At 37.6% G+C, this 219,453-nt stretch overlaps 10 protein-coding genes and 2 long non-coding RNA genes across 26 annotated transcripts; 5 read left to right on the top strand and 7 right to left on the bottom strand.

Moving 5' to 3' along the window:
* Nucleotides 1–5,269: 5,269 nt before the first annotated feature.
* Nucleotides 5,270–14,640, bottom strand: LOC127946417 (uncharacterized). Its single transcript, XR_008151089.1, has 3 exons — nucleotides 12,715–14,640; nucleotides 8,214–8,409; nucleotides 5,270–6,859 (listed from the first exon to the last, which is right to left on the bottom strand). It is a non-coding gene; the product is annotated as an uncharacterized LOC127946417 (long non-coding RNA).
* A 16,190-nt stretch (nucleotides 14,641–30,830) lies between these two features.
* Nucleotides 30,831–34,844, bottom strand: LOC128018550 (leukemia-associated protein 7-like). 2 transcript variants are annotated; one of them, XM_052604132.1, is made up of 3 exons: nucleotides 34,462–34,844; nucleotides 33,517–33,621; nucleotides 30,831–31,315 (listed from the first exon to the last, which is right to left on the bottom strand). In XM_052604132.1, exons 1-3 carry the CDS (start codon nucleotides 34,735–34,737, stop codon nucleotides 31,130–31,132), a joined length of 567 nt encoding a protein of 188 aa, XP_052460092.1. In that variant the 5' UTR covers nucleotides 34,738–34,844; the 3' UTR covers nucleotides 30,831–31,129. The 2 variants fall into 2 exon arrangements, with proteins under 2 accessions (XP_052460092.1, XP_052460099.1); XM_052604139.1 differs by lacking the exon at nucleotides 30,831–31,315 and having other exon boundaries at nucleotides 32,886–33,621; nucleotides 34,462–34,835.
* An 888-nt stretch (nucleotides 34,845–35,732) lies between these two features.
* Nucleotides 35,733–57,158, bottom strand: LOC128018530 (1-acyl-sn-glycerol-3-phosphate acyltransferase gamma). 2 transcript variants are annotated; one of them, XM_052604105.1, is made up of 10 exons: nucleotides 57,071–57,158; nucleotides 48,200–48,258; nucleotides 47,507–47,737; nucleotides 46,506–46,675; nucleotides 45,267–45,428; nucleotides 44,199–44,352; nucleotides 42,251–42,353; nucleotides 41,908–41,983; nucleotides 41,587–41,785; nucleotides 35,733–37,839 (listed from the first exon to the last, which is right to left on the bottom strand). In XM_052604105.1, exons 3-10 carry the CDS (start codon nucleotides 47,682–47,684, stop codon nucleotides 37,748–37,750), a joined length of 1,134 nt encoding a protein of 377 aa, XP_052460065.1. In that variant the 5' UTR covers nucleotides 47,685–47,737; nucleotides 48,200–48,258; nucleotides 57,071–57,158; the 3' UTR covers nucleotides 35,733–37,747. The 2 variants fall into 2 exon arrangements, with proteins under 2 accessions (XP_052460065.1, XP_052460057.1); XM_052604097.1 differs by having other exon boundaries at nucleotides 47,507–47,740; nucleotides 57,071–57,157.
* A 97-nt stretch (nucleotides 57,159–57,255) lies between these two features.
* On the bottom strand, nucleotides 57,256–72,522 carry LOC128018542 (pyridoxal kinase-like). 2 transcript variants are annotated; one of them, XR_008184905.1, is made up of 12 exons: nucleotides 71,953–72,522; nucleotides 70,555–70,609; nucleotides 68,081–68,185; nucleotides 65,586–65,669; nucleotides 65,112–65,146; nucleotides 64,911–64,996; nucleotides 64,643–64,688; nucleotides 63,762–63,873; nucleotides 63,436–63,572; nucleotides 63,281–63,347; nucleotides 61,846–62,305; nucleotides 57,256–57,329 (listed from the first exon to the last, which is right to left on the bottom strand). XR_008184905.1 is itself a non-coding variant. In XM_052604121.1 (11 exons), exons 1-11 carry the CDS (start codon nucleotides 72,031–72,033, stop codon nucleotides 62,193–62,195), a joined length of 921 nt encoding a protein of 306 aa, XP_052460081.1. In that variant the 5' UTR covers nucleotides 72,034–72,522; the 3' UTR covers nucleotides 61,462–62,192. The 2 variants fall into 2 exon arrangements, 1 of the variants encoding a protein (XP_052460081.1); XM_052604121.1 differs by lacking the exon at nucleotides 57,256–57,329 and having other exon boundaries at nucleotides 61,462–62,305.
* On the top strand, nucleotides 71,380–72,446 carry LOC128018565 (uncharacterized). Its single transcript, XR_008184912.1, has 2 exons — nucleotides 71,380–71,670; nucleotides 71,882–72,446. It is a non-coding gene; the product is annotated as an uncharacterized LOC128018565 (long non-coding RNA).
* Nucleotides 72,523–79,467: 6,945 nt separating the features above from the next.
* Nucleotides 79,468–82,019, top strand: LOC128018522 (transmembrane protease serine 3-like). The gene is made up of 5 exons (XM_052604085.1): nucleotides 79,468–79,769; nucleotides 79,879–79,974; nucleotides 80,157–80,278; nucleotides 80,372–80,521; nucleotides 81,254–82,019. The coding sequence occupies exons 1-5, from the start codon at nucleotides 79,718–79,720 to the stop codon at nucleotides 81,275–81,277; spliced, it is 444 nt and encodes a 147-aa protein (XP_052460045.1). The 5' UTR covers nucleotides 79,468–79,717; the 3' UTR covers nucleotides 81,278–82,019.
* A 358-nt stretch (nucleotides 82,020–82,377) lies between these two features.
* pknox1.2 (pbx/knotted 1 homeobox 1.2) lies at nucleotides 82,378–92,237 on the bottom strand. 3 transcript variants are annotated; one of them, XM_052604024.1, is made up of 11 exons: nucleotides 92,087–92,236; nucleotides 90,310–90,422; nucleotides 89,439–89,572; nucleotides 89,161–89,332; nucleotides 87,922–88,092; nucleotides 87,729–87,843; nucleotides 87,540–87,637; nucleotides 87,286–87,414; nucleotides 85,719–85,795; nucleotides 85,491–85,654; nucleotides 82,378–84,382 (listed from the first exon to the last, which is right to left on the bottom strand). In XM_052604024.1, exons 2-11 carry the CDS (start codon nucleotides 90,358–90,360, stop codon nucleotides 84,177–84,179), a joined length of 1,317 nt encoding a protein of 438 aa, XP_052459984.1. In that variant the 5' UTR covers nucleotides 90,361–90,422; nucleotides 92,087–92,236; the 3' UTR covers nucleotides 82,378–84,176. The 3 variants fall into 3 exon arrangements, with proteins under 3 accessions (XP_052459984.1, XP_052459967.1, XP_052459974.1); XM_052604007.1 differs by having other exon boundaries at nucleotides 87,729–88,092; nucleotides 92,087–92,237; XM_052604014.1 differs by lacking the exon at nucleotides 92,087–92,236 and adding an exon at nucleotides 91,272–92,052 and having other exon boundaries at nucleotides 87,729–88,092.
* A 123-nt stretch (nucleotides 92,238–92,360) lies between these two features.
* On the bottom strand, nucleotides 92,361–96,601 carry si:dkey-22n8.3 (uncharacterized). Of its 2 annotated transcripts, none has more exons than XM_052603984.1 (7): nucleotides 96,322–96,601; nucleotides 96,105–96,175; nucleotides 95,567–95,669; nucleotides 93,977–95,131; nucleotides 92,954–93,020; nucleotides 92,723–92,847; nucleotides 92,361–92,549 (listed from the first exon to the last, which is right to left on the bottom strand). In XM_052603984.1, exons 2-7 carry the CDS (start codon nucleotides 96,156–96,158, stop codon nucleotides 92,518–92,520), a joined length of 1,536 nt encoding a protein of 511 aa, XP_052459944.1. In that variant the 5' UTR covers nucleotides 96,159–96,175; nucleotides 96,322–96,601; the 3' UTR covers nucleotides 92,361–92,517. The 2 variants fall into 2 exon arrangements, with proteins under 2 accessions (XP_052459944.1, XP_052459953.1); XM_052603993.1 differs by having other exon boundaries at nucleotides 92,954–93,017.
* A 112-nt stretch (nucleotides 96,602–96,713) lies between these two features.
* LOC128018435 (intersectin-1) lies at nucleotides 96,714–140,639 on the bottom strand. Of its 5 annotated transcripts, none has more exons than XM_052603934.1 (39): nucleotides 139,387–139,954; nucleotides 131,277–131,340; nucleotides 128,850–128,945; nucleotides 126,089–126,152; nucleotides 124,225–124,385; nucleotides 123,940–124,128; nucleotides 123,788–123,845; nucleotides 122,980–123,089; nucleotides 122,547–122,610; nucleotides 121,991–122,128; nucleotides 121,721–121,830; nucleotides 120,630–120,892; nucleotides 120,401–120,550; nucleotides 119,418–119,558; nucleotides 119,118–119,205; nucleotides 115,333–115,472; nucleotides 111,510–111,619; nucleotides 111,204–111,415; nucleotides 110,938–111,059; nucleotides 109,356–109,675; nucleotides 109,058–109,229; nucleotides 108,097–108,302; nucleotides 107,713–107,795; nucleotides 107,447–107,613; nucleotides 107,247–107,292; nucleotides 106,906–107,027; nucleotides 106,549–106,672; nucleotides 105,902–106,093; nucleotides 102,419–102,540; nucleotides 102,156–102,262; nucleotides 101,705–101,888; nucleotides 101,418–101,516; nucleotides 101,057–101,224; nucleotides 100,540–100,752; nucleotides 100,343–100,464; nucleotides 100,161–100,243; nucleotides 99,988–100,071; nucleotides 99,712–99,885; nucleotides 96,714–99,063 (listed from the first exon to the last, which is right to left on the bottom strand). In XM_052603934.1, exons 2-39 carry the CDS (start codon nucleotides 131,302–131,304, stop codon nucleotides 98,891–98,893), a joined length of 5,205 nt encoding a protein of 1,734 aa, XP_052459894.1. In that variant the 5' UTR covers nucleotides 131,305–131,340; nucleotides 139,387–139,954; the 3' UTR covers nucleotides 96,714–98,890. The 5 variants fall into 5 exon arrangements, with proteins under 5 accessions (XP_052459894.1, XP_052459887.1, XP_052459906.1 ...); XM_052603927.1 differs by having other exon boundaries at nucleotides 139,762–139,954; XM_052603946.1 differs by lacking the exons at nucleotides 96,714–99,063; nucleotides 99,712–99,885; nucleotides 99,988–100,071; ... (6 more) ...; nucleotides 102,156–102,262; nucleotides 102,419–102,540 and adding an exon at nucleotides 102,792–105,384 and having other exon boundaries at nucleotides 139,762–140,639.
* Nucleotides 140,640–140,649: 10 nt separating this feature from the next.
* On the top strand, nucleotides 140,650–146,010 carry cryzl1 (crystallin, zeta (quinone reductase)-like 1). Of its 3 annotated transcripts, none has more exons than XM_052604036.1 (13): nucleotides 140,650–140,729; nucleotides 141,074–141,152; nucleotides 141,275–141,352; nucleotides 141,522–141,594; nucleotides 141,688–141,732; nucleotides 141,820–141,888; nucleotides 141,996–142,129; nucleotides 142,443–142,554; nucleotides 143,302–143,400; nucleotides 144,063–144,175; nucleotides 144,254–144,359; nucleotides 144,900–144,945; nucleotides 145,108–146,010. In XM_052604036.1, the coding sequence occupies exons 2-13, from the start codon at nucleotides 141,090–141,092 to the stop codon at nucleotides 145,205–145,207; spliced, it is 1,038 nt and encodes a 345-aa protein (XP_052459996.1). In that variant the 5' UTR covers nucleotides 140,650–140,729; nucleotides 141,074–141,089; the 3' UTR covers nucleotides 145,208–146,010. The 3 variants fall into 3 exon arrangements, with proteins under 3 accessions (XP_052459996.1, XP_052460013.1, XP_052460006.1); XM_052604053.1 differs by having other exon boundaries at nucleotides 140,715–140,847; XM_052604046.1 differs by lacking the exon at nucleotides 140,650–140,729 and adding an exon at nucleotides 140,736–140,852.
* Nucleotides 146,011–148,355: 2,345 nt separating this feature from the next.
* On the top strand, nucleotides 148,356–151,689 carry LOC128018510 (carbonyl reductase [NADPH] 1-like). 2 transcript variants are annotated; one of them, XM_052604065.1, is made up of 4 exons: nucleotides 148,356–148,598; nucleotides 148,710–149,008; nucleotides 150,047–150,154; nucleotides 150,233–151,689. In XM_052604065.1, exons 2-4 carry the CDS (start codon nucleotides 148,723–148,725, stop codon nucleotides 150,667–150,669), a joined length of 831 nt encoding a protein of 276 aa, XP_052460025.1. In that variant the 5' UTR covers nucleotides 148,356–148,598; nucleotides 148,710–148,722; the 3' UTR covers nucleotides 150,670–151,689. The 2 variants fall into 2 exon arrangements, with proteins under 2 accessions (XP_052460025.1, XP_052460033.1); XM_052604073.1 differs by having other exon boundaries at nucleotides 148,520–148,594.
* Nucleotides 151,690–151,841: 152 nt separating this feature from the next.
* morc3b (MORC family CW-type zinc finger 3b) lies at nucleotides 151,842–165,458 on the top strand. Of its 2 annotated transcripts, XM_052603972.1 has the most exons (18): nucleotides 151,842–152,117; nucleotides 154,327–154,399; nucleotides 154,479–154,611; nucleotides 155,104–155,328; nucleotides 156,539–156,676; nucleotides 157,406–157,520; nucleotides 157,708–157,836; nucleotides 157,925–158,044; nucleotides 158,128–158,225; nucleotides 158,319–158,426; nucleotides 160,917–161,039; nucleotides 161,335–161,409; nucleotides 161,500–161,542; nucleotides 161,674–161,749; nucleotides 162,704–162,773; nucleotides 162,858–163,383; nucleotides 164,812–165,045; nucleotides 165,370–165,458. In XM_052603972.1, exons 1-18 carry the CDS (start codon nucleotides 152,082–152,084, stop codon nucleotides 165,376–165,378), a joined length of 2,331 nt encoding a protein of 776 aa, XP_052459932.1. In that variant the 5' UTR covers nucleotides 151,842–152,081; the 3' UTR covers nucleotides 165,379–165,458. The 2 variants fall into 2 exon arrangements, with proteins under 2 accessions (XP_052459932.1, XP_052459923.1); XM_052603963.1 differs by having other exon boundaries at nucleotides 164,812–165,458.
* The last annotated feature ends 53,995 nt before the right edge of the window (nucleotides 165,459–219,453 follow it).

The raw sequence follows: 219,453 nt of genomic DNA, 5'->3' as shown, positions 1-219,453 counted from the left end.
GTTCTGTTTAAATCATACAGACACATGCTGTCTGTAACCTCCGTGCCCAGCTGCTGTCTGACTGCATGACAGAGCTTCCTAGCGAAAGAGAGTGAATACCAGAGACTTACACTCCTCACATACTGCCTGACTCTCCTTCTCTGATGCGCTCGCCCGTCAGACCCACAGACTCTCACACACCTGCTGTGTGGGCGTATGTGTGTGCATGCGTCTGTTAGTTTTTGTGCAGGTGATTGTTTGTGTGTGCATGTCTGGTGCAGATCAGGGCATGCTTTCATGGCATCCCAGTAATTTGCACTTGCTGGTGAGGCTTGCCAGCCACACCACGCGTCACCCTGCGAACATGTTTTCAGCTCAGACATGATGACACTTATCCACTGGCAGAGCTACTGAACTGGACAGAAGTGCATAGGTGGCTGTAAAAATGAAATATGAATAATGAATGAATTCAGGGACTCTTTATACATGCCAGCTCTAACTAAGCTTGTGCTGAGAATAGCACATGTGTAATAGCCTATGATTATATGTAATAGGCCGGTTAGCAGCAGGGTAATAATCGTTAACTAAAACTAAATCCATTAAAAAAAAATACATTACTTGAAATAAACATTAACTGAAAGGAAATGGAATATACAAAACTTAATCATACTTTATTTCAGCTTGTTGCCAAGGCAACATTTATAATTTCTCCTTTAGTTTAAGTTAGGTTTAAGTTTTATAACTAAAACTATATAGAGAACGAATTAGAAAAACTACAAAAACACTGAACAATTACAAAATAAATTAATTAATTCAATTAAATACAGAAAACACAAAATAAATATAATTCAAATTATATTAATTATATAAAATATTATATATTAAATATCTTTTCTATATGAAACCTTTTCTAAAGAACTTCCTTCAGATTTCATACAAAAACAGCATGGGTTTGGAACGTGATGGTAGGTAAATAATTAACAGAACTTCATTTTTGGGTGAATATCAGAATACCATTGCAATTGCAATTTAATTGCAACATCTGCCAATGTCTCAGTTTTAATTGTGAATAGGCATTTTTTGTACTCGTATCTTGAATTTGGGGAGCTTTTATGTAAATTTTGGCAACATTTTCCCCCAAACCACAATTAATTTCCAACATGAAGTAATATGAAAGCTTTAAATAACAGACTGAAATTGATGTTTATCTTACTCACATATTAAATATGGTGCCAGTAAAACCATTAAAATGTTCTCAATTCTGAACAGCATACAGGTGAATGAAGATGTGTAAATAATCACAAATATTTAATTTCTCTTCCTTTAATATTTCACCTTTGCTCCCCCTCAGTACCCAGCGTTTAGTTACATACTTGTATAGAAGTGTGTATTTGTATGATTTTATGCTATAGTTTATAAGCATATGTCTTTAGTCTTGCACATTCATCCAAATAGATGCCTCCAAGGGGGAGAAAGAATATTAGTGTGCAAGCATGTGTTTTAGTTCTTGCTCATTTATATGAGCTCATACATTTATGACTGTGTGTCTGTGTGTTTGTGTAAGACTGTGTGAGCATGCATGCTTTCAAAAGAGAGGTGCATGTGTGTGTGTGTGTGTGTGTGAGAGAGAGAGAGAGAGAGAGGATCACACTACCAGATGGCCACAGGGTGAGATGATGATGCTTCCATAAGGTCACTGGTGCCGTTCTGTTAGAGCAGTCATTCAGTTCAGACTGAATCACCCTCCATCAGCCTGCAACCCACTCTAGCACACAACAAAAGAGAGAGAGATAATTATAGTGGTGGACTTTTCTTTCTTTCTTTTTTTTTGTTACAGCAAAACAACCACTGTATAAGAATAAGGTCAAAGGTCATATTTTATATAATCTGTCTCTTTATTATAAACCTCTGTGTGTTAGTTATGACTACACTACAACTGTACAGAGTGGTTACACTGTATATACATGAAAAACAATCATCACAGCATGATACACACAAGTGTAATAGTGCGACCCAACCATGCAGATGTTTCATAAAGTGTGCAATTTAAAACAAAATATCATGCATATACAGATAATATATAAAATTTGACCGCAAGTGTCTAAATGTACTTTTCCATCAGAACTGGTCTGTAATTCCTGTTGATGCATGCAACAGCTATAGAGAACAGCATCACTTATAAGGTTCGCAGTGAGCAACAGTGAGAACAGCAGCACAAATAAGGTTAGCAGGGAGTGTCATCTTAACTGAGCAGTTTTCTCTCAATGGTAGAACTGTGCTTTTCATACCCACCACACCGTGAGACCAGGTTTGATTAGTATCTCCTGAACAGGAAGGACAGTCACATGCAGGTCCAGGCTAATCAAGGGTCAGCACTTGTGGATCCAGAACCACAGTACTGATGCTTACAGCAGCCCACAGCACAGCCATGTGGAGGACAGTGGGTAAAATCACTGAGACCACCTCTGACAAATGCAAAGCTGTATCTGTCTGTCTGTCTGTCTGTCTGTCAATCAGTCATTCTGTTTATTGTTCTATCATTCTAAAACATATGTAGGTATAATGTACCTGTATTGCCTTTTTTTACCACAATAATAATAATTGTATAATTTTTACTCGTCCCTTGTTTTCTTTAAAAAATATTTGCAATGAGGCACTTACAATAAAAGTGAATGGAGTCATTTATTTGAACAATTTGAAAGCAGAAATGTGAAGCTTATAATTTCATAAAAAACACTTGCATTTATTCATTTGTTAACATCAAAAATCGCACAGTTACATTTTTTATTTCTTGTGTCTGAACTATTGAAACAGTAAATATTTCAGTGTTTACAAATTGATGTCATTCACTTTCACTGGACATGCCTAACCTTTTTTTTTCTTTTGTTTTGTTTGAACAAAAGGTTGGATAAGTGAAAATGGATTTTTGTGGTACGTATGCCATTAATGCTTTCAGTCATACTGAACCCAGAATATTTCTTTAATTAAACTATTTTAAACTCTTTAGCAAGGCTTTGTCAAACCAGTGTCATCCTGAGAAACTTTTCTAGTTTTGCTTTATTGTCTCATTGTGTGACCGCCGCTCAATGTGTATAATGTCCACAACCGTTTTGTGTTGTCAGTCAAGAGGCATAGGGGAGTGAGGGTGAGCATGTGTGCATGTGTGGAGAACGAGACTCGAGCAATGGGAGGTGGCCAAGAACGGATCCATGATGGACCAGAACCAACATTAGGGATTACAGTGGAAGAAGAGAGAGAGAGAAAGAGGTGTGGATGATGCGCTGAGTCTAAGAGCAGGAGGGGGCTCTCTCCAGCCTGCAGCCTGAAGGCTCTGCTTTGTGTTTGTTGGACACAGGCGTAAATGTCTCTTTGTACTCACCCAGCACTTCAGATACACACTCTTTTGCTGGTCACACGCACACCCTGTTGCCTTTCCTCCCACATGCATCCAACACCTGAAAACATGAGGAGAGCCCAGACAGCGTGAACTGGCAGTTATGCTAATTCACGGCACCGGCGCTGGTTGAAATGCTGATAGAAAGCAAACAGAGAGATACAGTAAGCTGTGATTTGTGTCGCAGAAATAAATCAGTCAGTAGCAAGTTTATTAGTGGAAAAACTACAGATGCTAAAGAACTGACAGTCGAACTACAGCCAGACTGCAAAGTTTAGATGAATGACAACCCAACTGTTAATTGCATTTGAGTGATAAAAGCAAGAAAGGTTTTGAGATGCGGTTGCAGTGACATGGACTGTGCACTGCGTACGTGTATTTTTGAAAGCTCTTCATCCAAAAGTACTGCACACATGAGTCACAATCAATAATGACTCACACACACACACACACACACAAGATTTTTCCTGTTGTTTTCTATTTCTAAGAATGTTCAAATGTAAGATTTCCCACAAACTTCCATTTGCCAAAACATCAGTGGAAGTGCATAAGGTGATATTATTCTACATTTCAGATTCATCCAAATCTAAGGGAAATACTACATTTTGTTGCAGGTTTATTTATTTTATTTTTTGCGCTTCTGTGTACCACATGTATAATCTTTTCTGACTCACCATCAGGAATGATTCACACCAAGTTCAAATGTAAACTAATAATACACTAAAGGGCTAAAGCATATTCATAACAATAATAATAGTGGTAGTAGTAGTAGTAACCATTTTAATTTTTAATTATTTTTGTGTTACAGAATTATATGTTAGCTAATTTATAATATACAATATTAAATTATCATGATTATATACTGAACACAAATTCTAAATTCATTTTTATATTGATAATATTTGAAGGTTTTATATGTAATATTGATCATGTATTTTTTCAAAATACAAGTATTTTTTACATGCATTGTGTTGTATTTGAAACTTCTATAGTCATGTCTGACTTTATTGTAATTGCTTCTATTTTGCATATCTGGGTTTTGGTCTTACACAATCCTGTCTCATTACTGCATTTCTGTGTGCAGACTTATAAGATGTTTCAGAGCAGTTAACAAGAGCTTTATTGATTAGCCCTGTTTTCGTGTCTGTTGCCTCTCATGTGATCTTATTCAGATCTTGACTCTACTTTTTAAACACAACACACTGAGCACATTCTCTCTATCATTATATGTGCAGAAAGCAGCCGGACATTTCGAAACAAAATTACAGGTTTGTGAGAGTTTGTACCGTAGCACAGGCGAGCCAGGTCCCCTTTCTTTTACGAGGAACATTACGAGAAGCGTTTCAAGCAGCATTAAGCTCCATAATGGCATGCAAGACTTCTCCACATCCAATCAAAATGTCAGTTTTTACATTAGTGATATGTATACAAAGTATAAAAGGAGTGCAAAGAAATGTGTTCACTCAAACATAAATAACCATTCATACTACAGTGTATACATCCTTATAAACACTTTAAAAAAATTAGTTTTGGTTGATGCTTTCATGCTTTTCAAGCCTAAACAGGGCAGGCTGGCCTGGAGTTAGTTGACGCAGTCACATAAAAGCAGCTCAAACAGTGCTTGGTGACTCTATTGCTATAGAGACCATCGTCATGGCAGGTCTCTGTGGAAATGCCCTTGGTGTTCTGGTTCTGCAAATGCATTCTGAGGAACAGGTTTGACAGCATGGTCCCTGTGCTGATATTGTGATATGCCACTCATTATGTCAAAGTTATGAAAGGCGGATCATAGAAAAGAAAACAAGCATTTATTTTAAATGAACCGTTAGCTTATTTATTGAATTATTTATCTTGTCATATCAGGTAAACAATATCCATAAGAAATCACATATGCATGCTGGTACACAGAAAACTAGCCAATCAGAAATGCTCTGTAAGAGGTTTGTTGACATGTCTTTGAAGGATAGGTTTTTGTAAAGAGGACGGCTGTTGATAGCTGAAATCACTTACAGCATCTTTAAATTGAACAATATATCACCAGCATATGGTTCATCAAAGCCAGTATCCTATAAACCAAAGCTGGTTCTAAACCCCAAAAGTAACTAATTATTCTATGCCATAATCTGAATATTCCATTTCTAAACTTGGAAGAAAGTTGCATTTAATTAAAATCAGAATGTATCTCTTATTTGAGTGCTTACCTTTAATTAATGTGCACAATCAACAGAAAACAAAAAAAATCTATAATGCCAAACAGACAGGTTTTCAGTTGTATTTCTTAGTAAATAAATAAAATGAGTTATTCACTTATTTGCTCAAATACCTCGACCATTATAGTGTAAATTTAACAAGTAACGTTACCTTTACCTTAGGTGTGTATAACTTGCCCTGAACCATATGTGCTATATACATGAATCAAGCAGCTTGTTAGATGCATTTCTAAGTGACCATTCATTCCATTTTTGTCTGAAACAATCCTAGAGACTCTGGCTCATATGTCTGGACCATATGTGACCACCCGGAAAACACTTGCAAGCAAGTGCCCAAGTAGCCACTCAGAACGCTTTAGCAACGCCCTTGCATTGTGGTGGTGGCTTTTGCACTGGCAAGCTCTACTCACATTACCAGAAAAGTGAGGCATGAAACATACATGTCATTAACAAAGAGCGTCCATGTCCATTTCAAAAACCGCCGAGCACTGAACCACATGTTGAATAAAAGTGAGTAGTAAATGAACAGTGTCTGTGTGTGTAGACGGAGGGGAACCAGGGACACACAACTTGCCGGGTTTGTATCGATCGTGCTGCAGCCAGAACTCATCTACAAGCACAAGCCCTGAGGCTCTACAAGAGATGGACAGACAGACAGAGAGAGAGAGAGAGAGAGACTGGGAGACAGAGACAGAGTGCTGGAGGGAAGGGGCTGCTGTTTGTGGTGGGGGATTGTGGGAACAAAGGGCTCCTAGAGTTTTACTCCTGCTCCTTCTGAAAGAGTGTGTTAAGAGGGAGAAAGAGATTGAGGACGAGAGAGAGAGAGAGAGCTGGCTCTGCTCCAGAGGATGATGTCATGGAGTATGACTTCACCATGCAGTGTCATCACTGCCCCCCCCCACCTCCTACTCTCTCCTTCCTTGCATCTCTTTCTCTCTCTCTCTCTCTCTTCCTCTCTCCACACTCCCTAACAGAGAAGGTGCTGCTTCACTCATCCGAGCCAGAATGATATAAGAGAGAGCGAGGAAGAGAGAAAGAGAGATGGAAGAAATGGACAAAGACGACAACAATGGAGGCAAACTAACGCTTGCATTTGCAAAAGTCGCTGCCACGGTGCTAAAGCGTTGTGGATGGTTGCCAGGGCGTTTGCTATGAGGTCACAAAGGTGTTTTGAGTGTTTTCTAGTATGTTGGTATGCAGCTGCTAAGATGTCCTGAGTGGACCGCCAGGTTTCTAGACACGACGAGCGAGTCCCTCAGTCTGTCCTCTCTTTCTTCTGTATAAGACAAAAGAAGATATATTGAAGAGGGCTTCACCTGCTTTCATCTTTTTAATGTAAGTCAATGGAGTTCAAAACAACAACGAACTCTACTGACTTACATTGTACTGACATAAAGAAGAGAACAACATGAGATTGAGTAAAACACACACACACGCGCACACACACACACACACACACACACACACACACACACACACTGACACACACACACACAAACGTTCTTCACATTATCTTGGCTGGTTTTGTCTATATAAAAAAAGTCCAAAACAGCATTAGACTCCATTGACATTTATTCCAAAACATAATCTTATATATATATTTCTGGAACAACATGAGGGTGAGTAACACGCATTTCAAATTAAGTCTGTTTTTGTTTATATAAGGGAATTCAGTGGGGTCAAAAATAACATTGGACTTTCATTTTATGGACATACAAAAAGGACAAATATTTTGTTAACTTTATGGATAAAAAAACCTAACCCTAGGTTTGATCAACCACTATTAATGATTAGATAATACAGCTAGTATGCCAGGTAAATAAAAGAGGACAGGAAAGTGGGAAGAGACTGAAAGACACTGGACATTAGGAGAAAGAGAGAGCAAAAAGGAAACATAGATGTAGAGATAGCGATGGGGATGGGGTGGGTTAGTTTAATTACATTTCTCAGTGCCACTCTTCTGCCATACGGACCAACAGCTAACACACACACACACACTCATGCAAGACACAGAGAGGGGTGGTCTCTCGCTAACCATTTCCTCAGTTCTGTATGAACACACACATCAAACATGACACAATGTAGAAACTGTGGACAGTCAAGTATCTACGTCAGTCATGTTTTCCTATTAAGTTAACAATGAAAAATCCTGAAAAATGCAATGATACAGACTAATTTAATTTCAAATTGAATGAAGATGATAATCCTCCTCATTACTTTAATTGTTGCCATTGTCATCACCATGAGATTTGATTAATATCCTAGAGGCGTTATGAAAATTAAAAACAAATACAATATATAAAAAAGCCCTCACCCTCAGGTCATTCCAAACCTGTATGACACTTTTTTTTCTTTTATAAGAAAATATATTAAAGACTTTTAACATATATTAAAGACTTTTAGACTTTTTGGTTGGTAACCAAACCATTTCTCTCTCTCTCTCTCTCTCTCTCTCTCTATATATATATATATATATATAACATTCCCCAGAAAAAAAAGTGTCATACAATTTTGGTGAGTAAATAATTTTTGAACTATTAAACATTTCTCTCTTTTCTGATAAACCAAATGTGGCTGGTGTAAACTCAAGCAATAAGTAAATAAATAAATACAATAAAAGCAGTTCCTACATTAAGCTGTACAACAAGGGTTTGCCTGAAACAGTTTTGTGATCAGTCTTGTGGCTCCTCTTCAAGTGTATTAGGTGAAGATTCAAATAAACCCAGCAGATCCTGGATCAGCACCAAAGGGCTGCTTGTCCTGATCCATTGGGATGGCACTAACTCTCTCCAGACTGGGCCAGGCAGGGGAACAGGAGGTTTTGGACTGACGGGGGGAAAAGGGAAAAAGAGAGGGAGGCAGAGAGAAAGAGAGAGAGATACAGTGAGCGGAAGAAAGCGAGATGCATTGCTGCCAGGACTCCTGATTCTACAGCATCTGTCACCCTGAGTCAAAAGAACCAATATAAAACCTGTTATCAAAAATGAATATAAATGAAAGCAAAGCTGCTCTGAAAATGCTAATAATAATAATAATAATAAATTCTATCAACAGTAGTAGTAAAGTAGTAGTATTAACAGTGGACACACACACACACACACATATATCAAATTATTCATTTAATATTTATTTAATGATTATGTTAATCAATACTGTGTTGTTCCAAAGGATGGAAACCAACTTGTAACCTGTAACTTTTCACACCAAATATTCACATCTTAATATCAGGCTGGTATTTTGAAATTACACTATCCACTGTAATTCTTGAAAAGCATGTAATCTGAAAACCATGCCACACTTTACTTAACAGTATCTGACCTTCTCTCTCAGTCTCCACAACTCCTGCACATGGTTCAAATGAACACACGCCTGTTGGTGATTAGACTGGGCCAATGTGTAAAACCTCACTATCTAAAAGGCTCTAATCGCACGGACCATTAACAGCATGCTAATTACACAGAATTCCTGCAGGGAGGAGAAGAGGGGAAGAGACAGGGATGTGGAGGGGAGGGGAGGAAATCGGAGCAAGGGGGAGATTGTAAGCCAAAATGCTTTGAAGTTCAGTAACTAAAGCAGCTAGTAAACTAAAGCATTTATCATTAATATGTGGTGCTCCGAAAACATTTGAGCTCTTCAAGGTATAAATGACTCTGACCACAGAGTTACGGTCAAGGCTTTGAAAAGTTCAGTGAACTTCTGCTGGAATGCTTTGGTCTCGCATGTGGCTGGAAATGCACAAATGAGACGTCTGTGGAAATATAATAAAGGATGGACTATAGATATTTTTTTATTATTATTTCTTTGGAAAATCCCCCTTTTCGTTCTCAGTTGTGTCATTGTAGCCCACATAGTTAATTTATACAAACACAAATACAAACACGTGTTTAGCTAGCTAACAAAACAGGCATATACTGTACCACAGACTTACTGTTCAAAAGTTATAGGTTAATAAGCTTTTATAATTTTTTTTTTTATGAATTAAATACTATTCAGCAAGAATGCCTTAAATTGATCAAAAGTGAGAGTGAAGACATTTATAAGGTTAAAAAAAATGCTGTTCTTTTGAGCATTCCATTCATCAAAGAATTCTGAAAGAATTAAAAAAACAACAACAATTAGCAGTGACACTAAAGACTGAAATTTCAGTTTTGCCATTATAGGAATAAATTACTTATAAAACATATAATATATTTAAATATAAAAATATATTTAAAAAACAGTATTTAAAAAGAACTATTATTTAAAATTGTCTTAATATTTCATAATATTACTATTTTTACTTATTATTTTGATCAAATAAAGCAGCCACAGTGAGCATAGGAGAATCCTTTCAATAACAATTAAACTTCTTACCAAATCCAAACTATTAAACAGTAGTGTATATTGTTTTTAATTGAAACTAAGGATTATTAAATAATAATATTGAATTATTTACAATTTTAAATTAAACACAAACAGATTTAATAATTTCCCGGTCAAAAAACCTTTAACCTTTATATAGACACATATGAAACAAAACATCTGTTTATGAACTACAGTACTAATGCTAGACCAAACAGAAGCTCTAATAATGAAAAAGGGTACCACATTAGAATAGGGAACACATATTCGTGATATTCGGAGTTTTCCTAATTTGCTGCTTATTAATAGTTAGTAAGATAGTTGTTAAGTTTAGGTATTTGGCAGAAGTAAGAGATCTGAAATATGGTCATGCAGAATAAGAGTTAATATGTGTTTTATAGTACTAATAAACAGCCTAATATGCTAGTATGTAATAATAAGCAACTAGTTAATAGTGAGAACTGGCACTTCATAATAAAGTGTTAATTGAAAATGTTTGCACTTCTCAAATGAATCGATCAAAAAAAAAAAAAAAAATTTGTGATAAAGATGGCAGTAGGGATAGCGCTCGGACAGGCCAGTTATGCCCTAAAAAGATACAGCATTTTCTCTCTGTGCCAAAAAACAAAGACAGTCATTCTTCGCTGTGCTAAAATCTTGGTGACAGTGTTCCCCAACAGAGCTCATCTCGCTAACAAGTCGCTATAGTCGGACGCCTGAGTTTGACCTTTGACCTCTCCATTCATTGTGATGCCATGAACCTCGGTCAATCAAACACAAAGCATTTTCTTGTCACTGTCTCACAATAGTTCTTATAGGGAGGCCTGTGTCTGCTAGATGAACTGGATTGATTCATTTGTCTGCTGAACAGAGCTTGATTTCAACAGCTTTTAGCCTCATTGATGCAGTTAATGGATATCGTGTAGGTTTGACGAAAGCTTGACACTGGCCGGCTTGATCATGAGCTTGACATGGGCCAGGGGAGTTGCTGAAAAGCACAGCAGGAATGACATTACTCTGAAGAGTGTGCATGTGTGAAAGGAAAAGACTTGATTCCTACTGGATCCCAGAGAGCTGTGAAAAACAGACTAAATATGATTCAGCTTCACTCACGGCCTTAAGCTAATTAACTTAAAGAGACAGTCCATACTAAAGAAGTCAACAGCTTGGAGTGACATGAGGGTGAATGATGACAGAATTTGATTTTTGGGTGAACGGTCCCTTTAATATCTGCTAACACTTTTTTTGATGGTCCCCCAAAAGACATCCTACTGACTAAGTATCTTTGCAAGTACATGATAACTTATTCTACTAACCTAACTATCTACTATTACTATAATCAGAGTCAGTTTAACTTTGGAGTTGCAAATTTACTGTATATATACTGTAGTTGCAAACTTACCTAAAGCCAACAGAATTTCTAAAATAGACCATCAACATAAAGTGTATCCTGAAAAATATCATGGCTCACATATGAATCTTTGAGGAGTCTGATTCATTTAAGTGAATCTTTTCTGTTTCAATGAACTAAATGAACAAAGCAATTCACGGATTCATTTGATTCCCCACATTTTTGCAGAAATACAATATAAATCTACACAAGATGATTTTTAAATCACATACAAACACACCTGCTCGACAACTGGAGAAGCTTCCTTTGTATTCATATCTGTCCAAAGCTGACAGTTGAGCACATAAAGTGTCCAACATTTCCACACTCCATTTTTTCAGTTATTTAAAAATGCATCATCCGAGTATTTAAAGTGCACTTTTTCTTTTTCATTGTGAACACACTGCTCACACTATTTATACTACAAAAAAAGCACATAATAATGCATAACCTGGGATGCACATGTACAGACTTTACAGAGTGTATGACTAGCTTATTATCTTGACATGCTACGTACACAGTTTTAAACTAGCTTCCTGAACAATGTCCTGTTGCTTCCATCAAGTATAAACACACTTCCTTTATCCTGACTTTATGGGGCTAATAAAAATGTACTAATAAAAAAAACGTATGACAAAGTGCTTCTTTGCGCCCTTATTTTTCTTGTTCCAGGCCACTGTTTCAGCTCTCTGGGACCGGAAATGCTAGATCATGCTGTGATCTTTGTTTGTTTTGATTTCAAGCACTGCTGCGAGAATCGAATCAGAATTGGATAACGAATCAAGAGCCGCTAAAAACAATCTGAACCCGCTGACTGACCATGAACCTTGCTGAATCAAATCAGCTGCAGCCAAACAGAGTGTTTCTCTTTTCTCCTGCATTTAGTCAGCTCTGGCAGAGCAGTGCTTCATCTCTCTCTCTAAGCAGGGGTTAATTAGAGAACAGTTGTGAGTTGCGTTCACACAGCCCAGCCCAACGGGCGTCTGGTAAATGACAGGGCTCCGTTTGCACACTCTTTCAAAACCCAGCGGCGTGGCTGCAACCCCCCCAAACTTACACCAATTACGACAACTTCAGCCACTCCCTCCATTGCCCTCCTCTGTTTATGCTTTCGGCTGGGGCAATTTTTTCACTGGTCTCGTGCCAGGAGTTGTGCTTTCAGTGGTTGCAGTATGACACAATGCAAATGCAAAGATCTAGCTAAGCAGTAAAAGACTTGTTTTGTGAGACATGCTTTGTTGTGGTTGACTACTGATCCAGTCCTAAGGCTGATCTTAAACGCGATCTCTAATTTAAAACCAGCCTTTGTTATAAAACCGTTCTTGTTTTAAAGATGAGTGCTGTATAATGAACATTCACTTCAAAAGAAAAAGATCTGCACTCTCTCCGAAAACACCTACCAGCTCCTCTGTCCTTTTCTCCCCTTCACGACATCCAGTACACCCATCTGGAGCCCCAAGGGTTTCTGGGATGGAGCGCGTCCAGGAGACGAGAGTGGGGGTGGAGAGCTGGGCCTCCAAATTAGTGGTGATTGCAATCGTCAGCGTTGCTTGTTTGTTTGTGTTTGAATCCACTATGGTTAACAGTGGAAGAAGTGAAGTGTGGGAAATGAGAGAGAGAGAAATAGAGAGGAGAAAAAAAGAGCATTCAGGATTGTTCTTACCTAGTGTCGCAGTCATAAAGTTTGTTTGTAAGGACTGGAAGGGAAAGAATATGTTATTCATATGTCCGCAAACAAAAGCACATTTAGAGATATTTGCACCTGAAGTGAACACTGTGCACTAACACAGAAAACTGTAAATTAAGTCAAACTGGCAAAGTTTGCTCCAAAGTTATAATTTCTTTCTACATTTCTGAAAAACTAAAATCGTTAACAATTCATTAACAATGTACAATGTACAGACAGTTATATTCATAATACAATCACAGTGCTATAAAAACAAAGTATTAATTTACATATAGGATCCCTACTAGACATTCTTGAGAACAAAGCAGAAACACGTTTCACCACAGCAAGCAGCAGTCAGCGTTAAAAACTTCTCCTGCTTTATGACTTAGCAGGGAGTTTGCACTGCACATCCCTTAATCCACAAATGCACAAGTCATGTTCGTTCCATCCCGTGAACTCCCCTTACAGTCGGAGAAACTCGATGAGTCATGGCGAGGGATTCCCTACCCCTCTCTCCCAAATATGGGCAGGAAGAATGGAGTGTTTTTAGCAAGGAATGCTGATTGGGGCCCTTGGCGAGGGGGTGTGCTAATGCATTTGTAACACTGCGGCCTCGTGTTTGTGGCGCACTTCACACTGTGCAGCCAGGAAATCATCAGGACAATTTGACAAAGAATGTCTAGTATTTTAGACTAATCATCTGTGAGGTATTTCAGCCAATCTGAACCACAAGGGTGACCTCTATTACAGCTGCTCTTAAAATAGTCACGTCGCATTTCCAGTAAGGCTTAGTCGCTTTTCAGGTGTCACAGCAATAAATTCATGGTCATTTGAAGCGGATACTTACAGTGTAAAGCCTTTGCTTAAATACAAAGTGTATATATAAGGACATAAACAGTGCAGTGGTCTAGTCAGTAGTCATTTTGCATACACTTTACACACAGTACACTTATTAAAGGAGCAACCTGGGGTTTACTGCCCCGCTCATAGGCACAATGATAACAGCCCCTTGCAGAGTTCAAACCTACAACAGACCAGATCTAAAACCACTACTCCACAATATCTTCACAACAGCACCAGCATTACCTAAAACATTTCAGCTCTGCCTTTTTAAAATCTTCCATCGAGGAAGTGGACTTACAACATGCCAAAGAGTTGTTGTGTGGTTGGGTGCACCATGGCTACCTGCAATCATCATACATATCTTGCTGTTATGGAAATATCATGAATTACGTATGATGCTAAGCGAAAGCTAAGCCAGGCTAATTGTATGGCTGGACAGAAAAGTTCACTCAGTACTTTAAATATAAAGACATAATATATACATTTAAAGAGGTTTACTTTCAAATACGAAGTAAAATCATTCACTGGCTAACCTGGTGACTTGATGAGGTATGAGTAAATGTAAGGGTAAGACTGGCCACTGCGTTACACCAGTTTGACACTGGGAGAATTAAGGGACGTATTTTCAAATTAACCAAATTAAGTTTGGGGACGTTTCTTTCATGTGGCAGGCAGGTTGGACATATAATAACTTGACATGTTTAGTCTTAAGGATTTTTAAAGTTATTCACGGCTCCCGGCTGTGTATGGACATTGCTTTTGCCGCTAATTTATATGGAAGTCTACGGGAAATCTAGTTTATTTTCCCCTAAAAAATAAGGAATTATCTTAAAGTAAAAACAGACTTGTGACAATTTAAAATGAATACATTTATATATATTATAAATGTAATTTATTCAGATGATGCAAAGTTGAATTTTCTGCATCATTAAATCATTCTAAAATTATGATTTCTTGCTCATGAAACACTTCTTATTGTTAGCAATGTTGAAAACACTTGTGCTGTTTTTTGTGGAAAGCATGATATATTTATATTATCTGATCAGTGGTAAAGTAAAAAAACGCATTTATTTATTTCAAACCTTACAGAGACTGACTTTGCATGTACACATGCCTGTATGTCTTCTATATAACATAAAGATGTAGTCAATGACTTTCTTTCTTAACTGGCTCTCTGCCATCTTAATTACTGTTTTTCTACATCTCTCTTGTCTATGTTACTGCCTTTTTTCTCTCTTTCTCTCTCTTTCACCACTGCAATTATGAGTGCTAGCAAACAGACCCAAATGCCCCGTGGGAGATGCAGAAAGGACCACGCATGGCAAAAATTAGAGAGCAGAGAGACACTGATGCTGTCATTAAACAGAGCTATCAATGCAAATCATTTCAAGAGAGTTGTTTGTTTCTTTGATCTAACTCTGAAAATGGTGTGTTAACAGTCTTTTACATCTTCAAGTCCAGCCGGATGTGCATGAATTATTGTTTTTGATCGTAACAATGAGTTTGTGTAAATAATGGAAGAATTAACCCGCATAAGCATATACAATTTCTTGGCCTTTTCTTGGCTTATATGACAAACATAAAGAGACAATGAGTACTGAACATTAATGATCATGCACGTTAACGATCAGGATGTGTGTATTAATGATCTGTTATACACTGTCATTGCATTTTTACATTTTCTGAATAAAACTGTGAGTGGTGCTTTCCCATGCAATGATCCTGTGGGTGGTTGTTAGGGCATTGCAATGTGGTTGCTAAGGTGATCTGAGTGATTTTTTTGCCCGTGGCTATGTGGTTACTCAAGTTTAAAAAAAAAATCCACCCCCAAGTTTCTATGATATTTTGGTCCCTAGACAAATTCATTCAGTGTCTTTGAGATTTTTATTTAATTTTATATATATTAAATAAAATAAAATAAAAATCATAAGCAGACTTATGTTAACTCTTAAAAAGATTAAGATTTAGAATTGAATTCTGTCATCAAACCTGTGTGATTTTCTTTGAAACACACACACGAGAGAGAGAGAGAGAGAGAGAGAGAGAGAGAGAGAAGGAAATGTTGTTGTGTTTTTTTGTCTATAAAATGTAAGTCAACAATCACCAAAACTGTTTGGTTACCAACATTTGTGAAAATATCTTTCCATATGAGCAATGGTAGGGATTCTTAAAAGATTTTGGACACAAGACTGCCTTTATTATATTTTGAAAAACAGTAATATTGTTAAAATATTGTTACAAAACTGTTCATATATATATATATATATATATATATATATATATATATATATATATATATATATATATATATATGAAGAGTTCAGATGCAAAAGCCTCTAAGTGCCAACTGAAATTTTCATCTGAAATTAGGATTTTTATCAAGCTCCTATGCTTAGGTTGAGTCATTTTACTTTAATGGCAATGTGCAGGTCCTTTTCCAGGCTATTAAAGTGAAATAATTGAACATAAATATAGAAGCCTGATAAAAAATTTTAGATGAAAATTTCAGATGGCATTTAGAGGCTTTTGCATCTGAACTCTTCATATATATATATATATATATTATTATTATTATTATTTTTTTTTTTTTTTACTATTGCATACCCGATCAAAATCATTTCTGGAAGATCATGTGACACTGAAGACTGGAGTAAAGATTCAGAAAATTCAGGAAAAAAAATACATTTTTAAATATCTTAAAATATGAACTATTCTTCACATTTTAAAAACATTTCACAATATTAAAATGTCCACCGCATTTGTCAAACTTTTGACTGATAGTATTTTATTATAAAATGTTAGACATTGCAAATTACAGTCACTTAATACAGTTTACCGCTAAAGAGAAAGCGAACTCTGTCCCACAACAGAACCGAACACATCTGTGTTAACACAATCTGAGCTCTCCACCGTATGATAAGAAGAGCCACATCTGGACCTTACGCTGACCTGCTGCCTGGCAGGATCCTGCTGTCTTAGAGTCCAGAAACCAGCAGTCAGGGATAATGGAATTGCAGTCGTGGTTTCCCAAAAGTGGGGAGTTCCCCTTGCTTTTCCAGGCCTGAGTAAGAGCTTTCTCCGTGGGCTGAGGAACAGGACTCTGCCCTTGTCTGCCAGAATGCTGGATGTCTAGCAGGGTCCTGTTACCTTACAGACTCCAGTCTCTGATTCATAGCTGCTCTGAATGGAAACGTGATGAAAGTAGTTTATCACTCAAATACGCAGACATGAAACGACTCAATATGCTACTGTTATGTCTCTCTCTGTGAGGTCTTAGTCTGCGTTTATGACTAATCGTCTAAATACTCCACACACACACCTTACAAACTTCAGAATCCCCCATAATTTGCTTAATAACATTCCACTGAGGTCATCTCAAACAATGCAACCGACCAGGCATCATCCTCTTGTGAAACAGTGCCAGCGAAACTATCCCAAGTATGTCCAGACTAACACTCGAGACATTTTTCCCGTTAGTCCTACACAGAGGTTCCCACCTCACCTTTGCAGGGGTGGAGTGATGTCATTACACACTCAGAGAACTTGTGCGAGGGATGTTTTACTGACATTATGGTTTCCAGACCAGTGTTAAATAAAGCAGGATGATTGAGACAATGACTAGACTCACCATTAAGGGTGTCACTATATGACTTTTCCTATTTCCTGCTCTCTCTCTCTCTCTCTCTCTCACACACACACACTATATATATATATATATATATATATATATATACACTGTAAAAAAATTCTTGTTGTTTTTACAAAAACTTTTTGGCAGCTGTGGTTGCCAGAATATTTTTGTAAAAATACAGAAAACTGTAAACACATTTACGTCAAAAACTGTTAATTTTACAATATAAAGCTGTAATTTACAAACAAGAAAATGTGAATATAAACCAGTAAATTCAACAACACACAAAATTAAATCTGTTTTGTACCTTGAAAATACTGACAACCACCATAATAATAAAGATGGTACTGTATAAGAGAAAGCCACATGAAGTATCAAAGCTCATCACAAGTAGCTTCACCACAAGCAGAAGTATATATTAACATATAGAAGGTGCACATTTATGGAAACACAAAACACCATCATGGTAACACACGTGATACTTAAATAATGCAAAAAACTTTCATTAAGCAACAGAAGATGTAACATAAAGCTCAAATGTACATAACTGATAACAAGAACTATTTAAAAACATGATTATTTAAACAAAATACTTTCAAACGTGGAGTGTCACGCAGGGAATTCTGGGAATATCAGTTTACAGTTTTAGACTGTAAATTATACATTGATTTGTTCTGTTTTTACTTCTAAAAGCTGTATAATTAACAGAATTTTACTGTAAATTTACATTAAATGCTTTGTTAGATCTTTTACAGTTTTTCCCTGTATATAGTACGGGAACTTACTGTTAACCTATTATCAGTTTTTTTCCGTAGCGTTTTTACAAAATTTTACAGTTAAAATTACACTTATTTTTTACAGTGTATATATTATAATTTGTATGCAAAACAATAACAGTACACCTCTCTATAACAGACCGAATAACTGAGGGTATCATTTTCTTTTTGTTCCTTTCTTCCGCCTCATTCCCGTGAGCGGGCCATGATGTCACCCTGGAATGGGCCCCGTTGTGCTAAAATTGATTGTCTAAATGCCTTGCTCTTAATTCACCGAATGAGCCACTCAGGGGGATTGAAAAGACACATGTAAATCACTATGATTCATATGTTGGACTGACACATCTGTGGCCACCCCACAGCAGACAAGTGTAAGACAGGGAACCACTGCCCACCCCTGCCAAACGTGATCTTACAAAGGAGGACAGGACCCCGACTGGCTGGCTGGTACAACTAAAACTTCACGATTTCATCAGACTCACAACAGCATGAGTCTATTATAGGCCACTGTTTTAGACATGTAAAATAGTAATAATTTGTAAACAACGTTCATGCCCATAATTGACATGCCCTAATCTGTGGGCAGATGCGGGACAAAACAATAGCATAGGAGACTATCAAAATAACCCCCTCCCCACAGTGCCAGTCAGGGGAGGATGATGTCATCATCATTACACACCTCTGAATACAAAGACGTGCAGCACAGCCAGACGCACGTGCACAAAACACTACCCTGCACACTGTCAATGGACTGTAAAACAGAAACGTACTACTCCACTTTCTATTTGTGCATTTCACGTGTATGTGAGTGTTTGCATGCTTGTTGTCTCCTTGTCTTTTTGGTCATACTGTAGACTAAACATACAGCATGTCCAACTCCCACAGGAGTAGTTGTGGGGACTCGGAATCTGCTTAGAGCCCAGAGACTCTCAAGTGTTGCTGGGAACAACAAGAAAATGAGAGAGACAAAGAGAATTTGAAATATTAGCATATCCAAATGATATTATAGACAAACTACATTTCAAATGAAGCATATTTACAAGCCTTAGTTTGAAATATAATATATAAAAACGGAAATGTTGGGGAAAGCAGGATAATATTAATGCTTAATAAATGTTGCGTAATCATTTAAGGCACAAAGCTCTCATCGCAACCATATGCATGCATAATTCCTCTTTTCAGGATCACAGAAAGCTGCGGTAACATGGATTTTTTTTTTCAAATGTTGAAAACAAAAAAGAATGAGAGCGACAGGAAATACTTTACAACATTTCAATTGAAGCACATTTACCAGCTTTACTTATGGATGTAATATAATAAAGAACAATATATTAAATATATTTCCACTTTTATGCAATTTTGCAAAAAAAATGTAATGGGTCAAATTCAAGTAATTATTTTTGCACTGTGTGAAAAAGTGCAGCTTTTACATTCTGATAAACATCTACTTTTGTGTTCCACACAAGAAAGTAAAATACATTTAAAACAACATAAGGGTGAGTAAATGATAACAGAATTTTTTTTTTTCTTGGATGAACTATCTGATTAAAATGAAACAGTGTGTGTTTTGTCTAAGTAAAGAAACGGTAAACAGAGAAACCCTCTGAGAAATCATTTTCGACTTTGGTCATTACGTGATTGTCTGTTCTAAAATTCTCCACCACAAATGTGCTTTAAACACTTCGGTTAGTCTAAACCAGGAATTAACTTCAGTGTCTGGGAAACAAGCACAATGCATGCACCTATGAAACAAATGCCACTTGGTTTGGTAAGACAGCATACATTTGCATTAAATATGCAAGACTCTAGAAAGTAATACAACAGTCAGAATTGTAAAGCAGGATAATTGTTGAGAATGTTGAGTAATAATTTAAAGCACAGCAAGCTCATTGAAAACATATTGGTATATCCATGCATAAATCTTCTTTTTTTCAGTTAGTCGTCATTTGATTTTTACAATTTGTGGGGTCTGAGTGGGTAGCAATATAAAAAATATATAAATAAAGAAAACATTTGTGAAGGCCCTGTATAAATGTAAGTCTCCTCTAAGTGGAAATTAAACATAAATTTGCATTACAGGGCTATTTCTGTTATTTTTAAAATATGGTGTGGTGTAATGAAATCAGCATCTGCCTTTGTCTACCTCTAGTGTAATTATATCTGACATGTTAATATATTAACTAATACATTTATTTGTATTACTTTACATATATTTACAGGCAATGACAGCCAAAATGTTTGAGGAGAGGCCTAAATGTGTTACAATTATCATTACTGTCCCAGTCTACCTTACATAAAAGCAAGATGCAATCTACAATGACATACAGCTTGAAAATACTAATATTGTAACAATGCTCCCTTTTCACTAAACTGCAGCACGTAAAACTATGATCTATAAGATACAGTATGTATTTAGGGTTATAGCTTTGTGTTGTGTGTATGTGGTTGTGTGTGTGAGTGTGTTCTTGGCTGCTTAAGTCAGCATACATTAGAGCAAAAGACTCAGAATAAGCACACTGACATCACTGTATGTGGCTTGAGCCCAAGAAACACCTCAATGGTTTTGTGTCTGGCTTTCATGTTTTTGCGTGTGCAAGTAACTTTGTGTGCGTGTGTGCAAAAAAAGAGCACGAGACAAAAAGAAAGATAACTAGCGACACAATAAATCAAATCAGTAAGCCAAAGCATGTACTGATGGAAAGAAAATACTTTTTTAATTTATTACCTTCACTGCTTCGTTTGATTTATGCCACTTAAACTGGGAGAGTTTGTTGTTGTCTTTTCACTACTGTTGATTTAAGCTTGATGGCTACAAGTCCAAATATCCTTATGATAACTATTATGATAAAAATATTAAAATAATAGCTCACCCGAAAATGAAAAGTATTTCATTATTTAATCATCATCATGTTTTTCCCAACCTTTATGACTTTCTTAAAAAAATGTACACAAAAAAAAAGTCACATAAAAAAAATAAATTGCATTTAATTCAATTTGTTACTTACCGTTTCTTGTAACTAATTGTGAAATTTACTAGCAACAGTCAATTCTGAACATATTCCTCATCCGAAGTTTCTCTCAAATGAGGCAGCTTCACTGGAGAAATCAATATTATGGATAGAGAACTGGATATTGGAGGGTTTTGTGGCAAAACAACAGATCTGTCATTCATTTCCATCTAAACTTACACTGGATTTACGACCTGCAAAATGAAAAAATAATCTTCGTTTTAATAGCTACTAAACACTCCCCAGTGCAAACAACGCCAAGCTCCATGGCCTGTAGTACATAAAACAGCTCCCATCAAGTACCTGTACCTCATCCACTGTAATGTAAGACATGAAGTTTGATTGAACACGGGCCCAAACCAATCTCTCGCACACTTCATCTATCACTGGGCCTCGCTGAGAACGCATGTCTCAGGGGAGAGAGCCAGTTCATCTCGTGGAGCCATCTCTATTGACCTCTGCTGTCGATGTAAAACAAACAGCCATCTGTAAAAAGCATCCTGACAAAATATTTACTGTGAATGATAAATGTGAGGGGGGGGGGGGGGGGTATGTGGGTGGGGTTTGGCTGGCCAAAGGAAAGCCTGTGAACAGTTAACTACCATTAAGTGGCATTGACAAAACTGAAATAGAAACTTTCTGGATGTCTTTAGATTGAAACTGATGTATAACTGGGAGATAAGAGGTTTGGTGACAAAAAATGTGCTCTGATGACCAAAGGTTCTCAACCTTGAGGTCACAACCCCATTATGTCACCATTCTTTTTCATGGCATTTTTTTATTTATTACTTTTAGCTCTATATATAGAGAACTCCATGAAATGTTGTCTTTTAGTACATGTTTTAGTTTTTAGGATATTCAATGTGATCTCATGAGAATACGTGTGTATTTTTACGTTAAATGTGGTTCTACCATACGTACATTTACTTATGTTTTCATGCACATAGAAACGTACAATTTAGACGTATTTATAGCAGTAAAACCGTAAAGTGTGAATGTAAATGAATTCCCATGTATTAATATTAAAATCGTGGCTTTAATGATTTAAATCTGTTGTATTTAATTGTCATATCAATACATGTTTTTATTCAATTTATTGAAAGCAGTTTACTCGTCTACTTAATAGGAAATAACATTTCTGTGCATGCTGCAAATTATAGATACACAAAAGCACAGCATACAATTACATATCACATCCATTTTATTTGTTATATCATATCTTTAGAATCCAGATGTTTGCAAGGAACAAATCCAAATTCAGCCCTTTATCAATCGATCTTCATCTTCATTCTCAGCAACAGCGTCCGTCACAGTCAAAGCCCGCGCTCATTATGATTCGAATGTGAAAATAGCGCCATGTTACGACATGGTTTACGGCATTGATATCGAACGCTCATTGGTCCTCATCCAATTCGTCACAGATTGCGACATGTCATGTTTCAGTTTATGACATTTGAGTACTGCGCCAGTGCGCCTTCACGGAGAGAAGACAGATACATAATTTCACGGATTAATAAATTAAATTCTGCTCTGTACCCTATAAAAAGTTTTACCTCCATATAGAGGACTGCGACTGGAACTCATTATCATTTGAACTACTTTTGGTACCACTTTTGATATTTTCGCAAAAAATAAATGATTAACGTTACGTTTGTTTGTCTGTTATTTGTTTATTGATAACAGTAACGTTATGTAGTTTAAAGAAATGGTTATGGGTAGGTTTAGGGGTGTATGATTAACGTTAGTGGCTCAAAATATCGTTTTAATGTTATATTTTTACTAAAATTGTGTTTTATTATGTTTTATTCTTTTAACATTCTGTATTAAATGGGTAGGTTTAGGTTCGGGTGGGGTATAGGGATCTTACATTTATCAAAAAAAATACATATAAAAAGGGAAAATATACATAAATATTAAACAAATTAATCAGATATGCATTGAAAAGCAGCTTTTATGGATAACTGACTGTTCAGAGAACACGTTCTATCTGTACGTATTTGAGGTTGTTTTTACGTAAATTTCGATACGTATCGAACCTGTAATTACGTCCAGATAATACGTAAATGACACTGTAAATACGTAAAGGCACATACGTATTGGACAGTTTTAATTTACGTCTAAATATGTACGTTTTGATTGTGAGATCAGGCTGGGATATTACATTTGATAGTGTATAAGCTATACTCCTTTAGATGTAACAAAATTCACTTGTAGATATATGCATTTAAGATAGGGAAAGCTGACCGAAACTATTGATGATTCATCCTGCACCTTTGCCAATCAAAATGCTCTAGAATGTGAAAGCCCCTACCCTTCATTAAAAGGAAACATTTTACATCGAAACAATTTCATATGATGTGATTTGTGCGGAAACATGATTTTTATAAAAAATAAAGTAAGCATTGAGGTTCCTGTCTAACCCCACCACACCAAATCAAAACCATCAGTGGGACGTAAGCATCTTGCAAGTAAATGTACAAATGAGATGGGACAAATTCTTATGAACTAGTCACCATTTCACCAAAAATTTAAAATACTTACAAACTGACCTGGAAGAGCTGAATAAGTGGCTCAAAAAAAAAAAAGTACAAATATTTTTAAAGTAATTTTTTAAATACATGTCTTCGAAGCTGAACTCTCATAACACAAGATGATTTAAATATCATTATCATTTTAATAATAATGTTGATAAAAAACTGCTAACTGGTAAAATATAAAATGTGTTGTTATTCTGCCATGCTAAATGTTCTTAAAATTCTCTTAACATGGATGAGCTAAATTAGGTCACAATAATTTTGGAACCGATTAATATAATGCAAGCATATATAAATACAAAAGGTTGCATAAGACAAGCAAAGACTTGAACAGGCCTATATATTTATATACATTGTGTAAATGACTCACCCAACCTCAAAACCTGTTGAAAACTGCTTTATGTTTGAAGGTTGACAACAGGCCATTTTCTTTTTAATGTTTGTCAGAGTATAGTTTGACAAGCAGCCGGTAAAACTGACTGGCAAAAAAAGACAAAAAAAAGGAAAAAGAAAAGCGATTGAACATTAAAACCATAGGCAGCGTGCAGCCTCGGCGCTGACTGGAGGAGGACTGACTGGGTGTGATGTGATCTGTATGAGGTAATGGCGGGAAAAGGTAGTGAGGTAGTTTTTACGACCCTGGCTCGTGCCTCCCCTGCCTCCAGCTGACACTATCGCAGTCTAATGAGAATAAATGTGATTCCAGCCCCGAGATGTCCGGCAGCCTGCGCCTTCTTGCGCGCGTCTACTTTCTCGAGGAGGAGTGTGTGTTTAGGGAGCGGAGCGCACGATGTTGATCAAATGACCGCCAGTAAATCAAATCATTATGATGTACCCCAAGAGAAAAAAAAGGCTTCCATTCTCTTTTTTCCTCTTCATTTTCTTTTTTTAAACGAAGACGTCACCCTCTCTCGACTGTCCCCTTGAAGAGACAAATAATAAAAGGAAAGGAGGGAGGATGGAGGGATAAAAGTTGTCTGTACGTAGGCTATACAGTGACCCCGAGGTTCTGTTTTAAATTATTTGCACTGGGCAGCGACGGCAAATATTCTGCCTGACTTCACCCGTTCGGTTCGGTAACGTGCCAAAGTCACCCAGTGATGATGATATCATAACGGATGATGTAATCCAGGCATTCCAGACTAGCCCTCGTGCCTATTTTCAGAATCAGAAAACTTTTCCAAACGAGTCGGGTGGGGAAATCCTAATCCCTCAATTAGAACGGAAAAATTAATTTAGATGACAAAAGCGAGTGATTTGCCAAATGAGTGAAAGCAATGGAAATCTTAAACGGAAACCACAGAATAGGTTTGTGCTATTATACACGGGGCTACAACCTTGAATAATACAGCATTGCGCACTGGGAATTATTTTTATATATATTTTCTATTATGTCTTATGTCTATTATGAACTTTGGAAGCATGGTGAATATATTAGCCTATAATATATATATATACAGTACAGACCAAAAGTTTGGACACACCTTCTCATTCAAAGAGTTTTCTTTATTTTCATGACTATGAAAATTGTAGATTCACACTGAAGGCATCAAAACTATGAATGAACACATGTGGAATTATATATGGAATTATATACATAACAAAAATGTGTGAAACAACTGAAAATATGTCATATTCTAGGTTCTTCAAAGTAGCCACCTTTTAACACTCTTGGAATTCTCTTGATGAGCTTCAAGAGGTAGTCACCTGAAATGGTCTTCCAACAGTCTTGAAGGAGTTCCCCGAGAGATGCTTAGCACTTGTTGGCCCTTTTGCCTTCTGTCTGTGGTCCAGCTCACCCCTAAACCATCTGGATTGGGTTCAGGTCCGGTGACTGTGGAGGACAGGTCATCTGGCGCAGCACCCCATCACTCTCCTTCTTGGTCAAATAGCCCTTGATGCCTTCAGTGTGACTCTACAACTTTCATAGTCATGAAAATAAAGAAAACTCTTTGAATGAGAAGGTGTGTCCAAACTTTTGGTCTGTACTGTATGTATATATATATATATATATATATATATATATATATATATATATATATATATATATATATATATATATATATATATATATATATTATTGTTATTATTATTTTTTTTGTAACGTACAAGGGCAATGATGTTAAATTTTGATTCTGAAAGTTTTCAAATACCTATGCATCCATTTTTGTAATCGTTGCTAAATATATAGCCTATAAAATGTATTGCAGTGCAAACATTCGAAATATAAAATAGTACACAAATATGTTTTACACACCATTTTAAGGGATTGTTCAGGCCAAAATGGAAATTCGGTCATCATTTATTCACCCTCGTGTCATTCTAAACTTCAGTGGGGTCAGTTTTTGCATTGACCTTTGTGGAGACAAACATTCTTTAAAGTAACTTCCTTTGTGTTCTAAAGAGGGAAAAAAAATCATAAAGGTTTGGAATGACATGAGAGTAAATAAAATGATGGCAGATTTTTCTACTTGAATGTGTTAGTTGCACAATTAAATTACTGTAAAAAAAATTAATAGGATAACTCAACAAACAAATAACCATAACTTTTTTCTATTTCACAGTCCCCAAGACCTGAAACAAAGCTGACTGTTAAAGTGTAAATGAGGGTGTGTGTTTTGTGGGTGTAAACCTCTGTCCTGAGGCTAACCCTCCCACTCACCCACCTCAATAAGCATGACCCTAATTCGAACCATGTGCCTCCAAATTGAAAACATGGATTCAAAATTGAGTATTTGCTTTTTCACTGACTAATGTCTCCCAGGAGACACCTTCAGCCGGTCCAATTGTGTCAGAAAGAGGGGCAAGGGGCAATGTTGAGTGTTCATAAGCCTTCAGTTAAATGCTCTTGCATGAGCTTAAGTGAACACAGCACTGCACGTACATGGAGTGTGTTAGAATCTGATCCGGGACGACTCCTGACATGAAGGCGAAATTTCAGAGCAGTCACCTGATCGCTGGTGTACGCAATATAAACTGTGAGATAAATTATCTTCCAACATTTGTTGAGCCTGTGTGTGTGTGTGTGTGTGTGTGTGTGTGTGTGTGTGTGTGAGAGAGAGACAGACAGGGAGTGATTTGAGTTATAAAGGCCAAACCCTAAGAAAATAATCCAAAAAGAGGATTGCTGTAACCTGATTTGCTTTCTTAACACTGCAATGGTCGAGAGAGGTGAAAAAATAAGTCATGGTTGTAAAAGCAGAACTTTGAAAGGGCATATGATGAACTTTACATTTATAAGATTGGTGTTCCAACACTCCTTGAATCACTTGTATCTGCCAGCAAAGATCACACTTCAAAATAAAGGTGCATTTCTCTCAAAAAAATTAAATAAAATAAAAAAGTACAAAGGTTTTCACTTTAGGTGGTAATATGTACTTTAAAGGTTCTAATGTGATCTCTTTAGTGGTAAATAAGGTACAAAGGAGCCGCCCAAATGACTTTTTTACCTTTTTTTTCTGAGTGTATTGGCATCTGTGATTGCTTGAAAACTTTTAACATTCATGGAACCTTGTCATTCCACAAAAGGTTCTTTATAACCTAGTGGAAAAAGGTTCTTTTAATTTTTTAAAATGTCTTCACACTACAGAAAGTGGTTCTTTAAAGCCTGATCACTGAAAGGTTTTTTTGAGGTTCTTCTCTGGCATCACTGCTAAAAACTCCCCTTTCAGAATCTTCAGAGTGATAGGTATGCAAAAGTTTCTCATCTTTTTTCTTTCTTTTTGAACCCTGGACACTTTTCAAATCCTTCACAGGTGCTGAGCTCAAATTTGTGTGTGGTTCAAAACAAGAGTTCACAGTCATAGCCTCTGGATTGTGGTCAGATTAGTCAGAGAGAGTGATAAATGTAACCAGAATGAGGTTTATTGATGATGAAACCAGTTTTAAAGGCTCAATTTAATGCAAGACACATGAACAATAAGAAACAGAGAGATTCTGTGAAGGTTAATTGATTTATGAGATACTGATTGAAAGCTTGGTTTGATACCTCAGATTCACATTCCCAAGGTGATGCCATGGCAACCACAGAATGACCTCAGCACTGCATTACATCATATTCTCAAGCAGAGAAAAGGGTTCTTCCCTACGCTTGACTCACGCTGGTAATGAATCTCAATTGTGCGACTATGACTGTGTGTCACTTGTTTTGCATTTTTAGTGCACTGCTTTTATAATGCAAATATGAAACCAATCACACACACACAGAGAGCGAGAGAGACAAGAAAACCTGTTGTTAATGTGTGACCCTGCACAGATGGAGTCAAGTCGGGCAAATAACTCTGAAAGCAGTTTACGGCTGCAGTTTAGACCCGATTCCATCCTCTTCCCAATTGGAAAAAACAGAATTCAGAGTTCAGAGTTCAAAATATCCATTCAAAAAGCTATTAACCTCAAAATATAATTCAGTTTAAATGTCAAAAATATTCTCATATTTAAAACCAGGAGCTTCAAATCTTTACCTCCCACTCAAGACTCACAGCCAGTTCAGGGACACAGAGTATAAAAAAGGTACACTTTATCCGGAGCATTTTATAATAACATTCACTAAGAACATTAACTAACATTATAGAATCATTACTTAGAAAGTTATAGAATAGTTAGAATATATGTCATGAGAATTTAAGCTCTCTCTCTCTCTTATATAATATATATATATATATATATATATATATATATATATATATATATAAAACTCAGGATTTAGACTTTAGTGATTTTTTAACTGTTCCTTAAAACAACAACAACAAAAGTACTGTAGCCACAAATCCCTCATTAAAACATTTAAAGAAGTGTTGTGATGACCCTTCGTGAGTCCAAGCACAATAGTGGCCATCAGTTTCCTGTTTTCTCAGAATGACTGACTTACTCACAAAAGAGTCAGAGGCCATTCTGATGGGAAGTGAGCCCACAGTAATGGGAACATTACTATCACACAGATTTCAGAGAGAAAAACAAATGTGCTTTGGATTGAAGGGAAGACTTAAACGCAAGCGTTATATTCTTTCCTTGAAAAAAAAAAAGTCTGACGTCAAAAGAGAACCTTTGTAACTTATACACAAAGATCTTTTTATTATTTAGTTCTAACCATCTATACGCTGGTGCTTTAAAGAATGGAGAAACAGAAATATATTTACGAGCCATACAGACAACTCAAACCAGAATAGTTTTCAAATTTGGTCTAAATTACTCAGTAAGGACATCATTTTGATAGAATATATTTGTTAGTCAGTTAGTTTTTGCGTGCATAACAGAGTTAAATAGACACAATTTGAGTATTAACTGTGAAAAGGGACAAGATAAATTATTTGTCTCTCTGCCTTGATGTAGAAAGTGTCCAAATGACATTAATTCTTGTGAGTTAATGGAATGTTTTATTATTTGTTTTTTTATGTAACAGGGTTACACTCAACATTCAATCTTTACAGAATACATATAAATTTGTTAATTTTAAATAATATAATGACATATCATCTATTAGAATTTACATAACATCTTATAGATTAGGAATTATGGATTGGATGCCCAATTGGAGTTCAATGCATATATTATACAAAAATGGTTATTGATAGCAAGAGGGTTCTTTGTAGCTGACACAACTGAAAAAAAGCACTATAGAACCTTTAGGAACGTGTAACCCTCAAACCCGGCTCCTAATCTCTCCTTTCAAGCAGAGTCTGCTTTAGGTAAAAGACATTGTACAATTACTGACTGATAATGCAGTATTAATATAGTACAATAAATATCCCAGATTAAAATCAAAGATTCAAAGTTATGTAAGTCTTAAATACAAGACACATCACTTTCTTAAAGAAACAAAAAACCCTCACTCCAAAAAACTTCACAAATCTCAAAACCACGAAACATACAAGTCACGAAGATTCTCGTGACTTCACTCAAGCCCGTTTCATTTCAGCTGCAGGCCGTGATCGTGAGGTCCCACCACACCCTTCAGAGCCTATTTTAAGATTCTCAGAACTAAAAATAACTCTATTAATTCTGTTTCTTTAGTAGAGGGAGCATCAGGAAGGCTGAACGTGGGCTCCGGGTTCGATAAGATCACTCACGGATGCGTCAGCCTCCCTCTGATTGGATAATGAATCATACATTGAGAGTGAAGCGTGCGGGAAAGCCCCGCAGTGAAACACAGTGGAGGTTCTATTCAGTCAGATTGAGCCCCGGAGATAGACGTCTAGGGGCCGAGGACACCACACACACACACACACACACACACACACAGAGTGCTGGAGAGGAAGGGGTCATCATCCACCACCCACTCACAGGGTGAGGTTTCTCACACACACACACACACACACACACACACTTCCAGGCAGTCCCCCCGCTCTCTCAACCACCCCAGAGTCCTCATCTGGCTCTGCATCAGAGGAAAAATAAAGAGGGGGAGATGAACAGAAAGAAAAAAAAATTGAGGGAACAGCATGACCCCCCAGGAATATACACATCATGTCTGCTGTATGACAGGCCATGAGAAGACAGAGGGTGAATTAGTGTAAGTCGAAAGAAAAAAATGTAGATAAAGAATTTAAGTTGATGAAGACCAGGGCAAGTTTCACAGATTGAATTGTCACAGTGGCTGTATCTTACTAAATATAAGGCCGCTAAATCACGGATTTAAACCATAATGTCCAATGTTTGTGTAAGCTGGTTTCAAACACCTTTTTCCTAAAATTGGATTGTTTATAAATAATGAAAGATTTGTGAACTAAAATTCCAATACCATATATTTGTTATACACTGAAAGAAAGAGTAAAAAATAATAATAAAAAAATGCCATGGCCAGTAAAATTTTTTGACAATTTAGGTAATAATAGACACCTTAGGGACAAATAAGGTAGAGAAGTGTCAGCTTATTTTAGCTGCAGTGTAGCTGCTAGTGAATATAAACATACAACGTAGATTTTAAATAAATAAGATTAAATAGGTTATTTAAAAAAAAATGAATTTAGTCTATTAATTTAAGTAATAACTGATTTATGATACAGATTTTTGCATGACACTTTTTCATTGTATATATATATATATATATATATATATATATATATGTGTGTGTGTGTGTGTGTGTGTGTGATCAAAAATTCAGTAATACCGTTATATTCTGAAATATTAAAATGTAACTGTTTTCCATTTGAATATATTTCAAGCTGAATTTTCATTTTTTCAATGTTGTAGGAAAATCAAAACAAGACAAATCAAGCACAAGTCAGTAGAAACTCATTTAAGACACAAGAATTAAATGTCAACAATGCCTCTCTATCGCCCATTGTTTTTTGTTGTTTTTTTTAAGACAAAGATATGGACCCCCAACAATGCCTGGCCTTCTCCTCTGGTCTTCTTCTCATACAACACTCATCATTTTACTCATCTGTCTGGGTCTGCTCTCGTCATGTCCCAGGAAGTGACATAAGACCCCGGCCATCCGTCCTGCTAGACACTGTCTGCAGCCGCAACACTGGCTTCTCATTGAACTGTCAGGAGCCCACAGTGGTTCAACCCAGATCTCCACAAGCCTGGGGTCAAGGTCCTGTGGAAGTAGATGCTAAATTACAGCAAACAACAACATCATAAGGGACCAGCCTTAGGACACAAAATATCAAATGCACTGCTCAGAAAGTTTGTTATGGGCCTCAAAAAAGAATGAAGGTGTACTTACAAGATATGCATCTTACAAACTATGTTTTGGAGGGAAAATCCTGTTAAAAGAAATCAAATACTATTGACAAGTAACTAACAGTAGTATCTTTATATAGTAAAAGCAGTTTATTTATTCTGATGGTTAACCACTTGGAACCCACATCCAGAGTTTTCTAACATTTAAGGATATTACAAGGTAAAATGAGAAGTTTTAACTTTTAACTGACTCTGAAAAACGTTTACTTGTGTTAATACTCACAAGTAAAGGAATCATAGCAGCTTTCACACATAATAAGCCAATTTAAAATGTGATTCAGATGACAGGTGATGCCATCTAAAGGATTCTCCAAACTGAATGATTTAGTGTCTGTCTGAGCGGTTTCGTGAAGTCACAGACTGAGCACATAAAATGTGTGTATGGCGTCCTCTACCGATCAGACTTGATATCGACAGTCTCGAAAATCTGTTTATTTCAAAATGACAAAATTATAAACGCAACACTTTTATTTTTGCCCCCATTTTTCATGAGCTGATTTCAAAATTCATCTAAGAATTTTTTTATGTACACAAAAGGCCTATTTCAGTCAAATATGGTTCACAAATCTGTCTAAATCTGTGTAAGTAAGCACTTCTCCTTTGCTAAAATAATCCATCCAACTCAGGTGTGGTATATCAAGATGCTGATTAGACAGCATGATTATTGCATAGGTGTGCCTTAGGCTGGCCACAATAAAAGGTCACTTAAATTGCTGATTTTAAAAATAAATTGTTTATGCCAATGCATGTTCATTTTTGTCTTTTAATTTTTTTTAAAGAAACTGAATAAAAAAATACAGAGGACATATCATAACTTATTAATGAAGTATCTTTTTAAATTATAAATAAGGTGTTTACAATTATTTTTATGCTCTAAACAATGGAAAAACAACTTTTTCCTAAAAAATAATTCTCTGGCCTTGAGAGGTTAAAACATACATTACATAACATAACGGTTCTTCAGTTACAAATAATTCAAGATTGCTTGTCTTTTAAATTCTTCTGAACAGTTACTGTTCTAGACCACAGAGCATCCAAATAGGTTACTTTTAGTCTAAACTGTATATTCCACAATTTAAAACAACTTTCTTTGTTACAGGACATTTAGAATTGTTCATGTTTCTTTAAAATAAAGAACACTTAAATTTATATTTTATTCTACTTTGCTTTTTTGTTTGATTTGAAATTATCTAATACTTTTTTGCCCAGAGCATCCCTGAAAAATACTTGAATTATCTTCAGGAAGTGGAGCACGAGATGTTTATATTTGGTAAAAAGCTGGTTTTGTGCACCATCTAGTGACAAGAGATGATTCTACACATTCTACTGCAGTTCACATCATCTGCACACACAGCAAAAACATATATTGATTTTCGTGAATGCTCAATCCTTGATTCATAATCAGATATTCAGGACTAAGTATGTTTGTTGTAACACTGAAAATGATTTTATTTGGAACATCGTTACACTGTGATGTCATAACACTGCAATGCACACATACAGATGCATATCTTCACACACCCTCCCCACCCAGTTCACTCCTTAACACTTTCTTTTTAGCAGGTGACAAAGGGCGGCCACACCAGCCCACCCTGAAGTGTGACAGCCATCCCACCCGCTGAGCTGAGAGTGGATTCACCACCATCATCATCTACTGGACTTGTTTTACTTGTAGTCAGCTGAGCACAGACACATGATACTGATATGTGCGAGAGAATGTTGTTCTTAGGCTTGAGTACTGACAATTCTACAGACAGCGTTCATGACAAAACACTCCTCGTGAAGATCAACACCTTCAACTAGAATGTGAAGCATGACACTTATCAAATATGACAGATGATTACAGATAGTTCATGGCTTTTTATATTTCCTTAGAAAAAAAGAAGTGTCTGTTTATTTAGATTTCCTCTGAGGATGTTCCTTAGAAATTCACAAAGTGAAATCTACTAATTTTCAGATATCAGGGAAGGAGTTTGAAAGCTCCCTCAGTTTGAGAGTTGTTTCAGTGGACGAGAGATTGTTTTCCTCTCGCACAAATGTGAGTAGGTTACCCACAATAAGTCGAAGACAGTCCCGAAGTTCCCTCAAGTCTCTGTCCGAGTGAGAACCCCCTTCTGCAACAGCCATTCTCAAGCATATGTTCTTCAGGTCAACACTGTCCTGAAAAAGATAATACAGATATGGCTAATTAAAAAAAAAAAGAGTTTCAAGTGCACACATCCAACAGGCTACAAGCTCAGTACGGGTGTTCAACCACAAAGAGTTGCATGATAGGTAACAGTTGATAGACGCTTTGGATAAAAGCGTCTGCTAAATGCATACATTTAAATTTAAATTTAATTTAAAGGAAGAACAAAGTTGGCACACTACAGCAACAAAAGTATACACATATTTATTCATGTTTTCACAATAGGTGACTTTTCGAGCCTAAAAGCTCTTTATAAGACTGATGAGGCTCAAAACGTCAGCTGGGGTGAGAACATAAATATTTGTTTTATAATTTTGGAGTTGTTCTGTGCCAAATATGAACTTATTTTAATTAAAACAGAGCTTATAAATAAAATCACATGCAAACACGGGCAAATGAGTTTAGCTTCCATATACAGAACCGGGCAAATATCTGGAGACATTTCACTAATTATTTATTTTAATAAATTATTATTTTGTATGTGTATATACAATGATATATGGCTATAGATATTAATGGTTGAAAACAAACTGGTTAGGAAAAAGCAGACAACACAAAATAGTTATGCTCTTATTGTTAACAAAGCATCTCATGGACGCACCTGCTGAGCTGGTGTGTGTGTGTGTGTGTGTGAATATATACATTTTACATTTTATAATCCCATACGTACATTTGCGTTATTCGATAGTTTAAACTGCCATTGCTATTAGACTAAAATGCTAATACATACAGGGCCATAAACGTGAAAATTTGACAACCGAGACGTTACCGCACAAAAGTTAAGAGTCTAGCCTCTATCAAAAACATCTTACCTTACGCTTAAGCAATCTCCTTCCGTAAGACGCGTCTTTAATGAAGTCTTCCTCTATAGAAATGAGGCGCGTGAGAATCTCGAGCAGTCGCGTGATGCAGCTCTCTCGCGCTCTCTCCGCGATCGTCTTCAGCCTGCGGGGCTCCTTCATCACGTCGCCCGGTACAGCACCTGAACACGGACCCTCGCCATCTCTATTTATGGCCGTCGCGTGAGCTTGCAGTTCATTGAGGATGTTTAAAGCGTCGATCTGATGTGTTAAAGAGCAGAGCCCCATCTCTGCAACCTGCTCAAGGAGAGATCAGCAATCCTTGAGAGGGAGAGAGAGAGAGAGAGAGAGAGAGAGAGAGAGAGAGAGGGAGGGGGTGGGGGGTAGGATGCTCTGATCGAAATAATGCGACAAACTACCGGTTTTAAGGTTTTTGCTTCGCTGGGACAAACTGTTTCTTTAACGACTTCTCCATTGTTTGTGTTTGGGGATGGATGGGCACTTGCTTGCACATGCAAATGAGACCTGCCTCCTCTATCGAGGTGCTCAGAAAAAGCTATTAAATGCTAAACACACACACACAGTTAGCATTTTAAAGACTTAATTTATTGTTTACCCTGTTGGGAAAAAAGCTTAAGCCTAAACTATTTTGCTGCCAGTCAGATCAAGCAGGTTTACGTGTTATTTCCCCGGCAGCACATTTGGTGACTGTATTAATAATGTTCTGGCTCTTGATATCGTTGTTATTTTATTTATTTATTTATTGCTACTCTGTTAAAGAAAAATAACAAAGAAAAAAAAGTAAGCTCAAAAACATGACCTCATGCAACCCAAGCCATTCTCGAGAAGAGATCACATTTGACACCGTGAACAGCCAGTTCTTGCATTTCGCAACACAAATACTCAAAATATGAGATTTCATCGGAAATTGAAGTATCCAATACTATGTCTTCGATGGAAAGTTTCGAAAATGTAAACACACTTACTCATACCTGCATCTACCTTATTTCATAAGTCATCAAAAAAAAAAAAAAGGAATTTACATGTATGCCCTCAGATCATAAGGTTTCATTAGACGTAAATTCAAAACGTTTTAGTTGGATTATATATACTTGTCTAGCAACCTATCCTAGTTATGAATAAGTGGACCACTTTTCTTCTACTTTCAGATCTAGTCATTACATGGTGTTATCAGTCAATGCATCTTTCATTATAGTCATATATAAACAGCCCATTCCTATAGTCTATCTGGTTAATCATTGAAGGAAATGAGACAACTCCTGTTGCAATCATACACGGAGTGCTTTAATTGATCTGAAAGAAAACACACAAAAAGTTGAGATTTTAAAAGACTAAATTTTTTGTTCTACTCCGTTTTCATTAACATACTGATTTTTTGTACTTGAAAGCAAGTCAGACACACTCTCAATAACATTTAGCATCTGTTCCAAAGCCCACCACTGGGTCTGTGCTCTAATAACTCAATCGTGTCAGTCCTACACTTCGGTATACAGCAGCAACATTTATTCAAAGTAGTGGGAATTCCGGCTCTAAATGAGGTGTGATGTTTATAACAGCATTAGAGTACAAGAACTGATCTTGACTCAGAGATCAGCCATGCCAGATCAGACTCTGAAATGTCACCAATACATAACATGGATTTTTTTCTTTCAACAGTATTCTCTCCTAAAAATATCAATATTAATGTGGGAACCACTGCTTTTTTTTTGTGCAACTGATTAATTAATATTCCTTCAACCAGGTAATGGTAAAAAGTAAACCTTGTACGATGATATTTTAGTTTAATGAACTCTGGTCTTTGACCCAAGTAATAAATCTCACAGCTGCAACACTTGTGTCATGCAGATCTTCCAAACCCATGTCACTGCATCTGAAGCTCTGTTTCTGTGATCTACACATGATTTGAGGGTCAGCAAACCTGCACAAGGTTCAGAAATCAAAACCACACGGGACTGCAAGTGCACACCAAACGAAGCCGCACTGTTCTGCCAAGGCTTGCGTGGGTCGTTTCCTGTTTCACCAATGAAAGAGTACCAAGTTGCACATTAAAAACAGTGGGTGACATATACTGAGAGATAAATTTCAATGAAGTGCAAAGGTGTTGTGAATACAGATGGATTTGGGTCAAGAAAAATCTAGAGTTTATTTACAAACCATTAGTGTCTTTAGTTCACACTAAACAGGTTTCACAATCTTTCTTTATTTACAGAACTGATAGTTTAGTTCTTGGTCATTCAGCTACTATCAGAATCTCACACTTCAACGCCTTTATTTCATTAGTTACACGTGGATAGAGAGGTTGGCCAACTGAATCATGGTCCATGGGCTTTCAATTTGTTTGACAAAACTGCAGACTGACTAAAGAGATGCTCTAGGTGAATTGGTAGAAAACACGTATTGCTTATTCAGCACAGCCAATAACACAATGGCGACATAGTGGGTAATTGTGAAAAAGGTCTCAAAAATGGGAGTAAAGTTACAGAAGACATGCTTTTCCTTAGAAATCCTGCTCAATCCATTTCAATTACCATCAAATTGGCCACACTGAACAGTTTTCACCACGTCACTCCAGCTGCAACAGACCAAAGATCTACAACAGTTCATTTGTTGGGTGGGGACCGTGTTGTGACCCTCATCACTGATCGCATGGGCTGTTTGTCTTCCTCAACTGCAGCATGCTCTGCCGGCCCGTGACGTGAAATACTGATCGTAGAAAACCAGTTTAAGTGACTCTTGTGTGGCTCTGGGTGAAGATCCAAAGAGGAATGTTACTTATTTTGTAGATGCAGAGAATGGAGTGTTACAAAGCACTTCCAGAGTTGATAAATAACAATGAAGAACTATGACAACAAGTGGGTTTGTTGGGAAATGGGTGGGTCTTATGATGTTAAAGGGCGGGGCTAAACAGGAGGAACAATCCTCTGATAGGTTGATTGGTACCATTGGTTAGTCTCTCTAGTTCGTCTCATCTTTCTCCGCTGGAGAAGAGGAGCGTTTCGTCATCGATCCACAGCTGACGAATGTTTCTTCTCCTCTATTTCCCATTTAGTTGGTTCATAAAAATTATCATAATGTTTTATAGACTAGCGTATTAAGTTAAATCTATAGTTTTATCCCTATACACCTCCCAATGCTGAGATTTTTTTTATTTAATTTGTTTTTTTAATTGCTTTTTTTTTGTAAGAAGGCTAACTGCACACAGGGCAGCTCTGTGCCCGAGGCTGGACTGCAGGGTGAGCGATACAGTGGCCACACGGTGTCGACATGGTGAAAATGTTTAGTTCTCCTTCTTGGCCTCTATGTTGCCGTAGCTGGATCCTGTCTTCTTCACTTCGGTTACACCGATGAGCCGACGAACTGCTACAGAAGCTGCGGAGAGAGAAACGGTGACAGAGAAGAATAAGCTAGTGAAATCAACTCAGTATCCTTATCTCATATCTCTCTATTTATGTTTGAATCTTTTGTTCTTTTACAGTATGTAATTTTACCTCATAGACTTGCAGATTACTTTCATGTTTTGGTGCACACTGAAGTTTATTACTTTTAGTAGTAAATAGCTTTTAGTTTGTGCCATAGTCAAACATGGCAAAACCACCCAACTAAGGAATGGCTTTGAGAAGAAGAAGAAGAAAAACAATAATAGGACAATCATCAAGACAGCTAAGTACACACAGATGAATCTTGATTATTGCTAAGGCAAACAACATTTATAATTTAAAGGAAAGGGACATTCTAGATAGCATTGTATTGGGATTTTTACACCACTTCAAACTAGTAAAGGCCCCGGTATCTGAAATCCAAGAACGAACAAATGTGACGTCATATAGAACAAAACAGGCCGAAAAGAAGTGCGTTTTGAGGTCATTTTGGTAGTTCCAAACAGCTCACCATTGCAAACTTTCTGGGGGACTTTGCTTTGGCTCCTAAACATCTTTGAGCTTTCATTGGTCCATGCCGATTATGCAATCGGTTTTCTGAAATATCACGTTCTCTGATGAGCATTTTTTTCTCGGTGTGTTCCTCATTCTGCAGAGGTCCAACAGTAGAGCAACATCTCCTGAATACACTGGAGTGTCAAATAGCTGAGCTGCACAAATATAGTACGATCGCTCGTGGATAGTCTTTAAAGATTCAGAGAAAGTATTTAATTCCTAGAGAAATTACAATGAACCTTGGTGTCGACGACCCGAGATTAGTTTTCCAAAGCCATGAAAAGAATGAAAGGAAAGAGTAAAGATAAGGTAGCAAGTAGCTTACCGTATACATGTGTTTCAAATAAATGTTACACCATACTGCTGCTGCTGTTGTTCTTTCAATAAGCAAATTTAAAGGGTATACAATAAATGAAATGCCAAACGAATATACAAAAATAAACCTTTGTTTTTATCAAAAAGTAAATCTTGGCACCACATAAAATATAAAAAGGTGTAACAATTTATTTAGTTGAATAAAATAAATGACCACTAATAAAATAAAGTAACAAACTTACTCCAATATTTTTTTCCCACATCATGCTTAAGTTTTCAGACTATAAAGCCCCTTTCACACTGCACGTCGGACCCGGCATATTGCCGGAACATTGCTGGGTCGCCTTCTGTGTGAAAGCAACCACGTCCTGGGATTGATTCCCGCATTGAACCCGGGTCGGGGACCTAGTAACATTGCCGGGTTCAACCTGGGACGAGCGCTGTGTGAACAAAAGCCAGATCTAATGGTGTGTCGAAGTGATGACGCACGTTATCGCGCAACTCTTTTACCGGCTGTTTTGAACGAAGATCAGCGTTCGTGACGGAAAAATATGTGCAAACTAATGAAGCAGAGATCAGTTAGTTACTCACTTTCCGCACTGACGCAGAGATCGTTCGCTTGCTTCAGTGAAAGTATAATGTGCCTAATGTTTTCGATGTCACGTGTCGTTACAGGATCTTTACAGGTTGTGTGCGAAAGCATGCACATATACCGGGTCATCACTGGCAGAGTGAAAGTGCAAAATCTAGTGACCCAGGAACAATTGCCGGAACACTTTACCCCTGTATTTGCTGGAACGGCAGTGTGAAAAGGGGCTTAAGACAGTCACACTTCCCATGAAGGACTGGAATGGTTCTTGTGCATTGCAAACATGATACTTGACTCCGAACTGGTGCTAATCACTATTCTTTTGTCTATAATATTCTGACCATCGGTGCCCGTCTCACTCCTAGATTGCCTACACCTTTTCATTTAATTGTTCTTTTGTTTAAGGGATAGTCTCGAGCATCGTGACACATTTACATTAATCTACACCCAGCCTCCAGCAGTAGTGATGGGAAGTTCGGATTTTTTTACTGACTCTGTCTTTTGAGTCTCGTTCAGCAAAATGAACAAATCTTTTTTCGAGTCATTTAGTTAATTTTAGCAAAATGTAATTAAAATGTTACGTGTTACTTCCCTAACACATCTAGTACTTACACAAACACCGATCAATCTACGAACAATACAAAACTATTACGCTATAAGAAACAGAAAAGATCAATTCATTATTTACCTGGGTCTTTAGCCTATGATTATCTCGCCTAACCTTAGCGCTCTGCGCTGCGCCGATACATTGCTTGCTTCCAAACCAAAGCATAAATACACGCCATCTGCGTACAGGTCAGATTTGCCAAAATGGCACTACGCTGATTTGAAGAAACATAGATTAGAAGAATTGTTGAATAAACTCGTCATTTTTGTTTTCTTCGTGTACAAAAAGTATTCTTGTAGCTTCATAACGTTACGGTTGAATCACTGATGGCAGATATATTATTCTCATACTTTCCTGGAACTTGACAGTGTTATTTATTTGGCAAACAAAGTCTCAAGCCTCCCGGTTTTTATCCAAAATATCTTAAATTATTTTCCCGAAGACGAACAAAGCTTTTTTGGTTTTGGAACGACATGGGGTTAAGTGAATAATGACAAAATGTCCATTTTGTGATGGAGTATCCGTTTAACATAACATAACATAACATAACATTGTTTAAAGGGGGGGTGAAATGCTCGTTTTCACTCAATATCCTGTTAATCTTGAGTACCTATAGAGTAGTACTGCATCCTTCATAACTCCAAAAAGTCTTTAGTTTTATTATATTCATAAGAGAAAGATAGTCTGTACCGATTTTTCCTGGAATTTACACGACCGGCTGGAGGCGTGACGTGTGGGCGGAGCTAAAGAATCACAAGCGCCAGTAGGCTTTTTGCATTGAAAGCATTTGGAAGCTGTGACATTACCGTGGGAAAAAAAAACATCCAAAACAAACCATGGCTAACAGTCAGATTCAGCCGTTTATTTATGATCCAGAATCAGATCCTGAGGCTGAAACTGAACGAGAGCAGCAGCAGCAGCAACGACTCGCTCCGAGCGGGGCTCGGACCCGGGTCTCGGCATGGGAGGCGGACGCACTAACAAGGAGGCAGAGATATTTGAAGCAGTTTTACTCACCGCCTGCGGTTCCAACACACGATCGTGACCCTTTTTCGTTGGGATTGCATCATCCTTAAGAAATAAACGATACGCAAATCCGGCGTCAAACTGGGCTTTGTTTGTAAAACAAGCATCTTCGAAATGCAGGGAACAAACAAAAACACTTGCACAACTCCGTTGATGCTCTGTAAAAATAAACTCCATCCACTGGTCCATTAATGCTGTTTTTTTTTTTGGTAATCTGTGCAGGGTTGTCTTGCCCTGGCAACAAAAATACACTTCTTTTGTGACTTTTCGCAACGCTCTCGCTCTGATCAGTGAATGCCTCTGCTCTCAGTGCTCTGCTATACGGGAGGGCAGATGTGCCCTAGGACCCAAATAAGGAAATTCCGCTCCATCTAACGTCACACAGAGCCATACTCGAAAAAAACTTTCCGAAACTTGTGACAAACCGGAAGGAGTATTTTTGGAACAGAAATACTCCTTCAAACGTACAACTTAATTTTTGAAACTTTGTCCATGTTTAGCATGGGAATCCAACTCTTTAACAGTGTAAAAAACTCAGTATGCATGAAATAGCATTTCACCCCCCCTTTAAATCTAAAATTCATGGGGTTTTTATGAATAAGCTACAAAAACTTCAAACCACTATGGCTAAGAAAACATCCACTAACCGACAATTAGGAAGATCATAAAGCCAATGATGAGGAGGGGAGAGCCACTGACAAAGACGTCCCAGGCAAAGTTAATAAGCGGAGAAAGCAGGAGAGTAGCCCAAAACAGGAAGTTCAGCAGTGTCCAAACTCGACGTTTGGTTTTGATGGTGGGGCCAGGGTAACAGCCCTCCTTTTCATAGTGTTCTTGTAACGCATCCTTGAAAGACAGAAATGTGGGATAAATTGCAGTACACATAAATCCAATTAATCAGATATAAAAGTTCAATTAAAGCCATTAAACTTAAAAAGGCCAGTTCATCTAAAGCCTGAGCTTTATACCTTTTCTTGGTAGAGTTTATGTAACCAGTTAGCGCACTCTTTTTCATCATCAGGAATCTCCTCCACAGGGAAGCGCCTGCAACAGAACAGTGAGGGGTCAGAGCAGCACAAGATAGACTCCAATAGAGGGTGCTGCTTAGCGATGTACGGAGCTTCTTAGTTACAACCTTAATACAAATATTTAAGGAGATCTCAGGTCAGCAGTAAAACACAAAACCTGGACACTCATAGTCATTTATCATAATACATCCACCTTCAATTTAAAGCTCATGTCAGATTTTGGAAGTAAAGCAGCTACTCTATTAAACGAATTGAAATCTAGTGAACTTCAGCTGTGACTCACCTGATGCTCATGTCGGCTTTGTATTTCTTGCCGTTAACGATGCCCAGCAGGGTTGGGTTCTGCTTGTCTTTGAAGTTCAGCGTGACATCGTACACAGCTTCCACTATTGAAACAGAACCAATACATTTTGAGGTCACGGAATGGAATGTTTGAATGTTCCAAAGATACAGTGTATATGATGAAAGAACTTCCATATTTGGGTCTCTCTTTTTTTAATATTCAGTCTTTTCCCCACACAAAGCCATAATCATATAAATTCTAAATATTGTAAATCAAGTGAATGAGTAGCACGGACCACTTTTTCATAGCTTTGGCACCCTTTTTTAGCTTGAGAACTTCAGTCATTGAATGGACAAGAGAGACCGATACATTCTTGAAAATATCTTCTTTTGTGTTCCAAGGAAAAAAGTCAGTCAGTCAAACCGGGTTCAAATGACATTATAGCAAGCAAATAATGACAATTTTTTAGGAGAACTCCTAAATTAAATAATGTTTCTAATGTAATTAGAGATCAGAGCAGCAGATATCATTCTTGGCAGCATAAGAGAGGAAAAATCTCAATAGAGTATGAATTGAGCATAACTGGCATGAACATCAGGATGATGGAAAGCAGTGCAGCATGACTACACACATTCATGAAGGCATGATCTGCAGTCAAATCAAGTTCTCGAGTTCATTTCTGTCACCTCGTTAGGGGAAAGAAGAATTGTGAAACAAGCAATCAGTAAGTGATGTCCTATAAAAGTAATTACTGGTGAATTATAAAGAATCAAAGTCAAACTACTAGATATGCATCACACACTTAAATAATTCTAGTAAGCATCATATTTTGACATGTATTTAAATTAAATCATATCATTTCATACCTAAAAAAATGGTTACACACTCCAAAATAATGTCAAAATAATACTGGACCACAATGGCCTGTTTTATTTACACAATAATCAAATGTTTGGGTTAAGATATTTCATAATTTTACATACTTTTTCAGTATTGAACTGATCAAAAGTGATAGCAAAGATCTAGACTGGTACAAAGAATCTAAAATTCAGTTCATTTAAACGTTGAAAATAAACCAAATCCCCAAAACATTGAGCAGTTTTAATATTAAGAAATTCTTCTTGAGCAGCAAATCAGTGTATTAGAATGATTTCTGAAGGATCATGTGACATTGAGGACTGGAGTAATGATGCTTTGGATGCACAGTAATGGGACTCTAAAATATATATTTAATATAAAAATTATTTACATTTGAATTGTAACAAGATTTCACAATATTATTGTATTTGCTTTATTTTTGATCAAACAAACGCTGCCTTGGTGAGCAAAAGAGACTTGTTTAAAAATATATATATTTAAAATTTACATTTATTCATTTAGCCGACACTTTTATCCAAAGCGACTTACAACTGCTATATATGTCAGAGGTCGCATGCCTCTGGACTAACCAAAGGTTTAGTGTCTTGCTCAGGGACACATTTATATATGGAAAGATATATACATTTTACCAACCCCAAATTTTCGAACGGTAGTGCATGCCTAAAAATAGTGTAAACTCTCAGGCTATATTCAGATGCAGATAGCAGGTGACATACAGAAGAGCCTCTCAATCACAGAGGTGTCAAGAGTATTCTGGGGTCATGCAAATCCTAGGAAGAACATTAGTTATCACCATAACAGCCAGCAGCATCATGTTACGGATAACTGCACTCTGTCTAGGGTCACTCACTCATACTTAGACATTATTATTAGACACCGGTCAGGAGGAAATCCAAAAAAAGCACCAAGGGGTCAGTTTATGGGTTTGGACATGTTCCGTTGAGACACTTTAAGAACATTTGTATTTTTCTTCAGGACCACCCACCCAGGAAGAAATGTTTGACTCTTAACAGGGTAACACACAGCAGCTCTATGACAGTGATGGAGTGTGTGGAAACGTTCATCTGACCTGTTCCCTTGAGGCATTGCAGTGTAGTGGTGAATCCTTTGGTGCGGGGCAGCAGGTGGTACTTCAGTTTTGGAAGGCCCTTACTCTCAGCCACCTGCATGCTTATCTCATGTTTCTTTTCCGTAAATCTTGTTCCTTCACAGTAAAGCAGGAACTGCCAAACACACACACCAGACGATGTTAACTCCCGGGTCGGTGATAAACCCATTAATCCTATCACTTCATAATCCCTGCCAACGGAAACTTCCCATCGGAGCACGTCATAAGTGATCTCACCACATCCAATTAATATGATGACAGAATAAATAAATAACCATACTAAACCACAACATCTCAACAAGAAAGACACCGAATGTTTGAGGTACAGCTTGGCTTCAATAAGTTAAAATGGTTAGCAAGAGAAGCTTCAGGGAAAAATATGAATTTAGACATGACTCCGCCTCTGTAATTGTGCTTTACTACAGGTTATAGTGCAAGGTCAGAAATTATTACAATATAGTGTTTTTGCTATCTTAAAAGAAAGGAGAAAACTGTTTTCTTGTAAACTGAGTATGGGGAAATGTTTGCTTTGCATTCAGACTTTTTTGTGACTTCCATTCCATTATTATTATTTTTTTTTTTGCAGTCTCTGTGCCTTGGTTTGCAGTTTGTGTGCATATAATGCCCAAGCACAGGACAAAAGTAACACCAAGCTCCAAATGCGAATTGAGTTCAAGTAATTTTATTAGGAACTGCAACATCGTATGCTTTCAAAATGTAAAAACATAATTCACCAAAAACTACAATTGAAAACATTTAATACAAGCACACAAGAAGGAAAAAGACTGAAGTACTGGTTAACCAAACACTGCCCATCACAAATTAAACTGCTCTGAAACCTTAAAGAACATTTGCATGGGTTTAGAGATTTGGTCAATTTGAGGTTGTGGTTGGCCCTACATTTGATAGCAACAATACATTGCATACTCCGTACACATCACCGTGGTAAAGAGAAAAGGCTTAAATCAATCGTAAAGCTCTGCTTAATTATCAGGTCATTAGAGCATCCTAATCGCTCCGTGTACTCACCCACATGTATTCTGGGTAATCTCGGAGACGGTTCAGCCCACTGAAGACAGTTTCTCTGTCCTCCTCCCACTTCCGCTTACAGAAAACGATTTCCAAGAAGTACCACGTCCAGCCGATCAGAGGAACTTTCAGCAGTTCGTGTTTAGCCAGAACCTTAGAACTCTGGATAAATAAATAAAGGGTGGATAGAAAATGCCAGAAAGGAATCAGAGATGAAGGGAGAGAGGATAGAGAAGAATTCAAATCAGCCACTCAATCAAAACAAATCCAAAATTAGAACGCATCCAAGAGAGAAAGGTCTAACTGATCTCTTGGGATTGATCCTCATGATGACTACGATTTCTAAACACAGAACAAAAATGGATGATGACTGCAGTTTTTGCTAATGTTAACTTAAACTACTAAAAAGCTTTGTAGTTCAGTTAAATACAATACAATTATAAACAAAAACAAAGTTTAAATAAAAATGTTAAATGCTACCTTGGCAACTAACTGAAATAAATATTTATTTGAATACTAGCATTTTATTCGAAAGTAAATAAAAATAAATCTTGAATTCAAAAAAAGAGATTTAGAATATTTAGAATTTAGAATATAAATATTTACAATTATAAAGAATTTAGGACATTTATTATGTGCCAAGGTACTTTGATTAAAAATAAAATAGGGATTTCAAAATATTAATAAATACAGAATACACACACACACACACACACATATAATAAAATGGCACTGCACAAAGTATAACCTGGCCATCACAGGCCCCTGCACAAGTGATGTCTTATATTGTAAATAGCAGAATTATGTTCTTTCATGAATATATTTTCAGCCAAATGACATTCTAAAAGATACTGTGATGAACTTCAATCTCAATAGTAGTTTCACTGCATGCAAGTACTGATGGGAAACAACTCCACATAATAAAAAATATTTCACCTAATATCCATGTGTGACTTGATTTTTGTTTCTTCACAATAGTATCATAGCCACATTCTAATATCCAAATGAAATTGTGTGCAGAATGCAAAACGCTTTTTGCATCATTTGTACACTTTTCTGTTGAAGGAACCACATCAAAGAAGCTAGTCACACATTCATCGGCATCCACTTTAGTTTGAATGATTCAGCTCACATAGTTGAGACACAGGCCTACACGAATACGGTCACCCCTCTAAGCTAACACCATCCTTCACAACTTCCCACTTCGCTACGTCGTCTTCACTGCTCGTCAGGACTCACCCCCAGTACGCCGTATCTCTCACACATGGTCCAGCCGCACAGAAAGTCGATCTCATAGTTGTGATTGAGGATGATGATGACGTGCTCTTTACCAAACTTATCCACCGTGGCCTGATCGGTGTAGAGTGTGCACTCGGTGCCAGACCACCACTCTAACAGCATCACCAACTCTGTTAAGAAAGCATTAGAAAAGTGTGTCAGACAGGTGTTATGATGCCAGCTGCGATAGAATGATCTATATTGTGACAACCGGCATGCAAATCATTGCCAATTCTCATCTATAAATTGCTCGAGATAAAAGCTTCTGCTAAATGAACAAATGTAAATGCAAATACATTTCTCCCAATCCCGAAATACATGCAAGGTATATACATACATGAATACATACCGGCCAGTGAAATGAACCTACCCCTTCATCTAACCCTACCCCATGTAGCTACCTTGTATTACCAGAACTTTCTTAGATAAATACACTGTAAGTACACTATAAGTACATGTTAGTACACGTACTGTAAAATAAAGTGCAACCACACGTGGACAAAATATATTTGAATGGATTTTTATTGCTGCCTCCATATATATCAGTGTGTATTTTGCAAAGTCTAAATGTATTGTTTTACTAGTACTTATTTTTATTTAAATGTCTGAACAACTGCATAGCTGTGATTACATGACAAATGCTTAGTTCGTCCATCTCGGGGCTCAATGCCAGCCAAAGCGTGAAAGCACAGCTTGAATCTGACCGTGGGATCGAACTCCCAGGGGCACAGAAATACAAATCCCAAATGCGGGACCTTGCCCACTTTAAGGGTTAAAGACTTAATTAAAAAACATTAAGTGATATCATTCACAAATGCTTTATATATTACAGTAATAGGTGCCCGGCTCTGGAATGAATGCACTTAAGAGCACCTAAAATGTTCTCATTAACAAGGTCAACACAACTATCCTTGCTTTACAGGTCTGTAAAAACACTGAGCTGAGACAAAACAGTGACTCACGGCTCCATAGCGAGTAGGCGAGTCTGGTGTTGATCTTGCGGTACAGCTGTTTGTTGAAGGGCCACAGCACACAGGTACACAGCTGGGTGAAGTTGATAATGAGGCCGCTCACCACAAACACGAAGCCAATCAAGAGCTGCAGTATGAACAGGCTCTTCAGCCACGCCACCACACCCATGACTGAGAGCCCCCTCCACACACACACACACACACACTCACCCCCCACACACACTGCTGGAAGACAAGAGAGACAGAGACGACACCAAACATGGTTTGTTGTACATTTTTGAAAAACATATATTGTTGTATTGTTTTTCCCCCACAAAATGAATATGGATTGATCAGACTATTCTTAAAAAGTAATATTTATAAATATGTATATATATTCATATAGTCATAACTAAACTACTTAGTTGACCATGCAAAATTAAACAACATAGCAACTCACTGTGTCAGTTTCTTAAAATGAATTAACATGTAAACGCAACATCAAATTTTCAATCATTCTCTTATGAATACAAACACACAAATATAAGTGCTGATCTATATATTATTGGTAGCATTTGATCGCGAATCATGGAATTTGTATCAGTCAATCCACTGTTGTCCTCTCAAACTCGTGTTTAATTTGTTATAAAGCATAATCATCTGTTATCCTGAGATCAATACGGACATGAATGGATGTTTACTCACCACAGCGGGTTAGTCTCTACAATCCTCTTTTACACGGCCCTTCACTTAGCACCACCGACCTGAGAGAAAATGAGACCGAGCACATTTAGAGAATCCATGGCAGACCAGCCGTGAATGCAAGTCCTGATTATTTTTACATCCACATCCTGTTCCAAGATATGAAAATCCACTGTAAAGTAGGCGAGAGTTCATGACCAAAAGCCCTTGGGCACCAAAAACTCCATATGCACCAGCAAGAACTGCACAAACACACACCCTCTCACCCACTTGGAGGAACTCCAAACACCTCCTCCGATTTCACTCTCTAGCATGCACTGACTGCCTCATTTATGCAACCCCTTTTGCCCAACTGTATCTCTCACTCCTTATTATATGACAGGCAGCATCTCAACATGACTCGTCATGTACAAAAATCCCACTCTGAGGAAAAAAAACAATATTACACAAACGCTCTCACTGGATCTGAAGGTCTCTGGTTTCAAAACGATTTTGAAAGCTTATCAAGCTTTAATCTCCCAGCACCGCTTAATCCGATAACAACACAACAACTGCAAGCAAGACTGGATTAATACTCGAACAAAATGAGTGCTTCAGCAAATTTATTTGCCAAATAATCTTTTAAAGCACAGCTTAACCAAATGAAAAGAGAGGACTGAACCCCATGCTTCCTTGTAGGTTTATCTGATACTCAGGATGAAGTTGCCAAACACAACTACTTCACCTGGCCGTCTCCTAACCTGCAGGAGCCCCGTCTGTCTCTGACCCCATCAATACTATCATTTTCTCTGTTAGTATGTGTCAACAGAGTTCAGTTAAGTCAACCATCCTAAAACAATAACTCACATTATCTCAAAGTGTAAAACACCAATTCAGCCCAACGGCCCATACATTCAGGCCAGCATAATCAGACACCTGCTGTTATATGTAAAAATCCCTGCTGAGCGAGCAGCTAGCGAAATGTTGATGGAGGATTAGGAGAGTTTTGAGATCTAATCAGAACGATGCCTCACAATAATAAACAGTGATTCTGAACTCAATCTCCCAAATCTACATGCCTTTTCAAACAAACACAAAACAATCATGTCAAAAATTGTGGGCAGCAAGTAAAAATGTATACCTACAAAGCTTCGGTTCCTGCACCAATACATCAGCCCGAGACAAACCAAACACAAACACCTCACACGAAGACAGACTGAGGGCAGAAAAAGACAGAAGGTGCGAATGGAAAGAGTTGAACTCTGTCCTGCTATTTATTACTGCACAAACTTATGTAAACGTTGTAACCCTACCAAAGTGTGTGTTTGTGTGTGTTTGAGATCAAGAGAATGGAAATTACAGCTAGTGTGTTGCACTAGGTGTGTGAGGGCTGAGGGTGGAGTGTGTATATGATTTCTGAAGGATCACCTGATCAACTTGTTAGAGCAGAGCACTTTCTCAGCCAACAAGACATTGTTTCTCAACAACTATATGAGCAACAGTAGACTAATACACTAAAGCCTCTTTCACACCACGTGTTGATCCAGGAAAATTGCCAGAGTGCCTTCTGTGTGAACACAAACTTCACACTTCAAACTTCAAGGATCGATCCCTGGATGGGGACCTGGTAACATTGCCGGGATCAGTCCTGAAACGAGCTCTGTGTGAACAAAAGGCAGGGCCAATGGTGTGTTGTATGGATGATGCATGTTATTGTGCGATTCTGTTTTGAAGCCAGATATAATACAGACACCTAGAATTTCAGTAACATTTCGACAAGGTCAATATTTCGATATGTTCATTTGTAGCCTGTTCAATGGTGTGCACAACTGACAAACTTTAAATCCTTGATTTCAAAGTTTGAAATCAAGGATTTAAAGTTTGTCAGTTGTGCATTTCAAACTATGATGCACTATATCCAGTTGGCTGCTATGTCGTATTCCTGTCATATTCACTGTGTGCTCTATGTGAAATTAGCTTTAACTTAAAAAAAAAAGATCTTTTACATCTTTTTTTATTCATTCATATTTTTAAAAGTCTAGAGAATTATGTATGAAAAGATGCTAATGTTCCAGTTTCTCATTCAAAGGCATCAAAGGCTCTGAAAAGGTGTATTAAAGATACTTAAAGGGGATCTATAATGCATCTTATAATATAAGCCTCAGGTCCTTGAATGTGTCTGTGAAGTTTCATCTTAAAATAACCCACAAATTAGTCAATGCTGCAAATATTTTTTTTAACAGAAGCAAAAACATGCTGTTTTCATGCATGTATCTTTAAATGCAAATTAGCTGCTGTTTCCCGCCCACTTTTCCATAAGAGGTCTGTCCCTTTACAACTTGTCCCTTATATACTCTACCAAAACAAAATCACGTTGTGTCTGAAATCGCTCACTCGTTCACTCATTCATAATCCCTGTATAGTGTATGGCAGTTGAGTTCACTATCAGAAAGGAGTAAACAAATAAGTGAACGGATTCGGACGGTGACATATACACTGCGCATGAGACTTGGAGCCGTTGCAAAAACATTGTCATATGTACTTTTATATTTTTTACTTTTTTTATTACATGTACCTAATTTTAGAAAATAATATTAATAGCAATAATACTCCATTATATACATATAATGTTCCTGTACTTCAAGTGGTAGAGCATTGTGTTAGCAAGCGCAAGATTAAGGGTTCGAATCCCAGGGAACACATGTTAGGAGAAAATTTGTAAAATATCCACCAAATATCCTAATTTTAACAACTTTATGCCACCTCAGTTAATTAGTAAAATATTAAACTGAGTCATTGCCTACATAATATATTTTAATATAATAATGAATGAAAAAACGTTAAAACAGAAATAATAAACATGTAAAGGTCATCTCCCATTCAAACTCGCTCGCGCTCTCGCTTCAGGCTCGCTGGATCTCCGCATTGGATTGTGGGAAATAGTGCTTCAGCAAGTGTACATCGGTTGTACACTCGAAATCAGAATGAATTGTGGGTAAAAAAGTACTACATTCAAAAGCAGAATGTAGGGAATGAAGTCGTTCACTCAGAATTCGGACAGCACTATAAAATGGCTAATACCCGATATAGTGCACTATATAGTGGATAGGGAGCAGTTTCGGACACAGCAACACGCTTACAAGACATTGCACAGAATCATTACCAGTAGTGGGCGGGGCCTATTCAAATTGATGTCACCTTGGTTACAATCCTGAACAGATTATTATGAGATGCCATTTCTGATTTATGGGGAAAATAAATGGCGTGGATTCAATTTTCCCACAAAAGGGTGGTTTTTACACAAAAGGCACATTTGCTATCAGCCTGTATGACACTCTGAAAAGCTTTGAAGAATATACAGATAAACAAATGTGACACCATGTGGCCTTTCAGTCGTTCTAGAGACAACAGATCAACAGGACGTGACCATAGTGCCCAAATGCCCTCAAACATGAAAGGTGTGCAAATAACTACAAACTAACAAATTAAAGCCTTAGCCAAGGAGTCTCTCTTTTGACCTCTGCCTGTGTCCCAGGCAATAACCCATTAGGTAAGCTGCAGGTGGCCTAACCAATCCTCTGTTGCTTTGGATAACCATTAGCTGGACTCACCAGTAGGCGTAGTAGGCCACTGCCATGACCACTAACGCCCCACAGATCCCTGTGAAGATCATCACAGCCCCCTGGTTCAGCATCTCCGCTTCTGGTGATGGGCCTTCAAAGCAGAATAATGATGAAATTAGCCGCTTCTGGCTTCGTTCAAAAATGGGCAGGTGGTTCTGGTCTTGACAAGCTTGGAGACAGGTGAATACAAGTACAGAAAGTGCTCCTGAAAGTATGTCAAAGAAATCCTTTTAAAGAGCTGAGCGAGGCGCCAGGTCTCGCTTTGCCTACAACCACATGCTAAAGCAAATCCCACAGAATGAGAGCACTTTTATGATGACGCAAGCAGGATCCAAACTAGAGCCCATAAAGGTGGCTGCACCACTCAAAACCACACACCAGCGGATGTAAAAAGTGAGTCTTCTGATGCTGTACTCCAACGTGAATTGCTGGCCCAAATTCAAAACAGTTCTGGTTAGCGAATCCTTAGCAAGACCCAACAATCCTACAGCATAACGTGGGTATAGCAGCCACCTTCTGTTAAGCCAGAGAGAGCCGTCCTCAGCATCTTGTGTTCCCTCCTCTTCTCTAATCTCTTCTGGATCAGATTACCAATGATTAGCACTATGGAGCAGCACCCTGGATGTGTCACATCGCATTTAAATCAACTTCAGGATTGAGCTAAGTCGAACAGGACAGTGGTGACTTCCTTTTGCCACCAGGAGGAGCCTCTAGGGACAAGGCCCCTCTCTGGCATTTAAAAGATCTTGTACAAGGAGGCATGATATGTTTCGGTAGTGGTTCTGGCGACTGGTGGCTGCTGTAGCGAGCTGGACTTGTTCTTGGCATCCAAGGTCGAAAAGGCCCTAAATCCAGTTTAGATGAGGTGGTGACAGAGAAGATCAGGCAGGTTGTAGCCCAAAGTCATGAATGCACAACTGCATTACTGGCACAGACGGAGAGCAGAATGTGCTACAGGCTTACACATCACAAAACAGAGTCCTTAGCGCGCTTCCTTTTTTATTTTATACATGTTCTGCTTCTGTTGCTCTCTTTCATCTCATTATTTCTTCTGTCTTCTTTCATCGGAGTTCGTCTGTCTTTGATTTCACTATGCAGGTGATCCCTGCATTATAACTCAGATTCCCCAATTCTTCCAATTTCAGAGAGGTCAGCATAACTGCATCCAATTTATGTGCAATGATGGTGGTTTCTTAAATGAAAGACTCATGGAAAATACCTTGGTGGTCCTAAATCTATACTTGGAGAAAAGACGACTAAGAATAATCACCTTTCTGATGTGATGACCACCTGGGAAATATGAGGACAGAAAGGAGCAAAAGAGCCGTACTTGCAAGTTATATTAAATGTTGCAGCAATTAATCAAAATGTGAAACTAGGGGCAATTATAGTTTGTGTGATGTGAGTTGATATTTTGTTGCTGTGCTGTAATCAATGGGAAAACCCTTTCATAGAGTCCACATATTCTTGAATGTGCAATGTCCTGTGCACAGCTGTCCTAAAGTGCCTTCTTCAATATCTTTTAAAGACTTCGCCTGATAAGACATACAGGTTGGAAATAACAGGAGGGTGAGTAAATAAGGGCTACTTTAACTGTTGTAGTTTTGGGTAAACTATTCCTTTTTCCCTAAGTTGTCCTCTAGTTAAAAAGAAATGCAATGGTGGAAAAAAAATAATACACCTCATTATATTACAGCATGTCTCCTATCGCTTTCCATTTTTAGAATACTGGGAACTTGATACATTCTTGACAGAACAAAAAACAGTTCACAAAACGTTTTATGGGTTGAAAGAACAAAGACATTATCATTCCAAATTTCAACCACCAGAAACATTTGCTTTTCCCCAAACTTTATTATAAATATTTGGTAACACTTTAGAATAGGTAACACCTATTAGTTTCTTATTAGCATGCATATTACTAGATTATTAGTCATGTATCAGTGCTAATTCAGAACATATCAATGCCTTCTTCTACTTGACCTTATTCTACATCCCTAATCTTAACCAATACCTAAACCTAACAACTACCTTACTAACTATTAATAAGCAGCAAATTAAGAATTTATTGAGAGAAATGTCGTAGTTAATAGTTAACAAGTGTTACCTATTCTAAAGTGTTACCAAATATTCTTCTGTACATACATTTATATCCTTTCAACTGCAATTTATACAAGAGCTCCTCTTAGATACTGACTGCATATTTAATAGAAAATGACAGTTAACTTTGCTGCTGTGTCTCAGCAAATTCTACAGACTCATCAAAAATGCATAGAAATGATTAACATTAACAACAGGCAGGAATTGTGCTTTAGGTCTCTAGCTTTGCCAGACTGAACATTACCATCACTATAAGGAACTCAGTGGTCAGTAATTCTCAGTGGGCCAGTGCAGTGTGCTTTCAGTCCTCGTACAGCAGGAGTCTCGCACATAGGCCTAAACCTTGTACGAGCACAACATATGCCGATTAGCACCCACACACTGGCATTTACAAACAAACAAACCCGTTACCTGACCATGCATATGCTCACTCTGGCAACCAACTTGCCAGCTACTTAACACTGAACTGAAATGAATGCTGCAAAAAGGGCTTTCAAGGAATTCCACAACCATGCAAGAAAAGGTAACATTTCTAAATAGGTGTCCTTACCACAACTGGGCTACAGTGTCTGCACTGTTTGGAAAGTCAACCATCGATTGGCTTAAAAAAATAATTATATATATATATATATATATATATATATATATATACACAAACCCATGCATTTAACATCTGAATAATGAACTACGTAAATGTAAAAAAGGCATTTAGCAGCACATGATTCTCACCACTGATCCACTTACAGTGTTTGATGACATCAATTGATATGGTTTCTATCGCCCGCACTAAAACATTACTTCCTTAATATCTCAAACCTCCCTGACACGACTAGCCTGAAACAGACCAACGGCCATATAAGAAACAAAACAACCCCCTACACAGCAAACACAAAAAACCTCCTGTGGTGGCTGAAATATACAAAACCAAAGCCATTATGGTGCATGTCAGTCAAGCCCTTTTTACAAAACAGAAGATAAATGCTCTGTTTGCTGTCCAAAGGAAGCAGGGAGCTGTTCAGAGGATAATGTTGAGGTGTCACTGTTACAAACCTCTGCTGTGTCCCACATTCTAATCACAAAAAATTGATGACAAAAATAATATGTATACATGCCACCAATCAAGATGGTGGATTGGGCTGCTGTTATCTACCTCAGGCGCAAAGTAATAGCGTTAGGTTTAATCAACAACCTGTATCAGATTAAAGGTAGGGTTAAAAAGGATTGAAACAGAGCAGTGTCATGGTTATACTGTGACAAAAGAATAAAAAAAAAATGTATATCGTATTTCAAAATACTCCCAATGATATGCAATTACACACTGTTCTGGCACAAACATGTAAAAAGAACTATACATTTATTCTAAACTTTATTTACATGTGCTTTCGGATCCAATAACATCTTTATTGTGAGCAAATTCATTTTGTTCAACTGTTCTATCCGATTTTTAGACAGACTTCTAGCCGTATTAGAAAGAACTGTTAATGACGACGACGAACACGAAATGCGAGCGCACCTTCACCTGTTTGGAATAAGATTACACTGCTTGTGCTGTTTGTTTCTGATTGACTTAAGAAATGATGCAGAAGAGTGCTTGGTTCTTGAATCGGGCAACTCTGGTTTTGCTGTACATTCAAGTAGTGTAGGAAACACTGGCTGAATAGCATACTACTATTTCGATTCCTGCAATATGGCAGAATTAATAAAGGTAGTATGCCACAACAGTGGCTGGATTTGGAAGATTGTTTAAGTAAGATGTTCAGTACAAAAACATGACTAATATTAATCAATGTTCATGAGTTAAAACCACTCATCAACTAAACTGCAGGCAACCGCCCAGCACTGCATCTGAACTCTAGTAGCCCCCTTGATCACACCACAATGACGCGCACGCAGGTCGGGAATGACACACGGCAAACGAGTCATAAACACCATTTATCTTCAACAATTCTAAAGCCATTCAAATGCATATGACTGCTGATTGAACAAAATAAACATCAGCTCATGCAAATGAAGGAAAATTTAAATTAATAGTATTTATTTTATATAGTTAATTAATCCTTAGGTGGATAAACATTGTTATGGTAAATGTATTGAGAATATACAAAAAATAAAACGAATAACGAATAAAATAAAAATGTCAAAATCAATCTTTTTCACCTGAGTTGGTGCTTTGGTGACCGACCATAAGAGACTTTGAAGCTTAAGTCACAATTTTTCATCAAACACTCTGTATCTGTCTTTATATCTGCTCTGCAAACACTTTCCATTGTATCATAGCCAGAAATCACCAGCGTGATGTGCTTGTGAACCTATACGGTGGATCTGGGGGGTGCATACATTTCAGCAGGTGTATTGTTGGATAATGGATTTACATTTGCTATGCTATGGCAGGGGTTAATATGCAGCACAAACTAGAATTATATATGTACAGAAATAAGCAGAATTGATTGCACATGGGATTATATTGCACTAACAGAAATTACACATGGGAATAAATGTTCCATCGTATTTGGTTAGAAAAATCATCAAATCCTTCAACATTGGAATCCAGGTGGGAAAAAAGATGTCTTATGAAGCTTCCAATTAGTTTTCTTAAATGTTCTATGGTGCAACTTGGGTGTTAAATATATATATATATATATATATATATATATATATATATATATATATATTATTATTATTATTATTATTTTTTTTTCAGAGCAAACAGAGCATGAGTTTATTATTTTATTCATTTATTTCAATTTTATTAGCCGTTAAATTTGATATCATAAATATTAAACAAATCACTGTTTTTAACAAATTCTACAAATAATGTTTGTCCACATAAGGATGTAGTAACTACATAATAAATAAAATGAAATTAATATTAAATTCAAATTATTTGGAAGCACCAACAAATGACGCCACGCGCGTGCACGCGGAGGGCAGTCGAATACTAGCAGGGAGTCGAAATTCGGCAGAACACCTGCCACTGCAGCACAGGGGAAACCTCGAGCCCGTGCACAACACCAAAACATACACTCAACACAGGTGCAAAACAATCAAATAAAAGGAGAAAACACATGATTGTGCAATGGACGCATATAACCGCCTGTCAGCGTTAACAACAGCAGTCAGAACACTTATTAATCGGGTTAAGAGTAGAGTCATCATCTAGCGCGTGCATTACCTGCTTAAATGTCATCAGTGGATCTGCGTGGAGGATTCGTGCTCGTCGGCTTAATGCGATGTAATATGACAATGCTGTTGTAAACTGCTATCTAAAAGTCTCTGGACTGCTGCACAGACGTGTCGTTATCTATCCACGCACGATACACACACATTGCATCTAGTCATGGGACTTCCTGTCCGATTACCTCTCCTCTTCGACTGGAAACAATGGCGTTTAGTAGTTCCACCGCTCCTCTCAGCCTCTGTAAGACGCTGACCTAATCGATAAAATTACAAAACACATTTGTAAGTGTCTTAGACATTCAATTTGTCTTCTTTAAAATGCACTTTGCCTCAAAGGCGGTGCAGCAGTTGCATTTAGTCCATGCATTTACTGCACAGAGGCAGCATATGCATTTGCACAGTGGCTTAGAGCAGGCATAATTTAGTCTGGCTTTTGTGTGGCATCATGTCTTTACATTGATTTTAATAATGAGAATTTGTGAGTATAGGCTATATACACATGAAAAAGAATGGCATACTGTATATACACCATTATGACAACAAAGATTGAAACACGCATTCAAAATCTAATATAATACTTTGTTTTCCTTTATTGCATTATATAACATACATACAATATAAATGTGGATTTGTACACTACAATCTTTATTGTTATATATAATATAAAATATTCAGAATATGAAAACAAAGCACTAAAAACTTTACCAAACATTTATTGTTTATTGTTTTTTTCTGACCCCGTTCAGAATGGAAAATCAAAGAGAGAACATAAAAAACAGACAAGTATGATTTCTGATATTATACCAACCATTTCAACAGAGAGGGAATCAAAATGAATCATGAAGCACTGACACTATTAGAACTGTTAAGAGAGACACACATATTTACAGAGAAGTTGTTGCAAATGTTGCCCCGGCAGCACGTTAAAATGTCTATTATGATATCACTGAAATTCATATTTGGCGTTCTGTCACACATTTCAAGTGTGTTCTCATGTAATCTTGCTGTACAATCTTCTATTAAACAGTATGTTGTGGACAGCAAGCATTCTACATATGAAATAAAGATCCACACTGACACAATGACTCATTTCTGTCAAATTCCATCATTTTCTAAATATGTTTCATCCTACATTACGAAAACATCCTCGGAAACTATTCTGTCTACGTGAAAATGAAATGAAACATTAAATAATAAAACCTGCACTCACTGAAACAGTCAGAGCAATGGAAGTCACATCTAACGTGAAGAATAGCTGGGTTTTTTCAGCACTAGTAGGCCTGAAATGCTTTTTTGTTCATGCTGTAAGGCATTGAAAGCCTTGTAATGGAAGGCAGCTGATTATACAAAATACAGATGAAGACATATACTTATAGGTCAAAGCGATTTAACCGTATCATGGAGTCAGGACATCAGTTCAAAAACAGAACGGCATTAGGGGACCTATATTTGTTTATGGCCTAAATAATGGAAGTGGACTAGTTTTTCTCAGACGATAGAAGCTCCATCCAACAGAAGGAGCTCAGCGTCATTTGGTCATCTTTGAGCCACAGTCTTACAACAGACAGCACACAATTTATATCATTTACAAACATTATGATTACAGAACAAAAAAAAAAAAAATGCAGTTCCTGACAACACTTCCCTCAGGGATGACTAGACATCACTGTGATAACGAATATTTGGCTGCCCACTAATAGAGTGGGTTTTTCTTTTTAGTCAGTATGATGTTCTGACTGGGTTTTTTTTCTATCAGGACACACTCGTTTATCAATTAACAATAAACACAAGTGTGCTTTCATTGCAAGCATGTTGCTGGTATATCTAAAGCAACTGTATGTAGTTTTCTGTATTTGTTGGCGCTGTATAGCATTTTTCGCGGGAATCCGTACCCGCTCATCAAATGTACACAGAACCGATGTTTGGGAGGAAGCGTGGAAAAGAAACAACAGCCATTCGCCTTATTAAGAGTCCGCTTACCATCAGAAAGATTTTGAAACCGATATTTCAAGGTATAAACGTACATACTTTCGCTTTAAATAAAGTTAACATTAACATTTAACTGCAGACGATGAGGTCAACCAAAGTATCATGCACAAGTGGACCTCTTGCGCTAAACCAAAGCTGTTTAGTTGCCCTTGAACAAGAGGCATTAGTGAATGGTACCAGTATCATTTATTCAGTGATGTCATGATCATCTGTGTAACACCTCACTGTCTTTACTGACAAAGACTAGACTTCGCTTTTCTTATTTTCCTTCCCTCCTCCGTTTATTCAGAGAACACAAATACTCACACACTCACGGCAGAGCCACTCTTTTGTCATTCACACGTACATATACACAATGTACAAATACACATAAGAAGTTCGATTACAGTTCAGTAACTAATGAAAAGCTGAAGCACATGCCCCTCAGACCACTGCTGCTGTCCCCTGATTAGTCCTGCACATGGCCATCTTTTGTTTTTGTTTTTTTTGCTAGGGAAGGTGAATAGCTAGAAGCCGAGTAGATGAAGAGATGAATCTCAGTAAAGAACATATCTTGGGTCATATTTCACTCCAAAAAATAAATAAATAAAATAAACAAGAGACATGAATTTTCTAAAAAAATAAAATAAAATAAAAAAAAACCATGAATTTTATATTTAAAAAAAAAAAAACATGGATTTTCTGAGCACTTTCTAGTCCTGAGATGCTGTCTAAATTTAGTTATTTTTTTAATTCTAAAACTATTTCCATCACAATTACATTTATAATTTCGGTAATGCAAAAAAAATAAAATAATAATAATAATAAAAAAAAATTATTATACATTTTTTATTTATTTATGCTGATTTAAATGTAATAAATTATTGTATTACAATAAAATGTGCAAAACTGACACCAAAAACAATGTTACAAATCCCCCCCCCAAATATAATAGTCCTAAAATAGGCTTTGTTTCTTCAAATGAAAGATTCTTTTTTGTTCCCTCTTCTTTTTTTCTTTTGACTTTGGAGTTAAATGTGACATGGGTATGTTTTCGTGAGATTCCGTCAGAAGGAGTTTTGAGTGTTTCAAATACGAATGCAACTCAGAAATGATCAGAGGATGAAAAGATGGATGAAAGAAATGTGACTAGTTTTGGAAGAGCATTAGTCAAAGTCAAAACTAAAATAATACTTGAGAAATCCACATATAACTGCTGAGTGTCATGGAGAATGGATCAAACAGATAGAAACAGACATAGGACACACACAGCTGACAGAATCAATCTCCTTATGAACTGAACAAAGGAGAACAAGTCTGATTAAATATATAACTCATCTGCCTTTTATTATCTTTCACAGCATTGTAACCGAGAGACACCATGTTCTCTGACACAGAGAGAGAGAAGCAGGCGCAGGTCACCAGACTAACACACACACACACACACAGCTACTGTTAATCAAGGCATTTTAAGAAGTTCCCACCAACTTCATACAAGTCTTTTCCTTTTAAGATATGAAAATACTATCAAATAAAAATGTAAAACTACTTTAAAGTCTCTTCTGCTTGTAAAAACAAGTAGATTATCAATGCAAATACAATCAGTACAAAGCAAATGACATGATAATGTTAGTTTCACTGACAAACAAACATGAAGTGAAATGCTCAGACTTCCGCATTTATAAATGCTCGATGTAAAATGAAGTCAATGGAACGAGAATTAAATCATACATTGAGCAAGGCCAAAAATCATTACAGTATCTCCCACCAAAAACATCAAAAAGTCACAAAATACAGCAGTGCATCTCTTCAATAAAATCTCCCTTTTCGGAAGAATATAGTCACAAAAAAATCAAACACATTTTAGACACAAGTAGGACTTTCCACACAAATGAGTGCTTTGGGTCTGTAATACACATTTAACAATGTACTTGTTCATTTTCAAGGTTGGCAACAACACATCTTTTCCAGATTTCTTTTCCTGATCTTATCAAGAACCGCAGTGAGCAAAGCTTTCTGGGTAAATCTCACAAAGAAAAGTCAAAGCCACACTAAACACCCAATTCAAAAGAGAAAAGCACAGGGTTATATTTTTGCATAAAGATAATCTATGTTTAGTACCAACATTGTTTGTAATGTGAAAAATAATCACATTTCATCAATGAAAAAAAAAATCTTCATCCTGTCTGGCAAAATAATAATAATAAAAAAAAAAATATATATATATATATATATATAATGTATGCATATGTATGTATGTTTTTCTTTTCTTTTTTACATCTCTTCATATATATATATATATGAATAGATGTAAAAAAGAAAAGAAAAACATACATACATTATATATATATATATATATACACACATACATAATATATATTCTTTTATTTATAAATAAGAATATAAATAGTATATAATTAAAATGATATATGATTAAAATGTATAAGATATAAGGATATTTTTCACATTACAGTGAGCAACAGAGAAGTGGGAAAAATTATGGGGAAAATAATATAATAATAATAAAATTTTATATATATGCACATAATCTTAATGGTTTTGATAATATCCTTCAGTTTTCTTTATGCAATAAATATCTTAATTTGATCTTTTAATTCTGGGCTCAAATATGACCCAGACAGTTTTTGTGAGAGTCGGCCATCTAGGTTTTAATTTCTGTGTTTGTTACTGAACTGCTCTGACTTAAAAATGATAGAGTGTCCAAAGCGACACACCTATATTAATGTTAATTATTAATTTTGGTCCTCACTAGATCAATGGCAGTTTAGTTATATAACTGACCTGGTCTGGAAATGTCAGTGACTGGGCTTTATGTGCAGGACGTACCGGAGTTCTTGAGGAGCTTTGAGAGAAAGAGAGAGACAGAGATGGTGAAGATGCACAAAGAAAGTGTGAATGAGAGAGGGCTGATCATCTCTCCCACTCTCTTCTTCCCTTCATTACACGATGGCTCTCTCCCTCTCGCTTGTTTGGCTGTACCCTGCCGGATCTCTTCAAATGGAACTGTTGTGCTCTAGCTGAGATTCTAAGGCAATGTCACATTACATATCAAAATGTACAACATCTATACATTGTGCAGTTGTGAGCGGAGGGTGAGATGTGTGGATGAGATGTGGCGTGTGGCGGCTCTATATAACAGTGGCCTCAATGACTATGGCTGGATCCTCGATGTCAGCTTTACTCTGGACCATCCGTAACTCCAGCTGGGAAGGGCTCGGTCTTCTACCAGGACCTGCCAACTCTGAAAATACAAGAGAGAGAGAGAGAGAGAGAGAAGAAGGCATTTCAATGAAACGAGCTTACTGTGGTCGGTAAGATCTTGTCATGTTTTTGAAAGAAGCCTTTCATGCTCACCAAGGATACATTCATTTGGTTAAAATCCCACAGTAAAAACTAGACAATATTGTGAAAAAATTCCTTCATTCCTGTGATGTAAACCTGTATTTTCAGCATCATTACTCCAGTCTTCAGTGTCACATGATCCTTCAGGAATCATTCTAATATTGCTGGTCTGCTGCTCAACAAAAATGTCTTATTATCATCAATGTTGAAAACAGATGTGCTGCTGTGATGTATTGTTTTCAAGATTCCTTGATGACTATAAAGTTCATTAGTTGAAATATTTTGTAACATTATAAATGCCTTTACAGTCACTTTTGATCAATTTAATGGGTTATTGCTAAATATAAATATTATTTTCTTTACAAAAAAAAATCCTGCTGACCCCAAACGGTAGTTAGTGTATATAAATAAAAATGGTAGTGATGTATGAAATACATGCTGAGACTTTTCAATGGCCATAACTGTTAACCAAACAAATATTCTATGTTTTGATCAAGATTTTATCACTTTAATAGTTAAAAAAATATGAAAATATTGAATACAATTAAAAATATAATTCCCCCCCAATTATTTAATGGATTTCATTACTTCATATTGTTGCAAGATACCTGAAAAACATTGAGCACTGCTTATTTATTTGTATTTTTGTTTTATTATTGACTTAATTACTTGAAAATGTACTTTACTTAAATTAAAAGTACTTGAAGGCTTAAATTGGTAATGCTAAATTGTTTAACCCTTTAACATACAAGAGTGTGTTCAGTAATATATTAGTTTTTGTTGTTGGTATCACCCCGATGCTGAAAATGTTATATTGACAACCCTACCCCATGCATATACATCTCAAATAAACAACTTTTAGCTGTTGTTTTACCATGGGCATAAGATATAGTCCTCTGAATGACATGGTGCATGACGGAGAACGTCTTCTCACATGCTGTCTGCGAAGAACAGAATAACAGTGAGAAAGAGACTATGCTGCATGATCACTGTGATGCATTTATTGCATATTGATTTAATATGCTGTACTTTCAGGTCTGTTGGGTAATGGTGAGTCCAGGCCAACAGCATAGCAGCAAACAGATCACCGGTCCCCACGAACACGGCGTCCACCTTCGGCACCTCTATTCGGATCCGCTGGGTCTTCCTTGAACCGTCCGGCATCACTGCAGAAACATGCTTATTTCTCCACAAGAACTTATCATTCATGAACCAGCCCTGATCTTTAACCACAAGGCTACACAATGATCACATGTAGGCGGTTCAAATAAATATACAAATATCTTAATTCATATGCATTCCAATAAATTGATGACAAAGCAATTTTGAGTTGCACAGGAAGCACACACACTTACAAATGCGCTGACTGCCGAAAGACACCAGGAATCTGTCTCCGAGACGAGGGGGCAGATCAGAGCTGGTGATGACCACTGTGTCTGGACCCATCTTATGCAGCAGGTCCATCACCTGAATATAATTAGTTATTATGATAACAGCCACTTTAAAATATTTGTATTATTGTTGTTATTTATATTATTATCAATAACAACAACAATTATAATCATTATTAATATTATTTACAGTACATAACATTAATAATAATAATAACAATAAGAAGAAGAATATATTAGATAAGGTAGTAATAAAACAATAATTTTAAAACATTATTATTGACAACAATAATAATAATCATTTTAATTAACAGTATTTTAAAATCATCAATTACTAAATATTCAGTGATTAAAATACAGTAATAAAAGATAAAATATTATATATATATATATATATATATATATATATATATATATATATATATATATATATATATATATAAGATAATAGTAATAAAAACATTAATTGTATTACTTCTACTACTTATAATAATAATAAAAACAATAAAACAATAATTTTAAAACATTACTGACAATATTAATAATTTTTATTTTTAATTAACAATATTTTAAAATGACCTGTATTATTACTAAATATTCAATGATAATACAACATAATATAACATATAAATAAAATATAAATATAATATATAATAAGATGATAATAAAAACATTAACTGAATTACTACTACTATTAATAATAATAATAATAATAAATAAAATTAATTTAGGAAATTTGGGGTGTGTGTATCATTTGCTGCTAGTGCATACCATTTATAACTAGACATTTATTTCTGCCTCACATTTTTAAGGCTCTTTTGAGGGCATGATGTATTGAACCTCACCTCAACAGCATCTTTCTCTGTGCTGATATTCTTCCCCGTCAACAACCTGGAATAAAGAAGATGGAGTTAGAGGAGTTGATTGCATATCAGCGTGATGTGAACAGCTGTGAGGCACTGAAGCTTTATGGCTAAATCCACAGCTGACCACTAGAGGGAACAACAATATCACTCTTCTGTCATAGTGAAGCAGGTGAGGGGCTAGAGGTTTGACATCAGCCCATCACAAAATAACACACACAAAGCTGTTGAGAGGAGGGACTCTACTCACTCAGCCTCAAACTGGTTGGGTGTGATGATATCGGCCACAGGCACCACTTTATTCTTATACACAGGATGGAGATTCTGAGGAACATACTGCAAAAGACAAAGAGTAATATTAAAAATACATGTCACCATTTATCCAAATTCTATTTCATATATAATGAAGAGGATGGGTCAGAAGACAAAACAACTGAACGGGTTAACTTACCATTGAACCATGGTCACCTAAGACAGGATCACAAACTGAGAAAAACAGAGTAACACAAGTTGTACATTAATGTGCCAAAGCTGCATTTATTTGATCAAAAAACAAGGAATATTAAAATGTAATTTTTTCTTCTGATGCAAAGCTGAATTCTGAGCATCATTACTTCAGTCTTCAGAGTCACATGATCCATCAGAGAAACATTTATTATCATCATCAACAAAGAAAACAGCAGTGCTGCTAAATATTTTTGTGGAAATTGATACATTTTGATTCTTTGATCAACAATAAAGTCCAAAAGAACAGCATTTATTTGAAATGGATATCTTTTGTGACATTTTAAATGTCTTGCAACGCATTGTGGCTGAATAAAAGTATAAATTTCTTTTAAAAAATCTTACTGATCCCAACATTTTTGATGGTATTATATAAACACACTCTCATCTGTAGCTTTTGTTAACCTAGCATGACACTCACCATATACAAGGTTAGGATTGGCCCTCTTCAGCTCCTGAACAATGTCCACCACCATCTCAAGAAACGATGTATCTCTATTGTAACCTGCAGTAATGGAGAGAGAAAAGCTTTGATCAGTACTCTGCTTTTCTTACCAGCATCTTACTCTTGATCTCCGACTCCATTCATCCCAGATCAAAATGTTCCTTCAAAAAAAAAAAAAAAAAAAAAAAAAAAAAACTGACCGCTCAGCACAAGCTCGAGGATCAGTCTTGGGTCCTTCTCATTCTTTGAGCCTGAGCATTTTAAAACCAGTGAGGTGGATACAATCTTTTAATGATACAGGCCACCTGTGGTTATTACTACAATACAGAGAATTTGTGAGTGAAATAGTGTCAGAATTATGCTGCTTTTGCCATTTTTGAAGAAATTACTTTATTTCATACCTCCAAAATCAATTCATTTTTTTATTATTAAACCATCAATACAAGAGAAGCACGTTTTCTTGAGATTTAGAAATGGTCTGGTTTTGATGTTAAAAGTCACTGCAGTTTGGGGTCAGTACATGAAGTCTCTTATGTGCACAAAGGCTGATTTATTCAAATAAAAAAAACAGTAATACTGTGAAATGTTAATACACTTATTGAAATGATTGTTTTCCATTTTAATAGATTTAAAAATGTAAATTTTTCCTGTGATGGCAAAGCTGAGTTTTCATCATCATTACTCCAGTCTTCAGTGTCAGAAGATCCTTCAGAAATCATTCTGATATGTTGATTTGCGGCTCAAGAAACATTTCATATCATAAATGTTGAAAACAGGTGAGCTGCTTCATGTTTTTGTTGATGAATATAAAGTTCAATAGAACAGCATTTATTAAGAATAGAAATCTTCTGCAACAAAAACTATCAATTTAATGCATCCTTGCTAAAAAAAAAAAAAAAAAGCATTAATTTCTTTCAATTAAAATTAAATCTGACCCAAATATTTTGAACGGAAGCGCACACGAAACCCCACAAAACAACTAAATCTATTTACATCTAATCCCAATACATATGCATATTATATATCTTATTTATGTTCAGATGAAGCTCAATTTATTTTTACTGTTTAAAAATGTGCTCTCTATTCCTATGTTTTCATTATCCCCTTTTCCCCTTTAGCCATTGTGTGCTTTCCTCTCTTCCTTCTCTTCTCAAGGTGATGGTAAAGGAGAGCCCGTGCACCAGAGACGTCTCGCTCGCTAACACACTCAACAGAGCACAGGATTTCTCTCAGTCTCAGCTCTATGACCCTGTGTCCTCTACAGTCCCCCGGCGTTGTTAGAGGAGGAGAGAGAGATGTGTTCACTTCCTCTCTGACTCCAGACAACATGACACTAACCTACTGAATGCACAATACAAACAAATCAACTAGATTATTCAAATTTCTAAACAAAGAGGGGCTTGCCAATGAGATACTCAATGCCACAATGTTGAATTTGGCTCCTATGGGAGCTTCTTCAGTGCCTAGCATGTTTTACATACCAGCTTGATTTTTAATAAATCTAATTTGAACATTTTAAAACTGTAAACTTTTTGACATGTCTTTATATATTTTATTATTTTACCCTTGTTCCAGACTTTAAAGTCTAAGCTAGGAAAATCTATCATAAAATATGTTAAGTTTCCACAAAAATATTAAGCAGCACAACTGTTTTAGCACTGATAATAATAAGAAATGTTTCTTGAGAAGCAAATCAGCACATTAGAGGATTTCTGAAAGAACAGTATTTTTGATTAGATAAATGTAGTTTTGATGAGTAAAAAAAAAAAACAAAAAAAAAAAACGTTTGAATGAAGGTAGTGTATTTAATATATATATTTTTAAAGTTTGTATAGCTGTGGTGTCATCCAAAACCAAACAATTTTGATATCAAAATATATATAGATATAGACAAAGATATCAAGATATATAAAAATGTTGTGTACATGGTTACAATGCTTGAGATTAAATATGAAACATGATAATGATAAATATTCTATATAAATATAAATTATTATATAAAAAATATCTTAAAATCAAGTTGTAATTGTCAAATTATGCAAAACGTGTGAAATACTGGACAAAAACTATACACTTTTTTTTAATGAACACTTAAAAAAAATATTGTAAAAATACATTTGAATGAAAATATTTTACAAAAATGTAAAATTTGTATATTTGCAAAATATCAGCAATGAAATTAAATCAACAGAAATGTAAACTGTTCATGCACTTTCTCCCACTCTTACTAGTTTATAATATATGCACCTCTCGATGGTCTCTATGATATTATGACATTTAGATATGGTGCCGGCTGTCCCAGGGCCTCTAGGGTCCCACTACGGCCCGTGTGCAGTGCTTTATGCCATCACAGAATTACATCATTCCATATTTTTCATCCCTCCGCTCAATAAATTACTAAGCATGCAAATAATCCACAGTAGCGTGTCAAACAGAGATGCATTGGCCTGAATGGCAGTCAAAGAACTGACCTGTAAGTACATAGTCGTAGTGGTTGACGTTGTTGAGTTTGATCCCTTCATACAGGACTTGAAGCTCATCTGCAGCCAAGACATGTCCCTTCCAGTAAGAATACCCTGAATCAAGACAGATCATGGATCAAATACACAGAAATCAGATTCAAAATCCAGCAGTGATGCAGAGCGGCCGCTGACGTTTGAGATGCTACGAGCATGAAGATCTCGTTTGGTCACATGTCACTTCCTCGTCTGATCATCTGTCTGCTCTCACATATCTACGGGCTACGGACAGAAGCGCCACCGCTTCATCAGACACCATTGCTGTTGCCGCGGGAGCTGTGATGTCACAATTCAGGTGAGTCACCGAGCTGGTCACATGGTATGTTTCTAGTTGCTAAGAAACAGGACAGAGGAAAGCCTGAGGGGCTTGATGAAAAAGACGCATCATTGTGTGTGTGTGTGTGTTATGGGGAGAGGATGACTGCAAAGGGAAATCTTTGATAAGATGGGTGTCTGTCGTCATCATTTTCTGCTGTCGCAACTCTGCAAAGCCTCTCGGCTGGAACCACAAAACCTCTAATCCCAGTCACGTCACCCACACGTATCATGCAGATACTCGATTACACACCGAATCACGATCAGGGAAAGCATTGAGAAGATGCCGCATGAGGTGAACGCATGCTGTTTCTACCCATAAGGCTTTGCAGTGCCCATTGATGTTCTTGAACAGAGATCATCATAACCTGTAAAAAAATGTATCCAAGGTCAAACTATGAAGTGTTAGAGGGATGGTCCGGTTTGGAGATCTCCTTGCTGTCACATCAACAGACAAAAAATACTTAACTTTTCATTTTTTATTATTATAGTCTTCTCTTCAAAAACATTTAGCATAATAAGAAAGGTTTCTTGAGCCCTAAATCAGCATATTAGAATGATTTAGTAGATTAATGGATGCTGAAAATAAAGTAAATTAATACATTTTAAATAAATACTTTAAATTTGAAAAACTTAAATAATTATAATAATTAAAATTATTTTAAATTGTAATATTTCACAATATTACGTTTTTTTTTATTGAATAAACACATCCTTGGCAAGCATAAGAGACATCTTTCAAAAACAAAGCAAACATCTTACAGATTGCAAACTTTTGAACTGTGTCTTTGTTATGGTTAATAACCAATAAATGGCTTATGTAGTGAATCTATAATATCTCCTTTTTTAATATAAATATATTTAAAAAATCTTCCACTGCTCACTGTGATTACACCACTAAAAAACTATTTTACTATTTAGTGGTGTAATCAAAGTGAGCAGTGGAAGATGGAGAAATATTCCTTTCAAATTGTGCTATAGAAAAAAAAAAAAAACATTTGAATTAAACAAAAAATGCTCATAATAGTAGAGTGGGGAAATATCTAACATTGGTCATCAAATGACCCACATGGTGGCAATATATTGCATTCCTGCACTAAATTATCAATCAAATTTTATAAAAGAATAAATTAAACATTTTTGAATAATAAAAAAAAATGAAATGCTGAAGTAGCTTTGTTTTCTTTAGCTTGATGTAACATCAGGGGACCCCCCCCCCATCAAAAAAAAAGTTATCAAGGACATTTTTCAGATGTCCAACCCCTTCAAACTGCCCATCCACTCACTCTAAACCAGTTACCCATGACTTCAATGAGCCATGTGTGCTGAAACCACAGTACTGCTGAAGACTCGTTCTACATACTACAACTTCACTAATCCAGATAAGAAGCTCTCCACAGACTCCTGATACTCGGTTAGCTGCTGGTTAGGAAATACTTCATACGCCAGCAGCGCATGAGTCTGTGTCCCTCTGTCTATAGGCTTAAATGCTTTTGAAAAACCCAACTCAAGTGTCTAAAGACAACGCTAGAGCCCTGAGGAGAAGAAAGCAGTCAAGCAGAGAGGGAGGCCGGTCACAGGGCAACAGTCTACAGCAGGTTGTGCCACGTGTTGTTTAGACCAATGATCTGAGGCCAGTAGGGGTTATTCTACCTATGTGCTTTGAAATGGGATGCGCTTATAAGGAGCTGATCCAGAAATCATGTTGGGACGTTTAGCAGTGACAAATAAACCTGTGACACCTGTGCATACATACCAGTTCTATGTCACCAGAGGGAACTTTTCTAGTACTATATAAATTTTTCTCTCTCATACAGACTTCTTTAAAGGGACAGCTCAGAAAAAAAAGAAAAAAAGGAACAAAGAAATGAGCAGTATTCTGCCCTTAAGTAAAAAGGTCTCAATCAAAACATAACAGGAAATGATTTAAAGGATCTGTGACATCATACAGTAACACATTCTATTCATCAGTGCATGTGTGACATCATGATAACAAATATACTGAGACTCTTTAACCACACAATTCTTTGATCTAAAATGCTTTCTAATGACACTGTATCACTGTGACAAGCTGTTCTCCAAAAATCAGCAGAATGTTTGTGTCAGCTTACCTGTGTGATTGGAGAACTGAACAGAGTTGATCGAGTCCACCTCAAACCCCAAGACCTGACACACACACACACACACACACACACACACACATTCCAGACATGAAAAGAAGTTCATTCAGACAGTGACACAGATTGATAAAGTACTCAATCCAATAACACAAGAGTCTGTGATAGTCAGAATAAGAATATATACTATTCTTACACAATATGACTTCATCAGATGGTTAAACATAAAAATCAACTGTCAGTCCTTTGTTGAGCACCTGGTAACTTTAACACAGTTACGATTCTGCTAGGCTCCATTCGTTGTGTACATAATCTAGCTATATATTGTTTAAGTGTCTGAGCTTGACCACCAGTCTAACATATGCTTTTAACTTCCTACATAACACATGCATATTAGTTGCTTTTATGAGTCATAGCATTACACAAATGAGTCATAGCATTACATTTGGGGTCATTCATATTCAACATTCATATGGTTATTATGGGCAACCTTAACAGCTTTTCTATCCTGCTAGGTTCAATCCATTGTAAAAAAAAAAAAAAACTATGATTAATAAAGTTTAGGTGTCTAATATATGCTTTTAAAATCAATAGCTTCCTAAATGATCACACTAATAACACAGGCATAGTTGGTTTCAAGTTCAAGAGCTCAAAAGATGATGCATTATGCAAATGAGCCAGAAAAGTTCAAGCTTTAGTCTGATCTGTCTACTATAATATGGTCATGTCAGATAATCACAGGAACATATTCTGAGGGGAAATAAAAAGGTTAACTTCACTTAGAATTAGTATTAGTTCTATTAATAGCATTCACGTGTACAGATTTGGGGTGTTTGCATAGGAACTCAAATATAAAGACGATTCCAAAACACGAGGGTTATCTTATCTAAAACAGCACTCTCTGTCACTGAAACAATCAGAGGTTTAAAGATGAAACATTCAAATGCAGGAAGCACGAGCGTGGGGTTTAGACGCGGCTGGAAAAGCCTTTGAAGAAAAAGAAAAAAAAAAAGTCACGATTTTGCTGGAATTGAGCCACCCGGCTGTGACGTCAGTCTCGGAGACGTAAGTCATCACGAGCGTGCAGAAGAACGGCTCGAGCAAATGAAGGTATGACAGCTGGAGCCGTTCAAAACCTAATGAGCCTGCTTTAATAGTTTCTGTGGCAATCAATTAGACAAGTTACAATCAGAAACATATTTTAATCAAGGGGTCAAGTTCTGAGAATTAACCGTCTAGTCTCGGGATGAGGGAAATTCACTACATAATTATAGAATAGTATGCAAGGAAAAACTGACCATGTGACCTTCCCTTTCACCAGCAGCAAGCATGGCATGCACTATAATAATCACGAGTGTACTGTGCCGCGAGCCTCCGATGAACGCTGCTCACCTGTAACGGGAAGGACGCGGATTTATTTCCCACGTATCCTCTCACGACGTGACTCTGGATCGACAGAACTCGGCACTCCATGTCGCGCGCAGTTAAAGCGCTTTCAGACGCTCCAGAATGTCACGCGATTGTGGGGCAGCGGCGAACCGGAGAGGCGCTTCTCTTCCCCTTTTCACATCCAAATTGGGATCCGTGATGGCAAGTTCTCTAGGCAGCCAGAGAAATGAAGGACATTCACACCGGAGACGCTCATTGGCGGCGAGCGCATCTACTCAGGCATCCTGAGGGGGCACCTAAAGTCCGCTGAGTGACATCACGACGGCGCTCGAAACCGTGGCTATATTTATCATACTTTCAGGTAGAGAAGAATGGGCTGATCAAATCATCATGGATCAATCACGTAAACCCAGAAGAAAGCCTCAATAAATCCAGACTGCATCGGAAATTATGGGTATCAACAGATGTTGCAATTATATTAAAGATAAATGTATGTATTTGTTGCCTTTAACTTATTTTTGTAGATTGTGCGCACCTTAAGAAATGCATTAGCGCAATAATCCGAGATCTGTCGTGTTGCGGAAGTGGGGTCCTTCTACACAAAGAAGCGCTCTAGAATCCTCCAATCATTAGCGTATATTAGCGATGACGTCAAGCCGCGAGTGAGTGATGTTTGACGTCACCGCTGTCGGCGACCTGTGATGTCTATCCTTTTTCTGAATTTGAATTGTCTATCCAAGGGGAATTAATTCCGTTGCTTTCTTTTATTTAATCAATAGTTTTAATTAAAATGTTGTTGTCGTTTAGTTTCCCTCGAGTCCCCTAAACCACCAAATAAATTATAATTGCGCTTTTTTTTTAGAAAGTAAAAGGCCTTTTAGTATGTCTACCTTCAGGTAATGGTGCATTTGTCATTTTGTTGTCAAATCTTTAATGATTAAGTTAATTTTGTAACTGTAAACATTATCTTTTTTTAGAGAGAAACACTATTTTCATATTACCTGAGGTGCTTCAAATATTATCTCTTTATATATATATATATATATATATATATATATATATATATATATATATATATATATATATATATATATGCCACTTTTGAGTTGCCTTTAAGGTAGTTTTTTTCCAGATTTTGTGACTATGGAAATGTGTGTAAAAGTGTAAGTAGGAAACACACTCTCACATATAGACTCCAATATTTATTTTTAAATAATATTTTAATAAGTGATCAGTTATTGAAAAAAAAATTTCAAGGCTGTGTGTACTGTTTCTCATATAAAATAATGCATTTGTCAGGGTTACAGATATTATTTTTGAACATAAAGAATCCTAATATACTTGTCATGTTACTTTTTTCATGAGAGATGAATAATTTACATATTTTACCAGGACAACAACAAACCATGTTCAGACCACTGGTCAGTGTGTTGTTCACGGCTGAATGTGAATGATCTGGATTTAGTTTAAACACATCAGTGCTTCCACTGGAGGCAACAGTTAGTGAAGTTTTGAAACTATAAATGCCACTTTATATTTGGCCTGTGCAGTTTTTTCATCGGTCACGGTGTTGTTTCTCTCAGTCTATGGCTGCTGAGTCAAACGCATCTCATATTATCCAGTAGTCGTGACTGCGCGCGAGACCGGATTACAACTGCGTAAAAATCGGTTACTTTATCACACAATCATCACTGCAACAGAGCCCACTTCACCCTAACAATCGAGGAGGCGCTGACTCATGAACCGCTGCCTAAAGCCCGACCAATGAAGCGTGACGCACTCAAGCACTTTAGTGGCACCTGCTGGTGAGAAAGAGAACAGTGCATGTTTACGAATCAGAAACACATGTACTGTATTAGACTGAATTAATCCAACGATTTCTTGTTTTTATGACCATGAAGTTTAAAGTACTAGAACACATTTCCCTACACATTGAATACACTTGAGTGTACAATTTAATCATTAAGCTTTCAGACATGTATTTATTGATTTAAAATAGCTTCCTGCATTGCACTAAACGCTGGCTTTGATTTGGTGGAGATTTATTACTAATAGAGCCTCACACTGCTTATTTTTTTTATTATGTTAAGCAGTAGTAGATTATACTAAGTGTCTTTCTTTCTAAATTCTAGTCTTTTAACAAAACATTTTTTTCATTTATCACAGTCTCCCAACATCTAGAATTTTTGTACTTTAAACCTGAATATCATGATGAATTTTCAGAAATTTAAATTGTTCAGTCATAAATGTTTTTGAATTGCATTTTATTATCTATAATATTTGTATTATTTTTACTATTATGTATAAATATTTTTATGTATAAATATTTATGAATAAATATTTTTATATATATAACTTTATCCTTTATGAACAAAATAGTCTCAAAATAATTATCTGAAAACCTAGATATATTTTACTTTAAGCCCATACAAATATTTTTTTACTATTATTATTTAAGATAAAATTATTATTTAAAAATTTTTAAATAAGATTATTATTTAAAAAAAATGAATATAACTGTGGATATTTTCACCATTTTAGAAAAAAAAGAATATGTTTTTCAGTCTTGGCTATACGTTAGAGTAGTGGAAAATCTCCTATTATATACATATAGGTTCAGATATCATATATCTAGGAACTACATGGTCCTTGATGAATATAATCATGGCCCTGAAGGTTCAGTAAGGGAACCGTCTAAAGACTGATGACCTTTTCACGTTTGGCGCCCCTGCCTGACCTTTCAGTGTAACCGGAGCTCAGAAGCTGAGACTGTCCAGCATTATCTGATCCACAGCTGTAGTGACATGACAAAACACTGCTGCACACCTGCTCAGGTGAGCATCAGGTGAGCAGGTGTGACAGAGAGAGAGAGAGAGAGAGAGAGAGAGAGAGAGAGAGAGGAACAAGTATAAGATATGAAGTCACTCAGAAGGACAGATCTGTAGCGCTCTAGTAAGTCACCTTCAGATTAGCCCCTTCATTTTTCAATTTCACAAAAGCTAATTTCACAGACGGTTGCTTGGATTTGGACTCGCTGGATGTAATTCATTCTTCATTCTTTCTGACAAAGATTAAACAGACCGTGGACCTTGGATTCCCATTGACAACGTCACTTTTTCACTTCCTAAGTGGATCAGTGTCACTGTCATCCCAGATGGAGTGAAGATGAGAGGAGAGTCATGCTTCGTCCCAGACAGCAGGAGAGACGGAGCAGCCTGTTTCAGGAGGAAGCGGTCAGGAGAGGGTAAGGAACACGACCAGCAGTATGTCATGTCACAGTGTTTGTGGGTGTCCTTGTGTTTAAGGTTGACAAGGTGGCTCTATTGCAGCAGCTCTCACAATTTCCTCCGGTCTCATGCTATCCATCATGTGCTCACTTTTTTTGTCATTAAGCAATGAATTCACTTGCATGTACAACTTGGTCGTTATGCTTTCAAATATTTTTTTCCCCTGTATTTTTTTTGTGATCATTTCTTTCTTTTTCATCTTTTAATGAAGCATGCCTTTTCATGTAAATTTCAAAGTTTTAAGTAGTTATTGGTTTGTTTAACTAACTAAAGGTGGGTTTCTAGTCACAGCAAAATGGGTTTGGTGGACATTTATTACTAATATTTCAAAACAAAATAGCCTCACTGCTTATTTTTTTTTATATGCTAAACAATAATATATTATGCCAGACAACTTACAGCAGCATTTCTTTTTTCTTTTTTCAAGAATTTAAGTCTTTTAACAAGACTTTTTTTTTATTTATTTTTTTATTGCTGAACACCTCAACATTTTTCCTTTAACCATCACCAAAAACATCATCATCATTAATTATTGTTTTTCTAAATATACACTACTTGTCAAATATTTGGAATAACTATAATTTTTTTTCTTATGTTTTGAAAGGAGTCTCTTATGCTCACCAAGATTGCATTTACTTGATCAAAAATACAGCACAATAAACAAATAAATTATTTTGTGAAATTACAATTTAAAATAATATATTTATTCTAACAACTCCTGTGATGGCAAAGATAAATTTTTCACACGATCCCATGACTGACAACAGTTCAGAAAGGGTGCACTGAAGTGAAGAAATGTATAATGTTACAAAAGATTTTTATTTCAAATAAACACTGTTGTTTTGAAAGTTGTATTCATCAAACAATAAACAGAACAGTTTTCAGCATGAAAGATAATAAGAAATATTTCCTGAGCAGCAAAGCAGCATATCAGAATGATTTCTGAAGGATCATGTGACACGGAAGACTGGAGTAATGATGCTGAAAATTCAACTTTGCATTTCACAGGAATAAATTACATTTTCTATTCAAAAGAAAACCGTTAATTTGAATTCTAGCATTCAGGGACGTGGGAACTATATGGTGATTAAATATTTTGTTGCATTGTTAAAAGTCTGGGTGTATAGGACAGACCTATCCGCGATCGCTCTCAATGGTTCTGACCAAATAAGAGCACTTTGGAATCTCCATTACGAATGAAACCGAGATTCGAACCCACAACCCTAGGGTTAGGAGAGTTTGCCTCTTAACCCTAGGGTTGTGGGTTCGAATCTCGGGCTGGTAAATACCACGACTGAGGTGCCCTTTCTCATAGTTCTGCTATTTACAGAATCAGCCGTCAGTGTCCTGCTCAGTGGGACAGCTGTGAAAGATCAGGACTGTAATCCAGAAACTTCAGATCCTGGGTCTGCAATTATTCTCTTCATGTCTGTTGACTAACAACGAAGCCAAAATGATCATCTGTCATGCCTTCTATTCTAGGATAAATGTATTTCCCAGAGCAAAGCAGGGATTTCCCTTTTTTAAACAGAAATATGATGATACTTTTCTAGTGTGTGTTTGTGTGAGTGTGTTTTCTTGCACTGTGTGGGTGTCTACGAATAATAATGAGATTCTGTTCCTGGTGGCCTCATCATCTGCATAGTTAATCCAATCAAAATCAGTCTGCCATTAAATGAAAGAAAGAAATATCATCGCAGCAAATGCTTTTTCACCTCAACTAGGTCAAGTTCCATTCAATATCTGCAGTCTTCTGGCTGTCTTTTAATTTCAGAGGTCTGTCTGTTCTTAATGTTAGGCATCTTGGGACTTGAATTTAGTAGTTGTTTTGGTCAAAAACAATGACTGATTGCCCTCCAGCCACACCTCCTTAATAAGAGCGCCAATCAGCATGTCTACAGTCAAGTGCTTTCACCTTTACAGAAGTAACAGCTTATGACTCAAAGTAAATAAGGATGAAATTTAGAGGGAAAGAGAAATTGCACTTGTGTCAGGTATATAGTTTTTTTTAAATATATTTAATAACTTCAAAATGAATTGATATCAGTGTGAAAGAAACCAGTTTTTTGTTCTCCTCTTACTGATTGTAGTTATGTGAACTCTACTGAACTTCCCATCTCCTCCATTGAAGCAGTCTTTCAGAATAATCTGGCTCTTAATATCAACCAAACAGGACTTAAAGACAACTTCAAGATCCAAAACTCTTCATACCTCAGGTAAACCTCCTTTTATACTCCTTCGTGCAAAGCAACCGAATATACCCTGCCAAAAAAAAAATAAAAAAATAAAATAAATAGTTGACAATGTGGTTCTTTTTAATGTCAGTCAAAAAGATTCCCGACACCGTTTCGTATTCGCTCCAGTTTAAATATATAGTCCACATTACATCACTTGATCGCCCATGGTTGCTCTGCAGTGAATGGGTGCCGTCAGAATGAGAGTTCAAACAGTTGATTAAAAACATCACAATAATCCACAAGTAATCAACACGACTCCAGTCCTGTTTTATAAAGTGAAAAGCTGTGTTTGTGATACACAAATCTGTAATTAAGAAGTCTTTCACTTTGCTTCCAGCTAAAATACGAGTCCTCTCTAATACTGTCTTCTCCAGAGAAAAAGTAATCTTGTCTGAATCAGGAGAGAAATATGCAAACATCATGCACCGTTTACATGTGATAACAGTTGTAAACAAACATGATGTTTTAATGTGAGAGGACAACATAACTTTTTCAGTGGAGGAGGAGTTATTATGGATTATGTAGAAGCAATGGATTCAAGTTAAAAAAGTTAAATTGACGGTTGCACCTTAACGATGGATTTGTTTCTTACATATATGCAGCTTTTCATTTCACAATATATTCATTGATGGACTGGAGTGGTGTGGATTACTTCATGATTATTGTTATGTTTTTATCAGCCGTTTGGTCTCTCATTTTAACGGCACCCATTCACTGCATTGGTGAGCAAGTGATGTAATGCTGCATTTCTCTAAATCTTTAACTATGAAGAAGCAAACTCATCTACATCTTGGATGGCCTTAGTTTGAGAATATTTTCAGCAAATTTTCATTTTAGGGGAACTACTCCTTTAAGTGGTTAGGGTCAGACTCATCAAGTCAGTGAACTGGAATGGAAGCATAGAAATGAAACCTGAATACAGTTAACTGTGTGTGTAGTTCAGACAGACAGAAAGATATTGATGGAACTGAAAATGTATTTATTATTATTCCAGAAAGACTCGATGCAGTTCAGGTATAGTGACTATAGTTTTTTTTTTTTTATTATTATTAAAGATAAACGTCACAACAGTTACCAATTGCTTCAGTGACTTATACTTATGTAAGACTGTAATCTGTATCGTGTATGACGTTTAGTCAGTAAACACTCAGAAACCACCCAGAACCAAACAGCTATATGGTATAAAACACTTGTGGCTTTTGTATTGTGTCAGTGAGGTTTCCACTCAGATCCAGTGTTGTGTGTTGTGGTGTAGAGTGTGGCTCCAGGCCAGCCGTCCGCAGTCGTGTTGCGGGAGGGAACGTGTCGAGGTCTGAGCTGGTCCCGTGGCAGGTCAGCCTTCACTACCAGAACCAGCATCTGTGTGGAGGAACGATCATCAGTGAGCGCTGGATTCTCACTGCTCTGACACACACACACACACAAATGAACATATATCATGTTGACTTGGTACAAAAAAAAAACTTGGTTTTGTGTTGGTCCAGAATGTTTTATGCCAGTTGCATGCTAGTTTAGACTGGATTTTACTGGTTCTGTGCTGGACTAGACTGGTTTATAATAGTCTGGTTCTGGTCCAGACTGTTTTATGCTAGTTGGATACTGGTTCAGACTGGTTTTTACTGGTTCTGTGCTGGTGCAGACTGGCTTATGATGAACCGATGCTGGCCCAGACTGGTTTTTACTGGTTCTGTGCTGGTCCAAATTGGTTTAAGATATTTCTTTGATGGTCCAGGCTGTTTTATGGTGGTTAGGTTCTGGTCCAGAATGGTTTATACTGGTTCTGTGCTAGTCCACACTGATTTATGCGAGACTGATGGTGATAAGGGCTGGTTTATGCTTTTTTTGTGCCCGTTCAGTCTGGTGTATATTGATCTGGTACACGTCCAGAGTCCAGACTCAATAAAGCTGGTTCTGTGCTTATCCAGACTGGATTGTGATGGTATGATACTGGTCCAAGCTTTTTTTTTTTTTTTTATCCTGATCTGGTACCAGACTGGTTTAAATTGTTTCTGTGCTGGTTGAGACTAGTTTATGTTGATCTGATACTGATCCAGCCTAGTTTACACTGGCACTGGACTCATTTGGCTTAGTCCAGTACTTAAATATGTGATTGCTTTTGTTCAAAGCTTTGATCAGCCACTGTTATGGGCCGTGCATGCTGGGATAACAGACCAGCCATTGAGTGGATCTGGGGCTCTCTCTGTGGAGAAAATCATCTACCAAGCCAACTACAGGCCAAGAGAAATGCACTACAACATAGAGCTTGTAAAGATTAAACTACCTCTGTCTTTCAATGGTAAGAATTAGCTTCTAGTCACTGGATGAAATATTTGTATAAACAGACTTTTAAATTGAAATCTAATCATGGTTTTAGTACGATATATCCCCTTTTTCTCCCTTCCCAGATCAAGTAGCACCCATCTGTTTGCCCAGTTATGGCGAGAGCTTTGAGGATGGCCAGATGTGTTTGATCTCAGGCTGGGGAGCCACAGTGGATGGTGGTGAGTGTGGATCCTACAGGTGTTAGTACAGTTCAAATGGCACTGAATTGAAAAACAGCTGGTATTTCTTGGGCAAATGCGTGTAGTAAACAAGTTTGACAGCTTTTGAAGACTGAACCATATTGCTTTCTGAGTGTGTATTCAGTTGGTGTCTTCAGAATACACACGTGTGTGTTGCGCAGGAGAGGCCAGTGTGTCCATTCATACCGCTCGGGTCCCGTTACTGTCCAGCAGACAGGGACTGGGTCTGACCCCCTGGAACATCTGTGCAGGATTCTCGGAGGGTGGTGCTGGGACATGTCAGGTACAGCATCTGTGTATTATCATCACAAAGAGCTACAACAGCCATTATTCAAACAGCCAATCTTTAGTTGAACCCCTAGTTTTCTGTCTGCAGGGGGACAGCGGAGGGCCGCTGGCCTGTCAGGGGTCCGGGTGGACATTGGTGGGGGCAGCCAGCTGGGCAGAGAGCTGTGGACAAAAAAACAAACCAGGGATTTACACCAGCACAAGTAAAGCTCTCGCATGGATTCAGCAACAAATGGAGGTGTATATATATATATATATATATATATATATATACACCTCCATTTGTTGCTGAATCCATGCGAGAGCTTTACTTGTGCTGGTGTAAATCCCTGGTTTGTTTATATATATATATATATAAAAAATAATAATAATAATCACTTCCTTATTTAGTGTTATAACAGATAGAAGAGACGAGATTGTTCAGGAACAACATTTTTATTTATTTATATTTCCTGGCAAAACCAACCATATTTTGATAATGACGAGGCCAACTAGTGACAGTTAACTGGGGCTGAACTTTATTCTCATTTGCTAGTTAACACTCTGATTTATATCTCATTAACTGTGTTGGTGCTGATGAATACTTGACACACTTCCTGTTCCTCAGGGGCTCTTTGACCTTTGAAAAGGTTTTTGGGACACTAGAGTCATCCAGCGGTGATTGTGTTGTAAAACACTGAAGTTAATTGAACTGCAGACCAGACTCAGACTTTGACACAGTATCAGCTGTTAATTAGCCATATAATTGGTTTTAATTTCATCAAAACATTCAATACTACATTTTCACCAGCTTACATTTACTAACAATAGGACTTTCACTATTTAAAATGTAACCAAATGGTAAATCTTTTTTTTTATTTTTATACTTGCTCCTGTGCTTCAGCTGCTAATAATGTTTGTGGCATTGTAAGTGCTGATATTTCCTTCTGGAAAAACAAATAATAGTTTAAAATGTGTGTGTGTTTATCAGAAAGAAGAGCAACAGCAACACTGAGCATCTCGTGGTGGATGAGCTTCTGCTGGACTGCATGCACATACTTCCAGACCTAAAAACGAAAATACCTTATCCAACATGACTTATGAAGGGGAAATCATGTTATCAGTCCTTATATAATTTTGGGTACAATTCATATCAGGAAAAACAAAGCTCTTTCTCAAAGAAATATTGGTTTCAGTTTAAATATTTTTCAACAGTGTAACTTGTCTGCTAGTTGCCAAGTTTGATCATTAAACACCAATTTGATAGTACAGATAAAAAGATGTTTTCATCTTTTATCATGTCACTGGAGATCAAATATAGAAAAAAGAAAAAAACCCACTCAATTCAAAAAGTGGACATTGTAAAAACTATAATTCAAAGGACATAAAGGCAAAATTAAGGTTTATGAAATGTGGTGAGATCAAATAGAAAATATGAGATTATACTATGCATTCTAAGAAAATAGATAAAAAAGAGAGATCATCAATGGACATGAAATGTAGACTAAATTATAGAATGACCCAAATGTATAAATAGAATTCCTGTTGATTCTATTGACCAAGACAAAAGAACAGATCTTTAAGAAATTTACATTTATTTGTAAAATAGATCTATTTACTGTACATTATTTACTTGTGCTCAATTATTTATCATTTATGTATTTATGTCCAAACTTTTAAGTGCATATATTTTTGTAAGTCCAAATGTATACACACTTAACTTGTGATGCATTCGTTATCATTCATTAAATTAATGTCATTAAGAGATTTACCATATTAAAGTCTATTTTGCTCCTCCGAATCTCTGTATTCTTGCCTTCACTTCCTTTGTTTTTGCTATTAACCATACACAAAGTGTTCGAGAAATTAATAAATGCTAAACCAAACAAATCCAAAGAAAACAGACTAAAAGTAATCCTTAACAAACCCCAATATTTTCCACTATCCATGAACTACATTACAATTTTAGTCAAATGGTGTATTTGTTTACTCACCAGACTTGAGTGAAGGTTAGACTAAAAATAGTCTCTGTGCCCTGACATGAATGCAGCTCGTGACCTCTGATGTCTTACTACAGGATTCACAGACAAATACAATCACACACAACAAGCTTCCTTCAGGTACAGTGTTCTTTATTACAAAATGAAGAGTCTGAAAGGCATATCTGTGTGTTTGTGTGAGAGACAGAAGCGATTATAGAAGCAAAGAGAAAAAGGCAGTGTTTAAACCTCCCCGTGCTAAGCTAACGGAGTTTCTCCTCTCGGGTTATTCATCACAAGACTACTGCCGCAAATGATGAGCCGCTCAGTACAGACAGCCTACAGCACATACTGAACACGCTAAAGAACTAGAAAACAGGACCGAGTGACGGCTGGAAATGGAAGAAATCGCAATATATATTATATTGGCTTTTTTGTTAAATATACCATCAAGAGGTTACTAACAGCTCGACTGTACCAGTCTCACTGGGTTTACACGGATAGATATGTGTTTCTATTGTGAGCATATGTTATGTTTCAAAAATCATGTTGTATGTCTCTTTACAATAAATGAAAACGCATGCAATCAACTGTTAAATATTGAAAACATTAGTTTTATCCACAAAAAGAAAAAAACTCTATATGAACTGTCCATAACAACACAGAATAAAAAAAAAAGAAATCTGTCATAAATCAACGATGAGTCCCTTTGCCAAAAAAAACAAAAAAAAACAAATACAAAGTCTTGTTGACGTCCTTCTTGGTTTCACTTCAGTTGGAGTTTTGGCAATATAATCATTAAAAAGCACATTTTCTTCTCATATAACAATAACAGGCATTGCATGACATAAACATTATCACAACCTTGCAAACATATCATGTTTGGACACGGTATCCATGCCGACCGCACAGGAAGTGACATCATATGTGTAGAAGATTCTTTTTTTTTTTTTATTCCACCATGGAATTAAGAAAGCAAACTGACTTTTTAGCCTTATAATTCTAACTTTAACTTACTTACTCTTTTCTTTTGAGTTGATATCTCACAATTAAGACTTCAATTCAGACCTCTTTTTCCTCGGGAAAAGATATAAACTCAGAACTGCAAGAAAATAAAACAGAATTGCGAGATATAAACTCCGATTTGTGACATATAACCTCACAATTCTACGTAAAATAGTCCGAAATGTGAGATAAAAAGTCCCGATTACCTTTTAAATGTTGTTTTAATTCTGTGGTGGAAGTAAACTTCCATAAATATGAGCGTGTCTAACATTGTGGCGTTAGAAATGTAAAAAGGTAAGGCTTCATAGTCTATGCCTTCAGCGGATATTCATTCTTTGTACTAAGTAGTTACCACAATCCCCTCCAAAACAGGGTGAGCGCGTAAAAAGTGTTTTTTTGTCTTTTTCATACATAAATTCTCCTTACAAAACAGAGCAAAACAAACTAAAGGAGAAAACAGACATATTGGCACCGATCACGTGTGACAGTGTGCTATAAAAATAGTTCCTTTTTTTTCTCGGTGCAAACACAGGCATGCAAAGAGCTGAAATCTCATTGTTGTAGTATAACTACAATCAAATCAAATCCAGCATCAACATTTTATTTTTCTTCCTTCCTTTTAGCTCTTTCAGAATGTGCTTTGAACACTTTCTTTAAGTTTACAGTATCATACAAAAAGTGCACTCGGCTAACTGCGTCGGAAATGATGTGTGTGAGACTTGTGCTTGAGTGTGTATGGGTTGTGGCGGTGTGTGTGTGTGGCTTTAAGCCCTTTCTCTGTACTTCAGACCAGCTGTTTGACAGCTTGAGGACGTTCTGTGACCTTCAACACGTCAGCCGAGGTGTCTGTGTGAACGTCTCTTTCTTCTTAGTGCTCTGATGTGCCTTACTAAAGTCACTGTGTGTGTGTGTGTGAGTGCTTCAGTCCTACTACAGAGAGTCGCTGGTCTCCAGGCCCAGCCTGGTCATGTCAGAGTGGGAAGGATCATTGTCCTCGTCCTCTTCATCCTCCTCATCCTCCTCATCCTCCTCCTCACTGTGACCTCCCATCATGACCTGCTGCATGGCCAGCGTCGCTCCGTCTGAGGAGAGCGTCTGGAGGCCGTCCTCACCCACACCGACTGTTACTGTGGTACCTGAGTGTGACAAACACAACATTTCCAATCTTGATAAAACCAGTAAATACTGACAATTACATTATAGTCCTTAATCATTATTTTTGTAGAAAGATTAGATTAATTGGGTCGAACAGACAAAAACAGCTTAAATTCAAGCCGTCTGAACATTATTTCTTAGCTTGAGTAGCTCTGTGGTCTGATAACGTGAGGTTTTTATTATATTTCAGTCATTACAGATCTGGATGTCGTCAATTAAATTAACCTGTTAGCAGAATTACTATTAATTGTTAAAAAAAATACAAAATAAAAATTAACAGAAAATAATTTTCAAACGCGTGAATTATTAATCCATACACACTGCATCATTAAATATTCATGTATGTTTATTATATTGAATTAAAATATTTTGAATTAAATCAGCATTGTCAATTAAATTATTTTTCAGTAAAATTAAGTAATCAAATTAAATAATTATTTAATTAGAATATTATAAATATAATGATATATTATTCCATAAATTATGGATTCAATTCAAGTGTTCTCAGTTAAATTAACCAGATAACAGAATTAGAACTGAAATTATTTTTAGTTAATATAAATGACATAAAATGAATATTAAATTCAAATGATTACAAAAATAATGAATTATTAATCTATAAATACCATTACATATTAGATTTTTTCAGCATGTTTCTACTTTCAACTTTTGGCACATTTTTTAAGTGAAGCAGTTTTGTTAAAAAAAACTTATTTTAATGCAAATACCAACACTAATACTCATATTTTTATTGTTATTTTTGTTAATATTAATAATAACAAAATAAATTAATCCAAAATTTTGTTTATTTTTTCTTCATTATGATATCAAAACAGTTGCATCAACCTGGCATGTTTTATTTCATACCCTCCAACAATATCAAAATTTATTTTAATGTATTTTTGAATAATAAAAGCATTAGATTACCAGAGCAATCATACAGTAATGTGCTAAACACCATAGAAACCACACAGCAACGCCCTGGCATCCATCCTATCCACTGTGGAAACACCCTTTTTCCATCTTAAAATGTACCACTGCACCTCAAAGTAAACTCATATTCAGTATTGCATGATCTATGGGCTGTACCGTCTTCCATGGTGACCTGTTGCTGGGACACAGAGGCGGCGAGGGAGTTGGGCCAGAAGCGTTGTAGGGGCCGCGTTTGGGGCGTCTTCTTTTTGTTCTTGGGTGTGTCCGAGGAGCTGGCGTCCAGCATGGGCTGAAGGATCCGTCGCCGTGCATTAATAAACCTGAAGACATTGAGCCAGTCAGAGGCGATCCTGCAGACTGTATGATCAACGACTGATAACTCACCAGTTGTTAACCTGCAGCAGGGTGAGGTTGGTCTGCAGGGCGATCTGTTTCTTCTCATCTTCTGTAGGATAGGGGTGCTGGGAGGGACAGACATAAGAAAGGGCTCACATCGGTCCACTCACATCCACGGCTCTTTCTTCGCTTCATTAGAACAGTGTCTCTCTGTGGGCCGCCTGACAGAAAACTGCCCCGCCAGGCTCTTCTGTGGTCAGCACTCTCCTCAGAGTCACATGAGCAGCTGACGTTTGTGAGAGTGCTTCGTGAGCCAGTCATCAACACCTAGCAGCTCACTTAACTCATCAGTACATTTAAAAACAATCCAAGCTGTCATAACATTTTTCTCAGACTAGTTTGGTGGTCTAATAAGAACTTTTATTATATTTCAGCAGATTCAAATAACACTACAGCTAAAATAGCTTTACAATTAAATTGGTCCTGCGACTTAAAGTCAGGTGCGACTTATTTATCAAATTTAATTTGACAGGAACCGAGAGAAATGAACCAAGAGAAAACATTACCGTCTCCAGCCGCCAGAGGGCGCTATATGCTGCTCAGTGCTCCTGTAGTCTACACTGAACACATAGAGCGCCCTCTAGCGGCTGTAGACGGTATTGTTTTCTCTTGGTTCTAAATAAATGCGACTTATAGTCCAGTGTGACTTATATATGTTTTTTTCCTCATCATGACGTATTTTTGGACTGATGCGACTTATACTCAGGTGCGACTTATAGTCCGAAAAATATGGTACGTTAAAATAATTAAATTTACAAAGAACATCTGCATCATAGGAAACTTTTGTGTTACATATAGACTACTGGTTAAAAGCTTGGGGTCACTAATTAATACTTGATGAAAAGTGAAAATGAAGCCTTTTACATTGCTATTTTTTATTTTAAATAAATGATTTGATGTTAATCCCCTCCCTCCTTTATTCCTCAAAGAATCCTGAAAATCCACTAAAAGACTGCACAACTGTTTTCAGCATTAACGAAATGTTTCTTGAGCAGCAAATCAGCATAATAGGAGGATTTCTAATAATGATGTAAAAAGGAATAATGCTGAAAATTCAGATTTGCCATAACAGGACTAAATTACATTTTTAAAACATAACATTTTGTTATAAAATTTCACAACTGTACAGTTTTCACTGTATTTCCTATTAAATAAATGCTGCCTTAGTGCACATAAGAGCCTTCTTTCAAAAGCACTCAAAAAATCTTACCAACCCAAAACTTCTAATTGGTAATGTACAGTACATCCATTATACCTACTTAAGACCATTTTTTATTATTTACTATCAGAATTATTAGTAATAAAATATAATAATTATTACAGTAGACCAATAATAACAAAATACTCCTATTACACATGACTTTTACTATCCCTTATTCATAACATTTGAGATATTGGTTATACTGTGTGAGTGACCATGAAATGCTGTTTGTAACCCGTTTTTTTATGTGACGGGATATTCAAGGAGAAAAATGTCAGATGACAAAGCAAGCACCGTTTGTGATGCTTCACTCTTTCTGACACTATAAAACAGGGAAAGGACAGAAACACTTACACCGATGTGCTGGAAGAGCCAAGAACGCATGACACTGGTGGCGTGTTTGGGCAAGATGCCTCTCTTAGCTTTAGACGAGTTGTCCTCCTGACTGAAGAAGTTTAGATCCTGGTTCAACTGCAGCTGAAGCTGTGGGGCAAAGAGCAATCAGGAGTGTGTGCACGTGTGCATTCATACTGTGACGGATTATGGAGATGTGCTCTGAACACTGGAATAACTGCATGAAGGGAGCACGCTTGTCGACAGGGTCTCACCTGTGAGTTCTGGATGCGTATTGTTCCAGGTGACAGAGTCTGTGTGACCACCTGCCCCTGTGGAGTGACAACTGTAACAGGCTGATACACCGTCCCACCTGGGCCAAACAAACACACTCACACAGTCAATATACAGTGCAATGAAATCTGCGAACCGAATCAGTATGCAGTAGCAAAGCAATCACACACCTGTGACCACCTGTGTGGGGTTTACAGCGGTGACCGTAACGTTGGCTTGTTGTAAAGCCGACGCTGGTACTACAATACCTTGAGGGCTCATGGCTCCAGAGAACGAGCTCAGCGGCTGTGAGGAGAACATGTGCACACCGGTTATCTCCTGAGCAGAGATGGAGGCAGAGCTCTGCAGTGTTTTCGGGCGTACCTGTGTGTGTGTTGGGGAGTAGGGGCTTCCTGGCTCTCCGCTGAGCAGCGTCTCGCTGTTCATCTTGGTCTTGAGGCAGGCGATGTAGCGGCTGCAGAAATCTTTACACAGGTCATTTACCTTCTCCAGCTCCAGCAGGTGAATCCGTAACACCTGGATGGCCTTCACCATCTGAGGCCGATGAGAGAGCACAGGACAGCCAACATCAGAAAGATCAACTGAACTGCTAGAGGAGCCCTGGATCCAACACACAAGACCCTAAAACCGGACCTCAAACCGCTCACTCGATTTTCAGTTCCTCACCAGTCACGTACACTGAGATGGACACTCACATTTAATTTTTATTATTATAATGTTTAAGAGCCTCATGTTAGCTAGCAGATTAGAATTAGATTAGAGGCTGCTTCACCAGTCACTATCAATATGTAAAAGCCAATCAAATAAGCCAGTAATGAGCACTAAAAACTGTTTTTATTTTGGATGCTAAAAGGTGAATCAATTTAAATGTACAGCACAAAAATTGTAAGTTCATTTTTAAGATGCATTTTTTAAGATTCATTTAAAGTGAGTGTTAGATGATGGCAAAGTTAGTCAAAATTAAAAAATTAGCTTGCACAATTAAATATCAATATCAACTGATGCCGATTAAATATTAAATATTGACCGATAAGTGATATTTCATGCATTCCTAAATGTATACGCTGCTGATCAAAAGTTTGTTGTTTATTTATTTTCATTTATTTTTAAGTTCTATTCAGCAAGGATGCATTCAATTAATCAAAGGTGACAGTAAAGACATTTATAATGTTATTTCAGTATTCAAAGAATACTGAAAAAATGGATCATGGTTTCCACCAAAAATACTAAGCAGCAACAGTTTTGAACATTGATAATAATCAGAAATGTTTCTTGAGTAACATATCAGAACGATTTCTGAATGATCATGTGACACTGAAGACTGAAGACTGGAGTCTCTCTCTCTCTCTCTCTCTCTCTCTCTCTCTCTCTCTCTCTCTCTCTCTCTCTCTCTCTCTCTCTCTCTCTCTCTCTCTCTATATATATATATATATATATATATATATGTATATATATATATATATATATATAAAAGAGAAAAAGACGTTTAAATTGTGTTATTTTTTATTAAAAAATGCACCCTTGGTAAGCATAAAAAACTTTTTTCTTTTATTCTGAACATTAGTGTAAAGACCAAAAACCTCAGTTTAACGGAATTCTTACCAGATTGTCCAAATCGGGGTCCTCGCTGAAGAAAGCCTTGCCTTCTTTCTCCTGGTTTCGCACAAAGTTCTCGATATCCACATCGAAGCTGGCCGAGGTCACGCACTCCGAGCTCTGAGTCGATTGCTCACATTTCTCAAAGAGCAGCGCCAGCAGGGGGAACAAGGGGTGTCTGACAGTCAACAGACACATCATTTATACACCAAAACACAAATGCATATTCAACTACACTCTCTCAAAAACATGCCACGAGGAAAAAAGAAAAGAAAGCAAGTTACCTGTAAATAGCCGTCTTGTAGACCTCCATAGGAGTCTGTGGTTCAGACGGCGCTGAGCTGCCCTCCTCTTCCTCTCTCTCCTCCTCTTCCTCCAACCTCTCCTCCACTTGTCCCGCCGTCTGTTCTTCTTGCATCTGCAGAGAATGAAGATGTATGAGTTATGTGACGATGTCAGCTGGCATGAAACACAGCCTCGCTGAGACCCCAAGGGCTGACATGGGCTGACATTAAAGCATGTAACAAGGGTTCTCTCTCAATCCTCAGACTATGTAGTTTTAGAAAGCTTTCACAGATTTAACAGAGTGGTTTTTCACATTCGTTTCAGACTATTTAACAGAAAAGTAAATACTGAAATACCAGTACACTGAGTGACTCAACATACAAGGTATGCAGATATCTTGGATAATTTATAATGCAATCTATTTGTATATTAAACTAGAATATATACAGTAAGCTAAGTACCCACAGTTTGTTGGTTTCTTTTCTCTTTCATCGTTTTTTTTTTCTTTTCTTTGTACTTTATGGTTGGGACGGGCCCACATGATTGAGTGCATGTGATGGAGCACAACAATAGTGTTGATTGAAAAGGAGAAATGTTAAAAATATTTCACGACTGCTGGAAAACCTCGGGTTAGTCTCGAGTCTCTGTATCGCTCCATCCGATGCCGCAGAGATCAGACTTCCCAGAATTCACGAGACATCAATCTCAGATTGTGAGATGTCATACTTGCATGTTTACAAGATGCATTTTTTTTTTTTTTTTAACAGCAGTATAACGATGCTTATTCCTTCATCTAAAAGGGCATTTAAACACACTTAAAACATAACAGTCCTCCATTGGCTGTATGAAGAGCTCTTTGGCAACACAAACCTGCTCAGCCTCTTGGTAATCCTCCATGGACACCGAAGGGGATGTCATCATAGTTACTGTTGCCGTGGACAGCTCTTGGGCATTCTATAAAGCTGCTCTTCAGCTCCACTGAACTGACACAGTCACAACAGAGACAAAGATCAATGAGGAAAAACAGCTGCTACTCTACAAAAAGAAATAATCAATACTATTTAACAATGGTAATCAACACTTTAATGAACACTTATTAAATAATTCTTACAAAAATTTTGCAATGGCGCACTTTTGCACATTCTGCACAAATGCAGTTATCTCTTTTTTTATTGTCCTCATTTTTTTTTCTTATGTGTGTGTTTCTCTGCTTATTCCAAAACTTCATAAGTAACTAGTTTTTTTTCTAAGTATGATTATTTATTGTATTTTTACAGTACATAGAGACAAATCCCTTGTATGTGTATACCCACAGTACTTGTCAATAAAGGAGATTTACTGATTAATTATATTCATTGTATAAAGGGTCATACAGTGCTTCACTGACACGCAAATACAGGTCAGGCAAATGAATGAATATATCAATTTGTCAATATTATTTTTTGTATTTGGACGTTATAACCAGAATATAACTGTACACACTTATGCAAATAACGGTAGTTCACCTAACTGAATAACTAACATTTTGTTTTCAGTATTTATTAAATTATTAATATATTAGCGTGTAAAATATCGGTTTAATTCCACTTTTCATATATTATATATATATATATATATATATATATATATATATATATATATATATATAAATCTGCATTATACAGGTAATGAATAATCTTATATATTTAGTATAAATAATAAATGCATAGTATAAATAATAAATGCATATCAGTTTTTATTGTATTTTCTGCACGCGCTGTGAATCAAAACTTCGTATTTTACACATAAGTGAGAAAACCATGTATAAAGTCCTGTTTGATTTGATGCATTACATTGATGTGCTTCCAAATGAACTTGCTGAATTGGAGAAACATCTGCAGTGTTCTGCAAGCAGGCGAATACAAACTGGCGATATAAATAGTAACATCTCTAAATATCGCCTTGCTGTATCTCTGCACTGCAACACGACTTCAGTGAGAGATTCGCTTTGAATGGGATTAGAAAAACTGTCAATATCTACATCTAAAAACAAAATCGATTTTATACGAATCATTGTTTTCTTGTAATGTGGTTTTATATCTCCGTCATGGTCTCTTTCTTCAGCCGCAGATGACTGTATCTCATCCTCTCGATTACTGTAGGCGCCATGTTTGCACCGAGTCTCCGTTCAAACTCAATGTTTGTGTGTTCATCTCTATATTGGGCTTTTATCCGAAGCGCCAGACACCCGTGAGAACCGCTGGTGTAATTAATATACAATTACAGTACGTAACCTGCGTCATCGTGTAAAAACACAAGCCGCCTTGACTTTTCGCTTACTTATTAAAAACACCGTCTCTGTCTCTTTAAATATAATAAAAAGCCTGCCCATAATCGCCTATCAATCAATCTAAGGGACATCGGGCTATCCCTCCCCACCAGTGCCGCCGCCATTCGCACTTCTACAAAAGATCATAAAAAAAGAGCTGGGCCTTGACTGTGTGTCGAGCCAGAGAAAACCCCGAAACCGCCGTACAAACATCCGATTTCAACCTAAAACCGTCCAGACCGGAAGCTCGATCTTAACGTGCTGAGTGCATTTTAGCGCGCGGCCCAGATCGCTTGATTGATAGGGAGTCGGAAAAGAAGATTTTGAGTGACAGCTTACCTTAGTGCCAATCTTCGTCACAATGACAAGCGGCTGCAGCAATCGGGACCCGCAGTTCTTCCATGTCGTCATAGCGTAACGGCACGCAGGCAACTTTGCTCATGAATATTTATGAGATGGGAGGAGACATAACGGTATAGGGAAAAGTGCTCGCCCCTTGAGACTTCAGTGGAGCAGTGTAACGTGAATGTTATAAAATTGTAAATTAAAAAAAATATAAAATTATAAAAGGTCATTCGGAGCGTGAAAAAATTAATAAGGCACAGTGTGAATGTTAAAGTTCAAATTACTTTATTATTTTTTGTTTCCTTTCTTGTTTTTTTAACAGAGTGCAGGTCTGTAACTGCAAATAGTTTAGGTATTTATAATCAAATATTAGTGCCTCCTAAAACACATCATAAATGACATACTTCTATGGCAATGTGTGATTTTCATTTTGAGCTGCTTTCATCCAGTACAGGCTCTGAAAAGGAAGACAAAAAAAAGTATATATATATATATATATATATATATATATATATATATATATATATATATATATATATATATATATATTCTGAGCTTATTTTATAATCATTTTAAATGCGCAGCAAAAATGCATTAAATTAAACGGTGTAAAGGTAATAATATACACACCAGAAAACTTAAATTCTGGGAACTTGGTTAAGTCTCCACTCCCATAGAGTCTCTGGAGTTTGCTTAGTTCTTCATTTAAAGCTTTCTCATAAACTGGTCCAGCATCTACAGGGCCACCAGAGGATCTATGGACAACATCAACAAGGTTAAACATGGAAAATGTGCTATAAAAATATATATGAGAAGTCTGGTATATATTGGAATGCTTTAATGTTATGTAGTAGTATATACTGGCTCTTTGTAGAGTATTCCCTTATCTTTTCGAGAAAGAGTCTCTTTATTGGATCCAGTTGTGCTGCTGATGTGAGAGAAATTCCTGTTAGTTGTTTCACATAAATATGCAATATTTCTAATATGTCAATATTAGCCTGAATGCTTTCATTATGTACTTTGATGATACAATTCAGATTATAATTCTACTGCGTTGCATGTTTAAATGAAATAAAACAACTATTTATACCTAGCAATTAATTATAACTTATCACAAAGTTGTTTGCATTATTAAAAACAACAACAACAAAAACATATTATAGGATGTCGAGATGCACCAGTGTACCCTCTTGCGGTAAAGATCAAAATAGCTCGAAAGAACTTGACTTAACCAGAGAAACCCATGCTGGTTCAATACAGGAATCAGTTTGAGCAAATATGTGTTATGGGAAAATGTTTACAGAAGCTATACACATAAACATACACTTCATTGTTAGAGCAGGTCAGTTCTTAAATGACATCAGACATCTGTCAGACTAGAGACCGAACTCTCCTGCTTATATTTGTGTGGCATCATGGCAGGTCTTTTTGTTTATTTCAGGGGTGAAAAAAATATTTAAATACTGCTAAAGCTAAAATCCCAGATGTAGATAATAGTATAAAAACAGACTGCTAAAAAAAAAAAAAAAAAATATCTGCAAAAATGCAGATATTTTAATAACAAATGTATGATATGCAGCAAACATGACAAAAAATGGACAGAAATTCAAGATTTAAAGATAATGACCGTGTTGCACTATAACAACTTAAATGCAATGATGCAAGTAAATGTATTTCAACAATGAAGTGCATTTAAGCATATATGAAAACTGCATCTAAGTTATAGAGCTTGTGATAATATAACATTTGCAATATCTTAGAGTAATTTCCCGCAAATAACTGTCCACAAAAAATAGGGAGGGTACATAAACAACAACGAAATATTCCTATTTTTGGAAAATATGGATTTATATAGGTATTGAACGCAGGAAGGGTGACACGTACCCTCAGTCAACTCTTCAGCTGTCTCTGTCTGATCCTCTTCCTCTAAAACATCAGTTTGCACTAGAATTGGGTCCTTCAGACTGATGGATCTCTGAGTATCACTTGAAAGAGCATGTACCTTCACGACTTTACTTAGAGAGGCAGATTTGGTCTCAACGGCAGGAAGATCCTCAGTGGATTGAGGCGAAGAGACTTCAGGCATGGCGTCAAAGACCTGAATGGCTCCTTCATTGTGAACTTCTCCAGAAGTAACTTCAACAGCTTCAGTGCTGGCAATATCTAGTATGGAGTCAGCCGTGCCACCTGGGAAAGACCCAGCTGCCAGATCGATAATCTCTTGTCCAGAAGATGGTTTGTCTGCTTTGAAATTTGAAGACCAAGTGGGAGCTAGAAAGTTTTGATACTGAGTGGACTGAGACTTTGAAGAGTACTGTGACTGTGCAATGTTTTCAAAAGCCGATGCACTGGTCACTGCAACCACTTCTGAAACAACAAAAGGCTCCTGTAGATGACTTTTCTCATGTGCAGATGAAACTTCAGGAGTTGGCATAGCTTTGGAAGTCACCGTAACATCAGGCATGTAAACTCTTCCATCACTAGTTTCTCCTGCATGTTTTTCAGAGGCAGAAGCAACATCTTCATAAAATAGAATGACTTCTGAGTGTTTTGCTGAAGACGGTTTAGAAACTTGATTGCTATTTGTAGTAATCTCCCCTTGAGCTGAAGCCTCTTGTGGAGCAGTAATTGTGGGTGATTCTGCAGCTGACTCAGCAGCTCTGGGTGCTGCATCTTTTGCATTCATAATATCAGTGCATGTTTTATTATGCAAACCTTCTGTGGGTATTTGGTCTGCATCTTTTGAATATGCAAAATCCATAGAAGAATCGACCATGACAGTGTCAGGTGTTGAATAACTACCCACAGCATATTTTGCTGGAAGGGTGCTGGTAGAAGTTTGAACTTTTGCATTGGAAATAATAACTTCTTTGGCATCACTCAAGTCATTCAGTTTATTTGGTGTAGTCGGTTTGGTTGGACTGATAGCAGCTTTCAGTGCAGAAGCAATGATCACTGATTGCTTCTTCTCTTTGGTCTCCTTGGCCTTTTGTTGCAGTAATTTGGCAATATCGCTAATAGTTTTTGGTTTTGCTTTCTCTAGAGTAAAGGCAACATTATATTAATATAATAAATATAAGCAATGCAGAATAAGCCCCTGTAAATTCAGAATATTAACCAAGCCAACATGTAAAAATAAAGTTTTCAAAAGGAGAATTTTGCCATGCTGAAATAGAAGAACATTTGTTTGGGGTTCCCCAAAGGACCTTTTTTTTTTTTTTTTTTTTTTTACTACAAAGGACATTTTAATTTTTTTTTTTTTCTTTTTACTACAAAGGACATTTTAATTATCTGGAGAACATTTTGTGGAATGGAAAAGTTCTGTGTTAAAGAACCTTAAAGGTTCATCTTAAAGGAATCATAGATGCGAATAAAGAACCTTCAGTTTACAGGTTGAGGTGCCTCAATATTGCTAAAATAAGACCCCACACAACAAAAAGTCAAATAAGTGCAATAAAAATCCCGAAAGCTTACTTATACTTGTATATCTGACGGGCTTCTTGAGATTATTTGCTTTGGTGCAGAAGGGAGTCAATGGAGGGACGTTCATATGTATCCAACTATCCAACCATAGGAGCTGAATTAAAGATACACAAGTCATTTCTACACAATATATCTCTGCAATACTACCCTGCCATATTTACATTAGCTGACATCTGAGACATTTGTGCAGATTTGAGCAAAGCTGTACATATTGTAATAAGAGTGTTTTTTACTTACAAAAACATGTCACAAAAATAACTTGCTTGTTATTAATTTACTCGTGCTTTCAATTAAAATCATGGGTGTCACTATTTTTTTTAACAAGCTACACATAAAATATACACACATTCTTGTTTTTGAAATATTTTTTTTCCCTCACAAACTATTCCAGTACACACCAGAAAGCTAAAATGGGAAGCTCCTTAAAACAAGCACTGGGCAAAAAAATTCTGGAAAGCGCGTTCACAACAATTGACTTTTTATCGAACTACAGTAGCTTTCAACTTGAGTGACAGTTGTGAACATGTACCTTCAAAACCTTTAATTGCCGAACTCTCTGGAAGGAGGACATTGTCACGAACATCCCAAAGAAGTCGATGGCTTTATGTGGGAAGAGCAAACAGTTACCCCCAAGAGGAGGAGGACAGTGGACGTGCAGAACAAAATACTCGTCGAGAAGCAACATTCGTACACAATATTAATGACAATATACTGTACATGGCCTTGTGGTAATTCAGAGTGTTTACCCTCAGTGTTGCTCTCTTTCTACTCGTCGACGTGTTTCTCACAGACACCGCCTGTTTACTTGTCCATCGCAAATCAGGACATGTCGTTCAATGGTCGTTAAAATTGGATTCAGAGGCTCTCATTTAACAACACCTCTTTAGACGATAAAAGCAGTACTGTTGTACAATAAAGACAAACACATGCACAAAGATATTTTAGTTGTTGTCTAAATTGTTCCGTGAAGCCTGAAGACGTTGCGTAATGGTCCTGACACGCCTCCCGAGAAACGTGCTGCTAGTCATTACAAGAAAGTCCAAAACTTTGATAAATACGAGCTGACGTGAAAACCGTGGCAATCTTTTACCTCATCACTGGTTTTGACAGCATAATAAAATGCATGCAACGAAAAAAAATAGGTACAACTGAATTTTATTTGCAACATTAAGACAACACACTTCTTCTACATGGATAACAATATGCTGTCATCAACATATTTACTTCTCAGTTTGCAATATATTATACTCTATTCAAAGTTTCTAACATAGACATATATTACTACTGTTTATAGTAGTAAATACAAATAATAATGGAAGTGAGGTCAAAATGTACAGTGTGTGTGATAAGACATGAGAGAAGGGGGAAAAAAAAAGAGCAGGAAAAAAAAAAAGAAAAGATGTGTGACCACAACCCCTTGCATTGTCTGGAAAATTCTCTGAGATGAGGTTTGGGGAAAGTGACCCAGAAGAAAGCATTCGAAGCACTAAGAATCACTCTTTCTCATATATACACACATAGAAAACCCCAGTGGAATAACTTGCTGGCCCCACGGTAGCTGTTGTCCTTGATCACTCTGGCATCTCACTAGCACAGCAGTGGAATATTAATATTTATATTGCATCTAGACAAAAAAAAATGTACACACAAATTTAACAAAACTGATCCCCATCGCTTCAGTACAAAAGGAAACAGCACCTTTCTCAAGCTCAGTAGTGTGATAACAGAGGACAAATAAATAAGACCCCCACAAATTCAACTTATTTCATCCTCCATCTAAAAACAGTGGGCTCTTTCTAAGACAGATCTGAAGAACTGAAGACATTTGCAGCAGATATTGCTGAAGATTGATCCCTTCTGCTCACTGGTTCATTGTTTCTACATGCTAAAAACTTGCCAAACCTTTAACATTATAAACCATCTGGCTAGTTGTATGCAAATAAACAACAAAAAAGCAAATACAGTTACAAAATATGAACATCTCCGAATATCTCTTATTTTTACAAATATGACGTAACGTTACAGTGTTGATCACTAATGTTAAACAACAGCACAATAAAAAAAAAAAAATTAACATTCATAAATAAAAAACAAACTATGAACTCATTAGTAATGCAGTGTCAAACCGAAATATAGTACTATATATTAAATAGCTTACTTTGTGATGGATCACAATAAAACTAAGAACATTGGGGAACTGAACAACATCAATTGTTTTGGCCTTTTAGGAACATTTGACAAATACATGTGTTGTATTTTATTTTCTTCTGATCGCCCTTGCCGCTATAATATTTCAATTGGCCCGTGTGTCCCATTCTCAACAACATAAAAATAAATAAAAGCTACAAAACAAAAGATGCTGAAAAACAAATAGAACCATTTCCCTCCCATAATTCATTTAGTGTATATCATGAAGAATTTGTGGCCACATCTTTTCAAGACTTGCTGAAAATTTCCCTGAACATGCCTACATTTAACAGACCCTCAAAAAGAAAAACGAAAACACCTGGGAGTACAATCAGCTGTTCAATGGACACCAAATATCTCTCAGTAAAATCAGAAAACAAATGAGTTGATTGACACTAGACTGGTTTTAGTTTTTAGTGTTGATGACTAAAAGGATGGAATAAAATTTTGAACAGCCAGTAAGACTATAAGGGTGAATCTCACAAAAAAATGTCCAGGTCACACCAAAATCCCCAGAATATTTTACAGTAAAATGTGACCTATATCAGGACCATTATATTTTATGATTCCCAATAGATTCTCATTTTTTAAAATACTTTTTTTTTTTTTTTTAAATATACACCTGCAATAATTAAAAGTAGTGCAACCAATTTTACCATGATGAATAAATACATAACTATATATATAAATAAAAAAATCACATTACAGTTATGAGAATTATACATTATGCAAATAAGTTTTCATGAGATTTACCCATAATGACAGACTCCAAGAATTCTAGAATGATTCTGTGTATTCTAGAATGAAAACCTGTAAGAATATCGTTTCAGTGTGCACTACTGTTCTCGGGACATTAGCGCATCCGGAGACGTCCTTCACATCATTAGGGAACTGAGAAGTTCCCTCTACAGTACATCATTCATTTTCATTCACACACTTGTCTTGAAAAGATATCAAGGACAGTAAAAAAATCAATCGGGATCACTGATGAAGAATGTTATACACTTTCACACTCTGGGATTCGTGATGCTGGGTGGAGTGGGACTGTCATATCAGGATGGTGGGCTTTCACTACGGAGGAGTGGTGGATATGGAATCTGGGGGGGGGGGGGGGGGGTGGTCAAAAGGTCAGGTCAAGCAACGTGGGTCAGGGAGCTGGTCGTCAAAGAGCTGGAGGTCCAGTCGCACCTCAATCTCTCCCGTAGGGACTTCGTGTAAAAGCAGACGCTTGGTAATGGGCCCCTTAGAGCCCTGGTCCTTCTTGATGTCGGCCAGCCGAATCTCCGTCCTGCCCAAGAAATCTACAGAGACAGAGAGAGAGAGAGAGAAAATATTACTCATAAATTTAGGACTATAAACTGCCACTTAACAGCTTTGGGAAATTTTTGAAATGTTTCTGAAAGGAGTCTCTTACGCTCACCAAGTCTGCATTTTAATGTAATTAAAAATACAGTAAAAACAGTAATAGTCAGAAATATTACTACAAGTTAATGTAACAGTTTTCTGTTTTAATCAGTTATTAAAAGTAATCTATTCCTGTGATACAAAACTGAATTCTCAGCATCGTTACTCCAGTCTTCAATGTCACATGATCTTCAGAAATCATTCTGATATGCTGATTTGATGCTCAAGAAACATTTCTTATTATTATCAATGTTCAATGCAGATGTGCGGCTTAATATATATTTTTGGAAACAGTGATATATACCTTTTAGGACTGTTTGATGAACAGAATTTATTTAAAATAAAAAAAAATTGTAACAATGTAAATGCACTTTAAATACTTTTAATGGGATCTTGCTGAATAAAAGTATTCATTTCTTTCAAAAAAAGGTTCTATTGACTTTAATAACATTTGAACACTGGTGCGTATATACACACAGACACATTATAAGTGAGACTATACATACTGCAAACGAAAAGAAAAGTATGTGTATAAGTATACTGACCATCTGGGGAGAACTGATCCCTCTCAAACACAGTGACACACAGCACATCCTGCTCCAGGTCTTTGATGAAGAACAGGCAGTTTGAGTTCCACTTCGGGTTCAGAGTGTCCTGCAGCGTCTTAGTGAGGTGACACTGAGAGCCCATCGTCACCTCACAGTACGGATTACTCTTCCCTGTACACACACACAGGCCATTTGTGATATGATCAATAGAACTAAAATGCTTACAGCCTAGTAAAGCACCTTAAATCTTATTATGCAGTATTAATTCTTTACCATTTGAGCGGCAGGGCTTTAACTCAATGCCTTCAACAATGTTCACCATTAGCCGCCCAATGCCAGTGGCCCTCTGAGACCTCACTGCAAACATAACAGAAACACAAAACCAGTGCTTAGCAAACACTCAGAGCATTCATAGCTTCACTCGAGACGCGAGACGTGAGACAGACCCAAGTAGGCTTTCTCTCTCTTCTTCTTCTCTGTTTCGATGAAGAGCTCAGAAGCAGCTTTGATCTTCTGCACCCAAGCCGTCCTGCAGGATCACACGATGAAAGAGAAGAGCGTGGTCTGATCATATGCATCTTGATTAACAGGTACAGTTGTAAATAATACATAAGTAATGGTCAAATACCGCTCGTTGATGCTCTCAGCTCGTATAGTGTAGACTCTGTCGATGTGAGATATGTGGAATATGGGTTCATCTCCTGAGGGATCCGTAGGCAGCTTCACCAGCACCTCATTGAGGAAGATGGGCTGCAGGTCAGTAAACAGGTTAAAGGTCAAAGGTCAAAGCACAAGAAGAAAAGGTCAAAGGGTCAAAGGTCTCACCGTTTTGTACATGCGATACTGCAGGTGGGATTTTGAACTGAAGACTTTGTCCGTTCCAGACGAGCCCAGAGGTTTGATGATCTGCGTGAGGAGCAGGAAATCATTAAACAGGAAGCCGTAAAGCTCCTTGTTGCTTTTGGCTTTGTAGAGTTTTCCACTGTGCAGGAACTTCCGGGGGCCCAGACAGTTTGTAACCGAGTTGAACACAAGTTGCTGTAAAGAGAGAGAAACCTTTATAACAGAGATTTAATCTGGATTGACATGAGAAAACAACTGGAGAAATACACATCACTGCTAAAAGCTCAGGTCACTAAGATTTTAAATTTTTGAAAGAAATGTTTGCGTGTGACCCTGCGTGTGAGATCATGTGACCCTGAAGACTGGAGTAATGATGCTGAAAACTCTGATTATTATTGTTATTTTTTTAAAGCTACTTAAATACACTCCAGTGAAATCCAGTTTATTTCACTGAGTGAGCGTGTCTATGGACGGTGTTTGTGCTCCAGGTTTGTGTTACCTCTGACAGCCCCTCACACTGCACATGTGCCTGGATCCACTCCAGCCGGTCCGAGTTTTCTTTCTCTCGCACGCCTTCGTTGATTTGCGAGAACAGCTCTTCAGCCTTCTCCAGAGCCAGCCGCAGGTGACTGTGGTCCGGGTGGCTTTCTGGAGTGTTCTCTAAAATCTGAGCGTGAGGGGAGAAGAAACATGAGACGATGGGTCTAGATACATGAAACCAAAGTGATGTCAAAGCAGAAGAGTGCAGATGGTGAATTATATAATGCTTCTTTATGTGCTCTTGTAGCACCTTTTTGTTTTCAATGTACCGGTTCTTCACACGGTAGATTGGAAATAGCTGATTATTAAGATGTACATACGTTTTTGATGATGAGAGGGTATCGGGTGACTCTCTGCATGGGTTTGAGGAGGAAACTGGACAGGGGCATTCCCTTACAGCGAGGGTCCATCGCCAACCTCTGTAAAACATACAAACATGCATAAAACACCAACTACGCAAGCCTTTCGATGACACAGATTGTGTCAAACCAGCTGCACAGAGATAAACGGGAAATAAACAAAAGAAAAATATGGACATTTTTTTAAAATAAAAAACTGAATTTAAGCATCACATTTGATTAACGTATAGACTGTTTGCTAGTCTCACCTTAACAAAGTCTTTGAATTCGGGCACCTCGTCTGTTTTCTGCTGAATGAGGGTGGCGCCGTTGAGCTGGCAGCTGCAGAAGCGGATGTACGGCTGCATGTGAGGAAGCTGAGCCGTCAGGATGTCACCAATCATCTTCACCGGCATTCGCTCGCCTGACATCTTCCTCCTCACCCGCAATGCCCTGGACACAGTTAGGGGGCATTCTGGGTAAGCCATGTAATGCTCATTAAATGGAATTACATCTGATCTATTCATATAGCTGTCTCGACATCTGTTTAATAAAGCTGTGAAATGTGAATATTTAATTAAATGACCTGACATGTTGCATTATTTTAATACATACTGATGCAGTGTATTCTCATTTAGATGTATATATCTTTAGAATAAACACAAATGCAGCTTAAATTGCATGGCAACTAATGATGGTGTTAATCAGTAGGTGGCATACTTGAGCAGTTTAATGTTGCACATGATCAGCTCTTTCCAGTTGACAAAGATCATGGCCACCTCCTTCTCCGTCAACAATTCTGACTCCAGCAGAGGCTTCTGGAACGTCTGAAAGCGAACCATAAATATTGGTTATATCTTTTTAAAATACAATTGCATACTTATTAACAGCAGTTTTTTAAACCCTCAAACGACAGTCCTGATTTCTATTGATCTTGGCCACTCTGTAGGCCTGATCAAACCATCGTTTCTTATGAGTTTTACCTCAGTGACTAGCTGCAGGTCATTGACATAGTTCTCCTCTGTAACAATAAGCTCATGTATGTAACCCTGCCTCTTCCGTTCCACTGGGGTCAGCATGTCAAGCAGGTGGAGGTCGGCACACCCTGTGAAACGCACAGAGGTCATGCACAGTCACGTCTCATGCTTAGATTAATACATAAAAAATTAAAGAGATTAATAATTAATTAGTACATTAATTCAGTTGCATTTTAAGCAGAAAAAAACTATTACTTTGGTAAGAATAATACTGGAAATAAAAAATGCTCAATGTAGGAATAATGTATGATTATTACAAAATATAGGGCCTGTCATGAAGCTTATTACACTTATTAAATAACTGGACATGAAACATTGATTTGAGTTAAACTTACTTTATTATGTGAGAAGAAAGAGATGACGGAGTGATACGAGGCAATACTAGCAGTTATTGTAGGAACACGCTCAACTATACAAAAATATTTGACTGCAGAATGCTGCGATTGCCCAGTCGGATTCAATTATTCCAGACAGCGCTTTCAAAAACAAAAACTAAATGTGCATTCACTTCTATAGGATATGCATGCAGGCATATTCCTCATGCAATACTGATTTTATGCCATACGTGTGAGTCATGAATGAAACATTACTGTGCATTCAAAAACATTATGCGTGTGATAGTGACACAATCACTGGTAGCAGATTCAAAATAAATAAAGCCAGTCTGCAGTTGCAATGAAGTTCTTTAATGGTTACACATTTATTATTTTTTTATAAAGGTGGTATGACACTTTGTTTAAAGCTAGGAATTGTTGTATATAGTTGAGTTTTTAACTGTACATTCATTTTATTTTGATAAAATGATTTAATGGTCAAGTACAACGGTTAATGTTTTGGACATTTTGGTGAGATATTCAGAACAAATGCATTGTATTACAGAGTAATGCAAATACTGAATGGGAAGGAAGCAGTTGTGCTTCTGTGGTCTGAGGAGGATTTTTAAAACGAAACAAAAAACCTTTTAAGAGACTGGTCAGGGACATGATGGACAGCCCATCCAGCCAATAATAAAGCAGCAACCTCAAATACTGTGGAACCAATAAAGAATCACACAGACATGATTTCATGTCTTGTTTCTCAGCATTAAAATAACAACACTGTTATGACGCAGAGTAATAAAAAATAATAATAATTAGTTCATGAGTTGCCAGTACAATATTGTAGGAGTACAAATTAATGCCATGCTTTGATTGTTTTCTAACAAGCAGAAAAAACACACTGGATGATCTAATGGCCCTAAAACTCAGTCTCTTGTTCATATATTTAAAAGAACATTCCAGTCTTTCATTATTTCACATGTGAACCTCTATTTAGTCATGAGCATTTGTGATCATTAGAGTTCAGTACATTAATGCTGTTTAGGGTTTCATTCAAAGCATGACATCTCAATTTCATCAAATTTATTGGACTCTCTACTCACTACTTGAACTTTCATATTTTAGTTTTCCGGTACAGGACGGTGTACATACTGCGGTTAATTGCTTTCAAACACTATGCATAACAATTTTTGATCATTATAAAAATAGTGAGCTGTTATATCAAGAACAACTTTGAAATCAACAATCAAAAACAATTGAAAATTCAATCAACGTGACAGAATGATGACAGCAAACGATTGAGAATACAAAACCAAAGCATTCATTCATTTATATGGGAAACACAATTATAGTATATAAGAAATGAACCCTCTGAAAGTCTGATCATGTAAGGAAACTCTTAACGAGTACGTCACTTCCAGCAACATTTTATACATGAACGCATCACTGTACCATTATCTTTAAGTGGCAGTTGTGCATTTTTTTTTTGGTTTGCAACACCAAATCTCAACCCCATCACGCAAACACAATAGAACAAACAATCAAAAAAACGAAACCAAAAAACAAACAAGAGACTAGCAAACACACAAATCAATTCATCCACTGTTTTGGTATGAACATGTAAGAAACAATGAGACAGAGAGGCATGTGACCGCACTGGATGAACTGAGTTGTCCATCCTGTCCGTCAAATTGACTGGCAGCACCTGTGTGTACTGGAAGGGGTGAAGGGGGGGGGGGGGGGGGTTCTGAATGACACACAATAGTAATCTATATGAAGTCCACATAACCGACCATTTGAGGACACTTGACATGGTATATACTCGTTTTCGAGATCACTTGACTTGGTTTAGACATACTTTGGCTCCCAAAAACCATGGCATGTTGATATTTCAACTGGTCGGATATGTTGTACACATCGCTATGTCACAATTTCACATCTTAGAGCCTTGGTGAGTTTGCAATGACACTAGTAAGCAAGTCAGTTATGACATGTTCGATACTGCACCCCATTACGTCATGACTCATGAATAGTGGGTCATTCTGTGGTGCTATGATCCAATGAGAAACCCGGGGGCGGGGCTTCGAGGAGCGAAAAACAGCGTGCGTTGGTTGGATGAAGCGGTGGAAGTTAACACTGAATGGAACCATTTTGATTGGCTGCTTCATAACCAATTTTCGTTTTTACCAACAGGCTTTGGGGCGAGATCACAGAAAGCCACAAAAGGACCCACTATCCAGCACATTTTGATTAGTGTTTCAATTCATTGTACAAATTCAGTGTAAATGATTAATTTCATGAATTTGTAAAAGAAAAAAGGGAAGAGATCCTTCAAATATTAGGCATTCTTGGTTAATTGCGTTAATGCGGAGGATGCTGGCTGGCAATTTTGCCCCGAGAGTCTACGGTTCTGAATATTGAGGTTAACGACTGCTCTCTGTAGTATTCGTCTCTTCTGGCCACAAAGCCAGCTGTGAGGGGGGGCAGTCACATGATCAATGTTCCATCTCCCATCATCCCGCTGGGCAGTTTAAGGGATAGTGGGTCGCTTTGAGGACTTTCAAGGCTGAGTGGGATATGGGCAACATAAGAGTCCTAGAAAGAGGAAAACACAGCACATAAGCCAAAAAAAAGGGGGGAAAAATCTAAATAAAGGAAAGAAAAGAAAACCCACAATGTGCAAAATCTTTACGAGCTAGGAGAGCTAAATGAACTCTGCAAGACACTTTTCACAGGACGCCACAATGACAAGGACACCGGCATGCAGGCAGAGAGAGAAAGAGAGACGAGAGTCTACTTAATGCTCTACAACAGGTGAGAGGTTGACTGGAAACAGGAAGAGGAGGGGCTTCAGTGTGGACATTGGAGGCTCTATAACTCACCACATCATGAGAACATAATTAAAACTAAATTTGAGAGAAGGTCCTCAAGGGTTTGAAAGAAACGACTGTATTGGCACAGTCCATTTAACTGGATGTTACCGGTGACGCTTCAAGCCAATTGTCTCTCAAAGGGATTTCAGAATTGATCTGTTATCTCTAATTTCTCTGAGCAGGATAGAGAGAGGTTCAGTGTGAGTGTGTGTATAAAAAACAGAATGTTCTGGACTCACATTGTTGGCTGGGGTCTGAGTCAGTGGTCAGCTTGACGTAGTTTGATGGGAAAAGGCCAACGGAACCATTCAGCTCTCCCTTCCACCAATCGGGATCCTCTCTGCTCAAGACATTGATGATTTGGCCCTTCCCAAAAGGCAGCTCATCATCGTTCTGAGCCGTGTAATCATACATGCCAATCACCTGGCACACTAGGGAGGCGAAACACAAACGCACATGTAAAATATACGATGGCTTGTGTTTTTATGCAACGATCTTGTAGGACTGTAGTACATTTTCACATTTTGATAATATTTTCAACATTTAAAATCAACAGAATTCCGATTTCTTTTCAACTACTAACTATCTCTATTTCATATTTATAATATAATACAGTATATTTATTCCTGACTACTGGAGTATTTGCTTAGCTATTTTGTAGACTGCCTTTATTTATCAACCATGAGGACATGCAAATAACTAGGAAAAATGCAAAAACTATGAGTTGATGATGGCGTGTTGGCAGCAATGTACATGTAACCTAACCTGTTCTAAAAGACAAGAGGCAACATGCTCAATTGACATAATTATATATCGCCTTTAACATTTGTATTATAAAAAGAACAAACATACGAAACCAGTTCCCTGCAAAATAAGTTACCTGTACCTGCATTGGGTGTTGGCAGCTTTGGTGGGTTGGGCTCTGTGGGTGTGGTCTTACTGGTGCAGGGGCTCAATAATTTTACATAATTAGCTGGAAACCAGCCAATCTGACGCTTCTTTCCTCTTGCCTGAAGAGAGCAACAGCAGTGGGCCATTAAAATGAATCTAAAGTAAAAACTTAGCATACAGCCTCATTTAGAAGGAACAGCGATATCTCTCTGGTATCACCATATCATATCATTCCTCAAGCACTGATGTTATTATAGCAGTATTTATAACAGTTATTCTATTAACCGTTTAAGGCTTGTGTTATTGTAGTAGAAAGTGTGGGTGTATTTAATAGCATGTGTGTTATTCAGACCTGAAGTTCTCCTTCCCACCACCCTCCTGGGTTTTTCTTGCGAATGAGAATGAGCTGGCCAGGTGCTAAGGTGAGCTGCTCTGTCCCAGTGGCTGTGTAAGGAGCAATCACCTGGGCAATCTCTGAACACAGAAGAAAAATACAGGTCAGAAAAAAAAAGCAGGAATACAGGGGCAGCTCGCTTAAAAAATGCTGTTGTGGTAAAAATCTGGTCTCTGAGTTTAGTTATAAAAGGCCATTAATTGTGTTTTTTTTTTTTTTAGCCAAAATCCTCTCAAACTCAGACAATCTATGGTACAAGTTTGATGAGAGAGGTATATCATGAGGACATCACCACCCACCTGGTTTCCTCCCTAAACTTCCTGTTTTTCCAGCAGATCCCAAACCCTAGATAAGAGTGGAAAGAATGCTATTGTTAAAATGATTTTACTGGTTGAAAATATTCCTCATTTGACTACAATAATAACTTTTGCATACAACTGTATTGCATTATAAAAAAGCTCAAACAATTCAAGGTCTGTTTAACATTTTAAGTCATTACCTCAGATTCTTTAGGTTTGATGTAATTAGAGGGGAAGACTCCCGTCTTCCCGGCCACGGTGCCGGTCCACCAATCTCCCTCTTTCTTTGTGACCGTGATGACATCACCTTGCTGGAAGGTCAAGTCGCCCTGCTCACTGCTTTCATAAGTATACATGGCCACATACTCTGTGATCAGACAGAATCACACAGACTTTCAGATACAAAAGGATTAGGAAGAGAGAGGGAAAAATTAATTATCCATCGAGCTGTCGCTGGTATTCTGACCTTCTCCGAGATCTGTGGGCTTGTTTGGAGATGGGCTGGGTCTCTTAACACTGGGGGGGCTGTCCGAAGAGCCAGACTCAATACTGAAACAGAACAACAGCATTCAAAACTCAAAATGAGTCAGGATGAAATACCTAACTGTGTGTTCAACATCACTTACTGTAATAAAACTGGTGCTTCACAATGGGGCCATAATTGTTATGTTATGCTTGAAAAGTGAAAACCTATTTATTACAATATATTACAAATATAGTATTATTACAAACCAGTGCTATTTTGCACAGATGCACAGACAGAAAACTAAAATAAAAAAATTGAATATGCTAACATCCTATAAAAATCACTAATATTAGCCAAATAATGGTATATCACCAAGATACAAACCTCATAGATTTCCGGATGGGCCCAGAGATGAGTTTGACGTAAGATTTGGGGAACCATCCTCTCTGCCCTTGCACCTCCCCAAACCACCACATATCCTGCTGCTCCAGGACGGTGATCACGTCATTCTTGTTAAAGTTTAGGTGATTGTCTTTCTTAGCTCTCCATGGATACAAAGCCTGCGCCTGCAGACCCTCCACCTTTTCACCCTGGAAACAAGAGTTTTTAAAATGAAATGCACTGACAAGATCCCAGTACCTAACCATAACTTCCATCTAATTAAATGATGAACAATGGTATGATTCTTTTCATACAGATTTGTAAAAGCCTGAAAGAAAGAGGCCTTATAGTCTTTAAAGCAATAGTTTGATTACTAGTAAAGCTGAAAAAAGATTTTCCCTCAGGCCATCCAAGTTTTATATGAGTTTGTTTCTTCATCGGAACATATTTGGAGAAATTCAGCATTATATCATTTGCTCACCAATGGATAATCTGCAGTGAATGGGTGCACTGTGCAGTAAAAATTAGAGTCCAAACAGCTGATTAAAACATCACAATAATCCAAAAGTAATCCACATACTCCAGTCCATCAATGAATGTCTTGTGAAACACCTTACTGATGGATTTGTTTATAACAAACACGCAGCAGTTCACTTCACAAGACTTGAATTGATGGATTGGAGTCGTGTGGATTACATTTGGATTGTTTTGATGTTTTTTCAGCTGTCCGGACTCTCATTCTGACGGCACCCATTCACTGCAGTGGATCCACTGGTGAGCAAGTGATGTAATGAAAAAGTTTGATATAGAAACAAACTCATCTACATCTTGAATGTTCTCAAGAGTCATCTTGGGGTTATGGCTAGGTTTTGGAATTATTCCTTTAAAATGCATAGGGTAGATAAGAAATTTAACACAATTTTTTTTATTAATTAATATGGACAGGGGCAGAGAATATATGTACCTGGCCGAGCACAGGTGATGGTGAAGAGCCGGAGAGTGTTGCTGGGGTGAAAGCAGAGCGTTGTCTGATCTGCCCTCCACTGGGCACTGACAGGGACGGCTGAGTGGGCTGGGTCGGCCATGCATCCCATCCATCACTGTCCTGCTTCTCCACTGCAGAATTAGTTGGCCATCTGAATTAAAGTCACAGGGGCACAGAATCAAAATGGATGCAGATAAACCAGAGCTGAAAAAAAAGTCATCTGTAAATAAATGTCTTTGCTAGAATTACTTTTTTTTTTGTTGGAAAAATTACTTACGTAGTGCTGAAATCTGCCCAGTTACTGGATGTTGAGGAAGAGGAGGAGGCGGGGCCTGGAGGGGCCGGGGCTGAGGAGGGCGGGGCTATCGACGCAGACTCTGTGGAGACTGACTGCAAGGGTGTGGCTGTGGTCGATGAAGAAGCGGATGACACATGGGAACCCAATTTAGGGCTGGGACTAGAAGCAGCGCTAGCTCTCAAACTTAGAGGAACTTCAGATTCTGGAATCTTCTCTGCATAATTAGCAGGGAACCAGCCAGTCTTCCCTTTAATCTCTCCTCCTAACCATCCAGGTTCACCTGTCTGAGACTCATCCACCTGAAAAGAGAAACACAAGAGAAAACAAATGAGAGACATACCTGGGTGATAAAGAATCACAAGGAACCTCAGCATCTTCATATACACCAGAGAAACCCATGAACTGGAATACACAGAGCACAGTGACTGTATGTGATGACACAAAGGACTCATTTTGTTGATTTAATACAAGAAATGGAATAAATGGTCATTGCAATCCCAGAGGCATCATTGACATCTCTATGAGTGATTTAATGACAAACACAGCAAAGCCTCTGAAATCTTGCAAAAGACTCAACAACAGACACAGACATGTGGCCACGTATTATGATCTCTGTAAAGGGCCTGATTTAGCTCAGTGGTGAATGAACAAAACTGACAACATCAAAGACAAACAAGAAATAAACCAAAGTGCACGAGGAGCAGAAGCCTCGACTTACCCACTCTCCCTTCACCTTCAGGCAGAGTGAGCAAAGGGAGGACAGAGGCAGGGTCAGAGGTCAGTACATGTACACACTAACAGCACAAATATATTCTCTCTCACACAAGGCCGAGACAAGTACACACTCTCCGGCAAGAACACATCAGACCTACAGCTGTTGATTTAACACATTAACTTGGTGCAACTAATTTTCAAACAAATAATGTTAAAAATATTAAAGCATTTAATGTCCCCACCCTGGTCTTGACTTAGTTGTCATCTTACATTACATGCAATATATTTTTTTCCTTTAAAGCTACTTTTTGTAATGTCCTTTAAATGCGTTTCTCATTTAACAGAATATCGATTTTATCTTTCAGCCAAAAATTATTTGCGTTTAATTTGTGATTAATTATATTAATCGGCAAATCATGTAATTACCCTAGTTTAAACCTTTAATGGCAGGCCTAATCAGAAAATTTAAGCACACATTATAGGGCTAAAACTATTTCTCAAACAGTAAACAACAGTAATTACATGCAAAGTAAAATAAAATAATTGTGGATTACTATTGCTTTAAATCGTCTATACACACTACCATTCAAAAGTTTGGGATTGTACGATTTTTTAATTGTTTTTGAAAGAAGTAATTTACACACAGCAAGACTGCATTTATTTGCATGCAATATGGTCAAATATTATTACAAATTAAATGAACTTTTATATTGTTTTATTCTAAGCTCAATTTCAGCAGCTATCATTCCAGTCTTCAGTGCCACATGATCCTTCAGATATCATTTTAATATCCCGATTTGCTGTTTAAGACACATTTCTTATTATTAAGATGTTAAAAATGGCTTACCATCACTATATCTCCAGGATGGATGGTGATCTCATCATGACTGCGGGCGTCAAAGGGATACAGTGCTCTATAGTAGACCACCTTTACCTTACCCTGATTAAAGCCAGACACTGGAATCTTATCTATAACATAAACACAAAAGTTATATTGGGTTACCCCATTTAGGGTGAGCTTAACACATCTCAGTATTGATAAACAAATAAAAAACAGCTAAGAAACCAATCCAATTCATGTCTGTCTGGTTCAACAATCTTCTTTTGTCTCACCTGCCATAGACCAGGGCGACTGAGCCGGGAGTTTCCCCGATTGCGGATGCTGTGGGAGGAGTTTGGAGAGGTTATCCTGTACTTCGGCTCTGCTGTGGTTCTCCGCTTCACTCACTTGGCTTCTCCAAGCCTGAGACACCGGAGGAGTGGGCGCTTTACCCAGCCCATCATCTCTCCATGCAGGAGACATGCCATCTTCTGTCCCTGACAACCTGAAGGAAGTAAGAGACAAAATGAATGCCAGTTAGAAAAGTCAAATTATTATTTTCCCCTCACAAAGAATGGCCATGCAAAGGCATAAAATACCTAGACTCTTGCAATTCTGTGGACTTCCTGTCATGTGATGGCTGGGTGATGTCAGCCTCCAGCCCCTTTTGTTTCTGCCTCTGTTGTTTGTTGTGGATTTCTCTCAGCTCCTGCAATGCATGATGGGATATTGGAGGACAGGTAAGGGGGAGTATAGGGGGCAACGGGGCTCTGTTTGCGCTCACCCTCTCTCTCACACACACAGATACGTTCACAGCTGTGCCCTGCAAGTGCTGTCTGGACAAACTTTTCAAAGTCTCAGTCACATAACCTCTATTTGGTTTTTATACTGAAACAAATTTCTGACTATAGCTCTTAAGTTACCATCTAAAAATATTGAAAATCTCAATTTTCATGCTCTCTGCTATCTCTAAACATTTTAATTATTTAAAATAGAAAATTTAAAAACAGTACACTGCATATACATTTTGTGCTTGACTGTATGATTAACCATTTATAATGTTAATATAAATGATTCACTAATGTAATAACTGACTGACAGCCAATTCAGTGCATTTATATTTAATACACTTGCATGGTCCAAGCGCAAACTGCATAGCCATTGCATTCATGATGGCAGGCTGCAATGCCTGCTGGGTAAGGTCACATGAACCACAGAAGCCACAAGAGACGAAATAACAGACTGTTTCTCAGCAGACCAATGGAAACGCTGCCAATTATGTAATGGCAGACCATTCCACCAACAAGCAAGCTCTTTGGGAAACACAATCAGGATTTGGTAAAGGAGTCATGTTAATTTTTTTTTTTTGTTTAAGTATGTTTCTCTTGTCTGGGATCTCTTATCGAAGCTATATTTCTGTTAAATGTTGAATGTCACCTGAGCACAATTTACCCATTGAATTACACAATCAAGAAAGATCACTGCAAGAGGATTAGTAAAACACAGACTCTAGAAAGACAAGAGAAAGTTAGCCATTCAAGTGTAAAACACACTTATATATACACCCCAAACCAGTGTAAAAGGGTGTGAGTGTTTAGATTTCATGAACCAGACATGCACTTTTTAATGCATTTGTAAATCCACACACTGAAGTTTCCTTCTGTTAACAACTTCACTGACTAATTATTTCTTCTTCTTCCTTTTTAAATGTAGCCTAAATTTTGCAGGGAAAGTCTGTATAGCATTTTCTTGATCACACCAATATTAATATGACTAAATGACCTGAACCTATAAAATTACTTTAAACAGTTAAACAATAATAAAAATGAAAAGAAAGAATTGTTCAGCATGCAACTAAATATAAATGCTAAATTCCTATCAGATGGAAAGAAAGACCGATCACTGCAGTACAATGCGTGTCAAATTTGGAGTAATAGAGTTTACAGCTAATCTATTTTCGCAGAAAAGCGAATCTATTTTTGCCAACCAGCTAGTCTATTTTTGCAAAATAATGCACTTCTAAAGTGACTAAAACGTAAATGACAGTAAAAATTCTGTAATGGGTGCTACGACATTTAAAAGCACGTGTATATATATAAAAAAAAGAACTAAAAAAAATGATGTTTAGGTGTTTATGCATAAGATTTTGGAACTAATTGACACACGGCTTGGAAAAAAAAGCAGCACAATCAACCTTATGTGTTATTTACCATGATCTGCCTCAGATCAGTGCACAAAAAGGCATAGCTTTCTACCAATGCGTGAAGGTTTAGAATAGCTAGAGCTGCCTTTGATGGGCTTCTCAAAGGGAGCTGGAGGAGGTGTTGTGAGACACATGAGCAGGGGACGTGGTGTAGGGTGAAAACAAAGGTCAGGGGAGAGGGAGGGATGACCTGGAAGTAGAAGTCTATATGCTTCAAACAGGCCAGCAGTGCTGCGAGACAGTCCAACAGCACCTCGTCCACAGAGCTCCCTGACTGCAAGAGACACAGAGCCACCCATATGGTGACGGGTCAAAGGTCACACCATCATCATCATTATCATCCTCATTGTCTTTGCACTCTGTTCTGATGTGTGCTCAGCTCTACACAATGCAGAGCCTCTTAAGCTTATTTATCTTATTTATTTAAAGGGTGAAATAAACGGACCAGATGCGACATCTGAACCAAAGCTGAGCAGTGAAGCCTTTGCTCTGTTAATTAGTGCGAGTTACAGGCTTAAAAAAAAGAAAAAAATCTCCAAAACTATTCTTTCAGGAATAATATTCATCAGGGCTCAACAATAAAGACAATACATTTGAGAGAATTGAAAATTTAATATGGCTGATTTTGTGACTGTGATTTCCAGAATATCCTGGAATATGTACAATAGATGAAGACATACATGACCATTTTTTTTTGATCTGACACTAACTTGTATGTGGGGTTATTTTTTATTTTGTTCTTGAAATTAAGAAAGAAATTGCACACAATAAGATAAAAGATACAAACAAGGTTTTAAGAAATTACCTATATACTCTATAAAGTCTTCACTGTATGATTTAAATATACTGATCATTATTAAAGACAGCAGCAGGTATATTAGGCTGCTGTAACTTTAAGACCTAATGCACAGATCCAATACGCATTACATTTTCTCCCAACTATTTATATTCACTTAACTGAATATGTTTACAGGAATACTCAGTAAGAGGGGCATGCTGACGTCACTAAGTATTTCACCATTCACGCATGTGTGACAGCCGGCTTTCTTTGAGCGTGTGTCAGTCAGTGCACAGGTACCACATTATCATGAATTATTATTCTTATCATTATTAGGAGTTTTGTAGTATTTTGAGTTTGGTCATCCAAAATGAAAATATGACAAGGGCAGGTAAAAAAACAAACAAAAAAAAAACCCCTTCCTTATTGTAGAGCCCTGTTGATGTCTTAGAAAAAGGAAGTAGTCAAGACAACACACAACTGGAAGTGTGCTACTCTCACTCCCCTCATACAGGACAACAGAGAGCACAGTGCTGTGAGTAGATGGTAATAGTTTAGTATTAGTTTTCTGGGGGTTGTCTACCTGTCGCCCCCTCTGCTCTTCGTTAAGTAGCTCCGATTGCAGGTTCTCCATCCTAGCAGTGTGGGTCTGATAGAACAGCCCCAAGGACTGTACCGTCACGAAGGGTAAAGCGGGGTAAAGCACGGTCAAGCCAGAACAACGAGGGCCAACCAAGCCATATAAACATGGTGGAGCGAGGGGAGTTGAGAGGGAGTCAGCCAGGATGAAGAGAGGATGAGGATGACAGAGTGAGCAGCAGGCAGATACAGTGAGAGAGGAACAAGAGATTGTGTGACGCAGTCAAAATACTTCTACTTTATCACACACCCTCTTTCCATTATTCTGAAGGCACATTAGGACAAAAATAAGATGTTCTCTTGGTTTTATCACATACACTGGGTGGAAGGTCAATGATGTCTCAAAATACACTCTCTCTTACTTCCTCTTTCATTCACACAAACACAAAGGGGCCAAAACGAACACTGCTCCAAACTGTCAATGGTGACTTCAGCAAATTTACCAGTTTTTCTTATTAGCCATGAAACAGCTATTTATTGTTTATTGTATATGTATATCATCTAAAGTATTCAGATGATTGTTAAAATGTGTTTTCTTCCATCAGTTATTTGATTACAGAAGTTATTTAATGGACCGAGTAATTTATTTAATTTTATTTACCAAAGCCAATTTAATGCAAATGTTGCACAAATGTTCATTTTGGCCCCTTCACACACCCACACACACACACACACACACACAACGCAAAACATAACAGTACAAAAAATTGTCAAGTAACTACAAAACTAACACAACTGAAGCAAATTTATCTCTGTCTGTGTAAGTGTGTGTGTTTGTTTAGGTCTTTCAGGGCTTCAGTACCTTCAGCTGTGTGTTGAAGGCGTCTATCTCCAATAGTTTGGAGCGCGTCTCTTTCTCCACAGCGTCCAGCTGTTCTTTCAGCTGCTGTTTGGTGGATTCCTTCATTTCAATGGCCCTCTGAAGACTAGACAGAGAGTCTCCTACAAAGCAGAAATGATCAGACAACAATTAAAAAGAATTCCTGAGAGATTAAAATCCTTGTGGACCATTCTGCAAATCGATTTATTTTTCACCCTTTTACACCGATTTAAACAAAAGGAAGCTTTAATCATCAAAATGGCCACTAAAACTGCTCTTGATTCAACCGTTTAATGAGCAAAACAAACAGGAATACTGTTAAAATAATGCTCTGTTCACAAATCTGACCATATACAGCTGCTGGTCATATAATCAGAATATCATCAAAGTTGATTTTTTTCACTAATTCCATTCAAAAAGTGAAACTTGTATATTATATTCATTCATTACACACAGACTGATATATTTCAAATGTTTATTTCTTTAAATTTTTATGTTTATAACTAAGGAAAATCCCAAATTCAGTATCTCAGAAAATTTGAATATTGTGAAAAGGTTCGATATCGAAGACACCTGGTACCACAATCTAATCAGCTAATTAACTAAAAACACCTGCAAATGCCTTTAAATGGTCTCTCAGTCTTGTTCTGTAGGCTACACAATCATAGGGAAGATTGCTGACAGTTGTCCAAAAGACGACCATTGACACGTTGCACAAGGAGGGCAAGACACAAACGGTAATTGCAAAAGAGGCTGGCTGTTCACAGAGCTCGTGTCCAAGCACGAAGGGAAGGAAAAGATGTGGAAATATAACCGCACCCTGGAGAGGATTGTGAAACAAAACCCAATATGGGTTAAAAAATGTGGGGGGGATTCACAAAGAGTGGACGGCAGCTGGAGTCAGTGCTTCAAGAACCACTACATACAGACGTATGCAAGACATGGGTTTCAGCTGTCGCATTCCTTGTGTCAAGCCACTCTTGAGCAACAGACAGCGTCAGAAGCGTCTCCCTTCAAAAAGGACTGGACTGCTGCTGTGTGGTCCAAAGTTATGTTCTCTTATGAAAGTAAATTTTTAATTTCTTTTGGATGTCAGGGTCCCAGAGTCTGGAGGAAGAGACCTCAATCCATGTTGCTTGAGGTGCAGTGTAAAGTTTCCACAGTCAGTGATGGTTTGGGGTGCCATGTCATCTGCTGGTGTTGGTCTACTGTGTTTTCTGAGGTCCAAGGTCAACACAGCCGTATACCAGGAAGTTTTAGAGCACTTCATGCTTCCTGCTGCTGACCAACTTTATGATGATGCAGATTTCATTTTCCAGCAGGACTTGGCACCTGCACACAGTGCCAAAGCTACCAGTACCGGTTTAAGGACCATGGTATCCCTGTTCTTAATTGGCCAGCAAACTCGCCTGACCTTAACCCTATAGAAAATCTATGAGGTAGGGCTGGGCGATATGGAGCAAAAAATATATCTCGATATATTTTGCTATATCTCGATATACGATATATATCTCGATATCTTTACAGGAAAAATAACCCACAAAAAACTACTTCAAAAACAAATATGGCAAATATTACATGTTAAGGGGCCTATGAAACATTTTATTTTTTTCTTCACCATATGTTTTATTGTTACCTAATTCTGTGTTTTAGCATGTGCAATTATTTAAATGCATAAAAACAACTTAATTAGTTAAAAACAATTCTTAAAATAGCCTTATGTGAAATGTTTTTTTCCCTTCAGAAATTCTGTGTATTTACATTTTTCTGATTATCAAATGAAGGCATAAAACATTCATTTAATTTATCTTTTAATTATTTAAAATTAAGCAAACTTTATTTTTTGGTAAACAAAGGGGATTTACTATTAAAAATAAAACATGGGAGAAATGTTGTGTGATTATTCCTTATAAAATTATGTTCGTTTCATTTTAATAGTAGTAGTAGTGGGCTATTTACATTCTGCTGTACAATAATAATAGATTTCTGTCAAATACTTTTTTGACGGGTTTACCTTTACAGTTCTGTGTATGTGATACCACAGTCTATGACGTGATATGAGCTAGTCTTACTCAAATCAAACGGTCAGATGCTCATGAAGTGACTCTCAGAGCAGTTCTGGGGATGTTCCTCATGTGTTCACGTCTTTATTTAAAGAGAGGAAAGACAATGAAATCAGCGCGAGCGTTATGCGAGCTTCCGTGTTTAATGAATGAAGACGCGCTTCTGCTCCATTCGTTGACACAGACACGCAGAACATGCAGGATTCATATTTAAATAGACTTTTCCGGGTTAATATTTGCAGATATTAGTCCATTTCGCGAATTGATGTAAGTGCATGACCGACTTTTGATTAATTCATTTAAAATTTGACCAATTCCGTGACATTCCGCGTTAAACTGTAAATTCCATTTTTATGACTGGTTTCCGTGATTCCGTCCGCGTTTCATTGGGCCCTACAGTAGACATCTGTCTGCCGTTCGCCATATAATGGAGCCAGTTGTCTTTTTTTTTTTTTTTTACTAGTTTTCTACACGCGAGGTGAGAGGGGACAAAAGCAAGTAGGCGGGGGGCGAGCGAGCGGGGGCGAGCACAGCACAGGGAAGGCAAACAAGCAAAGTGGCGGAATCAGAATATAAACAATATATCGATATATACGATATGTCAAAATCCATATCGTGTTTAAAAAATATCTCGATATATTTTAAATATCGAGATATCGCCCACCCCTACTATGAGGTATTGTGAAGAGGAAGATGTGATATGCCAGACCCAAGAATGAAGAAGAGCTGAAGGCCACTATCAGAGCAACCTGGTCTCTCATAACACCTGAGCAGTGCCACAGACTGATCGACTCCATGCCACGCTCCATGCATTACTGCAGTAATTCAGGGAAAAAGAGTCGCAACTAAGTATTGAGTGCTGTACATGCTAATACTGTTCATTTTTATACTTTTTATTTGGCCAAGATTTCTGAAAATCCTTTCTTTGTATTGTTCTTAAGTAATATTCAAATTTTCTGAGATACCAAATTTGGGATTTTCCTTAGTTGTCAGTTATAATCATCAAAATTAAAATAAATAAACATTTGAAATATATCAGTCTTGTGTGAAATGAATAAATAGAATATACAAATTTCATTTTTTGAATGCAATTGGTGAAATAAATCAACTTTTTGATGATATTCTAATTATACGACCAGCACCTGTAATTCTTGACTGTTTACCTGCCTCTGCGACTCCAGGTGTTGTTTTTGTGCTCAATCAGCTAATTTGTAAAATTGTTCTTGCAGTACCAAATATAACCAGTCTGCAGCAACTTCTACAGACTACAGTGATTCTAGATCATTGTTGGTTTAAATGTTACAAAGGCTTTATGTGGGCGTGTTTAGGGCGAGAACTCCAAACACACCTTGATTGAGTGTCCTGAATTTCAACCGGTTCGCGAAACAAAGACTCATTGGGCTGATCATCAGTTTTAATCCCAGTAATTTTATAGAAACTTTGAAATAATAATGGTAGAAGACAGAACCCATGAACTCCAACATTTAGTTTTTATGATTTATAACACTGACAAAGACACAAGGCACCACAGTCAGTACTAAAGGCAGCTGATTACCACTTTAATCAGGTAACCACATAAGATGAGCAGACACCAGCTAATCTGTTGAGATGGACTCTGGTTTGCACCTAAACATCTAGTGTTATAATATCTAATCAGAAAACTAGCCTGGATCTTTAAAGTGGTGTAGAGGAAAGGCTTCTTACTGTGCAGACTGTTCTGCTGAACCTGCTTCAGCTGGTCATTCAGACACTGTTTGTCAGGAATCAACCGACTCAACCACTGCTGAGACTCCTGATAGAGACAAAAGACAGAAACACACCAAATATTTGGATTTCTTTGAAACACTTTTGTACAGAGCAACTTAAAATGTATATCTTATTGTTTATAATTGCACAGAAACGAGATTTATATAGTGTAAAGCACTTGTCTCTGTCCATGAGGGGCTTAAACTCTGTAGGAGGCAAGTGAAGAGAAAGAAGAGAGAAATGAGAAGTAGTGCACACCTGCAGCTGCTGTTGTAGGCTGGTGATCTCAGAAATGCGGAGCTCTCGCATCTTATTGGTGCTCTCGATCTCGTGCCTCTGAGCCGAGAGACGGAAACGAATGTCCTGCAGTTTACCCTCCAACTGTGACTTCTTATCGTTCTAGATAAGAGCCAAGAAGAACAACAGATGTCAAACTACTAAACTCAGCATCAGATTAACATGGGTTTATTATGCATATGAGCCCCTCAAACAGATTACAATTCTGTTTGGTGCTGCCGATTCCGTGGAGAAATCATGAAAGGCAGCTTTAAAATTAGTCTACATGTCTTTTTTTAACTGCCTTATTAATGTGATTATATCTGATGTATGACCAAGCTTACATATTTACATTTTTTAAGGCAAAACACTTCAGAAAAATGTTTATAAATGTTTATAATTTTTTCTTTTAAATAAGTGTTTCTTTGGACTTGTGGACAGAAAATATCCAAAATATACTTTTGTTTGTCTATTTTATTGCACTATTATTTATCTGCATCTGTAGATTCAAATTATAATACATATTTTAAAGCTGTTTGGTCAAAATGAGTTGAATGCATCGAGTCAGAAATCTTTACTTCAGTAGCACTTAAAACCATTCAGTCTTTATACCCATCTATATTCTGAAGGTTTTTACAGAGGGGTTTGTTCATTTATCATTCCCCTGATTTTTTTTTTTTTACAACTTTTATTCCTAAAAACATGGTTGTATTTTCCGATTCATGTAGTGATAAAAAGAGATATCCAAAATCCCCTCAGTTTATACCTTTAACTTAATTTCAGTTCTAGTAATATATGCAAATGAGTGCATATTTAATTAGCCAAACTTTTCATACAAAATTTTTTTTTTTTTAATTTTCTTAATCCAAGGAGGAATTATGGTCATACCTACAAGTTAACATTTTTACCCTATAAAACTGGAGTGTCTTGCCTAGTAACATTAAAGTGTAGAGAAGTGCAAGTACCAGAGCCTCCAGTTCAAACTCAAGTGTCTTCTTGCGTGCTTTGAGCAGGACGATGTTCTCCTGCTCTCGGTTTCTCTGGGTGAGCAGTTCCTGTCTGCGTGTTCTCTCCCACTCTAACTGCCGCTGACGCTCCAGCTCCCGCTTAGCAGCCTTCACACACAACACATGCTCAAGAGGTTACATCTGATGCTGATAATGTTAAACATGCATTGAGAATGTTTGAACTCACCTCTCTTCTCTCGATCTCCTTGCGTCTCTCCTCCTCCCTCTGTCGCTCCAGCTCTCTCTGTCTCTCCAGTTGTTTGTCCAGCTCCTGCTGTCTGCGTCTCTCATGCTCCAGTCGTTCTCTCTCCTTCCTCTCTTGCTCCTCTTTCTCCAGGGCCGCCAGTCGCTCCTGCTCTTTCCTCTGTTGCTCCAGCAGTGCCTGCCGACGTTTCTCCAGCTCCAGGTTTCCACGCTCAAAGTTCTCTCGTTTCTTATCCTCGAATGTGACTGAGGGGAGGAACAGAAACTATTTTAAGACCGATTTTTACATTTAAAACATAGTAGCAACCTTTTACATCTAGCATGAACTGTTTTTGGTGATACACTTGACCATATTAAAAGCCATATGCAACAGTGATTGTGTCGAGATAACTGAAACCAGTTTCAAAGGGCGTCAGGACAGGTTCTGACCATATTCAATGAAAATGTTACTGCATTTTGTTAACCATAAACAACTATGGAAGTAGTATGTAATAGGTTGCACTACACGTAAAACATCAACTGTCGTTTTGCCAGGCTGGGCTTTAAACTTTCTGTCATGCTGGTCAATTAAAACAACAATATCTCACAAATGATCCCACTGAACTACACAAGCAATTTCTCTTTTTTATCCCCAGACCTTAACTCGCTTTAAAACTTCTTTAACTACTTTTTTCCACTCCTATTGTCTATTAGCATTTTATATAGGAGGTATGTTTCTTAAATACATAAAAGTAACCAGAAACCTGGTATTCTATAAGCCAAAATGAGAAAAAGCACTTTGAATTAGCCATTAATGTTTTTTAAAAATCGGTAAATGGCAGTACATTTATAATTAATGTAGCTTTTGTGGTAATAGGTAAGTGGTGTTTTCCATTTTGTAATGCTAAGTGGTATCAGATCTCACAACAAATTGCACTGCAAGATGTAAATGCAAGTTAAAAGATAAAAATACATTAAATGCAAGCTGCAAAGGGCATGTTTTTCATGTCTATAATTGTCATCTGAGACCACAAATATTTTATCGGAGTCCGATTTGTTAGTGAAACTGATCAGGATGCTCTCTTATCCTCTGACCTGGAAGTTTTCTCTCTGCCTCTTTTTCCTCCTCCTCCGGCTCATCCTGAGTCCGTGGGTCTGTCGTGTGTACACTGGTCACAGACACTCCACTGCCAGAACGCACTCTCCTACACAAACAGGAAAGAATTAAATCCTATAAATGTAACAATTGCATTGTTAGAATAAAAGTTCTCTTATTTCTAACTTTCGACTAAATTGGCAGATAATTCCAAGGCATGAGAGATTATCATATATATATATATATATATAATCAGTGGGGTCACTCACCTGAATGTCGGAGGTATGAGGTCAGGGGGCAATAAAGGGGGAAGAGGCAGGTTGGACATGGCCATGTCAATTAAGTGCATGGCCAAAATAAACTCTTCTGCAGTCAACTTTCCATCCTGGTCTATATCTGACAGGTACCTATATTGATAAAACAAATGGATGTTATATGAAGTCAAAACAGCTATTTATCTTGCCTTTCCACATGACACCAGATCATCCAAGATCCGGTGTTAAAGTGCCCCTATAATGCCATGTTGTTTTGGGAGCCTCCTACAATAGGTTTACATGCTTGTAAGGCAAAGCTTTCGTTTTCTCAAAATATACATTTAATATGCATGAAAGGCAATATTCAAAAAGGCATAATAGAGGCATTTTAAACATAGGCAATACAGAAATCCCAAGTTCAGCATGTTAAAAGAAATCAAAACAGCCCTCGGATGTACTCATAACAAAAACCAGATACCAATCCTTTTGTTTACACTGATTCAAATCTCAGAACTTCTAGATTTGTTGAGACAGTATCAAAAAAATGTAAAAGAAAGTGTTGGATCCGCACCAGATAGTTGCCAGCTGGGCATGTGGTAGACTGGACTGCATTAGAATAGTTCTGGCTTGTGGACCTGAAGCAGAAAAGAAAGAGAGGGAGAGAAAACAGAAGTGAAAGAAAGAGTTGCGTATGTATATTGAGTCAGCAACCTCGGTTTCCCCTAAGCTGTACTGAGTAACCACAGTCACTCATCACAAGAGCTTTATCCACTGCAAACACACTGAATTAAAAGCTAGATTCTTACAAAGAAAATATGAATGGAGATATATGTATATGAAAACAATATTAAATCAAACTTGAAAATACGAAACTATAATAACCTTGTTAAAATGTACAGCTATGCAGCATTTCAAATTTGATATTTAAATTAGTATTTACAAAATACAAAGTGTTTCACTGCCTGATGTTTGTTATGTCATGCTTTGAGTGACAGACACCACACCTGTGAGATAACCATTCATCATTTTATCATGGCTGTTGAAGAGCTGGCGGTACTTGAGCCGCGAGGATTGAGGCACGGCCCAGTCAGTGGGTGGAGGAGCAGCCGGAGCACTATAGGGGGAAAATGTGTTTGTTTAAGTGGCTATATTATACTCATTTACAAGTTCAAAATTTTATTTTAGGGGCCTGCTAGAAAACGTTTACATGATTTACAGTTCAAAAACAAGATTTATTTAAAACTGTACGTTGGTACAGCATGCTTTTCACCCTCTGGCTGAAACACTGTTTAAGTTCCTGTCTTTGTGACGTTGCTAAATGATGGAAATAACGGGAGGACTACAAACAAAGCATGTCAGGTAAGTGTTTTTCTGCACACTTAAGAAAAGAAAAAAGCATAACAGAGGGCTCCAGACAAAATAAATTGATTAAGGAGCCATTGGCTTCAATAAGAATTTTTATTTTTTTTATCTGTTGTAGTTTAAGTTGTGTATTTTCACTTTTCACAGTCTCCGTTATTACGATCTCTCTCACGCTGCACAACTGAGCTGCATTTAGCAAGTGTGCGACAATGCTGCTGTGCTGCTCAGATGAGGACTGTTTGAAACTATTTTTTCCACTTAAACTTTGATGTGTAATCGCAAAACATCATGTAAATCTATGTAGTCGCCAGTGTTGACTTCAGGAAAAAAACCTCACTTTCAAACTAGTATTTTTGCTCGACCGTTTTAGTCGCAGTCTAAAGCCCTGCAATTGGTGGATTTTTACATCTATAAAATGTCTGTCAATACAGTGTGCATGTGTGTGCATACCTTGGTGCCTCTACAGAAGGGCCCTTTTGTAGCTTGATACTGGAACGATTGAACGAAGCTGACAGACAGAGACAAACACCCAAAAATGATTGTGCCAAAGTAAACAAACTGTACGAGCTGGTCTGGGTAGTGTGAGCGTGTGTTTACATTACCTGGAACTGAGAATCCACCCATGGGTTGCATCATAGCGGGCGCTCCGTTAGCAAGAGATGGTACCGCTGGGGTCACTGATGCTACCAGTGGTGGAGACACGCCTACTCCTGGCACTCCTGGGGGCAGAGGGGGCAGCGGCATGGGCGGCACTGCCGGCAGGCCTGGCATTGCCCCCATACTGGGCATCCCTTCAGATGCCGATCAAAGATAAATAATTAATTTAATTAGTTAATAATAATTCAATCAGAACATGTCATTCAAGTCATCAGATTGAGTTTTCTTACCAAAAGGGGGCTGTGGGGGTATAGAGAGGGGAGGCTGCTTCATGGAGGTGGGCAGTGAAGGAGGGAGGGGGTGACCCTGCAGCTTCAATTTAATCAGCTTCATTGCGATGGAAAATTCATGCATGTCCATCTTCCCATCGTTGTTCATGTCGGCCAGGGCCCTGCAAAACATGGACAGAGTATCTTGTTCAGTGACAGACAACATGTTAACTATCATTCAGGATTAGCAACCAGCCACACAATCGACACAATAGTCTGAACAATTTTGAAAGTTAAATAATGTAACTAAATAATGTAACCATGCTAAAGTAAGCCACCAGTGATTTAAACAAATGCAAAAAAAACACAAAGTTTGAATAACATGGCATTTTTGGGTTACCATGGTGAATACACAATAAAAACACAAACTTGTTTTAGTGAAGTGATATACAGCGTGCACCGTCCCATTTGCACGTGCAATTAAAGAATGTACACTATGAGCACCGTATAACATCTGACAGGACAGGAAAGTTTGCTTTTCTGAGGTGAGAGACTTTATTTTACACCAAGTTACGAAAATAACGATGAAATAACGACACTGACAATAAGCCTGACAATATCTGAAACTGTATCTGTCTTTCAAAATGAAAGTCTCGCATCAGAAAAACATTTCAAATTAGGTTTTTAGTTACTGATGCCATTTCTTTGATTGTACACTCCGCGTCTCACTCAGGATAGTCTTGCGGCCAACCAGTTGAGAAACACCGCATTGAGGTGTTCAGCCCTAATTTTATCCGTATTGTTATGGTGGTTATCAGTACCAGTTACAAGGTAAAAGGCAGATTTTGTGAGTAGACTGGTATATTAACATATTATTTAAAGGGAAAATCGGATGCAAAACTAACTTTTACATGGTATTTGCATATAAAAGTGTTTTAGCAGTGTGTAGACACAACCGTCCTACAATGACAAAATCCATTAATTACTATTTGTATCCCCCCGAAAACTAAACGGTCTCAATTATCAAGCAGCTTTGATTTTCTGAGCAGTATGACATCATATTGCTCAAGACCCACCCACGGCCGTTGAAGGGCTGTCCCATATTAGCAGATTCCCACCCTCAGCCAGCTGTACGTTGTCAGCCAATTTCTCTGCACTCAAGCTGCTGTAGTGACAACGATGTATTGTAAGTGATGCACTTGTTTTGTAGTTGGATGTAAAAGTGAACATAAGTGTCTTAATTTTCTCCGGTCATCAGAGCCAATGAGGACGCAGTGGACTAGTTTTGTTTTTGAAGATAAAGCGCCACCGAATATACCTAAATTTGTTTATGTCTGAGCAAATCTGTTTTCTGAATGAGGGACAATGCAAGGCAGGTTTTTCGATAAAGTATGAACTCAAGGATGGATCAGTACCCACTGTTAGTGATTCAGCTGCACCCCCAGAAGAAGTCTCAAATTTTATATTTTTTATGATAAATTGCAAATAGCCTTTCCTCTTCCATGGAAGAGAGAGGCGGGGTTAGCAGAGCTCATTAGCATTTAAAGTTACATGCACCATAATGGGTCACTGTAAACAGAGATGTTTACAAGGTAAACAGGGTGTTGTTTTACACAACCATTTAGGAATGACACAAATCCAAATGTACACAACCAATTAGGAAATATACAGGACTCTGGCAATACTGGAAACACTGGCATCAGTATTTCTTTTTTTGTTTTCAATGAAAACAGATGCAAGTTTTTTTATTTTTTTTACTCCAAATGTAATGGATTTTTAAATGTTTTTTTTTTTTTTTAAGTGTACGTTAATTAGTGAACAGAAGCACATATTGGATTAAAATGAAAGTAGTGGTCTGGATTATAATTGAATGCGTGTTGTGTACCATATCTGGGCGAGGATGGGGGCTGGCAAACCTGACAGCAGAAAGAAATTTCTTGCCTGGTCACCTAAAGAGAGAGAAAAGGGGGAGGAAATTAATATGCATAAATGTATAAATATACACATGGTATGACAGATACAAACAAAACAGAACAGTTTATGTCTCCACAACTCAAAATGAATGTGTCATTCAAAGACTTATGACATTAAAATGATGTAATTGTTTTCAGTATGCTAGCAAATCAGTGATAACATAATTAAGAGTTACATAAACCATCTTGTCAACGAACATGCACAGGGTTTATTGACTGCACTTGGTGACATTGAGATTCAGTGTGCTCCTATGCTATCTAACCTATCAAAACGATTTCCTTCTGTTATGACGGCCTATACTGATAAATACAGTTTTTCTTCTTTTTTTTTCACTTTTTTTTTTAACTGATTATAATGACTGATTATACCACAATCTTAGACCAGTGTCAACTAATAATGCCACAGCAGACCAGATAAGTTATACTGCCCTTTTACAACCTACCACAAAACACACAAAGCAATGAGAGATGTGAGTTTGTACCTCTGCCATGTTAAAAGAAAAAAAAAAACACTTATTGACCTTTTCACCTTCCTCTAAACACTTTTCATCTTGATAAAAGGTAGCTATCTTCCTCTGCGCGCACACAAAGAATGCCTTTATACCCTCAGTGCCAAAAACAGCCTTCCTCTCCATGCCTGCCTGACTGTGAGCCACTCACTGCTTCAGCCGTCCTTCAGTCAACAGAAAGAGGCTCTTTCATATCCACTGCTCAACAGGAAACCCACAAGTACCATCTCTTCAGGAGATGTCCAAAGTCCAGCTGGGACAAGAGGGTTTTACTGTTTGTATCTTGTGATTTTGATTAGCCCTTTGGAAGTTAATTTCACATCTATCTATGATCATACAATAACATCATGAAATGTTTTTGTGCACTTTTCTTTCAATGTAATGTATGGAAACTTTAGCTAGTTCCAGAATCATCTTCAGACTGGCAAAATATCTGCAAAGAGAGTTCAGGGAGAAAGATGGCTTTCTATAACAGGAACTAACATGTCAAAGCTTTAACTAAAGATTAGAATCCAACACCATCAGCAAAGATGACAGAGAAATGACTCTTTCTATGTCACATGGGAATCAGCATGCCACATCCTGATTGGTTTCCTTCTGTATTTTTCTCAGTTATTCTATTAACATAACATGCAGTCATCTCACAACTGAAACGTTCACTGCATGTTTACAGGGAATCAGAATCTGAATTCTAAAAATATCTGCATTGAGCAAACGTTTACACAAGTATTAGATGTTTGCTTTTCTGACTAATGTAGAGGTGGGACGGTTTTACTGCAAGTAAGTGGCAAAGCCAGAGTTTGTCTGTTTTGGTGGAGGAGGTGCTGAGACTGACAATAACACTTATCAGACTGTGTTTCTTAATTAACACAGTATGAGTAAGACAGATGTGACCACACAAGTAAATATCCATCCATTCACAGGAAATGATATGGTTTTCATAAACTGTCACGAAGAATATCCATGGCATTTTTTGTTAGCATGCGGGATTTGTTTGAAAAACAGCATGTTGGGAAAGAGGTGTCTACTAGGGGTGTCCATGGTTAACCGGTTAACCGATTAACCGTTAAAAATTGTGTAACCGAGTGAAACATTTAGCTCGGTTAAGTGACGTCAATGGCGTGCATTGAATTTAGTTGTAATACATTTTTGCACCACCAGAGACCGCCAGAGCGCTCCCAGACATTTGTAATGTCCACAAGAAGAAGTCATTTTTCTAATATGAAGCGGGCTAATACGAGTGACGGGGCAAAATGCAAGTATTGCAATACAGTGCTTAGATATACTTTAAGTACAACCTCGTTGTTGTAATCTCAACAGCCAACACCCGGGCATCATTAGACCGGTCAGGACACACTGGATGCGTGGCGAAAGCATCTCAGCTGCGTGGCGTGTCTGTTTTTAATTCGGTTCCCATGTTAACAGGTTAGAGCTTGCCGACTGCCTGCGTGAGACGCGCGGCTCAGGCGCAGCTCGACGCGTGCATGCTAGAAATAGAACCGACGCCTTGTTGGAAGCGTTTCCAGGCAAAGTATAATAGGAAAATATGTTTATATGTCATTTTGTACAAAAATACATATTAATTCATGACATTTTGATATTTGAAAGTCTATAGGTTGACATAAATTCAGATATAAATGTAATTTAAACAAATAAATAAATAATTATCGATTTTCAAATATTGTACGTGTCAAACATAGTCATAGTCATAGCCTTAGCGAGGCGGCCGCGGAGTCTGCTTGTTACCTTTTGCCTTATACATTTTAGGCTTATTCTCAAATTCAGATTGTGTTAATGGGCGGCATTATTAGGCAGTTTTAATAGGACAATTTGACCGGAGAGATTAAATTTTGTCGGACATTGCTTTTTTTTTTCGGCCAATGTCCGGAAATTACTATGGTTATGGTTACTATGGCACACTATGGTTAACCGAGTATTAACCGCTAAGGGCCTCGGTTAACGGTTAATGAAAAACTTGAGAACGTGCAGCCCTAGTGTCTACTTTTCTTTTTCAGATTTTACTTTCAGTTTATGTTTTGATTCTTTTGAGTCTTTGATTCCTACAGAGAAATAACAGGCCTAAAATGTCTGAGCATTTTAGCAAACATCAGCACTAAAGAGCGTTCTGTACTTTTCTCCAATCAAGAAAACCATTGGTGATTACCTGTAATGAAGCCAGCAGGTGTGGGTGTCAGACTGTGGAACTGCTGGTCATGTTTGGCTCTCTCATCAACAGATATTACCCATGTATCCGACCCCCCTAAAGAGAGAGAGAGAGAGAGAGAGAGAGAGAGAGAGAGAGAGAGAGAGAGAGAGAGAGAGAGAGAGAGAGATCAGATGAACAGCAGCACTTTAACCTGCTAACATTTTTTATCAAATGGTCAGAACACGCTGCAGATAAATCAACTCTTACTGACGTTTGATTTAGGGTTGGGTGAGGTCTACCAAATTGGCATTGGACGATGTCTACAGTGAAACATCGCGATGGATGACAACATTGGGGTTGGGGTGAATTTTCGCCATCAGAAGTGTCTGAAAACGTCAGGCTTGCAGCCCGATTTTTGTGGCCGCACCTACAATCCGCGTTAGAGATGTGAATTTTCAATAATTTCCATGATCGATCATTGTTTAAATTAACGATAAATTCACCAATTAATTGTTAACCTTAATGCTGCAAAATGCGTCTATTGCAGCAGCACATTCGCCGGCATACTAGGAGGTGCAAAAGTGCAAATGTTTCCATATGTGCAATGTATTTGAATGTTAAACAATTATTTATAATGTAAACTAGACTTGTACTTTACACAGATTCGCAAATAGATGGAAAAGATCATCCTCTTCATGGAGCAAAAACATCCTTGGCATAACAGAGTGGATCGGTATATATTGGTCTATTTGACCATCGTAACCCCTTTTATATGTTTGGTTGACTGTATTTTATTTGATAATGAACAGACTGCGATGTAAGTTTGAATTGCTAGAATATGTGCGTGCGATGCAACGAACGATTGAACAGCTGAGACCTTCTAAAAAATATAATTACTCCTTTTTGGAGTAAGATATAATTCACAAAATTGTTTACTTTCATTTGTACACACAATAAAAACAGAAGATTTGTGCTCTTGTAAAATAAAGCAAACAGTTGTCATCCTTTCCGTGAACTTGTTTATGGAGCGCCGCCACACTTCTGTTTTAAATTCGTTATCTTAATTATTCAAGTTGTTATTTTTATTTAAAGTCTATTACTTTAATAGGCTGTACATTTTCCTTAAAGCATCCCATTTTGTTCAAGGGCTTGAAAACCTGTGCCTAGGCTAGTTAGGTCCATGCAGAAACTTGTGATCAATGCTTTTATAGTTGTGGCATTACCGTTTAATGACATCACTGAATGCTCCGGGAAAACATATTGTCAGTGTTGGTTACAGCGCCTTTTAATTGCGGTTTTGAATCCAGCAATTATTTATTTACAAATAAAGCTCTGATTATGAAAAATGTAGTATAAAAGCTTTGATTATTAGGGGAATAGAAGGTTGGCTGGAAAATGTTACATCGTGACCATGCTTTTGGATAGCATTCAAGCCATTTACGCAGCTTTGTTCTAGTTTGCCAGTTGGTCACGAATTTCCAAAGATTCAATAATATTTAGGTATTGTTAAAACAATCTTCACAATGTCATATTTAGCTACCTGTGCCCTTCAGCAAGTAGAAAATATACAGAAAATTATCAAAAACTGAATTCTAAATTAAATATAGATGAATCCTTAAAGCTACAAAAGTTATTGATTTAATCTCTTTTCTTTTGTTCTTTGATTAACAGACATTGCAGCAGCTGGTTATTGGGTTATTTTGTCTGCTTTAAGAGCTGCTGCTGCTGAACATGATGCAGATCTGACAGGCATCGTATTTTCTCACAACTCTTTACCTTTTCTGACCCACATCTGATCTCATCTGACCACAGTTCACGGTTGTTCTACTGAAGCACCCTTTCCGCACTCGTTTGAAGTTGGAGTGCGCATCTGAAAAGTTTTCTGTTCGATGTGGTCGAAAAGACGTTCTGTGTCTAAATAAACGCAATTCTTGTCAAGAAAAAAAGAGACAGAAGCAGCAGTTGTGAGTAAGATGGCAGACCCTAGCTCCACCCCTGCGTTATTTGCATTAAATTTCTGAAACGCATTAAACTGATCAAATTAATTGCATAACACGCTAATTTTGACAGCACTAATTATATTACGTTTACACTTCATTAGATTCTTATTAAGGATTATCAATTATTATCGATTAATGTTACAGTTGTAGATAATATCACGATAAAAATATTATATTCGATAACGCAAAGCATTTGAATGTTTTTTAAGATTCCTCTGTATATAAATATGCCACATTAAATTGTAAGGGAAAACAGAAAATTAAACACATAAGTTTGCAAATGGCTGAACAAAAGTGATAGCAGTTGCATGAGGGCATTTCTCTTCTATTCATTGATTCTTTTAGACATTCACTGACTCACTTGAATTCATTCTCTCTGTCAAACACACACGGCACTCCATGCACATCCACCCAGCCTCCATCACACAAACACACATCGACTCACCTCCGAAGGGCGAGGGAAACTGAGCCATGGTTCAGTCTGTCAGCTACTGTCCAGCCAAAAACTCCTGCAAAACAACACAAAGAAACTTTGAGCTTCCATTCTTACACTCATTCACTCACTCCTTCATTACCCTGAAACACAAAATCACTCTCGGCAGGGACAAAGAGGAAGAGACATATAAGTGAATCACTTCTGACCTACAGAAAGCTTCCTGAGTTTCCTAGAGGAAGGATAAAACAAAGAACTCCCACCTTCTCACTTAAAGGGGTGGTTGATTGCAATTTCACAGTTTGTAATGTTGCTGTTTGAGCATAAATATCTGCAAAGTTGCAGTGCTGAACGTTCAATGCTAATGGAGATATCATCTTTTAAAATTCTGGCAGTTTAATGCCTACAAAAAACAGCTGGTAAGGGACTACAATGAGCTTCTTCCCGGGTCCATTACGTCACAAACCCAGATAAACCTGCACCCGGGAAAATGCAAACAAAGAGGGCGAGGCCATGTTTGTGCTGCTTTAGAGAAAGGGAAGAGAAAACTAGGGATGCACGTAAAAATCTGTTCATATATGAATTGCTATCCTGTCTTCTAACGATTCTAATGGATTTACAAGTTTCAACACCAATGTCCTAAAGCAGCAGTTCTCAATCATGTTCCTGAGGTTGCCTTGCTCTGCAAGGTAAATTATGTGAAACATTATGTGTTTTTAAAAAAAAACGAAGCATGAACACATGTTAGACTGCACCCCATAAACACAATCATGTCTAGATAAAACTCAGTAAACCACCCTTTTAAACACACACACATCTTACAGGTGAAAATAACAGCGTTCTCTCATGTGATCTATGCCCGACTTTTCCAAACATTTAGTCTGCTTAAAGGGATAAAAATCACCCAAAAATAAAAATTATGTCATTAATTACTCACCCTCATGTCTTTCCAAACACATAAGACCTTTGATCATCTTAGGAACACAAATTAAGATATTATTGATGAAATCCGAGAGCTTCCTGACCCTCCATAAACAGCAATGCAACTGAAAAGTTTTATGGCCCAGAAAAATAGCAAGTACATCGTTAAAACAGTCCATGTGACATAACTGGTTCAACCGTAATTTTATGAAGCAAAGAGAATACTTTGTGTGTGCAAAGAATACAAAAATAACTTTATTCAGCGTTTTCTTCTCTTCATGTCAGTATCCGCTGTCATTCATGAGAGTTTGTTGTAGTTCTCTGTTTCAGAAAGCCTGAAAGTAACTCAGTAACACACTTAACAAGTAACTATTTGAAGGTCTCAGTCTGGGACAAGTTATCTCCCAACTGTGTAAACGCACTGCGAGAATTCTCACACACACTCACACGCTCTCTCTCTATCTCTCTCTCTAGCACCCAGGGGGCACCTCAGCCAAAATATTTTAATTAGTGCCAGACTGTCCTCTCTTTCTCAGTCTCTCCCCCGCTCTTCCTCCACCCTTTTCTTCCTTTCCATTCCTGCATAATGAAATTCACTGCTCTGTCTCCACAGGGTCCAATCACAGCACAAACTGAAAGGCATTTACAATTAAAACACAAATAAACATTCTAATCCATGCACTGGGAAAATGTGTTGTAGTAACACTGTATGTAGTAGAATAAATACTTTAGTTATTGGTTTACAATACTTTAAGTCGCCTCAAAAATCAAAAGACGATTCACATATTTTATTGAAATAATGAAGCTTATTGTAAATGATTTATCTGTGCAATCATTATTATTTAAAGCCATGTGCACTTGTAATCTTTACATCAAAATAGGGGTGTGCAATATCAAGATTTTTGATCATGGATGATCCACGATCAGCTTTTGAAGATATATTGTAGTATTGTGCTACAGTGCACTTTCTATAACCTCAGCCGACGTGTTACTGAAAAACTGTGCACAGTGGAACGGTGTTCCTAATAATCCTTTAGGTGAGTGTATGTCACAATATTGAGGAAAAGATGATGACATATTCCATTTCATGTTGACTTGAAAATGCTGAAGGCAAGCAAGGCAGGAGTCAGAAACAATTGAAGAGAAGAAATGAAAATATAATACTAAAGGCGTGGGATGAACCTGGTAATAGCAATTTAATTAATGCAAAATAGACTACAACATACTGGAAATAAAATGTGATAAAAACAGATATGGTTTTAATGTCTGTTCTTCTGAAAGGCTGTCACAGAGCAGTGCAGAAGCTGAAGGTGTGAGGAAATTTTGATATTTCACACTCACGTTGCATCACTCTGACCACTCGATCACATTGCCCTGTCTGCAGTCTCAGAAAAATGCTGATGCAAAAACATGCTTTCATTTCCACTTCATACATCTGACATTTGTGTGTGAAGCACTTTCATGTTTAATCAACAGAACGTTTAGAGTTTGCACTAATACACTACTCTACAAAGTATTCATTTGCATGATTTTAAGTAGAGTATACAATTTGTGGAGCAATTTCTATAATGAAGATACATTTTTCTTGTTTTACTATTAGCAGAAATCCATTATGTCTGAATAGCACTGGCTCCAGAGTGTGTTTGCACTGTCTGAGCTCTAATCTGAAGCAGTGGGGTATTTCTCAAGATGGAGGACTGAGCCCTTCACAGAGAGCTTGACTCAATACTGAAAACATCCAGTTCCCCTGATTAAACAGGACACTGGTGACTCACAGGCTCTCTCTCAAACACTGCAGAGCTAGTGACACTGTCACACAGTAGAACCGGCTCTTGTCACAGCCCTGCTAATGACCGTATGTGTGTGTGTGTGTGTGTGTTTCTTTGAGCAGCTGACCTACTTTTTCCTGTCACCCTTTTTGGGATTCTAATGAAGCTTTTCCTCGGAACAATGCTCTCAAACACAGCCGTTCTGAATGAAAGACCAGGAAAGGGAAATGTTCTGCAGAACAGACTAGAAACACAATCACAGTAGAAACACAAACACACAAGTGCTTTCAGAAGATCTGCACGTCTCTGAGCTGAGCTTTACTCACTCATGACCAACCTGCCTCACAGATCCAAATCAAGACATTCCCGAGAAAGGGTGGGGCAAACAGAGGTGATGTCATGCAACAGGAATGCTGCCACTAGGTGAGACGACTCCGGGTGAGGAATTTTTCCATAATCATTGATCTTCAGTTATTAACAAGACGGAATACAACAAAAAGGACATCAGAGCATAAAGCTAAGAATTAAGATTTTCTAAAGCAGCTAGCCACAAATCTGTTTTTTTTCCAGCAAACATTTTTTTGGAAGGCCACAATCACTCCAATGACACGTTTTTTCGGAGTCAGCATTTCTTTTTTAAACATTAAATCACTGTGGACACTAGGGCTGTCGCGATACACCGGTATTGACGATAACCGTGATATTCAAATAAACAATTATCGATATCGTGTTAATTTAGTGTATGAGGACATACCGGTATTAGTGATAACCGCAATATAACCGTTAACCATTAACCGTTATTATTTTACTAGTCATAGACTGGGAAATATTATATAACCTATTAACAGCGGTTTTCTGTGTTCATATACTTAAGTAAAGGGTGATTTTTTTTATTTTATTTTTTTCCTCGCCTTATTTTTGTATTTGCAATCAATACGGCCTGTGCATAGTAACACTTCATTTCTTTCTTTGTTCAAATCTATGAACAGTTACACGATTAAAACAGTGCGGAGCACAGACGAAGAACTGAGCGACCACATTGCTACATTAAACTCTGTAAAATGTTAAGTTGGTCACAGTGCCATGCACTTAATGCCTCATCTGTGGTCATTCTTCAATAAGGTTCATTAGTTAACATGAGTTAATTACTTTAGTTAACATATATAAATAACATAAATAATAATGAACAATATTTCCACAGCATTTATTAATCTTAGTTTATGTTAATTTCAGCATTTACTAATGCATTGTTAAAATCACAAGTTGTGTTTATAAACATTAATGTACTATGAACATGAACATTGAATAACTCGATTTTTATTAACATTAACAAAGATTAATAAATTGCGTAATAAATGTATTGTTCATTCATGTTCGTTAATACATTAATGTTAACAAATGGCATCTTACTGTAAAGTGTTACCATTAATATTTATTCATCATACTGTTGAACTTGACAGTATTTTCTCTCTTGTTATTTCATAAGAGCTTCAAAGAAGACGGAGAAAGCCAGAGTCTTGTGCCCTGCATTCATCAGTACCCTAATGTTTGTTGGGTGAAAAAGAAAAACTCAATAAACTAAGTAAAAAATAATTTGACTGATATCTTCCCCACCCCAAGGTTTCTATAGATATCACGATTTATCGATATGTGAATTATTATGGCCACAATAACCTTGATATGAAAAATCTAATATCGTGACAGCCCTAGTGGACACACCAAAAATTAAGCTAGAGCAGAAATGTGTCAAATTTGCTGAAGAACGTCTATGAACTGGCTTAGGGCAATTAACTGGCTTAATTTATCACCTAAGAACTCAATACCCTGAGTAGCACAATTACCCAAGTTCAATTGCCCAAATTGAATCAGTTTTCGGCTAAATGAAAACTTAAATTTCAGTTTCAGCATTTCAATAAATCATTACTTTTGGTGCATACCTTCAAGCTCTGAGGTAGATGTTATTCTTCACTAATAACATCCACTAGATGTTATTCTTCAATGATAAAAACAAAAACAAAACAAAAAAAACATTTCTTAGATGATATATGTCTTTAACCCTGTTCCTGGGGACCCACTGCCCACTGTCACTGTGAGTTTATTTCCAACCTTTATCAGGACACCTGGTCCTTGACTTTTCAAGTGATCCCGGAGACCTTGATAAGTTGGTTCAGATGTGTTTGATTAGAACTGGAGCTGAACTCTGCAGGAAAGTGGGTCCCCTGGAGCAGGGTTGAAGACCTATGAAGAAAATTACCAGTACTTATTATGATAAATATCTGGAGTGTGTTAGGTGATCAATCTTTCAATCATTCATCAATCAATACCAATATCAGAACCCCTCGCTCACTGAACTTCGCCCCGCACAGACACTTTGAAAAACCATGTGCAAACACAGACACACTCAAACACATCCAGCTGTGGATTCATAAGTCAGGTGACGCAAGAGCCCACGGCCAAACAGAGTGCAAGAATCAACAGTGTGAACATCTCACTCACACTGCTGTCTGCATTGCTTTCAAACCGGATTGGGGTTCTACATGAACAACTCAGCCAAACACACCCACACACATTTGCATACCTCACAAAAGCACAACAGTTTTTCCTAGACCACATTTGGCTCTGACTGCAAAATATTTGCAGAGAGTAAACAGTGCATTTGAACTTCTACCCACCTGTCACTTTCACTGCACAAGCAGTCACAGAATGAATACAATTTCAACCACGTTAACATCAATACCTGATATAGTAATAGAAGAGTATACACAAACCACTGCGAGGCTGCTGGTTTCCTTCAAGGACAAGACCAGAAGAGATGTGGGGGTCAATCTCTCTACCGTTGTACGGCATTCAAATGATATTCAGAGATGATATTCACTTCCATTCACCACTCCAGAAAACACAGACATTCTGCACCCCACCCATGTTTAATGCAGTCCAGACAAACGCAGAGGAATCTAGCTTAAAATGAAACTGATAGCAAATCATCCTCATCGATCTTTCAAAGCACGCTGGAGCAGTTTCACAGTGCTAAGCTAGTTAAAGTTTCAGTATCGCAACCTGTTCTCATCAACAGAAACAAAACTCAGTCCAAAACCTGATATGGGCTCATTTGTTCACTTCCATCTTGAAGCATTTAGGAAAGGTCATAAACACGGAAGCAAAAGTGCTTTCTCTGCAGCTGAGGTAGGCAGAACAGCTCAGCTGTAACCGTGAGAGCGGATAGTACATCTTCAATGGATTTTACCGGTTTCGTCTGAGCAGAATCCGAGCCTGGAACAGGCGATAAAGAGAGAATCACTCATGAGACTAAATTCAACAGCTTCCGGAAGAAGGCCTGTAAGAAGGCCTGTATTGTTGTACTTCACTGCTCCCTGCAAAAAGCCACACACGTACAGACACTGCACAGCCAAACTAAAGATTAATGGCTAATAAATATACTATAAATAATACGCTACATAATACTTAGCTTTAATAAAGCAGCAAAAAGGTTGATAATAGGTATTGGAAATGCTTGCAGCAGATCTCTGCATGCAATGGAGGAATTCCTACCAACGTTTTGATGCATTTACACATTTTATAAGCTCTTTGTGAGTTATGAGCAAGTAAAAATACCACCATATGTATACACATTCAATGAGCGCATTTAGCCCAGCACACAGCATTGTTTTTGATGTTCAGCAAGTTCAGAAAATATCCATCATTAAAGCGGTCCTAGCAGGTTGTGACCATATCCTTATGCCTTGGGTTACATTTGATCGGACAGCATTCATATATAGTCGAGATTACACTTTAGACGTGTGCATACCCAAGCTATAAACTTACACTCTAGCAGCAAAGCAAAAACACTTAAAGCTCACCATTCATAATTTGTTTAGCACGAAGCAGGGAGGTATAACTAAGATTCATATCAGGGGTGAACAAAAAACGACCAGCTTCACACACACACACACACATGGCAGGCCTATCATCTATTATATCTTGTACCCGAGACTAAATCTCTGCTGTGCACCTCTGGGGGATGGGGAACAGAGAAAGGTGGATCTATGGACGGAAGAGAGAAAGTGACCAGATAAACAGCCTCTAATGACTCATGAACTGAACGGCCTGACAATAAGCCTGCACTTAAAACAGGTTTTCACATCTTCGATTACTCTCATCTAAACAAGGCTGTATGCACCACAACGTTTACATGAGCATCACTTTCAGATTAAAGGCCATTTTCTGATTAAATTGTCCTTCTAAAAAGGCATTTACATGCTCGACAGCCACTGGAATATCCCTGGATAAATGTGATAAAAACAAACCACACTTTTCCATTTATAAGCATGCAGATGTGGGAGACCGGAAACGAAAGCTTTCGTCGTGTTGCAAAGGTCTGGTCCAGTGAACGAAATGGAATGAGTGTGATATGAGTAGTCTATGTTGGGCTGGAAATAATGGAAATAACATTTTTATGCCAAATCATTTTTTTTCAATAGTAATCCAATCAACCCATTCATTCTCATTCATCTGCAAAATGTTAAGACTTATGTAAAATAATAGCAAACGTTTGTTTAAAAAAAATCTTTAAGCAAACGTTTGTAAAAAAACAAGTAAACTGACATTCATTTGAATGTGTATGTGAATGCTGGGTATTCTTTGAGTGTGCAGAAAACTCAGATTAATACACAAATATGCCAGCTTTCTCATACAGATTTCTAAAAACCAGAGTATCAGCTTAACCTGACCATAACAGCCAGATGAATGTGTTAATACTTATAAAATAACAATGTGTCCAACATTTCGTTAATATCTGAATGTTATGATGCATTCAAACAGTCATTTATAGAAACACATCTTCAATAATCATGTTAACGGTTGATATATAGATCAATTTGGGCTCAACTTTTACATTCGGACGCCTCTATCTTTGAATATTTTGGTACATCCTAGCAACTAAAAACCTGTTCTTTATATCAGTTTCAGAAGATACATTTTTTAAGCATTTCTCAGTGAGGCTGCCAAAGCAGGTTTTCCGCTTTAGTCTTGTGATCTAGGAGTGCCTCTCTAAACCAGGACAGAACCAGGTTTATGACCCAGACCAAATGGCTCCAACTGCATTGCTCATGAGATCTAGTAAGCCACCAGTGTTTACACACTACACATAATACAGGCTTTAAGACAAAGCAACCCAAATCCACAGCCAGACTGCACTACAGGATCTGAGCCTTTTAATCACCTTCCTCCAGACATAATCACAGGATAATAACATCTGTTTCTCTGGAGAAGAAATGGAAGTCATAGATACGCATGTGGACGTCCTTATGTAAGGATGAGACCCGCAGCCATGTGTGGAGAGCTGGAGATTGCCCCCATCAGGGTCTCTTCATCTGCACCCCATCACACAGCTGGCTAACTCACTGTTACTACACCCTACATGTTACACACATTACCTCAGCGCTCTCAAGTCCAAATAGTCCTCTGTATCCGTGAGTTTCGCCAGTCTGATAATAACACACCAGCATAAGATCAACTTAGCCGGAGTGCTAACTAAACCAGTAAATCAGAGCTGAGCTTTAGCTGCAATCTCTGCGTGGAAGGGGAGCTTACAGAGGCCTCCTCTCACGAATAAACGACTAGAGGAGGATGTTATTCCAGTTGTCGAGCCGAAAAAAGACCGTTGAAGTGACCGTTGTCTGGCGAGAGCGAGCGAGACGAGTAAATTGGCACGAAGCGCGCCCCGAAACGCTGTGTTTGAACTCGCTCGAGCAGCGCCCCGCAGTCACTGTCAGAGACATACAGTCGGCCCGAGACACAAACACTCGTACCTCATCATTCAGTTTCCATGATCTCTCCAGCACTCTGTGAGGGAATACACTACAGGAACATGGGATGACAGACGGAGGACTCTTCTTTCCTTTTCTCCTTTTTTTTTAATGTGCTATATTAATTCCAGGCTTATTTTATTGCTCCTCGCTTCCTCCGTTGCAGCTTCGCTGGTAGTGAAGTAAAAAAGGGGAAAAATGAAACGTGCACACGTAATTCAGGGCATCCGCGTCTGAGTGTTTCCCACAGACAGAGGGCGCAATGCGGCCCTCACCAATGCATTTTTTTTTATGTATTTACAACAGTTATATTTTATAATGCATTTAGATTCAGTTGGACCATTTGTAGATTTAGATGAATATAATTAGTGCAATGGAGATATGAAACTAATTTCCACACATACACTCAAGTAAAATATATTTTCAATATTTTATTTGTAATATTTCTAATAATAATGTTTTAAATACTAAATTAGTTTTAAACGATTTATTACATTATTAATTTAAAAACACGTTACTACATATATTTAATTCGACCTCTTTGTTTCGATTCACTGAGACATATGCATCCTCAAACATTGGATTGTGCACCGAACCGATTCAACAGATTGATTATAAATAAAAGAACGATTAGTTTACGAATCAGACGCTTCTAGCTCAGAAAGTCTGAGCCTCGTCAGCTGTTTTTATTGACTATTACTAATACACATTTAATTAATTAAAAATGAATTAATACATAGATTTTTTTTAGATGATTTCATTCTCTATATTTGTAGATTCACTGAATACATATTTAGTTGAAATATTTAGTGATTATCTAACCTAATCCCTCACACATCGGATTGTAGGATTGTAGTGTGAAATATTGTCGTTTCCCTTCTGTGCGTTTTTATTTCTACTCCACCTACGTCACACAGAAGGAGTCACGTGCAGGAAATGAACAAAACACTACCGCAGTCAACTACATGTTGGTAGGTTCTGTAATACTCTTACATGCAAAAAAAAAAAAGTATATTATATGGCACAACAGAAGAAGATATTATAACAGCGATCTTGATGTTGTAAACAGAGGAACGCAACGGAAAACAAGTAACGTTAGTTCTACTAGAGTTCAATTGTGTGCTCTGCATTTTTGGGATCTTAATCTGTTGAATTTGCACAGTTTAAGTGCAAACATTAAATGTCGTGATTTTCTTCAGAGATTGTTCTCTTTATTGCATATTATTACAATAATAGTATTAACAGTGTATTTGATTCAGCTTGTTAGTGTTGCTTGTGTTAATCTTTAATTGTTTATTGATGTGTCTGATTGCAGAACAGCTAAAACTGCCATGAAGGGACTTTACTGCCAAAAAGGAGACCAGGGTGATGTGAAGTTTGTCATACAGGAGACAGTAAGAGTGCATGATTAAGCCTTTACATTTTCTGTTGCAAGCATTTTCATATCCACGGTTTCCTGAGGAAATCTGTAAAAAGCTATTTCTAATTGCATGATGTTATTTGTTTCCTGTCATAGAATGCACCCAATAAACTTGGCAGCCATCAGGTCAAAGTTCAAGTGAAATGCTGTGCACTAAGTCCAGTTGATTTTAAGGTAATATAATTGTCAACAAGATGGTGAATGACGTCTGGCGATTTGATGTGAATGGCCTGCAGAACAGCACGTTCACAATACATTATAGACATTATTTAGGAAAAGATCACCCTCATTTCACAAACAGCGTTTTACTGAATATTTGCATTCATCTTAATCTGTTTTTCAGCTGTATGAGGACCTCAAGATTGAGATAGAAAATGTCCCAGTCGGAAGGGAGATCGCTGGGGTTGTTCTTCAAGGTTTACATGACGTCTTGTATATTTGACACCATTTACCAATCCAATCAAATAGATTTGACTGATAAATCTGATGTGATGCATATCCTTTTCTAGTTGGACCCAAAGTCACCTTTTTCCAGCCAGATGATGAGGTTGTTGGTAAGAACTTTATTAGACTCTCATCTTTATCAGTGTATATGTGTATTATATGTGTATAATCAAATAAACATTTGCATGTCTCCACAGGGATTCTTCCTTTGGATGCTGAACAGTCTGGCCTTTGCTCCGTCGTGGTTACTGATGAATATAATTTAGGTATTGCTCACATTACATTATTGACAATACTCCTACCTAGTTCCTTAAAGATACACTACTGTTTAGTTCTCATATATGTTCTATTATTTCTCCTGTTTTAATAACAGTTCAGAAGCCTGAGAAAGTGAGCTGGTTTGAAGCTGCAGCAGTGATTAAAGACGGTCTCAGGGCTTTCACAGCTCTCCACACCCTGGCTCGGATGGCTGCGGGTCAGACTGTACTGGTGCTGGATGGGGCTGCTGTAGGTATCTGTGCAGGGGTCAAAAGGGCAACGCTTTCCTGATTAGCACTTTCCTATTAGCATATTCACTACTGTTCAGGTTTGGGGTTTTTAATGGATGTTATTTTTTAAATAAAAGTTTCAGTTGCTCACCAAGGTTGCATTTATTTTTCTTTTTAGAAAATGTTGCAGAAAATATTACAAACGTTTATTTAGTTGTCTTAGTTGTCTTCTTGTATTAGAATCAACACCGCACTTCTACAAGCATTATTTGGCTCCCTGCACTCGAAATCTCTAATTATTATCATGCACTTCCTGTTTTGTGCGCATGCAGCCCTTTGGAGTTCTGGCCATTCAGCTCGCCCAGTATCACGGTGTGAAAGTCCTGGCTACAGCATCGTCTCCGGAGGACCAGAAGCTTTTGGAAGAGCTCCGGCCGAGTGTGGGTGGGTACTGAAATGAAGCATTGTGGAGAGAGAGAGGACTGACAGCAGAGATATTTTCCACATGAAGTGTCACGTTTAGGAAGTTCCAGCTTTGTTTGACTTTGCGCTTTCACTGGAAGTGTAGATTTATGAAACAATCGGCACGAGTTGGCAGACAAACTGAAATGGCAGTTCAGATGGAGCTAATCTCTTTTAATCTTCAGTTGTTATCTCTTCAAGTTTACCTCTCATATTTACAGTACTTGATGTGGATTTATTTCCTGAGCATATGAAAGCATCACACTCAAATCATTTTGTGTACTGCGAAGCCTAAAATCTATTCAAGTCTAATCAAGTGTAGAAATACTTAAATTTGGATTGTGGCCAAGTTTCTAACCCATCCTCTCCATTTTTTCTAGAATTGATTTGTCTTTCCTTAAACTCAATCATATTGATTGGCAAATGTATTCTGACCCTCTCATCTTTTCACTTCTCCCTTGGGCATATTTTTGTCTTTCTTTGCCACTTGATTTTTTCATCTGGTTTCTTGTGCCACTTACACTTGCTTAAGATGTGCAGGAATCAATTTTGGGTAAGTTATTTATGGCAGCAATCTCTTCTACAAGTATTCGTTCAGGCTATCATCTTTTTATAAGCCTCATATCATCTTTGAGAATAGTCATTCAGCATACATCAGCTTGATATGTTTAATCAATGTTAATTCGATTGTTTGTAAGCATCGGTACTTAAGTGTGTCTCTTCCCTCAGCTCGAGTGATCAGAGTGTGGGACTCAAAGCAGGATTTGGTGGACTCATGCCTTGAAGAAACCGGAGGTCTTGGAGTGGACATCATCATTGATTCAGGAGGTTTACCACCACTTTACATAACATTTCGAACTATTTCAACATAGTCTTCTCATATGTGCTTTAATTAATTACATACAACAAGCAGTTGTGTTGCAACATTTCATTTTTTATTTAAATGCTGGCAATACATAGTCTACTTTTCAAAAAGTTTGGGGTTGAACAAAGTCTCTTATGTTCACAGATGCTGCATTTATTTGATCAAACTACAGTAAAAACTGAAAATTAATTTTTATTTCTATTTTAATATGCAGTTTATTCCTGTGATAGCAGAGCTGTATTTTCAGCATCATTACTCAAGTCTTCAGTGATCCTTCAGAAATTATTTGAATATGCTGATTGGGTACTGAAGAAAACTTTATTATTATTTTGTCAAAAACAGTTATATTTTTGTGAAAACCCATGATACATTTTTTTTTCAGGATTCTTTGATGAAAAGAAAGTTCTAAAGAGCAGCACTTATTAAAAATAATATTTTTGTAACAATGTAAGAGTCTTTACTGTCATAAAAGTAAAGACCTTGCAGTTATTTTCTGAATGTATTATTATTTTTATTTTATTTTATTTTATTTTAAAAAAATGTATTGTCCCTAAACGTTTGAACGGACTGTTAATGTTCATTTTCAATCAGGCAGTCTATTATTTTGTGCCTTTTTTCTGAACAGTGAGACTTTCTGAAGAGGATCCAGAAGCACAGAGGCATTGCCCGCATAAACATGACCTCCTTACCCTTCTTTCAGTGGGAGGTCATTGGGTGACCACAGAACAACACTTACAGGTTAGCAACTCGCAGCACTGATTTTTACACTTTTACACTATACATTTAATAAAATACATTTTATCCTCTTTTTCAAAGCTGGACCCTCCTGACAGCCACATTCTCTTCCTGAAGGCAGCCTCTCTCTCGTTCCTCAACGACGAGGTCTGGACAACATCCCGGGCCAAGCAGGGCCGATATCTCCGTATCTTTTTCTACAAACTTCATTCATCTTTAACTGCCTACTGATTGGTCAGCATTCAGGCCTCAGCTTTGTTTATTGGCCTTCAAAATAGTAATTACTCAAAGTTTCTAGCTCAATCTAGGTTGGTTTACATTTTTGGAGTTGGTAGATGCCTTTATCTAAGGTGTCTTAGAGATAAAGTACAGTATGTTTTCTTTTGTATATCACTTACAGAGAAGGCGAGTCTTAATATAACCCTATGAAAAAAACTCTGATGATCTGATCCTTATTATTACACAAAACAGCTTTACTCTCCAGTGGAATGAAGAAGGGAGATCTGACTTTTTTCTGAACATTTTTTGAAATCGCTCTATGTTGCAAAGAGGTCACTGGGTTCCTGAGTGTGTATAATACGGCTAGTCCATGACAGTTTGATGTATTTAGGACCTGAGGGGTTTCTTCCAGTGTCCTCAGGCTACTGGAACGACCTTGTCAACAACATAAAGGACACGGTTTCCTCTTTGTAACTGGGTTATTTGCCTTTAGTCTGCTCTCTCTCAGATATCTTAAAAGATGTGATGGATAAACTCTGCACAGGGACCTTCAGGTGAGAATGAGCAATAAAAATGTGTGTGAAAGGAGAAGCAGACTGTGTGTATGAATTTAAAACTGAATGTTTGTTTGCCGTGTATGTAATGCAGAGAGGAAAAAGTGTGAAATCAGCTTTGTTGTGTGAATGCTGTTGAATTTGACCGTTGTCTCCACGCAGGCCTCAATTGGGGGACCCCGTGCCTTTATATGAAGCTACGGTGTCCATGGAGATGGTACAGAGAAAGCAAGCGAGGAAGAGAATAGCGGTCAAGCTTTGAAGAAGGCTCAAAATATTCTTTCCATAATTCTGTACATTTTAGTTGTTATAAATCTCATGTTTTTGTCGGTTGTACTTTCAGTGGATTGTTGGTATTTAAAAATGTTAAAATTCTTTAAATGGAAATCAGCCTCATTCCAAAAAGCATGCATCACAGAGCAAAAAGTCTTTACATTATTTGAAAAATTGTGTGTGTATATGTATATATATATAAACTTATGAAATAATTTACATAACTAGACCAAAGAGAGAGATTTTTTATGACATACTGTATATGCGATTTTCCCTTGTCAAGCACTCCAAGTGGATTTTTAACCGCACCATCTGATCCCGTTTCTTTTGCCTATTAATTAAGCTCTGTATGGAAACGGATTGGATAATGCTGACCTAGAATTCGGCATCATTGTTCAGAGGTATGCATTTGATTATGAGTAGTCTCCTACCAGAAACGCAGCATGTAGCTCATTTGCTTTCAATAGAAGATTTGTGTTTGTTAAGATCTCATTGTTCTAAATGTCCCCTCATCTTCCTGTCCACCATTCTGGAACTGTCACAGCTATCTAGGAGAAAAACCAATTGTTGAAGCTCAGAAATCCCAAACTGTGGGGGCAATATAAAGAGAGATCACCTAAAAATTACAATTCTGTCATCATTTACTCACACTTGTGTCAATCCAAACCTGCATGATGTTATTTATAAAATTAAAAAAAAAATTCATACTGATAATTTCAATGCAATGAAAACGAATAGAGGTAAGTGAATGTTGAACAATAATTTGTAGTACAGCAATAATAATAATAAAAATATATATATATATTTATATATATATATATATATATATATATATATATATATATATATATATATATATTGTTAGGTACAGTGTGTCTATTGTGTTCATGTTGAAGCGCTAATCAATTGTGTTGCTATTGAGAAGGGATACAGGTAAGGTTGGGGCAGGTTTGGTGTTGTGTGTGTCCCTGTAAGTGTTTCTAATATGTATTTATTTATTTACTTTTTATTTCTAATAATTAAAATGATGTTTTTGTTAGCAATAGCAACGCTGATAGAAAAAAGCAGCATGGACATTCTTCAAAATGTCTTTTGTGTTCCACAGAAGAAACAGTCATACACGTTTGGAACAACATGAGGGTGATTAAATGACAGAATTTTGGGATTTTGGTGAACTATTCTTTTAAGTAATTAAGTAAACTCCCTGTAGTTTTTAAGGTGGTTGTGTTAAGTGCTGTAGTACAAAGCTCAACCATATCTGCAGGCTCTTGGCTTGTGTCTAAACCTTGGCAGTGACCGCATGAGGCTTCTGGTTCCTCAGTGTCCTGAATGCACTGCTGTTACCAGAGTGACTATTGTCCCCAGAGGTTTTGAAGAACCACTCGTGTGTGTGTTCCAGAATCCTTTGCTCCTCTTGTCTCAGGCTCTCCACCCCATACCGTTGTTCAAGGAGAGACCGGTTCGCACCCTGTTTGAGCTGTGATAGCTGTACAAATGAAAAAACTCAGACTATAAGTGGTTTCATATCTTTAATTAGACACAGGCAGCATTAAGAATGAACAGATTTAATTAGATTTAACTCACCCTCTCTAGTGCCTAGACATTGTTATCTGTGAGGTTATTACAAAGCTTTAGGGCATTGTGGATGCACCACTCCTCCCTATCCCAGCTCTCTACTGCTCCCAAGAGGACAGAACAAGAGCTTGAACAAGGAGTTGTGCAGCATGTTCTGAAAGAAAGGGTTTGATCTTCTTGATGTTGAATAAAGCAAATCTGCAGGATCGGACTGTTTTAGCAATGCTGTCTGAGAAAGTCAGCTGATCATCAATCATAACTCCAAGGTTTCTGGCTGTTTTTGAATGAGTTATGGTTGATGTGCCTAACTGGATGGTGAAATTGTGATGAAGTGATGGGTTTGCTGGAATCACAAGCAGTTCTGTCTTTGCAAGGTTGAGTTGAAGTTAAAGCAATAACAATTACATGTATTTTGCATTATCATGCAAACAAATTCCACGCATACTAATAATATGTTTAGGATGTTAACTTCTCACTATTGCTCAGCTTGCAAGGACAGCCGTATCTGTGCAGTCATCAGTCGCCAGGAAGGGCCATGCATCCCAAACGTCAAGTTTCTGTTGAAGAGTGAAACCATATTAAACTTGATTTGCTGTACTAAACCATTACTGCACTGTAAAAACTGAACATTACTTCATACACACACACATACATACATACATATATAAACTAGCCTTAAAAAGGTTTTGTCCCTTAAGTAGAGTAGTTTTGTGATAGCTGTTTGTCTTGTTAATCTAGACACATAGAGTTCCTACAATACCAACAATCAGCGATCCATGCAGTTCCATAGTATTTAATATTTACCTATAGATTATTAAATATTTGTATGCATTTTCCTTTCCTAAATCAACGTATACTACATTGTGGGTGTTTGCAGGGTCAACAAAGTCATATTCCAGAAGTAGTCTGTGATTATCATGAGGGTCTTAATTGATGAATGCTTGCTGAAACTTCTTACAGCCTTGGACAATTTTCACCTCGTAACAGCAAGTTTATTTGTTGAAGCCAGCTTCAACCTGCACACCAAGGAAAATTTATTTTCTTTACTTATAACTGTGCAACTTGTTGTTTTGTAAGTACCCTACTGCTTAAAAGTCTACTAAAAGTCTCTCGCTCGCGCTCTCTCTCTCTCTCTCTCTCTCTCTTTCTCTATAGTCCTAAAAATGGATTGATTTTTATAAATGTCATGTAATATAACAATCAGCCTAAATACCTTTTTATACAGCCACAAATATTTCTCAAGCAAGAAATAACAGTCTTTGGCCTGCAAAGGTAACAGATAAGTATATTATTATATTATCAATGTGGTTTCAGCTTTTTGAACCTAAATAGTTTACACATACATACAGAGGAATATACAAATATTTGGAATATACAATTACCTTGATAGTTTGAGTTGCCATAAGCCTCCTTCCAGTATCTAAGGACAACAAATATAGATAGTAACATAACTATAAGTGTGGAAATGTTATCTACAAGCAGTCTACCTTGGACTGCATCAAACAGCAGTTACAAACGAAATATACATCCACATAGTCAAAAACACAGCCGGGTCACGTGCTTCAATCGTCGTTGCGTCAATTTATAGAAAAGTATGTAAAAACATTTACCTAAAAATAATGAAAGATTTAAAGTTCATAACTGTTGCTGTGTAATCAAGCAAAACATGATGCACATGACATAGACATCGAACTGCAACGCTTTATGCCACAAGCGTGTGCGTATATCTCCGCGCATGCGCAGTGGCGACGCAAACCCAAAACTGCCAAAAACAGAAGTGTATTGATCACCGCATAGTACAGTAGGTACGAGTTTTCTTGGAATCATGCATACATTTCCCAAAAGTATTTAATTTCGTTATTTGATTAATTAGGCTGCTGTTTCCGTTGGTTCACGTAATATGGTCTTATTTTCAGACACCTCGCAGATATGAGCAGTAGCAAAGTAGCTCTGGTCACTGGTGCAAATAAAGGCATTGGGTTCGCAGTAGTGCGGTCACTGTGCAAAGAGTACTCCGGGGACGTGTACCTGACAGCCCGGGATGTCGGTCGAGGAACCGCAGCAGTGGAAAGTCTGAAGAAGGAAGGCTTGACAGCGCTCTTCCACCAGCTGGACATCACCGACCCCCGCAGCGTCCACACCGCACGGGACTTCTTCACGGAGCAGTACGGCGGCCTGGACGTGCTCGTCAACAACGCTGGCATCGCCTTCAAAGGTGACTAAAGACATTTGTTCAGGAATGAACCCTGGTTTAGGGGCCGTCTAGATAGAAAATAGAGAATAATCATACTTTTATTTATTTATTTACTTTAATTTTCTATTAAAATGACGGAATGAGATAAACGAAATGAGATGGCTCCTCAAAGTACAAAATAATATATAGTAAGTATTATCAAAATAATATATATATATATATATATATATATATATATATATATATATATATATATATATATATATAGTGCAGAATTTAATGAATATTGTCTAGTAATATGAAATACAAAATCCCAAATATGTACTATATTCCGTTTCAATTACAATTTTGATTATTTTGTATTTCATATTACTAGACAATATTCATTAAATTCTGCACTATATATATATATATATATATATATATATATATATATATATATATATATATATATATATATATATATATATATATATATATATATAATACCACACATTACAAAAAACGTGTAAGATTTTTTAAAGTTAATACATCTGGTGGGAGGAGTATAGAAAAATCATATACTGTAATATAATCGTTAAACTTCTAGAATCCTGTATAAAATATACTGTAAATAATCCTCCAAATGTCTATCACCTAGTTGCTTATAATAATAATTTCAGATGTAATTTCTTTATTTTTATTTGGTTTTGCAGTTTTATATGTTCAGACATGATCACAGACTACTGAATTTTAGATTGTATCCCTAAAAATTGCTTGATGTTTTAGTATTTTTTGCATTTACCATTAATTTTCTATTCAGTTTTTTGACTAAAGATCACAGGTTAGAAGTCAATTTTAGGCTGTTCTAGTCACTTCCATGCTTTCTTGTGTTCATATAGCAAGTGTCACAAAACCAATTGTTCCATTCCAATGAAGTAGAAAAAAATGAATGATAATAATTACAAAACGGCAAATTTGTCCATCTTAAAGGACCACAAGAAGGATCAAATGCTATCATAAATTCACCTGCTGTGTTATTATGTGTAATGAAAACAATATTTGATCTCTTTATGGCAGTGGCAGACACAACCCCCTTTGGGATCCAAGCAGATGTGACACTGAAGACAAATTTCTTTGCAACTAGAGATATGTGCAATATGTTTTTGCCCATTATCAAACCAGGAGGTAAGTTATGTCAGTTACCCTTTGCCTGGTGGTTTTCTCTTCTCTTCTATTCCTTCAAACACTCATATTTCTTTCTAGGTCGGATAGTGAATGTGTCCAGCGAAATGGGCTCGGTGGCTTTAAGCCGCTGTAGTCCAGAACTCCAGGCCCGTTTCCGAAGCGATGACATTACAGAAGAAGAGCTAGTTGGGCTGATGGAGCGTTTTGTCCGTGACGCTCAGGAAGGGGTCCACTCTGAGCGAGGTTGGCCTAGCACTGCATATGGCGTCTCCAAAACTGGCCTCACAACCCTGACTAGAATCCTGGCCCGAAATCTGCTGAAAGAGCGGCCTGGAGATGAGATCCTCTGCAATGCCTGCTGTCCAGGATGGGTCAGGACTGACATGGCTGGACCAAATGCAACCAAGTCACCAGATGAGGGCGCCGTCACTCCAGTGTACTTGGCATTACTGCCTGCAGGGGCTAAAGAGCCCCATGGGCAGTTTGTTTCAGAGAAGAAAGTGCAGCCGTGGTGAGAGCTAGAAAGAGTAATCATGTATGTTTGTGTTGCAAAGCTGGAGTCAAGTTCAGACACACCCAGAGTGACCCATCAGTATTTAGAGAGGCTATTTCTAGAAAGTTTTGGGCTGAACTCAGACTGAACCCTTGACAGAAGTCTTCAGGTACTCCAAAAAGTTACTATATGCATTGTGTACTTTATTATTGTAAATACATACAAAAAGCTTTAAAATCTGATCAAGGTTTGGTGAAAAGACAAATAGAGTATCATTATCTAAAAGTTAAAGTTGTCAAACAAAATGTTGAGCTTAAAGAGCCATTTAGCAGGATTTATGTGGTCTTAAAGGAACAGTTCATCAAAAAAGTGAAAAATTGCAGAAAATGTTCTCAACCTCAGGTCATCTAAGTTGTAGACCAGTTGGTTTCTTTATTGGAGCAGATTTGGAGAAATGTAGTATTACATCACTTGTTTCTCCAATGGTTTATCTACAGTGAATGGGTGCCGTCAGAACGAGAGTCCAACGGCATTGTTTATTACAAATCTATAGATATTAATTTCACAAAATTTTAATTGATGGATTGGAGTGATGTGGATGATTTGAAGATTATTATGTTTTTGTCAGCTATTTGGACTCTTATTCTGACGGCACCCATTCACTGTAGAGGATCCATTGGTGAGCAAGTGATATAATGCAAAATTTCTCTGAATCTGTTCCAATGAAGAAACCAACTCATCCACATTTTGGATGGCCTGAGGATGAGTACATCTCTAGCGAAATGTATAAATTTGTGAACTCCTCCTTTAAGATTAAGATTAGAACTCCAGCTTCTGTTTGTATTAAATATTTGAAGATGCGAAATACACAAATGCAATATTTGTTAACTACATCAATGAATCCTAAACTAATATTTAAAGTTACGCACTGGATTGTAACAGTCATCTTGTTAGGTTATACCCATAAATTATACTGATAAAGATTTCATTAATCTGGAAAAGAAAACTGAACTACAAAAATAAAATTCTATGGCATTTCTCACTTAGTTGTATTGCTTCTTCTTGAAATGCATGTGATGAATATGTCTGCAGAGTTTGGAAGAAACACTGGTTTGGAAGAGGCCCCTGAATATCCGTCATTCTCGCTATGTCTGACGTACTGTATGTAAGTTAGTATTTAAAGCCCCTGCTTAAACAAAAGCCAGATTTCAAAGATGAAAATAAAGAGGTCTCAGGTTACACATTTGTACCAGCATTTATTGCTCAGAACAATATGTGAGGAACTCCTTTAGAAGTCTCAGCGGGTGCATAGCTGGAGTGTGAGAGCAGGGTGTGCGCTATATCTGGACACAGACGGCAAAAGCTCTTCAGTAAGAGCTCACAAAAGCTTCTCTGCAGCTTTCTTCAATATCTAACATAGATCTTCCAGCAAAAATGGCAACTAGAAAAAGTGGCATTCCTCTGAGCACAGTAAGTAACGTGCATTTATCAGTTTTGTTGTAGTTTATGATGTTCTCCTGTGTTTTTCTATTACTTCTTGGATTAATTTTTTTTGTTTTAAGAATGCAATAGTTTTGAGCATGTATTTTTTTATACTTTTGTTGTATTTTATTTTTGTTTAGCTTTTTTTTTATCCTAATTTTGATATTGTATCGTTATACAGTTTTGTTCAAAATAATAGCAGTACAATGTGACTAACCAGAATAATCAAGGTTTTTAGTATATTTTTTATTGCTTCGTGGCAAACAAGTTACCAGTAGGTTCAGTAGATTGTCAGAAAACAAACAAGACCCAGCATTCATGATATGCACGCTCTTAAGGCTGTGCAATTGGGCAATTAGTTGAAAGGGGTGTGTTCAAAAAAATAGCAGTGTCTACCTTTGACTGTACAAACTCAAAACTATTTTGTACAAACATTTTTTTTTTCTGGGATTTAGCAATCCTGTGAATCACTAAACTAATATTTAGTTGTATGACCACAGTTTTTTAAAACTGCTTGACATCTGTGTGGCATGGAGTCAACTTGTGGCACCTCTCAGCTGTTATTCCACTCCATGATTCTTTAACAACATTCCACAATTCATTCACATTTCTTGGTTTTGCTTCAGAAACAGCATTTTTGATATCACCCCACAAGTTCTCAATTGGATTAAGGTCTGGAGATTGGGCTGGCCACTCCATAACATTAATTGTGTTGGTTTGGAAGCAAGACTTTGCCCGTTTACTAGTGTGTTTTGGGTCATTGTCTTGTTGAAACAACCATTTCAAGGGCATGTCCTCTTCAGCATAGGGCAACATGACCTCTTCAAGTATTTTAACATATGCAAACTGATCCATGATCCCTGGTATGCGATAAATAGGCCCAACACCATAGTAGGAGAAACATGCCCATATCATGATGCTTGCACCTCCATGCTTCACTGTCTTCACTGTGTACTGTGGCTTGAATTCAGAGTTTGGGGGTCGTCTCACAAACTGCCTGTGGCCCTTGGACCCAAAAAGAACAATTTTACTCTCATCAGTCCACAAAATGTTCCTCCATTTCTCTTTAGGCCAGTTGATGTGTTCTTTGGCAAATTGTAACCTCTTCTGCACATGCCTTTTTTTTAACAGAGGGACTTTGCGGGGGATTCTTGAAAATAGATTAGCTTCACACAGACGTCTTCTAACTGTCACAGTACTTACAGGTAACTCCAGACTGTCTTTGATCATCCTGGAGGTGATCATTGGCTGAGCCTTTGCCATTCTGGTTATTCTTCTATCCATTTTGATGGTTGTCTTCCGTTTTCTTCCACGTCTCTCTGGTTTTGCTCTCCATTTTAAGGCATTGGAGATCATTTTAGCTGAACAGCCTATCATTTTTTGCACCTCTTTATAGGTTTTCCCCTCTCTAATCAACTTTTTAATCAAAGTACGCTGTTCTTCTGAACAATGTCTTGAACGACCCATTTTCCTCAGCTTTCAAATGCATGTTCAACAAGTGTTGGCTTCATCCTTAAATAGGGGCCACCTGATTCACACCTGTTTCTTCACAAAATTGATGACCTCAGTGATTGAATGCCACACTGCTATTTTTTTGAACACACCCCTTTCAACTAATTCAACTAATTGCCCAATTGCACAGCCTTAAGAGCGTGCATATCATGAATGCTGGGTCTCATTTGTTTTTCTGAGAATCTACTGAACCTACTGGTAACTTGTTTGCCACGTAGCAATAAAAAAATATACGAAAAACCTTGATTATTCTGGTTAGTCACATTGTACTGCTATTATTTTGAACAATACTGTATAATGTTTGTTATTTTATTGTTAATGTTTTTTTAAATCATTATCAAATCATATTCTACCTCCAAATGAAATTCTATGACAATATATAAATCATTTAAAAATATATACAAATAGTTACACACTGAAAACAATTTGTGTCGAAATGATTTTGACTCTAAAAATTAATGGCAAGTAATACCTTGAATTATACATGACATTTTGAAGTAGAAAGTAAAACGTAAAATAACCTTTATAAGAAAAATATTTCAGTTCGAAAAATCAGTGTAGTAATTGCCAGATGCATGCTAAATAATTAGCAAAATGTGAAAAAAAAAAACCATGCTGGTTTTAAATGAAATCTTTTAACATTTCATGCTTATTTTCCAATCAGCATCCTATTTTTTTCATGTAGATTAGTCCAAAATTTCTTCATGCTAATTCCACAAGTCACACCTGGCCCTTCAGTGCTATAGCTGAGCTGATCGGTGAGTTCTCTAAATCACACGTATGTCAACTTAACATTAGCTGTTCCAGTTAGTTTGTGAACTGTGAATTGTGTTGCAGATAATTCGTATGACCCAGATGTTCGTGCTAAACAGATCTGGATAGACTGGACACGCATCAGAGGACTAGACTGCCTCTCTTTCATGGACAATGGGGAGGGATTGACCAGAGCCAGACTACATAAGATGCTCAGGTACAAAGCACTACAGCCTGTCCATTTACTTAAGCTAATTTATTATTCATTTTAAGTGGAGCAAGTACAAAGTGTTTAAAATGGACTTGTAATTACTGGTTGCTATAACTGCAAGAGAATTAAGAACTCTTATTCAGTTAATTCAAGGGATTCATAGTGGTCTTATGTCATTAGCACTAAAAGCCTATAAGATTAAACCAACAGTGAGGTGCTGGGGCCCACAGCCAGAATAATTAAGGACACCTAATTGGCTTCTTGTAATCACTGTAAATATCATGCTGTGAATGAATTCAGCTGCGTATTAGTGTCCTTTTGAGCAGGTTAAGTCATCTCTTAATGAAAGGTTGCATTTATGTGATCAAAATGTTGTTTAAAATAATGGTTTCCATTTTCATATATTTTGCTGAAAAGTATTAGTAAAAAAAACGTACTGACCTCAAACAACAGTAGTGTATGTAATTCATGTTAACAAATTTTTCTGATGTTTTTAAGCTTTGGTTTCAGTGAGAAGAAAGCAATGAAATTTCACATTCCAGTTGGTGTGTATGGCAATGGGTTTAAATCAGGGTCCATGCGTCTGGGAAAAGATGCCATTGTTTTCACCAAGACCAGAGACACCATGAGTGTGGGACTCCTGTCCCAGTCTTACCTCGAGGCCATAGGAGCACAGCGAGTTTTGGTGCCCATGATCACATTCAGACGCGATGGACATAACCAGTAATCTTCTACAGATTTCTTTTCAATTTTATTAAAGGGATCGTTCACCCAAAAATTTAAATTCGGTCATTAATTAATCACCCTCAAATCGTTCAGAAACCGTAAGACTTTTGTTCATCTTCAGGACACAAATGAAGATATTTTGGATGAATTCCGACAGCTTATCTCGTAGTTTCATACCTTTCGGGGCCTTGAACGGGGTAGTTCTTTTGCTCTTTGAATGCTCTCGGATTTCATCAAAAATATCTTCAATTGTGTTCTGAAGATGAACGAAAGTCTTACAGGTTTGGAACGACATTAAAGGGTTAGTTCACCCAAATAGCAAAATTATGTCATTAATAACTTACCCTCATGTTGTTCCAAACCCGTGAGACCTCTTCGGAACACAGTTTAAGATATTTTAGATTTAGTCCGAGAGCTCTCAGTCCCTCCATTGAAGCTGTGTGTACGGTATACTGTCCATGTCCAGAAAGGTAAGAAAAACTGTTTGAGTACATGAATTACTTACGGGATATTGGTTTGTTTGAACTCACAGGGAGTGTCAGCCACATTAAAAAAGTTAACAGCTTAAGTCATTTGTGGATTAATGTGTATTGGAGACGCAAACCGTTTAAAATGATTCAGTTCGATTTGGTGAACTGGTTCAAAAAGATCCGGTTACATCGAATGATTCGTTCGCGAACCTGATATCACAAATTGCTTTGATTTGAACTCTCTCTTACAACAGACACAGAAGAGAAGACAATGCTGAATAAAGTTATAGTTTTTGCTATTTTTGGACCAAAATGTATTTTCGATGCTTCAAAAAATTCTGACTGACCCTCTGATGTCACATGGACTACTTTGATGATGTTTTTCTTACCTTTCTGGACATGGACAGTAGACCGAACACACAGTTTCAATGGAGGGACTGAGAGCTCTCGGACTAAATATAAAATATCTTAAACTGTGTTCCAAAAATAAACAGAGGTCTCACGGGTTTGGAACAACATAAGGGTAAGTTATTAATGACAAAATTTTGCTATTTGGGTGAACTACCCCTTTAATGACAGAGTAATTAATTACATCATTTTCTTTTTTTGGGTGAACTATCTCTTTAAAGCTTGTGCAAAGATCCCAACTGATCCCAATTCATATTTTAATTGCATTTATGCATTTGCATTTTTAAAGCTTTGAGTGAAACTGAATTCTTGATCTTTGATCTCACTAGTGTAGAGGATGGAGGCAGTCTGAGAGCGATCCTCTCACACTCGCTCTTCAACTCAGAGAAAGAGCTGTTTGCAGAGCTCCGCGCCATCAGCGCCGCCGGACACACAGGAACACGCATCATCATCTGGAACCTTCGCATGTGAGCTCCGCTGCATACACGCACAAATGGATGGATTGAATGACTGATGGCTGGGGAGAATAATTCTGTTTTAAATCATTGCTGTACTTGGAAACTTCAGAAAACTTTCTTATGAATCACAAGAACAGTACAACTGTTTTCAACATTAATAAAAAATTAAGACAAATCAGCATATCAGAATGATTTTTGAAGGAACACATGACCCTGAAGACACAGGAAGTAAATTACATTATATATTAAAATAGAAAATAGTTACTTTTAACGGTAATAATATTTCAATATCAGAGTTTTTTTTACTATATTTGTGACCAGATAAATGCAACCTTCTTATGAAAGCTATAAAAGTCTGTTTCCACCACAGAAAAAAAAAATAATAATAATAACTTCCCTTGGTTTCTGATATTTATGACGTTTTTCCTGCAAAAGTCTATATCTCACAATTCGTACTTTGCTTCTAATTCGGAGGGAAGAAAAACAAATCAGAATTGTGAGAAATAAACTCAGTATTGCAAGATATTATCTCACAATTGCAAGTTTATAACTGCATAGATGTAGGCTACACTGACGATTCTGAGAAGAAAAGTCTGAATTGTGAGATATAAAGTCACAACTACCTTTTTAATTTTTAACTCTATTGTTTTCCCCATGGCTGAAAAGGAGTAGAGCATGAGAGACTTTTTTCAATAACATTTAAAAAGTCTTACCGACCCCAAAATGTGTGTTTTTTAGGACCTCAAATGGAGAGACTGAATTAGACTTTGACACAGATAAATATGACATTCTGGTCAGCGCAAACACCAGTGACAAGAGCAACATGACCCCTGAAAGTGAATACTCCTTACGGGTGAGCAGAGCACATCTCGCAAGAATATGGCATGCTTTTATACTTACTAGAAGGAAATATACATAATCATGTCTATGTTCTATTGATAAGAGACAAATATGTCCAATGGAGGAGATGGGATAAAAAAATAAGACTGTTTGGTGATGGGTTAGGAGGAATATTGATTCTTCATGTTTTTGTAATGTAGGCATACTGTAGCATCTTATACCTGAAGCCTCGTATGCAAATCATTATGCGAGGACAAAGAGTGAAAAGTCAGCTGATATCCAAAAGTCTGGCTCTTATTGCGCAGGACAACTACAGACCCTCATTCCTCGTATCCTTAGAAAATATTATGTTTTTTTGGAGTGCACACACACATATAACATTATTATTGTTTCAGCATTTCTTAACTCGGGGCTCAGAACAAACGTGTGCGCATCACTTTCGGATACAACACCCAAAGCAAAGAGCATTATGGGATTATGATGTACCATAAGAACAGGCTAATAAAGCCATATGTGAAAGTGGGCTGCCAATGTAAGGTAACCAGAAACGATTGCATGTTTCTTCTGCTTCCTTTGCCCATAAATTCAATACTAAAAGCCATGGTTTATGCTTATAACAGGCCGAAAGAAAAGGTGTGGGTGTTATTGGTGTTATAGAGTGCAATTTCCTTCAGCCCACTCACAACAAACAAGACTTTGATGACACCGATAAATACAGGTGCGCTCAACAAACGCTGTTTATCACTCTGCTGGTATTTACCCCAAATGATCCCCTTGGGTTACTTTGATGGAAAGGCACTATTTTGTACAGGAAGATCATGCACAACCTCGGCATAAAGCTGGAGGAGTATTGGAACGAAATCCGCTACAAACGAAAGAAAGAGGACCCGAAGTGCACAGTAGCAATAGAGGATGTGTTGTGAGTACTGCCGTCGATAACTTGTCATTAATCCAAAAAATCTAAGGGTTTTAAGGACATTTCTAGATATTTTTAAAGGAATTGTTCTCCCCCCATGACTGACTTTCTTCCATGGAACACAAAAGCAGTGATGTTCCTCTTAACTAAAACTATTAAAAATCATTTAAAGTACTTGAAATAAAGCTGAATTAAAAGAAAATATAGATATTAGATGAAATATTATATTTTTCATTTAAATAAAAATAAAACACTTAAATAAAAATAATTTTTTATGTTTTAAAAAAGTTTAAAAAAAATGTTTTAAAAAAGAGAAATATATCAGAATGATTAAACTAGAATTAAAATGAAAACTGAGAAAAATAAAAATATATATTAAATATTAGTTATATATAACTGTAATACTAAAATAACACTGCACAAAAGGAGACACTAAGAATTGTCCCTCTTAAGGTGGCAAAAAAAATAAACAAAAATAAAATTGACCATATGCTTTGAATTTCATATCTTTTAAAGTTGCACAATGACCTTTGGCAGGAGTACAGGCCAAAATTTAATTGTGAATCCCAGCATAGATCTATTTTGGTTATTCATCAACTGTGATTTGTGATTTTGTGATTTTTGAAAGGATCATTCAGAGAAGTTTTGTAAACCACTGATTAAAAATGTTAGTCTGTTTCCCACCCTAAGAATACAAGTTTTGATAGTACCCAAGGCATATGGATTAATTTAATGATACTTCTATGGTGCTTTTGTGTGCTTTCTGAAGCTTGCACACTCTGTCAGCATCCACTATGAAAGCATATTCTCCAAAGTTTCTCCTTTTGTTTTTCTTGGATGACAAAAAGTATTGGATTAAATATATGCAGATTCTGGTCATATAATTAGATTATCATTCAAAAGTTGATTTATTTCACTAATTCCATTCAAAAAGTGAAACTTGTATATTATATTCATTCATTACACACAGACCGATATATTTCCAATGTTTATTTCTCTTAATTTTGATAATTGTAACTGACAAATAAGGAAAATCCCAAATTTAGTATCTCAGAAATTTTTTATATTACTTAAGAACAATACAAAGAATGGATTTTTAGAAATCTTGGCAAATTAAAAAGCATAAAAATGGAAAGTATGAGCATGTACAGCACTCAATACTTAGTTGGGGCTCCTTTTCCCTGAATTACTGCAGTAATGCATGGAGCGTGGCATGGAGTCGATCAGTCTGTGGCACTGCTCAGGTGTTATGAGAGACCAGGTTGCTCTGATAGTTGACTTCAGCTCTTCTGCATTCTTGGGTCTGGCATATCACATCTTCCTCTTCACAATACCTCATAGATTTTCTATGGGGTTAAGGTCAGGCGAGTTTGCTGGCCAAATAATAACAGGGATACCATGGTCCTTAAACCGGTACTGGTAGCTTTAGCGCTGTGTGCCAAAACCTGTTGGAAAATGAAATCTGCATCTCCATAGAGTTGGTCAGCAGCAGGAAGCATGAAGTGCTCTAAAACTTCCTGGTATACGGCTGTGTTGACCTTGGACCTCAGAAAACACAGTGGACCAACACCAGCAGATGACATGGCACCACAAACTATCACTGACTGTGGAAACTTTACACTGCACCTCAAGCAACTTGGATTGTGTGCCTCTTCTCTCTTCCTCCAGACTCTGGGAACCTGATTTCCAAAGGAAATGCTAAATTTACTATCATAAGAGAACATAACTTTGGACCACTCAGCAGCAGTCCAGTCCTTTTTTAAGCGAGACGCTTCTGACGCTGTCTGTTGTTCAAGAGTGGCTTGACACAAGGAATGCGACAGCTGAAACCCATGTCTTACGTCTGTGTGTAGTGGTTCTTGAAGCACTGACTCAAGCTGCAGTCCACTCTTTGTGAATCTCCCCCACATTTTTGAATTGGTTTTGTTTCACAATCCTCTCCAGCATGCGGTTATCCCTATTGATTGTACACTTTTTTTTTATACCACATCTTTTCCTTCCCTTGGTCTCTCTATTAATGTACTTGGACACAGAGCTCTGTGAACAGCTAGCCTCTTTTGCAATGATCTTGTGTGTCTTGCCCTCCTTGTGCAAGGTGTCAATCATCATCTTTTGGACAACTGTCTGGTGTCTTCAAAATTGAACCTTTTCACAATATTCAAATTTTCTGAGATATTGAATTTGAGATTTTCCTTAGTTGTCAGTTATAATCATCAAAATTAAAATAAATAAACATTTGAAATATATCAGTCTGTGTGTAATGAATGAATTTGATATACACATTTCACTTTTTGAATGGAACTAATGAAATACATCTACTTTTTGATGATATTCTAATTATATGACCAGCACCTGTGTGTGTGTGTGTGTGTGTGTGTGTGTGTGTGTGTGTGTGTGTGTGTGTCTAGGGTGAGTAAATGATGAAACAATTTAACTTTCAGGTGAAATATCTCTTTAATATTTCATAATCTTACCTATGTCTTCTTCCGAAAGGAAAGTTCCAGATCAAGTCTGGGTTCAGTGTGACAGCTGCCTGAAGTGGAGGAGGCTTCCAGATGCCATCACTGAGCTGCCAGATAAATGGTTCTGCGGCATGAACTATGACCCACAGTTCAGGTGACGATAAAAAAATAGTTATGCCATGATATCATGAGTGAAAAGGGAAGGGTTTGAATGGGCCTGGGATATCTAAGAAGATACATTAGGGTTAAAGGAACCCAAAGGAAGCCAAATATTTGAGTTCAACAGATGGGAAGGAATAACTGCCATTACTTCTAGGTCAATGAATTCAGTATTTTCTGTTGAGCCCTACATGATTATAATTTTTGTTTAGTGATGCCTACCTCCTTGCTGGGTTTCTCAACATGCTTATTGTTCATTTTATTGTCACCTTACTCTGAGCTCCACACAGGAGCTGCTTGGTGGAGGAAGAATTAGAGGATGAGGAGGAAGATCAAAAGTCATACCCTAAACCCTTTAAACGCCAGTAAGTTACATTGTCAATATTACTGATTGTTTCTTGACATTAAGAATACCAGAAGCATTATAAGATTCAGCACATTCTCTATATATTCAGGCGGAGAAATACTAAGAGTCTGCTCGAGGAGAACATTCCAGAAGTAAGAACATTTATAACTTACTCTACTAGAGAACCAAGGAGCCAATGCTAATGAATCAACTTCTACATTGATGCCAATGTAAATGGATTATTCATCAAAATCAATATCAGAATCTTGTGTTCTCCTTTCAGATCACACAAACTCAAGACGAACCAGCGTTAACAACCATTCAGGCACCCAGACATCCAGCAACCTCTGTAATATCTGGTAAAGATGCAACGCCACGTAAAAGCTAAACTAAAATAGCTTTGACCCACCTTATCTTGTGGATTTAGAGGTTCTGGTAGATGTGGCTTTTGTTTCTGTTAATGAAATGCCTCCGAGACTTTGAAACTTTGGCTTTTCATGCAATGTTTAGTTGTCTGTCGTTTTTTTCTTTAAAAAAAAAAAATGTAATAAATTTGAGCATGTGATTTTTTGCTGTATGTGAAAAATAAATTGTATTTACTTAAATTAAATATAGAAAAACTTAAATAACTTTAATTCAACTATGTACAGTACCATTCAAAAATTTGGGGTCAGTAAGATTTTTTTTTTTTTAATGATTTTCAAGGATGTCTGTTGTATTAACAAAGACATATTATTGTCTTTTTGTTTTTGTAGGATGCTATGATGAAGTTCAAAACAACAGCATTTATTTCAAATAGAAGTCTTTTTTTACCTTTGATCAATTGAATGTGTTTTTATTAAATTAAATTATTACATTAAAAAGATAATATTAATCATTCTTCTGACCACAAATGTTTGATTGGTAGTGTAACATGTTAGTTTTAAGCATTTATTTAATTGTTCTTTCCATAAGCTCACACTTAACTTGCCTTAATTCAAGCCTTAAAGGTATAGTCCACCCAAAAAAGTAAATTCTTTCATCATTTACTTATCCACGTCATTTCAAACCTGTATGACTTTCCTCCCTCTACAAAATAATTTTTTTTTGAAGAACGTTTCAACTGTTTTTGTCCCTAAAATATAAGTCAACAATATTAAACCATGTTGCCTTTCATTTTATTAACAAATAACACAACACGGAGACATTTTTCAAAATATATTATTTTGTGTTCCTCAGAGGAACTAATACATATGGCATGATGTTGAGTTATGATCGAATTTTCATTTTTGAATGAACCATCTCTTATTATTAAATATTCCTTTCATGTTTAGGACCGTCTTTAGCTGAGAGGTCTCCATTGCCCCTTATTAACCTGACCGCTGTCTCCAACTCTCTAAGAAGGTAGGAATAATATAGTTTATACATATTTCTATAGTAAAAATGTTTCATAAATCATTTATAAAGGTTTATGTTTTATTTTTCCAGAGTAAAACAAAAGTTTTCTGCCATAGAAACACAGATGGAGGTGACGCCATCCTTTCCTGTCCCCTCTCTCACCCCGCCACAAGAACTCTTCTTTCAGACACACTGGCCTGCTTTGAATGAGGAGAGAAAGACTCTCACTCAATCCGATACACTCGCGAGCAAAGCTGCGTGCGGTATGATGGAAGGAATTGAGTCGCATCAGGGGCTCGCAGCTGCAGAAGAGACCTGTGAAAGAGATGCATCATCTGGGACAGGGAGGGAATACTGCTCAGCTGCGGCACGGATAATTGAATTGCCCCTGAAAAATGAGAAGAAATGGGTGGTGCATCATGAAGGTCATGATGATGATGAAGAGGAGGAGGAAGAAGAGGAATGTAACTTGGCAGAGGCGCAACAGTGGCAGGATGAGCTAATGGAGCTGATGCACGAGACAGCGGAGGAGAGAGATGCGTGCCGCCAGGAACTGGAGGTGCTTCAAGAGCACAGCGCCGCCCTGGAGGACGAAAGGAACCAGCTCATCTGCAGGGTAAGAGGAGAGCTGATGGATTTGAGCTGTGGGATGGTTGTTAGTAAGACATTTCTTGTCACTACCCACAATTATTATTATAAGTTATGGTACACTTTACACTAAAGTCATTATATATTTATATATAATTTATTTCAAATATATATATGAAACTGTTCTTTCTGGTCCTCGAATCTGTTTGGCTGATAAGAGTGTGATATTATTAATTTGAGCTTTATTTCAATTAACAGTGTTTGAATCGTTTTAATTCTAGTTTTCATAAGTAATAACAACCCTGGTAAATACTGAAATTAACATTTACCAAGATTTGAAGTGCTACTCTTTGTTAGCTCATGTTAACTAATGTAGTCAATGAATGCTATCAAATGAAAACTAATTGTAAAAATGTTATCATCTATCAAGTAAGTAACTTTTTTACAAAAAGGTTGTAAATGGGTTAAAAAGATTTATAGGTTTCAGTACTATTTAAATACTCATTATTTATGAATGTTTTGAATTTGCTTTTATGTTTACATTTTTTGTCATTTTGTATATGTGATTTTGCCATTTTCATTTAAATTATTCTATTCAGATGTAAGTTTATACTTAATTATATTTAACTTATTTTGTTTTTAGTAAGTTGCCAAGGCAGCCAGATTTTCATATAAAATTAAAGGGGTGGTTGATCAGCTTTTTTCAGAAGTATGGTTGCGTTTATGAGTAACGTGTTCATGCTTTGTTTTAAAAAAAGCCCATTATTTTCACATATTTTACCTTTATTCTACACCGCTGCTTCCATTCTCGTCAAAACCGTCTGTTGAGTTCCCGGTTCGATGAAGCCCCTCCCTCAGAAATATGCAATGGGCTCTGATTGGTTAGCAGTCTCAGTGTGTTTGTGTTTGTCACTCCAAATGTTCCTGGGGGCGGGGTTTATGTAAACATTAGGGTTAGTGATGTCACAAACCCAGGCAGAAGCTCATTGTGGTCCTCTTTCACTCTCAGCTGTTTTGTGCAGTCCTTAAACAGCGATTCCTTTAAAAGAAAATGTCTCCCTTTGCGTAGAACTTTGACTGTCGTAAATTGCAGATGTTGTTTATGCTCTAACAGCAACATTACACACTTAAGTTAAAAAAAATTATATAAACTTTAATATTTTATTTCTGCTTTATTTCAGTTGAAGAAAACTATTTTTAGTAGCTTTCATTTGAGGTATTATTAATAACAACATGGCTATGTTGAGTGACTATGTTGAGTTTAAGCTATTAAGCTACAACCAAACAACACCTTAGCAACTGCATAGGAGCACCCTAGCAAGCACCCACAACAGCCCAGCATTATGGCAGTGACTTTTGCACAAATCAGCACCACTCTCATACTGTCTTCTGCAACTGTAAAAGTTTTCAAAAAGTTCTATTTAAAAGATTTGAATTGTGTCTGTGCTGTGTCTAGCTGGAGAGTGCAGAAGAGGAGAAGAGCAAGCTTTCTGCCCAGTGTGATCAGCTGAGGACTCAACTGGCAGAGCTCAGGGAACGGAGCCAGAGAGGAAAGGAAGAGAAAGACGACAGCTGCAAACTGAGGACGCTGCGTCTGAACCTGAGCCGTCTGCTGGTGTCTTTCATTCCCTCTCTTCGTCTTGAGCATGTGGACTACAGCAGTGATGTCCTAGATACCATCCTCATCCAGGTTCTAGAACACATCACTTAGAAAGCGGTCTCTGATTTACAAAGATAGGACTGACGGAAAAAGGAAATTACTAAACATTTGTATAGAATCTCAGAACATTGCTTTTATTGTTATCACCGGGTGAAATTATTGCAATTTCTAATATACTTTGTCATATATTTCCTTTCAGTCAAAAGACTGCTTGTTTGCTTTTTCTAGCATTAGCTGGGCTAACTAATGTGAATGTTAAGGAGTTGTTCAGTGTGATTTGAGCTAAAGAAACCAAATGTATGACAAAATTGTGACTTTGACAAACAGATTTGGATATTCTGTCTCTCCCCATAGAAGCTGTGATTGCATGCCTAGAAAACAGCAGAACCAAGATTACCACAAAGTGAACCGACCTGCTCCAATAAAGACTTAATATGCTAACATTCAGGTACTAAATGTGAATTTATCATAGATTTAATGATGTTCTTTACCACTATGACCTCCTCTATATATGCTTCCTTGTTCCTTAAACACAAATCCGTTATCCTTCTCTTATTTTTGACCTCAATGCATTTCCATCTACCACTTACGGTCACTCTCACTACTAATCAAATCTCCTTTAAAAGACATCATCCAATAGATACAAAATAAATGTTCACTCTGAACTCAGCAGAGACCTATCGACTTGTCTCCATTTGCACTGAAAATTAAACCTATAAATGTGACCTAATCAATAAAAGGCCTATTTTATTTTTACCATCACCGTCAGTTCTTCCGCCAGCGATGAATAAATGAATACCCCACGCATTAAAGGTCATAAGTTAATGACCTTTCTCAGTTTAATTTGCCAGTGCCATACAGAATGACCAGCACTATTCATTTGTAAACTTGTTTTCAATAATCTTAATCATAGGAAATGTTTCTTGAGGACCAAATCACCATATTAGATTATGTTTAAAGGAAACTGAATGTGACACTGAAGACTGGAGGAATGACTGTTGAAAAATTCAGTTTTGCCATAACAGGATTAAATCACATTTGCCAATATATTAAATTAGGAAATTGTGGTTTTAAATTGTAATAATATTCACAATATCACTGTAGTTTTGATCAAACAAATGCAGCCTCGACAAGCATAAGATCTTTAAAAATCGACCTCAAACTGTTGAACAGTCGTGTATATACATATGTATTTTCTGAATCTTAATAGAGCACCCTACCAAGGCATAACTGTTCCAGCAGATGTCAATTCTTCAGGCTTCTTACCTACCAGCTGATGGAGAGGCCGAATTTCATGCAACACCTGTCGGTGTTATAAATGGACGACTCTTGGGAAGCTTACGTGACTGTCTTATTGCAGCTAGGATCATTAAGTGCCTAAGGTTACCAAAATATTACACTGGCCCTGCCAGGGCATAACAAGAGTCAGATGTAATCTCTTGGAGGGCAGTGTGACGGCTGTGTCATGGCCTGGTTAATACTGCGATTTGAAGGAGTAGTTCACTGAAAAGTCGTCATTAACTCTAATATTTTTCCTAACCTGTATGACTTTCATCTTTCTGTAGACACACAAGGTAAGAACAGAACAGGAACCATACAATTGTATACAAATGCATTATGTTCTGAAGCCAAACAACAAAACAGGCCAAAATTAGAGCTATTTTCACTGGAAATCTTACCTTGACAGTTAATCAGAGAATTAGTACTGTCCAGTTTGATGTTGAACCTTTTGAATGAATTGTTTGATCAAGTTCACAAAACCAGCATGAGTCAGTTCTATAGTGCTTGATTCGTAAGGTCTACTTTTACCATACTATTACACTGATTTATGAAGCTTGAAGCTCAAGGCTGAGCTTGTATCTAGTGCATACACTTTGGTGTCTGTCAAAATCCTTTTCCTTCTGGATGCTGCAGTCATGTCGGTTCATGAAGTCCAAGCCTGTGCCAGATTTGATGATGTGTTATTCAATCTCTGCTACCAGGATCCATCTCAGCTTCAACCATCAAAATCAAACTGGTAAGGAGTGTGAAGTGTGTACATTTTTAAGAGAATGGGGGGAAAACAGTTGATTTTAACACTCTTAAAAAAGGTCCTTTTAGATAAAGTTTCTTAAAGTTTCTTTTAGATTAAAAATTAATAATAATCTAAAAGTGACATTGGTTCTGCATGCCAACATATTGGTTTCTCGGTTCCTTTGATGATTGGAAGGAACTGGGAAGTAAAAAGTTATTTTGATTCTAACTGGAAACTTTATGTAGTGTTTTATCAGAACCAATCTGGGATTATCCGGATTCATTCAAAACATTTCTTACGATTATGTTTTCTGCAGAAGTTTGGTGGAGGTCAATATGAAAGCGTCAGGACCAGAGGTCAGACATTTTTTCCTCTGCTTGCAAGATTTGAAAGGTCCATTTCTTACAAGTTCAGTATTTTGTATAAAGTAATATCTTGAGGGTTAGGTGATTTTCTTCGATATTGCATGTTGATTTATGGCCCACACGCTGAGCCAGATCCAGGTCTCAAAATGGATTTTAATGGAGTAGCATTAGTGGAGTTATTCAAGATTAGGTCTTATCAGCCAGCTCAAATTTACTTAACACCTCAGATCAGTCCATCCCAACTTGTACTAGGCCTGCGAGAGTTGTATTTTAGGTTGTATTGAGAATACACAGACAATGGCTTCTTATCGTAATCACTTTTCTAGAAAATTATCCATAAAGTTGGCATTTAGCTTAATTTTATGCAAGATATTTGAACCAAGTTTGGTTATTTTAACACAATGATTCATTCAAGTGTGCCCTTCAAAAAGATAGGAAGTAAATTGGTCCCTGAGGAAGCAAGATTGCATCGACTCCATACCTGCTAATATGCTGTTTTGTTGTGCTTTTGTTAGTTTTAAACAGAGACTTGGATACTTCCCAACCCTTCAACAACAGTTGCAACCCATTGCATCTATTACTACTGTTAACCATTATTTTAAATTGTGGAAAAAAGTAACCATAAAGAGAATAATTTTGCCAACAACGACAATTGTGGGAATAAATTCTGACCTAAAATACATGCATTTTCTCAACTGGCCACAAGGGGACACTCAGTCTTCGGTACAGCTGTCAAAAACAGCAAAAAAGCACAAGAATATGCATGTCTGGAAAACACAAGAAAACATGAATTATTTACATTATGGTCACATCTGTTGCTTTTATTATTACCAAGGCTACAAGGAAGCAACAGCACCATAAGAATCAGTGTGCAGTTATTAAATAATTTATTATATAGTGAGCAGCTCCTTTAGGACAGCACTAATTCTTCCTAAATTGGAGCACCCTTTTCCTCCTCCTGTAGGTGCCATAAAGTGATTACACTTCTGTAGCCTTTATGTAATGTTTAAATAACACATATGTTGCATCAGGGAACGTTTTAGTGCCCTTCTTGGTCCCCTTAAGCAGTAGCAGCATCACTAGGGAGTGAGAACATGATTGAATTTTTGCTGTACGGTCACATCGCAGCTCTGAAATCGTATTGAGGACACAACGGGCCACATATTTGCCTCCCGTCTCATTTCTGGCTCAGTGTTCCTGATCTGTTCAGGTCTCAACTAGCAAACTAGATTCTGTAAGGGCAGTACAAAATGAGAGCCACCATTGCTTCATCCGGACAAAATTCAGCTACCTTAATAGGTGGAAAATTTGTGATGGCAAAAGTTCAAGCTGGTCCAATATGAGCACTAAGGTTCATTACATCATCTCATATCAAGGATACACAACCAGAAAAATATTTAAGTCAATTTACCCTAGAAGAGTTTAAACAGGGTTTTGAGGATGAGTGTAGGAAACACTAAAGCAAAACTGTACTTAATCAGTATTTTTATTTATTTTTTTGGTCTAAACATCATTAAACAAGAAATATTTATGCCCATTTCCCACTGGCATTTTTTCTTTCTTGTTTTAAGCATAAACTTTGCTCAGTTAAGTTTAGTTGTATGCTTAAGATATATTGCATGGAACCGTTGTATGGTGTTTAAATATTTTAAAATAATACAAAAATACTTACCAAAAAAGAGCTAAAGATTAGGAATAAGCCACTTAGTATCTGAATTATTTTAGATGTTCTTGAATATGATTGAATATTCTTGCCTTGTACCTCCATGAAGCAGTGCCCGTTCTTTCCAAGGTTCCACTGATATGCGTAGACATATGCCATGACTTCAGTGCTGGACGTGGTGAATGAAGCAGCGTGTTATTGTAGCGAGCAGGAGAACGCCTGCTGGTGCATCTGCCATCCCATGTGTGTCCAGCGTCTCCTGCATTTCTCCTTCAGGCTGTGGAGATCTGCTGATGGCATGTTAGCGATCATCCCAGCCAGCATGAGGTCTCACAGCGTCGTCTGGACACTGTCCAAATGTGCAGTGGCCTGTAATGCAGTGGAATGTGATTGGCCACAATTGCCTCGATTGTGTAAATGACAGCTAGAAACTGCCTCATTTTGAGCTTATTCTGTCCAGTCACTCAGATTTGTTTGAAACCGTTTGGTTTCATTTATTACAGATTAACATAATAAGATTAACATAATAATGTTTTTTTGGGGGCGTTAGTATGTTATTAAATTAAGAAGAATGACATTGTGTTTACTTATTTTGGAGAACATTTATAATTGCATTCATTGATTGAGGGGGAATTTTTTTTTTTTATCTCTTATGATCACTGAGGCTGCATTTATTTGATCAAAAATACAGTAAAATAGTAATATTGTGAAATATTATTACAATTTAAAATAACTGCTATCTATTTTCAAATATTTAAAAAATTATTTTATTTCTGTGAAAAGTATTGATTTATTAAAACAATATTACTGAACCTAAATTTCTGAACAGTAGTGGAGCTGAACTGTTAAAAGCTTTTAATGTGAAAATAAGAAAAAAAAAGTATGTGTGTATGATTGACTGAAGCAATACAGCTCAGTTTGGTCTGGTTCAAGATCAGTTTCAAAGTAGTTGTTTGGTGTAGAATCATCTTGAAGAGTAGAGATAAAGTTTCTGAAAGAGTGCTGCTATACAGACTCTCCACGGGACAGAACTGTGGCTTAAAACCAAAAAGCCAGTTTGTTTTTCATAAACAACATTAATTGCTTTTCTATATCGCCGTTTACGGAAGCTGAGATTGTTGAAATCGTAAACACGGTCATTGCAAATCTCCAAGGTTTCTTTTTAATACCCAGGTGCTTTATGATAATCTACAGTGTATTTTTCCACATCCCAGCCTATAAATCCACCACCATTCATTGATGGTTTGAATACTATCATACGGGTGATTGGTTTACTTTCTCTACTATTGTTTTGACTGTACACCCACAGAGAGGAAGATTTCACACATTTACAGCTATTTATTACGTAACGACTAGAAGGAAATAGGTGTAATGTGACATTTTCAACACTACATGTGAAGGAAGGTAAATGCGAGGAATGAGACCCTCCCCCCACCGCCCAAAATAGTTCAGCTCAATCACAGGCAGCTCAATTCTCAATGGAAGCCCGTCCCGTGGCTCCGCCCCCTCCTGCTGTCCTCCACACCAGCAACCAGCCCGTTTAAATATTAACTCTTCGCGTGCAGCTCACAGTCTGTGTCAAAGACAGATGCCTTGCTGTGTATAGCAACAAAACGTTTATGTCTCAATCCACAGACATCGATAAAATGGACATTTTTGGATTCACTTCTGATGCACTTTTGCTGTGTAGTAGTAAATGAGAAGAAAAATCCAGTATAAGTAGCCTAATAATGAAATCACATGATGTGTATCTTTATTTAAAAAACCCTCAATTTCATTCATTTTTGTTGAACTTTTAAGGGTTTGGTGGTGTAGAGAGTGGTTAAACTGTAAAAGGAAGGCTGTTGGTGTCTTTGTGTCCATCTGCTTACAATTGTGACTGATTGACACATCTGTCTACTTCCCAGCTATTACCCCTCCTCTTCCATGCTTATTTTCCTTCCTTCATTTCTCTTCACTCTTTCACATCCTCTAGTACAGTGATCCCAACCAGGGGTAAGTGTGCCCAGGGGATATTTAAGCGGATTCCAGGGGGTAACATTTTCATTTTGCTTTGTCAAAGCAACAGTTCAACCCAAAAAAAGAAAATTCTGTCATCATTTACTCAACCACATGTCATTCTTAACCTGTATAAATTTGACTTCTGCAGAACATTTGGAAGAATGTTGGTAACTAAACAACATTGGAGCCCATTGGAAAAAAAAACCCAAATTTCTTTAAATATCGTTTATGTTGCACGGAGTACGAAAAGTTGTACAGTTTGGAATGACATGATGGAAAATGATTTTCTTGTCTTTAAACTTGTTAAACTAGTTAAACGGATAAATAGTAGATTGAAAATTAGTAGCCTATATTTTTTTTTCTTTTTTTGTGTGTATTTGAGTTGTAGGTTTGAGATGTAGGTCATTTTATATTGTGTAACTGTTTAATTTTTTTTTGTGTGTGTGTGTGGAAACCATTTTTCTCTCAGAAACTGCTTGTGAATGTAACTTTTTTTTATTTTATTTATATTTTTACAATGTTTCTGTAGTACTGGATTTATTAGTTTAAAAATGAATCATAATAATAATGGCTACATCATTTAATTTTATATTTGGATTTATGTTCTGCAGAGTATTTATCAGATCTAGCCATGTTGATGCATTAGCCAGTCCTGGTTAATTTATTCAGGGAGAAAAAAAGTTACTAATAAAAGGGGTTAGATATTTAGCTGGACATGAGATCTCAATATGGTGGCCCCCTTGAGGTGACCCTGTCCATGTAAAATAAAACGTTTCTTATCATCTTATATAAGTGCACTTTTCATTATTTGAGCAAATTATCAAGGATAAGTATTATTAATGATAATGCAAAATGACATTCAGTACAGCCTTACTGAGCTGGGGGTTCAGAAGAGAAAAAAGTCTTGATGTGAAAACAGGCATGTTTGGAAATGTTGTGTTGCGTCGGAGCACGACAGCGAGGGCTTCACATTGAGACATGATTTTAACGGCCCAACTTGAGAACTCTTATCCCTCAGTTTGGGGTCTGGGATTCATTGTTCCTTAATCCTACTCCTCCCCCAGCCTCACATCACCCTTTTTTCCTTCTCTCTCTCTTTCTCTCTCCTTTTGCGGCCCCTGGCCCTCCGTTTCTCTCTTTCTCTGCCTACTGCTATAGGAGCCAGATGAGAGCATGAATACCGTCCCACCCTACCCCCTTCCCTTCTCACTTTTCTCGTCCCCCTCTCCCCCTCTTGTGTGTGTTTTTTTTTCACTCCCTGAGAGCTACACAAGTAACAGAGATGGAGAGAAAGAGAGAAAGGAAGAAAGAGAAAGCACTCGTATCCTACAAGTCCCCCAACAAGCCATAGATGTGTGTGTTCATATGACTTAAGCAAACTCACCAGTGTTGGAAAGTTTTAAAGAAAAAGTAGCTAAATTAAAGGTGAAATATTTTCAGATTGAAGGGTCAATAAAAAAAAAAAAAATGGCTGAAATAAACATTTCTACCAATGGTGTAAGTTTGAGGTGGATTATCCTTTCATTGACATGGCAGATGGGGGAGTGCTTGTGGAAACCTGTTTAAAAACAGTCATTATTTTTCCATTCTGTGATGCGGGAGGCACAGAAATCTACATTTACTTGATTTAGTCAGCTTTTTCAATAACAAGCAGTTTTTCCCAACAAGTTGCATGACAACACTTTACTGTAAAAAGTTGTAAATAAAGGTTATTAGACTTTAACAAGAAAAAACTATTTCAATTTGTCTACTTCAAAATATCACGTTTAGTTTAATGTGTTGTTCCTTTTCAATTAAGTATGTGACTAAATATTACTGTTTAGAATGATTGTTTCCAGTTGTGTATTAACTAGGTTGACCACCTTCATTTTTTTTTTTAGAAATGACACCGAACACTTATAGTATGAAATGAACACAACTAATAATATAATGTTACCCTTACAGTTCTAGTGCTAATGTATTAGGGTTGATGCTGTCAACTTAACTGATATCCTTACTGTTATGTACTACTCTTATGTAATATCCTTCTTTATATTGCCCCATTTTTTTCTAAGTAGCATGCAGTGTAGCCTTTTCGCCAAAAGCCAAATTTGACTGTAGATGAACTACCTTAACTTCACAATTTCTTGTAGCTTTCCAAGACACTTTCAAAGTAGCTTCCTCAATGCTGAAGCTCACACTTCAAGATATATGATTTTTTGAATGAGGCTGTTGGGCTCAACGGTGACTGGTAAGTGAGGGCTTGAGTCTCAGCATGAGAAACGAGTTGTTAACACACTCGTGTGTGTGTGTGTGTGTGTGTGTGTGTGCAGTGAAGGGGGATGGATGCCTTGTTTGTAGCTTGTCAGCAATTGCCTGAGACAAGCTTCCCCTGCATGTGTGAAAGCTTGGCTTGAATGTCTGGAACATACCAAGTGGAGTCAAAACCGAAGGGGGGGACTGAGGCGAGAAAAAACGATCAGACTGGAGACAATAGGCCCCTGAAGTGTTCCCCCCAAGTTGCTTTGATGTTGTCCTAGTGTCTAGATGCTGAAGGGGACCAGGGACTGCAGGGAAGAGCAGCCTTTTGTGTGGATGTGTGTGCACTTTTTGGGCCAGCACGGACAAAAGGGAGGGGTACAAAAGCCTGGAGAGAAATAAGAGAAGAAACAAATGATGAAAACCCAAATGATCCTGAACGTGTTTTTGTATGGCCGCTGTGTGTGAGAGGGCACACAGAAAAGGAGAAAAGCGAGAGAAATAGGAGGAGACGCTCGTACACTCGGGCTGATAGAGTGACAGAGAAAGAAAGGGGGTGAGTACACTGTATCTCTTTCTTCAGCACCAGATCACTCTTTTATTTTACCATTTCCTACTTTATTTTTCTCTTTTGTTTGGAGGGGGTTTGGAGTTGGGTGAAAAATGAGTAGACCCAGAGCTGAAGCCAAACTTGGGGCTACAAACAGCGTGCTGTTATTATTGTGGTTATTCCTGTCTACGTGAGCATGGGTAAAACGTTGGCTACTCTTCCGCTCCGTTATTCCTAGTTCTTGAAGAGATATATGGATTTATGGAGAGGGCAGGGGATGATGGGCGAGTGGATGGTTTGGAACGTGTCACTGGATAGTCTGGATGAGTTGCCCTCCATGCCAGTGTAAACCTTCTCTGCTGTCCTTTCCTCTGCTCTCATTATTGTCTGGTTATTCAAGAGCGGTTTCATCTGTTTGTGTGGTAGCTGCAGAGCAACAAGAGCTTTTTTCATATTCTATATGCCAGGATTGTCACTCTCGGCAGTGGGTGAATTGTGCAATGATTGGAGCCGTGTGTGTGTGTGTGTGTGTGTGTGTCTGGGGGCGGTTCTATTCTGCCTGGGGGGCTTTCTCAGTCTGTGCCCTCCATGGTGGTAGCAGACTGCTTTTACACTACCAGCTGTTCTGAAAACCTGCAGTGATTTTCTCTTTCTTTCTTCCTGACTCTCATACTAAAGGTTATCCAATTGTCGTCAATGTTACACGCATTTCTGTTGCTGTTTGATGTGTTTAAACCAGTTGCTGATTGATTGAGTAAAGTCAAATCAATTGATTAAAAAAACTATACTTTTACTACTTTTTACTTTTATTCATGCACATTTCACTGTGAAAAAAAAATTACAATATGAAGGAACGGTAATGTACGTGACGAAACTTGGAAGATAATTGTATTATCTGAGCCACATTCAACCCCACTATAAAATTCAGATAAACACACAGTTGTGGCTGAAAATTTGATATTAATGTGCATTCAATATTAAGTTATGTTGCTTGGCTACCATAAACAGTTCGATTTTGGAGTGTTTTCTGAAAACTGGTTTCTTTAACAATATTGTTGTCATTTCTGCATTTCCTCCTAATCTAGTTGTCTAATAAATCTGGCATTGTAGATTATGAATATTGTTGATTAATAGTTTTTTTTTTTTTGGATAAAAGCTAAATGCAAAAATGCAAAAGTAAAACAAATCATGTTATAATGTTTTTACTTTGATTCAAGTGGTTTTCAGTGATTTTTACTCTTGTCTTCTTGCTGTAGTTAAGGCCCTCTAGAATTATCCTTTCCATGGGGTTCAATGGGCCATGTACCTTTAAATAGCTACAATTTCATAAAATTATTTAATACGGAAAAGTTCATGTTAAATATTTACAGTGACACAGTTTAAGAGATTTTTATGATGTTTGAGATGAAACACAGGAACATAAAAATATAGTTTTATTTGATGTGATCATAATGGTTATATGTCCCTTGAGTTTCATAGCAATTACCCGCAAACTGAGTCAAGTGGGATAAAAATGGCAGTGGTTTGCGAAAGCTCATTAATCATGTTTTAAAAGCATCACACATGCCAATAGAGAATGTAAATGTATCCTGCCATTCTGATGTGGAAGCCTCACTTACCCGCCTTTTTTTTTTTTTTTTTTTTTGAATGTTGGCTTTGTGCTTGGCAGCGAGGTCTTGTCAGAGGGCATGAGAAAGGTAAAGAGCACAGGTTCAGATGTCTACTTCATGATCTGAAACAGGGGACCAAGACCCTATAACAATAGTCCTATCAAATAAAGCATTATCCTAACCATTACATGCCTAAAACCAAGGCCACCAATTGCCATTTACCATTCAAAGTCTGACATAAAATATTCCAACCATAAAGTGGACTGAAACAAGGCTGTGAAGGATAGAAGTCTATTCAGTATGACATCCGCTGGTTTAATCAAGTCTAGTCTTCCTGCCTGGCCAAGCTGGTTTAGATGGTAGACCATCTGCTCTCCCAACCTAACCAAATATAACAAGCACTTTAAAACCAGCCTGACTAGGCTGGAAGACCAGTTTAGAAGCTGGTTTAGTATAGTTTTCAGAAAAACTGTATTTGTATCCCTCATGGCCTTATGGTCAAATTAAATATTGCTCAAATCTACACAGTAAAACCAAAGCCACTAAATGCCATTTTCAGTTTAGCGTTTATGGAATATTCTGACTCATCAAGTAGATGAAAACAAGCCAGTGAGGGATAGAAATCTGTTCATTATGATGCTGGTTTAATCTGGTCTAGCTAGTCTTCTTGGCTGGCCAAGGTGGTTTTCATCTGGTTTAGCTGGTCAGCAATCAAGTCTTTGAACTTACTCCGAGTTTAACAAGCGCCCAGCAACCATCTAAAACCAGCCTGACCAGGGAGACCAACTTAGACCAGAGAAACCAGCTTACTTTTTAGTATGACACTATTTCTATCCTTGACAGCTTAATTTTTGTTTGCATCAAATTAAATATGGCTGAAGTCTACGCTGTAAGCTGACATACAGTGGTTATAAAAAAGAATCACCCCCCTTTTAAATAATCACATTTTGTTACTTTGTAGCCTGAAATGAAGACGACACATTTTTTGTTTTATCCAGCTGTATTTACTCAATGCAAATTATAACATCCAAGTGAAAGATATTACCCCGACATTTCAGAAAAAAAAAAAAAAAAAAAATCACAGAGTATGTTTACATGGACACCAATTCAATTCAATTCAAGTTTATTTGTATAGCGCTTTTTACAATACAAATCATTGCAAAGAAACTTTACAGAAAATTAAGTTTGTTACAATATATTTAGTAGTAGCTTATCAGTGGTGACTGTCAGTTTATGTGAAAATCAATTAAAGACATAGTCAACCCACGATGAACACTATTAACAGCAATTATTATGCAATCACACTTATAGCAAAATTTGTTAGTTCTGTATGTTTCAGGGTTAGCATCATTTAAGGTCCTCTGAGGGTCATCATCATCTCTTCTCAGGTGTTCTGGATCAAGACTGGAGCTTGTGTAAATCCTAGGCAAAACAGAGAAATAAATAAAGACGTAATTAGCAAAGCTGCTGTTCCAACAAAGTAAAATGAATTAGTTTAATCCAAGCCAAAGAAAAATAATGCACTTTTGATCAGATATAACTGTAGTCCAAAATTATGAGATGCATTATTTGAATGCTTGGCGAAAGAGATGTGTTTTTAATTTAGATTTAAAACGGAGAGAGTGTCTCTGAACCCCAGACATTATCAGGAAGGCTATTCCAGAGTTTGGGAGCCAAATGCGAAAAAACTCTACCTCCTTTAGTGGACTTTGCTATCCTATATTCTACCAAAAGTCCAGTACTCTAATCCACCAGTAATCAAATTATTTACCTTATTCTGAACAAGACAATATTATGATTAAGGTGTTTGCATGAGTTGCTTGTAGAATATTCCTTTCATGTTCCCATTTTACATGTTATATAACTGTAGATCTATTAATGGCACGTCATTACGTTCTCACGGGACACTATCCGACGTTCCAGTCAGAATGTCACTTATCAACATACAATTAAACCTCGATACCATACATTTCATTTTTTAATTTTATGAAAGTTTCAAGTGCATTTAATTATATGTCATGCTATATGTGCAAACAGATGAACAGATAAAAATGTGCCTTCTTGTTTGAAGCCATGCTCTTTTGCTTACATCAAATGGTTGGCCACTGCCTTGTGTGTATCCTGTTGCTTAATGTGGTAAAAAGTCCTACACAATGGTAATAGTGTTACGAAGGTATGTAGATGTCTATAGACTGCACTTCAATAATGCGACTAAAATAGGAATAATCCACACGTCTTAATTCGATTAGTTTTAACTTCGAGTATGACTTTAGCTGGCTTAAGTTAATCAGAAATTTATGTTTACATGGTAGATTCTTAATCAGAGTATTGTCTTAATTGTGTTAATATCATATTGTTGTCCATGTAAACATACTCACTTAGTTGGAAAAAGGATCATCCCCCAACCCTACTAAAATTACTTGTAAACTCAATTAGATGTAGTTTTTCACCTTCTCAATGGCACAAATCCATTTGACTTTCAGCTGTGATTAGCTGTGGTCATTTTCATTAGCTCCGCATGAAAATAGCTTTTCTGGAGCATTTCAGTCCTTGGTAGTGCAACTGAAGCAAACAATCAACTATGGATGGCAAGACAAAAGATCTCCTTGGATAAAGTCAGGTGATGGATAAAAAAAAAAAATACAATTCAATGGCTTTATCTATGTCTAGAAGCACAGTGAAGTTTATAAGAAGTGGAAAGTATTTGTTATAACACTTATAACACTGTTATAACAAATATCTACACACTGTCCAGGACATCGCTCCAAACTGGATGAAAGAGCCAGGAGGAAACTGGTCAGAGAGGCGACCAAGAGGCCGTCAGCAACTCTGTGCATGTTCAAATTGCAATAAAAAAGCCACTCCTCAAGAAAGGCCATGTGCAGTCATGACTGAATGACCTTCAAGGTGCATTTTGTCAAAACTCAGAGGCAGATGAGGCCAAATAATTAAATTTTAGTCAACAATATGTCTGGCGGAAATCCAATACAGCTCACCATTCAAATTACAACATTCATACAGTAAAGCATGGAGGTGCTGATATCCTGTTATGGGGTTGTTTCTCTGCAGCAGAGACTGGAGTACTTGTCAGGATAGAAGGAAAAAATGGATGGGGCAAAATACAGTCAAATTCTTGAGGAATATCTGCTGCCCTCTGCCAGAAGGTTGTCAATGGGAAGAAGGTTTACCTTCCAATACAACAGTGACTTAAAGCACACAGCAAAACTGAGCACACAGTGGTTGAAGGAGAAAAAGGTGAATCTCCTCGCATATCCTGGTAAGAGCCCAGACTGAAACCCCATTGAATATCTGTGGAACATCTTGAAGGCTGCAGTCCATAAACGCTCACCATCAAATCTGACTGAACTTGAGCAGTTCTGCAAAGAAGAGCAGGCAAATATCCCAAAGTCTAGATGTGCAAAGTTAGTAGAGACCGAGACATTTCCTAACAGACTAAAGGCTGTGATTAAAGCTAAAGGTGGTTCAACTAAATATTGATACAAGTGGGTGATCCTTTTTCCAACTCTGATTCAGTTTTTTATTGTTTCTGTCATGTTAGTGTTAAATCTTTCTCTTAAATACTATAAGTTGCACTGAGTAAAAACAGCTGGATAAAACAAAAATGTTGTCCATCATAATTTCAGGCTTCAAAGCAACAAAATGTGATTATTTTAAGGGGGGTGATTATTTTCTATACCTACTGTAGGTAGATCTATCCACATTGATTTTCAATAAATACTAAGAGTGTGCCAATGAGGCAGGAATACTCCAGGACTTGGACTGAAATGGAAGGAATAAGAAGCCTTGGAGATCTGCTACCAAAGGAGGAGCAGAAGAAATGGAGGGATGGATTGGGATATGTTCAGTTTTATGGATGTGCATCCAGAGAGAGAACCAAAGGAAATAAATAGATTTGTTTTTCATATCCAATGCATAAATGATGAGTGTGTTAAGGGGATTGCTAATAACCCACAGCAAACATAAAACACATTTAGTTAGATGACAGTTTAGTTAATTCTGGGATGCGCATCAATACAATCATAATTGTTTCATTATTTCATTGGAGACGAGGCGCATCTCTTGTCAGTAGGGATTTTTGAGCAGTAAAAAAAGGAGAAAGATTCCAAATCTCTCTTTTCAAAAGCATCCCTCTTTTGAGCACTCTTGCCTTCCGATGTATCCTCCTCTCTGAAATCTTTTTGAATAGGTGGAAATGTGTCGACTAGCCTTGTGTGCCTAGCCGCTGAGATGATTGCAAATTCATTTAGAGGTACCTATCACACAAAGATGCAGGGATGGAGGGGGTGGGGTGCCGAGAGATGATGCCTTGGGTTTTTTAAAGCACATTTGTATTCATGTCATGGAGGAAGAGAGCAAAGAGAACGAGAGAGGAGGTGGCTACCTTAGACTGACAGACGTTAGGAGGAGGCTAGCCAGATTAGCATGACAGGCGCTAGCAGAATGCCACATGTCTGGTTCAGGTCGAGTGCTGATGTCACAACGAACTGTTTGACGATGTAAAGTGGAGCAAATCCGCTCGGAACACTGTGTCAGAGCTCTGATGTAAATAATTCAATCTGAGCTTGGTGCTGTCACCGGCTAGCTGCGGACTAGCACACTTTTTGGGAATGAACTTAGTGATTGTCAATTATATAATATTTGTCTCATGTAATATATTTAAAATTAAATGCTAAAACAACACACTTTAGCACTGTTGAGTAGCATCATTGGGCCACTTTACCACAACTAGCAGATGCAGAAATGCATTGTGGGAGCATGTATGTTTATCATATAATGTTGTGGGTGTTCAGAGCGTTCGGGTATTTGTGGATGAGCTCAGTTTGAGAGTTAGCAATGGAGATGTCATATTTTTGTGGTTTGGATGCTCTGGTCACAGCATGCTCATACTTCTAACCAGTATCCTGTCTCTCTCTCTCTCTCTCTCTCTCTCTCTCTCTCAGCTCACCCCACAGCCTCCTGTAAATCACAGCTTTCGCTACGCTCCACTAGTGACACAGGACATGCTCGCACACTCCAATGACCGATTATATCAGGCAACACACACACAGTGAAACCAAACTACTGATTTAAGGAAAAGAAAGCATCAAGTCTATCTTTCGCCGTCTCTTTAAATGGTTTTCACTCATTTTCTTTTCACTCTTTCTTGGTTTCTGTTGCTTTCTGCCTGTATTTGCCATTCCTGTCTCTCTCACTCTCTTTCTCCTTTTCTTTTCCCCTCCTTGTCTGTTTCAATTTCCCCCTCTCTCTTTTCCTACTTTGTTGGGGGTTTCTTTTCCCCTCTCTGCCTGTCTCACTCTGTCATCCTCTCTATTTTCCTTATCTGTTCGTCTCACTTTCGTTTCCTCTCTGTCTATCACATAATATTTTTCCTTTCCCATTTTCTTCTCGGTTACTATCAAAATTTTTTTCCAACAGTCTCACTCTCATTTTGTCCTCTTAGCCTGTCTTGCTCTCTTTTGCCCTTTCTGTTGTCCTTTCCTGTCTGTCTCTTTCATTTCCTTCCTGTCAGTCTCAGTTTCTTTCTCCCTCTCTTTTCCCACTGTCTCACTCTCATTTTCCCTCCCTGTATGTCTTACTTTCTTTCACCCTGTCGATTTTCGTTCCTTTCTGTCTCACGCTTGGTTCCTCCCTGTCTGTCTCATTCTTGTTTTCCTTCCCCCCCCCCTCAATTATTCTTTTCCAGCTGTCTCACTCTAATTTTTCCTTTATGACTGTCTCACTCTCATCCTTCTTTACTCTCACTTTCCATCCTTGTGTGACTCACTTTTTTCACTCTCTATTTTCCTTTCCTTAATCACGTTTCTTCCCTTTATATCTCTGTGGCGAGTGGGGCGGGGCCGAGAGGCGTGGGAACGAGGAGTGAGGCCAGGTGTAGTGATTGGAGATGAGCTACACCTGAGCCCCACCGCTAGTATCGAGTCCCACGTAGGAGATGGAAGGATATAAAACGGGAGCGACGACCGTGAAGGACGAGAGAGGACCAGGCCTGGGACATTACTTTATGTGTTTGCTTTTAGTTTATGCGCGTCAGTCGCCGTGAGGGGCTGACGCGCTGTTTTGTGTTTATTTTTGGATATTAAAATGAGTTTTGATTGTGCGCCGGTTCCCGCCTCCTTCTTCCCGATGAATATGGAGATTTGTTTATTACAGTGGTGCCGAAGCCCGGGAGAAGGAGGGACGCGCTGCTGAAGATCCCTCGCCACTGTGGTGAATCCGCGGTGCCCTCGAGCTGGCGAGGTATGTGCCGCCAGGGACGCTCGAGGCGGTGGGCTGGAGCGAGTTGCCGGGGACGGGCGAGCTCGCTGCCGACCGCCCACGACAAGGAGGGGCGGCTGCCGTCCGTGAGGGAGCGGAGGAGTCGGCGCCGTTCGCCAGGGGGCCGGAGCCTGCCGCCTCCGTGACGGAATCCGGAGGGGCAGGGAACGGGGGACTCCTGCCGCTGCCCAAAATCGGAGGAGCCGTCGCCGTCCATCGGGCGGCGGAGGAGTGTCGCGCCGTCCGCCGAGGGCCGTCCAGTGCCACCGCCGGGCACCGCGGAGGAGATCACCCAGCTGGTGGAGGGCCGAGCAGCAGTGCGTCTGGGAACCGGATTTTTTTTTTTTTTTTTCCTCTCTCCCCTCTCTCGTCCTTGTCGCTCCTCCTTCCATCTCCTTTTCTCTCGCCTCGTCTGTCCTACCCCCAGGTTCCTGCAGGTCCCCGTGAGCGGTCCCCCCCGGAGGGAAGGGGGGGGGGGGGGGAGTAGAGCGCAGTCTCGAGGGTACCCCCCGGCCTGCGAGGGGCGATGGGGGTATGTGGCGAGTGGGGCGGGGCCGAGAGGCGTGGGAACGAGGAGTGAGGCCAGGTGTAGTGATTGGAGATGAGCTACACCTGAGCCCCACCGCTAGTATCGAGTCCCACGTAGGAGATGGAAGGATATAAAACGGGAGCGACGACCGTGAAGGACGAGAGAGGACCAGGCCTGGGACATTACTTTATGTGTTTGCTTTTAGTTTATGCGCGTCAGTTGCCGTGAGGGGCTGACGCGCTGTTTTGTGTTTATTTTTGGATATTAAAATGAGTTTTGATTGTGCGCCGGTTCCCGCCTCCTTCTTCCCGATGAATATGGAGATTTGTTTATTACAATCTCATTCTTGTTTAACTTCCTCCCTATCAGTATACATTTTTATTTTCTCTCTCTCATCTTTCCCTGTCTCACTGTCATTTCGCCTCTGTCTCTAACCTTCTTTCTTGTTTTTCTTCATCTCGCTCTCTTCTCCCTCTCTCCTTTCCTTCTCCCTCTCAGCTCCCTCTCTACCTGTCTGTCTCATTCACTTCCTCTCTCTTCCTCCCTCCTTGTGTATCCTCCTCCTTTCCCCCCCTCCCACTCCCATTTTCCCTTCCTCTTTACCTCCTTGTTTCTGTCTCTTCTTCCTGTCCTTTTTCACTCTTTGATTGTCTCACTCTCATTTTACATTAACTCTCTGTCTCTTTTGTTTTCTCCCCTGTCTATCTCCCACGCCTTCTCCCTTTCTCTTTCTTTCCCTGTCAGTCTCCCTCTTTAGCTCCTTGTCTTTCTCCCTCTCTGCCCTTCTCACTTCTCATTCTCTCTCTCTCTCTTTTTCACACAGTCTCTCTGGCTCTGCCGCCCACACTGGACTCATCATTGATGCGTTTAGCAGCACCGCTGAGCAAGAGACGCAGGCCATCGATTGGCTGCGTAATCGACATGGATTTTTGCCCAAAGTGGTGAAAAATATGCCATAGCTATAGCCAAGCAATTTCTCTAGGCTTCTCCAGCCAGGAAGGAAAAAGACCCCAGCAGCTCTATAATTGATATGGAGATCAATTTTCCTGCTTTGGACTGTACAGCCTTTCACTGACTGGCCCAGTCAACCATGCAGCTTTTGGCTTCTGTCACGATGGAAGACTTGAAATTGTGCGAAGAGGATGAGTAGAGACAGGGTGGGGGGGAGGGATAACATACCATAGTGACATTCTGGCTGATCCCTATGTATGCTGCTGTGTTTATGCTCCAGAGGTTTGGATGACGAGGGACCAGTTTTCATTAGTGTATGCCAGCCATTGGTCCTGTGAATGGCATATGCTGGCAACAATCTTATTTTGTCCCTGATGTTCATACCGCTCTCCTTAACTTCCCCTCTCTTTTTCCTTAATATCTTCACCATCTGGCTCTGAGACTGAAGAAGTCATTCAGGTCCAGTTGCAGGAGAAACAAGTCTTGGCCTGACTGTCTAAGTCTTCCCCATTAAGACCAGAGGTCCTCCGCTACAAGCCAGACATGGTGCATTGACTCCCATCTTGGCTCAAGACATACCCACTCCACCTGGAGCCATTTTGGCTCTGGTTACTGCAGTCAACATAAGTACTCAAATCCAAAGGTCTTTTATTTTAGTATTCAGTGCTTTACACTGATTGGCAGAGGGCTTCCTCAAGGGCCAGTGACATCAGGTGATTAGAGGTGGAGTGCCATCTTGGCTCTGGGCCTGTGACCATTTTGGTCAACTGATGCTTATTCAGATTTCAATGTGGAACAGTAAAAAACTAACAGTTACCCAATATGTGTGTGTTTGTTAACAGTAGCCTCTATTCAAAAAGAATAGACAGACTGAGATTTCCTAGAAGGAAGAGAAGAGAAAGTAACTAGCTTAGGGATAGTGAGGGAGAGAAAATTTGAGAAAAAAAGAGATCACTTATCTTCTAAGCAGATCACCTCCCTGGATTGCGAGTGAAAAGTGTTGTTGCCATGGTGTCACTGGTTGCATGTTTCCGCGGACACTGTGTAATAATCAGCAATATGCCAACACTTCCACCTTCCCTTCCCCTTGCATCTCTTTTCCTCTTTCTTCCTCGTTTCTTCTCTAAATATATATCATATTCTCCTCTATCCCTCTTTACCTTCCTTCCTATATAAACATCATGAAATAAAAACAGACTTACTTAATTTTGTTTTATCCATGAACTTGAAAGTCACAATCTTACATATACTATGTTTACAAGCTGTTAAAATTCAGGTTATGGTCGGGTTAAGGTCACTATTCGGGTTTCTGAGACATTCGGGATAACCCGTTTACATGCGTGAGTAGAGAGAGTTACTCCTGTATACATGGAATGTGTAATCAGTCGCCAATATCCCGATGTAAGCGGCGACGCACGGTTAGCGTCTGGACGTACGGACAACATTAAGACTCAATATGCGTCATTTTTTTATGCGCCGTCTCTACTCAAAAGACCACGATTCCTTGCGAATAGAACATGCGCAAAACACATTTTGATGGGGATATGCCGAAACGCGTTTACAAGACCAAATGTTCGGGTAAGAAAAGGGGTACCCCAGGTATAATATCCCAGTTTTTAAAAAGCGACATATCCGGGGTTTTGCCTGTGTTTACATGGCCGTGCTTGACCAGGTTATTGCTAATATTCCGGTTTTGAACGGGTTATTGGCTGCATGTAAACGTAGTCACTGTCAAAATTTTAAATAATAATTAAAAAAATTGTATAAACCAATACAATCACAGCCTTTTTTTTTTCCATCCAATCAAACCTCATTAGATAAAACCAAATTCCACCCTACCATGTTGCTAAAGTAATTATTTAATTAAGTATGACAAGCCATTTAATGATTATTACAGTAATATGCTATTGTTCAAAAGTTTGGGTTTGGTAAAATTTTTTAATGTTTCTGAAATAAGTCTCTTTTGCTCACCAAGGCTGCATTATTATGATTTATTTGATAATGATTTATTTGATCAGCTCTTGAACAGAAAAAAATACAATTTAATAATTTTCCTTTAAATCCCCTACTTTTCCTTCTTTACGTTTCTTATTCTGTCCTCCTCTTCCTCCCTCTTTAGCAGCATCCTCACCATGTAAGAAAGACTCGTCTTCTCAACAGATACTTGATTACAATACACTCATCAGTGCATACTACATTAGAGTAAAAAGAGGGAGAGGGACTTGAATGATAAAAGGATCCTCTCAGAGGGTTTGTGTTATTGCAATAGTACAAGTATATATTTTCATCACAGATCAAGCAGGTTTTGGTCTTGTGTTGACATACTCAAGTTCTAACGTCAAGGGCTTTTCTGAGAGTTGGCGCCATAAATTAAGATTTGTACCTTTAGTCCAATGACTTTCCAACCTTAAATTGCTATAGCTAGCATAAACTTAGCATTTAGCAATTTTCAATTGGTTGTATGCAATTTTCAAGTTGGAGTATACAGGTTTGTTGTGTTTAGGAACAGGGTTTAAAGATCCCCTGTTTTGGAGCATACTGCCTTATAGATTAAACTTAAGACTAACATATTGATACTAACACCCACAAAATTTAAGTTTGATTTAGGTTTTTGGCATCAAGTATTTAAAGTTTTGTTTTAGACTTTTTTCTTCTTCTTTTTTTGATCAAGTGAACTAGAAAATCTCTTCCTGTCTAAGTGGGTGGTTCTTGGTCAGAATACATGGCAAAGTGAAGCAGACTTTTGCCAGAAGTCTGGCTATGTTTAACTATCAGGTCTGTGACTGGAAAGGCTTGCTGTGTTTATGTGGATTTTAGTGTCTCAGCATTCATCAGTCTAAATCCCTGACTATCTAAAACCAGTTAAATATTCTTAACTGTACACCATAACACTCCAGTATTACACTGTATTGGTGAGCCATTGTACATTGACAAAGGATCTCAGCCAGTTCAACTTCAAAAAGAAAACATTTGCACTTTCTTGTAGCTGAGTTTAGTGTGATTCAGGGATTTACTGAGCTTCCTAGAACAGACGTTGTGAATGAAAATTGTCAGTTGCATTTTTTTATTACAAATTGGCTAAAAACTTGAATGCTTGAAGCGCAATTTATGGCATCATGTACTTCAGTGAAGCAAAAACACTGAGCTAATGATAATGATTAAAGGGCCATAATGATATCAATACCTGTATATAGTTTACTAAAATGAATCATATTAACATATAACTTGGCAACTAACTGGCATGCTGTACAGAGAAATAAACACTGAGTGGTTCTTGAACACTGGGTTCATTTACGTCGTTCCGGTTCACCCTGTGTGTTCACCCTGTAGCATAAAGCGCCATTTTTACTTGCCATGCTCAGCCACCATGCTTCTACGGCGGTGACAGAAATCCAATTTCAGCACGTCTCTAGGAAAGAATCCCTCCGGCTGACGAGAGTGATTGGAAGAGTTGGAGCGGTGGTCTCCATATCCCCTCATCATCATCTTCCTCCTCTTCCTCCTCCCGTGTCCCTCTATTTCAGGGTTCACATTTTTCCAGAAAAGAATAGTTGCTGTTCTTTTGTTAGGCTGCTTGTTAGAAAACTATATTTTGTATGGTTGAATGGCTTGTTCCTTCATAAATAATCCGATTCACATTAAATTTAGTCTCGGTACTGGATTCAGTGTGAATGGGTTTTGCAAGGAAGTGATTTAAGTTTGAGGTTCAGTCCAATTGAGAATTTTCATGATACATTTTCTTCTCATTGATTCTGAAAAGAAAAAACAACAACAACTGAGAACTGAATTAGATCATTAGAAATATAATCAGTGTAATTTTTTTGTAATTTATATACCATTTTATATTTTGAAATGGCTTTTATTTTTAAATTCTTAGCTTTAACTTTAATTCATTTAAGTAATTAAATAAATAAAAAATATTTTACTTTTGTAATTTTTGTATGTGCCTTTGATGTTTTATTCTCTTTTGCAAATACTAAATTCAGTTAAAATATTTTATGTCAGTTTTTATTTTATAAATATTAGCACTTCAACTATCTGAAGTAATTGGCAAGGTAGCATTTCCAATTATTGTTTAGAAGTTTTTTAAAGCTTTTTATCTACTATTTATATTTTATCTCAGTCTTATTTCAATTCTTCCCAAAAATGCTCTAGATAACTATAACAACACTAAATATAACTGCACATTTGTGTCCTAATCAGAATCCAGTGAAAAACTATTCTGGCCTCACAGAACACAAAACTGACACATCACAGCCAATCAAAATATATTAAATGTTTGGAATGCAGTTTTTTGGACCAATGAGACTTCACTGAGGGCGGGGCTAATCACAACCACACAGAAAACAAATTACTGATAAAATGTACTATTACATTTAGTAACTAAATCTCAGTTTTCCATCAAATAAATATTTTTTTTAACTTTATTAGTTTAAACCAATGGAACTGAATTCACACCACTATTAATTTGAATGACAAATGAAGTGAGGATAGGCTTTTCGGCAATGTTGCCGCAATGTGTGTGTTTCGAAGAAGGTCCCAAATCAGCACACACACACATGCTCACACCCTCTGATTAGTCACAGCAGCAGTGAAGCGACACTGCCAGCCTTAAAATTATTTATTTATCTGTTTCCATAATTTTTCTGTGCTGCTGGGGGAGTCTTCTTCACCGTTCCTCTCGTCAGTGCACAAAGAAATGCCGCACATTCGATACGCTTTGGATCTTAGAAATTTGATTCTGAGAGAGCAAACGATGGGGGAGGGGTGTGTGTAGATAGGTAGAGTGAACGAAAGAGAGAAAGAGTAAAAAAGATAAAAATGTAAATTCCCATCTTTAAGTCTGTCAATTTTGGTTACGTGTGTGGCGGGTGTTGAGGATGGGGTGAGATGCTGTATCTCTCTCTCTCTCTCTCTCTCTCTGTGTGTGTGTGTGTGTGTGTCTTTCTCTCCCTTTGCGGTGCTCTGATGACAGAGGTGACTCATCAGGGGGCACGCTGCTCACATCTACAGACAGAGAGAAAGAAGAAAGAAGGGATGGGGAGGGGAGAGAGAGAGAAATATGAGGATGATATAGAGAGAAGGCGAAAGAGTGATGAATTCAGAGCAGTCTTGCTTGACTGCTAGCGTTTATTGGCCCATGGAAGCTTCGGGAAAGATGCTAATGACACTTCTCCCCTGAATGAGAGAGTGTGTGTGTTCACGTTTCGGTCGTGATTGCAACCCAACCCCTTCCATTTTAAACACTTCACTCCTGTAAACACACTTCAGGGAGCTGCTCCATTGTATATAGAACAAATATAAGAAATCTGCACACTACAAATACAGTGCATTTATTTACTTTTTATGGATTTTGATAGATGTATTCAAGGTGCACATTTTAGCAGCTCATGCATTCAGGGAATTTAACCCTTATCCTTGGCGTTTCTATAACACCACGCTCTACTGTTTTATCTACAAAAACACAACAGACTATTGCTCTGTTCAAAACCTAGTGAAAAGTCTACATTTTAAGGCATCAGAGATATATGTCCAACACATAATGAAATGCAACCAGCTTTGTAAAAATTACATCCAAGATGGTGGAAAAAGTGAGAGAAAACTAAGTCTAAATAAAAAAAAAAAAGGTTAGAGAATTGGCTATTTTACCCAGTATAATGTGTGGTGACATTAGAGAAACCTTGTGGACAAAAAACAAAAAGGTCCATTGTCAATAATGTAGTGATGCATGAAGCCCTGCTCACACAGAAGTCACCTTCAAACCAAGCAATCAACATCGCCAATTAACATGACCAACTCAATTTATAAACTCAAGTTACTTCCCGTGCATTTTACATAAGGAGCGTTATGTGTATGATGTAATTTGATTTCAGCTGTGAAGCTTTTGTTAGTAGCAGACCGCGATGCAGCTATCTACGTTTTGGACCAGAGCCTGTATATGCCCGTCTTTAAAAGAATAGTTCAGCCAAAAAAATATATTTCTGTTATTATTTACTCAACCCTCATACTGTTACAAACCCATATGACTTTATTACTTCCATGGAGCACAAAAATAGATGTTGTTCTTTTTGGTTCTGGAATGCTATGGTGACCGTTCAATATAACAGTGGTTCATATGACTCATATGTCGCATGAGATCACAATAAAATAAAAGTGCAGATGAGAGCGGAAAGTTCTGTGGGTGCGGAAATAAAGTAACATATGAATTGTGCACGTTTCCATAGTAATCAACCTAACAAAAGCAGTGCATATTAGCAACTTGTTAGCTAAACTGATTAAAACATGTTTTTGGGGTGTTAAAAAATGGCACAAATGCCAGTAAATTGACTACTGCAAACTTTGGTAAATCACGTTGCATGATTCATTTAAATACTCTCCTCCCAATAAAGTTTCTGTCTGAAAGGGAAACTCCAACAAATGGATATGCAAATAATAATTTGAGTCAGCACTCAAAAATAACACTGCCTTGGCTATTTTTTTCACAAATAAGGGTTAGTAAATCTTGCCCCATGCTTTCTAAATCCATACGATTGCTTTGTGAAACAGACCATTATATGTCATTATTCCCTGAAAATGCAGTCGCTCTCAATGTAGAAGATTTTCAATGAATAACAATTTTGATATGTTCTTCAAAGCTATCGTTTGGCCTCAGAAGACTTGATACAATGCATGAGTCATGTGGAATACATTCATGGTGCATTTCTCATACAATCTAAAAAATAAAGGCTCTTTATTGGTATCGATGGTTCCAAAGTAGAACCTTTAACTTCCATGGAATCTTTCCATTGCACAGAAGTTTCTTTGTCGTCTAAAAAGTCGTCTTTATATTATTAAAATGTTCTTCACACAAACAAAACAGAAAAAAATATCATTGTAGTAACTGTTCACTAAAAGCTTTTTTGGGGAACCCAGATTTGAATCGCTTTGAATTGGAACCTTTTTTAAAGAGTGCAATACTTCTCCTTTTATGTTCCATGGATGGAAGACTCGTACAGATTTAGAACATTATGAAGGTGAGTAAATGATACCAGAATTATCTTTTTAAGGTGAACCATTTAAACCAGCTCTCCGTGACAGTCCGGCAATCGTCTTGATGAATATTCAGGCGGACAGTCAGGGAGAATGGATTTCTGAAACACTTCTCAATATAGCGTTTGCAGACAAATACCTTTAGGACTTGTCTCCCATGGCAACAGTGGTATTATCTCATGTGTATATGTGTGTGTGTGTATTTGTGCGAAAAACGACTGGCTAGGCTATTATACTCTGGCAGTGTGAAGACCAGGTCTTTAGAACTGCCATTCACTAGAGTCTTATTCTTCAGCCCAACTGTACCGGCAACACCATAGTCGGCTTTCACTGAACACTTGTGTGTGCATGTGGGTAGGTATTTCTTGGTTCTGCCAAGCTGAACACTATATTCTGCGCATCAGATGGCATGCTTGTGAGCAGTGTATATTAACCACGGTTTGGAAACGTCTGTATTTTATCCATGATTTACAAACACACCTTGCGGATTTCTATTTAGCAGCTGTGTTTAGTGTGAATACTCACTGGCAGATTCACTATGAAATGGTGTTACAGTAGTATATGTGTGTGTGCTGTGATGCATGGCAGTAGTGCTTATGCTCAGTCTAGCACATCACACCAGCATCTGTGCAGCTGTACTGGTGACTGCTCCTCTCAGAGAGCACAGACAACACACACACCGTTTCATTCTGATACGTACACAGCTTATCTAAAAATTTAGCTTATCTTATATTGGACAGCAAATTCTGACAAATTTAGTCACCCTCATATCGAACCAGTATGAGTGCACAATAGAAGATATTTTAACAAATGTCCATATAATGAAATTCAACGGGGTTTAGTGTTGCTTTTTGGACCCCACTGACTTTCATTGTAGGGACAAAACTATATTTTTCCCTATAATATGTGATGTTAATATGCACTTGCTCCTCTGTCTTTGGAGCAAGTGCACAACTCTGAGGCCAGCTGTAGTCTGATTATTATATATACTGGATGAAGCCATGCAACAATCGCATTATCTACTGTAGGTGTGTTTGGAGGACTTTAGAAAAACTAGACATGTAAGATTCTAGCTGGACTAAGGCATTTATATGACATTTAAAAAATATGAATTATTGCTAAAGTCAAGGTTAAATCGAACTTTTAATGTGCATGTAAGCACACTTATTGAGGCCCAAAAACATGGCGTGAATATAAGTGGCATAATGGAGAAATACGTTTCAAAAGTACACTGCATGCCATTGGGATGTGTATATGTTTAATTTAGATGGACATAAAGAATCATAATCTCACAGAAACTGTCTTTGCGTCCTCTAAAGACAAACAGCTTCAGGGATTCAGCGAGAGAGAGAGAGAGAGAGAGAGAGAGAGAGAGAGAGAGAGAGAGATAAAAGGTCACTGAATGGCATTTCAGCACAGGGCTCAGCTAGCACTAGCACCTAAAGGCTCTCTGTTTTATCTGATGGAGATTAGTGGTGTGTGTGTGGTGTCCTTTTTCTTCAATCAGCATTTGTGTTAATGCTGAGAAGAAATTGTGTAATTGTGTGTGTCTGAGAGAGACAGGATGATAAAGAGAGCGAGAGAGATTCAGAATGTAGTAGTGTGTGCTGTAGCTGTAGTTGGTGGAGGTGAGGAGAATGGTTCCAGTGTATCCAATGGACATTGAGGATTTTATTGTGTATCCGTATGTTTTGTCACTGGTTTCTGTGCTCTGAAAAAAAGAAGTGTGTAATTTTTGTGCCTGTAGTGTCAGAAAGAATGGGAAAAGCTGATTGTTTTCAAGTTATTCTCCCGAACACTCCCTAGCTTTCTATTAGTCAGTTAAACAGATAGCCCCACCCCTAAACTCTCACGATTGGTTGAGCCAGTGTTGCTATGTTGGGCGGTTTCAGGCTGCTCAAACAAACAGAGCAATGTTTTGATAACACCACAGAGCTACAGAGTTTACACTTTTCAGGGAAACAAAAGAAGATATTTTAAAGAATGTTGGTGACAGTTGATGGTAGCCATTGAATTCCGTAGTATTTATCCCCCTTTTTTTCCATACTGTTGAAATAAATAAACTTTTTGTTTACCAACATTCCTCAAAATATCTTCTTTTGAGCTCAGAAGAAGAAAGAAACTGATACGGGTTTGGAACAACTTGAATGTGAGAAAATGATGCAGTGCCCAGTGCAGATTTTTTACTGATATTGCAAATACATGCCAAAACATTCTTCATTTCATCTTAGTGTTGAAGGGCCAATGACTAGAAGGAATCCAGAACTCACACAGAATCTGCAGACTTTGTCCATGTTTTCTGAACTGATTGTGCACTGTAAAATGATTCCTACATTATTAAGTAAATAACTATTTAAGGAACACAAGTAACAGTACATTTTGAAACACAAAAATTTGAGTATATATATATATATATATGTGTGTGTGTGTGTGTGTGTGTGTGTGTGTGTGTGTGTTCTTTTCCACAAAATGACCTACTAAAAGTCTTTCTTTAGAAAACAATTTAGGAAATCCTCTTAGGGTTACCTAATCTACATTATTAATCATGACACAATTTATATCATATAAACTTGACATTTTGAATTAAAAAAAACTGTACAAACTTTTTTGCACTCATTTTAAATCATAATAATAATAATAACATTAATAATAATAATTTCAGCAAGTTCTGCAAACAATTTTTTTTATTTTTATTTATTTATTTGTTGAACATAGTGAAAATTTAGATATATTAAATTGAGTTTAAGCATATATTTTTTATTTTTTTGGCATGCATGTTAACAAATGAGTGCATTTACACATGGAACAGGAGCAACACGTGAACATCCACACATGGAAATAATGTAATGGAAACAGGTCAATTTAGCTCAAAGGGAATCATTTAAGATTTTAAAGGGAATTTGAACAGAATCACTGTTTCACGGCTGGTCACTGAGACGCCCTGCGATTCAGTGAACGAGCCGTTCAACATCAAATCTGCGCTGGATACTAATATCCAAACTATAGTGAAAACACTATCAATTAGCACAGTAACAAGATCGACAGTTTAAGACATTAACTTGTAAGCACAAAACACAAGATACTTCTCTTTTCAATATGAATAAGGCTTTATTAGATAAATCTAAGACATATAAACTAATCTAACACATAAACGCACGCACTCACACATTCACACAAGTTGCAAGAAGATCGAGAGTTAGGGAAAGATGAGTTTAAGAGAATGGAAATATGGAATTCCAAGTTTACAGCAATACATTAAATTGCATAAACATGAACAACCATCAATCACGTAATTAGCCCTCGCATTGAGTTCCTCAATGAGGTTAAAATTATATTAGATACACCAGTAAAGGTCACAGTCTGGAGGTAAAGTTACTTGCGTCTCCTGTGAAAGAGTCCCTGTGAAAGGGCTATCCCGAGGTCGTTGATTGGCTGGAAGTTCAGTCGCTGAAGTGACGTGTTGGGGAGCCCGTGCTCGGGCGTTGGCTGAAGCTGGAGTTGTGTGGCTGGTTGGAGTTGAAACGCGCAGACGAGGTCGACGTTACAAAACTTAACTCAGAACACGAAACTCTCAAATGGAAAAGAAAAGAAATAAAGTTTGACAAGACAAGGTTGTGTTCCTTCTCATCGTGGCTAAGTAGCAGCAGGCTTGCAGGATGAAGCACGCTGGAACCGCGCTCAAAGAACAGTGATGACAAACAGCATGGCTAGAAGCTACAAGCTAGCAGAAGCATAGCTAGAGACTAGAAGCAGACATGGCTAATAGCAGCAGCATACCTAGATACTAAAAGCTGACTAAAAGCAAGATTTCATGGTGTCCTAGGTATTTAAAGTGGCCTGTTGGCCACACCTCAAATGTTGTCTTGACCAATCAGATATTGTTTTGGCTCGGGGGTATCATAAATCATTTGTTTATCTTACCAAGCATGTGGTCCGAATTTTCCTGCCTTGCAGGGTCTAATTTTGGACATGATTCCTATTACCAGGTTATGATATATTTTACAAATAAATGATTGTCAGGACAATATCAAGCAAGAAAATTCAATCACACACATACCAGACATGACTATGTATCCTTCAGCTATCCCATAGTTATTAAAAAAACATACACAATAAGTGATTATAACATGATAGTCAAATGTGCGGGTTACACATAAATGAATATGGGGTGAAGCGATGGACTGATTCATTTATAAGTCTTTTTGCGTTCATTCTGGTCCATATACATGTACAAAAAGCAGTTTCTTTGCCATTCTCTTGACAAATAAATAGTCAATTGGATGATTCTGATTGGATGCTGCTTGTAAGAGCCTATTTTGATTAGATTCAGTTTTTGAATATTTTTGTTTGAATTTGCTTCATTTGTAATCTTACTTTATTTATGTTACCATTTGGATAAATATTCTGTAAAAATATGTAATATGTTAAAATTGTTTACTGGCTCTTTAAGAATCACGACTGTGAAGCTTTGCGGCAGTGCGCTCTTTGGAATACAGTGGAGTTGCACAGTTTTCTTTACCGCATCCGTGATATTGAAGATTTAAGATCATATTTTGCTTTTTTAATTTTATTTGTTTTATTGAACTGACAATCAAGATTAAAGGAAGATATTTTATCAGAAAACGGATTACGTGGATTGTTTTATTGGACACGGAGCGAGTGAAACCAAAACCGAAACTAAACGCGCACTCACAATTAGTAAAGAAAACTTCTCCTGAAGGATAAGGACGTGTTTGACACGAAGATATGTGGATGTTTTACGGAACAGTGGATCTTGCAGTACATGTTATGTGGAGTTTCGTTGGAAAAGGACGTTATAGGATTACCTCGGAAGCGCGGCCTTATCTACCCGCAATCTAATGGCGCAGTTTCTGTGGAGAAGATTTCTGAGGTAAAAAAAAAAAAAAAATTTAAACGTGATACTGCACAGTTCAGCAAATTATATAAGGGCAATTAATCATTCGTTTTGATGCTTTAAACTAAGAATGGATGAAAATACGAAGATTAATGAGGATTGCACTAGTGCTAAAAGGCCAATAAAAATGACGGAGAAAGCAAAGGAAGAAAGATTGCAAAGGCTTTTGCAGTCAAGGAAAGCTAAACTTGCTCAGCTCACAAGTAAATCTAAGGAAATTGAACAACTTATGGATGATTCTGCACATATTGACATTGTTCGAACTAAACTGGAAACTGAGTACAAACATTTGTATAAAGACTTCTGTCAGCTGAATCATGCTGTTGAGGAGTACATGTCTGATGAAGATTATGCAAAGGACCAGCATACATGGTTTGAACCAAGAGTCAGCTCATGTGAAAGATTTATTAATGCAGTCAACAGGTGGATGAAACAGGTTGCAGAAAATGCTGAGCAAGCAATACAGTGTGATCTAGAAGTGAATCCTGATGATAGCATTTCCTCTGTGTCAGTGACTTCCAGTAAGAAACATAAGAAACATGGGTCAGTAGATGGCAGATCTACAGCTTCTACAACTTCTTCTGCACGAATATCTGCTGAAGCAGAAAGAGCTGCACTGCTTGTTAAACATGCTGCATTGAAGAAGAAACAAGCTATTGAACGACAAGAGGCTGAACTAAAAGCAAAAAGGGAAGAATTTGAGCTAGAAGTTGCCCTTGCAGTGTCAGATGCTAAGATTAAAGTTATTAAGCAGTATGAAAGTTGTCGGTCTTCAGCAGTAAGTCACAAGGGAATGGATCTGGAAACAGGTAGCATAACACCTCGTGAAGATGTACTGAAACAGGAAAGTCTGCTTGATAATGTTTTTCAACCTCTTAGGCCACAGTCAACTAATAACTCCATCCCAAATGAGCCTTCTACAGGTAGAGAGGGAAACGTAGTTGGTACATTATGTAATGCTATGGAGCGACAAGCCAGCATCACTGAGTGCTTAGTGAAGCATCAAAAAATGTCCATGCTTCCTTCAATTGACATACCTATTTTCAAAGGAGATCCTCTCGATTATAAGCTGTTCATTCGGGCCTTCGAACATGGCGTTGAAGATCGTACCGATAATGATAAAGACCGTTTGTACTTCATGGAACAGTACACGACTGGAAAGCCTAAGGAACTGGTTCGTAGCTGTCTACATATGAATCCAGCAGAAGGCTATCTTAAGGCAAAGCAGCTTCTGAGAGAGCATTTTGGAAATGAGTATCAGATTGCAGACGCATACATGAGCAAAGCTCTACACTGGCCTTCCATCAAACCTGAAGATGGAGAAGCACTTCACTCCTTTTCATTGTTTCTGTCAGGATGCTGCAATGCAATGTCAGATATAAGTTACATGGAAGAGATGGATAATGCAGCAAATCTAAGAGCCATCGTGGTGAAACTTCCATTCAAATTAAGAGAAAAATGGCGATCGGTGGCATGTGATATTCAAGAGAAGCGAAATGCTAGAGTGAAGTTCAAAGATTTAGTTGATTTCATTAATAAGCAGGCAAGGATTTCTCTCCATCCAGTGTTTGGAGACATAAAAGATAGTTCAGCAGCTAAAGGACATGCTAAGTCACAAGCAGAAGCAAGCGCTTATAAAAAGGCTGTAACAAAAAGGGTCTTCACGACTAGTGCTGTACCAGTTGACAAAAAGGTTGAAGATGATGACACACTTGCAGTTCAAAGATCGCAAAATAAACATGCCAGCAACCAGAAGAAACCATGTCTTTTTTGTAAAGTACTGCAACACAATCTGGAATCCTGTAAAAGATTGAGAAGCAAGACACATCAAGAGAAAATTGACTTTTTGCGAACCAAAGGATTGTGTTTTGGCTGTTTAAAGCATGGTCACATGAGCAAACAATGCAAAGATAGAATGAGCTGCAGTGAATGTTCTTTGCCACATCCAACCATACTGCATATGAAGTCGAAGGAAACTGCTTGTCTTCAGGAAGACAAAATGGATAGCTGTGAAAGACAGTCTGTTACTAGTGCACTAGTCTGTGCAAAAAAGGACGCAAGTGGAGAGGAAGATACCTGTGAGACTGAATGTACTTTGTCAATTGTTCCTGTACAAGTTAAGACTACTAAAGGTACACAACTGGTCAAAACGTATGCCTTTCTCGACCCAGGAAGTTCAGATACTTTTTGTACAGAAGCGTTGATGTCTGAGCTGAAAGTGAATGGAAGAAAGACTGATATACTTCTAAAAACCATGGGAGATGAAAAACAAGTCAAAACTCACATAGTGTCTGGGTTGGAGATTAGTAGTCTAGATGGTGACGAGTTTGTTCCACTTCCAGACGTCTTCACACAGAAAACAATTCCAGTTCACAAGAGTAACATTCCACAGCAAAAGGATTTGGAGAGATGGCCGTATCTTAAAGAGGTTTGTCTCCCTAGTATTGAAGCAAAAATTGGACTACTAATAGGAGCTAATGTGCCTGAAGTCATGGAGCCTTGGCAAGTTATTAGTAGTAAAGACAATGGACCTTTTGCTGTTAGAACCAAGTTGGGCTGGACAGTCAATGGGCCTCTCAGGAATAGTAATGATGTCACAAGAAAAGGAAGGTGTGCTCCAGTATCGGTGAATCGCATATCAGTAGCCAGATTAGAAGACTTGTGGCAACAGCAATTCAAGCAGGATTTCCCTGAAGCAGAAAAGGATGATCAAGTGGAAATGTCCAAGGAAGACCTCCAATTTATGAAAATGATGTCTGAGTCAGCTAAGCTTGTAGATGGTCATTACAGCTTGTGCCTGCCTTTGAAGAACAAGGCTATTCAGATGCCAAATAATCGTGTGGTGGCTGAACAACGGGCTCTGAATTTGAAAAGAAAATTCATCAGAAATCCTGATTTCCACACAGAGTATACATCTTTCATGAACAGTCTCATCAAAAATGATTATGCTGTTGAGCTCACAAAAGACAACCACAAGAAAACCGATGGCAAAATATGGTACATACCTCACCATGGGGTGTACCATCCCGTCAAGCACAAACTGAGGGTTGTTTTTGACTGTGGGGCATCGTATCAAGGGATATCGTTGAACCAACAACTTTTACAAGGTCCCAACCTCACAAGTAATCTTGTTGGTGTCATTACAAGATTCAGACAAGAAAGGATCGCCTTTATGGCCGATGTGGAAGCTATGTTCCACCAGGTTCGCGTGCATGAAGAGGATTCAAATCTTCTTAGGTTCCTGTGGTGGCCTCACGGAGATTATAATGGAGACTTGGTGGAACATAAAATGGTTGTCCACTTATTTGGCGCTACTTCTTCGCCCAGCTGCGCCAGCTTTGCTTTGAGGAGGTGTGCTGAAGATCACGGCACACTGTTCAAACCTGATGTTGCTGATGCTGTTCTTCGAAATTTTTATGTAGATGACTGTTTAAAGTCCACAGCCACTGAGACACAAGCCATAGAGTTATATCATGGTCTGCGAGCAATATGTTCCAAAGGAGGTTTTCGCCTGGTCAAGTGGACAAGCAACAGTCGTGCTGTGCTGGCAGCTATCCCTAAGAATGAATGGGCTGATGGAGTGAAAAACTTGGATCTTGATCAGGAAACACTGCCAATGGAAAGAGCATTGGGCATCCACTGGAATGTCGAGTCAGACACATTTCAATTCAAAATAGTCATTAAAGATCGTCCATTCACTCGACGAGGACTGCTCTCAATCGTCAGCTCTATCTATGACCCATTGGGGTTTCTTGCACCTGTAGTGTTACCAGCAAAGATGATCCTGCAGGATTTATGCAGACTGAAAATAGGATGGGATGATGATCTTCCAGAGCAAGCAAAACAAAGGTGGACAGACTGGCTCAGTGGACTTCATCAGCTTGAAGAGTTCAAGGTGAGCAGATGCATTAAACCAGCAGATTTCGGAGAAACTGTTGTGGCACAGCTCCATCACTTCGCAGATGCGAGTGAAGATGCGTATGGTACAGCAAGCTATCTTCTTCTACGTAATCAACAGGACCAGGTGCACTGTGCACTGATGATGGGGAAGTCCAGAGTTGCCCCTTTAAAAAGGCCTACAATTCCACGAATGGAACTGACAGCTGCGACAGTTGCCACAAAAATGGATCTGATGTTAAAAGGAGAGTTACAGCTGAAACTTAAACCTTCAGTCTTCTGGACGGACAGCACAGCTGTACTTAAATATCTCAGAAATGAAAGCACAAGATTCAGAACATTTGTGGCGAACAGAGTCACAACAATTCTGAAGGCCTCAAAGATCGAACAGTGGAACCATGTTGTAACTGGCTCAAATCCAGCAGATTGTGCCTCGAGAGGGCAAAAGGTCAACACTTTCATGCAAAATGAAAAATGGATCTCAGGTCCAAAATTTCTTTACCAATCCACAGATGAGTGGCCAAAGAGCATGGAAGAAATTATAATATCTGCAGATGATCCAGAGATCAAGAAGTCTGTGTTGGTCAATTCAGTACAGACCCAACATAATAACAGTTCTGTTAGACAACTGATGGATCATTTCTCCTCTTGGATAAAGCTTCGGCGCATTGTAGCATGGATTCTAAAATTTAAGACCATGCTGTTGGATCTTGTACAAAAGAGAAAGACACTTACTGCTGCAGAGACTCTAGTCAATTCAAGTAACGACAAGCAGATAGTGAACAAAAGGATGGAAGACATCAAAGCTAAATGGAAAGGAAGTAACATCTCAGTTGATGATTTGGAGGAGGCTGAGCTTGAAATAGTGAAGTACTGTCAAAGAGAGAAGTTTGCTGAGGAGATATCAGCTCTGCAACGTGGGCAAGCCATAAAGAGAAACAGTTCGATTTACAGGTTAAACCCCCAGTTGCACAGTGAAGTTTTACGCGTTGGTGGAAGACTTAGCAATGCTGCTATGCCGGAAGAAAGCAAGCGTCCTATGATTATTCCAAAGGATCTTCATGTCACCAACTTAATCCTCCAGAATATTCATGAGAAAACAGGACACAGTGGCAGAAATCACATGACTTCTGCACTGCAACAGAAATACTGGATACCAGGTGCCAAATCTGCAATCAGAAAAATTCTTGCACAATGTGTTATTTGTCGTCGTTTACATTCCTCAACAGGAAAGCAAATAATGGCAGACTTACCATCAGACAGGGTGTTACCAGATGATCCACCTTTTACAAGAGTAGGTGTAGATTACTTTGGACCATTCATGGTTAAACGTGGAAGAAGCATTGTCAAGAAATATGGTGTTATCTTCACTTGCTTAGCAATTCGTGCAGTGCATATCGAAGTGGCTTCTTCATTGGATACTGATTCCTGTATAAATGCTATACGTCGATTTGTAGCCAGAAGAGGACAAGTGAAAGTTATCAGGTCAGACAATGGGACCAATTTTGTAGCTGCCGAGCGTGAATTAAGACAATCCATTGAAAAATGGAACAACGAAAAGATTCAGGACCATCTCAGCCAGCAAGGAATTAAGTGGGTTTTCAATCCTCCCACTGGGTCTCACCATGGCGGGGCATGGGAGAGATTGATACGCTCAATAAGAAAAATCCTTAATGCTACAATCAGAGAACAAGTTCTTGATGAGGAATGCCTTCAAACTGTTTTCTGTGAGGCAGAGGCTATAATTAACAGTCGTCCAATAACAGCAACATCAAGCGACGTAAACGATCTGGAAGCTTTGACTCCAAATCACTTGTTGTTACTCAAGACAAAACCATCGTTGCCTCCAGGACTGTTTGACAAAGACAACCTGTATTCTAGACGCAAATGGAAACAGGTGCAGTATGTTTCTGATTTGTTTTGGAAACGTTGGTGTCGTGAATATTTGCCACAACTACAACAGAGACAAAAGTGGAATAACACAAGAAGAAACTTCTCTGTTGGAGACATTGTTCTGGTAGTTGATGACTCCGCCCCTAGAAATTCCTGGATGTTAGCAAGAGTTATTGAAACTATTCCTGACAAGAAGGGTCTCGTTCGACAAGTCCGCATTAAAACAAAAACCAACATTTTGGAAAGACCCATAACAAAACTTTGCCTGTTGCAGGAGGCAGAATGAGTAGTGAAGGCAATATGTCTATAGGAACGTAAATTTGTGTTGCTTTGGACTTTAAGAATTTACATTGGATATTAAAATAATATGGCTCCTTCTGTATACATTTAAGTAATTGTTTCAAAGAGTTTGAGAACAATTAGGGGCCGGTAATGTAAGAGCCTATTTTGATTAGATTCAGTTTTTGAATATTTTTGTTTGAATTTGCTTCATTTGTAATCTTACTTTATTTATGTTACCATTTGGATAAATATTCTGTAAAAATATGTAATATGTTAAAATTGTTTACTGGCTCTTTAAGAATCACGACTGTGAAGCTTTGCGGCAGTGCGCTCTTTGGAATACAGTGGAGTTGCACAGTTTTCTTTACCGCATCCGTGATATTGAAGATTTAAGATCATATTTTGCTTTTTTAATTTTATTTGTTTTATTGAACTGACAATCAAGATTAAAGGAAGATATTTTATCAGAAAACGGATTACGTGGATTGTTTTATTGGACACGGAGCGAGTGAAACCAAAACCGAAACTAAACGCGCACTCACACTGCTAAATCTGAAAGAAATTCTGAGCTAGGCATCATGTATGACAGTTGCTAGAGTGAGATATGAGCTACAAAATGACCAGATCCTGCCATGAGCTATATAGGAGACATATCTTGTATGTATAGGGCTTACATGTGGATATAAAGAAGCAATACAGGAGACCTATATGGCCTGTATATGCACATATGCACCTCAGTTTTGCCTGTATGTGGCATATTTATGCATATATATTATCATATATGTGCATATATGCTGAATATATGCACAGAATAAGCATTTCTACTATGTTTTAACAAGAATTATGAGTATGTCAGAAAAGAAAATGAAGAAACAAAAATCTGTATAGAAGAATTTCCATTTCAAACTTGTTTTGAATGATTGAGTTTGGGTGAAAGTACAATGTATTATAAGAAAAAAATCATTTAGCACATTCTATATCAAAGTATGACTGAGACGACATGACCGGAGCTGGTTTTGCAGTTTACCATTTACATGCGAAACGTTTAAGACTTTAAAACTTTCGTGTTTATAAATGACCAACTTCTAAAGCAAATTTATAGTTTTCTTTGTTAAGAAATATGTAGCTTTGGTGCTGACGTGAAGCTCAAGCTTGCCATGTGAAATGGCTGTTATTGGTAACAGAAACATAATATTTGACCCTGGACCACAAAAAAACGTCTTAATTTGATGGGGGTATATTTTTAGCAATAGCCAAGAAAACATTGTATGGGTCCAAATGAAAAAAAAATTATTTTATGCCAAAAATCAGGATATTAATTAAAGACCATGTTCCATGAAGATATTTTGTACATTTTCTACCATAAATATATCAAAACTTAATGTTTGATTAGTATTATGCATTGCTAAGAATTCATTTGGACAACTTTAAAGGTAATTTTCTCAGATTCCAGATTTGCAAATAGTTGTATCTCGGCCAAATATGGTCAGATCCTAATAAACCATATTAAATGGAAAGCTTATTTATTCCGCCTCAATTTCGAAAAATTGACACTTAAGACTGGTTTGGTCTTAAGTGTCAATTTGTGTCACATATTAGTCAAATCTGCTTTGCTTTCGCAGAATGGACTTGTGACTACATTTAGTAGATAATGAGACATAGGGTATAAATGAAGACCTCATTCAGCTTTCCACTCTTCTATGCTTTCTTACCATATAAAAATGCATTTTCCTTTCATTAGTCTCTCTGTCCTAACATGCATGTTTTTGCGGTTGCATGTGAATGTATACATGCACACATGCACACGTTCTGTCATCACCCCCTACACACACACAACAACACACGATGGCCCCCGAACACACACACAGACACACACACCCCTGGGTGGATAAATAAAGGAAGACAAAGCATTTTTTGAGAGCAGCTCAGTGCAGTATGGCAGTGTAATCAATACCGCTTCCACAGCAGCTAAAAAGCCCTCAGTTGTCTCCTTCTGTATTGGAGAGTCAGCAGCCGTCATCAAAGACCGCCGCCTGTTCATTCCCTCTGTCTCTCTCTCTCTTGTTTCCAGCATTCCCCTCTCTTGATTTCTTCTGCTCACTCACATAAGAAAGCAGAAAAGTAAATAATTTTTCCTCAGAAGTGGTTTAAACTGCAGGCTGTCGTACTGTCTGTTTCCCTCTATGCTAACACAGAGAATAGTCAAAATTTCGCTCTCCCACAGAGACTAGTCTCTGCTCAGAAATATTCCATTCGCTATTATTCAATATTTGAGTTGAAGTCACGCAAAGTCACTCACTGATTTATAACAAAGTACCATTAAGGCTAGTCAGCCATCTTTGTAACGCCATTGGGCAGCTTTTGTTTGAAGTATCAAAGTTTGGTGTACTTCCAAAAGCAGGGACAGAAATTCTCCAGGTTTCATTCAAAATCGAATAAAACTCTTCTGGATTATAAAGTAAATGATGATGGAATTTGCTTTTCTGGGTGAACTGTCCCTTTAAATACTGACTATTAACTATCACATGAACCTTTCAGCTAAAACTAAACCACTCACAACCTCATTGTGCATGCAGATGTCCGAACACTGACCCGTACATGTGGGTTAGGCATCTTCTTCCACGCATTCTGTAATTGGTAAAATCACTCTCAGCAGTTCATCATGCAAACATCATTAATAGCATTTCCTGTGAGGTATTGATCTGTTCCGTCCGGATAGTGAAAAGCAGCAAGTGTGTGCTGATCATGCTAATCTGGGCAGTAGACCACGATCCCATAACCCCCCCCCCCCTCCAGATTAAAGGCCAGTCAATCTACTGGAGTCAATGCTGAGAGGTCAGCAGTCACTGAGGAGTGTGTGTGTGTTCAGGCATGATCCACTTAGTGATTATATCTGTAAAATTAATCTTTTTACATTTTCTAAAAGCTTTCAAAAATGACACGTATATGAATACTCATTAAATGTTAGTTAAATGACTTTTGGTCTGCATGTGCATCTGTGGTGTTTACGCATAAAAACTCCCCATTTTCATTTTTCAAATGACTCGAAATTATAACACCCAGTCAGTTCAAAGGTGTCATATTTGCATTGCATGAGGCGCCCGTCCCCACCGCTGTCCCTGAGGACTCAAACGGCTGCGTCCAAACCAGACAGAGACTGCTTAGAGTCCACTGGCCAATCGGATGCCCCGGTGGAAAGCATCACCATGACAACGATGGCTGCCCATCCCAGATGGGCTCCATGTTGCAGACACAAAAAGAAGGAGAGAAAAGAAGACAAGAAAAGGGAAAGGAAAGGGGAGGAGAGAGGGGGGCTACTGACTTTTGTTTATTTGTTTAATCAGACAAATTGCATGAAAACACTGAAACATAGAAAGTGTAGCGACAGAACGAAAGGGTCGGATAATGAGAAAAATTGAGCACTTTTTTGCATGTCTGTATTTACTACAAATTAGTGTTTTTAAATTGATTAACTTGCCTGTTTGCATGAAGAAATTTAGGGTAATTAAGGAGAAATGTTCAAAATAAAAACCTTTAGATTGTATTTTGCAAGAGTAACTACAGGAACATTATATTTTGATGTTTTTGATAATTTGTTGGCACATCACATTAATGTATCCTTTTTTTTTAAATTAATTTTCTTACAAAAACATTTAAGCTACCATTCAAAAGTTGTTTTTTGAAAGAAGCTTGCCAAGATAGAATTTATTTGATACAATAGAGTAAAAATCTGAAATATTATTACAATTTCAAATAAAATATATTTTTTGAATATATTTTTAAAAGTAATTTATTCTTGTGATGCAAAGCTGAATTTTCAGCATCATTACTCCAGTCTTCAGAGTCACACGATCCTTCAGAAATCATTCTAATATGCTGGATTTGGTGCTGAAGAAACATTTCTTATTATTGTCAATGTTGAAAACAGTCGTGCTACATATCACAATACATATTTTTCAGGATCCTTAATGAACAGAGAGTTTAAAAGAATATAATTGATCTGAAATAGAAAACTTAGTTTACTCTCTTTTTGACACTTTTGGTCAATTGAATGCATCTTTTCAGAATAAAAGTATTATTTTATTTAAGTAAAGTAGGGAGCTGTCCTTGTATTTATCAGCATGCAGGGCTTGTAGATTGTAGGCCAGCAGACCTTCAGTCACGATAAAAAACAGAATCTGACTCTAGCAACTGAGACCTTTACAAACATATCAATGCCTGTGGCCGTGCATGTACAAAATGCATGAAAATCAGTCCGGGAGATTGTGAGAGTAAGATATTAACATACTATGTGGTTGACTCTTATTAGTCACGAATCTCATTAACGGTTATTCTCTAATGGTGTGTGTACTCAATATGGCATGTGTTGTGTGCAGGTAGGAAACCTGGCTGATGTAATGGACTGAAACACACAGACAGACGGAATAAAACACGGCTCAAACTTCAGCACAGAATCAGCTTCATTTACCTCAAACCGCTCTCTCGCTTTCTCTGTCCATCTTAATCTCAGAGGCAGTGATGTGCTGTCTATTACAGACATTCATTGCCTGCTTAGTATTCTGAGAACAATATCAGCATTCATATTGAATTGTGTGTCACAATCCGCAGTTTCCCAGCATCCCTTCTGGTCAACACCTGCACTCAGTCAGCCGTCACCACACCTGCCAAAGATGATCTCATCTTGTCCGGTCTTGTCTCTCCACATGTGAGGACATACCTGGCTGCTTCCTTGGATACTTACTCGTAATAAATAGTGTACATATATACACTGATCTGAGCAGATGAAAACCCATCTACAAAGTATTAATCATATAGATTCATTCATTGTTTCTTTAAATGATTCTAATGAGTATGCAGACAGTGTAGCTCATGCGATCTGCCTCATGAGCTTCGGGGCTGTTCACGCAGGACATTTCTTGCGTTCAAAAACAGCTTGATGGAGTGCAATAGAATGTAACGGTTAACGCAAGAGTCTCAAGACGCATCTTTCAAACTCTGTCTCACAAGTGCAACACTCATGGTGCAAGATGCAAGACTTTATTTTCAATTCTTTCAAGAGGCGATGAACTACTTTTGCAATGACACAAATGAATTGGTTATTATATATAATGACAACTTGTGTATTGATTCTAAATATGAAAATCTATTTTTATTTTGAGTTTGGGGTTAAGTGTTTTTATTTTATTTCAAAGATGCTTTCAGAGGATCAAAAATGACAGTAAAACTTTTTATTCATCAAAAGCCCTATTCTGGAACCATCTTGGAACAAATTTATCATGGTTTTTGCAAAGATATTAAGCAGGAACTGTTGTCAAGATTGATGATAATGCTTTTAGAATGATATCTGAAGACTAGAGTAATGACTGCTTAAAATTCAGTTTTGCCATATCAGGAATAAATAACGTTTTAAAATATAGTAAATGGTTATTGTATTTTAAATTGTAATATTTTGCAGTATTACTGATTCTACTGTGTTTGAGCCATAGTCAGCATAAGAGACAAAAAAAAACTACAAACTTTTGAACAGTAGTACAGGTGCATCTCAATAAATTAGAATGTCATGGAAAAGTTAATTTATTTCAGTAATTCAGCTCAAATTGTGAAACTCGTGTATTAAATAAATTCAATGCACAAATACTGAAGTAGTTTAAGTCTTTGGCTCTTTTAATTGTGATGATTTGGCATTTAACAAAAACCCACCAATCTCAACAAATTAGAATACTTCATAAGACCAATAAAAACCGGCTCCTTTTGCTTTAATAGCTGCCTCAGTTCGGCGTGGTGTGTAGGTGATCAGTTTGTGGCACTGCTGAGATGGCATGGAAGTCCAGGTTTGTTTGACCGTGGCCTTCAGATCAACTGCATTGTTTGATTCTCTCTGGGTTTCAGGTCTGGTAAGTTTCTTGGCCAGTCAAGTACACCAACACCATGGTCATTTAACAAAGTTTTGGTGCTTTTGGCTGTGGGCAGGTGCCAAATCCTGCTGGAAAAAGAAATCAGTATCTTCAAAAAGCTGGTCAGCAGAAGGAAGCATGAAGTGCTACAAAATCTCCTGGTAAACAGGTGCAGTGACTTTGGTTTTCAAAAAACACAATGTACCAACACCAGCAGATGACATTGCACCCCAGATCATCACAGACTGTGGAAACGTAACACTGGATTTCAAGCACCTTGAGCTATGAGCTTCTCCAGCCTTCCTCCAGACTCTAGGACCTTGGTTTCCAAATGAAAAACAAAACTTGCTCTCATCTGAAAAGAGTACTTTGAACCACTGCAACAGTCTGGTTCTTCTTCTCCTTAGCCCAGGTAAGATGCCTCTGACTTTGTCTGTGGTTCAGGAGTGGTTTAACAAGAGCAATATTACAACTGTAGCCAAATTCCTTGACTTGTCTGTATGCCTTGACCATAGCCTCAGTCCATTCCTTCTGAAGTTCACAAAAATTCTTGAATCGATTTTGCTTGACAATCCACATAAGGCTGCAGTTCTCTCAGTTTGTTGTGCATCTTTTTCTTTCACACTTTTTCCTTCCACTCAACTTTTTGTAAACATGCTTGGATACAGCACTCTGTGAACAGCCAGCTTCTTTGGCAATGAATGCTTGTGGCTCACCCTCCTTGTGAAGGGTGTCAATGATTGTCTTGTGGACAACTGTTAGATCAGCAGTCTTCCCCGTGATTGTGTAGTATAGTGAACCAAACTGAGAGACCTTTTTGTAGGCTCAGGAAACCTTTGCAGGTGTTTTGAGTCGATTAGCTGATTGGCATGTCAACATATCCTATGTTTTTTTGTTAAATGCCATCATCATTACAATTAAAAGAACCAAAGACTTAAACTACTGTCTGTGTGTAATTGGAGTTGAATTACTGAAATAAATGAACTTTTCCACAACATTCTAATTTGAGATGCACCTGTATAAGTAATAAAAGCGATAACTTGCACAAATAAATAAATAAAAACTAAATAAAACTTGCTGTTAATTTACTTACCTGCAGATTAAGATTACTTTAACTTAAATCTTAAATCCAAGATTACTTATTTTTTATTATATAGGACAGTAGAGAAGATGTTTAGCTGAAACCATGGTCCTTGGTGATTCATAATATGCAAGTCAGCTACTGGCAACTAACAGTCAGAAAGAAAAAAAAATCATACAGTTAAGACAAGACTAATACCCCGGGCTCATATTGAGGTCTATATATTGAGGAGTTATGAAGTGAAATGATTGGTCTGTGCAAGTTCACCAAATTGGACTCAGTTCAGACTGCTATTAATATTTTTTTTAGAATGATTTAATATAATAATTATTTAACACAATTTATGATTAATTTATCAGTTTATTTAAACCATGCTTATAATTTAGCAGAACTGCTGTTATACTAAAGGCATACAGCTGATATAATCATAGTATGAGCATTTTAGCTGTTGTATGTTCGCATAGCATAGACACAGTGCAAGTGATAGAGATGGCAGTATTATTCAGCATATCAATTCCCCTCCATCCATTCAGAGAAAAAAGACCCCCCACCCCCATCGATGCTTATCCAGCTAAATGAACTCAAGAAAGAGCAAGAAAAACTGCTATCGCTCTTACACACACGCCCGTGCACTTCTCTATTCTAATAACCCCATTCTGAAAAACAGGAGGAATTTATCCATCGTTGGCTAATGTGTTAAGAGTGTTGCTGGGTATTAATTTTGATTACTCCAAAACTTCCATCACTGGTGTTCCATATTTCCAGTCAGGTTTTTTTTATTATTATTATTGCTTATAATAATAATAATAATAATAATAATAATGCCTGATTGAGAGAAAGGGTCCATTGGTCTGTTTTGCAGTTCGTCTCTGCACTCATTAGTCCTGATTAAACTCGAAAACACGCACAACATGCACATTTGTATTGAGCTGATGGTGTCTATCAGCTTTGTGTGTCAGAAATTGTAATGCCAGTGTGGTTTAATGCTTCATCCAAACACAAACACCTCCCCAGGAGAGAATCGATAGTGTTTGAGTGTGGGGTGTGATTGCGTATGAATGCATTTATAGGTATGTGTGTGTGTGTGTGTGTTGTGTTTGTCTCTGGGTTGTGTGATTGTGTGCATGCTCAGCGACGCGGTGTTCGCTTTAAGCATGTTTTTTTACGTTTGTGTACGTGTTTGTGTGTTTATGGAGCTGCTGTGCATGAATATAAATGGTGAGTGAGCCGGGAAGAATCTGAAGGAGGGGATGCGAGAACCTGTCTGCTGTTGTTCCCATAGCAACCCAGCCAGAGCACGTCCAGGAGAGAGAAAGAGAGATTAACTGAAAGAATACGATTTCTCAAGCACACTATCTGCATAACTTACACTGTTATATGAATTTGTATTAGTAACGTGAAACTTTCAATCTGATTCTAAGAGGCTCCCGTTTGAAAACCTTCTGAAATAGTGAGTAGGGTAGAGTTATCTATTATAGTACAGACTTCTCAGTGCAAACAGAAGCAACATTTTTGTAAGCAGTTTTTTGGTCTAAAATAAATAGTTTACCTGCATATGCTGTCTTTGATGTTTTAGCACCTGATTCATGAATTAAATTAGAAAAATCAACAGTGCATGCAGATAAAAAATGGAAAAGTCCTGAATGCGATTTTTAGATAAATTCAGCGTATATGGTAAAATGTCAATGCAGATAATGTCATATATATACATAATTTAAGTTACATAAAAATAATTTACTGAGAAGCCATGATTTTGGGATATTAAAGTCAGCAAAGTATGCATCTTTAGTAACTGAAGCCTATACAGACGACAAATGCAAGGTTTAGATTTCAGATGCAGCTTATATTTACTGAACACTTATGACTGACTATACACCGACTAGACTCAGACCCAGATTCATTTGTCCAGTTTTACAGGGTCATTGGTTCTGCGTAGCTCCCACTGCGGGGATTGTGACCCATGGCGTGTACACACATGGTGACGCCATCTGATTTGATGACTGGCTTGCGTGATCGCTGCTCGCAGCTGCTGCTGATTTACCACAGAGGTGTGTTCATGCTGTCAGAGCACACACACACACACACACACTGCAGGTAGAGTGAGAGATTGTGTGTTTGTGTGTGTGTTTTCAGGGGATGATGAAGGATTAAAGCCACACACACACACACTGTCCCTCCAGCTGTGCTACACATTAACCCACACGCATACGAACACACCAAAGCTCCTACAAAGACGCGTCACTGGAAACATGTCAGGCTGCTTCAAGAAAAGCTGCTTAGTATAAATAAAAAGATATCAGAGGCAAAACTGAATCTCAAATATTGTGCCTTTTTGTTAGTGTGCCGATGACAGACAGCTTACACCATCAATCTAACTTCATCACTGGGGTATATATATATATATATATATATATATATATATATATATATATATATATATATATATATATATATATATATATATCCTATTGTATGACCAGTGAATTAACGATCATTTAGTAAAGTCATAGTAAACCTTTCCTCAACAAGCCGCATGATTTGGGATAATATTCATGCCTATAACAGTGATAGATGAGTTACGTGTGATATAACACTTAAGGTCAGGGCTTTGTTCGAATCCAATCCAATCCAATAGCAATGCATATGAACAGACATAAAGGCATGATTTTTCTGTTTTGATAGAAGGCAGGGTAGGTATGTACAACATCGAGAGGAGCTCAAACATAGATGAACGGTGTGTGTTTGTTTGTATACTTATATACATATATACTTTGGCAACCAGTCAGGCAAGTTTACTGAGGGAATGTACAGCAGATTTTACCAGTGTGAAGAGGAAAAATCATTTCCTATCCGTCTCTGCTGCTAGACTCACTGAAGAGCTGTGTCTGTGTTACAGCCTCAAGCTACACACACACACCCACACACACACACACACACACACACACACACACACACACAGTATCATGTGCACACCTCCGCAAGACACACACACACACACACAAAACAAACACCCACACACTTGAAAACGCACACAATTTATCAAACTCCTACATTACCCTCCTTCTGCACTCTCCATTCATCCTGCCAACTTGGCTGCTTTCCTCCCCTCTCTCTCTCTATCTCTCTCGCTCTCTCTCTTCCTCCCCTCTCCTCTTACTTTCCTCTCCTCCACCACTCCTTCCTTGTGCAACACCTTGTCAACAGTCTTCCTCTTTTGTGATCACTTACTCTCGCTGAGCACATCTGTACTTCATATGCTGAATGAGCTCTTATTCAGAAAGCGCTTTCTGCTGATACGGCCTGTTTATTCTTTTGCACATGAGTGGAGAGATTGTTTGTAATATGGTTGTTAACAAGTGGGTTCTGTTTTACAGGCTCGCTCTCTCTCTCTCTCGCTTTATCTCTGTCTTCCTCTGTTTGTCTGTCTCGAGTGTGTCTTTCATTTTCTTGTGCCCTGAAGTCGAGCGAAATCGCACGAAAGCTGTCAAGAACGTGTACGAGTCACAGTTCACCTCACAATTCAACTTTAAAAAACAAGAAATTATAGTTTGTTCAAAAGGAAATGAAATGTATTTGTATTGCAGTGCATTATTACTTTCATGATAATTTAGGAACCTTTTCCCCCAATATTTTCACTACATTAAAAAAAAAAAAATAATATATATATATATATATATATATATATATATATATATATATATATATATATATATATATATATATATATATATATATATATATATATATATATATATATATATGTATATGTATGTATGTATATATAAATTATATATATATTTAAATGTTAAATTATTTACACAGCATTATTTGTTATGTTACTTTTTGTACTGCCTTTTTGCTTGATAAGAAAATAAATAAAATGCTACATTATGAGAATCACCATTAAGAATTATGGAAATTACAAAATTTCAAAAAGAAAAGAAAGAAAAGAATTTGAATGAATTTTAAAAAAAAATTTAATTAATTTTTTTTTTAATTTTTTCTTTTAATTTTTTAATTAAAAGAATTTTCATTAGTTAAATGAAGTGCTTTTACAAATAAAATGTATAGACTCCTCTATTACAGTAATGAGAATTGCAATTGATGTAACAGGATTTTTTTATTTATTAATAATTTAATTAATAAAATTAAATGCTGTATTTAAAAAAAATACATTAAATAAAATGCTGTATCACTGTAATGAGAACAACCACTGAGAATAATAGAAATGACTAAATAAACACATTTATTAGTGTAATTCTGTGATGTATATTTTGATTAAAGTTTATGAATAATATTAATTACAAAAAACTATATCTCAGTAATAAGAATAGTAGTGGAAATAGAGTGGAAATTGCTAAATAAATAAATGCAGAGTCAAATTAATTGTTGTATTTTAATTAAGGATATAATATGGAATAACATTCATGACTGAATAGTTCACAAATAAAGAAGGAAATATAGTCTCTAATTTCATGTTAACTTCATTTTGCATGCAACAATAATGCTTCATTTCCTGTTTCCTTCTTTTGATTTTGGGCTGAATCGCGACATGTGACTTAAGACGTGTTTCCAAGAGGTTTTGTGAGATTCACACAGCTGCGTGATCCTCTAGAAATGAGAAAGAATAGTTGTGACCACCAGTCATCCTACAGCGCTGAGAGAAAGCCAAAAAATAGAGAGCGAGTCATAAACAGACAGAGGGAGCAGCTGCATACGGGGGGCCGGTATCAGGATCCAGACCACTGGGCCTCAACACACTCACACACATTCACACATATGCTCTTCCTATACAAACACATGCTTGAGTAAACTGTGCAACACACATAAACACTGTTCCTCCTGACGCCTCCCTCACACTGTCTCTCTCCATATCCATTACTCACCCCAGTCCCTGAAACTCCCCTCATCTCTCTTGATTTCGCTCTCATTCACAGCTCTCCTGCTTTCCCCATCCCCCATTCGCCCAGTGCTATTAGTGATAGATCGAAGATGTAGCCTGAACTGCAGCAAAAATATGTCTACTACATTATGTATATATATATAGACTTAAATCCCTTATTTCACACCAGTCAAAAGTCAGATTTTCGATTAAAATGGATGCCTTTAGCTGTTAAATGACAGAGTATATTGATTCCAGATCATTATAATAGTTCTGCTTCAATAAATTTAATGAGTTTCTCCTTGAGCCCAAACTTTTCTGTCTGTGGTGAGAAGCGGTTTTTGATGGGGCTGGTGTACGGAAGCCAAACACTTCAAATTTGGTGCATGTCAAGAAATTCATAGGGTATCTCATCCTGTTGGGCGGCTTAATTGATTTCAGGTGTGAGGCAAAACATGTGAAGACATGGATTGTGGGTGACCAAGAGGGAAAACGGTGGGCCTGTGTTTCTCACACAGGAATTAGATCGCAACTATCTCCAAATCTACAAAAAAAAGAAGACCTAAATAGAACTTAGATCCACAAATCAGAAATGTTTAGAAGTTTTTGCCACTGTCTTCCAGCACAGAAAATAATTAATTAATTATGAATGTATAGTTATAGCTGCAATATATTTTGTAGTTTTCTAATTAAGAATTTAGTACATCCATTTATTTGTAAAGAAACTTCTAGCTTTTTTTTTTTTTTTTTATTCCTGTATTTTGTGGTGTGGAAGAATATATATGAATGTAAAAAACAATAAAAGACAAAATCCTTGTTGTTTATTCTCAAACCGAGCCAAGCTTTCAGATGCAGTTCTTATTGCTTGACTATTGCTAACTTATTTCCTTGCTGAGTGCCTTTCTGCTGCTCTGAGATCTTGCTCATAGAACAGAGGCTGCATTGTCAAGACCTGTGACTCTTGAAACCGCGAGAGGACAGGAATGAATGGATAGCGAAGTGAGTGTCCTGTTTTTTTTTTCTCTTCCGCCAGCATCCATCTCTTGACTGAGATAAATAGGCTACAGACACTTAGGAATGTGAGGAATTTTTTTTGATGCCATAAATAATTACGAGTTTTTTATTAGTGATTTTAGAATGTAAAAAAAAGAGCCTGCACTATATACTAGGTTGTTTCAGTTCAAATGTTCAGCTTACAAAAGCAGAAGAACAAAACCCAACAACAACACTGACCAAACTAATAAATATAGTAAAAAAAGACAAATTATTTCCATGATTTTGCAACTAAATTACGCTTTATTATGTACGAAATGCACATACTCAATTTCTCCTACTCTCTTTCCGACACAAACACAAACGCGTACACGTGCACAGAAATGCGTTATCAGCGCACAAATTTCTCAGTAAAAGTTTAGCGACTTAAAAGTTATTTGTATTTTCTCACTAGTAAGATAATAATAGCGTTTTTGAAGCATATAAACTTACAGTTTCACTATTAGTAGAGACGCTGCTGCTAAACACTGTTGAGAGACGCACAGACTCAGATAATTCACACGTTTAATCTCTCTCTCTCTCTCTCTTTTGCATAACTGCATTACTCTCAATAGCTTAAGCCTCTGTTACTTGGTCTAAATTGACGTTTTGTAATTAGCAACCGAGGCGTGAGATGAGATGCGTAAGAAAATAATTATATTTCACAAGAGTGTTTTAAGGACAAAAACCTGACGAATGTCTTTAAAATGCTACATCTGAACAATTTGTTGAGGTGTGCTGACCATAGTAGTAGTACCAGAAAAATTCACTCTGGTCTGTTGAATTATTAGAAAATAATGCACAACCAAGGTGGTGATGCAGCCACAATGAGAAGCCTGTTGTCAATTATTCCTTATTAATACCTAACATTTTTGTGTAAACGGTGATATCTTTTTTTATGGATTTTTTATCAATAAAAAGTTCAAAAGCTTTTTTTTTAAACAAAACAGTTTTTAACTTGGGTTTATGGTGACTTTAGATTCATTTAATGCATTTAATTTCTTATTTGCAGTCGTGTGGTTCATTTGGTTGCAGATTGGTTTTTTGATTTCCACATGAAAACAGGTTTTACACACTCATATTCACACATGGTTAGTGAGTAAGATATGTTTTACGCAGATGCTGACAGTGTCATATTTCAGTATGGACTCTAACGGTGACAGCACATTGATTCTCTAACTAACAAATGATGGATTGCAGTTACATGCAGGTCAACTGGTTCCTTATTAAAGCTCATGAGCTGTTGTTGTTATTGAATGAATTTGCTTAGTCACTGTTCAATAGTGTTTTAAGCAAAAAGTGACCATGAATTTGGTTTAAAGTTACAGTCTCACAATTCTGTTAAATTTTTAAGAATGTGCTTGAAAATGGCAAGACTACCACCAAAGGCATGGCATGAAATTTAACTAATCTTTTCATATATTAGTCCTCTTTATCTTAGGTCAGCCTTCCATTTTGCTGTTTAATGAGAGTAAATGGCTTTCTTGATTAATGTGTAATGGATGGATGCTGCTAACGCTAGTCAGGGTGGTAAACGTTCATCTGTATATGTTCTACATATGTAGTCTGGGCTTAATGCTGCCTTCAAGTCATGTCATTTATCATATTTACAACATAAACCCCCATTAACAGCACCACAAAGACAAAATTACCAATGTGAGATTATTTTTGAGCCCAAATTGGGGGAGTAAGATTTAGCAGAATCTAATTAGTATTGACTATAAAGAGGTGAATGCTAATTGTGCAGTTTAGTTCAGTTTAGTTTAGTTTTAACACTGATGAAGAATATTAATTTGGTTTATTAGATGATAAGCTTGTGCAACCAAACTACATTTCCCATGATTCCCTGTGGCTGCACAACTATTAATACAACTAACTAACTATAAATGCACAAAGTAGCACTTGCAGACCTAATAGTTTGTTTTGTTAGTGCTAAAACTTCCTATCTTTGTCAAAAAATGTAAACGAGAAACAAATTTCATATTTACTTATTCTGTCAAAAATCACTTGACTTCATTATTACGATTCCCTCAAACAGGAGCTTTCCTGGTGGATTCGAAGGGAGGATAAAGTAAGTTTAGTGAAATTTTCAAAATGGCTTCCTTCTCGTGAGCCATTGCGGCTCTGATTGACAGTACTGTGTGCTGGTGGCTTGACTTATCGTTCATCACTGTGGGGGGAAAATGCAACTGCTGCTGTTACTGAGCCTTACAATGCAGAGCAGAGCGAAACACCCCCGAATGAACTCTAATGTTGCTCTTGAGCTTGACTGAGTGTTGGAGTGTACGCAAACACTTTTGTTTTGGATTGGTAGTCTTATTATGCACGTGTGCGTAAGAGAGCGCAAAGAAAATATGTAAAATCTCTTTAATAAGTAGTAAGTGGGTATATATATCAAAACGCTTCATTGCCATTGAGCCAATTTTGTTAGTTAGCGTAAGGCTCATATTGTTTACTGAAGCCGAGGGCTTTCGAAAAACAAAAACAGTGTATGTTAGCCTCAGTGTGCGTCGTATTTTACATAAAAATTAAATGTAAACCTATTAAGAGCTAGTATTAAATTTACATGTGTGCATAAGTATTGTAGGATTGGATTAGAGCTTTGCTTGGAGCTGGAATCACAGTTCACAACTCGGATTCTTATTACAGCTGCAGCAGGGGAGTACGGTGACAGAAATAGTGCACTGAGGAGACATTTCAGTATCTCAGAATGGAATCGGCCACCACACACACACACACACACACACACACTGGTTGGTATGGGGAGGACATGAACAGGAGTATGAGGCAAACAGCGTTCAAGAACAAAGTGACAGTGACTGCAGAAAGACAGAGGAAGACAAGGCAAGAGTGAGTTTGTATGTAAGAGAAAGAGTAAGGGATAGTGTGAGACATGGGGAGGCGTTCATGGATAATAAAGAGAGACATTTCAGGCTGAAACCCAGAGAACTCAACTCACCCCTGCTTTTCCTGTCTCTTTGCTCTTTTTTTTTGTTCACCTCTCCTCATCTTCTTGCCTTTCTCCCCTCCCTTTCCATACCTACAGAGCTTTCCGCTTCAGGACCTGCTGGACTCTGAACGATGCACTCGAAACACTCAGTGCATTCCAGTAAATATAGTCCTAGTAATGTAGTAAACACAATTTGCGCCCAACACGCTGAGATTTAATTGTCTGTCCATGTAAACAAGCGCTAGGCGGACATCTTGGACTGTTGCACCGCGCCTCGCTATTTTCAGATAAGCGTTTTTAAATAACGCCATATAAAGTTAAAAGTAATTCAACTGTTAAAGGAACATGCCTCCATTTTTTAAAATAGGCTCATATTCCACCTCAAGCTTTTAAAGAGCTGTGTTTTACAATTTTTTAATACATTCAGCCGATCTCTGGGTCTGGCGGTAGCACTTTTAGCTTAGCTTAGCATAGATCATTGAATCTGATTAGACCTTAAGCATCTCGCTCAAAAATGACCACAGAGTTTCGATATTTTTCCTATTTAGAACTTTACTCTTCTGTAATTATATTGTGTAACTCATAGTTAACTCTAGGGGAGTTGGAAAACAAGCCTATTTTCAAAAATAGTTGAGTGTTCCTTTAAATCCGCGTCTTGAAACCCTTGCATTCTTTTCAGTTCCAGTCTCGTGTTTTCAAGTGAATGTAACTTAATTCAATGTTCCTAATGTTGCACTACACCCACTCGCATATACAAATGGCCTATGCTGGTCAGTTTTTAAAGAAATGAATAGTTTTATTACTTAGCAAGGATTGATACTCATAAGAAATGTTACTTGAGCTGCAAATCAGCATGTGTGTGTGTGTGTGTGTGTGTTTATTTTCACCATGTATTCCTGATGAATTGTTATGTGCAGTCAAAGACAAAACCATCTTGAGAGATTGATTCATGACACACACACACACACACACACACACTCACAGCGGGTCTGCCCATAGAAAAGAGTGAGTGAGCTGAACAAACTGGGCGAACAGCAGGAAGTGTGAAGACAGAGGGAGGGGACAAGTCTTCCACTTCTTCCCTGAAGAAGGACACTTCACTGGAATCAGCTTCAGCTCAGATGGGAAAACCAGACTGAGAACAGTGGAGACGATAGTGCTACAGACGCTTATTCTTGTCTTTCACAACACGTGTGTAATGTGTGGTTCCACGTCGAAGCTGTTGCTCCATTCCAACACCTAGCATCTTGCCTTGACATGAAAACATGAAAACAGAAAAGGCATCCCATAATGCTCTGGGATGAGCTCAGTTAAACAAGACATTGTTGGAAATTTTCATTATAAACGCACATTGAAATCAGTTTTATTAAATGTATTGATGAAAATAGTTTCGCCTTTGTGAGAACTTGAGTGAGTTCTGTGTATTTTATGGTGATTAGCTTAGCATCATTCTGACATCGAACACTACTGAAAACAATAGTTTGTTGAATATCCAATGCCTAAGGAGCATTTCAGATTTCTCAAAAGAGCTGCCAGTGTAGGCAATAGATACTGAGGCAGCTTGCTAGGTTTTGGTACAGGGCCTGTGTGTGTTTTTCCTGTTCACAGTTCTTGCAGCCATCTTTTTTACACACATTCACACTAAATTACACAACTTTACTGTTTGCCCAGATCATTGATGTTTTACCAGTTGTTTGTCTCCTCCCCTTAAACTTCTCTGTATCACACACTTCTCACTAAGGGAGAGAAGGAGAAAGTGGCAAGACAAAGAAAGGCCAAGAGAGAGAGAGAGATAGAAAAAAAGAGAAAGAGAGAGAGAGTGAGAGAGGGGAAAGTCGGTCAGACCCCCTCCTCGGCAGAACAGGAATGCAGGGAGTCTGGTGAAGGAATGTGGAATGGGTCTCAAGGGGAGGGGGTATAGTCTAGATGTAAACACTGTGTGTGTGTCGCTCTATGAGTGTAGCTGTGTGTGTGTGCACACAGTGTAATGCATTATGAGGTTGTGTTATATGTGTCCCGTATGTGTGTGTTGGTGTATTTTGAGAAAAGGGGGCTTTTTAGGTAGGCCAGCTGTAAGGAACGGCTCCTCGTCTCTGATGACAGCTTTGGGCCAATGAGGTGATTTTATCATGCATGGAAAAGTACCAGGCCCACTTAAACATTGCACTGATCCGAGACCAGCTTTCCAAACTCAATTCCACGACTCTTCCGAGATCTTAAAAACCTTTGCCCTTGCGGTTAGTATTTAGAAATGAATAGAAAGCAACATTATGAGCAGCATTTAATGCTAACACGATATTTCAAACCTCAAATATGTCAGGATTATAAATTGGAAATCCGTTTAGTCACTAGGCTTTGTAACACATACATTCTCGTTCAAGTGACT

This window comes from Carassius gibelio, chromosome A1, assembly GCF_023724105.1.
Source record: "Carassius gibelio isolate Cgi1373 ecotype wild population from Czech Republic chromosome A1, carGib1.2-hapl.c, whole genome shotgun sequence".
Taxonomy (NCBI): domain Eukaryota; kingdom Metazoa; phylum Chordata; class Actinopteri; order Cypriniformes; family Cyprinidae; genus Carassius; species Carassius gibelio.
This window is presented reverse-complemented; position numbering and strand designations above follow the sequence as displayed.

Coding starts and splice junctions, on each gene's coding strand:
- LOC128018550 (XM_052604132.1), bottom strand. CDS start 34,737: ATGGGGCTCTGCTCTTTAACACATCAGATCGACGCTTTAAACATCCTC. Junction 33,622..34,461: donor GGAGATTGCTTAAGCGTAAG/GTAAGATGTTTT, acceptor TATCTTTTTCAG/GACAGTGTTGACCTGAAGAA. Junction 31,316..33,516: donor GGGACTGTCTTCGACTTATT/GTGGGTAACCTA, acceptor CTACTTCCACAG/GACCTTGACCCCAGGCTTGT.
- LOC128018530 (XM_052604105.1), bottom strand. CDS start 47,684: ATGGGTGTGGTGGCGTGGCTGAAGAGCCTGTTCATACTGCAGCTCTTG. Junction 46,676..47,506: donor CGCCTACTCGCTATGGAGCC/GTGAGTCACTGT, acceptor CTTTCTTAACAG/AGTTGGTGATGCTGTTAGAG. Junction 44,353..45,266: donor ATTACCCAGAATACATGTGG/GTGAGTACACGG, acceptor TGTGTTTGGCAG/TTCCTGCTTTACTGTGAAGG.
- LOC128018542 (XM_052604121.1), bottom strand. CDS start 72,033: ATGGAGTGCCGAGTTCTGTCGATCCAGAGTCACGTCGTGAGAGGATAC. Junction 70,610..71,952: donor CCGCGTCCTTCCCGTTACAG/GTGAGCAGCGTT, acceptor TGTGTGTGTCAG/GTCTTGGGGTTTGAGGTGGA. Junction 62,306..63,280: donor GACTATATCTTATGCCCATG/GTAAAACAACAG, acceptor TTGTATTTTCAG/AGTTGGCAGGTCCTGGTAGA.
- LOC128018522 (XM_052604085.1), top strand. CDS start 79,718: ATGCACTACAACATAGAGCTTGTAAAGATTAAACTACCTCTGTCTTTC. Junction 79,770..79,878: donor ACTACCTCTGTCTTTCAATG/GTAAGAATTAGC, acceptor CTCCCTTCCCAG/ATCAAGTAGCACCCATCTGT. Junction 80,522..81,253: donor GGATTCAGCAACAAATGGAG/GTGTATATATAT, acceptor TGTGTTTATCAG/AAAGAAGAGCAACAGCAACA.
- pknox1.2 (XM_052604007.1), bottom strand. CDS start 90,360: ATGATGACATCCCCTTCGGTGTCCATGGAGGATTACCAAGAGGCTGAG. Junction 85,655..85,718: donor CTGCTGCAGGTTAACAACTG/GTGAGTTATCAG, acceptor CAATGTCTTCAG/GTTTATTAATGCACGGCGAC. Junction 84,383..85,490: donor ACAGGTCACCATGGAAGACG/GTACAGCCCATA, acceptor TGTCACACTCAG/GTACCACAGTAACAGTCGGT.
- si:dkey-22n8.3 (XM_052603984.1), bottom strand. CDS start 96,158: ATGTTCGTGACAATGTCCTCCTTCCAGAGAGTTCGGCAATTAAAGGTT. Junction 92,848..92,953: donor GAATACTCTACAAAGAGCCA/GTATATACTACT, acceptor TGTTGTCCATAG/ATCCTCTGGTGGCCCTGTAG. Junction 92,550..92,722: donor CCCAGAATTTAAGTTTTCTG/GTGTGTATATTA, acceptor CTTCCTTTTCAG/AGCCTGTACTGGATGAAAGC.
- LOC128018435 (XM_052603934.1), bottom strand. CDS start 131,304: ATGGCTCAGTTTCCCTCGCCCTTCGGAG. Junction 120,893..121,720: donor GGCAGAGAGAAAACTTCCAG/GTCAGAGGATAA, acceptor TCCTCCCCTCAG/TCACATTCGAGGATAAGAAA. Junction 111,060..111,203: donor GTCGCCCTGGTCTATGGCAG/GTGAGACAAAAG, acceptor TTTATGTTATAG/ATAAGATTCCAGTGTCTGGC.
- cryzl1 (XM_052604036.1), top strand. CDS start 141,090: ATGAAGGGACTTTACTGCCAAAAAGGAGACCAGGGTGATGTGAAGTTT. Junction 141,595..141,687: donor CGCTGGGGTTGTTCTTCAAG/GTTTACATGACG, acceptor ATCCTTTTCTAG/TTGGACCCAAAGTCACCTTT. Junction 143,401..144,062: donor CATCATCATTGATTCAGGAG/GTTTACCACCAC, acceptor TTTTCTGAACAG/TGAGACTTTCTGAAGAGGAT.
- LOC128018510 (XM_052604065.1), top strand. CDS start 148,723: ATGAGCAGTAGCAAAGTAGCTCTGGTCACTGGTGCAAATAAAGGCATT. Junction 149,009..150,046: donor CGCTGGCATCGCCTTCAAAG/GTGACTAAAGAC, acceptor TCTTTATGGCAG/TGGCAGACACAACCCCCTTT. Junction 150,155..150,232: donor GCCCATTATCAAACCAGGAG/GTAAGTTATGTC, acceptor ATTTCTTTCTAG/GTCGGATAGTGAATGTGTCC.
- morc3b (XM_052603963.1), top strand. CDS start 152,082: ATGGCAACTAGAAAAAGTGGCATTCCTCTGAGCACA. Junction 157,837..157,924: donor ACTACAGACCCTCATTCCTC/GTATCCTTAGAA, acceptor CTCGGGGCTCAG/AACAAACGTGTGCGCATCAC. Junction 158,427..160,916: donor GTAGCAATAGAGGATGTGTT/GTGAGTACTGCC, acceptor TTCTTCCGAAAG/GAAAGTTCCAGATCAAGTCT.